This window comes from Anser cygnoides, chromosome 24 (genome assembly GCF_040182565.1).
Source record: "Anser cygnoides isolate HZ-2024a breed goose chromosome 24, Taihu_goose_T2T_genome, whole genome shotgun sequence".
In the NCBI taxonomy this organism is placed as follows: Eukaryota; Metazoa; Chordata; class Aves; order Anseriformes; family Anatidae; genus Anser; species Anser cygnoides.
The window spans coordinates 426,892-709,986 of NC_089896.1; the positions used below are offsets into that span (position 1 = coordinate 426,892).

Below are 283,095 nucleotides of genomic sequence, written 5' to 3' on the forward strand. Positions count from 1 at the left end.
CTGTCTGTTGAAAAATCTGTATCTAATATTGTGCATCCTGTGATTTCCCTGGGCAATTGGAGAAACCAAGGGAAAAAACATACACTTTGTAATGATGGCCAAAGGGGCACCTGGACACCTTGCTTTGTCTGCCAAGTGCAATATAAGGGGAACTGCAGTACCTAAATGTATGAAAAACACCAGGACATTTTCTCTCCATTAGCTATGTCTGACAGTGGAGACACCTAAGGTGGTGTGCTTCCCCCCCAGTTCAAGCCCAAAGGTTTCCATCCTAGGGCACCTTTGTCTGAAGTCACTTCAGAAAGAACCAAATAACTTAAAAATACATTTTGCCATTCTAGCTGTATTCTGTCCTTGGTTTACTTGTCTGTGTAGGTGATGTAAAGCATCTGTGCTTCAACATGTCAAAAATCAATATTTTGATAGGCCTTGAAAGGCACTGTGGTGGCAGAGCTAATGCAACAGCCCTGTCAGTGGGGCTGACACTGCTGAGCACCCCTCCACCCCTCACCAGCATTGCTGGAGGAGTTGTCCCAGGACAATCCACACCAAGGCACAGCTATCTCTGGGGCACGAGGGGTAATACATTTTGTTGCTTATTTGTAGCCAAAGCCAGCTCAAGTTTTCTCAGCAGTACAGACAAAAATCCACTTCTGTGGCTGTTAGAGAGTTAGACGGAATGACAATGGTGAGCAGGGGCCACATCCAGGCTGTTGATTCAAGAGAGACATGGCAGGGGAAGGAGAGTGAGAGAGCAAGGGGATCTCTTTATGTGCTCACAGAGATGCTTCCTCCTCGGTTCAACAAGCAGCACTCCCTGCTGCCCTGTCCAACCTTCTGCTCACCACCTCACACCCACCCTGGTTTCTGGGGACAATGAACTACAGAACGTCAAGGAAGCAGAGCAAAGAGCTTGTCCTACAACCATGATCACAGAATCTCAGTCCCATGGTCCCTATTTCTACTGCTCACTCTTAAATCTCCCTGGGAACAGCCAGCATATGCCCCCTTCAAAGGACTGGACTGTGAGAGAGACAGTCATCTTCCACCAGGGTTTTTCATTTATATATGCACTGTCTTTACTACTCAGACTGTGTTTTTTATTGCCTACAATACAGCTCTCCACAGCACAGCCCCTCCTTCCGCCTAATAAGAAGCAGACGTTTCTGGGCAGGGATTATTCTGGCATATTTGGGATGCAGAATCAGTAGGAGCTAGGCTAAGTCCCGGTTCTTTCTCCCATGGATACACCATGTATATCGCCCCCGGGGATTTTTTCATCCCAGGCTCTCCCAGATACACTCTGGTGTTGTGTGCCCTCAGGATTATTACAGTTGCCTTGATCACAACATTTTTCTGGGGAGAAAAGGGGCACAGCACAATCTTCTCTGCCCTAAGCAACAGGTCTGTGGCCCTCAGTGCTCACCTATCTATCTCCTCAGTAGGACTGGTTCACTACTTGGTGCCTGATCTTCCTCCCACCAGTGTCCCTGGCACAGCCAGTGCCCTCTTACATACACAAACCCTTAGGGCCATGCAACCTCCATGCATCTTCTCTGCTGCTAATCCACAGACTATGGAGTATGTGGGCACAGAACGATCAACTCACACTTTCCCAGGTTAGACTTGGAGCCAGTGTTGTTTGTGAGACAGATCCTGGGGCAATCCCACCAACAGATCTGCAGTCTGTGGGACTCAAAGAGTTTCTAATTCCTCTCCAAGTATAGTCTGAGGAGTGAAGGGGATGAGGATGTAAGAACTGAAACATTGCTGTTTACACTGTTGTTAGATTTTACGTTGGGCAAGCTATGACTGAGCTAACCCTGGTAGGGCTTCATTGAGCTTTCCTTCACCACTTCACCATCACCTCTTCTCCAATAACTTCTCCAAGATAACCATTTTCTATTGCAAATGTTATACTCAGGCCCCAAAGTGGAAGTGTCTGTTCCTATTTCAGAAGTGATCAGACACCAGACAGCACCTAAGGCAACAGAACTCTTTCACAACACAAAATCACTCAAATGGAAAACTAGAGTGACCCTTCTTTATCAGCCAAATTCCTGAACATTTTATTTGTTTCTGAAGCCTGAGATACCCTCTAGGGATGCTAAGCAATGGGAACACCATCGTGTGCAAGCCAACGTCAAGCTTGTCAAGAACGGGCAACCTTCTTATTCCCAGTTATGCTTCAGCACCATCAGTGGCGAGGCTTTCCCCAGTAAATAGATCCAAGGAATTAAAGACAAGATGAAAAAGACAAGGCAAGGAACCTCTTTCCTAGGAACAAATTCTTCCTTAATTAGTCGTATGGGTCCAAAGACCTTACTGCAACAAAACATGCTGCACAGAGCTCCCATCTGCAACTGAAATTCTGTATTTGCCTTCTCTTCACTCAGGCTACTGAAGCCCACCACCTTGTGGTCACTGTTGTAAAGGCTGCTCTCCACCGTCGCACCTCTGAACAGTTCTTCCTTATTTGTGAGTAACAGATCCAGCACTGCATCCCACCTCCTGCATTGACTATTGGCACAAAGTACGTATCTCCAACATGCTCCAGCAGTCCCCTAGATTGCCTGCACCCAGCCCTGTGGCACTTCAGCCCCATCAAGATGACTGAGGCTCCTGAAAAGCCTAGTTCATAGCCAAACTTTTGGCTTGATGAAACATCTTTAGTTACAGTCTTCCCTCTTGTCACAGGATTCTTCACGTCACAGGCCTGAACTCTTCTCAGCAAAGCTGTAATACTAGCAGGTGCCTCCAGGAAGGTCTGTCACTCCCAAGAGAACAGAACAGAAGAGGATGTAGAGGGGGGTTCCTATCCCACATAAGGACAAAATTTCCTTCTGCCACAGTCATTGCTAAAGCATAGCTCAAATCTTTTGCCATATGTACTCCTTAGTAAACATCCTAACTGTATGGCTGCCATTTTCACATCAGTATGATCCATCTGTCTTACCTTCACTTTGAGATTTGCAATGAATTTGTTTTCTGTGGCCAACAGGTCAAGGGAGGTGATTCTCCCTCTCTGCTCTGCTCTTGTGAGACCCCACCTGGAGAACTGCATTCAGCTCTGGGGCTCCCAGCACAAGAAGGACAGGGATCTATTAGAAGGAGAGCAGAGAAGGGCCCCAAGGATGATCAGAGGGCTGGAACACCTCTCGGATGGAGACGGGCTGAGGGAGTTGGGGTTTTTCAGCCTGGAGAAGAGAAGGCTCTGGGGAGACCTCACAACAGCCTTCCAGTGCTTCAAGGGTGCTACGAGAAATACAGGGAAAGACTCTTCATCAGGGGTATAGTGATAGAACAAGGGGTAATAGTTTTAAAATGAGTGAGGGTAGATTTAAATTAGATATTTAGAAGAAATTCTTTATTATGAGGGTGGTGAGGCCTAGAGAAGCTGTGGATGCCCCTTCCCTAGAAGTGTTCAAGGTCAGACTGGATGGGGCTTTGGGCAATGAGGTCTTGTGGGAGGTGTCCCTGCCGTGGCAGGGGGGTTGGAATTAGATGACCTTTAAGGTCCCTTCCAACCCAAAACATTCTGTGATTCTATGATTATTCCAGTGCTAGGAATCTTTCTTTTGTTTTGAGATAGATCTCTAGTTCGATCAGGTAAGCTTGAATGCAAATCTTGCTTTTACAGTTTCTCCTAGTTTAATGTGTTTTTCAAATTTGTCTGCTCCATATTCCATCTTCCCTAATGCCATTGGTTATTAATGGGAGTGGATGAAGGACAAATCTACCCAGGCTCCCCTTTCCATGCACCGTCTGCTTTGAGGGTCACCCTTGGTGTACAGCTTTCCCACCAAGAGCACAGCCAAGTGCTAGAACCAGATGCAGCAACTGACACTGCTGGTGCAGAGACGTGGGATGGAGCTGATCAAAAAACTTGCTGCTAGTTAGTACCCCTTCTGATGGTCCCTTAGACCATCCTCCCTTTCATTCCAGTGCCTCCAGGATGGCTGTCTTCACAAACTTGTATCTTACAAGTCCTATTGTGTGGTTATGCAAACAAACCTGAGACAGCAGACATCACGGGCAGCAGGGCTACTGATTCGCTGAGCTGGCTGGCTCTGTCCCATCTCCTACAAACCCTCCACTGTGTGATGCTCTGCATTGCGTTACCCTGCAAGTGAGAGTTTCTATGCTCTGTGTCAACAGTGAAAACTTCGGGGTACATGCTCAAACTCCTTATGTATCCTAAGCAACAAAGACACATACTGGGGCAATCAGTCTCACTTGCTACCCCTTTTCATAGAATCATGAGGCCTTTTCCTGCTCTCAGCCTTTCCATTCTCTATGTCCTGGGTCATTTATAACACTGTTCCTTTAACTTTTAAACCTGCAGCTTAATTTCAAGAGGGCTCTGCTATTTGTTGAGACACTTATCTAACCAACTTTTCATTACCACTCCTATAGCAACACTGAAAACTGTTGTACACCACGCATCCCGGTATCAGAGTAGGACACCAAATGACTTCCTCGCACCAGCTGTCTGATGTAATGTACTTGTTAATGACCTCATATAAAAATAGGTTTTACCTCTTTCCTTCTGCCACCTGCAAGGAAGAATGAGACTCTTGCAGGGCTACTGGGTATTTAAAAGGAAACGCTGCTGCTCCTGCAACTTGGGATTCTAAGTCTCACCCGACTGCCTGTATCCCACCAGCTATCACAGAAGCACCTGCTTCTAAATCAATTAAGAGTTTAAAAATTCTAGCTTCTGCCTTTGAGCTACAGCCACATAAACTGTTCTCAGCATTCTAACCCCTCACAATTCTCTCTGCCTAAAGCAGATTTGACAGTTTCTGCAGCATAAGCAGCAGGAGACTTCCTCTCTACAACCATCCTTTCATTCCTCCAGTGCAGGAAATGACAGCTAATGCTAATCCATCAGTGCCTTTATCTCCTGGCACCTGCCAGCTTTCCATGCAACAATTAGCAAGAGCCAGCACAGCAACATCAAATACAGCAGAGAGAGATACAAGCACCTGAGATGAGCACAAGCAGTTTAAATGCTTTGGTAATTAAATGCTAAAAGGCCTCCTGATTCCCACAAAGATTGATGTGAAGAAAGGAATAACGAGATGCATGTGCCATTCAGAGTTCATCTCTGTGTTCATGCTAATGGTCCTACTATGGCACACCTGTTGGAAGTGTACCAAAGGGTTGTACTCGTTATTCACCCCAAATCCGTACACACCATTCTGACCATTCCTTTGCATCTTTGTTCTGCTTGTCCTTCAGCCTGTCCCCAAACAGCAGCCTCTTTCTCTAGACACAGCAAAACCATATGCTACAGGGATGCCTGGCTTCAAGGCACCTCCCATGCCAGCCCACAGCAGGGGAAGGTCTCCGCAGCAGGAGAGCAGCAGTCCCCCTGCCAGCACCACCGGAGAAGCCACCTCAGTCGCCCTCCTTCCATCACACCCCTGCGTGCACTAGAGTTGAGTCTGTAAAGAGCTGAGAGTCCCTGTTCCCTATCCTGGAAAAGAGGCTCTTGCTTAAAGCAGCGAGCAGCTCAGGGTTCATTTAAATGCTTGAAAGAAATCTCTCCTCACTTTGTGCTCTTCAGTGACCCTCAGCCCTGCCAGGAGATCACACAGTCATGTCCTGCCAGCAGCCACACACAGAGCAGCTGACCTGTGCACGTACAGGACACAGCATCTTTACTGCACCCGTTATCACGGAGGCAGCCATCTCCTGGCAGGAGCCTGTAGCTCGGCAGGCACCAGCGTTCCCAGAACAATTCTCACGGCCTGGTCGTGCTCCTAAGCCCTCCTGGAGGGAGGGTCCACATTTGTGTAACTGCACATACATCCACAACAGAAAGGGGAAGACAGCACTCTGAAAACCTACCGTTGGAGCCAGCTTGCCCCTGAGGAAGGCTGGTCCCTGGGAAAGAGGCCTGGCAGGGTCTTCACAGGTTGCAGGTGGCCACAGGCAGGCCACCCATCTTAGTCAAACACTGATGGGTCTTGAACTCACCCTGAGGGAACATAGCACGCCCAGTGCTTCTGGGCAGGACATTCAGACCATCCAACTAGCCTGCCAAGTCATGAAAAACCATATCATGGTTCAAAGAAGAGTGTGTTCGGGAAGGGGTGCCTTGCCTGCAGGGCCTGGCCCAGTCAGTACTCCGGGCACAGACATTGGGTTGGGCTTTGCCTAACAGCAGACTTTCTCAATTTAGCATGTGTGTATCATACCTAGGTATGGATATAGTATATATATCCCTATATCAGCACATCACAGGACAGCCATAGTACCTTTGCAATGCTCCACACCGGTTGTGATCAGAGTCCACGCCTCCTGGAAAAACGCCTTTTTTGCTAATATGCAATGAAGGAAAAAGAAAGCCAGAGAGCTGGCCCCCAGAGATGGTCTATTCCTGTGCTGTCCTGGACTTCTCCAGCACTGTGTTCCAGAGGAAGCCCAGCTGCAAGTCATGCACGAGGGGTTGGGGTTCAGCCTCCCTGCAGCATAATCCCTTGCAGCACAGAGACCAGGCCCATAGGAAACATAATAATTTCTAAGTTGCATAAGGAATGAGTGCAATTGCACATTTAAATCATGAACCCTTGAACATTTTAAACACACTCAAGATGCCCCAGAATTTCTGATCTGATCTGGGACACTTTAACTGTGCCCTGCAGGAGATAACTTGTGTTTGCACAGGCCACAGGGTCTAGCCAGGGCACAAGAACTGGAGGTTTTCACAGAACTTCAGTGTGAAGATCTTCTCCCCTGAAGGCACTGCAGGTTTGGGAGTAGGAGGAAGTTGGGAGGAAGAACTGAAGTGTGGGAGGCAATTATGGCAGCTGTGCCAGACAGATAATAAAGCAGATCATCACAGCAGACAGTACTCAGGTAGAGGAGCTGCCAAGATGTGGACGGTTTCACAACAGGAATAAAGGGAATTCAATGAAGTTCAAAACCAGGAAACATGCTTCAAGGTTCTAGCCAGGACTGGAAGACCATGGATGTGCACACACACACACAGAGAGCTAACTCACTACACTCATATGCATTTATTCTGGTGTCAGCATTTGGATACTACCAACAATCAACTTCCAATTAATCATGGAAATTACTCCAACAGTGAACTTTGAACAGTAGGCACAATAAAGAACAACGAACTTGTCTCATCTGTTGCTATTCTGAAGCTATTTAGAAGTTACAGGCAGGCTGATACAGGTCTGGAGCCAAGCAGGTCCATAGAAGGAAAGGTGCTTCAAAGGTGATTAAATTGTGTGCACTGTCCACTACGCTCTGGGCTATTCAATGGCTATTGGTGCAGAGGAGAAAGAAAGGGCTCATACCCCATTTAGCTCCTCACTGATGATTCATAGACTCATAGAATTATTTAGGTTGGAAAAGACCTTTGAGATCATCAAGTTCAACTGTCAGCTTGACCTACCAAGTCCCATCATTAAATCATGTCCCTTAGTGCCATGTCCACATGTCTCTTAAATTCCTCCAAGGATGAGGACTCCGTCATTTCCCTCAGCAACCTGTTCAAATGCTTGACTACCCTCTCTATGAAGAAATTATTCATAATACCCAATTTAAACACCCTCTGGCACAACTTGAGGCCACTTCCTCACATCCTATCAATTGCCAACTGAAAAAAGAGACCAGCACTGACCTCAGTGCAAACTCCTTTCACGCAGTTGTAGAGAGTGATGAGGTCTCCCCTCAGCCTCCTCTTCTCCGCTACAAATCAAATACTAATCTCTCTCCCCACTGTTCCCTTCAAGGGACATTGCATATGACCAGTCACACATGGCTGCAACTTCTTAAAGCACAAAGTTTAAGAAAACCCACAGAAAGGAGGTGGTGATCCTGCCTGTGAACTAAACAGACTGTTAAAGCAGAATCTCTTTTTCTCGCAGAGGCTGCACACAGAGGAGAAAACACTGGTGTCTTTGAGAAATGCTCTGGTGAGCGCTGGCAGTCTCCACGGAGATGTATGAGGGGCTCTGCAAAACAAACTCTGAACCGTTTTACTTCTAGCCTGTCCCTTCACATCAGCTCCAAGGGAGAACTGGAGCCAGCCTGCTTTTCTCATCCACACAGCTCAAGCCCAGCAGCTTGGCAGTGCTCATCTGCCACCCACAAGACAGCCCACAGCCCTCATTAGCTCGCACGCTGGTCAGGTGGTAACCCTTCTAACTGGTTAGAACCCTAATTAACATGACTAACAAGTCTTTTTGAAACTCCTTTCCACACTTTGAAACACCACACCCACCAATTATTCCCTATTTCCACACATCCCAAATTCAGGAATGCCCAAACTTTTCTTACCCACAATTGATTTGCTCCACTAGGAAAAAAGTAGTTTTGGAGAGATAAAAAAAATCACAAAAGTGTAAGTTGCCTTGCTTTGTTTTCCACGTATAAGCCCTGACTGCTAAGCTTGAAAATGAGAAAGGATCACACGCTAAGCGAGGAAATTACGGCAGCATATCCTCCTTGCATGGAAAGAGCAAGAGAGAACTACATTTCTTACAGTCTGAAAATACTAATGAAACCACTGCTTTCTCTTCCTTTGCACTCTGCAGACCTTGCCATCCTCCACCACATACAGATAGCAGTGGAAAGAGGAGAAGAAAGCATTTTGAGTCTCTTCTCAAAAATGCAAACCACCAGAACTAGAAACAAATGATGGACAGAAACGTGAAGAAAGAGCGCAACATTACATAAGCTATTGTTAAGCCACGTAGCTATGGTCTTTACTTGGCCTTTCTATTCTTTTCCAGTGGTGTAATGCCCAACTTGCCGTTCAGCCGTTCCTGAGCAAAGTTGCTGTCTGCACAGGATCCCATCCTAGCTCCAAGCTCTCAGTGCTGATCAATAACAGCCAGCACCAACACCGCTGTCTCATACAGCAATCGGAGCTGTTTTTTTATGCCTGGCACAACTTCATCCCTTGTTGCTCAGACCCTCAAATTCCTGAGCCTTCAGCCCAGTTCTCATCCTCACATCTCAGTATCCTCAGAAAACTTGGTTGCATATCACCTACCCATCTGCCAAGACTGTCTCCATTCCCAATCTTGTCCTTCATAAAGGATACAGAACTACCCTAATGTTTTGAGTTTGTTCTTCAATTTAAAAATCTCACTAAGGACCTCATTAAGCACCAGAAGTCCATCCTTCCTGTACAGACTGCCTTTATTACCAAAGTATCACACCTTCCTGTGGTCCTCCAATGCCGCCTGTCAGGCATTCAAACCTCTCTCCCCTCCTACACATACCAAATGCACTTGAGAAAGCTGCAGGTCGTGTGTTCCACTGCCTGCTACTACAGTGTTCATGTAAGGGTAAAAACAATTATCACTCCACCCGTCCAATTAAAAAACTATTAGCAGCACTCAGTGCAACACCAGGGTATGGCAGAAACTCCATCTCCTTCCCATTTTCTGACATCTGAGGTCAAGGAAACAGTTCAAATTTACACGTAAACTCCAATTCACAAGCTTTGAAACTTCCTGCTAGGGTAATCGGAGGTTATTTCTCCAGTTTCTCCTTTCTCATCCACCTGCAGAGTTCCTGTCCTGGACCAGGACACACTGAAAAGATGGGCCTCTCCGCTGCTGCTGCCACTCCGAGCCCTGCACACCCACGTGCATTCCTGTGCTTAGCGTGGAGGACTGGATGCTGTGAGCCAGCTGCTCATGTTTCAGAACCTCCTCCATCCATCATACATTTATATTAGGCTAATATTCTTCTATTATCTGAAACGTCAATTCTTGGGCAGGACTTAATCAGGTTGTTTTATTGCATTACTTGTTTTTTAAGGAAGAGCTTCAAAATACTTTATCGGTGGTCAGACCCCTCTCGTATATTCCCAGCAGAGACGGAACTAGGCAACAGGAGCTGAACAAAGGAGCACACCAGCCCCACTGACCAGCACCACCGGGGGATGTGGGAGCCAACGGGAAGAGCAGTTTTGCTACTTCTTTCCCCAAGCAGAAGCAATGGCCAATACTGCAGCTGTGGGACACTGCCTGGACAGATTTCTCAATATTTTTCCTTTCATTTGTGAAAAAAACTACTGTGGGCACAAACACTGCAACATCCTTTTACTTATAACCAAAGTGTTGGATTTTAGCATTTGGAGGGATAATGCTATTCCATTGCATCTCCTTCCTGACGGCTACAGGTTTCAGACAGAGAAAGGCTGGCTGAAGAGCGTCACTTATGTAGTTCAAAGTGAAGCTCATTGCCGAAAAAAACAAAAGGGGTTAATAAATAACTTTTCTTCAACTGGCAACAACCAGGATCCTCTGCAGAAACCACAGCAGCTCACAAACCTCTTGTGAAGCCATGGCCAACAGGCTGCAGGAGTTCCTCTCAAATCTCCCCTGCCAGGCCAGCCTAGCCCAGGCATTGTTTTCATCTTCAGGACTTTGCCTTTGCTACCACCAACTTTTCAACGTAAGGGGAAACCTCATGAGAAGCCGTACAGCCATCAGGTGAAAGTGGGTCAGGTAAGAAAGCAGCACGGCTTCCACCCATTGTCAACATGTATGCCCTAGGCTGCTGTTAGCTCATCTTTGCTGTTTTAAGCATTTACTTAGGAAGAGCACAACACGTCTTCAAACTCTGAAAGCCCTCCTGGTCCTGGAGAGGCAGCCCCTGAGCTCCAGCACTGTGTCCACCCTCCCAGCTCTTTGTCACGGGGCCCAGTCTCACACATCTTGGGTCACTCGTGAGGCTCCTCACAGCGGTAATTCATCGCCTCTGGTTGCACTCAGACCTTTCAGAGAGGAGCGGAGGGGACTGCGGCAGCTGCAATCAAAACCTAATTTGTTTTGTGGTTCTAAGGAGGTCATGATCTAAGAGATTTTATTACATACACACACATCCCCACAATATTCTGAAGGAAAACCATGTATCTGGCTCAGGAAGCACCTTGGCAGAAACTTTACCATTTCCACTTTCTGATATCTGCTGCTTTTTCCCGTACTTGTTCCCTATACAACTTTTTTTTTTGTCTTGTGATGACGTCCAAAGCATGAATTTTCAAAGCTCGAGACTGATTATAGGGTACACATTTAAACTAGATCGACAGGTTACAAATAATTCAGTTCACTATCAACAGGAAAACAATCATATCACCTACTTTGCTTTAGCTTAACCTTTTTTCCCCTCAGCTTAAGGCAGTTCAAGGTTCCCAGTCTTGCAGTGCCACTCTGGCCCAGCACCATTCCCTTGTGCAATGACAAGACCACAAAAACCCAGCCACAAACTCCTGTTTGCCATCATGTTAGCTGTCCAAGCCCAGCCTCCACAACCATCCAACAAAATGGCAACACCAACAGATCTCAGCAAGCCCGGACGCTGCTAGCTGAGACTCACACAGGAGTCTGATCAGTAAAAGACAAAAGCAATGCAGGCCAGGAAAAATAAATAAATAAATAAATAGTAACAAATTTAAACTGAGTAATTTTCCAATTCCACTCCAAATCCCCTCCCGGATGAAGAGCAGGGAGAACAATGTCAGAAATCACCATCGAGACTGCCGCTAGTTCGACTGGAAGCGGCTGCTGCCGGCGCTGCCCCACAGAAGGCGGCCGCAGCCCTGCTGCTGTCCCGCTTCGCTCTGCAACCGACCCAGCAGAACAGGCTGTACTCGCCTGGGTGTTACCTTTACGTAGCGAGACTCCCACACTTTCACACTTTAGTGTATTGTCAACTTTTCTCTTCAGAAGGAAAGCTAAAAACTTCGAATACTTGGCCTCCATGCTTCTTCTCAGACTTTAGTTAAAATCTAAAAGGGAACGATTCAACCTTTGCAATTTCTGGGAAGAGGACAGATCAATTAGCCCACGTTTCCTTAAGCATATTTCTAACACATTTACCCTCATCGATAAGCACTGCATTGACAATGATGTAAGCAAGAATATGAAAAACATATTTGTTTGAAATGCAGCAGATGGAAACAAAAGGTCCCATAAAGAGCTGGAAAAACCAGGAGACCTGAATGTTTCATAACTTGTAAAAAGAAGTGAGAGCTACACGCCATTAAGAATTCCTGCGACAACTGATAAAGTTAAATTGCCAGAGGAAAAAAAAATAAACCTGATACCATATACCTTAAAGCCTGTCCAGTCCAGTCAAAGAAAGCAAGCAGTGGGGGCTGTGCACCATGTATGCCTTCCCTATAGGAAGGCTAGCAAATTCTTACTCACATAAAATTGGCCATATCACTTTCAGAGCAATTTGCACACTGGGAACAAGATGTTCCTAAAAAAGATGGATTCATACCTTAAAGCCCATTAAATATACCATGCTCTTAATCCTGATAGAGTACTTGTGGTATTCAGCTTACACCACTTCAGAGACACGAGTGCGTTCGTAAGGACTCCAACCCAGATATGCTTACACAGGCTTGCATATCGAGCTGGGTTGATTTACACAGCTCCAAATGCACTAGGTTGAAGAAAATCAAGGTAAATTTGGCCTGCATATTTAAATACATACCTTCAGCTTTAATGGTGCAGTGTTAATCACCTGGTAAATCCCACACTTAAGAGCATACAAAACAACAGCCCTAAAGATGGTGATGTTCTCTTTACATATCTCATCAATCTTTATTCTTCCCCTGTAACACCTCATTGGATTCTTCACTTTACCATGCCATTCCTCAAAACAGAGCAAGTAACCCCATCAGCCCAAGGCTCACAATGAGAATTATTCCCAGATTAACTGCTGATACAGTGTATGGTTCACAGCATCAGAGCAAGGAAGGATTTGCATACTGAATATATTCTCTCAGCTCTCTCCCCGCCTCAGAATGTAATTTACACAGGAGATTCATTTCCAATTCACAGGTCACTTTAGAATGAGCAGGAATTCACACAAACATACAATGCATTTATTCATGTTCCTGTGGATTCGAAGGACAGTGATGGCTCCTCATCTGCAAGCAGCCAGTGATTCCTCCAGGCCTGTCCCTGTTGAAAAGGAACTCTGTTGCCCCAGGAAAGCCACAAGCTGTTATTCCTAAACTACAAGATTTAACCTAAAAGGTTTTTGTAATAGGAAGCAGTCGACTGAATTTTGGCTGCATACAACTGTTAATCTCACCATCCTCTTCCAAACTTGCCTGCCAGCATGCCACACCAGTTACAGATGCAGCGCTGTGTTCAGAGGACTGCACACAAACATTAATGTCGCAACATGCCAAATCTAGGTAGTCAAGAAGGTTTTGTTTGAAGATGGTTAGAGCTGTATCAAATTTCAGAACTTTTGGATTTTATTTCATTTAATTTGCTTAACATGTTTGTTACGAGATTAACTACAATTCTGCCTTCTCTGTCAAGTCTCCAAAACAGGCTCAGGCCAGCTCCTGAACTTACACATCTGTGGTAGTAGTTGCTGTTAGGAAGCACTCATTCCTGCTGCTCAGCAAGATGAGCACATTGTGTGTAAAAAGGATTAACAATGGGAAAAAGAACATCTGAGTGATTCTGGTAATGCCTCCACAGCTGAAATGAAAAACAAAGCCAGACTAAACCACATGACATGCCAGAATACTTTTATAAAATAAATTGTTTACTAAATACAAACATGCACACACAGATTCTCACCTCTTGAAAACATATCTATACCAGGATACAGGCCAACTTCCCCCTTAATACCTGAAAACAATCAAATGGAGTACTGCAAACACAGTGTTGTGCTGCACATTAAAGATTGCTATAGTGCATTCTGCTCTTCTCATTCCTCATTGCAGGGTGGGGAGGGGCATACAAACTTAGGAAGCCAAGATGAAGCCAAATTCTTGTTATTCGTGTAAGTGCAAGGCAACTCAATCTTGTACTGCTGAAATTTCCCACAGAATTTGGCATTTCACAGGAGAGTAAAATCACAAGATGACAAATTCTAGTTTGTTTCATCATTGCTTTCCAAGCATACCTTCAGAATAAATGTTGCTCCATGAGAAGTTTCTTCAAGTTTGCTTAAAATGTTTTTCCCTCTGCATAAGGGCTCTCCAAGAAAATACTCAAAGAAAAGCTATTAGAAAATGTTTTGCCATGACAGCTTAAAATAAAATTCCCACCCAAGTGAAGTGATTACAAGTTTCTCTGCTTCTCTTCCCCACATAATTCAAAGAGAATACATCAATGAGGACAAGCAACACATGAGAACACTCAGACCCTTGGAAAACAACCACAAAGTAATGACTTCAAAAGATGTTTATTAGAAAAAATGGACATTACAAAAGGACCAGGTAGGAAACAATTATACAATGCATGTGTTGTTTATATAGTACACTGCATAGAACAAGAAAGAAGACTTCATATACATGTACCAAACCCACCTGAAACTGCTATGCATGTCACTTCTCGGATCACTTGCCACAACAGGCAGATGCTGGGGTTCTTCTGGAAGATAGCTAATCCATTGTATGTTTTACATTTACTGAAAAAGTATAGATTGTACACAATTTTATTGACACTTAAAACAAGGCTCATGTTCAAGAACTTCTCCAACATTCTCCCAAGTTATGGCATTAAGATACTGTATCTTCTAATTTTTTTTATTTTTATTTTTTTAATTCAAGGTAATTCAGATTTCAAGTTCTCATGCTACATTTTTCCCCATGAAAAATAAAACCCTGTTGTCTACACATGGTTCTACCTAGCAAAGCATATCTGAGACTATTTGCTTGGTTAACTAAGGAAGAAGTCCTTACTTCACTATCTGTCAGAACAAGGTTCACAAGCAAATCCTTTATCACCCAAATCAGAGAACAAGAGATACATATTAGCTAACACTTTTCAGCAGTCCCGTATCATGAAGCAGAAAAAACTCAGCTGAACTCCTAAGACAGAAAAAAAGGCACTAGCAACTAAATAGTTTCTAGCAACAATCACTGTAGAGACTAATTCTCAATCAGGAACATGAACAGAGAACCTCACTGAACGAACTGGAGACTGTGTCTGTGTCTCAAAGGACAAAAAGTAGTCACCGAATATCCTGAGTTGGAAAGGACCCAACAAGGATCATCGAGTCCAACTCCCAGCTCCATGCAGGACAACCCAAAAATTAAACCATATGTCTGAGAGTATTGTCTAATAGTTAGGGAAAGGCTAAAAATCTCAAATTGTTATCTTTGGTATCTAAAAGAAACCCTGTTTCTCCATTTGTTTTGTCATGGTTTTAGCAGCTGTCCATTAAACTTTAAGGATTGGGTCAGAAAAAAAAACCACAACAGATTAAGGGCTTGGTTGTTTATCCTCCTTCCCACACTTATAAGCTTACCTTCTCTGTTGCAGAGCAGCTCTTAGACATAATATAAAGACAAACATTTCTATCAACATTGAAATACTGAGAACAGCGCAAACCATGGCCAGAAGACACACATCACCTAAGTCTTCCCCATTTACGCCTGACTGCTGGGACTACATACTAATACCTGTCAGAGTTCACACTGCAAGTCCTTGCTTTAGTGCCCATCACAGTGTCTGTCCTTCACCATCTAAAAATAGACGAGAGTTGAAATATAATTACATTTCAAATAGGAGAAAGTTATATAATAACAGAGCACAGGCCCTCTAATCCTACACCAAGAAAAAGAAGCTGGAGGTTAGCAGATATGAATGCACAAACAAGATCTCTTATTGTAAATAATGTGTATAAAATAGACTTCAAAATCCCAGGAAAGACTCTGCTGCCCTCATCATTAATGTGGTAAAGAATTTTTTGGAGGTTGCTAGTAATACTAACATGTAAATAGCTAATCAACTGTCACGTACACAAACTGTATAAATAAACTGCTGTTAGAACATGTTTAAACAAACTGCAATTAGAAGAAAGAGTTACATTTATTCTCCTGCCTCTCCGGGAGCGTCAAGCCAAAGGTAAGTGAAACAATGCTTGACATCTGTTCTACGTGCCATCAAATATCTTGAATTATTGAGGTACACTTGGAAAGATCCTGAGCAGTTCTTCAAAATAAACTGTAACTATTCCATCTGCACAACCACCTATAAACTAAAATTTAGGTATAATCTAGAAACAAGAAGGAAGAAGACAGGCAATTGTTACCCAAGTACTGCTTCAGCTCACTAAAAGAATGTGGCGTTGTTGTTAAAGCTGATTTCGGTTATTTTACGCTTTAGGGTTTGAATACCAACTTGACTAAGGTTTTTATATATTTAAATATATATCCATGTTCCTCTTTTTTAGTGGTAAGGCTTTCTTCTCTTTAAAAAAAAAGAATTCTTTGTATGCTGGAAAATTTTTTTAAGCATACAGAATAAGATATCCAAACTACTCCGGAACAGATTTTTCCCCCCCCCCTCTCTTCAAACTGGCCATTCAGGAGGAGAAATTGTTTATGTCAAAGATGCATCAACCTGAATATCCTGCATATGAAATAAAATGCAACAGTTACTTCACCAGTGTCTAGACAGACATTTCATCAAGTTGTGCATCTGTGACATTAGCTGTCACTTGCATGGTTTTTGGTTTTGTTGCTTTTAAAAAAATCCACTAGGAACAGCAAGGATGTAAAGTCCTAAATGAATCTAACGTATTCACATGAATGACAAAAAACAAGACTGCAAGAAATCTTGTTGCCTACACAAGCTTTATTGATGACACTCGTCAACAAGGTACTACTGCAGGAGGCAACGTAGTTTATCACACTCCACTGAGAGCATCTTCTAAGCCTAATGGCCAAAGCAGTGAAGACAAAACTACTGATTTTGGAGAAATTATCAATTTTGACATTCAGGAGTTACCTGACAGCTATGATCACATTGCTTCCCTAAGAAAAAGGGGGGGGGGGGGGGGGGGATTAAACCAAAGAAATCTTCTTTTATTGAATGCTAAGGAGATCAAGGCTTGCAGAGCCATATACAAAGCCACGGTTCAACAGAGGCCAAAGGACTTCAAAGACAAACTCTCACCTCAGATGGATCTGACCAGCAAATTAACTGTTCCAAAAAGAAGCAATTTTTGATGGATCAGTCTGCAGGTATAAAGCTCCAAAGCTCACTCAAATCAAGCTGAACTCTTGAGACTCAAGGGTTCATTTAGTCTAAGAAACAATTTGCACAAAAAAATGATTACCATACTTGAGAATCAAACAAAGAGCAAAACCCCACAGCCATTAAAGATTTAATACCATTCCTGTATTGTTCTGGAAGATTGGAATTGAGTTGCACTCAGGAACCCTAAAAACAGCACTCCAAAGGTGCAAAGACCTCAGTGGAACAGAAGGCGGGTAGAATCAAAGGTGCTTTCAAACTGTGAAGCACTACCTCAAACATGAGCTAGGGCAGCCATACCTCTGCATTAACCAAGGCTCTGTAAGCAACGTCAGTAGGTTCTGTCAGTATCCATGAACAAAACCACTGCAAGGAATAAGAGAACTGAAAAGCTTTTCTTATCATAAGCATAAGATGGGTAGGAGGCTGGAAGCCAAAGTTCTGAGAAGCCATCGTGAAAATGGGAAAGGGTCACAGTCCGAAGGGAAAAATATATCAAGAGGTAAAAAGCTGCAAACAAAGCTACTTTTTTTTTTTGGTTGGTTGATTTTGTCTTTTTTTTTTTTTTTTGCAGGAGCAGGAGATTCCCTCTCACAAAGATCTTGAGACAAACTGCAAGTTTTATTCAAGCTGGCCTACCTCACCTGGTACAGCATATAGTGGATGTTACCAGGACCCGTTTCAACTCAGAAGAGAGCCACTAAAAAGAGCAGACATACTAGTAGAAGGATGGAAATTGAAAGATGAAAATTTGCATTAGCTAACAGCTACAAAGGAATAAGTAGACATTGGTGGTGTTTAATTTTCTAGAATCCATGTCATTGCTGGCAGAAGCCTCATTATTGTGGAATTTTAGAAAACATCAAAAATGGCAACTGCATATGAGCATTCTTGCACTTAAGTGGAACTAGATCTGCAAGGTATTCATTACATACGCAGTCAGCCCTTTCATCAGGCAAAAAATCAGATATCTTGCAAACGGAGGGACATGCAAACTGCTTCACACTGAGCGACCTCCGGGCCATGCTTCTGCAGTCAAGCACAAGATACATATGACCCACTGCTTTCAACGTTATTTCCACTCTGGAAACGGCTTAGACACTTTTGTGCATGACCTGCCATAACACAGATTTATCAGACCAGAATCGTGATAATCCAGCAGACAGCTCAGTTCAGGAGTACCTCAATGGCTCCACGCAGGCTTCCTCTGGGAGCTGGGTCCCCCTCCCTGTACCACATCCCAGAGCAACAGCAATATCGAAGGGACTCCATCTTCTCATAACCTTCTAGGTATTACAGTTTGATAAATTCATTAACTTCCTTCTCCTGTCTATATTTGTCTTTTTTTTTTTTTTCTTTTTTAAGAGCGTACTAATACCTCTATCTGGAATACTGGCAAAACACCACAACAAAAAACAAGCTAGAAAACCAAAACTTTTAGCTCTGCAAAGGGTGCTGAGGCCAACAGAAAAAGGTTGCACTGTATCTTACCAATCTTCAGCTTCCAAAAGCCTGCCCTTCTCTATCCAAGACATGGTACTATGCAGTTCATGACATGAAGAATGTACAAAACACCACGATTATTCTTTTTGGGTTTCTTCTTCTCTCAACCCAAATCATGCAAAAAGGCACAGGCTGAACTCCATTTTGAAGACTATGACTGATTTTCATTTTGCTCTGCTTTTTTTATCATGTGGTATTACGAAGCCTCAGTTACTCTATGTGAGCCTAGCAAAGCAGCAGGTCTACCAGAAGGCACTGAGGTGACTCAGATGTCACCCAAAAACACGTAAACACGCTTTCTTGCAAATATTATGGACAATTATGTAACAACTTTCCTCTTTCACCTCTATTAAAAGCTAATTAAAGACCCAGCCTCTTAAACACTTAAGTTGAAAAGTATAGAAACTCAGGAAAAAGTGAAATATTCAGTTCCTTTTTTTTTTTTTTAAAAAAAAAATGTTTGCAAGGAGAATTAGTTCTAAGCTATATGAATCAAGCCTTCTGATAGAATGCTGATGCAGTGCATGATGAACCACAAGCGGGCCTGACAGGGACAGAGCTTAAGTCCAGGAAACCTAGAAAACACTTAGAAAAGGAAAAAAAAAAATTTAAAAAATACAATAAATACTGAAAAGAAAATTAGAGAACCCTATAATCTTCTGTCATCATTTCTCCACCTTTCAGTTCCTTTTTTCCTTTTTCCCCCCAATGCCACCTGCAAAAGGGACACTGAAGAGATGTCCTCAGCCACCCCAGAACGCCCAGAAGCTAGCTGCCAGTACACTCAGCTAAACAGCAGAGCCACTGCAATCTGCTACAGCAGTACTGGAATGCCAAAACTTCTAAATCAGGATAAAACTGAAATTTGTGTATGATACCGTAAGAAGAAATTAAAAATATTTCAATGAGAAGTTTCCCTGAGCTATTTCAGTTCAAAAAGCACTAGGACAGAATTAGCCTTGATGTAACTGGTGAAGTATAGTTTGAATATACCGTGTATTATTCTAACAAGAACATGGTACACAGCACAAGAAACCAAGATGCAATTGATATTTGTGCTCTTGTAAACTTCCCCCGCAGTTTTACTGTTCTTCAAAACATCGGTTGACAGATGCACTAGTCAGAAGCTGAAGAGCAGTTCCATGCTTGAGCCCTACCTGAGCTCTTCACTATTACCCATCGCATTTCCACAGGCTGAGATTCACCCACAGGCAAATGTTTATCTTGTGATTTCTTCATAAATTCAAACACATTTCCTGGATACAATTCACCTGATGCTGTCATACAACATTAGCACGCTGCTATACCCACACAGGCTCTAACACCAGACTGGGTGTAAATGAAGTGCTAGGAATTAAATATATCCAAAAAACCTGCAATCAAATTTTTTCAGAAGTATAAAGACAGGTAACTTACCAGCCAGCTCAATTCATATGGCATCATGAACATTCTTCTGGGATTATGTGAGAAAAGATGAGAATGGAAGCTAAAACATTATTAGTAGATAAAAAGGACCAGGCACTTACATAACGAAGATACCAAATTAAAACGTTTTAACTTTTTTTGGAGCTTACTTTTTGATTGTCATTCAGTCAAGTATCATTTATAATATATTTTATTTATATAACTATCAAAAAATGCTTTTACAAAGCTGTGGTGTTTTGCTTCTCCTTTCATTCTACTGTCACTCATCCCCTTCTCTCATCCCCTTCTAGACAGCAGAAGCACACCTGCAGTGGCTGAATCGTCAATGACAGAACTGAACCACGAATACAATAAGCATAGGGTCTGCCTGTTTAATCGTGCATTACATCTCAATTTTCATCAGGTACTCTTCTCTCTGTAAGTAACCACAACCATTCCCAGTCTTTTGGTATTAAAGCCTGATAGTTTTTGTTTGTTTGTTTTTGTTTTGTTTTCCAGACAAAGATTTTATAGTCTTAATTTGGAACAGAAAAGATTTACTGCTAACACAAGCAAAGACTCTGCGTATCAGAAAGTCTGTCTTTGCTTGCGATCAGTGTGGTCTTGTCAGTCCCGTGCTTCCCCCTGGAGGTCCTATCACATAATTATAAACTGCAGTCCCTCAGTACACAAAGGATTCATAAATTCAGTATCATCACCTACCGACAAATCCAATACTTGCCAAAATAGAATTACGTGGCTTCCACATTCCTAATCAAGATCCAGTTCAGTATTTGAATGGCATGCATTTTTATATATAAAAAAAGTTGTTCCAGATATATTTGTGCTCTGTAGTACAGTAATTTACTCATTATTGGAAGCTTCATAAAGAACACAAGATGGTTAAATAGATAAGAAACGTAATGTGTTTGCACTTCACTCTTGTAGGACTTCACACTGAATGAAACAAAGCTACAGAAGATAACATAAGTTATTTACTTGCTACTGTTCTGCTGGTTACCAAGATATGAGCAACCTGTCACATTTGAAAGTTCAGATTTCACACTAAGAAAGATATTTACCATATACTTGTGAAGCAGTTTATCATGTATCTTTACTAAGAAAGCACACTCCTCCTAGTGGGAGTAATGAAACCACAGAAGAAGAGATTAAAATGGAAAGATATGGTCCACAAGCATTCTCTTAAAAAAAAAACACTAGAATTTTTACCTTAAAAACAATGTGCAACTTTATCAGACTTTTTTCTACCTACCCAATGAATACTGCTACTACTCTGTCTTCAAATATCACATTTAGAAAATCTAAGACCTAAGAACACAGGACAGAGAGTACATCATCTAACTATACCAGATTTATTGTAATGCGGTTTTGATGCTGCTGCATGCAATCCTTCGCCCATGCAAAATTCGCCTTGAAAGTTTTGTTCCAGTCCAAGATTTTCAGAGACTTCACATGTGCTTTTGCTTCAAAAATCTGAAATCTTTACCTGCCTAACTTGTACATCTGAGAAATGCAAGGCATTAAGCACTCTAATAAATACTACTTTTTGCAATGAGCACATTGTTAGGGAAGAAAGCTGAATCGTTCTGTGAGCAAACGGTCCAAACACGTTCTTCAGATACATTATAGGGAGACTTAAGTCAAACAGCAAAAACTTCCAGCATGCTGACTACCAGCTGATTTCACAGCACCAAGTTAGAGCACAGTCACAGAGTCATTAAGTTGGAAAAGACCTCCAAGGTCATCTGGCCCCAGTGCAGTGTTCTGAAACAGTGCCAGCAACGGCATGTTCTGGATCTGCACTAAGCAGGGCAAGTATTGAATTTATAGCAGCAAGGCTGCATCAGAGGTCAGCCAGGCTAGGGCAAGCTTCTTGCAAGCTAGCCAGGAAGATGGTGGTGTGCACCAAAGAGGGATCCACACAGTAACAGCAGCTTCACAGGGACTTGAGGTAAAACTTTTACTGTATTTTGGGATTCTAATGATTATGTTTAATATAAGGAATGTTCTTGTTCATTGGTCGATTAAAAATGTTAACGATTTATAAAGGTGGACCTACAAAGGAGCAGTTAAAATTGGCCGTAATCTTTTTCCCATAAATAAGTTGCTGTGTTGTCATTCTGCTTTCTTTTAAAATTATTCTGGCCTGTAGTTGCATCTAGCTCTGGGGATATTGCAGGAGGACACATGGGTGGTTCTCAGAGATATACCTGTGGTCTTTCTCAACACTGGCACAAGTACTCGTGGGTACTGAATTTAAACAGACTGTCTAGTTCCAGATATCTGTTGAGGATTATTGAAGGTTACTGAATTAAACAGCTATTAGTAAAGATCAAGGAAAAATGAAAATCTATAGACATTTCTTTAAATCTGAGTGATCACTTCATAGAATCACGGAATCATTAAGGTCGGAAAAGACCTCCAAGATCATCTGGTCCAACCATCCCCCTATTACCAATGTCACCCACTAAACCACGTCCCTAAGCACCACGTCCAACCTTTCCTTGAACACCCCCAGGGACGGTGACTCCACCGCCTCCCTGGGCAACCCTTTCCAATGCCTGACTGCTCTTTCTGAGAAGAAACTTCTCATTTCCAACCTAAACCTCCCCTGGCGCAACTTGACACTATTCCTTCTTGTCCTACCACTGGTTACCTGCGAGAAGAAGCCAAAACCCATCTCACCACAACCTCCTTTCAGGAGGTTGTAGAGGGCAATAAGGTCTCCCCTGAGCCTCCTCTTCTCCAGACTAAATAACCCCACTTCCCTCTTCCCTCAGCCGCTCCTCACAGGACTTGCGTCCCAGGCCCTTCACCAGCTTCGCAGCCCTTCTCTGGGCACATTTCAGGGCCTCGATGTCCTTCTTGTAGTGAGGGGCCCAAAGCTGGACACAGCACTTGAGGTGCGGCCTCACCAGAGCTGAGTACAGGGGGACGATCACCTCCCTGCTCCTGCTGGCTGCACTATTCCTGACACAAGCCAGGATGCCGTTGGCCTTCTTGGCCACCTGGGCACACTGCTGGCGCATGTTCAGGTGAGCATTGGCCAACACCCCCGAATCCTTTTCCTCTGCACAGCTTTCCAGACACTCTGCCCCAAGCCTGTAGCACTGCACGGGGTCGTTGTGGCCAAAGTGCAGGACCCGGCACTTAGCCATGTTGAACCTCATCCCTTGGCCTCTGCCCATCGACCCAACGTGCCCAGGTCCCTCTGCAGGGCCTTCCTACCTTCCGGCAGATCGAAACTTCCCTCCAACTCGGTGTCATCTGCAAACTTAGTGAGGGTGCACTCAATTCCCTCATCGAAGTTATCAATAAAGATATTAAAGAGGATGGGCCCCAACACTGACCCCTGGGGAGCATAAAGAAGTTGTAGAAGTTGTACTTCTAAAAGATGTTGCAATGAACAAGAGGTGCCATATCTTGCCTTCTATTCTTTGGGTGTGATTTCCTATCTCACCCACAGATCTGTTTCACTTGTTTTACTCCCTGTTTTTAGCTGACAGGAACAGCAGTCACTATCTGCAGCACATATATCCCAGTCCACCACTCATTCTTTCTAGCCTTGTGCCTTCTAGCATTGCCACTTTTTTATTTATTACTGTTATTTAACTCAAAGGAAAACTTACAAAGCAATAACTTGCCAGGTGTTGTCCTCAACTGGGGAAGCTGTCCATCATTACCATCCTGCACTTTAAGCGCATCACCTAAAACCATTTTACCCATTTCCCTGTTGTGGTCCTGCCGCTCAATCCTGGGAACATCTCTGTGATTCCCTTGACTTAAACTACTTTCTGGTACAGAATGTCTGCCTGTTTAACACAGTAACACAGCCACACACACCAAGGACACAAAACCAACATGTTTCCAGTTTGTAAATTCAGACTACTGGAAGGATTTCCCTTTCAGAAAGTCAAATACTAATTGATGGTATCCGCCACACTTAACCCTTTCCAATTAGTGGGATGAACGAGCTTGTACAAGTCTTTGTGCTACAGCATCTACTTGGGACCATAGTTCTGGGGATGTACATCAAAAAGCAGTATTCTGGACCTTCTACAGCCATCATTCTCAACCCTATACGAAACCCGCACTAAAATCAAATCAGAAAATAAATGTGTTATCTTATGTCAGTTCCCCACTGCAGACTAAGCACTAGCAAAAGAAATGCCTACATTAGAAAGAACTGCTCCTTGCATCGACACTGCAATGACAAACTCACAATATTTGTAAAACCACACCATTAGATACTCATCTATCTGAGATGAGAGGAATCGCTGTTTGGGAGAACTTGCTTCTCACTCTTGATTGTTGGTCAAATGAAGAGTTCCGGCAGAGCAAACAGAGGGAAGAGTGAAAACCAAAACCAGTTCCTAAACTTGGTAAAAACTCCAGTATTTGGAGTACTGTTGTACTACGTAGTACAATCCAGAATTGTTAAAAGAATATGACTTCTAGTGTCTTTAGTAAGCCTGTTCTTGTATTTTACACTTTTTAGGCACACTATCTACCGTTTATTTTCCTAATATGCTGGATTCTGAGCTATATCACTTAATATTAATCAACACACATGTATGGTGTTAGGAAGGGTAGAACATGTATCAACTGGCAGAGTATACATCCACAATGCACACCTTCGAAACCAAACTGCAAAGACACAGTAGGCAGAAACAAGTCACTGTAATATAACGGCTGGGTATGTAAGAGTAGTAAACAATGCTGCTCACTGCAATTTCTTTGAAAGCAGGTGGGTAGCTAAAGAGGTGAACGTGGTGTTCCTGCAGAACTGAAGTAAGGTATAGTTTTACTCACTTCTGAAAACTTCTATCGCCTTTCTGTTGTGATGGATTCTACAAGTTGCACTGCTCAACACACCCTGCTTTCACAGTGCTACCTTCCAGTGACAGCATCAAAATGCAACGCAAACAAACTTGCCATATACTCAAATTAGCCATTTTCACATCTTGACTGATTAGGGAAGGGTTTATTCGCAAACTGAAATTTTCTCCTTGAGAATTACACAGAGTCCACTTCACATTGGACAGAACACAGCAGAAGGAAGAAAGTGGTCACGATGAGTGGTAGGATCCCCAAGGCAACTATCATGGTCCTGCTCTGGGAGCTCTCCTGGAGTTCCCCAACTTGTGGCTCTCTGGATCACTCCACAACATGGAATTGGATAATAAGCTAGAAAGGCTGGACACTATTCTCCTATTTTGTATCTTTAAGGATTACTGCCATTCTCTACGTAAAGAAAAAGTTTCTCATTGCTAGTGAGAAATGAGTATACTCAGCCTTTCTGCAGAATAATTTAGTGGAGAAATTTCCTCGCCAATTTACCTCAACTCTTCCCCCTCATACAAACACTGAAAGAAGCCTAAATCAATAGAAAATATTCATGCTCAAAATACTGTAGTTAAAGACACGTGCTTTCAGTTATAGCTGCTGCTTCATACAAGAGAAGCCTACCAAAAAACTGAGCAATTTTTCCTCAATCTGACAAAAAATCTCTACCTTGCAGGGAAAGTAATCACACAAAGCTATATTATCATACCTCAATCCCAAAGCATTCAAATTTCTTGCTTTTATATAGTTAGAGAACAGAACTCTGCGTTTTTATAAAAAGCTTGGGAGAAAATTAGTAAGTTAAAAGTAATAGACACTAAATATTGCCTCTGAGAAGGATGGTGATTCTAGCTGCAGAATTGAATTCTAAGCCCTCAATGCTAGACTCCATAACACAAGAGCAATGTTTATTATATTTCTGAAATTCAGATTTAATTAAAAATCCATTATTACTATTTCCTGGTTAAAGGACTTGGGGGAGAACAGGACAGAACACTAAGCCAAAAGCATTTATTGCTACCTGGGTTCCAGCATCCCTTGCCTGAGTCATCTCATTCTAGAAATGCCTGATGGCCTCAGGAGGTTCTCAGACTGAAATGAGCAACACATTGTAACTGATAGAGCCTATTATATGTTTCAGAACTAACAAATTTTAAAAAGCAAGTAGGAGAAGGCTGGGCCACGCAGGAAAACAGAAGTACCAGACAGCAGCGCTAGGTGGTAAGACAGCTAATCACAGCGACTAGTAGTTGAACAACTACATTATTTTTCTTCTGTGCATATAAAAAATGCTGCTATTCCTGCACTGCCCTAAGATCTTGTCATATACTCTAAAATCACTTTGAGATACTCAAGTACTAGCACGTTTGTATCTCATCTCAGCAAATTCTATTGATACAGCCAGTCACTTCATGTTCTTTAGCTGTTTCTATTTTAAACCTCAGTTCAGTTGCTAAAAGGATTCTTGAAGCTATTTCCAATGAAATTGCGGAAGACAGATCCACATTCTTCAAACTGCCTCTCACATCTGAACAGCCCTGTGAAGTCTGGAAGATGCCGTTTTCACTGCACACACCCTTGCTTGGTCCAGTGAAATAGATTTTATTTATGACCTTTAGATTTTACATGCTACACTGCACACCTTTTGAACACAATCAAAGCACGCAGCTGAAGACATCTGTTTGACCTACGAGTAAAGGCTAAAAACTATACAACTAAGAGTGAAGTGGAAAATAAAGGGAGTGGGGAGCACATGTATTCTCCATAGACCTTAATCAGGTCTTTCTGAAAAGGCCTCAAGTACACTTCAGACGCTTTTCACAAGAGAACCCACACTGCACCACAGTGACTGTGTTTGCACAAATAGGGAAAAAATCATGGCTCTTTTACTCTTCTTGAAGAGGCATAAAGCAAGGTTTGTGTACAAGAGAGACCACAAGATTTATGTCTGAATATAGCCATCCTCACCAATTAACAAATTTTATTGAAAGGGGATCAGCTGTATGTATGCTCTTGAGTTGCTACATTTCTCATTATGGAACGTTCCATAAATCTGACTAGCTAGCACCTACCTGCAGGACCGCTACTGCAAATCACTCTGCCCTTCACAAATACAGAAGGTGGTGATGCCCAGCACGATGTGTGTGTGACAGCCATGGCCATTCTGGCTTTTTTTTTTTGGTCCTCCTTCTTTTAAAGAAGGCCTTTAAGCACTAGATTTAATTAACTTGTAAAATAACTGGAAAATAATCCACTGTCTATATGACATCCATGGCCAAACATCACTTAAGAAATTTGATCCAACTGCACAAGCTGGGTCAAGATAGTTCTAACTTTTTGTGAACTGTCACATTTTGAAACAGGAAAAAAAACACTGAAAAAAGGTTAGATTAGAAGCATTTTGGAGTAATCCAGCACCGGTATGACACAGTCAGGGCTGGATTCTCCCCAGCAGTCTACTCTCCCCTCTGACCAAGTCCTCCAAGACCCCCCCTTTTTTTAAGTTAAAAATTTTGGTTCACCTAGTTCTTTCTGAGGGCACTAAAATTGTCAGTAGCCAGTTTTGATTACTGATGATATACAAACTGTTAACTGGAAAACAGATCTGTGCAAAGAAACTGCACAAATTAACTACAGTATACCCTTTATTTTTTTAACACGAAGTCTTGTTTTTTTTTTTTTTTAATAAAAATCAAAGTTTTTTTTTAAGGCACTGTTGATACAGTGCTGCCAACAAACTTGAAAAATTGGTTACCCATCACTTTAAGGAAATATTTTCTGTAAGTGAGAATGGAAAGCTTTGTAAAAATCTTTCAATAAGAATCACTGTGTAAACAAAAGCCGCACTCAGTCCACCACAGTCACTGACACCCACCTGCTCCCACACACAACCCCACACAGGGCTCTCCAAAGATAACATTTATTGTTGTGTAAAGTTTTGTGCAGTGTGCTTTGGAAAAAAGGCAGAGATCATGCCTGTAATATCTCTGGGAAGCCTTTGAAACAGCACTTCTTAAGCCTTCACTTGTCCAAGGGAATGTAGCCTTTATTTCTGTCTCGGTATACCAAGGTATGGAAAAGTGTCCTCTGCTGACAACATACACGACCCAACTCACATCTCAACTTAATTCTTCATTAAATACAGTATTAGGGTTCATATTCAAAGCTTTAAATGTAGAAAAATGAGGCAAGAATCATTTCTTTTCTTGTATCTTTACGTGGTTCTGAACATAACTTGCCTCTTGCCTATTGGAATTTTTCTAGTTAATTTTTCTAGGTAGCTCCATGGTATTGAAAATGCCTACACAATCCAGCATACCAAGGCACTACTCCCCTTTCTCTCCAACGCATTCAAAAGTATTCAGATGGAAGCTCTGAAGCTTTTCAGAAGTTTATAGACAAGAACTACTCTTATCTATTAGCTCTTCTCTAGCATGAAGGTGAACAGGATTAGCAGCCAGAGAACAGGCTAACTAGTCTGTCTGAAAAACTCCAAGCACACAGCTTTGACTTTCTCAACACAGTGCTCACAGCAGAGTGGAAAGATAAGCTGCAAGCAAGTACAGCAGGGTAAAAGCCTGGTTTCAGGATCTCTTTAGTTCAGTGCGATTCGCCAGAAACACGATAGATGTCAAAAGCACACACACCCCTTTACAGAAATAGGAGTTGAAGTGTCTCAATGTACTAACACGTGCGAGGGTAGCCTGAAGTTGTATCTTGCCAAACACGAGGGACTCCCTATACTTCCAAAGGAAAAAACTATGTTGAGGCATCACATGCAGAAGTTCATCCATAAGTTTATTTATAGATTTGCCTCTTCTGTACAAATGATCCACTAACATGGAACACTTGGATCAGATAATTTTGTTAGGCTTTGGAAGGAAACATATGTGGAATTGCCTAGCAGACTTCATAACTGGCTCACAGACAAAGTTATTCTCATTCTCCTGATGTACAATATGTAGAACCCACAGAAAGACAACCACAGGAACAGTTTATTTTGAATTTAAGAATAATTTATTCCTTTGCACTGAAGAAATCCACTTTCAGGAGTGCATCCCAACCTTCAGAACAGAAGTTTCCAGTACATTTCTTACTCAGAGCAAGATCACAGACAAGCTTTGTAACAAAGACCTGGTGAGATCAGTGCAAGCACTTCTCTAAGGTTTATATGAAAGCAGGCAAGATTTTTTTTTCTTTTAACCTAAAGCAGGACCTCTCACAGCATCTGAAAATGAGCTGCAGGCTTAGACTTCCTCAGCTTTATCACTTCCCTACCTTTCCTAGAGGGCTGGACCTCTTCTCTATTGTTCTGTTGTTGTTATAGGTGCTACCAGGAATAAGTTCCAGTTTTAACCAGTGAGGTTCTCTCTGAATTATCTCTACCTCACTAGTTCAATACATTGAATTTTCAAACTGGTTACTTAAAGTAGGATTCAAGATGGCACCTAACAACATGCTTCAAATAATTCTTTAAAAGGAAATAGACCAGTTCCTAACCAGGAATTGGTTTAAAAAAGCAGACATCAAAATCACTGCCTGTACAACTTTTATTCAGTTCTGCGTGCATACATCACGATACTGTCTTCAGTTATACACTTGAACTATTTTTAATCACAGCACTTTTAGTCTACGTGGTGTTTCACTTCCCCTACTTCTACAGGCATAGAAGCAGCAGAGCAGTGAATTTTAAAAGAGAAAAGACTGTTCATTGTTAAGATAGCTGAGTGTTCTCCCAAGTAAGTTTTGTGATAGGAGAAAATCTAATGTTATTTCTACATCTTCTCTTAAATTCAAGTTAGATATGGATTTTCTGCATGTTCAATTTGTAAAGTCTCAAGGTATGTTTGAATAATGTCATGTAAGCAGGTATAGATGCATTTGATATTCACTCCTTCAAATTAAAATATGCATACAATCACTTCTCTCATAGCTCATAGTCTGCTGTTAAAGTTGAGGGAGGAGGGATAATTGTGTATCCCAGTTACACAAACACTACATAAAGTTAATGAGCAAGACAGTAAGCTCACTTGTACTAAGGAAGAAAAGTGAAGCTGTACTTGAAGTATACGTGTGAGAAGGGCAGAACTAAAGCTAGGTCTGCTCCTCAATCTTTACTTTTTTTCTTCATTTAATACAGTTTGTGATTATAGATCAGACGTACATTTTGATTCTGTATTTTGCAGCCATAAACCTCACCAGAAGCTGATGTTTCTGCTTTCTGATAGGAATACTGCCTATTGTGTACTCCTACAGTTATCCCTAAATCCCACATGTGCAAAAGCTAATTTTTTTCCCCTGTAACAACCTGCCATCTGCTTCAGGCCACCTGTGCATTTTCACGAACTGCCATTACACTTGTTACTATCAGTACTCTATGCGATTATACATCCTGAACAATTCTTAATTAACAGAAGAGATGCTCATTTGTTTAAAATCTTTTGAGTGAAACTACATCAGTGACTTGGTGTGATTAAGACTGTCTTCAAATCAACGTATTCCAAGCAAGGTTCATCTGGGATTAAGTAAATACTTTTTTGTTTCTGAAATCCTCACCGATACCTCTAATTCAACCAGTTAGATTTCTTCAGTATTGGTGTCAGTGCTACAACTGGCATGCTCATCAGTTTCACAGTAAAAAAAAATGATTGAACTAGTAAACCCCTATAGCTTACTAAACTCTTCCAACTTATCTGGTCCTTCCAAACTACTGTATTGTGCACTCAGTAAAACAAAGGTCTTGACGCACCTGGCTGAGCAAATGTGCTATCCTGAAGGACTCAGATATCCAAGAATTTTTAAGTTTGATCTGCAATCCTTCCAAAATCTGATCTTCAGCTTTTGATTTGTCTATAGTTCACATAATACACCTTCCACAAAAAAGTTCATTACTAAACTCCAGTGATTTTAACATGGCCAACTACAACTCCCCCTTGGTTTAGTGGTAATTCTTTTGCAATGAATGCCTTGTAAGGATTGTCGGATTCAAAAGATAAAAGATCCAAACTCATGATATGCCAGTTTTGGGTTTGTTTTTTTTTTTTTTTTCCCTAAGATAAAGCTTTTGGTTTTGTTTTTTTTTTTAAAAAAGACAAATCTACTTAGACACTTTTACAGCATCTAGACTTCAAAGAAGTGTGCTGCAAGTTCTTCACTTTTTCAGCATGGGGAAAAAAATCTGGCTTTGATTACAGAAGAAAAATGTAAGTGTTTAAAACCTTTTATGTTTCCAGCATCTCAAAAACAGCATCCATTTTTCTTCTGAAGCACAAGTCACCTTTATTTTCAAACTGGTTTCAGTTGAAAGAACTTACGCCATGCGCCTCTTGGACATGGATGAATTTAAATTCAATCATTACCTTCAGTGCTTGAAAACTCTCCATGGTAATTGCAGATTTTCAACAAAATTCCAGTGATCAGGTCTGTGGAGGTCATCTCTTCCCTCCCTCCGCCCCCAAACCCTTTAATCTTATTGAAGTAAATTAGAAAGAAAGTTGTCTTACCGATAACTCCAAGGTTAATGTCCCTTGCGAACCCCACCTAGCAAGTCGACATCATGACATGTCAGGTCAGCCTCAATCACGCTTCCCTGATAGTCAGGTAAAAGGAAGGAGTTAAAATACAAAATTGACACTTGCACATTTCTGGACATCAGAAAATGTGATGCAATATAGTCTGAACTGTGTTTCAGAGCTTCTGGTAACCTCCAGGTTGTTCAAACATTTCTTCAGAGGGATTCTCCTATTCTAAATTTTCAGAAATTCCTGATCAAATATTGCAGATACACCTTGACTGCTTTGTTTGAATGAGAACAAAAGTTTAAGATTCCCTTTAAAGCAAATGACTTTTTTTCCAACTTTACAGATTTTATCAGCCAAAGTATGCCAAACTAAGCCACTCAGTTTCAAAACACGTTTTAAGCCAATACACTACATCTACACAGCTTCATTCAAATTTTAAGTTAACAGAAGCTCTAAGTGGTTTTTTTGTTTGTTTGTTTTTTAAAAGATAAACAGGAAACACAAGTTGGTACACTCTTTCTATAAGGCTCTAAGTTATTTAAGTGCTTCACATGAATGACAATCCAATCTGGCAAACTTTCATTATGCAAGTAATCCTTAATCACACAAATACTCACACATGATCAAAGATCACTCAGGAAAGATTTGTAGGACTGGGTTCTTGTTTTTTCACATATGGGCCGATCTCATCATTTCTAGATTACTATTAAGTCTTGCTGAGAATTAATACATATGCATTAGGGTCTACAGGCCTAGGTGCCAAACATGCCTTACTAAGAAGTCGAAGCCTTTTTGCTTAATACCTCAAATTTGTTCTCCTGCTAGCCTTATAATAAGAGTGCCTTCTGTATAGTTCAAATTACAGAAATGGGCTTCATGTCCAAATGCTGAGGGTACAAAAATGATAGTCACCAAAATCATATGGCGATATTCTACTTAGACTTCTAAGTTCATTTTGAAAATGCTTTAAGCAATGCAGATATTCTTTCTAATAAAGAGACTATAAATGCTGGGTCCTGAAAATAAACAATGCTACAAAAATTAAACTTTTTAATGCTTTGAAAAATGCAAATTATGTTTAATGAATTAGTAAAATTAAAAGCTGAGTTTAGTAAATTGATTTTGTTAATTATGTGCAAGTAATCCTATAACATAATAGCTGTAAAAATCTTTTGCTCAGAAGTTTTGGAATTGCTATAAATCTGGCAACCTACTTTTTTTATTTATATATCAAACACCTTATCAATACAGACATTTAAGCAACTGCTATAAATGAGTGATCAAATGATTATTAAAGTCCCATTTCATGGCTCCTCCTCCAATGCAAGCAGGACACTCAAAAGCTTAATATTGGTTTGCAAGTTGAAATCCATTCTCAACATACTTTATAAGAGGATTTTTGTTAAGTTATACTGAAGAAAAGATCAAAACAGATGCATGAGAGTAAATTTAAATTTATTTTTGCTTTGACTATGTATCAAAATTGTGCCGAGAAGATTCTTCCCTTGAATATCTGTCATCAGGCATAGTAGATTTTTCCACTGTGCTACAGTATTTTTGTTCCATGTTTTTGTCAATAATTTTGTTAAGTTCAAGTTCACTGTACACCACTACTAGACTAAGCCGTAGTACGCATTACGGATTCAGTGGAGCACTGTTGCAAATTTAAATGGTTAATTTAAGTATCCATCAATCACATAAATTGCAGAACTTGTTATAGCTTGTAAATATAAACTTCTACTGATTTTCATTTTCAGTTATAAGAAAGTATAGCTCACTTGTCATACTCAATGAAAATATTAGGATAATTAGTGGTTTTTGGCAGACACAAATACAAGATGTAGCTTTACAATTCTTGATGAAGACATTTTTTGTTACTTAGTTGTCTTATAAACATTAGAATTGGAGTTTTTCACTCCCTCCCCCCCCCAGCTCCCCTTCCCCTTAAGCATGCACTGGGACTTAATCTCTCCTGGTCTACCACTCAAAAGCCGCTGTATGTGAGTTACTACCTTTCTTCCAGGACAGACAGTACTTTAGGTTTGATTCCAATTAATCTCCCCTAAACCATATTATCCCCTTTACAATGATTAATGAAATACAAATACTTCTTGGAACTACAGGGTTCTGCTCAACACCACAAAATCTATATAATTACTATAAAGTCATAGTGATAGAACAGCAATCCCTTGTATTAAAACAAAATTACAAGCCAGATCCTTACCACAAGAAAAAGCCTGAAACGCATACCCAGGCAATACCCCTCTGACTTCACTGCTCAAGTAAGGAACAGAGAGGACAGGATTTGGCCCCATTAACTTTATGAAATAAAAAAACAAGAACAAAAAGAAAAAAGCTTTAACATACTAAGATATTAATTTCGGAAAGCACTTTAAATTACTTAATGACCAATATACTAATTTGAAAGGAAGAGCGCCTGACAAAGGGGCAAACCCATTTTTGAGAACCAGATATACATCCTAATTTCAATTCAGCTCAAAAGTCAAACCATGCAATTATATACCAGGCCCACAACAATAAAGCGTGGGAAGGCTTTTTTGTTAACATTCTGACATAATACAATTAAAAGACACCAGACAGGAATAGAAGACAAAGGGAGGAGTACGACCGTTGAAGTTTAATTTCCCCAATAGTCTGTGTTTATAATGCTGTAATCAGGTATGAGCAATGTATTTGATTTGGATATTTAGAGGTCCAACAATAGTTTTCTTTAGAGAAAGTTCTAATCCTTTTTGTTTCTCTTTCTTGAGAAGCAAATGTTCTTCATTGGGGTACAGAATGGCTCAGATGCAACAGAAGAATAATGTCATAACTCGCCAGTTAAGATTGACATCTGGGAATGTCCAATACAAGGGTCCATAAAAGCAACACATAATACCCCAATAATGTAGCTAGTAGTCTCCACAAAAGATAAGATGTTTTTTAAACAGCCTTTGTTACAAGGCACGAGAATTCTACGGCAAATTGTTCATCATGGCAGAACATCAAATTAAAATGTCAAGACAGAATTAGGTAGAATATGGAGAGTATGTTTGTGTTATCTGCAGCGAAGTTAGTTTACTGTGCCACAGCACCTAATTTGTTAGTTCTTATCCCTACTCAAACACTATCTTAAGTTAAACTAACATGCTTGAGATCAAAACCATTTCCCTACACGTTTGTACACTGAGTAATACAATGTGGCTGTATTCTAACAGAATAGCCTCTAGAGGGACTCCACAATACATAGCAAAAAGGAACAGAATTAACACTATTGTAGGCTCTGCTTCCTTCTCCACATTACATTAACAAATTATATTTGAATTGGATCTCCATGAATGTTTGGATACATTTCAACAAATAAAAAGCAAAAAAAGATTCGAAGTTAAATGCTGGTAAGTTACTGAACAGCAATTAAACAGAGTGCCCTTTGGGCCATCTGTAATTTCTCCTAGTTCAGACTGATGTCCACAGTGCTACACGTTGGAAAGGACAAGAAATTTTGCATGAATTTGATCACTCACATAGGCAGTTATACTTTGAAAACAATGTTTTTCGCAAGAATTACCAATGAAATAATGTTTTAGGACACAATTGAATTTGAAATAGGTAATGTTTTGAATAGATTTTTGAGTTTTATTGAAATCTTACATGAACAAGAAATTGGAAATACAATCACATCAAGGAACAAATTGCCACGGCTTTGACGTTTTAAGCCAAACAAATTTTGTAGGGCAGATTTTCAAAAAGGTGTGAAGTTATAACAATTTAAAAACACAGTTAACCTACTTCTAGGAATGCAAAACATACAATCATGTTATTTTCAATACAAGAAAACTTAATTTGTTGTAATTTCTTAAAACTACTAAGACAAAGCACTAGCTTTTACTTTTATGTACAGCATACTCCTATGTAGTCTATCCCAAATCCAAAAAAAAACTGTCCAAAACCAGAGGTTCTGCAAAATCATGATTGAACAGTGTGCCATTCCTGCTTTTAAACTGCTAAAATGAAGCCTAAAATGGTAAAAGCATTGAAACCCCTTATGGAGTTCAGAAATTCTGCAAGCCCAGTAATGTCCAAGTGCATTTATGAAAAAAGAAAACTAAGAGACTCGAGTATATACACAAGAGTGATTCTTCAGCCCAATACAAATGGCAGCCAATCGCTACTGAAGGATGAAACATTAAGCCAATTTTGTTTTGAAGGATGTAGAGCTATAGCCAATTCTATGTTTCCAAAATTCTCAATCCCTCCTCACTTGTCTACTTCCACTGCTGCCCATAAGTATCCTGATAAAATTCCTGGTTGTCATTATTGTAACCATAGTTACCGGCATAGTCACCACCTTGCTGGAGCGGCTGTTGAGCGATGGGTTGGGAGCCCCAGTTCTGCTGGTTGTTGGTCTGACGGCGCTTGGAATCAGGCTGGTTGTACCCATCTGCCTTTCTCTTGCCTCCTACGTTGCCCCCACGGTTGCCCCTGGCTCCACGAGCACCACGTCCTCTCTGCTGCTGTGCAGGACCCCCTCTCCCACCCCTGGCTCCTCTTGGTGGTCCCATGGGTGCCCCCCTCTGTGAATAGCCAGCTCTACCTCTTGGTGGTGGTGCTCCCCGCCCCCTAGGTGGTGGAGGGGCACCTCTCCCACCCCTTCCTCCTCCTCCTCTTCCTCTTATAGCATAGCCATCATCATAGCCGTAATAGGGATCTTCATAGCCACCACGGTAGTCATGATAGTCATAACCATAATAATCATCATAATAATCTTCATAGCCATAGTAATCTGGGGGATAGCCATATCCACCTCTCCCTCCACGGCCTCTGCCTCTAATAGGAGGTGGCATGCGAGGTGGAGGGTAGTAATAATAGTCTTCATACCTATTAAGAAAAAGAAACGTGCATTAATTTATCTTGAAAAATCTCCCAAAATAAAGTACAAGTTTTCCCTTGCTAATTAGCAATACACAACATGGAGAAAAAAGTGATTCAGTTTCTTCTGAACTAACTTGAATTTCACAGCAGAATTTCACTCTGCAGTATTACAGTATTGCAAGAATGAACACTCACGCAGTACTTCTGGAGGCCTGCCTGGCAGCCTGACGTTCTTTCCTTTTCTTATCCGGTGGCTTTGCTAACACTATTTCAATTTCTTCCCCTTCTATTTCTTTTCCATTCATTTCATTCATAGCCTATATGAAAATTAGAAGAAAAATATAAAAGACTCATTTCCATTCCAAAGGAAACTAAAAAAAACTTTCTGAAATAAACCAGTTGGTTGGGCTGTTGCAGACTGAACTATGTTCTGTACTTCATCTCTGTGCTCCTTGAAAGGATAACATGGAAGAATTCCGTTTAAGTCCCTCTTTGCTCACCATATATTCTGAGGCAGCATTTCTTTAAAGAATACTTTCCTTGTACCATAAGGTAAAAGAATCCCAAACCATATGGAGCATCATATTTAAGAAGTGACAGTGTTATGTCTGATTTTTATGTTCCTAGATTCCCTAAAAATAGTTCAGGGAAATGCTGAGAAAAGTTCTCACTACAAACACTGACATGAACATTCAGTGTACTTGCAAGACAGGTAGAACGTGTACACACACAGGAATATATTTTTTATATGTGGTCTTCCTAGCTAGTTGAATGTGCTGCATGAGTGTCTCTGGGGACATCAATTATTTTGACACTCAGCTAGCTGAACAATGAAGAGATTCGAGGACACAAACAGGTTTCAGTGTTGCTTTTTTCCCCCTTATCTCAAGTGAGGCAACAATCCTCAAGAAAAGTAATGGGCAACACGCAATTTGCGATTCTTATTTTTATGTAAAAAAAATAATATACATAAAGTACAATTAGGCCTATGCCTTCCTGTACTTTACCTGGAGTTATCTACCTTGCATTTAATATTTCTGAGTACTAATATATGCATTAACTAAGACTTCAAACATCCTCAAAAACATTAAAGATAGTGGTTTATTTACTTGAAAGGAGATATGATTCCAGTGCCTACTGTACTTTCAATAAGCCAATTCCATGCATTCTATACCTTAATAATTCTTTCATTAAAACACCGATGGCACACCCATACACAAAAAAGACCCACAAAATTCACAAAACAATTTAGTGGCCATAAACTGGAGTCAGACAGGGCAGATGTAACAGTATTCTAGCTTATTTCAGAGATAGACCAAATGAAGTGCAGTTGAGCATCTATCTTCTCATGTGCCACAAGAAGTTTCTAGATGCTCAAATGTAAACAGAACATTCAGAAGTAAGACCTAGTGCGATCAGGCTGGAGGCTGTATAAAGACATACTACATGAAAACATGTCAGTAGGTGTCACCGACTTACCCCTCCTGTCATAGAATCAGGCTTCCTTACCCTTTCTTGGGCATGGTCTAAGACTATCCAAACTGACTTCAACATCATTAAATGAGTGACATTGATTCTAAATCCAAAGTCAGTGTATTCTAAACCTTATTTTGGTAGACAGGAAATTTGTAAGCAATTAAATGGTTACAAAATGCTTAATACGGTTGAGCAAGGAAAGATCCTTAGAACTATGCAACCACAGACACAATATACACCATACCGCTCAAGAGACACCAAGGTGTAAAACACTTCCTCCACTACGCTGTTGCCTCCATGCCCTATCGCTTTCAAAAACTAAAAGGGGAGTAACTTCTATAGAATTCACGCCAATGAAGTGCAATCAGTATAGACGGCCAAAGAAAGACACCTTCAAAACTTACATTAACCACCTCTAAAGTTTAAAAAGTTATTTAAAATAAACCTTCCAGGGAGCATGCAGTTTGTTGGTGGTTTTTTGCTCCCCCCCCCCCCCAAATAGTCTACGTCAGAGTTGCAAGTACCATTCTTCTCCCTTTCACAAGATACTTTTTGAACTACCCTGCAAGTTCTGTGCAGTATTTGTCATCCCCAGAGCTACACACAGCCTTTAAATAGGGGTCTTTGAGAGACAACTGATACCTTCTGTCAGTGTTTCCTCAGAAAAACTGTCTAGGTTGATCTTTTTTTTTTTTCATCTTCTCTAGTCTCTCCTGCATTGGTCTATACCTCTTTTCCAGTCTACTTGTTAACGTGCTACAGTTTTGGCAAGTTTCACATCCTCCTAGCTAGTGAAATCATAGGAACAAAATTATTAGTGTTAAAATTCTCAAAATGGAAGCCCTATTACATGGGCTCTACAAAACATCTTAAGATATTTATTGTTAATTAAATTTCTAAAAGCATCAGTACATAAACTGCTGACATCTAATTTATTTAGGGAAGAATAATCAACCTACCTTCACTGCTGCACCTCTGTCCTCAAAATGAACAAAAGCATAGTCCTTTAATTTCTTTACTCTTTCCAGCTTCCCAAATTCAGAAAACGATTTCTCAAGAATTTCTTCCGTCACAGTAGTGGCCAAGTTTCTTACAAATAAAACTTTCACCTAGTGCATAGTGAAAACAAAAGCTATAATCTTTAAAAGCCAAACATGAAAGTAAACTAACATTAATCAATAAGATGTTATTCCCTTATTCTACGCATTAAGGATTTTTGTCCAACCCAATGGTAAATTCTGTACCCATTTCCAAAAAAAATACGATAGTTTTATGCAGTTACCTGTATAAAATACCTACAACTTCTCTCCTTCCACACTTCCCCTCCATGACCAGAAGAATATCAAGAATATCCAACAATGACTTTCTGCTTCTGGGAAGCTACAAGTCCCAGTAAAAATTTTAGTAACAGACCTCAAGAGTAGCAAAGAATTAGCAAAACTTAGGGAAAAAAGAGCACAATGCTGCACTTCAGCTTCATGTCACTCTGAAAAATATAGTCTTAAAAGATATCCACCTAGTAGACATCAGCATAAGCAGAATGTAGAATAACCGTGTACACTATTAATTTAAACCATGAACAGAACAGCAAGTTCCTAATGTGTTACACAGGCAAGTGATTTACAGAGCTCAGATGATACCAGTTTTGATGGCTTACTATGAAAGTGTCCTCTAACTTCTTTCTGCTCCCCAAAACTAGCACTGCTCAGCTGGACCAAATCTACTGCAGCATAAAAATAATTTCTCCCAAAACAGAAGAGAATCCAAGTCCAGGTTTTACTTACCTTTGCCATGACTTCTGGATCAGGTTCCTCTACTGGATCAGCCCACTCCACTGTCACGACATTTCCCCAGACTTTTACTTTCCCACTCATCAGGCGACGTCGAGCTTGTGCTGCTGACTTGTGATCTTCATATTCCAAGAAGCAGAATCCTCGATTCTTCTTTTTATCATCAGGTTGGTGATACAAGATTACATCCACCAAACCCTCTGAAAAACATGTCTTTAGTATTGAGCTTTAAAAGGCAAGAAGAAAAAAAAAATCTAGAGTCTACTCTCTAATGCATTCACTTTTTTTTTGTAGCACACATCCTCTGAACTTAACACCTGAAAGAGATGGGGCAGGGGCATGAGAAATGGGGAGGAGAAAAACATATCCATCCAATTTACCAAGAAACAGGTTGCCTACTAAGTGAAATTCTCCAGAACAAACTTACCTCAAAACTATGTCCCAAAAAACATCAACATGAACAGTTCAAACATTGTCAATTTTCTATGTTTTGCCATTTTTACATTTGTGAAAAGCAGTCAGCAGTAACACGTGGTATCTCCCCTGTCTCAAGGGGAAGATGGAAAGAATTTCTTCCATCTCTCTCCAAAACAAGAGGAGATAACGAAATGAATATTCACCTTCTGTTTTCACCACTTCCCTGCAGTACTTAAAAATAGTAATCCTAAAAAAGAAGCAGTAGGTTAAAACTCTCCTACAGGACAAGAGCAGAAGATCAAGATTTCAACCTCTCAAACCAGAAGCATCCTTCTTGTGATAAACTACTTTTTCTTCCTACTTGCTGCAGAAGAACTGGGACAGACATTAATCTGTTATTATTTCTACAGTAGCATTCTCTCAAACACTTTTGTATTCCCTCCTCTATCATCCCTTAACATTTGGAGGAACAATGTTTGCTTGAAGCTCTCCAGAAACTTCTCAGCTGTGAAAGCAGAACCTACTGTAGATCCAGTTACAAATGCAGAGTCTTCAACACTAACATACAACTGATGACAGAATTAGGACTTCCACCACCATCTTTCAGAGTTCATTTGTGCTGTTTCCATCCCAAATTGCAGTCTTATAACAATCATTTAAAGAGCAGTAAAACAGACATTAGTCCCTTTACACTCCACCACAAAGTATACATGATATATAAATTTTCTACCAAATATAAAACTTGGAAAGTAATTTGGAAATAGATTAAATGATACCTGAGAGTCAGTCATGTAACTATAAATACATGAGAGGTTCGGTGGTATTTCAGGATCAGTGTGACAAACTTATTATGAAGTCCTTTACCTGTGACTTTACTGAACTCTTCCAATATGTTTTCCTTAGTCTTGTTCTTTGGAATTGACCCAACAAATAATCTGTTGTTTGCCACAGAGATGCATACTCCAAGGTGCTTCCCAGGACGGATTTCATAGTTGTCACACTGAGAAAAGAAGAAGCCATTCACTTGCACTACCTGATACGAAGTGGATGAAAAGATCCCCCAAACCATAAAATCAGTTGTTTTAATATCTACTATCTTTATACATAGCATATGGAATTCACATTGAATCAAGTACTGCAGTCTTAAGAAACTTTTGTTGTTTCAATATTCACTTGAGAAATTGATGTACAAGAACAATGTGCAACATACAAGCTGCATGGGGTAAATTAATTCACCTACTGTTTATTTCAGACTTAAAAGCTATTCCTAGACAATGAGTGGTGACTGTTTCCTGTGCTTGGAGTCAACATCAGTCATTGCTGCTGTTACTAAAAAACAAATGCATAGAGTTATAGGTACCATGAGTTCTTCCACTTCAATTGCTTTCTTAAACATTAAGCACATTTGCTTCAAGACACTAAACCACTGTGCCATCCCAACCCCCTTCCCACTCTTATAAAAGGGACTTTTTGGGCCCCGTAAGTGCTAGGCCTGTATAAATTTAACTTCTGAAGTTTTATTTTAGAAGCTTCCCATAAAAAATAGGTTAGCCCGCTTCTTCACACTTGTACGCACAGTTGTATTACTCTGAACAACTGATATATCTTTAAAGGCAGGAGAGTTCAACACTTAAAAAAAGTTAAGAATTCAAGTCATCTTTGTCTTGGGTAGGATTTTTCAGACAGGACCTAGTGAGACAGAACTCTGATCGCTAGCCAGCTTCTGAAAAATCTCATACTTCTGTAAATTTTTCCAGCCGTTTTTACCCTAAGTGTGACTTCGGCATACAGCTAGCAGTGCAATATCCTCAAAAACCTTCATATTCAAGAACTAGAACAATGCTAAGGTACTACAGGCTATCAAATGATCACTTTAAAGATTTTTTTTTTCAGATTTTTGCTTCAGATATAGTGATTCGTATCACTACAAAACCTTGTGTTCAACTGCCATGAACTTAATCTGAATCTGTTTTTCAATGTATATTTTATAAAGCCATTTTACCTAGAATCAACCCCACTCCCATTGATACCTGCACATCAGAAGCAGCAGAACCCCTGATGCAGAGAAACTAAACTTCAAAATTTCACATTTATTTTCAGTATTAAAAGAATCTTGCTTTTCCTATCAAGGCTTAGTTTTCCTACAAAGTTTAGCACACCCCATTTTCCTTTCTCCCAGTAACCTGGGGAAAATATTTCACCTAAATACAAGTCTGACCCCATTACCAGACAACGTTAAGGTGGAAGATGTACAGGGGAAGGGAATCCAGATACAAGGAATATATTCACAAATTTACTTAATTGGTGTAATGGAGAATGGAGGCCAGTCTTTCATCACTGGTGCATCACTTGATACATCTCCTGTCACTTCAGCATCTTCCCCCTCATCTCCCCCAATCACTAGAAATTTAAAGCAACAACTCTGAGCAGCTTCAACCTAAGAGTTCAGTTTCAGATAACCTTTTTTCTTTCTTCAGTGTCAGTAACTCATATCCACCACATTAACACACAAATTCAGGAGTAATCAATTTCAAAAACAGTAGACTATATACAAATCTAGTTTTAGCTTGATATACTAAATCAAGGCAGGAGACGATTTAGGAAAAAAAATATTATGAGTCCATCGACGAATGCTTTACAAACACCTTACTGTTTAACAGATTCCCAACTTGCTTACAGTTTACATTATCTCATCCAGTCTGAAAAAAAGTTACTCACCAGTTTGACTGCTTCCTGAGCTGCATCTTTGCTACAAAAGGTAATAAAAGCATAACCTCTGTTTTGACCAGACAGAGGATCCATCATGAGGCGCAGATCCCAAATTGGACCAGCTTTCTCAAAGAGTGGTACCAATTCATCTTCATATAAGTCTCGGGGAATCTTACCAACAAAAACCTAAGAAGGAAGAGCACACAAAGCTTTTGCAGAAATCCAAATTTATTTTTAATACTTCAAAGTTCCTGGGAAGGGAAGTAAGTAGGTTGCAGCAGAAACCATCACAGCAGAAATGCTGTAGCCTTCACTAGGGACAACGTTATTGTATCTCCTACTAAAGTCTTCTGAAGTCAGTGTTAGGACTAGATTTTGCACATGGAAATGTGGCTTTGTAATTTGTATATAAAAGGCTGTACATCTCCACCAGTGAAGATGAAAACAGTTCTTACCCTGTCATAATTCTGGCAGTTAAAGACCTTACAGACTATCCAGTCAGGTGTCCTGTAATACTCCAGGCCAAGTATTTCCTTGCTCTTGAAATATTTTCATATCATTCCCCAGTCCAATCTTGATTAAGAAGTTACAGATTGAAAAAAAGATCCTTAATACGTTACCCCAATGCACATTGTCAATTTTAATATACACTGTAGTCTTATTTCTACTTGTTTCAGCTTACAATAGCTGAATGCTATACTTGTCTACGAAAAATTAGGAATTCTTATTTTTCTTCCTTATACAGTTATTAAACATTGCACAAGTTTTTGTTAAATAATTTAGTCTGTTCAGCTGAGATATAACTGAAAAGATTTTTTTCTAGTTCCAATATTTACAGATATTTGCTCATTTGATTGTTTTTAATCACTAGTGTACCAATTATAGTACTTCCCAAGCATGGCACTACAACTGTTACACTAATTTCTATCCAAGCTGACTTAAACATGTAACATTGCTTCTTCTCAAATTTACTTTAGAAAAAGGTTCTAAAAACATTTTAGAACATCGGACATTAAAGTGTGCCTTGCGTTGGTAAACAAAGCTGTCCATTTTTGCACATCTCGGTTTTAACTCTATCACCTAAGCATTGGTTGGGCCTTCAACTTTCATATTAAAAAAAAAGATCTCATAGAAGTTAACCTCATCCATCTAGGTAAAGCCTTGCCACAGTCTCAGTCTCATCTGGTAACATCTGTACTGAAGGCTTAGCAGACAATTTCTAAACTAAAGAAACTACAAATGCCCAGAAAAGCATTGATATGGACAAACCCCACAAGGAGAGGGCACTGACTGGTTCAAGAAATGCAGAACACATGATTTTCTTCCAAAGGAAAGCTAGATCATTCACATGTTTCTTTACATTACACAGCTATTCCTGCAATTCAGTTACCAGAACATTCCTTTAACATAGCTTAGGCTCTCCACTTCAGTATGAATGCCAACTGGCTATGGTCTATTTGCTACTGAGGAAAAGGAACATTTATTATACTGATCATAAGTTTAAATTCAAATCCAATAGGCCTCCTTTTCAGAAAAAAATCAGAAATCCCTGCAATAGATGTTTCCATTGGCATTACCTGGAGCATTCCTCTCCAAAACGCATGCGTGCTTCCACTGTAGTATCACTTTCATGTCTTTAAAAATGGCACAAGACAGGAACTCCAACTTGCTATTAAGACTGCGAAATTGTCAGCTGAACTGTCCAATCTACCACGCTGAAAGCTTCTCCGTCCCCCTTTCCTTCTGGTTTCTTTGACTCAGTCTCTTATTACCTCCAAAAACTTGAAACCAGCGTCAATTCAACAAGATTGCTACAACAGTTCAGGTAATATTCTCCAGTAGCTAAGATGATCAACAGAATTAATGATTTCCTTCTCTTACATTCATACCTGACCTATATTCTGGAATAACTTCACATCTGTATCAGACTAAAATGTCTCTATGGAAATAATAACAGGAATTTAAGTGAATTTGCCTTGAGCCTGTAAACTTTAATGCATTAATGAACTGTAAGATCAGACAAACACCAGGTGAACATCTTCCAAGTGTGAAAAGAAACATTAAAAAAGTTACTTTAAAAAAGTTAAAGATAAGTCAACAAGCTTGGAAAGAGATTCTGAAATACTAAAGAATATAACTATCATGCCTTATTTCATTTTTCAGTTCTACAAGAAGACTGCAACAGAAAAGCTTCAGAAACCAGCATTACTGTTGAAACAAAATAGGAGATCTTGTGTAAGCAGGATGCAACTGCATTGCTTCCATGCTTTTGAGATCACTGACCATTGGGCAACGCCAAGCACAAATACAGGCTGGGTGAAGAATGGGTCGAGAGCAGCCCTGATGAGAAGGACCCATGGATGTTGGTTGATGAGAAGCTCAACGTAAGCTGTTAAATGTGCGTTTCCAGCCCAGAAAGACAACCGTATCCGGGGCTGCATCAAAAGCAGCGTGACCAGCAGGACAAGTGGGGTGACTCCCCTTCACTGCTCTTGTGAGATCCCACCTGGAGCCTGTGTTCAGCTCTGGGGCCCCCAGCACAAAAAGGGCATAGACCTGTTAGGAGCCCAGAGGAGGCCACAAAGATGATCAAGGGGCTGGAGCACCTCTCATGTGAAGACAGGCTGAGGGAGTTGGGGTCGTTCAGCCTGGAGAACAGAAGGCTCCAGGGAGACGTCACAGCAGCCTTCCAGTGCCTAGAAGGGGCTACAGGAAAGCTGGGGAGGGACTCTTTGTTGGGGGTGTGGTGATAGGACATGGGTAATGGCTTTAAACTAAGAGGGCTGGTTTAGATTAGATATCAAGAAGAAACTCTTTACTCTGAGGATAGTGAGGCGCTTGAACAGGCTGCCCAGAGAAGCTGTGGATATCCCACCTCTGGAGGTGTCCAAGGCCAGGCCGGATAGGGCTTTGATCAACCTGGTCTGGTGGGAGGTGTCCCTGCCCATTGGAGGGGGGTTGGAACTTGATGATATTTAAGGGTCCCTTCCAACCCAAAGCATTCTATGATTCTTTAATTAGACTTACTTTTTCAAGTTTTGCTTCCTGAAGGACATATAACAAGTGTTTTAAAAGACCAATTATGAAAACAGTGCTTTAACTAAGAAGTATTTCATTTTCATGAACTAACTTTACAGAGCATTATTCAGGGGTGTAATCCACATCTGCACTCTTGATGATGCATCCTTCAGTTATTTCAACAACTGAGCCTCTTCTGCTGCCACTGCAAACTCACAAAAAAGTGTCAACAGCAGCATCATTAAGAGCTTCTTCAAAACTTCATCTCCCTGTAACAGTGCTCATGTGCTTTGCAGTAAATCATTTCCAAATGGCAGATTTAAGTGCAAATTAACGTAGGCTGCATGACTGTTTCAACTCATCCATATCTACAACCATCATTAAAAATATACTGAAGTAAACAAAAAAATAGGGTAGTGCAAAAGCCTTTGAACCCCAATAGCTTTTCCAGAAGAGCAACATTCCATTTGCATACCACATCCTATAGAAGCTTTGTCTAGTTCAACTCCTGCTGAGTTTATTTTACCATTGGTTCTTACATTAGGAAGTTACTATGTTATCTGATTCCTCCCATTCAATTTAAAACTCCTTTTGTCTATAATAATTGCTCCAACATCCCCACTAAGGTAACATTTTACAGACTACAAGATAGCCTCACAACCCTTTCCTGGCATTATACAAATACTCACCATGCATCCACAGTATAGCAGATAGAATACCAATTTACCCTCAGAAAGCTAGAGGTAATTTTACATTTTTTAAAGACATTTGAAGATTGTGTCCATCGTATTTACCCAATACATTCCAGCTCTGAAAAGGATACGTAGCCACTCCTACGTAAGAATGTGTTTATGGAACAGCTTATATGCAATTGTCTTAGTATGTTATGAAGAAAAAATCTACTTGCAATATTTTTGAATTTTTATTTCATATCACTGCAAAACACTGAAATAGAAGTCTGAATTTAGGAGTAAGACTTACTTTACCTTGATATCTGTCAGTAAAACCAAAATCAGTGCAGCAATCAGTATAGACTCAAGTCAATTACTCACGCTAGAAGTACTGCACTGATTTAAGGGGTGGGAGGGAGGAACAGGGTACTTTCTTCTTATGCCTAGCATAGTGGAGTAGAGAGCTGGTATTTTACAGTTACCAGTGAAGTCTCCTGTTCTTCTAATCATGCCTTGAGATAGTACATTCATTTACACCAATAGCTGAAGGATGGAAATGAAGTACACATCAGTCACTTCCGTATTTCATTTTTTTGGTGTGACATTAGTCTGGACAGGCAGTATGCACACACTTCTATTGTTATGGTTTTGTTGTTTTTTGTTGTTTGTTGGTTTTAAACGCTGTCTTTTTATAAAATATTACAAAGACTTCTGTTTTCCTGAGTTTAACAGCTAAAAGGTCTTCCATCAGCACACTGAAAATCAGGAGAGAAAACGTATTTGCTTAACAGGTTAAAATATGCAACTCAACCTAGTTAGATACCACCCCCACATTAGACACTAGATATATTTGTTTTACCACCACCCAGCATTAAGCAATGAAAACACTGAATGCTTGTCTCATTTGCATGAAATCATCTTGAAGTAATGGACAAATGACTAAAATTCCTTTTGTTCCTCATATCTTAAATAAGCTCCTACTTACAAGCTTTTGCTGTGCTGGAAAATAAATATTTTTAACATTTACTTTTCTTGTCTGCACTTAATTTCAAAAGTTACTGAAATTACTAAATAGAAGTTACTACTATCTAGGCACCCTCCTATTTTGCTGAACATCTGGTTTTTAGCCACATAGAGTTCCCAATAAGACAACTTAAAATTCTGGTTATTTATACAAAACTACTCTAAGAATACTGAAAAATACTTTTTTCAGTATCACTTGTATATACACTTCAGTGCAGTGATAAACTACAATTAGCATGGAGAAAGCAGGCTTAAGACGACCCTGATGTACAGTCAGTTACTATCTTCCCATTTAAGGGTCCATTCTATTTTTTCATCCCTTCAAAGAACTGATTTTTTACTTCTCAGAATATGCAGTATTTCCTTTAGAAATCATCCTTCCTGTGACACTAAAGCATCTTCTTGATGGTAAACACAAGTTTCAACATTTACAAGGATGCAAAAAGAATCTATAAACTGAAAAACAATAAAGAATTTAACCATTTTCTTAAACCTAATCTGATGGCTCCACAACAACTCCTGTATCAATGGTTAGTCAAAAGAGCATGACTGAGATTTTAGAATGAACTACAAAACAACCTGCAAGCGACCAAAGCCTTGTCCTGCAGAGAAGGGCTTGGGGAGTCTGGTAGACATGAGCCAGCAGTGCACGCCTGCATCCCAGAAGGCCAACCGCATCCTGAGCTGCATCAGAAGAGGAGTGGCCAGCAGGGAGGTGATCATACCCCTCTGCTCTGCCCCTGTGAGGCCCCACTTGGGAGTGCTGTGTCCAGGTGTGGGTACCCCAGCACAAGAAGGATGTGGATCTGGTCCAGAGGAGGGCCATGAAGATGGTCAAGGGGCTGGAGCACCTCTCCTACAAAGAAAGGCTGAGAAAACTGGGGCTGTTCAGCCTAAGGAAGAGAAGGCTCCAGGGGGACCTCATTGTGGCTTTTTAGTACTTAAGGGGGGCTTATAAAAAACATGGAGAGTGACTTATTGCTCAGATAGGACAGGGGGAATGGTTTTAAACTAAAAGAGGGGAGATTTAGATTAGAGGTTAGGAGGAAGTTCTTTACTCAGAGGATGGTGAGATACTGGAAAAGATTGCCCAGAGAAGCCGTTGGTACCCCATCCCTGGAGGTGTTCAAGACCAGGCTGGAGTGGCCCCTGGCCAACCTGATCTAATGGGTGGCATCCCCGCCCATGGCAGGGGGTTGGCACTAGGTGATCTCTAAGGTCCCTTCCAACACAAGCCATTCTAGGATTCTATGAAATGCACAGCTCAAGCACTTGTGTAACCAAAGTCTGCCTGTAGCCTGTTAGCAATATGCAGATTCATTCATGACCCTGAATTTCTAGATTTGTGTAGTGACTAGATTGCGTTCTTTATATATTAAAAGAAATCTTTAAAATCCTTCTGAACACCTTGTCTATCAGAAGATAAGAAAAAGAGAAAAAAATATTACAAATTTTAAAGCAGAAACAAAGCAGCACAGTAGATAAGCAATTATCTATATTTTCAGATGTAAATGACAAAGCCAGTGTAAGGAGAGAAAGAAGCATTCACATAACTGCCTGCATTCTCAAATAAATGCCTCCATAAATGTCTGAGTACCAACATTTACTGAGTTCACTTTAAGCAAAATGTTTTTCACTGGAACAGCAAGTCTTTAAATGAATAGGATTTTTTATTAAGTTATATAATTTCTTATCAATTATTTTCTCCTCCAAGCTTCCACACCTTAACTACTTTGTCTCTGTTGCAGAATCTCATCCCCAAAAGATCCAGCTGCTCTTAAAGCCCACCCACTTGAATACATTGATTAGGCTCACCCACATAATCCCTTCAGCAATTCACTGTGACAATCTGTAAGTGTGAACGTTTGACGTGCCCAACATTCATAGTTACTTATCAATACCTTGATTTTACTGCACTATGTTCAAATACACCTTGAAAGAGTTAAAATCAGTTACCACATAAGGAATTCCACTTTAAAAAAACACATTCAATGCATAAATATTTACAGTAAAAAAGACCTGATACATCTGTTGGAAAAAAAAGTTTACCTAGTGTGTATTTTCTTGGTATCAGTAGCAATACTTGGGTATACTTAAAAAGAGGTTTGCCATTGCCAACATCAGTGACAGCTCTTTGGAATTGACATATCTGAGCAGGCAAAAAGCTATGAGAATTTTATTCATTTTGTTTAAAATAAGTTTCCAACACAACAAATTCACTGTCACAGTCCTAAAGGATACATGTGGTGTCTTTGCATATTTTTACCCACAGTATTAGAAGAGAGGCTTTTATACTCCTATATAGGCAAAATTAAGAGTAAAAATACATATATACACACACCCCACCCCTTGTTCTGGAAAAAATGTTATAATAATATACAGTCATGTTTGCTAAAACATGGTCTGTCTACCAAATCAGAAGATCATGTTTAAAATCTTGATTACTGACCCTCATAGCCCAACAGCAAAAGACTAAATTAAACTGCTGGATGCTTTATTAACGCGAAGTGTTTAGCATCTCAACAAGCCAAGCTGAGCAGTAATCAGCCTTCAAACCCTCCAAAATGCCAGCATTAATTTGGTCAAGGTATGATACTTGTAACTGGTTGGCTGGGCTTTGCTACAGACTCATGCTGATTCACTGGAGAAGCATTTACATTACCTTAGAGTTTCCTCAAGTTAACCTTTCCAGCAAGCTTCAAGAAACTTATGAGTATAAACATATATCCTTAATACAACTAAACACAGCCAACTTTTCAGCTTTCCTGTGACTTCCTAAAGAGACTAACCACCGCAAATAGGACAAAATACTCAAGTTTGCAATCAAGTATTTTCAGTCATCAGACAGTGCAATTAAATAACACTAAAAAAAATCATCATATAATCACCCTAAGTTGGTTAAACGGACTTCTAAGCTACCTTTATGAATACAGAAACGCAAAAATTTACAAGAAATAAGCTACATGAACTCTTTTAATGTGGTAGTTTCACTATCACACCATGAAATTATTAAGTATGCTTTTGTATAGATTGAAGTGAAAGCAAATAAATTCATAATTAATACCGAGCTAAGTCGCCCTCTTCAAAATAGGTAGATGTATCGAATAAATAAATAAGTAAAGGTATCGAATAAAGATACTCCAAAGTCCTTTCTGCTTTTAGTACATTGCATGAAAATCTTTGTTACTGACAAATTCTATTTAAGTTGTAAACAGAGTCAAACACTTTTCAGTCATGCTTTTGCCTATACATTCAGCTAATACCTACGTTAGTTACTTTTTAAGCTGTGAACCATCATCTTTAATTTGCATGGTGAAGTCCAACAATTTCATCTATTTTATATTTTAATAAATTGAATGTGGCCTTCCCCTGTATATTCCACCTGCTTCTTCCTCTCAACCTATTACTTTTTTCCTGCAGAATACCAAGGCCTAAGACTGATCAAGACACAAACACAGAAGAAAGCTTTCTTCTACAATGCTTAAAGCTTTCCTTTATGATTTCTTTTATTTTCCAGTATACCTAATATATTAGTTTGCATAAACATACAAAATAATTAGATTGGTCTGTATACACTAACCTCTGTTCCAATACCAGGCTGAACACCAGAATATACAGTATCTGGAGGAGGGCCCCCATATTTCCTCTGTCCTGTAGTTACATCCAAAGTGTAACCAGTCCTCTCTAGCAAAGCCTGAAAAAAAATTGTCATAGTTATATGAAAGAGGGTAGTGGGTTAGAAGTATAAATAATGAGATAAAGTGTCATAAGAAACATTTCCTTATTTGCTTCTTGCCACACTTGATATATACCACAAGGTATATATGGACATACAGAGCCTACCAAAAAGTGTTACGTGGGAAGGGTTAAAAAACAACCACCACAAACAAAATTTATTTCATGCTAAGGTCACCAGGAACAACTTGTTTCCTTTTACCATTTCACTCTACAAGAACATATGTAGTACCCCAAGAACTTCAGAACACCAAGCAATTCTTCTCACCCACTTTGTATTTAGGTTTTGCACAACAGAGAAACAATGAGTCTCGGTGTTAGTGCATAAAGACGCTATCTTGTTGAGATGTCCGACTAGTCTCAGTAGTTTGAGCTTGCAAAAGCTTTAGAGTAAAAAGACAAGTAAGAATTCTCAAACAGATATCAATATTTTGACAATCCTTACATAAGTTCACGCGTTTTGGTAATCGTGTAGTCAGGTAGATCTGCATTTCAGACAAGTACTCTTTTCAATTTTTATCTTTCATACATTCCTTGAAGCTAAGTATGAATATACTTGTCCAAGTAGTATTAATGCTTTTTAAGTACATTAAAATTACTTCAGCCTAGGTACATACAGTACAGAATAAGTCAGTATTTTCTAAATGTTACCTTGATCTTTGCTTCATCTGGTCCCTTTGTTGATTCCTGTACTTTGCTGCCTTGTTTCTCTCTTTGCCTGTAGGTCTTCATAACTCCACATAAAAATGCACTTTTGTTCTGTAGATACAATTTACAAAATCATTAAATCGTGGGTAAGAAAAGCCCTGGAAACGCACCGAATCTTACACTCCATACTGCGAAGTCACTATATCAAGCCAATGCAGTAAACAACGTATCAAAAGAATCCTCTAGAAAAATAAAACAATTAATTGAACAAGCTTGTAAGACTGGAATTTCAGGAAGTATTTTTACCTCATTTTCTCAATAGCACTCATTTTTATTATCTATGAGCTTTTGTTTTGCACTCAAATACCCACACATTTAGGGCAATTTTTACAAAGGCCTGTGATTTGGGTTTGAAACATTAGAATACAGGAACAAAGAATTTCTAAGTTTTAACTGTCCTCCTGCCAGTAGTGCCAGAACACTATTTATACTTATGTGCTCACACTCTTGGAGCTCTCACCTTACCTGTACATGCGACAGGTCACTTTCTTTAAACTGCTGTAATACAGAGAGGGCTCCTTCTTCATTAAATTCCCTAAGAGCATCAATTGCTCTTTCATCAAGATCGACATAAGCTACCAACCCTAAAAGTTAAAGATAAAGAAGTTACAGATTTCTATTAAATTTCATACAAACTAAGAACTATGCAGTCTGCTTTTAAAGTCAAAAAGTTACGTTCCATAACAGAGTTATACATTTAATATAATTACATATACCTACACAAGCATATGAAAGAATATGAGTACAACAATGAAAAAAGTTAAATTAAAATGTATATACCTAAGCATTAATTGAAGTGCAAGATTACATCCCAACAGCTTTCTAACATTTAAAAATCCAACAGTAAACTCTGGCTCACTTTTAATGATTTGGGTTTTGTTTGTTTGGCATTCATTTTAAGTTTCACACTTCATTCTCTTGAATGGAGCTGTTCTACAGTAAGCTGACGTGAACATTACATGTAACCTACTGCACATGAAAAAGGAGCTACCTAACTGAAGGTTAAACACTTACGAAGCACTACAAAATATTAGTAAGTAGAATAATTTGTTCACTCTTTCCTCCCAACGTCAAAAAAACAAAAATCAGTAGACTTCCTGTGTCTAAAAATTTATATTTTTTTAACACTCATTTTGTTGCTCTAAGCAGCTTAAGAGCCAGAATTTTAAAAAGGTATTCTTTTGAGCCCTGCTGTGTACCCGAAAAAGCTAACATTAATTTTACAGGTACAGACTCCCCCAAGAAACATTGGACCAGTTCTGAAGCACTTTTTCTGTTTAAGGATCTTCACAGGTTATTTTTTCCCTTTTACAATGCACTTGCATAAGCTGTGGAGTGTGAGAACTATAGATATTAACATTTGCACTTTTAAAACCACACACAGCAAAAATACCAAGAACTCCACACACTTTGCAACAGCTTGATCTTCAGAATACATAATTATTTAGCTACTGCTTGATTTCAAAAATGCAAAGTAGTGCCAAGCCCAAGGACTACATTTCAGAAGTGATCCTGCATATTGGAAGGCACCTGTATCTTTCAGGTAAGATCTCAGCAGATTAAAAATCCCAAACTTCAACCCCAAATTTAGCTCTAGTGTCAGAAGTAGTTTTGTTCACTGACAAACCCCTGTACAATACAAGTATCTTCAGTGCATTTAAGGAAGTATGAATATGTGTTTTCAGGTCACTCATGCAATGGAATTATACTAGGTAGTCAGGTTCTGGGCTGAAAAGCTTTTAACTCCCTTGAGAACTCCTCACAACACAACCTAACTAATACGCATGTTAGAGCCCCACAAGTTCCTCTGCCCAGGCATTTACACCTTCTCTCAAACCATCAAGTGCTCATCATCATGACCCACAGTTAGAAAGTGCATATCTAAAAGCTGGTAAAGTCTTGATGAAAGCTCACTGTGAATGACTTCCAAAAGACATCATCCACATGATCCAGAATGTCATACTGATGATGGTAAGATATTGGTTTTGAACTGCCTTCATTTAATCAGTGGAATTTTGACTCTTCAACAAAAACTATCATATTGCCACCAAGGCGTTCAAGATAAGCTCATAAAGCAGTTCTATTGCTTCTTGTACATCTGTTCACAGAACACACTCTAAAGAGAAGGAAGCTTCTGTCTAAAGGACAAAATAGTAAGGGTGGACAGGATGTTACAAAAATAAAATAGAAAAAAAACTTTGCATATAAAGAAACCTTCTCTATAGCAGTTGCAGAGACCACTTGCTACCAGCAAAGCATTACTCCATTTGCTAGATAGCTTAGTCCTTGACTTTGTTAAAAAAAGCAGTTAGTATCAAACTGAACTTTTCAGTGTAGTAACCAGCATGGATTAAACTGTCCACTCAGAACTAGAGAGAACACAAAATCCACAGGCAGACTCAATTCAAATGTAGTCCCAGGCAAGACAAGCTAGTTGCTTCCCTCACTATGTCACCTATCCAGCCTTTGAGTATTTAAGAACCACTGTGCGGAGTTGACAGTAGAAAAGTAAAAGCAAAATGATGATTTGGATTGAAGAAAAAAACGTACAGTTTAGTATGCTCAAACATACATCTTTATTAGACAACTAAGAAACTAGTGCTCTGTGCCCTACAGCAACTAAGATAACACATACAACGCTAAGGATGTGTCAAATAATTAGTCAATGTAAAACCCAATTTGCCTTTAGGGAAGTCAAAGTAGCAAAACATTCAGAGCTACACAGATCAAAACCAATGTATTTTTAAACCTTAATCTATAAAAATTTGAAAATGGTATGCCCTCACTTTCATAACCAGTCAGAAACAAGAAATGCATATTATACCTGTCTGAAATATTTCATCAAGTCTCTCTGCCACCTTCTGTGGGAGGCCTGCCTCTATCAGTGTCTTGTAGTGTTCTGTGTGAGTTACACTGGAAGTATCCATTGGTTCTTCCTCTTCTTTTAACTGTACCGCATTACCATTCACCTGATTAGCCATTTTATTATGCTGCTGGAAAAAATTCAGGAGCTATATTACAATAAGCCAGAAAAAAAAAAACTAGTTTGTAGGACAATGCATGATTTATCTAAACTAATTTGTATACATGCTGCAAATGACCTCTATCAGAAGTTTTATTTAATACTTTTTGGATGCAGCTGATCTAAGTTGCAAAATAAAGTACAACCCTTAATACTGCAGAAAATGTACATGGAAGAATTTACTTTTTTTTTTTTAAATGTACTTCATGTACATAACAACGTCTACACTTCAGATTGTCAGCAAGTTAACTGTTTACCATAGCAGCTAGAATGTACTGGGATACGATAACAACATCCTTCAGAGAAGAATCAGAAGAGCTAGTTCTATTTTCATTTCCCATTCCTCTACTTTTAAAACAATCATTTAAAATTCAGTGAACACATAACCCTGCAGGGTAGCTTAACGTATAAAAATGTCAATACTTGTTTGCTAATTTTCACTTTCTTGGCTTGTTGCCATGTCTTCCTTCAAACCCAACATACTGCTTAAGACTAGCCAAACACTTTCTCACAACACTGTCAGAGCTCAGAAAGGGTAGGAAGAGAAAAATTGCACTATCAAGCACATTAAAATTTCAAGCTGCAGAGCTGTTTCCATGCTTTCAGTTTTACTCAAATAAGAGCTCTAAAAATCACCAGTACTTTTTTAGAATATGTAACTTATTGGTTTAAAAGGAAGCCATGACTGCAGCATCTTCATTTAAAGACTTGCTTTCAGAATTAACAAACTGATTGCAAATATGTGCACTGAAAAATGCACAGCTATGTTCAGACAATTCCAGTGGGCTTTGCCCAATTCATTAAAAACAGTTTCCATTTCTCAATTAGCCAGCCAGCTGATATTTAGTACTCTCAAATAAAAAGGCTGACAAAAGACAAGTCAACTACCCAGCAGAGAACATTAGGATGATCAATTTAAGTTCAGAAATGAGATGAGCCTCAGGGTTTGAAAGATAAGGAAGAAGTCGATGATCAGCAGTGAAATGATAACCAGATAGACATAGGCAGCATGGCAAGAGCAATGCAATTAAGTACTGGAATACAGGTAAGAAGATTCAAGAACAGGTTTTTTTTTGCAGGGTGGGGGTGAAAAGGTGTTAGACTCTGAAACCCTAAGCTATTTACTATGCTGAAAAAAACAAGTCTCCAAAGACAACCACACCTACAACAGTCCTTTGTATACCCATCCCTTCTAGATGAGAGCTAGCAAAGTTTTTGGAAGATATCCTATGATGACTTGCAAGCTCGAGCAAGAAAAAAAAGTTTTTCTTCAGGCAGAAAAGTAATGATTTTACTAAAACTGTCTTGCCTTGAAGGGCAATTTTAAAAAGAGATAATACAGCCTCATGTTGTTTCTTTATCATTTGTCACTTCTTTATGTGATTAGCAAAGAACGGATACAAAGCCTTTTATAGCTACATCCTGTTTCTTGACCCAGAGAAATTGCTTTCTAACCAATTCAGTTTGCTTCAAAACAAAGTTAATTACTTAAAAAGCAACCATGACTACAGCCTAACTAGAGAATAAAAAGCTACCTGAAGACTACAGTAATGCTTACCTATCGTTACAAGTATTAACTGAGCATTCCAAGCAATAACTGAAAATCAGGTTTCTATAGGTATGCATACAAAAAGTATGGAAAGAAAAAAATCAACCATGTCTGCTTGATAGACTGCCACTGTAGTAACTCAAATTTGAAACAGTACAGGGCGAAGGGGTTTCGTTAAACTGAAAATGCTTCAGGTCAATCATTCTAAATCCCTCTTCTCAAAAGTGAGGATAATATAAAAAAATATACAAAATATATGCAGATTTTTGTTTTCACCTCTTATTTGCCTTATAAAAATCTGTTACACACCTCAGTACACACACACACAAGAACTGTGAAGCTACGCAAAGACATTAACACAGAAGTATTTAAAACAAGTACCTTCTGAACTTCAGTGATTTATGCTCCCTGACCATGTGCTTTTTTTTGTGAAACCAGATTGTTTACAAGTGTCACATTCCCGTAAGTTTAGCACTGCAGAACGCAGTCTGGGACTTGCCCATAACTGAACAAAAGGCTGACAGCTATACTGGGTCAGGTAGAAACCCCTTATCTGCAGTTCAGTAACTCAAACCCACGATAGACAAGATTTGCAGCCTAATGGCATGAAAAGATTATCTACCTTCATCACAAACCAGTGTGTGGAGCTGTATCTAATGCCTAAGCATCAGATTACTACACGGCACCACAGCTGATCAAATTATTTTCTAATTAGGTTTTTAGACAACGTAAACTAAGTCTCAGCATTTTAATTCACAGCTAGATGGTTTACTTTTTGCTTAAGAACTAGTATCCTCGTGAAGAACCAAATTCAAATGTGTTCTGTGTTCCCCAGCCATTAAAGTTCAGTTTAGCTGTTCAAATTTCAGCTATTTCCTGTCCCAGAAACGTAACTTAAAAAGACTTTCTTAAAGGAATTTTCTCTGGAAAGTTTTTAAAGTGACATAGCTGTCAGAATATTTGGGTCCCACCAGCATCCAGAAGAAATGTGTTTTTCTCAGTTATAGTAAGAAATTCCCTGCTGGCTTCACAAGCTTGGCCAGAAATCTGAGGTTAGGAGGACTTCACATCCTGTATGATCACCAACAAGCAAAATTACATCTCTTACACCACTGAAATCCTGACTCCGAGTTCCTTAGAGATGCATGAGTGAAAGTCATAGCCGTAGTCATCTTTTTCAAGACCGCTTTGCTCTCCCTCCAGAAAGCATCAGCTACATGTAGCCATCAAGTTTTTTTTTTTCTACTGACTTAATTAGTAAGGAAAACACAATGATTTTAACAACACTTTTTATTCTCCTCTAAAAAATTTTAAAAGCATATTAAAGAAAAAGAGGAGCATTATCTATGTTTGTATATGCAGTGTTGTCCACGTGGCTCAGCCCACACAAGCCACACAGAAAAGCACGTGCATGCAGGTAGAAGTGACAAATACTTTACTCTGATACACATTAAATAGCTCAAAGAAAAGAGGGAGGCTGGTTGAATCGCAAAGATTTTAAGTGTTGATTATAAGCAAAGAATTATGTGTATTAGTATGTGTGGGATATGCATTTGTTTTTAAAACATGCAAAAATGGATGAATTTAAAACAGCATACACAAGAACAGGCTTACCGAATAAGCAGCAGTAAATACATATTGTGGGCAACTTTACAAATGCAAGGAGAGTTCCACTGGCACCTGAAACAACGCCTAGCTCCACCATCTCCGAGCTGCAGAACTGTGTGTGCAAGCGGGGGGTGTTGTGAAGGCTGTCTTGTTTTAAAACTTCACATGATTGTTGACACATCATTGTCAACAATGTTTTTCTGAAGTCAATGACCACTCAGCTATATCAGAAGTACTTTTAAGGCATCTACTATCTTTCACTTGGAATTTCTGGATCCTGCATCTCAAGAGACGAATTTGCTAAGTGTCTAGACTCTTTTTCTTTTAAGCATATGACAAGCAGAAGGTTAAAAACTACAGATGTTTCTCGATTAGCCAGAAACAAGCTTATTTTCATGCCTAAAACAAATAAATAAAATGGCTCATTTATTTTTTCCCTTTGGAAAAAAACACTCAACACACACCTGAGCCCAGCAGTGTACAGCGTCTTGAAAACAGAAGCTTAGCCTGAGAACAACAATCACTGGAACAGCCATGAGGTTACTATTTCCTGTATTTCATACCACTCCTCCAGAGGTTGCCACCCACAGACTAAGTATAACTCCAGCCAATTAAGTATAACTGCAGTCTAGTTAACTGCAAAAATGTTTAGTAACTGCCTAAATGAGCAGAAATGGCAACTTCTGGCAGAGGAAAAATACTGTAAACTACCATAACCAACTTCACAGTGATTATCCATCAATACTGTTTTCAGCCTTCTGCTGTGTAACTCCTGACTTCATGAAGTAACTGAACTGTACTTGTTTAGCTCAGGTGCACTGGAAGTATAACTAAGTCGTGCATAAAACTGCACCAAAGTAATTCCAAGTTGCTTATGTTAGTATTCCTGCTATTGAATACATTTGTAAGCCTGTATTATCTGTAGAATCTATAAGAAATTAAAAATAGCATTGGGGTATTACTTTTTTTGAAAGTTGTTTTTTTTTTTTTTTTTAAGTGAACCACAGGAAAATGTAAGTAGCCACTATAAAGTTGTCTTATGCTTCAAGAAGATTCTTGCCAAAACAGGAAGAGAAGAAGCATACAAGCAAGTGGAAGGTAAGAACTCACACTAAAAAGACTAAACTGGGAGCTTATTAAAACCCCACTTGTTCATAAAAATGGGAGCATACAAGTAACTTTTATGTGAAAGCACTATTGCCACTTCTTTTGTACCATAGTTTATTCAACCACAGAAAGTACATTTTTACAGCTTATATGTTTATTAGCATTAATTATGAGAAGATTTGTTTTGAAGTTATCGTCCCCTGAAAAACCTTTACATATTAGCCAGTTTCCAGACCAGTATTTCAGTGGCAGACGACCTTTACAACAATGAGTAGTTAGCACCCTCATCCCTCCAGCACCGAGTTCTCAGCCCTTCCCAATCCATAAACCTACGGAATGAAAAAAAAAAATCTGAGAAACTCCATCATGATGCCGACCAAAAGACTAGCACAGCCCTGACAGAAACTATGCTTCATCTACACAAGTATAAGCAACCTCCCCATCACGAGATAACTTTACCACAGAGGACAACAATGCGCACATCTGTGCCATTAAAATACAGCTGCATGAGTAGCTACAACATGTTGCTAACCCAAAGTATAAAGCCTTGCACATCCTCGTTTTTAACCGGAGTTGGTCATTTATAGCTCATCTGGTCGGTTGGGTTGTACAGAACAACATTCATGGCACTCCAGTTCAAAGCAACATTTCAACAAAAGTGAGCATTGTTCTCGTGAGTTTATCCCCAAGGAATTTTTCAGACCTTTGTCTAAGGAAGGAGGAAACATTGCTTCTCCTGACTAAACTAGTAAATTCAGTGTTAGCAGGAGGCTCAAGTATTATACCAAAGCAATCATGTTCGGACAGAAAACTGAGAATCACTACTGCTGCGATCCTCTAGCACAGTGTAAGAAGCCAAGAGAATCCAAGCAACTTTTTTCAGAGAGTCATCTAGCACAGTTTATGCATATGATGAACCACATTCAAAAATCGATAGGTAAGCAGACTGTTAAGACCCTGTAACTAGAGCCACGTTTACGAAACAAAAACAACAACAACATATTTCAAGATACTTAAGGGGAACTTTTGCAGGTTTGGCAAAGACCTCTCTTAAACCATCGTTATAAGAAAAACAACGTGCTAGCGACACACTTCTGCAGAATTTCTCCTTTCGCAGCATTAGATGAGTAGCACTCTCTGAGAGCATTAAGAGCGCACCCGGGAGCTCCGAGCGCAGCGCGGTTCTCGTGCCCCACGGCCCGCTGCACCGCAACCACCGCTACGCCAGGACCGGAGCGCGCTGCGGCAGCGAGGGCTTTCCTGTCAACGCCGCCTTCGGCCTCCCTCCCGCACCCCGGCCGGCAGCCGCGCGCCCAGCCCATCAGGGCGCCTCGACCCTGACAGCTCCGGCGGCCGGGAGGGGACGGGGAAGGGCCGTGCCCGCGCAGGGGACGCGCCGCGGCCATCCCCGGCAGGGGCGCAGCGGGGGCAGCCTCCGCCCGCCACCGCGCGGCCCCCCCCGTGCAGGGCCCAAGCCTGGCCGCCCCCCCCCCCGCCGGGCCCGCCCCCAGCGCCAGGGCCCGCGCGCGGCCCGCCCGCCTCTACCCCCCCCCCACCCCGGCCCGCCGCGCGGACAGGGCCGCTCCCGGCGCCGCCCCCGCCCCGCTCTCTCCTACGCGGCGCGAGCGCCCCGGGCCCGCCTCCGCCAGCGCCAGGCCTACCCCGAGCCCGCCCGCCCGCCCGCCCCGCCGCCGGGCGCCCCCCCCCGGGAGCCCTCGCCCCCTTTTCGCGGAGCCCCCCCCGCGCGAGGTGGCCCCCCGGGGACTCACCGGAGCGGGGCCTGCGCGGCGCAGCTCGGGCCCAAGCAGCGACGGCAAATGGCGCGCGCTCCTCCTTCTCCTCATGGACGGCGGCGCGACCCCGGCAACACGCGGGGTTTCCCGGAACTGTTTCCAGGGACCGCTGCTTCGCCCACTCAGGACCTCCCGCTCGAGACGGGCGGCCGGGCTCGCCTATAAGAAGCGGGAGGCGGGACCCGCCGTCGCTGCCGGAGGCCAATGAGCGGGAGGCGCTGCGACCAATCGCGCGGCGCCTTCAAGCCGGCGCGCCGGCAGGGCCGGAGCTGGGGGGATTTAAAGGGGCAGCGCCGCTGCCAGCCGCCGAACAAAGGGAGCGCGAGGAAGGCGCGGGGCCGCCCCGCCCCGCCCCTGCCGTGCGGCGCGAGGGCGGGCGGTGGCCGGGCCCCGCCCCTGCAGCCGGAGCCTGGAGCGGGGGGGCCCGGCCCGGGGCCGGCCTGCTGCGGACGGACCCCGCCGAGGCTGCTGGCGGCGGCCGCCAAGGGAGGGAGCGGGGAGGGGAAGGTGGCAGCAGCCGGCGTGCGTGTCCCGGCACGCGTGGTTCTGGTGCCCGGCCCCGCTCATTGACCTGTGATCGAACGGAGCTTGCTGACCGCGCCCGGCTGGCTTGGTCAGGCTTCTGGTGGGCGCAGCCTTACAGGATCGCAGAATCGTCTAGGTTGGAAGAGACCTGCAAGATCACCCAGTCCAACCTCTGACCCAACACTAACAAGTCCTCCACTAAACCATATCACTGAGCTCAACATCTACACGTCTCTTAAAGACCTCCAGGGATGGTGACTCAGCCACTTCCCTGGGCAGCCCATTCCAACGCCTAACAACCCTTTCGGTAAAGAAGTTCTCCCTCATATCCAACCTAAACCTCCCCTGGCTCAACTTTAGCCCATTCCCCCTCGTCCTGTCACCAGGCACGTGGGAGAACAGACCAACCCCCACCTCTTTACAGCCTCCTTTAAGGTACCTATAGAGAGCGATAAGGTCGCCCCGGAGCCTCCTCTTCTCCAGGCTGAACAACCCCAGCTCCCTCAGCCGCTCCTCGTAAGCCTTGTTCTCCAGACCCCTCACCAGCCTCGTTGCCTTTCTCTGGACTCTTGAGACCCTCCCTGTCCTTCTTGTAGTGAGGGGCCCAAAGCTGAACACAGTACTCGAGGTGCGGCCTCACCAGAGCCGAGTACAGGGGACAATCACTTCCCTAGTCCTGCCGGCCACACTGTGATGCGATGAATACACACTTCTGTAGGAAAACCTCTCGTTGGAGTTGATGGTGTTTCCCCTAAGCCACAAAGTGTTGCAGGGTCTTCCATCTTAGCCCGCAGCTGCACAATGCGAAAGTGAATTTGTGCTTGGCTGGGTCAAGCTGAGTCCCGGAGCGTTGTGTGGAGACAGTCCGTCCATCCAGGTGGACAGGCCTTGCGTCTGCTAAAGAAATAGCGGTAGCTCTCATACCCTCAGAGAAGGGCCTTCAAACTCTACAACAACAAAACAACTCTTCTGAAGGCTGCGTGCACCCCTACTGCGTATTAAGTATGCATATTTCCATCGTTATTAACATGGAGCAGGGATAAAATTGTATGTGTTAGCTGATGTAAATAAAAGGAACTTTTTGGTCCAGGAATCAGAGGCAAACTCAGGCATTGGAGGTGTTCGGTCTATCTTGCTGAACCTGTCTGGTGGCAGGCAGATGTGCTGCTTCTCTTGTGAAATCTGCACTACTTGTAGCGCTTCCATCTCCAGGTCTGGCACTATTGACAGTTCCTTGCTGATTGTAGGGTCTGTTGTCATCTGTTCTTTAACAGGATCTGGCACTATTACTTTTTCACTGTAATGTGATGCTTACACTGAAATTATTTCAGTTATAATACTGGTTCCATTAAGCAGTCTAGCTGTTTTTTGTTGTTGTTTTCCCTGACAAGGTCTATGAGCAGTGCTTCACAGGACAATAGTACCAGTGTTACTCTGAAAAAAACGGTGTGAAAATCATCTACTGTGCGCTGCAGACTGCACATACATAGGCTGTAATGGGGCTGACCGAATTCTGATGTGAAGCAAGGTCTGTGTCCTTCTAGTACGTCTGTGGTTATCTGCCTATGCCACCTGGGTATGGGCGACTTGAGTGAATATCTTTGCCCCCAGCTGAAGATCTCCTTCCATTTCTGTGCTTGGATGTTCTTGCCCTCCATGTTTTAGGGTTTTGTAGTCCCTTATTTCTGTAAGAAAGCTCAGCTCCGCTCTTATTATCTTCTTGGTGCTTCACTGTTAAAGGCAGCAGGATATCAGAAGAAGGTATCTTCTGTTGTATTTTATGTAGTATAAAGGTGCCAGAGCTCCATGCTGACAGTGGAACTCAGCCATTTGGCTTACTGACCAAGTTCTGGTAGATCACTCCTGTATATTTGCAGCTACTACCACCCTAGTTTCTGCACCTGCTTTGGCAGAAACTCTTTGTTCGCATGCTCGTACAAAAGCCTCAGCCTAAAATGATCTGAATGTGGAATACCTTTAGCCAGGAACAAATTATGGCCTGAAGGTAGTAGGTTAGTCCAGTGTGAGAAAGGTGAGTATACCCACTAGCAGCCAAAGCAACTTCCCTGCAAAGGAGGTGAAGGAAGCAGGCTTTTCAGCAGCTGTATGTATTTACCCTGCCACCTGTTGACATTTTCCTATTTTCTTGCTGTCTGAGGGTTGAGATTTACAGACTCAGCCTGTTCCCATCAGTCTACTACTTCTCTTCCAAGCTTGCAGTGAAATTCGTTTGTTTCCATATCAGTAGCAAGGTGACAGAGTTGATTCTGCTGTAGCTTGCATGTGAGCTGTTAACACGTACTGGAAAAAGGCATACTTTGTATGCTTTAAACTTTTTATTCTGATCAATTATCAGTGCACCTTTCATTATGTATTCATTCCTGCCTCCAGGAAACATCTCATATGCTGGCACTCTGCAAGTAGCTCTTCTCCTGTGTTTGCCCAAGCCCAGACTTCCAGTGAGAGGAGGTTTGCCAAGAAAAGATCTTTAAAAAAAAAAAAAGAGAGAGAGAGAAATCTACAGGCTTCATCTACCACTAAGGAACTTTCTGAAAGCCCCCAGTGTGTTCCACACCCCATTAAAACAGGGGAATGCTGAGGAAAATTTCTACCTGTGGAGGCTGTGCTATTTATTTTGCCTTGCACAGAGCCAAGAGAGAGAGAAAGAGTGAGAGTGCAAAGGCAGACAACTTCATTTACTCCATTTATTAAATCCTATGAACATAAGTGAAGTGAGGAGGTCCTGCCAATTCAGTCATAGTTTCAGACTTTTGTCTCTTGTCACTTTTGTCCCCACCTTTCAGTCAAAGATTCTTGGCAACTTCCATCACTTTTTGTGCAGGATGCAGCAGGATGCAATTCTTGGGAAGTAGCTTCCATTTGCTGCAGCAATAATCACCAGGTTGGTTTTAGCTGAAAAAATGTTCTTTGCTTGCTTCTGCAGTGGTGTTGGGTGATTGACCTACAGGAGCAAGATTAGGACAGGGGATTTGGGGGCAGGGAAGAATATGCATCTCTAAGAAGTGAAGCTTTTTCTTCATGTATCCATGCTGTAGGTGGCTGTTGGATATTAGGATGTTATGGATGGGATCAGTCCTACCCTGAGGAACAATAGAATAAGGTGGATGCATCAGTACTAGCAGGGAAGAAAGAAGAATCCCTTCCGTTTGTGCCCTCATGCCTGCAGGACAGAAGGGAGAGCTATTCATGCCATCAGCCATTCCAGAGCAATTGAGGAAACCCTTAATAAGCCCTTCCGTGGCCTGTTACACAGCTGCAGTATGAAGGTGATCCGAGTTAAGCATCCATGATACCAGACCCTGTTGGCGAAGCATGCATCAGAACAAACACAATCATCTTAAATCACCTCCGCTTTCCAGTAGCTGAAGTACCTCTGCTGGGAGGTCTGTCTCTAAGTCACAGCCAGACAGATTTTGCATTTACCTCTCTTATGTTTTTAGTAAAGCACCCCAAATACAGTAACCTCCACATATCCAAATACAGAACCTCCACAAAACAAGAAAACAAGATGACTCAAGGCAAGGCGTTGCTAACCAGTCAAGCTCGGGAAGGAGTTTTTTACTATACAGAGATATCTGCAGCACCAGGGAAGCGAAAGTGAGCCTGTGTAACTAGGAATGTCCACAGTGTCATCAGCATTAAACTAAAGCAAACTGACTTCAGGGAGATTTAGGTTATTGGGACTCCCTTAGAAGAGGAGGTCAGTGAGTAGAATAGGGTGGAGAAGCCTCATCAACAGTATAAATCGAACGGACACTACCCAAGGCACTAATGTTCACAGCAAAATGGAATCCCTGGTGGGAGGATGGCTGCGGGATCTGCTGTCATTCCAGATGGATAAAAATAGAGAACTTTCTAATTTAGCAAAAGTAATTTCATGAAATGGGAGAAGATTGCTCTCACCACACACACCTCCCTCCTCAATATACCTTGTTTTTGCTTGGTGGTCATTTTGGCACTTAGGGGCTGCACAAGCCATTCAACCTAGCACAAGAGTAATTGGGTTCAAAATAAAAATACACACTGCTGCCGAGTTACCAGGATGAACAACTCCCATGGGAGTCCAATAGAGTCAAGACAGTGGAAGGGAGATCAGATGCAAACAGGAGAGAGACTGTCTGCCTTACAGACAGCACCGTTAATTGCTTCGGTTTGCCCGGCACCCACAGTCTCTGGGCATGGCCTTATAATCATCTGCCAGTCCAGCTGCTGCTGTTAGGGCCTTCCCTCCCCAGCCTGCCTACTTGCTTGAGATCCGCATCTGTCTGTCCTCATCGTTGTGAGTACTTCCATTGCTGTGACCTGATGCACATTCAGGACGACCGCAAAGCAGTGAATCAACTAGACCTTCTCCAGGAGACAGGAAGGGCTTATGAACACGTTAAGGGACCCAGCACATTCACCACTGTAGCACAGTAGCCCCCTGGAAACTTGTGCAGTTTAAATTTGAGGAAAGAAAGAGAAGCTTTGGTGAGCATCGTCAGTCAGGAAAGCTCTCTGTTGTATAGCAAAATACTGTACTGCACACCTGAGCTCCAGGGCACTTCAGAAAGTCTGTAAACCTCTCCCAGAGACATAGTAGGAGATTATAGCGGTCCACATCAGAACACTCTCACCATCTCCCAGCAAATCCCCTCTACCGCTAAAGGTACCTTGGCAGAGGCTCTGCGGCTGAGCTGTTGGACATATACAAGGCATAGCAGTGTTTCAGTTGTAAAACAATGATGAATTCAGACCATCAGAATGACCCCATGTAGTGATTCCTAACACACCTAAGTCTCTAGGACTTCACACACAGTTTGTGGGTTTCACCTCCTTGGGATGCCAGTGGAACGTGCTCAGAAGACCTTAGAATACAATGTTGTCCTAAAATGTCTTTCAGCTATTCCATAGTCCACTGTAGCCACGATGCAGAGAAATTGTTTTTCAGTGGTGACATCTCACGAGTGACTCCACAGCTTTTTGGGGAAGCCAACCAGCTCACAGCTACAGCAGGAAAAAGAGGATTTTTAAGTGCTTAAGAACTAAGATTGATAGTATACTGTTTGTCATGACACAGTTCTTCCCGCCAGGTTTCGTATTGCCAGGGAGGTGGGGAGGGGGAGACATTAATGCTTCTGGCTCAGGTTAATCAGCCCCAGCTACAAAGATGGAACCCTGCAGGCAGCTGTATGCGCACCCCACGCACTGCTAACACCACATCCCACAGACCGAACAAAGCAAGACAATGGCATACTTCACAGTGCAGCCTCTCTTCCGCAGTTGGTCATCCAGATTACGTTTTCATTAAACAAGAGTTTAAGGTCATGGACTCTTCATTAGCACTACAATCACTTCCTCTGGAAATAAGGAATACCACTTGCTGCAGTGTTTCTCTGGTGAAAGAGTGGCCCAAGGGGTAAACAGCTGATTGAGGATGAGAAACTGTGACCCGGTCAGCCAGCTGGCTCTACCTTTGTCTAAGCACTTTCTATACCAAAGGCCCATTTGCCTTCTGCTGTTCCAGAAAAGATGGAGCTAGCTGCGTAATCCCCTAGTCCAGCTTCATTGCAACACTTGACAGTTTAATTTACTTTAACGTAGGGTGGCTTTTTGGCAGTGATAGAAACTACAAGTCTGTTCGGGCAAATTTAAGAGGAAAGGCAGTAAAGGTGAGGAAGGAAAGCCTATTTTCTTACTTGTCCATTCTTACTACACACAATCCCCTTCTTTTCAGGGCTCAGTGAAATAAGACCACACCGCTTCTGTAGGCATATTGCTGATTTCTTGTCAAGAAATCTTATGTGATTGAACCTGCATAAGATGCATCTTAATCCATCTTTGTTTGAAAGACTTGTTTTAAGAAACACCCAGAACTGCAGAAAGAGAAAACCACCATTTGGAAAAAAAGTCTTTGGAGAAAGTAATATTTATGTAGAAGTCAGGATTTCAGCTGCTTTGCTCAACCCCAAGTGAAATCACCATGATTTAGAAGAGGTTTTTTTTTTCTTTTGTTTATGGCACTAATCGCTAAGTGCAACAAAAGAACCTTTTATTCACACTCTGCTAGCGCAGTAGAGCACCGTCTTCTCCCTGCACGACCACGAATGACAATTTTCTTGAGAAAGTTATTTCTGTGTGAACAGGTCTCTACTCAAGTACCTTTTCACGTTTTTCTACTTTTCTTGCAGCTTTAACTGTAAAGTTAGCACACTAACAACCCGTGGTCATTTCTTTCAAAAAAAAACAAGAAATAAAACTGTAAGGTTATATACAGGACTGCCTACTTAAGAACAGAAGAACGATGATGGTTTTTGTCTACTTTAGGCCAGACATCAGGAAGAGGTTCTTCACCAAGAGGGTGGTCACCCACTGGAACAGGCTACCCAGGGAAGGAGTCACCGCACCAAGCCTGCCAGAGTTTAAGAAGCGTTTGGACTGTGCACGTAGTCACACGGTCTGAATTTTGGGGCAGACCTGTGCAGTGCCAGGAGTTGGACTCGATGATCCTTATGGGTCCCTTCCAACTCAGGTTGTTCTATAACTCTACGATTCTATACTTTTTCAGAAGAACTATGATGTTTAAAATCACACAGATTTTTTTTTAATTAAACAGTTACTGTGCAGAAGAGAGAGACTGAGTAGTTTATTTGACATTGTTGCAGATTGCAGTATAATAGGACAAATTTGGATCACTTTGGCCAAAGCATACAGTCTTCGATGCTGTTTTACACCACAATAAGCAGCGGCCGTACAAGGCAAACAGGACTCAGCAACAGCTTAGTCATCATCTTTAAGCTTCTTGATCTTATACTTATGACGCTCGATTTCTTTCTGCAGTCGCTCGATCTCTTTCTTGTGGTGATCGATCTCTTCCTCATGGTGCTTCCTTAAGGCAGAGAGCTGCTCCCTCTCCTTCTCCCTGCAAGAAGCACGGCACGGGATGCCCGGCAGCTCCCGGGCACGGCAGCGCACACCCGGGGGGCAGCGCGAGGCCCCGGCGCCGTGCCCGGGGGGGGCTGGCGAGGCTTCGGCCTCGCGCGCGGCCGGTGACCGACCGGGCCGGGCCGGGCCGTGCCGTGCGGGGCGAGGCGGGCCCCCGGCAGGCCCGGCCTCACCCGCGCTCACCTGAAGTACCGCTCCTCCTCGGCCGCCTGCTTCTTCCCGAAGGCGCCGCCGGCCTCGCGGATGGCGCCGCCGCCGCCGCCGCCCTTCCCGGCGCCTTTGCCCAGCTCGCCCAGCTGCGGGGAAACGACAGCGGTGAGGCGGACGGCGGCCGCGCGACCCCCCCCGCCCCGGCCCGCCGCCCCCCACCTGGTCGGCTCCCGAGCCCGAGCTCCAGGCGCGCTGCTGCTGCGCCACCAGGGCCCCGCGCAGGCCGCCCCGCAGCGCCGCCACCGCCGCCATGGCCGCCTGCCCTTGGGCCGCCGCGCGGACGAGGCGGCGGCGCGCGGGGGGCGGGGCCAGCGCCGCGCCCGGCCCCGGCACGTCGGCGGGGGGGCGGGGCGGGGGCAGGGGGCGGCGCCCGCGCCCGCCCGAGGGAGCCCCGCGCGGCGGCACCGCCCCCCGCCCCCCCACCCCCCCCGGCGCGGGGCGGGGCCTGTTGCCATGGCTGCGCCGCGGCGGTCACGTGCCGGGGGGCGGTGCCTTCCCCCGCTCGGCCTCGGCCTCGGCGTCGCGCTCGGGCGCGCGCGTGGCGTCACGCGGTGCTGGCCATGGCGGCTCCGGGGGAGCGCGGCGCGGGGGGCGCCGCCGAGGAGGCGTTCCTCACCTTCTACAACGAGGTACCTCGCCCCGCCCGCCCCGCCGCCGCCTCGCGGAGACGCTCCCCTGTCAGCGCCGGGGCCTCGGCGGCGCGGCGGTGCCCGCCCGACGGGGGGGGGGAAGGCCCGGCCCGGCCGGGAAGGGAAGGGAGGGGAGGGGCCGGGGGCGCCGCCGGGGCCGGGCCGGGCCGGGGGGGGACGCGCGGGGCGCGGGGGGTGCGGGGCCCTGCCCCTGCCCCTGCCCCTCAGCCCGCGCTGCTCCCCTGGGCCTGTGCGCGGCTGCCGTGTGTGGAGCTCAGCCTTGCCCACGGAAGGGCGCTGCCGATTTATTGGGGGGGGGGGGTTATTAAAAAAAATAACGGTGGGTTACCGTTAAAAAAAGAAGAAAAAAAAAAGCAAACTGAACGAAATTAGGTAATTGGTGGTTAGCATGAGGCGTCTGTACGCTTGCAGTGGTGTGACTGAACGTTTCATGGGCTCTCCTGCTGATGTTGGGTGAACGCCGTGCAGCAGGTGTCCAGGGGATCCCGATGGCAGTGCTGGTAAAGTGTAGGAGTGAAATGAGGCGACAAAGCCACAGCAGTTGAGCATAAGATATGTAAGAGGCAGGCGGAAGTATTTTTTTATTATTATTTATATTCAAAAGGTAACGTCAAAATCACTGTCATGCTATAGGATATGCTGAAAAAAATGTCCTGCTGATGTAAAGTAAAGTAAAGTAACTACAGGTTTGGGAGGATCAAGAGGTATTATCGGTTGTCACACTGGATGATAATTGGTATAGTGGTCACACAGGAAAGCAGGTGAGCGTGTTGTGATGGCCAGTTAATAAAGGTCTCTTCTGCTCTTCAGGTAAAACAAATTGAAAAACGAGACTCTGTTCTAACATCAAAAAACCAAATCGACAGGCTGACCCGACCCGGATCTTCCTATTTCAACTTGAATCCTTTTGAGGTTAGTCTGAATGTTTTATCCTCCTATCTGACTTAGCGTACCAAATCCTAGATTTAACAGGTATTTGTTTCAATAAAGAGACAAGCATCATAAAGACATATATTTCTAAATGTAGATTACAGTGCTGAAGTTTTGTAGAAGACAGGAGGGTGGTGCGTATGTGCTTGCTCTCTTCACTGTTTTATGACAGGTATAAACTATTCGCATGCTTCTCTCGTTTAATGGCACTGGAAGATTGGGCAGATTAATGCTAAGTACTTTCTGAAGGAGAATATAACACTACGGGTGTTACGCTGCCAGGTTCTTTTCTGACCACTCTTGATTCAGCATTTACAACCGTGTCTTTTATTTTGGGTGTTCATTCCACTGAACTTGTGTAGGGCGTAGAATGATAGCAGGGACTCCTACTTCTCATACTAGCGAGCAATTTTGAAGGAGTCCTTGTAAAACAGGTAACTCCCTTGCACATTGTATTGTTTCATTCCAGCTACAGTCAGTTACAAAGTCTTAATTAGTATGAAAGCTTGAGGAAGACAGTGACTATGGACTACACTTGGACAACATGGACAGTAAATGTGGACTACATTTAAATTTGATTTCCATTTAAATGTTGCTAAGATTTGTGAGAAGTCTTATTCGCCTTTGTCTTGTACTTCAGTGTTCAATTTTTTCTATTTTGGCTGAAGCAACCATTACCAATCAGAATTTTAGTACATTTCACCTCCCTGAGTCATAAGTGTTTTCCTGGCCCACTCTGTAATAGCTGGATAGAAACATTACTGTTACAAAAAACATTTTTTTCTCCACAGTATTCAGAAAAGTTGCATTTCTGTACCTGCAGGAAATCACTCTGCTTTACATTTGCATTGTATGCAGTAACATTTTGCTAGTTTGGAAAAGAGTATTGTGCATACAGTTTTCTAGCATTTTTTTTATACTGCATCACTTTTGCTATAACCTATGCTGATGGCTGCTAAGTTAATTTGTTTGTTTTCCCTATTCGATAATCATGATATTTTTATTTCAGTTGGTTTTGCTCGTGTAACGGTGGTGAAGAATCTGGGAATATGACGATGGTGGAATAAACATTAATTTTGTGCATTCTTGGGTAATTTTTTCTAAGTTGAAAGTTAGGCTAGATGATGATAGAGATCTTTTCCAACCTAAATGGTTCTACGATTCCGTGAAATGCAACGTATTCTGGTGTTCCCCTGGAACAGGATTTTCCTGTGGGTATTCAGAGAATCATGGAATGGTTTGGGTTGGAAGGGACCCTTAAGGATCATCAAGTTCCAACCCCCCTCCCATGGGCAGGGACGCCTCCCACCAGACCAGGTTGATCAAAGCCCTATCCGGCCTGGCCTTAAAGACCTCCAGGGATGGGGCATCCACAGCTTCTCTGGGCAACCTGTTCCAGTGCCTCACCATCCTCGTACTAAAGAATTTCTTCCTTGCATCTAATCTAAATCTACCCTCTTTTAGTTTAAAACCATTCCTCCTTGTCCTATCACTTTACTACTTGCCGAGTCCCTCTCCTGCTTTTCTGTAGGTCCCCTTTAGGCACTCTCAGGCTGCTGTGAGGTCTCCCCGGAGCCTTCTCTTCTCCAGGCTGAACGACCCCAACTCCCTCAGCCTGGCTTCACGTGAGAGGTGCTTCAGTCCTCTGATGATCTTCATCGCCTCCTGCTGACCCACTCCAACAGGGCCCCAAAGCTGAACACAGTACTCTGTGTGGGGTCTCATGAGAGCAGAATAGACTTCCCTCGACCTGCTGGCCATGCTTCTTTTGGCACAACACAGGTTATGTTGCTGGCTCATACTCTCTTTTCCGTTCACTGAATGAGCTCCTTCCTGATATCGTCTTCATCTGCTTCTCAGGTGCTTTTCAAAATCCTAATTTAAGACTGGTCAGCCAGATCAGGATCAGTCAATTTATCGTGTTAGTACTTGACTTGGAGAATAAATCATGAAGGCCATTTAAAAGGAGACCGTGGCTTTTCTGTGACAGTGTTTTTCATTTACAGATTCTTAATGTCAGACCAGTGTGCATCTGCAGTGAGGAGGTTCAGTTGCTACTTAGTGCTTCTGATCACTAAATTGATCGTCACATCCTTAAAGACCAGTAGATCGTGGGCTTGTTCGTGGAGGCAAAACAGTAAAACTCTCCTGTCTTCTTCTTTCAAAATGACAAAATCAGTAAATTCTTACAAAGTAGTGTGTTTCCTGCCTGACGTTCTCAGTTATGTATTGCCTGACAGTGTCCCAAACCACCATGTGCTTCCATTTCTGCTAAGCTAAGCAACAGGTCTGGTTGAAGGTTTTGTCCAAAGGTGGCTGTTCAGGGATGGCAGATGTCTGCACAAGACTTGAGTATGGAAAGTACTGTGGCATAATCAATGGAATGTAGCATTGCCAAAAGCAGAATGTTCCAAACATGGTGTCTCTTAAAATGTTTCTGTTTTACTAGGTGAAAATTCATGTCCTGAAAACGCTCTCTGATGGCAAATGCTTTCTGGCATTGTGTCTGTATGCCAATGTTTAGAGCTTGCTGCCAGGAACCTGAAACGTGGCGTGTACCATTAAACTTCCTGTGCTGTTGTGGTCTCTTTAGGTACTGCAGATGGATCCTGAAGCCACAGATGAAGAAATAAAGAAAAGGTTTCGGCAGGTATTTGGCTTTAGCATTTGAAGCCTCTGGAAGGAGACTAGAAGCTCTGTAGAGATTTTGCAGCTGTGCTTGGGGACGAGGAAGGTGGTAAAGTTTTATCTGACAAGTAGCCGTTTTGTGAAAAAATGCATATAACAATCTTGGTATAAATAAGGGGAGAGCTGCAGAAGGGTGCCTTGTCCATGCATGGTATTCTTCTCTGTAAAATGTGCCACTATGCTAATGTAAACTGAACTGCCCTCATATAATCAGTTTATTGAAGTTTAGTCCAAAGAAAAGGTCAAAATCTGACAAATTAAGATCTGAGAAAATCTATTTTTCTCAAATGTGTTGTCTTTGATCCAGAAGTTATCTGACTGTATATAATTATTATTCTTTTTTTTAAGAATTTCAGTGGTCATTTTTGGTGGTTGGGCTACCTGGGACAGCAGCAGCCCTACTCAGTGACTTTTCTTCATTGCTCCATGCAACACAGGAAACATCCCAGATTTATTCTGCTGCCAAATCTGCAGGAGAAATTTGAGTCAGTACATGCAACAAAAAGATGTGATATTCAGAGGGTTGCATCTTCCTACCTGATAGACATGAAGAACTGACTTTAGACAGGGAGCTGCGCTGGCTGCCTTGTCCGGACAGAGGAACATACGTGCGAAAGTGGTGATAGGATGTAGCCTACTCTTCACGGGGAATGGGAAGATAACCTATTTGTTGCTGAGTTCTCAGTTCTGCATATTAATAAACTGGGGCTGTCAGCTTTAGGCTGATAAAATACCACAAAAAAAGTTTGGAAAAAAGTGCATGGAATTTCTTATTAAAGAAATCAAAGATATAAGTGCAGAACTTGGAATAGCCAACAGAAGGAGAAAGATACTGGCTATTGCAAATCACAGAGTAAATCGGCACTATGCTGCTCTTGGGGGACAGGACCTTTTACCTGTGAACTAGCAAGTGTTGTGGGTAAAGTTCAGGAAGTAAATATTTTATGTTCTTTGTCACCAGTGCAGCACTGTGACTGGTTTTGAATATTATAGTAGGAAAGATGCAGATAAACTAGAGAGTCCGGACATCAGTGGCAAAAATAAAAGGTACAGAAAAAATAATGCCATATGGGGAAATTTTGAAAGAGCTTTTTCATCCTTTGAAAGGGGAAGATGGAGAACGTGTGTTTTCCAGTCCATTTAAGGTTGCACTAAAGATGGTAGCGATCAATGTCCTGTCTCTGAATAGCACAGGAAGAGTACAGGAGGAAGTTTCCTAAACTTTCAGTAAAGGAGCCTAGGGAAAATCTTACCATTCTTTTAAGTAGTTTAATATTTGAATAATGTTAGGGATGCTGGAGAACTTACTGGGAGATACTGAGTGAAAGATAAACTTTGGCTGAGGATGATCTTTGTAGATTTGTTTCTTCTTAAGGCCAAGGGGTCACCCTATCATCCCGATGCTCCTGCAGCTGAAAGGTGTTTGCGTTGTTCTGTATCACACAAGCCACTTTCTCAGATAGCCTGTTTACTACAGGAGTTGTACTTGATTTTCGGTCAGAAATCTTTATAAGCTTTTACTGATGCATACCTCTACATGTTGTCAGCTGACTTGCGTGTATGCAAAGGGGTGTGATCCCCTGTGATTACTTCTGTCTGAGACTATTTCTCTGCTCTCACAGAAATCTCTGAAGTAGTCTTTATCTTTTACAATGATCTTGATAGCAAGATCCTTTCTCTTGCAGTTGTCAATATTGGTACATCCAGACAAAAATCAAGATGATGCAGACAGAGCACAGAAGGCATTTGAAGGTAATGCTCTCGACCTTTTCTGGGCTGGTGTGTGACAGTAGTTGGACTGCTATTTTTCTGTAGCTGGTTTAAATGTGTATAAGGTCTGAAGGCCCCACTGAAGGACAGAATTGCTGTAGAGATACTTTAGATGAGGGAACAGATGTGGGGGTTGGCATTTCAGCAGCAGAATTTCACTAGGTGGCAGTAAAGGCATTATCAGATCACAACGGGGACAAACATCCATGGGTTTCCAGGATTGTTCAAGAAAAAGCTGTTTAGTCTGTGCATTAGATTTTGTTAAAAGACCATACAGCAGAAATTAGGTGTTGATTTTAGGCATATGCTTTGCGTTAACCATGAGGATTTATGAACCTTAAACTTAACCTCATGCCTTGTAACTAAATCACTTGGTAGGACTGATGCCTTAACCTTACTAACTCCAGAGGTGTCTGGCAGTCTCTGCCATTACTTCACGCAAAATCCAGTTTGACAAATCGTATCGCTTACCTAGATGTATTGGAAAAAAACCCCAAACACTCCGAAATCTTTGTAAAGAGCAATCTTGTGATGCCTTTTGAATTTGACTACTGGTGCTATTAATGGTGATGCTTTTTGTTAGCTGTGGATAAAGCATACAAGTTGCTGCTAGATCAGGAGCAAAAGAAGAGAGCCTTGGATGTGATACAGGCAGGAAAAGAATATGTGGAACATACTGTAAGTATTCCATAGCTAGTCCTTTATAATTAAATTGTTTGTATACCTGCTATATGTTTCGGTCATTAAAAGGTGGGCTGAGCAAAATTCATTATGTATCTGTGCAGGTGGACTCTGAGCAAGTCAAGGCACGAACAAATGTGCTTTGTCCAAGCCTGCTGTTAAACTCAGTGCGGGATAATTCGGTGAAATTCAGTACTTGAAATAATTAGGTCAGACCACGTGATCTGACCTAAATATTTCTTTTCGAGTCTGTGAATGAATGATGCAGTTCAGATATGTGTAGGTGGAAGAAAATAGGTGCTGGCAGCTGGAGACTGAGAGGTTTTGGGGAAAATGACCTATAAGATAAAGAAAGTAGCTCCAATTGCATTGGCCAAGAGGTTAGTTGAGTGATATGAGCATACTAAAACACAACAAAGCTGAGAAAGAAGATGATATGGGAGAGCTCAGATACTATAAATCAAGGAACATTTTATATTCTGCTTGTTGTTAGTCTTTCAAATATTACAAAGCAAAATAAACTTCCTTCTGGTTTGAATGGTGCATATTGGGTATAAATATATCTTAAAAACAAACTAACTGGAAACGAAACAAAGGAATTGTGTTGGATGAATAGTATCTAACATAGTATTTTTAATTACTGCAGTTCATATGATAGTGATCACGTGTGTGTTTATCTGGGCATAAGGCTGTGAGGTTTTGATCTGAAATAAATCCAAATCAAGAACTTACTGTCATCTGAAGTTCTTCCTAGAGAATACAGAACTGCTTAGATACAATTATGGAAGTCCTGTAAAATTTTGTAGACTCTTATTTTCATCCTTAATCTTAAGGTGAAAGAAAAAAAGAAGCAGTTGAAGAAAGATGGAAAACCTCCCAACGTAGAAGAGGATGATCCTGAAGTTGTAAGTTACGTTCTGTTCAGAGAGACGGGGGAGTACAGAATGTGTTTTGAGAAATTAAGAATCAAAACCGGTATGCAAGCGTTTATTAGACTTGTTAGGGTGTTGCAAATTCTTTTACTTACAGAAGAATAAATTCTGATAAATCACTGTAGAAGTTCCATGTGTTGAATAATATCCAATGTCTTTCAGAAAATAGGTTGACTGTAATCTAAAAAGGAAATATGTTATGAGACTATGTAGCTCAGAATATCCAGTACTTTCCTATGAGCAAGTCCTTATTGCTTGTCCATCACCCAGTCTTTTTGAATTGAATATCTTGTATTCTGAATGCTGGAACTCTGACATTCTTACTGTTAGCAGAGGAATGTATAAGAACCCATTGCAGCATGTCTAAAATGGGCTTTTAGTGGCAATTTGCGGTAAGAGCTGTTTGGTCTGTTTCTTGCATATAGCGTGTGAGGACAGATTTGCAGTTCTGCAACACGTCATTTATGGCGTGACATAATATAGCTGCTCTTAGCTGGTTTCTAGTTTGAAAAAGTCAAGTAGTATTTGAGGCTTTAATAGTCTCAAACATGATTTAGATGATTCTCAAACACTCAAACATGATTTAGATGTTTCTCAAACAACGAAACACATTAGTCTTACCGTATTCACCCTTTTTTTTTTTTTTTTCCTACAAAGTGTTTTTTTTCCACTTGGTATTGTCACAGTAACCCCATAGCAGTCTTATTTTCTGTTGGTTGTCTGAAGACTCTTGCCGTTCTTTAATAATGAAGGGCTTTTTTGTTTTAAAGTATACTGACATGTCCCACTGGAAAGTCAGTGCTAGACTTTTAGTAAAACACGTTAAGAAGGCCTGCTGGGAAATTACCATCTGTACAGTGACCATTTTTTGTCAAATATCATGACATTGAAGGACTCAACAGAAGATGTAAAAGAGCTTGAAATGAAAAGTTCTGTTCAGGCACAGGTTCGTGAATACAAATGAAAATGTCGTGTTAGTAGTTGTTTCCTAGTGGTGTCCAGGCCAGAATTTAATCAGTAGTGGTTGATACCCTATTCCACACCTCTGCGATTAACTACAGTCAAGGCAGGATATGAGGCTATGTGGGCATACATATTCTTTACATTCTTGTTATGCTTGTTATATTCTTAAGTAAAATAGACTTCTCTAACTGTGTTAATGTGCATTATTTTAAGATAAGATTTGTGTTCCACAGTTCAAACAAGCTGTATACAAACAGACAATGAAGCTCTTTGCTGAACTGGAAATTAAGAGAAAAGAAAGAGAAGCTAAAGAAATGCATGAAAGGTATGAGCAGCACTCTGTTCAGTTCAGGGTCTCCTCTTCCCCTCATGCTTCCTTGGAGAAGATTAGAAATCACAGAATCTGAGAATAGTCTAGGTTGGAGCAGGCCTTTGGAGGTCATGTGGTCCAACCTCCTGCTGAAAGCACAGCCTCGAATTGGGTTAAGAAGGGTCCTCTCAAAGTGGGGCTCGCATACTTCAGTGATGTAGATTCCACCAGTTCACCGAGCATCCTGTTGGTTGTAGAGATCCGTGCATGAGAAATTCAAGTAGAAAACTTGCTCTCCAGTATTTAAGACACTGGTATATTTGGTATGTTTAATATTCTGTGGAAGCCAGCCAAAACAGTCAAATGGTGATACACTTCTGCAAGTTGTTAGCATGCAAATAATTGATTTTTAATTAAGTGCCAGAAATACTCTGTGGCATGTTGATCCTGAACTATTTTGTGTTTTGATCACATGTTGCTTCAGTGCTTACTGTGGATGCACTTCATAGAGCAGGGCTTCATTAGTGGTCAATGAAGGCAGTCTGAGAGATGGTTACAAGGCACTGCTTCTGACTACAAATGAAAATTAGGGAGAAAAATCTGTCTTTCTTAGCTTGCATGCTCAAGTATTTATTAACACTTTATTAATGTGTACGCTCAACCGTTTTAGAGACTTATTGCTAGAGTTTTGAAGGATTCCAACTTCTTTTGCAAGAGAAGATGACTCACTGATTAAATACATGCGTGCTGTCAGTGGTGCCAAACCATCTTCTCTGCTCTCTCCAGATTTGAAACAAAATTTTATTTGTTGTGCAATCTTAGTTGTGCGTATTTATCTCTTCTGATAAGCACTTCAATCTGCTGAGAAGTCAGAAGAGCTTTCTGGGACATTTTGAAAGTGTCACTGTGTTTCTTTAATGTAGATGCTTGTGGTTCAAAACTTCTTTATGGCTTCCCTTCCAGGAAACGACAGAGGGAAGAAGAAATTGAGGCACAGGAGAAAGCTAAACGAGAGCGAGAATGGCAGAAGAACTTTGAGGTAATCAGCAGGTTAACTCAATGTCACTTGCTGAACGGGCCTCGGCAATTCTCAGCCATGCTGCTGGAAATGTCCTAGCGAAAAAGAGAGACTTTTGTCTGCAAGTGCTGCAAGATAACTTACATAGACGCTTAAAATGTTCTGCAGAAGCCTGGGTTTTGTCCTTGTATGGTGAGAAGAGCCCACTGATAGAGCTTTGATACTGCCTTTCCAATAGGTGTATCTTAAATGAAGTTGTATAGTATTTTTCAGCTCTGTCAGCAGCTAAGTCAGAAATCTGAATTGCTTCTTACCCCAGGTCACTGGTGATCAGTAAAACTTAATCCAGTAGCTGTTCAACCATTGGTGTGGACGGTGTTGATACTTTTCAGTCTGGTTGCTAACACTTATGCAATCTATATCTTATGCAGATGTCAAAGACCTGAATGTCACTTCTCTTTGCCACTTCCACTCTGTATTCAAGGTCTAGGCATATCAGAAGTAGCTTTGTGGTTGGTTATCGTGCTGTTATTCTAGGTGTCAAACCTACAGCCTGCCAAAACATTTAATCTAGCCTCTTTCCTCATTACACACCAGGGGTAAAGTTCTGTGACATGGAGGGCTGGGTGGGCAGGAAGGAAGTTAGTAGTCATGTGCAGCACCTGCTGAAAAGATGAGCTAGATAGTTCATTTAAATCAAAACCTGATCCCAGGGTATGTTCAAGAGACCTTTTAAGAACAGGGTGTCTGGGAGAGAAGTGTATGGGCTGGGTTGGCATCCTGTGGAAAGCAGACAGCTGGGATTTTTCTAGAGACTCTCTGGGCAGAGTTTGTCTGTGTCCATATACTATATAATATGGATGGAGGAAGCTGGATATTCTGGAAAACACTGAATTGACTGCACTTGTGTATTGTTGTGTTGAGTGCGCTATGGGGTTTTGTCATGTAATGCCGGACAAAGAAATGCGTATGTCACTGGTATTCTGCTGGCAGAAGCTCTGTACTCTGTGGCTGTTGTGGCTGGAGAAGTTGGGTGTTGATGCTTTACAGATGCAGCTGAGGAGATGTGAGAAAGTATTACAAGCAAAACAAGCAAGTAATGATGGACCTATCGGTACTGCAGATCTTAGTACTAGCCAGTCCTCAACTACTCCTGGACAGCTGAAGCTCTGCAGTTGCAGAAAAGTATCTTCTCCAGCCTTGCTGGTGACCACTTAATCCATGTGAGGGGAAAAAAAAAAGTATCAGAGCGAGGTGCTAACATCCAAAATGGATCATCTGAATCTACAGGCATAAGAATTATTTCTGCTAGTGACCATTGTTGAGGGAAGGTAATTAGAGACAAAATAACGTGATTTCTTAGCTGCTCTTGTATGTGTACTGACTCAGTATTTACCTTTACAGTATACTTGAAAGAAACGTGTATGATACAAATGTTAGTGCTTGGAATGAAGCTTAAACCTTAAGGAAAAAAAAGTCTAAATTGACATTATGCAGTTGTTTTTTTGTTTGTTTGTTTTATTTAAAAAAAAAGGAACCCCAAAGGTGCTTGAGTTGTACCAGTGCACTGCTCTTCTGTGGTTTCTTGCTCCTGGCGATTCCAGTCCTTGTCTGCATATTGCATACTAGTTCTGGTCAGGTGTCCTGTCTCCTTATCCTAAAGACCTGTATGATTTGTGTATGTTCTACAGTGTTGCTGAATCCTCATAGGAATATCTCTGAAGCTATTCATAGTCTGCTTTGAGAGCTGAGTCATATCTTGATGCACCACAGAAAAGGAACAAGTTGGAATGTGTTTTCCCCTCTGTTGCTCCAAATGCAATCCAGGATACCCTTAGCCTTCTCTGCAGCAAGGGCACGTTGCTTGTGGTCAGCTCTGTGTCCACCAGGACCATCAGGGCCTCCTCTGCAGAGCTCCTTTGCAGCTGGGTGGTGTCCAACATATATTGGTGCCTGGAGTTTTTCCTCCCCATGGGTAGGACTTTGTACTTCTTGTTGATCTTCGAAGTTCTTACTGGCCCATTTCTCCAGCCTGTCGAGGTCCCCCTAGATAGCAGCACAACCCCCGATGTATCGGGGGGGATTCCAGTTCTGTGTTGTTTGCAAACTCAGTGAAAGTGTATTCCGTCCGGTCTTTGTAGAATCCTGCACCTGGGAAGGAACAACCGGACGTATCAGGACAGGCTGGGGGTGACCTGCTGGAGAGGAGCTCTGCGGAGAAGGACCTGGGGGTCCTGGTGGACGACAGGTTGGCCATGAGCCAGCAGTGTGCCCTGGTGGCCAAGAGGGCCAATGGCATCCTGGCATGCATTAAAAGTGTGGCCAGCAGGTCAAGGGAGGTGATCCTCCCCCTCTACTCTGCCCTGGTCAGGCCTCACCTGGAGTACTGTGTCCAGTTCTGGGCTCCCCGGTACAAAAAAGACAGAGATCTCCTGGAAAGAGTCCAGCGGAGGGCCACAAAGATGATACGGCGCCTGGAGCAGCTTCCCTATGAGTAAAAGGCTGAGAGACCTGGGCCTGTTCAGCCTGGAGAAAAGACTGAGAGGGGATCTCATCGATGTGTATAAATACCTGAGGTGTGGGAGACGGAGGGATTTGGCCAACCTCTTTTCAGTGCTTTGTGGGGACAGGACAAGGGGCAGTGGGCAAAAAATGGAGCACAGGAAGTTCTGCACCAACATGAGAAAGAACTTCTTCATGGTGAGGGTGACGGAGCACTGGGACAGGCTGCCCAGGGAGGTTGTGGAGTCTCCTTCTCTGGAGATATTCAAGGCCCGTCTGGACGCCTATCTGGGCAGCCTGCTCTAGGGAGCCTGCTTTGGCAGGGGGGTTGGACCCAATGATCTCTTGAGGTCGCTTCCAACCGCTACAATTCTGTGATTCCAGATCGCTCGTAGTGACCGGCCTTCTCCTGTATGGCTGCAGAGGAGGATGGGAGTGAGGAGAACAGCTATCCTAGCCTGAGCCTGTGTGCAGTACCAGTATTCCAGGCACAGATATATTCAGAAGGGCCTTGAACACGTGGATTGTACAGTGAAGTGAATCATCCCTGGACTTGTTCAGTCCTACTGTGTAAAACCTTCAGCCTGTAGGGATCGTAGCCTGGGTTTGTGGGGTGTGAGTTTATTAATTTATTTATTGAGGGGTTTCTGCTGCTCACTGGGTAGGCCGGGAAGAGGAGAAAAGAGAGCACCATTAGAGACCTTTTCTTATTGCATCTTTGTGGTGAAGCCTGTGGCAAAAAGCGTGAGAGAAGACAGCAGTATGTTTCCCGTCTCCCTTACTTCTCTCTGCCTCCAAGCTGCAGCACAAAGAGAGCTGTCACAAGGATGTGAGAGTAAGGAAATGGCGCATTCTGGGCTGACAGATTGGGAACATCCATTGGAGATGATGGTTCTTATTTGCTTTGTATGTCAGAGGAGACTCTAAACCGTAATCAGGACTGCACATTTCAAGCTGGTTGCTTTTGAAACAAGAAACCAGTATACTGCTTACACTGGTGTTCATGAGCTCACTTGTGGTTGCACTGTGCTACGTCTGCTGCTCCGGCTCTTTACAATGTCTGTATGTTCTGGCTGCCAGGGTGCTGGGTAAGAGGCAAATTAATCTCTTGAAACTGGTACGCAAGGTCTGTTCTCTGGCTCTTGAACTCCTTAACCCTCTAGTTCCTCTCTGTTGTTCCCAGGAAAGTCGGGATGGTCGTGTGGACAGCTGGAGAAATTTCCAGGCAAATACCAAGGGGAAGAAAGAAAAGAAAAACAGGACCTTCCTGAGACCTCCCAAAGTAAAAATGGAGCAGCGTGAATGATCCTGGCAGCACTGCCCAAGTGCAGATCCTCAGTCCCCTCCCTGCTTTTAAGGACTCATTGGCACCTAGAGTAAGGATTGCTTTTTAGTAGACTGTTTGTTTCCAGTACAATTAATTATTGGTCAAAGTATTTTTTGTACTCTGTCCATTTGAACTAGGGCCATAGTATGAACCCAGCCAGGAACCCGCTACATGTAGAATACTTGGCTTAGGAGTGTCCCGCCATTATTGCTGTCCCGTCTGTCCGCTGACCTGTAATTCAATGTTTTGTACTTTACAGAGATTGTGCTGTTTCACCATATTCATTTCTAGTTTGAGAGCTGAGCACAGTGTCAGAAATGTACCTGTACCTGTCCAGGCGTCACCTTTCTCAGCAAGTTCAGCTTCGGAAAGGTCCGAACTGACTCTGGGAATCTGCTTCCAGCACTGTGCAGTGCAGCTGACCTGCAGTTAAAGTCCTGCAGCTCCTCACTGAACTGAGTGGTGCTTGGAAGGACCCTTCTCCCCAAGATCTGATTTCCAAACTGAAAAAAATCCCAGCTCTCAGGCTTTGACTCCTGTTAATCTCAGACCAGTTGGTCACTTTCTGTGAAGGAAAAAATAACGTCTCTCAATTAATAGTTAAGTTGCAATGGTCTGTATGTAAAATAAATTTTTACCCAAAGTAACCGTTCTTTTTGCATGGAATTATTCAAAAATACAATTGCAAGGGTGTGAGTTGAGTGATGGCCACTGAGATGTTACGGCTGCTCGGCATGAACACTTTCCCTGGTAAGAGATGGTAGATTTTAGTTTTAAAAGCCTACTTCAGGTGTGCATTTAAGTTTTGGAGAGATTCTGAAGTATTTAAAGGTATTCAAAGTGGAGTATAGTACAGATTCACATGTGCCTGGCAATCTCCTCTGGAGACCTGTGGCTGAGTTTGGAGATTCTTCTCTTCTCTCCTGATGGCAGTCCCCACACCTGGGTCCTGTTGGTAGCTGCCTCCATGAAGATACGGCTTTTCTTTCTCCTCACTGCTCCCTTCACTTGGACTTCATCTTCTATACCCTTATCTTCAGTTGAGTTCAATCCTTTGTGCTGTTCTTTGTGTCTAGGGCGCAGCTGAGGTTTCTCTTGAGGAGGATTGGTTCTGCTGCCCCTGAAGAGATGTGTCCATTTTCCAATGTCTCAACCTATAAGTTTTGATTAATTGCACTCTATTTCTGCATGCTGCCGAGGACTGACATAATCAAGTTGTTGTGTTACCATACAGATTTTCCTGCAGAAAATTGCTTTTCTTACAGAAAGTAGCTTCCAAAGAAATAGTGCTTTCTGACAGGGCCCAGGGCTTAAATGAATTTGCTGAAAAGCGGCTGGTGTGTTCTCCACTTGCCTTTGTTTCTTCTTTTCCTCTAATGAACTGGACTGTGTGACTGAATGTAAAGTGAAACATCTTTTCCTAATAAAACTAAGGTATTTTGGTGTTTTATACATAAACTAGCTCTTAAAACAGTAAAATGTGGTTCCTATTTTCTGTGTAAATAGCGAAATACAGTTCTTTTTACCTCATTTGTCCTGCTAGGTTTAACCTGATAAATAGATAGCTCAAGCTGAGCCTCAAGGGTCAAAACACAGTTTAGATGATATGTTGATGACATCTGGGTGACACACAAGAGCCAAACAATATTTAGCAGTAGACTAAAGTGGGCTGATAGGTATGGGAGACTTTGAACTATGCAGCATGGCTGTGTTCAGGCACTGAAATTGGTTTTTGTTGGCATAGCCCATTCCCTCATTAACTGGGAACACTTTGGTGGGACACAACTTTTTATAAAGGCAACAGTTACACAAGGTTACTCTGGGGAAAATGTTAGTTAACTGTTGTGGTGGTATCTCTGAGACGCTCTTCTGCTCCCTAGATGAAGGGCTGTAAGAAAGGAACGGTGCTGGGCAGTAGCACAGCGGATTAGAGCACTGCTGTGTGAGAGACTCCAGCTGGAGTCTCTCACCCAGAGGACTTGCTGTCCCTCTAATTTGGCTGGCTCTGGTTCCCCTGTGAAACTATTTCTGGCTTAGAGATTCCTCCCAGTGACTTTTTCTCCCAGAGTCGTTACTTTTGATATTGAAATCTCGGTCTTTCTGGTAGCATTTCCTTTCATACAGTTTACCGTCTTTGCTGACCCATGGTTCAGACCTTTCAGATCTCTACATGTTTGTTTTTTTTCCAGGTAGCTTACAATGAGTCCCATGAGAACTTGAAATGCTTTTAAGACCCATGTTAAGCTTCTGGTTCCGCTTCTCAGGGATGTAGATGGTTGAGATTTGACCGGTGGAATGATGCCACTAAAGAGTGTAGCCTGTGGCCCAGGTCACTGAAGTAATCATTTTCTGAGCTTCTTCAGTTTGAGTCATTTTTTCCACTGAGTGTGACTCGTTTGGGGCAGCAAAACATGTGGCTTGTAAACAATGGTGTTCATTCTCAAGTTAGCTGTTCCTGTTTCCTTTCTTCCTGTTCCGCCTATGATACGTTTGTATGTCTGAACATGCAGTGTTTCTCTGTGGTGGTTTTACTCAGCTGGGCAGCTGAGCTCCACCACAACCGCGCTCTCACTCCCCCTCCTCAAAGGGATAGGAGGAGAAAATACAATGAAAAGAGCTCAAAGGACAGGGAGATCACTCAACAATTACCATCATGGGCAAAACAGACTCAGCACAGGGAGATTAATAAAATTTATTACCCATTACTAACAAGCTAGAGCAGTGAGAAACTAAAAGCACCTTCCCCTTGCATTCAGGCTTTGTAAAAGCAAACTGTTTTGAATTTCTTGGGTGGGAAAGAAATGAACGCACGATGTGGATGCCCAACAGATGCAGGCTGGGCTGTTGCCTGGCCTCTGCAACGTATGCCAAGGCAGTGAGATAGGTTGAATTTTAATTCACTGTTTAATTACAAGAGATAGAAATGATGCAGGTCCTAAAAACCCTCATATCTCCATCTTTAGAGCAGTTTTTGGGTCAGTGATCCATGTAGACTAAAGTATTTGTCCTCGCTATGTAGGACAAGAAAATACATTGGTAGGAGTAAGGATTTTTTTTTCCTTTGGAAAGGAGAAAAGGTACCAGATAGGTACACAGACACCTTACAGGAGGGTCTTGGCTTTAGTTTTCTGTGGAAATCATTTGTCTTATGTGTCTGATTTCCAAAGACGGTACACCACGGTCTACCAGAGTCCAGCTCTTTTTAGAAACCCAAAATTGTTCCTGAAGGTTTTGGTTCCATTCTAAAGCAGGGGGGTTGCCTTCCCCTTCATCTGCAGTTTGTGGGGATTTTTCTGCTGGTCAGTGATGGTGCGATGAGAAAGGGCCTTTGCAAGTTTACTTGTACCAGAAAATAACAAAAGGGAAACTGCAACAGGAACCTCCTCCCTTTTGGATTAAAGGGGACAGGGTGCAGGACTTCCATGTTTGGTGCTACTTTATAGTCTAGGGATGAGTGGAGTGTCCCCCTGAACACGTAGACAGGTCTAGGTCTAGATTTCACCAGATGCTTGCCAGGTAAACTAGATTCCTCTGGGTGGAAAAGCTGTTCGGTAAAGCCTAAACCAAGTCCTGATGGCTGCAGAAAGCCTGAGTGGTAAGATAGAGATGAAATCCGTTCTTGCTGAGACATAAAGCATTGTATTACTTAACATTTATCTTAGTTTGGTGCAGGCATTTGGTGCTCTAAATGAGCTGTTGCTGCTCAGGAGCCATCTCCTACTCACTCAGCCACAGGGCTGAATGAATCAGCGAACAGTGGCAAAGACACAGAGTAAAATGGAAAATACTGTCATCTTTGCTATGAAGCCATGTTGTGGACATGCCTTACAGTTTACATAGATGCCTATTTTTATACGTGCTTTAGTGTATTGCCTTTCAAAAAGAGTATGTGAAAACAAACAGTGGTACGGAGGGAAACCAGGACATCAAAAGCTGTTCTTTTCCTGAACCTGAGAACAAGAGGTAATGGGGGGAAAACAGCAAGAAATTGGTTGAAAAGACCCACAAGTACTTTTCCTATGGTGGATTGCAGAACTCAGCATAGACTATCATTGAGGACAGAAGTGTTTGATAATTTTTCATCCATGCATGCGTGCACATAAATGCTTTATAAAGATCCCAGTGTAACTGCTAGCTGAGGAAGTTTCTGCCACATATTGGCAGATGCTGGTGGAGTATGATAAGGGACGCACTATACTGTGTTCACTTTCTTCTCTGATCATCATCTGTTGGCTGCTGTTGGACATGGCACTGAGCCAGACGGCTTGGATCCAACATGACGTTTCTTATACTGTCTGTGTGGCTGTATCTTCTTCTTCCACCCTTCCTCTTTCCTAAAGAGCTGTCCTGTCTTTGTAATGCATGGAAAAACCCTTTCTTCCACCCTTTCTCCTTGGGCTATAGCAACTCTTGCCACGTGCAATTTGTATTTCAGGAGCATAACTAGTTCTGGGGGATTAGCTATAGCCACGGCAACATTGGGTAGAGGGACCCATGTGGAAAAGACCAAGTTCAGGTGCTCTCCTCATCTTCCACAAGAGAATTTATTTTGCTAGTCCTTCTATGCTTTCTTAAAATAACTGAAAATAGAGAAACTGTGAGAGGTTGGGCTTATGTGGTGGTTTTACTCAGCTGGGCAGCTGAGCTCCACCACAACCGCTCTCTCACTCCCCCTCCTAAAAGGGAAAGGAGGAGAAAATACAATGCAAAAGGCTCAAGGGTTGAGATAAGGATGGGGAGATCGCTCAACAGTTATTGTCATGGGCAACACAGACTTGGGAGATTAATAAAATACATTACCTATTACTAACAAGCTAGAGCAGTGCGAAACTAAAAGCAAACTGAAAACACCTTCCCCCATCCACCCCCTTCTACATCTTTCCTCTGAGCAGCGCAGGGGAACAGAGGATGGGGGCTGCGGTCAGTCCCTGACGCTTCGTCTCCACCGCTCCTTCTCGGTCCCTCTCTGCCCCTGCTCCCCGTGGGGTCCCTCCCACGGGATGCCGTCCTTCCCGAACTGAGCCTGCGGGGGCTGCAGCTCTTCAAGAACTGCTCCCACACGGCTCCGCACCACGGGGTCCATCCCCCAGGAGCAAACTGCTCCAGCACGGGTCCCCCACGGGTGGGCGGCAGCTCCCCCCAGGCCCCCTGCTCCTGCGTGGGCTCCTCTCCATGGCTGCAGCTCCGGCCCGGGGCCTGCTCCTGCGGGGGCTCTCCACGGGCCGCAGCCTCCTCCAGGCCACATCCACCTGCTCCACCGGGGGCTCCTCCACGGGCTGCAGCGTGGAGATCTGCTCCGTGTGGGACCCGTGGGCTGCAGGGGGACAGCCTGCTCCACCAGGGGCCTCTCCCCAGGCCGCAGGGGAACTGCTGCTGCGTGCCTGGAGCACCTCCTGCCTCCTGCTGCACTCACCTTGGGGGCTGCAGAGAGGTTTCTCACTCCTCACTCTCCCAGCTGCTGTTGCGCAGCAGGTTTTTTTCCCCTTTCTTAAACACGCTCTCACAGATGCGTAAACAGTGTTGCTTATTGGTTTGGCTCTGGCCGGTGGTGGGTCCCTTTGGCACCGGATGAAACTGGCCCTTAACTGGCCCTTAACTGGCCCCCATCTAACATGGGGCAGCTTCTGAAATCTCACAGAGGCCACCCCTGCAGCCTCCCGTTACCAAAATCTTGCCACATAAGCCCGATACAACTTAACATAGCAAGTTTCCCTAAAAAAGTGATGGGCTATTGCAGTGTTGTTATCTAGAGTAAATGGGCTGTCTTAGCTTCCTTTTCCTCTTACAATTGACAGTGCGAGCGACACCTCTGCTGGTCAGGCAGCTGAGCTGTAAGACCTGCAATTCACAAGCAGAAATGGGGCATCATCCCTTGCCTGGGCACCAGCAAGCTGTCCTCAGGCCTTTCAGCATGCATGGCTACATCAGGAGTGTTTGAAATCTGGTTTTCTAGAACTCCTGCTGTGGCAGCGTACCTCTGGCTGCTGGCAGCTCGTGTGGTTTCGGCTCTCTGGTAACTCCTTTTGCCCTTAAAAGATGAATCTCCACAGTCCTGACTTGTCATTGTCCACAGGATGGGCAGATGTTTGGGTGTGCTGCTCCTATGGGCTGGGCTCATCTTTCCTGCTCTGATCTCAGCACCTCAGCGACTAGCATTTGCACAGAACGTTGCCGAGCTGCCTGACTCGCTATTGAGGATTGGCAGCCTCCCTGCTAGGAGGCCCCCCCATCACACCAGCTGGAGGGCTTCAGACTCCTCGGGCAAGAACGGGTGCATAAGAATTTGGGGGAATTAAGTCTTTCTTTACTAGCAGATCTTTGGCTTGACTTCTTCACTACCATTAAAATGGCCCCTCACGCATTACCAGCCTCTCTGTCAGCCCGCTTCATTCAAATTGCCTTTCTGAGATATTCGGTTGTCCTGCAGCAGCAGAGAAGTCCAGATGTAGTATTAAATATTAACACTAAGGTGCAAAGTCCCTTGCTTCACAGCCAAAGCATTTCTCACCAAAACAGATAAAGCTGTAACCTGAAAATAATTCATGGGATTTATCTGTCACCCATCTTCTCGGGTCCAGTCAAACTGCATCCTTTCCAAATGCAGGCAGGCCCTGCCTGGGCACTTTGGAACAGTGCGTCTGGATGGCACTGAGTTTGCATGAGTGTATTTTGATGATGCGGAGGGCATCTGTAAAGGAAAATTATGCTGGCACATGCCCCAGTGCAACTGTTGCAGGTCAAATCACAGAACTGATGTTCTGGGGAAGGACCTCTGTAGGTCTTTAATTCAACCTCATGTCTGAAGTAGGGCTATCACTAATGCCAGGTGAGGTCAGCTGTGGCTTTATCTAGCTAGGTGATAAGGGTGGAGACCCCTGGCCTCTCCGGGTACCTGGCTCAGGGCTGCACGGCCCTCCTAGAGAAAATCTCATCATGTCCACCTGACTGCCCCGCACCTCAGTTTGTGGCTGTTGCCCCCTGTCACACCATTTGCCACTGAGAAGTGTTTGCTACCACCCTCTTGCAGCTTCCCTTCCAATAGCTGCTGGCAGCCACCAGATCGCCCCTCAGGCTCTGCTCTATCCTAGCCCAGCTCCCACAGCCTCTCCTTGTAGGTTGTGCTCCAGGGCTCGGGCCAAGTGGCAGCTGTCTGTCAGTCCCACTGCAGCTTTCCGTGTCCCTTTATGGTTGCAAAAACTGTTCAAGGTGCAATATCATAAGTACCAAGCAGAGGGGATGTTAACTGCCCTCACTCTGCTGGCCACGCTCCTCCTATCATAGCCTAGTTTTCTTTAATCACAATGAGAGCATGCTGGCAGCCTTCTCTGTGGAGAATGGCTGTAATTAAGCTGGTGCATCTTTGCTGGGAAATCCGGGTATTTACAGTAGCTTTGCATACGCTGCAGTTGGGTGTCTAGCAGGCGTAGATGGGGAGACTACAGGATGTGCAAACACCCGGTTCCTTCTCATAACAGTTCAGGTTGTATTCCTGCTCTGATGTGCTTTCAGCATGCCTTTGTGTACCTACCAGTTGTGACTGGCCCCTCAGGGCTGTCTCAGCCCTCAGAAACCTCATGCCTCTTTCCTTGCAGAAACCAGTGCCAGCTCTTAACAGCAAAGAAAACGTAACAATATTTCCTTGTTAGACAACCCATGGTGAATACAGATAGCAGACAGAAACATGTGATCTCTCATTACAATGTAAGTGACTCAGATGGATATTATGCCCATAGCCGAAGCGATGCCAGTGCACCATACGCATCTGGGGAATTCCCACATGGGACCTGAGCACACTGCCAGAGCTGCATGCCCTGGGGACTACAGCAGCAAGGGCAAGATCGGGTGGGTCCCTCACATGTCCCATCCACCCTTTCTTTCCAGGCTGGTGGAACAGAGGAGAACAAGAACTGAGAGGGGCTTATAATGCTGCAGAGAGGACAAGGAAACTTACTGCCACAGCCTGGAATATTTTTCTGGTTGGTGTTGGCCCATACTGGGACTCCCACGCAAAGCAGTATCATCTTGACGCTGCAAGCAAGTCGCCAGCTACCGTGGAGGCATTCGGAACACAGCAGGGCTTGCAGTATGCTGGTCCCAGCCCCGGTGCCTGGGAGGAAAGGAGAGGCCCAGAAGACAGACCTGCGGGGTCCCTGCTCCCCCTGCGGCCGTGCCGCTGGGCCCAGCTGCCCCGTGCCAGGCCTGCGAGGCGCGGGGTGGCGATGCCGGAGGGAGGCCCTGGCTCGCACAGCCATTTCCCTGTCTGCCTGTCTGCTCGAGCCTGGCTGCTCGAGGAAGGGCCACGAGCGTTGGTGTTGTGCAAAAGGGTGCAGCCGGGGCATGTCTGAGCCATGTCACCAGTGTCAAGAGGGAAGTGAGTCACTCACCTGCGGGCCGGCGCCTTCTTTCCCGTCCCCGTTCTCCTCCCAGACACGGACACGCTGCCGGTGTGGCCCCGCCGGTGGCTCCGCTTGTGGCAGGGACCCGTTGGGCTGGGGGCTGCTGGGCCAGCGGGCCCTGAGGTAAGAGGATCCTCCGCTTTCTGCTTGCCTCCCTCCCCGAGCCCTGCAGGCTCTTTCTGCCTGTCCGTGTCTTGGGACATGGTCTGCCTGCACAGCCCCTGGGGAGGTGTGTGTGTGTTTGGTCCCGGAGCCCAGTGAGCAGGGATGAGACGTGCTGCTGGCCGTGGCATTGCCTTTGGGGCCCTGCCGGGAGGTCACCCCTGCAGTGTGGAGCTGTGGGAGCACAGGGACCCGGCTGTGGGCGGCTCGATCAGTTGCAGTTTTTCTGAGGTCTGTGGTTTAAGATGATCCCCACAACAAGATGAGGACCCAAACGCATTCTGTTTGGTCCTTGGGAAGCGAGTCGAGCGTTGGATCCTGCAGCAGCAGCAGTGTTGGAGAGCCCTGGCCGCTTGGTGCGTGTGGATTTCCTGCTCAAAGGGGCCCAGAGATAAACCCCCGGTTTTGAGCCGCCTTGAGCTGCAGGATACAAATTCTTATGCCATGTCCGCCACAGCTTACATCCCCGACCACTGGGGCAGGGCTGCACCGGGCTCCCTGTGCCAACGCCAGACAGAGTCAGCCCTGCTCCCCCGTCCACTCAGGGCCGATGTGGCAGCCCGGCTCCTAGCAGCAGCGTGTGCTGCCAGCCTGGGTTATCCCAGCAGTGCCGCTGTAGGCAGCTGAAGCCCTGCCCTGCCTTTCTGCAGCTGTCAAATGGCTACTGGGAAGTAGCTGCTCACTGCCCCCTGAGGAGCTCAGCAGCCAGGGGAAAGGTATTCTGCAGCTGAGCAAACCAAGCTCCTGGGCACATTCCAGCACACTTGGTAATAAGGTGGGGATGTGTTGTGCCAGGCTCGAAAGTGCTCACTAAGGAAAGCTACAGAGTTTATTCAATATTTCTTTCCCGTAATGAGCAAAAGGAAATTGTGCTGTTGTTGTGAGATCAGTAGTGGAAACTCACAGAAAATAATGTTTAGCATCAGCTCACCATCCACTTTGGTGAAAAAATGACTTCACATCTTTCCAAAGACCTGTCCTGGCACTAGAGAATTTCTCACAGTGACCAGGACTGGCAGGGATCGCACTCACCTGTGTGCTTATCCAGCATGCTGCCCTGCACAGCTCTCATCCTGCGGGCAGTGGCTAGTGCTTTCAGAGGCTTGCTGCTGGTATTTTGTTGTTCTTGTTCACTGCTCTTGAACAGAGCAGTTCAGAATGCATGCAAAGCCTATCTGCTAAAATGCTACTCCTCTGTACGCCACAGAGAGCTTGTTTCCACTAATAAAATGTGGATTTGCTCTTGGAAAGTGGCCTCCAGATATTTGCTAATAATGCTGTATCTTCTAAACCAAAGAGTTTCTGCTACCTGTATGATAGGTAGCAGAAACTCTTAGGACAAGAGGGAAGGGCCTCAAGTTGCACCAGGGGAGGTTCAGGTTGAAAATTGGGAGAAATTTCTTCTCAGAAAGAGTAGTTAGGCATTGGAATGGGTTGCCCAGGGAGGTGCTGGAGTCACATGCGAATAAGTTATAGTAAAAAATATATATATTTGTTTTTATTAGACTGCGTGTTTGGTTGATAAAAGTAAAGGCATGTTCAAGGTTTGTTTGTTTTTCTTGGGACTTAGTCTTGCATAGCATTCAGTGTTGTCAGAATTTGTGTGCTTCCCTAGGACTGGATGAGAGGTAAATTACACTGAGAACAGGGCAGTCAAAAACTGTCAGTACCACTCAGTAAGCCGGGCCACTGAAACAAAGATGCATTTTAATACTGAATTCAAAATCACATACACAGAAACAGGCAATGCTGCAGCCCCAGAAAAGGGAGAAATTATTTCTGATGAGAACTCCTCCGCAGCCCAAAACCTCTTGGGCTTTCATTTCCTCTAAGAACTTGGCTGCAGCAGGACAGCACACTTTGTTTTGCAGTTGCTATAGCCTTTGCTAATGCTCCCCTTCCTGCAGTGACAAGACAGTCTCAACGCCTGCTCTGTCATGGACTGGCTACCAGCTAACCTCACTGAAGTGTTCTTAGTTGGTTTTTAATTTAAGCTCCCAGAATCAGTTGTATGGGCATAAATGGGGCTCTGCCCCGTCCCTGAAGGATCAGATTCCCTGGTCCATCTTTACAGCAGCTGATGGAGAAGGGGGAGGGAGGGAAGAAGCAGGTGATGGAGGGAAGGAGACTGCTGCAGCCTCCGTTCCAGCACAGATCTGTAGCATTGCTGCAGGAGCCTGATCTCACCCTTCTGGTCACCCAGACAGGGTCTGGCGCAGACAGAACCCAGCTGTCCCTGGCACACCTCCCCCTGCTCCACGCTGGCAGCCCCAGGCAGGGCCCACCCTGCTCAGGCTGGGCAGGGTCTCCCATGCTGGTGCAGTGCTGCCCCTGCAGGGCTCCCTCGTGCCAGCGGAGTTTGGGTCCTGTTCAGCTTGGTTGGCTTCTGCGTTCCTTGGACATCCCGTGCTGTTGTTGTGGGAGGTAAGGGTGATCCTGCAGCAGTTCAGGGCTCATGCAGCTAGTGCCAGCTGCCGGATGCCGCATTGCTGCCTTGTGTTGCAAATGGCACCTCTGGTGCACCCGGTCCTAGGGACAGAAATCACCCATGCAGGGACGGGGAGGGTGGCTCAGGGGTCCACTGGCCTCAGTGCCACCCCTTGAGGCTGTGGGGGTTCAGGTAAGGACCCCGTATGGCAGCTGCTCTCAGGTTCACCTGCAGCTGAGGACGAGAGACTCCAGACAGGGCTCTCGCTCTTCTTTTCGGAGCCTGTGCTGTCCCTGTGCATCTCAGGGTGTTTTGGAGCCTGGGCAGGCAGGGCCCAGGGCAACAGGAAATCCTGGTTTGCTGAGCACAGCAATTGCACAGTGCCCGCCGGGCTGGGAGCTCGACTGGGCTCCCGCTGGTCGCCAGCATTGCCAGCCTCTGCTTGGCCCAGGGCACCACGCCGAGGCGCTCTGCTCTGTAATGGCCCTGGGAGAGGCTGTCTGCACCCCAGGAGCTGGTGCAGGAGAAGATCCAGGGTGGAACTGACCCAGGCAAAGAAGTCCAGATCAGCACTGGGGCTTTGTCTGCCCTTGGCCAGGGGATACCAAGGCACTGGCACTGCTAGGGGGTGGGTGCAGGCGCAGCACCAGCTGCCCCAGTGCTGCACAGCCCACCGCCTCAGCATGCCCATGACCAGGCAGGTCAAAGTCAGCATCTCCACAGAACAGCATTGCTGCTGTGCACCTTGTGCCGTCTGCCAGTGTCCCCTCGCCCCGCTGATGAGGAGGGTGGTATGTCCTGGCATTGATCCAGGGCTGCCCAGCATGGGAGCTGCAGTTTGGAATTTGCTGGCATAGCCAGGACCATGTGTCCAGCTTTGCTTGTCGCTGGTGTCGCCCTGGGCACCGCACTGATTTGCGTCACTGTGATGAGTGGTCTTCAGGCTGCCCCAAATCTTGGTGGTCAGGATGTGAAGGTGGATGGTTCAGGTGAAGATCTGCCATGCTGTGGTTTCTCAGTGGCTGCTTGAAGGTCCCTGAGATAAAAGGAGGTTTGCAATGGCTGGATTCCTGGGTCTGTTATTCCCAACACAAATGTGAAGAAGACTCTGCTAGGGAATGAGTCTGCCCATGAGATATATGAGCTTCCTGACACTTCCTTTCCTCGAAGTTTTTAAGTCAAAACTCTTCTGGCCTCTGCCATACATCTGTTTGGAAAAATGATGTTCAAACGCTAATCCGAGGTCCAAACAAGGACAGACGGTGGATTCCTATTCTGCCTTTAGAGGAAAACCCCAACTTTCACAATTATCAGAAGCAGAGATACTTTGAGGAAACAGCTTTAAGGACTTTCCAGATCTTTGCTGTGGTTAATTGCCTTTCCTCTACAGTTTATTTTATTTCTCATTTCCTTTGGGCTGAGGTCACACATTTCCTCTTCGTTAGTGACTCTGCAGTCATGCTGCAGTTGCTCTCATTGGTGTCCTGTTCTTGAGAGCTGCCTGCGTGGGCACCTTTCAGACCCTTGTCAAAGAATATAACAATTGGAAGAGGACCAAGCACCTTCAATAAGACTTACATCACTTCTCCACTGAAGCTGAAGATGGACATACTGCACTGAATCCCTTTGCCTGTGGTAAGCACAAAACAGACTTTATTGGTACTGCTGAAAAATGCTTTTGCTAATGCCATAGCTTGTGTTAGTGTGGTCTTTGCACCTTGTAGCTGTAAATCCTTATTGGGAGAGCATGGCCCGCTGGAGAGACTGGGACCAGCGAAGTATTTGTCCCAGCCACACTCTGCTGTGCATCTGGTTACTTTCATCTCTAGTTTTGCCTACAGTGGAGCTGACAATATAAACCACTTGGGATTATTGGTTGAGGTACTAGTGTACTAGGCAGTGGCTTGAGCTACAGATGCCAAGGATTTTGGTAATGCAGTGCAGTCTGCTGCTGCAGTGAACGGGACCCACATCTGCCAGCCTACAACCCAACCACCACTCTTTTTTTCTCTTCTGCTGGCATGGAGACCATTTCATAGAATCACAGAGTCACAGAATGGTTTGGCTTGGAAGGGACCTTAAAGATCATCTAGATCCACCCCCACTGCCATGGGCAGGGAACCTCCACTGGAATGGGTTGCCCAAACCCCGTCCGACCTAGCCTTGAACACCTCCAGGGATGGGGCATCCACAAATTCTCTGGGCAACCCGTTCCAGTGCCTCACCATCCTCATTGTGAAGAATTTCATCCTTATATCTAATCTAAATCTGCTCTCTTTCAGTTTAAAGTTTACATGTTTTATGCAAAGGGGAACCACTTCAATGGGAGAGAATGAGTGAGATTCCCTGTATGGTACTCCAGAATTTAGGGCTGAGGACATCTCATGAAAATGTGGACTCAGGTTCCTCAGGCTGCAGAGTAAAGTTGGTATTGAGTAAATTTAGAGGGGAAGGGTGCCATGCTCTCTTCTAGCTGTATGTTGTAGAATACCTGGCTTGACAAGCAAGAAAGGAAAAATAACTCATGATTTTTCTCCTTCCCCTTCCTGAGCTTCTGTTGCTGAGCCTGTTAGCGTATGGTGCAGAATATGCCTTTGATCAGTTCCGGCCAGATGCCCTGGCCATGTCCCCTCCCCACCACTTGCCCACCCTCAGCCTGCTGGCTGTGGGGGCTGGAGGCAGCCCCGATGCTGTGCCTGCAATAGGCAAAACACTGGTGCTGTATCAGCGCTGTCCTGCCTACGTGGGCTGCTGTGGGGACAGGGAACTCTGTCCCAGGCAGACCCAGGACAAGTGGTCAGGCAGCTGGACTCGGTGATCTTTGTAGGTCCCTTCCAACCGAGCTGTTCTCTCTATTCTATTTCCTGAAGGACTGTGGCATTGACACTGCACAATCTACTACTGTCAAGACAGATGAGCTCTACCAAGTCTTGCCAGGGCTGTATAAGCATTATCATCTCCAGTCACCCATCCTGCACCTTTGCCAGAGGTTTCCAGCAGACTTAACAATGTAGAGCACGTTCTTGCTTTCATTTCTACTGGTCAAAGTGCAGCCCCTTAGCTCAAACCTATCCTCAGGTGCACGGCTTTGCAGTGGAGGAGGACACGCAGGTTTGTGTCTGCTAAATCTGGCAGCTGATGGGCAGGCCTGGGAAGACCAGCAGCGAAGTCCACCAGAGCCCCTGTGTGCAGCACCAGAAATGGCAGGGTAGAGGGACTTCCCCGCAGCAGAGTCCGAAGGAACAGTTTCTGAGTGACAGTGATGGCTGGGTATTGGATGTGGGCACTTATCTCCTCGTGATTTCTGTGAGGGGAATACATCACCTTTTCTTTTTTCCCACTTTGGGTACATTCAAGTTTAGTGCTACAGTGATAGAGCATCTTTCATTCCAAAGATTCCAGTCCCAAACACCAGAACTATTTGCTGCAGTTGGCAGCTACTTAGAACTGGGGTTTAGGAGGCAGATTTGAAAGAACCATAAGGTCTCTAATGATCATAGGTAATTAGGACTTGATTTTCTTTCTTATTCTAACATCAGAACAGTGTATAAAACACAGAGGTCCCCACCAGTCTCTCTTCATCCCTTCCCTTAAGCGTCTGTGTCTGCTAGGTGCGCCTCTGAGCTGAGAGATGCAAACCTTTCCGACTGGCTTATGTCTTTACCGGGGTGGTGCCTCAGGGAGTGGAAGAGCTGTGTCTAACAGACGTTTATTTAAGGCCACGTTATGATTATCACCACTCTTCATCCACAAATGAAGGGGTGGAAATGGAGCCATAAGATGACTAGTAGGATTTGCTTTGGGTCCTGCACGAATCAAAGTCAGTGCAGGAAACAGCACAGGCCCCTGCCTGCTCTGGGACCTCTCCACAGGGCAGCAGGGGCTGAGACGTTGTTCTCCTCGGGGAGGGGCCAGACCTCTGCAGTCAGACCCTGAGGGCACCCTCACCGCCTGGCTACCACCTCCTGGATCAGGTACTACCTTTTAGAGACCAGGGGGTTCTCACCAGAGATGAAGGTGAAAGAGGACAGATGCACGTGTCACCTGGCCAGCTACTAGTACTGCCACAGTTACTTGTTAATTCCCAGGCTTTGGAGTCTCTTCATATGGAAGATGGCTGAAGGACCGAGTTTAGGCACTCAAACCCTGGTGCTGTCCATCAGCAAGCAGCACTGGGAAGGTCCAACAACGAGTTGTGGACATCTGTAGTTGCCATGTCCTTAGAGCACCCGTGAGGAGTAAGGAGGGACAGGCGTGGGAAGGTGACTACCACCTTCCTCTCCGAACAGCTGTGAAGAAGTACAAAGGCATTTGCAGAGTTTTCTGAGGAAAGAGAGTGTTCTCGAGGTAGAGATGACTTCCCTATTTGCAGAGGAAAATTGCAAATGTGTAAATGAGGAACCACTGGCACATGGGCACAAAAGTGACTCAACTCAGAGAGGGTGATTTGGGGCTTCATGTCTCTGCTGCTGGGGAAGATGCAGAAAGTTTTGAGGTAGGATGGTGCTTTCTGAGGAGGCAGTGGTCTTTGGGGTAAAAAGCTTGCTGTCCATGGCGCTGGCAGAGCCAAGACAAGCACATTGCACTGTGCAGCACTTGGCATTACCACCGTAACTTGCACAAGAAATTTAGGCATCATGACTAGTGGTAAAGTGTACTCTTTCTCAAGGTAAATCACCATGTTCTACATTTTACAAACCCTTTGCTGACTCAAATTAGTTACAAACCCAGCCAGTGTGATGTGAATGAGCAACCTCGTACCCTTGCTGGTGGTTCTCAAACTGCTTTCCCTGCTCTAGTCGGTTATCTTCCCCTGACTTCCAGAGGGAGCAAGAAACCAGCAGATCTGCAGGGTTGTGTCAAGAAGAGGTGAGTGCTTGTCCAGTGCCACACAGGTCTTTGGTGCTAGAGCCAAGAACAGGAATGTACATCCTCTGGATAGTGAAAGAAGCATATTAAAGTATGTAAGGGATTAGACTGAATCCCACACAAATGTGGGACAAGAACACATACAGTATTGATGATGCAGGAATTTGATGTCAAAACTGTAGGTAAAATCTGAAGAAATACTAACTGAGGTGCGGACTACTAATATTAAAATCCAGAAAGTGTCTCATTAGAGACTGTGTTTGTCAGTAGCTTCAATGACATAAGAAAGTACAGAATTGCTGTTGCTGACAATTGCATTCATTGCAGAAATGGTAGGAAAAAAAAAAAAAAAAAGAAAAAAGAGAGTGGTTTGATGACAACCTGAATTCAAAATGATGGTACAATAGACAACAGCCAGGCTTTTAAGAAAGAGAGCTGTAGCTAAGAATCAAGAATGTACAACAAAACATCACCCTTTAGAGCTAGCGACTCATCTTTCACATCATTCACTCAGTAGAAACACTGAGAGCTCTGGCAGCCTACGAAGTCAATGTTTGACCCTGCAGTGACTGTAACTAAGAAAACAAAATCTTTACAAGCATAAGCAGAAAACATGTAAAAGCCAACTCTGGAAATGCGGCACTAGTGAGATATTTTTACTAGATATTGTTTCAGTTCTAGAATTTCTAGGTTAAAATAAATGTAGGCAAGTTAGGAAGCATTAAGAAAGAACCACAGGAAAAATGAGACAAATGGAAAACCTGTTTGCTTACAGTAAAAGATTTAGAAGCTCAGTCTACTTAGCTGGGAGCAGAGTGATTTTATCTGTTATAAGAACCTTAATACAGAAAACTCTTTTGAAATTAGTGATCTGAGATCTGCAGTGCAGCAAAAAAACACTGGATGAAGTCACAGAGGGTGGAATGGCATGGAAACAGGATAGAAGACAGGAACAATTGGACAGGGCAGGTACCTGCAGGTTGACCCAGGGCATACGGCAAAACTCCTGTGGTCACAGGCAGCTGAAAATGAAAGGTGGGTTTTGGCTTAGCAGTGGCACACTACCAATCAGGTCATTTTATGCTTTATATTTTTAGGTAAGAAGAAAAGGTAGAGCAGGAAATTCTGCATCAGACGTGTCCACTCGGCAGCACAATGTCTGGAGACGATAAAGGTGGTGCTGAAGGTAGTGCATCCCCAATAGACTCTCCGTTTCGCTATGACCTCTTCACTGTTTTCTACAGCATCATTTTCATTCTGGGCTTTGTCGCCAACTGCTACGTGCTCTGGATTTTCAGACGTATTTATCACACCAAGAAACTCAATGAAATCAAGATATTCATGCTGAACCTGACAATAGCTGACCTGCTCTTCCTGATTACAATGCCACTGTGGATTATTTACTATCACCACAATGGAGACTGGTTCATGCACAAGTTCCTCTGTAATGTAGCTGGCTGCTTATTTTTCGTTAACACCTACGCTTCTGTTGCCTTTCTGATGGCCATCACATACAACCGCTACCAAGCCGTGACTAATCCCATTAGAGCTGCTCAGTTTACCACTCGGAGAAGGGGGATCTTTTTATCAGCAGCTATCTGGATCGTAACAGTGGGCATCTCTTTGTATTACGTTTTTGATGATAATACTAACGTGGAGAAAATGGGCTCGAAGAATTACACGCGTTGCTTTGAGCGCTATGACTCTACTAGCAATGTTACACCTGTTCTTGCCATTCATGTCATCATCTGCATCGTCTTCTATATCGTTTTTTTATTTATCCTAGCCTGGAACATCGTCATTATCAGGACCCTCTTCTCCAAATCAGGGCAGCAGTGGAAGAGTGCTCATGTCAAGCAAAGGGCGCTCTGGATGGTTTGCACAGTGCTAGTGGTGTTCATCATAAGCTTTGTACCTCATCACATTGTGGACCTGCCCTGGACACTGACTGTTCTGGAGCAATGGCAGAAGGAGAACCATCCTTTGCGCCAGCAACTCAATGATGCTCACCAAGTGACTTTGTGCCTCTTGAGTACGAACTGTGTGTTGGACCCAGTCATCTACTGCTTCCTCACCAAGAAGTTCCAGAAGCATGTTTCAGAAAACCTGAAAAACATGAAAGGGAGTCGAAAGTGCTCCAGGCAGACCACAGACACAGTGATTGAGGGCACCATTCACCAAGAGGATGCCATTAGGATTTAGGTCAGATGGGTTCTAATTGCTGAGACTGGGAAGTGTGCATCAGTCATTCATCTTTTCTCAAGAGAAGGCACTGAGGGACACAACAGAGGACCAGGCTATTATATTTCCTTTATCCCTTAGATAGAAGAATGAATGCTCATTTGTGAAAGGACAAGAGGCAATGGGCACAAACTGGAACACAGGAGGATCCTCCTGAACACCAGGAAGCACTTCTGCACCGTGTGGGTGACTGAGTGCTAGTAAGAGGCTGCCCAGAGAGGCTGTGGGGTCTCCCTCCTCGGAGATGTTCAGAAGCCGTCTGGACTTGGTCCTGGGCACCCTGCTCTAGGTGTCTCTGCTCGAGCAGGGGGTTGGACCAGATAGACCCAGAGGTCGCTGCCAACCTCAACCATTCTGTGATTCCTTCTATCACACGCATCTAGCAGAATTGGAACCTGTAATAATCTGTGAGAAAAGCACTTTTCTGTCTGGGCTGAGGACACTGACAACAGCTCGGGCAATCTGCCTGAAAGAAACACATCAAGTGTCCGCAGTGAGCAGCTGGAAGTAAAGTACACTGAAATTATCCATTGTGTCAGCCCAGGTAGCACCATCCCTTGTCCTTTGCCCACCCAGCTCCCAAGAAGAGTCCAGTGTCTGAGCTGTAAGAGGCTTCCGAAAAACCTGGAGGAACACACTGAGCTGCTAACATAATCGAGTAACTTTTCTGAGCAGCTTGCATGGTTCTGTTAAGAGTATGAGCCAAAGAAGCTCCTGAGTGGCTAGAAGGGACATAGTCCAAGGAGTTCCTAACAGTGCCACCAAAGAAGAGAGATGCACCTATACTCGCATGGTCTGTCGGGGTCCGTACTTCACAGATGCCTAGGAGCAGCTATTATGAACTTTTGTCTTTGCTCTCAGCTTTTGAATTAGACATGTAACTGGACAAAGACAAGAAAAGGAAGAGAAATTGGCAGCGCCTCAGCCCCCATCCCAAATCATCATTGTGTCCAAGGGGGACTGTTGTCTGCCCTGGCTTCTTGTACGATTGCAGAATGGGCAAATAAGTGGCCTCTTGCACAAAGTTTGGTATTTTTTGGCTGACTGCATGTGTTTGTGGAGACCCACTCTCACTTTGGAGGCTCCAGTTAACAGAAGACGGTTGTCAGCACGGGCATTACTGTGAGAAGAAAAAAAGGTTAAAAATCTTCTGTATTTTTATTCTTATTTATTTAAACTTAGGATTCCAAAAAGGAGCTGTGCATTATTTCCTTCCCCCAGCCTTTTTATTTCTGCAATGAAGAAATGAAGCTGACTGGTTCTTGATATCCTACCATGAATGAAGTATTAGTCCATTGGCCATTGTCCACAGTCCATGGCCATTTTCTGAGTAAACCAGTAAATGCACAGTGATGTGGTGCACTATGTAAGTCATGCACTTGGGAAACACTTGAGACCAGCCAGCCCCATTGAGGGCTTGCTGCAGTCAGTAGGGACCTAAGGCAAAGTGGTTTTCCAGCGTTACTGAGTTCTGTTACGAATCACGAGACAATTGAGGTTCCTGTTTCTGACCTAAATTGCTCAATCCAGCACAGGAAATTGGGCAGGGCAGGGCAGGGAAGGGAAGCTACTTGTTTTTTTACAACCTTTCGGTTCCTCAAACTATATAGGAGACTGGCTGATGACAGGAAAAGCGCATCTGACATTGTGATACTCGTTATTTGTATGCATTCACAGCAGCCTTCCTACACCCATCAGTAACAAGGAGAAGTTGAAGGACAAGCTCAAGTCTTTCCAAAGATAGGACCAACATTAGTATCAGACTTGCCTATATCCAGTTGAGACAGGGGTCCTTCAGATCTATCTCCTGAAGATCCTTAAGCAGCTTTTATGTTTATGCATGTGAATGAGCAAAAGAACAAAGACACTTTTTCTGATGCCATCTCCTGAGGTGAGCTGTGCACTCCAGGCCCCATACAAGGCAAATAACTGAATCTGATCCTAAACTGAATGTATTCGCCTCCTGGTCCTGGACTCTGCTCCAGTAGTAGTAGACCGGACTCTGCTCTTAGCAGAGACTTTTCCCTGACCACGTCCCTCAGAAATGCTCAAAGCTTAGCCCTGTTTTCTGTAGTCACTCATAGTGCACAGCAAGGGTGGCGATCTCTCATCTAAAAGCCTAAATCCTGCTTGCTGGAGGAATCTACTTCTGCATTTTAGCCCTCCTGAGATGCCACAGTCTGCCTGAGAAGCTCTTGCAGCTGACAGACAGGGTGGGACTGTTCCCTTTTCCCCTCACCAGCTGATGTGATAGCAGAGCTCAAATGCCACACAGCCACGTAAGAGCTGAGCTTGGTAACTCTTAGAAGAAACGGGGAGGCATTATTCTATGTGGTGATGTGGTCTTCTGTTGATTCCTAGAAAGCTTACAGCACAGCTTACAGTGTAGGTTACTTACTGTTTTTAAATATGCTTTGCTCCACGGAAGGCAACCGTAAGGCAAGTGTGACCTCAGAGAACAAATGTAAAGTTGCTTCTGAGGAAAGGGGACAATGGAGAAAGAACTCTGAGGACACTTCAGCAGGATATGTTGCAATCATTAAGTCAGTAAAAATGCATTTTAAAAAACAGTCTGAGCTTCTACTTTTGTTCCTGAAATTATTTTGTTTTACAGCAGCGTTGCATTACAGTGCTTTAATTTGCAATAAAATTGATCCTCAAAAATTCTTCTAAATAAAGTACTTCTTCCAAGGGTTTTGGCCTTTAAGATCCCGTCTTCTCATCTTTCTGTATTTACCCTTACGGGAAAAGCCTCAGTATCTGCAGACAAAGCTTGTTTGACAGCCTAGTTGCGTTCCTTTCGATTTTGGAGGTGTTTTTTTTTTCCTTCTAATCACCACGTGAACTCTTGAGAAAGGTGAAAATTAAAACCTCAGCAAGTTTTGACCTGCTAAAAGGGAAGGGAAAAAAATAATTTCACAGGGGAAGCAACTTCTGAAAAAAGGTTTGCGCTCTCAAAAAACTTACCAGACCAAAAAAAAATAATAAAATCAAACAGACGCTCCGACGCTCAGGCTGAAATTATAATTAATAACACCCCCAGCAGGGAAACACCGACCGAGAAGCACGGCACGGCAGCGGCTGGCTCCGGGCTGCCGCCCCCAGCCCACGCGGCCCCGGGGACCCTCCCGGGCCGCGGCACCGAGCGGCAGCGCCCCGGGGCTCCCCTCGGCACGGCGACGGCCGCCCCCGGCGGCCCCTGGCGAGCAGCCCCCGCCCGGCCCCGCCCCGCGCTGAGGCGCCTCGGGGCCGCGGCGCCACTTCCGTGGCCGAGCGCGCTCTGGTTCCGGGTCGGGCCGCCGCTGGCGGGGGCGAGGCGCTGCGGGGCCGCCGCTGCCATGTCGGATGCGGGCCGCGCTCCCGGGCCCGGCCGCGGAGCCGCCTCTCGGTAAGAGCCCGCCGAGCGGGGGCCCGGCCGCGCGCCGCTCTCCCTCTCCGCGGAGCCCCCCGGGCCCAGCGGGCCGCGGCTCGGGGCCGCGTGGGGGCCGCGTGCCGCCCTCCCCCGCCCTCCCCCGCCGGCACGGAGGCCGATGGCGGAGCGCGGCCGGGGCGGAGCCCGGGACTCAGCGCCCGGCCGCCGCTGCCCCCCGCGGCACGGCGGGGCCCGGGAGCAGCCGAGAGCCGCAGGAAGCCGCTCGGGGACTGCCCCAGCTCGGGAGGACGGGAGCGGCTTCCGTGGGGTCCCTGGGGAGGAAGAACGGGCTGCGGGCGGCTCGGGACGCGCCGGGGCCTCGGGGGGTTGTTCGTAGGGCCGCGAGTCGTGGGTAGCTCCGGCTCAGGGCGGCCTTGCTCAGTCTGCGTTGGCTTTGCCAGGAGGCAGTTGATGGAGCGCTGCAGTTGGAAGGGAGCTGCAAAGATCACCTGGTCCAACTGCCTGACCTCTTCAGGGCTAGCCAGAAGTTAAAGCATATTACTGAGGGCACTGTCCAAATGTCTCCTGAACGTTGCCAGGCATGGGGCACCAACCACCTCACTAGGAAGCCCGTTCCAGTGTTTGAGCACTCTCACGGTAAAGAAATTTTTCCTCATGCCCAGTCTGAACATCTCTCGGCACAGCTCGGTGCCATTCCTGTGCATCCTGTGATCAGTTACCAGGGAGAAGAGACCTCCCTCTGTGCTCCCCCTCCTCAGGGAGTTGCAGAGAGCAAGGAGGTCACCTCTTGGCCTCCTTTTCTCTAGACTAGACAACCCGTGTGTCCTCAGCCTCTCCTCATAGGGCATGCCTTCCAGCTCTTGCACCCTCGTCTGGATGCATTTGAATATCTTAACATCCATAAATGTATCTGTACATCTTAGTCTGGATGGATTTAATTGTTGTTTGCGCTGGAGCTTGTGCAGATATGTCCAAGACGATGTGTTTGAGCTTGGTAGTACCATGACCAGTTGGGCTTCATAGCTGCGTTGGACCCAGGTCAGCTCTGCCGGACATTCCTGGGTCTGGGAATCCTCTGCAGAGTTTTTTGTGTGGAGCCAGCTCAGGCACAGCATGCCTTATTGGTTTGGTCTCTGCACTGCATGGTGTGGCTAAATTGTTTGCAGACTAGAGCTAGTCCTTAATGCAGTCCTTAACTGTAGTAAATCAGATGGATTATCAGATTATGTTGCGGTAGACCTCTCTGTATGGAGCTACCTCTACTTCTGCGCCTGTTATGCACTTAATCCATAGTCTGGTAATTTCTGACTAGCAATTAAAAGTCAACTGTATTAGCTGGTAGGAGAAGATTTTTACAACTGTCACCTGCCTCTGTTGTTTGTTTTTCCTCACTTCCGCTTCTTCCTGATTATCTTAAATTCAAGATACCAAATAAGATAAGCTTTTGTTCAGAATCGTGACAATTCACATACCTCAAGTCACTGTTTTTGTAATTAGCTACTTTTAAAAATGCGTAAAGACTGTAGTTTTCTTAATCTGCAAAACTAATGACTTATCCAAATGTAGCTATCAAGTTAGCTTTTTAAAAAAAATCACCCGTGGTACATTACTTCTTAGTTGTGCAGTTCCGCACTCCAGCTTTCACCACGCAACCAGCATTACGCAGCTACGTTCCCGTTTCTAACCATTTACAAGGTGGCTGTGGTTAAGGTCTAGCAGTTCACAAACCACTGGAACTACTGCACAGTGTCCTTCTGCGGCTTCTACCTCTATCTCAGCTCTTCCATGCCGCAGCAGCAGTTATGGCCCGCTGGTCGCTGCGTGTTGTTTGTGTGACAGATGGGATTGCGGAACCGTCACTTCCCCATCACAGATGTGTGCAACTTGCGGTAATGCCCGAGTAATTGCTGACTTTTGAAGGATTTGTAGCTTCTTAAAACTTTGCCCTATAAACATTGAGATGTTGAATGAGTTTTGAATTGAATATGTCAAATAGTTTATTAAAAGGGTTTCCACATTTTGTGTTAACGGGTTGGAGTACCTGTACAGCAAGTTAAGCGTGCTGTGTCCTAGCTTTTGTGTACTGAAGGTTATATATGGTTACACGTAAAACTGGATAAAACATACTGATTTTTTGTAATTGGATGAAAACCCTGACAAGTAGTGCGTTCTCATGCATAAGTCACATAATGCATAAAGCTTCAAGATTTACAGCAGATACTGTCTGAGGGTGGGCATGAGTAACTCAGTGCCTGTATTCTTACTTATCAGAAATAGGAATATTTTTTATTTCTTCTCTGCAAGGGAAAAAGGAGCTGTCAGGATTGAGATGTACAGGAAACTTTTGAGTGCCTAAATGTAATCCCATGAGAATTTAACAACAGGAGGTTTCTGTATGATCTCCTACCCAGCAATGTCTACAAGCACAACCCAACTCCAGGCAATGTTGTCTCTTGCAGCGTCTTGTGAGTGTTTTCTTTGGTCACCCAAACCATGACCAGCGGCACACTCTGGTTAGTTGTAAGTTGAGGGAGGCATTTTTCAGTTTTTCCTTCCTTTGTCTTATCCTTAATTTATTCTCTTTTTTTTTTTAATCCTAATTTGTCTGGAAGTTTTTCCTTTAATTTGTTAAAAGGCAGCAAAACAAGCAGCTCTTCAGCAGTATTCTCTGTGGTGGCCCTTCTCTAGCAGCGATTAAATCGGCTCACGTGGGTGCTGTGACTGAAGGTACTCCGGTACCTGAGGCAGGAACTTCACATCTTTTCTTCCTTCCTGCAGCCGCATCTAGAGCTTCAGTTAAGGTGTTGCTGCAGGGGGTCAGCTTCCCTCCTATTCTAATGCCTTACACAAAGCTGGTGTTTAGAATAGTGTTGAGGTGAGAAAACACAGCATGTCACTGCAGGCTCTTCAGTGTATGGTGTCCTTTTGATCTACACGACACCAGTCACTGCTGTTCTGTCTTTCCCAGGATGTCACCGGACAGTTCTTAACTGGGTTATACAACTAAAAAAAACAGATTTGTATTTAGAAAAACAGCCTACTATTGTGATGAATCTGATTGGGATTTTTCTTCATCTCTTAGATAAACTACTGGAATTAAGAATATGGCTTGTCTAATTTCAGGGGCAATTGAATGGTTCTTCAGTTCAGCAGAAGATGGGTTTCTCCTCTTGAGAGATCTCCATGTCTAGCGATCTATTCTCACATCCCAAGAGCTTCCTTTGAGACTTGAAGTTTGTGTTGCTTCAATTTAAATACCGATAGTCCTGTTTTCTCTGAAAGTCATCAACTGGAACGTAACATAAAGTGTATGGCAGCTTTAAACCTTGGGTGATGGTTTATTTTTCTATAAATATCATACTATCATGTGTAATTCCATTTTGAAAATTTTACAAAATAGTCTCATACTAACGTCTTTTCCATGACGATTGTTTTGCGCTATTATATTTGACAGAGCTTAACAAATTCTTCCTTAGTTACGATTGATTTAAGATGAGCAGGGAAGAGAAGGCATATTCAGTATTTAGCACCTGTATCATTTGCAAAAGCAGATGATTAATCACTCTTCAGCGCAGAGAGATGACAGCTCTGTTCAAAACTCTTCAAAAGAGGGAAGGTTTAGATTATTGAGAAGGTAGAAATTCTTTACTCTGAGAGCGATGAGGCCCTGGCCCAGGCTGCCCCGAGGAGCTGTGGGTGCCCCATCCCTGGCAGTGCCCCAGGCCAGGCTGGATGGGGCTGGGGGCACCTGGGCTGGTGGGAGGGGGCCCTGCCCGTGGCAGGGGGTTGGCATTAGGTGGTCTTCAAGGACCCTTCCAACCCAAAGCATTCTGTGATGATTCTATGAAAACCACGTGGAAGTATTCTGAAGTAGGCTTTATTTTTTCAGTAGTTTGCTGAAAAAAAAAATCTTCACTCTCCTTTCCTGGTAAAGGCATAGCTGTTCTCTTTTACCTATGGGGGAAAAATACCGTCACAGGAAAACAACTCTGTGGATTCCAGGTTTTGAAGTTTGATGTAGAAGTCTGGTCCCATTTGCACTGTGTCTCATGTTTTGTTCAATACCATTGTAAGAGTTCTTGACATTTCAGAAACCATTGCCTTGCTTTTTATTAGTTTTAAACCTCCGTTTCCTGTCAATCCAGAACTTTTGGGGTACAGGGAGGGGAGTTTGCCTTTCTGGAAGATAAAGGGACTCAAAAATAATACAAACTACTACTTTGTTACTTTGTCTGGTATTCTGGAGGACTGTATGGACACACAAGTTTTATTCTTCTTTTTCTACTGTGTCAATTTTTTTTCTATCCAGTAGTTATCTGTCATGCCAGGCCTGCTGCTAGGTTGACATTCTGTATGAGGAAAAAATTAATTCTTCTGGCTTAAAAAAAAAAACATTATAAAACACTCTTACCTGACCTGAAGGAAGCCAAAATGTCACCATAAGTCAATGATACCACTACTCTCAGCATTTTAAAATAAGATGGCAAATGTTGCTTGACAGTTCTTTGAATTATTAAGCTGTATTGTAGCATTCGAGGACCCAAACAATTTACCTTTATGCTGAAGTAAAAAACGGCAACAAGTTGTTGGCTGAGCTTCTCTAGTCTCTGAACGATATGACCTTTTTTTGGATGCTGTTGTAAAGAACATATGGTTGTCTTTACTGAAGACATTAGTTTTTAAAGGCTGATGCTGTCATAATCCAGTGTTTGTCATGCAGCTGCTTCTTGCAATGGTGAGAGTAAAAAGCGGACTATTTCAAGGCAGCTTTTTTGGCAGACTGATGGCTTAGGCTCAACTCAAAGAAGACGGCACTTTGGGAGTGTCTTGATGAGAACAGCTTTTGGAGCTAAAAGGCAGTAGAAAATACTGCGGGCTTTATTTCTCAAAGGTTACCAGTTTCATGTGGTGAGCAAGAAGGTAATTCCTTGTTGAGATGCAGTAAGAAAAGCCCTGAAATAAAATATTCGCTGTTCTCGTTTTCCTTCTAAAGCCTTTTGAATAAATCATCTATGCTTGGTCAAAATTCACTATCCTGTCAGCTGGGCAAGTTCCTGAGATCTCATTGCAGAAGTTTGGACAAGATGTCTCCGAAGAGCTGCGCCTCGTCTGCGCCTTGTGCCAGAAAGAGCACGAGTGTCCTGTTGCTCGGAGGATGGGAAGAGCCGGCAGCGAGCTCTCCTCTGGCCTTGCAGGCGTGAAGGTGTGTGCCGCTGCTGGTTCTGCCGAAACCTGGGGCGTATCAGTCGCTGCTGGGAGTGGGCGCTCAGTCACGAGAGTTACAGCCAACCGGGCGCCCTGAGCAGCAAAAATGGGTTGTGCCTGCATTCATCGCCCAGGCCAATGGCTAAGCAAAACTAATTGCAGCTTAACAGAGCGTAAGGTTAAATGGTTTTTGATTACCTCTGTGGTAGTTTGTATAACATGATTCGCTTTGCAACTGGTGTCAGCTAAAAATAAAATGCATGATATCATTTGCTGCGACTCAACTAATTATAAATATCTTGGTAAAAGAATGATATAGTGCTTAATCCGCCCAAATTCATTTTGCGTTCCAGATGTTAGTCTACAATAATCAGAAATATCAGAACACACAGCACTATTTTTGCTAGGATTTATTTGTTGTCTGGTTAGGGATTAATTCTCAATGATAAGGTCTGAAGGAAAATATATCCATAGCAATGAAGATATCTTCATGATCTTGTTTGTTTCTCCCTGGAATCAAGCAACACTTGTACATACCAAAAGGATAGAGGGCCTGTTTTACGTGATGCCTGAGCAGTGTTCAATAATTCATACTCTCTTTTTCTTACCCTCCTGTTTTGTTTTGTTTTGTTTTTTTAATATTGGCCAGAATGCACTTCTTTGCTACTTTTAGAAGAAGACTTGGAAGAATGCAGGGAGAAAAAGCTGTTTTTCTCAATAGTAAAGGGAAAGCGTGAAGGTAGGACAGATCTAAAGATTGAAAGTTCATGTCACCAGTATTTAGTTGTCTAGAAATATACTTTTTGTTTTCTGGAGAAGAAAGTTGATGGGAACGAGACATCGCTTTTAGAAGTTACTGTATTTGAGTACTCTTGAAGTGATGGCATGAAAGAACAAAATGGAAATGAGAACAGATGGAAAGACAGCAGGGAAGACAAAGGAAATGTGAATGTGTTTTTAACTGAAAATTTTGTTTTCCCGTCTACAAGATCTTTTGAGGCCTGTGTAGAAACTTTGTACTATTTTTGGGGATTTGTGTATAGATTGTTTTTAATTGATTGTTGTAGTCTGGAGAATAGGTGTGTTAGACAATAAAAGTAAACATTACAAAAATAATAACTATAAAAAACATACAATAAATAAATAATAGCCCCTTCTCTCTGTTTTTATAAAAGATAATACATGTCATCCTCAGGATCAGGTCATAGGTTCTTAGGTTGCATTTGATTTGGTCACTGACAGCATTTACTAATTATGATTCATACTGAAGAGCATCCGAACTAACAGGAAAGAAAGAGAGAATGGGGAGAAAGGAGACCTTTAATACAGGATTGGGAAGAAAATCATCATATATCGCTTTGCCCAGATTATACCTAACAGAGGAGATGTTGCTTCCATTTGTGGAGTTCATTCTTCTTTGAAACTTGGCTGACCTACTAAGAGCAGAGAAGGAAAAGGATTTTGCCAGTGAGATGTGGTGAGAAGATAGAAGTTAATCTTTTACCGTCTAAGCCTACGTTTGTTTGATACCTGTTGATGATAATATAAAGCCAGTTATAAGGTTTGAGGTTGTTGAATCGTAAGTGAAATGTGTTCTTTCTTGTGCTAGGTGACTCTTCACACAACAGCGTTAATCAGTTGTAGATCCTGTAATCACGCCAATTATTTTAAGTGTGATTACAGATGTTGTTTTGATACTGAGAACTACCGTGACTGCCATCAAATGCTAACTGTACTGCAACAGCTATCTGTGAGATACAGTGGAAGGAGATCATGTTTGGGATGCGGCAATGTCAGCTTTACAGGAATGGTAGAGTAGGGTAATCTGGTGGGAGAAAAACACTGTACTTGAAGGACTGTGTAAAGGGTAACAGCCTTAAAAATACAGGAAAAGAGAAGTACGTGTCTGTATGGGTGAAGATCCCAGACCTTAAGTATACTACTAGGATTTTTCTGGCAACTGCTGAATCAGGACGGTGATAGTGATGAGGAACTGTTATATGAGATCAAAGAAGTTGCAAATTTAGAAGAGTAGTAGGAGGAGATTTCAGCTACCTAGACAGAGACTAATTCTATAGCACATCAGGAAGAAATGCAGAGCGAACATTTTTCTGACTCTGTGAATGACTGCTTCCTACAGCAACCGACGTTAAACCTACAAGAGAAGCTATCTTTCTGAGTGTGGTGGTGCATAGGATCTACTTTGAGCTATAAGTGGGACAGTTGTAATAGCAACTACAGTACAATTAGATGTAACTGGGTAGAAGGGGACAGCAGACCAAATAAATTCAGCACATGGATGTTCAACTTCAAGAAATTAAAATACATAAAAATGAATTAAGTAGTTTACAGTTTCCCCCCAAGCTTAAAAAGGCCTGCACAAAATGTAGCCTACATGCAGCTTGAAGGCTGTTAAAAAAAAAATTACGGTTTGTACCCCCAGAATCTCTATGTGGCTCAGTGGGAAAGCTACCAAATAAAAATAAATAATAATAATAATAAGCCATCATGTGGAAAAGATGAATGCTTAACAAATGGAAAGAATGCCCAGGTGAGACCAGGAAAATCTGCAACATGGCAGGTGAAATGCAGACAGAATTAAAAGGGGTAAAAAGGAAATTGAAGAGCACCTTGCAAAAGGAAGCTCAAACCAGTGGTAAAACATTCTCTAAATTCATCAAAAGAAGGAAGTCAGGTAGCGATTGTGTGGGACTGCTTGGTGATCAGGGCTCAAGGAGTGGGCACCTGAGGCGTGTGATAAGGCCATCACAGAGAAGGTCAGTGAATTCCTTGTATGTTACTGCTAAAGATGTTTTGCTTTAGATACCCTGGGAACTCCCTACAGATGACTGACTTCCAGCAGCAGTGAGATGATAAAGAGTTATGAAAGACAAAATCCCTGTTTACTGGAAAATGCAGTCTGCTGGAAAAGTGTCAGCATGGATTATGTAGAGGAAAATTCCACCTTCTTAAACCATGGGAGTTGTGCAAGTATGTGGATAGATGAAAGCAATAGGCATAATTGATTTTCAAAAAACCTCTGACAAAGTTCTGTTAAAGAAGCTAAGTTTTCCCAAGTCTAGAGGAGAGGTTCACTACCAATGGAAAGCTGGTGAAAGGACAGAATTACAGAAAGCTTTGGATTACAAGGGATTTCAGGAGGTTGCCTGCTTCAGTCTTCTGCTCACAGGAGGTGGGTTGTTCAGGGTCTTGTCCAGGTTTTCTGAAACCAGGTTTCAGGGTTTTGAAAATGTGCAAGGGTGGATGTCACCATCCTTGTGGGTCACTTCTCCAGTGTGACCCACTCTCACAGTGAAGAATTTTTTCCTTAGGTCCAGCTGGAATTTTCCTTGTTACAATTTGTGACCATTGCCTCTTTCTCAAGGCACTTGAGATGAGTCTGGCTGCGTCTTTTCTATGATGTTCTTTTAGCAGTGGAAGACAGCAATTAGATTCCTGTTACTTCCTTCAGCTTCTGTTCTTCAGGCTAAACAAGACCAGTTTCCTCAGCATCTCCCTGGATTATATTTCATTATATTTCATTAAGTTTCTCCCCGCCCAATTCTCCAACCTGTCAAGGTCCTGCTGGATGGCAGCTCGGCCTTCCGGCGCGTCAGCCACTCCTCACGGTTCAGTGTCATCAGCAGACTTGCTGATGGCGCACTCCATTCCCTCATCTAAGTCATTGATTAATATATTGAACAACTCTGGTCCCAGTACCGACCCTTGAGGAACTCCACTAGATACAGGCCTCCAACTCGACTCTGTCCCGCTGACCACAACTCTCTGGCTTCTTCCCTTCAGCCAGTTCACAATCCACCTCGCTACCCCATCATCTTCAGTTTAGCTGCGAGGATGCTGTGGGAGACGGTGTCAAAGGCTTTATTGAAGTCAAGATAGACCACGTCCACTGCCTTTCCATCATCTATCCACCCGGTTATATCCTCATAAGAGGCTATCATGTTGGTCAAACATGACTTCCCCTTGGTGAAGCCATGTTGACTGCCTCTAATGACCCTCTTATCCTTGATAAGACTAGAGGCAACACTAAGGATAAGTTGCTCCATCACCTTTCCAGGGATGGAGGTGAGGCTGACCAGTCTATAGCTAACTGACTATTTCCAACCTAAGCCTCCCCTGGCACAACTTGAGGCCATTCCCTCTAGGCCTGTTGTTGGTTATCTGTGAGAAGAGGCTGACCCCCAGCTCCCCACACCTTCCTTTCAGGCAGAGAGCAACAAGGTCTCCCCTGAGCTTCCTCTTCTCCAGACCAAACAACCCCAGTTCCCGCAGCTGCTCCTCACAGGAGTTGTGTCCCAGGCCCTTCAGCAGCCTTGTAGCCCTTCTCTGGACACGCTCCTTCTTTCTCCCCCCCAAAATATACGCTATCCCCATGCACAGTAGCACTGAGCAACAGAAGTAAGGATAGATTTTGGGCCCAAGAAGTTGCTTCACGAAACAAAGCACCAAACTTTAAAAATGTTTGAGGTTACTCCAGTGTCACTTTGCCGTACTAAGCAGCTCTAAAAACTTCTTCCTTCCTTCCATGGCTCTACACCTGGCACTTCACCTACATTGAATCTGGCAGTCCAGACGGTTTTTCATCTGCTGTGTCGTCTGTCCGTAGTTTATACCTGCACAGTTTGGCTGCAAGGTTGCTGAGGGACTTTGCATTACTGAAATGAAGTCAGCAGCTCTCTTCTTCCATGGAGCCCACCATTTTATCAGAAAAGGCAGTCTGGTTGGTCAGGAACTGTTGGCCTTGGATGGATCCACAATGGCTCTTCCCAGCTGCTTTCTTGCCATTCACGTGCATGGGAATGGTCTCCATGTAAATTTGCTCTGCAGTCCTCTGGGCCACTAAAGCAATTCCGTCTGGCTTGCATTTCCTTTATTGCCTGTTTTGAACGTGACATTTGCCATTTTTCAGTTATCAGTGACCTCTGAGGATTGATACGACCTTTCAAAAATTGACAGAGAGCGCCTTTATAGTGACACAGTCACCATCCCTGGAGGTCTTTAAGAGACGTTTAGATGTAGAGCCTCGTGATATGGTTTAGTGGAGGGCTTGTTAGTGTTGGGTCGGAGGTTGGACTGGGTGATCTTGCAGGTCTCTTCCAACCTAGACGATTCTGTGTGATTCTGTGTCCCCCGGCAGTCCTACCGCCGGGTCTGCTGGCGGGGGGCGTGAGGGGCCTGCATGGCGGCCAGGCTTGCGCGCGCACTGCCCGCGGGTGGCATCTGCTGTTGGAGACTGCGCTGCTCGGGCGAGGCGGGCCGTTGCTCTGGCCAGGAGGGTGTTTCCGTGCTCCCACCTGCCTCTGCCGGCAGGGCTGGTGCCCTGTGGAGCAGATGGCGTAAGAATTATGCTTAATTAGAAGCCCTGGCTGTTACCGAGCAGCTGAGTATCGAACACAGTCATTTAAACTGTTTTTTTCCTAGTAAAAAATCTCAAATATCCGGTACTTTATTCTTTCTTTAATTTTTTTGAGCAGGTTACTCTAGCAACTGTTGTTGCTAAGACACAAATAGCTACAGATGTCCGCAGAACTGATTGCACAGTGATAAATACCATGGCTGCCTCTAATGCAAAATAACAAGAGAAATAGGTAAATTTACTATAGTTAAAACCTTTTTAACAAAATAATGGTGAAAGTTGAGTGTTGAAACAGTTTCTGTCTAGCGGAACTTTAGCTTAATTTCCTGGTACTGTGTGGTAGTAGCTGTATGAATTTTTGATGTGTATGCACAAAATCTCTTATTGAAAATAAAGTTTAGAGCTGCATAATGTAAATAATGCCTTTTTTGTGGTTAATACAATGCAGGCTTTTTGTCTGACTGATAAAGGATTAAAAAGTTCAGTATTTTTTGGCTTCAGTAACTTTACAAATCTCTTTTAATGTGTTGAAAGTGGCATCTAGAAATGGAAGTTAATATGCTCTATTGTCTGAAAGTTTGTTTTAAAAAGCTCTTAAGACAAGCATCACTTTTCTTTTTTTGCAGAGCTGCACCTCCAGAAATTTGCAACCCAATTGTTGTTTATCTAAAACACAAAAATGTTTTAGATAACCTCATTGTTATCTAAAAAAAAAAGTTTTAGATTTCCTCGTGGAAAGAGGAGCTAATTGACTTTTTTACTTTTCTTATGTGTGTGTAAATTATTGTACTTTGTTTTGTAAGTAAAAGGCTAATGGCACTTCTGTGTTCTTGTTCCGTGTGGGCTCTGCAGATGTCAGATCTAACGAGAAGAAATCATCCACTTGTTTCTGGGCTCAGTGGGAGTTGTTTTTCTCAGAGATGAAGTTGTTATTTCCAAATTTTCCTTTTGTGAAAACAGTTCCCCATTAAAAATTTCCCTGTTACGTTTCAAAATCAAATTTAACAGAATTGTGTAAGAACCGGGCAGCCAAGCTGCCTGTGTGTCATTGTTCAAGCTAACTGAACTGCAGACAGGCTTCGTGTCAATAACACTTCAGGGGCTTAAAAAAATAACATGAAAATTCCTATTAATGAAATCCATTTTTAGCCTAAACAATGCCTGTTTTTGTTGCCACGTTTAAGTTCAGTATTTTTCTCAATTTTTAGATCCTACGCTTTTTCCTTCCCTTTTTAGTTTATGAAATTTTAATCAAACCATGAACCTGATGTCCTACGGAGCTGTGTTTATGTGCTTGTCATGGCCACTCGTACCTTCAGAAATAAGGCGTATAATCTGCCTTCCCTGTAACTCTTACAGGGTTTTATTCCGAGTCTTCCCCGGTTAATAAAGATGTGAAGAGAACATGGATAGAGAGCAGTAAACAATCCAGCAGATCTCACGGTTTATTCTCTGGTATTCTTCACAATATTTTGGAAATATCTGTGTGTGTTGTGTGTGTGTGTATCTCTGTGTGTGGGTGTGTGCATGGAGAATGAGGAATAGCTGAGTATAAATCTTTGCCGTGAGATCCACTGAATTGTTAAAGATAGGAAATCAGCAGGCTGGTGTGTAGCACAGCTTTCATTCATTAAGTTTATTCCTTTTTTTTTCTTTTTTTTTTTTTGATGGCTACTCTCTGCTGTTACAAAAAGGAACACGTCAGAGAACTGTACTTAGGGTGAAGGTGGAATTAACAGACCGAAGCATGAGTTATTGTATGGTGCCCTTAAGATGGATATTAGGGAGAGGTTTTAAGGATTGTGCTGGAGAGCAAGACTGTTCCCTGAGGAGTTGACTGTTGATAATTTTACTAAGCAGGATTTGGGGCTTTCACATTGTGAAGTTAGAAGTTTGAATTCTTTTTCCCTCTTCTTACATTTGTATTTTCAAATGCTGAAATAATGCCCGTATTGTCATCTGCTTGGCAGTTGCAGGAAGACTGTCAGATACTGAATGTGTGGCCTTAATATGATATTTGTGAATTAACAAATGTGAAGATTCACAGCAATTCCTGTAGGTCCGCGTGTGAAATCAAAGGCTTTGGATTTTGGTCCTTAGTGGAGGAGGGCACCTAGATGGGCCTCTCTTTCTTCTCTGTCTTTGCACGCCACTGGAACTGCGTTACTGTAGTGAATGCTGCGACTCGCTTTTCTTCTTACCGTCTTTAAATTTTTTTGAATTTGTATTCCAGCTTACCAGACAGACCATTTGACAGGCCAGGGCATCTGTTTACTCATTCAGTTTGTTTGCATCGTTGTAATGGTACAGCATTGTAAAGCATTACCTTCTTCTTTCTGCCTGAAGGAAGGAAAAATGAAGCGTAGTACTCAGAATTGTTCAATTCCTGACAGTTTCTTAAGGAGCCATTATTTTACAAACCAACCCAGGAACCAGACTGATGCTGTCATTTCCTGTGATCTTTATTCAGGCTGTTTAAAAACAAAATGGGAAATTCTTCGGAACTTGAGGTGAGCGCCTGTTCTTGCCAGCCCTTCCAAAGAGACCCCGTAAAAATGGGAAGAGGGCTGGGTTTGCTTTCTTGGTGCAGGCAGAAAGTTAGTTTGGCTGGTCTGGATTTCAAATTGAAAGTGTTTTGGCAGCTTGGCCGATGAAGTAGTATCACTGTTGGATATGAGGATGCTGGCATGTGGGGGAAGGAGGAGGTTGTCAAGAAGCTTCCTATCGAACAAGAAAGCTCTGCCCAAACGGCAGCTCGTGCCCTGTGTGGGAGCTGGTGGCTAGCCTGTTTTGCCTGAAGATTAAAACTCAGGTGATGAACCTGCAGAATAAAAAGCACTTGGTAGCTGTGCAGTGTATAGTAATGTTAGTATGTCTCTTCTCTCTTTTTCTTCCTTTTGTACTTAAAAAATGAAAATGTCGGGGTGGGAGGTATTCACCACATCCCACTGTGCCAGGTGCTGCGCCTCTGACCAAAGTGGGATGGCACCCAGAGTAGGCAGGGTAAAAGCGTGTAGCCGGGAGAAATCCTGCTCTGGGTGGGTGAGGGTTTAAATCACTTCGGCTGAACTCTGCGACCCTGCGTGTGCGTAGTGTGGCAGAACGGGACAGATTGCCACGAAATGCTCCACTGGAAAACAGAAGAAGCTTAGACTCCTCTTTTGCTTAATTCCTGTATCCGTTGCTCTCCGTGGTAAGCTGCTGGCCCTTGAGTAAATAAGGAGTGGAAGGAGCTGCACAGATCACATTATTATGCATAAACCTACAAAACATTTTATTTCAACTTTCTATTTAATAGCTTTAATTTCATTAGACCAACTAAAGTTTTTTGTTTTTTTCTAAGGGAAATAGTGACTATTTTAAAGTAATATAAAACAATATTCAAGCAGCTTTATTTCTAATCAGTATAATTACAGCTTGTTGGTTTTATCACAGTGTCCTTGACTTTAATTATTTGCAGCTTGAGAGAACTGTTCCTCAGCCGAAATTTTATATTGAAAGCCAAATCAGATGAGCTTGAAAAGAACAGAATGAAAAGAAATAGCAGTCTAGCCTGATGCTAGTAGCAGGTAGCTTTTGCAAATTATATCTATAATATGTAGTTCTAAAAAAAAATTAATCAAGCTAGACTTTGCATTTGGGGATTTTTAAAACCAGGTTTTAGTGCAAGAAACTGTACATAGCTTGCCAGGGCTTTTAATAGGGAATTAGTAGCATAGCAATATTATGCAGAACAGAAGACAGACAACTGGTCTGTGTAATTCTCTTGTCCATACCTATGCTTTAATGCCGTGTTTTGAAATTTTTGTAATATGTTTCAATAAATTGAGCGAGCAAGATAAAATGAGGTGCAAAACCTATCCAGGATATATTACATCGTTGGTGTTCTGGGCAAGTTGGAATTAAACTAGGATCACTATTCAACAAGTCTCGATTAAATTTTAAAATGTTGCTTAAGTCAGATATTACAAAAAAATTTCTTTGGGTAAATAATGAAAACCATACCCTGTAGGGGAAAAAAATATTTTGCCAGTTTTCCAGAGTATAAGTGCTGACTCTTTCATTGTTCTGAATATTGTTCATTTCACTAAGCTATGTGATGCTTCGCGGCACACTCGGTTATCTTTTGTACAGGCTTTTTTCATTCATAAGCCTAGTGGCCCATGGAAGTATTCTGACCATCAGAAGCAACTTCTCGGACCTCCCCTCACAAGCAATAAAATAAGAAAGAAAATAAGGATGTAGACAGAAAAAGTGACCAAACCCAGCTGTTCCCGAAGCTGTTAATCACTGATTTCTTCTTTTTGGAGGTTAGCAAGCAGTAGTTAGCTGTGGGAAGCGGTGGTTTTGCATGGGAAGGGGGAGCAGAACTGGTGGCAGTCCCTGTTCCTCTGCACAGCGATTACATTGTCACCTCTGGTCACGGGTGTCACTGCAACGATTTGGACTTTCTTTGGAACTAACGATACTGAAGATCTGTTTTGGTATCTCTTCCGTTGTAGTTGCTTATGGTTTAAAAGAGTTAGAAACTGTGTGGTAAGCTTATCTAAAGCACAGGTGCCTCGAGTTTTATGTAAGTTAAAAATCTGAGATTTGAGATGCTGGAAAAAAAAATCATTTGTCTGTCTTCAGTTTTTAAAAATCAACTTTGTTCAGGGAGAGCTGTTTGCCGGGTAAGGTAATAGCCCAAGGTAGTTCACGCTGAGCAGGTGCAAGGTGCCGGGTTTGTTTTTGGAAACCCAAGCCCTGCGCCGTGCTGCTGGCGCTGACCCCGGCTCGGAGGCAACTCGGTAGCGCCCGGAGCTGCTTGGGGTGGCCGGAGGGCAGCGTGCCGCCCCGCGCGGGGGGACCAGCCCTGCCCGCGGGTGCTGCCAGCGAAGCCAACGCGGCCAGAACAGCTGCTCCATGAATCCTCTTCCCCGGGGCGTCCGCGCTGAAACTGCTGGCGGCCGCGCTCGGGAGCAGCGAGCGAGGCAGCTCCCTGCCCAGCCCTGCGCCTGCGGGTGCCGGCGGCAGCGGGGCGAGCTCCTGGGCTGCCTCGCGGCCGTGGCCAGCCTGAGAGGTCGTGGAGATGCTCTGCAGAAGCTGGCGGGTGGGCGGACGGTGCAGATGGAAAGGCCGCTGAGCCGTAGGTACATTGCAGTGACTTCGTGTCCCCAGTTTTTCCAAAGTGAAACATAAGTAAAACAGTAAATGAAACCATGGTGTTACAGTGGTTATTAATGAAAAAGGGCATTTACCTCTCCCGCTTGCATGCTCTTGCACCTTTTCCTCCCTTGTGGATCCCCTAAGCATGGGACTGTGTAAGATTGGAGCTGGTCCCACTTGAAGTATCCTAGCAGAAGTGCTGTGTTTGGGTGGCTCTTTTCTGTTTGTTTGTTTTTTCCGTAGAACAAGATCAGATCCAGACTGCTGCTCAGCCACACAAATGCTTTGCCAGACAAAGGAAGGGATGTCAGGCGAGCCAGAGTGGTTTGCTGGAGGTAAGGGAGAAGCAGGAACCCTTCCTTCAGCAGCAGTTCCAGTTTTGTCAGCTTAAATTGTTTGTGGTGTAGGAAGCATTTGCTAGAGAAAGACTCTATCACTCCCAGCTAGGGCAGGTGTAGTGGCTAATCACATCCTTGTCACCCAGGAATGCATGCTGTTTCTCCTAGTTGTTCAGCCTGCTTCTCTGTAAAACAGCTATGAACACTAGACCTTTGCAAGAGGTCTTCTGCCCAACCTGCAATTTCTGAAGGGATGGATTATTCTCTAGAAGGCAACGTGAAGCCAGTAGAGGTCAAGTTTTCACTTCTCATCTAGGCAAGAAGTTACTGCTCATCTACCTTGCTTTGTTCGTTTGCTTCCAGGTGCTACAAGGTGCCCTAGTCTTTTGGAAAGAGTTTTGTTCAATAGTGTATCTAACACGTTCCCTGCCTATGGCAGGGGGTTGGAGTTAGATGATCGTTAAGGTCCCTTCCAACCCAAGCCATTCTGTGATGCAGTTCTATGTTCCGGCGTGAACTCTTTTTGTCTTATTACTTTGTGACCTCTCAAAACCAAAATGAAAGCACTGCTCACAGCTTTAAAACAAAATGCGAAATGGGAGGCTACTGCTGTATGCTTCAAAGCTTGATTTGAAATCTTTTTTCATACTGAAGAGTTTAGTTTGGGAATTTTCTAAGTAATTACACAATGAAACAGTGTCAAATAACAAAACCAAGGGACAAGGGACAGAACCGGGCTTGTTGATATCAAAATCAAACATCATTGCAGTTGGCAATTGTATTCCACTCTGCTATTCCTAATCTTTGAATGCCACTGTTTCTCTTCTGTCTTGATTTTCCTGTATTATTCCTATTATAACACAAAGGAAATAAGATTTTATATTTAAAATAATAACAAAACTGGTAGAGAAAAATTGTAATGGTGACAATGGTACTTTGCACGCTTTCTTGTATGTATGTAGACTCGTTGGAGAAGAAACTGAGCTATTGAAGCGTCTAACTGTAACTTCAGCTGTTTTACAGTTAAGGCAGTAAAGGTAAGAATAAGTAGCCTTTGATTATGGAGGTAACCTTGGAAAATACTCAAATCCTCAATGAAATTCTACGTTGGCATTTAATACCTTTACCTTTCCTCTAATAAGGGAAAATAAATCATATGCGTTTTCATGGATAATATGAAATTACTCCAGCCTCCAAAACCTCCGCGTGGTTGGAGTGGAGTGCTTCGCAGCAGCCGCCCAGGTCTGGGAGCGGACTGGCCGTGTAAGCTAAGAGTTCAGTGGGTCTGGCAGGGGTCAGGAGGGGGAGGTAGCAGTTGTTTTGGGGACCCTGGAAAATTGTTTCTGTTAACTTGTGCAGTCTGTTTTCAAGGGCACAACTTCATACTGTGAAGGTGCTTGAAAGCTCTAGACAGGATGTGAAAACGGAAAGGAATGAGAAAGCAGAGCTGAGTAAATAGCCTTTCGCATTTCCACCGCGATTTAAAGCAAAGTTTCATGGCTGGGGAGGCAGGAGTAGGTTGTTACCTCTGCAGGGTAGGTACATGTAATGTTGCTGTGTTGTGTTTCTTCCAAACCACTAAGCGTATTTCAGTGTTTTCTCTAATTGCCGTAACCCATTTAGGATTTTGCTCTGTGTGCAATAGCAGACGTGTTTCCGTATGTAAGGGACGGCTCTCCCGGGATGGGAGCAGAGACGTCTCCTTGCTTTTGGTACGGCTGAGATGGAGTTTGTCTGAAGAGGTTAGAGTTTGTGTTTAATAAATTCCCTCTGAGAAGAGGGGGGTCAAAGAAGAGCAATGGAATAAATAGGAAAACATCGTTTATGAGCAATAGTCAGGTAGAGGAGAAAGCTGTAGAGGACACGCCTTCATCTTTTGTCCAGCAAGTTGCAAAAATTAATAAGGTTGTGACAATAACCCGCAACAGTTCCTTTTCACAGTTTTAAAACCTGAGGTACAGCAGCTCTTTGGTATGGTATATAAGAACTCTATGCTAAATGCTACTGGGTTACTATCTAAAATAAATGTTATATTCTGGTAGCAAATGTTAATCAAACTCCTCTTTTTGAAGGATGCAACTGAAATAATAAACTTCCATTGTGAATTTGGCAATAGACAGTACTGCATGTAAATACATTTAGGTGTACGGTCTTGTCCTGATTTTTTTTTGTGTGTTTGTTATATAAATGTTCTAAATTAAAACAGGTTAGATTGAATCACTCTGTTTACTGACCTAGTAGACCAGACTTGATCATTTAAAGTGTTTTTAAAATCATGGTGCATGTCTGATTGATACATTAGCTTCTGTAGTCAGTATGGTACAAGTGAATGTTGTAGAAATGTGCCACGTGATTAAAAATGTCTGTTTGTATCTTGAAGCTTAAAGCTAAATCCCTTGTTTATGAAATCTTTCCATATATGAATTTTGTCTCTTACATGGGGGATGGCAACATGAGTTTAGAAAGCTTGTGGGTGGAATATATAACAATTAATGTTCTCTGATAGCCTAAATGATAAGACCCCCAAAAGTACATAAAGCTATGAACACCTTTTTTGACAGGCTTTGAAGACTGCTGAGGAACACACGATTTGAATCATTTAAGCATTAAAATAGTAATACCCATGGAAGAGCCACAAGATTTACCCGAACAACCAGTAAGTACATTTAAAAATACTAAAAATGAACATGTAAAACTAATAAGTGATCTCATAAATTCAATATCGTTATTTCAATTAATAATAGACAATAAGCCTTATACTCACTGTATTTATCTGGAGGTGAAAAATCACTTTACTGTTAATAAAACTTGTTATACATGTAATTTCTTATACAGACAACAGTACTAAAAGGAATAGTTATGTATGCCTGAATTCTGTAATCTTTCTATGTAAAATTATGCCTACAATTCCTTTGCTCAGAAAATCAGACCATTTAAAGTTTTTTCTAGATATATTAAAAATCATTGTTTTAATGACAGAATCAGCATGCTGGTATATAGTCTGTAATTCTTCTTGTGCTTATGATCTTGAAAAAGTTCTATGATCCTAAGCATAGCATCGTCTCCATTGCTGGAAAACATTAATTAAAATTCTTAATTTAACAGGTTATTTGTGTAAGGAGGTAATGTCTTAAGTTAAAAATTTCTGTACAGACATCTTCGATGTTTGAAATATCATGTGCATTGTAAGTTACTGATAATAAAATGTCACATAAGTTTTGGATAGAGTGATTATTAAAACAGTATGATATGAAGTTAAATGTGTATATCTGAGACATAAGTAATATTGTAATAATAAAAAAAAGTTTTTAACATTATATCTCCAGATAAAAGGTGAGGCAAACACAACAATAATTTACCAAGTTACTCTGAGAGTGAAGCTTATTTTAATTTTGGAGATATTTTCAAATGCACACAAAAACAAAGTAACATGCTAAGGGAAATCAGGTAATTTTCCCATTGAAAATATTTTGAGGCTGTTTGAGTGTGACAATACTATCTTTTTCAGTTAACTAGTTTAGAAAATACGCTGTATGGTCATTTATGCAGTTTTGCAGTTTATGACAAATTTATAGTTGTTCAAAATACTGTTTAACACAAGCAAATTATGTACATGAGCCTTTATGCACAGAATGTGAGACTCATCAGCAGGAACGTAATTTGAACTCCAGATATTTGTCGGATTTAAAACTGAATTAAATGTGTATAGAGAAAAAGGAATATCTGTTAATTACATAATCAAAATTGTCTTCATAGAACTTTATTCCTTAGGGCATAAGAGACTGAATACAGCTTGGTTTTGGTACACGAGAGCATTATCTATAAACAGATTCTTATGTAATTGTCTGCTGAAAATTTTCTTAATAATTTCATTTATATACCTTATGCCAGTCAGTCATTCTGAGACAGAATTTGAGACTATATTGATCACAACTGTTGAATGAGATGGTATTTTGAATATAGTGGCATATTCCTACAGGAGGAAGGAAAAGTTTTTTTTTTTTTTTTTTTAGTGAGACCATTCTTTAAACAAGTTAATTTTGCCAATAAAAAAGCCAACTTAAGATCCTTTCTGCCTAGTAGCCCAGAATCTACATTGTACAAACTTGTTTTCTTTCTCCAATGATTTTGCTTTTCTTAATCATGGCAAGAGGATTAGTATGTTTATTCTAAAAATAATGTTTATTGCAAACTGTTGATAACTGAATCCAGAAAGGAGCCTCTATAGAAGTCACCAGACTTTGAGTTTAATGTATTTCACTTCCCCCTTCCCACCCCTCAAAAGAAACAAAAAAAAAAAAAAGAAAAGCCAAAATCAGGTCATTTACTTATGTCGGTATGGACCGGTGGTAAAAAAAAAATCTCACCGAAGTTTCAAGATTTTGTAAATACTATCACTTAGCGATTAGACATTTGGGAGATTTGCTCATAAAAGCCTGCAGATGATGAGGCCGGTCCAAGACTAGCTAGTTAAGGCAGGGATGTGAAAATCAAATTGCTGTTTTGCTGACTTACCCTGCGTGCTGGCACTAGCGATCCCATTCCAGAGGCATTTAAAACGGGAGTGTGAAACTCTCTCCCGATATTTATTGATATTTTAATGAAGTCAGCTATTGACTTAAAGGAAAACTCATTCAAATATTGTTCTGAGTGCAACAGAGAAAGCAGGCTTCTGGCAGAGGGTGGAAGATCTCCCTTCAGAGGAAGGTAAGGCACAGCAAGTAGCCTTGTGGTGCGATGGAGGATGGAAGTTAAGGCCTGGGACAGAAACAGGCAGAGCAGTACTTTGGGCTCGGGTCCTGACTGTGAAGAGGCGTTACAGGAACAGTTGTTCCATTCTGGACTTGATGATAATTTCAGTAAAACTGGCGTGTATTTGCAAAGCCCCGCTTTTGGCCAGCTGATTTCTCTCTCTACCTCCCATTCTAAAAAATGAGGAGATGAAAGCAGACTGAGAGAAGACTCCTGCCAGCTGCACTTCCTTACTCTTTTCTTACTCCTTTCCCCTTGCTGCTGCCGTGAACCCTTTTGTACCTCTGCCTACTGTTTCCCACTTCCCATCAGGAATTCACCAGCATTTTATTAATTCAGTTAAATAAATAAATAAATAACGTCTTGAACACACTTTGGCATCTCATGCTGAAATTGCTTGTTCCTGTTTTTTTTATTTATAATTCCGCAGAGAGAAACACTGGAGTAACATAGGGAGGCCTTTCTGCTAGCAACTTTTGTATGTGGCAGCAGTCTTTCTTTGACCATTGTACTCAAGTTAGTGGTTTGTAATTCTTGTAGCTGTTTTGGTGCATTATTTGGAGCACATGCCTTCCCAGACTCTGTTTGCAGAAGAGAGATGCTGAAAATTGGTGCTTGCTAAGTGCCCTGCAGAAACTGGGATGAACGGAGTGCAGCTGCGGTACAGAAACAGGATAGTTGGCATCTAAAGGTGCTCCAGGAGTTTGGAAGGCTGCAAAACTTTCTGTTAGAGGGGGAAGATAGGGGAAGTAAAGCCAGCATACCACAGGAACACCTTGCTCAAAAAACTACAGGTCAAAGAAACTAACCCTTTCTATAGAAACTAACCCTTTCATCCTGCCCAGAATTTCAAAATAGTATTTGTAGCCTGCATGCAAGAAACCAAATTTGTGCTCAAGGCAGTGCTTTCGGGTGTATAACACACTCTGTGGGAACTGGATTCAACTATATTGGTTTTATTCAGAAATAAAAATCAGAGCTCCTAAGTTATTACTGATATGAACAGGAAAAATATTTAAGTTCCTATCTTTATACATTACTTAAAGGAAGAGCAAGGAACACCAGCCTTTGGCAGCTGTACCAAATTATGCAGAATAAGATTTAAAAAAAAAATAAAAATGTCTCTTTTATCTAATTTCCATAAAATAGTCCTTATCAGACTTACGTAGCTGTATATATCATCTCCTGTTATTTATTTAAGGAACCTGGCAATTTGCTAACACATTCAGCTGTAGAACTTCTTTTCTAATTTAGAAAAAGCTTGTTTTGAGATGAAGAATCCATGGTTACGCTGGTTAGCTCTGGAGTTCAATGCAAGGCTTTCTGTATTTAGCTACTAATGCGAACTCTATAGTAACCAGTTGTGATCTGCTAATGGAGGTCTGTGTACGTGGATTCTGTCAAGGACAGCTCTTTTTAGTTGTGTCTCCAAACATTTCTGTCTTTGCAGGTGAAAAAAGCCAAGATGCAGGAATCCAGAGAACAAAGCTTGAGGTACGCAATTTTGAATTTGATTTTAGCATGAAACAATTACTAGTGCTTTTATATGATTATAAACTTCTATTTTAGAAGCTTGCATATTACTGTATTTGCCACAGAGGGCAAATATAACTCAATTTTGTATTGGCTATAATTTTGAGATTAAGTTCCCAATTAAAAAAAAAAAAGCTGATTGGTATTTATTAAGCTTTTATAAAAGTAACTACAGAGAGTTTTAATTGCATCATCAAGCATCGTGTTGTTCACAGAATCTGCTGAGGCTGTTGTGTACTGCATGTAACATGCATTTCTTCTGATTGACTCGATAATATCTGTGCTACGCTTCTCAGCAAAACTGTGGATGACTGTTTTAAGAAATTAAAAGCTCTTAATCTGATAGCCTCTTTTGTTTAAAGCTGTTGTATTGCACTATTTTTGCATAGTAGAGGCTTTCTCATGTATGTTATGTTCAGGAGTTAATCACTATAATTATACATAGAGAGGATGGCTTACTTGGTTTTATTTGTTCCTGTGAGTGACAACAACTGAAGAAAGATTTCTTTGTGGATCCTTTGACATTCCAATGCGAGCGAGGAGAGCGCGTGCCATGCATGTAGGAGTGGGTGTGGTATATGGAAGCCCGGAATTATATTAGTAGCTATAAAATTATTAAAAAAAGAATATTGAAGGAAAACGTTTGACAGGAAACAGTGAGCAAACAGCGTGTGAAATTCATTGTGTGCCTAGAAGTTGGAAACTTGAGCTAATTGCTGCGAGCTCCATTTCCAGCCAGTGCCAGGTGAGATGCGCCTGGCCTAGCAGTGCCTCTGCTCTCTGTCGATTGCACCCCAGGCAGGTCTGAACGCTGGTGTGAAGGGTGTGGGTTCTCCTTCACCCATCACGCTGCCTTCCTGCGGACACCAGTAGCCTCAGGATTCGGCCCTATTGAGTGTAAACATCCTTGTATAGTATTTAAAAGTAGAAAGGGGGTGGGGGGTATTTGTAACCTAATCGTAGTTCTGCTTAAATATTGTTGTTCTATTTTGATAAATCTATGTTTGATTGTAAGTATAACCTACGAAATACTTTAAAATAATTAGACCTCTTTCTCTACAACAGTGTGATTTTCAGCTGATGCCGGTACTTTCAATTTTTCTGTTTTAACTCAGTTCTGCAAGTGGGGAAGGGAAGGACTGTAACCAGTGGGGATAGTCTGTCCTGGGAGCATTAGGCATCCCGCTGCATAAGAGAGTCTAACCCTTCGAATATACCATGCAAGGCTGGTTTGTGGGAACCTCTCCGTGGTATAAGGCAGTTGCAGTACAAGTGACAATTTCTCTGTGAGCTGGGGAGAACTGAAAAGTTGTTTCTGACGAAAGCACTTGGGATGAATGTGTCCCAAGAGCACAGGTATGTGAGTAGTGGAGTAGCAACGAGAAAGAGAGGAAACATGGGCAAGTATGGTATAACCAGAAATTTTATTTTATCTGCTATTACATTTTCCATAGGAAGTGATCTCAAGAAGTAGCTGTACAGCTCTCAACCTGTTTACAGACTGCATGCAATTTAGCAGCCACCGACTGACTATCTGTGCCACAGAATCACAGGATTGTTTTCCCCAAGAATAATAGTAGACAAGTGCCCCAAGTCTTCACAGAAGTGTTATTTTCTTGCAAAACTCAAAATATGTTATTGAAGTCTGTTCAGCTACTAGTATTAAAAAAATAAAATAAAATAAAAATCAAGGATTCTCGTTTATACGGGTTTTCAGGGGAAAAACCCAGATAATGCATTTTGATCAAGCTTCATTCCTTTTCTCCAGCTGAAGGAAAGAATTCTTACATGTGTGAGAAATCAAACACTCGCTACTCAGCTCTTCCCATACCCTCATGCTGTGCCAGGAGAGCTGTACTCCCTGCCCGGCACTGCCTCCCAGCCTCAAACCCATCGCAGCACCAGGGCAAGAACCAGGGCAGCAAGGGGCTGTCACAGCCAGGAGGAGGCAGTCCTGGGGTGGATGGAGCTCAGTGGGCATTGCTGGTTGATTGCCTTCTCCTCAGCTTCTTCCTCCCCTGTGCCTCCAGGAGCTAAGCTGATGCTGCAGGGAGTGGTGTGTTGTGGCGCTGTTGTCTCAGACTCCCACTTGCAAGGGAGGTTGCCTTGTGGCTGGGTTTGGCCCTGAAGGCCAGTGTTTAAGTATCCTTGAGATGGGTGTCAGTTTTATACTCCAGAAATGTTTGCACAATTACTAGATTATATTGAATTTTTAATGCATTACTTTAGTTACATGTAAGTGTTGGCTTTGTATGTAGAGTATGAAGAACATTTAATTTCTTAATGAAATTGCTTTTTCCTTTTTTTGTTTTATTGTTAATTTTATTATTTTTAGTTCTGCAACACAGCTTTTCACGAAGTTTTCATCAAAGAGTGCAGAGCTAGTTTCTGTTAAGAATCAGTTTCTCTCAGTTTGGAAGGCTGAAACCCGGGGTTAAGATGCCCAAGGATGTTAATGCAAAGGTTCATAATGCTAATGATTAGCTTTTATTTGTCCTGGCAGTCATGTGAGCAACACAGAAGTCAGCGATCAGAAACCTGAATCTTCAAACCTTGGTTCAAACCTTCCCATGTCAAGTGAGAGTAAGTATCTCAGAGTTTTTCTGCTCTTGGCGTCTTTCCTCATTTCTTTCGCTGGTCTTACTATTTTGCTTCATCAAGTACTAGGTTTGTCTCCTCCTTGTAATCTTTAGCCTATCCTCGCTATCAGTTGTAAGGTGAAAGTTTCGCGTGGTGCTAACAAAGCATTGATGCCTCTCTTTGTGTGGCTGGTGGTATGCAGATACCATTTGCTATCTACTTCCGTATTACTGTCCCCAAACTTGCTGCTGGTTACTGCTGTGTCTTACCTGCCGTGTGCATTGTTTTTGTTCAGGGAAGGGTTGTGTTGATCAATAATAATGCCCGTTATAAAAGATTTTAGTTTTATAAGTCATTATCTCTACACAGCTGGTTGGGTCTTTTCTAATAATACACTATACACTTAGTCTTAGACTCAGAACTGTATCTAATGTCTGCAGAAATTCCTTAAAGTAAGTGGAGGGGAAACTGAGGAAGAAAATTAAAAAGATTGCATAGTAAGTGAGAGGTGGAATCTGTCCTCCCGTCTAGAAAAAGAGGGCTGGGGCTATTATGGAATTAAATTTCTGTGCAGAATATTTCTGACTACCTGTAGTTACTTACAAATGTAAATCAGTTCAACTTAGTTGAAAATATGTAACATATAACTTCCCATTGCTAACAGATTGCATGTTTGCTGTTTTAATCAATCTGCTGTTGCTGTTCTGGGAGTTACCAGAAGTGTCAGCCTGCAAAATCTGCTGTCTATCTGGATAAGGCATTTGGAAATTCTAGAAGTTGCATGGATCCATAAGCAGCACAGCTGTGTTTGCTAAGAATTTGGGTTTGGTGCTTATAGAACTGAACTGATGAACCCACGCACTCTACAGACTCACAGCCAAAAATGTTGTTTAGCTTGGAGATCGCTGCACCATGGCTCTCTATGGAGGTGTTGTGCAAGAGGGGCTGTATGGTGCTAGAAACTGTGCAAGGGGTCCTGCACATCCTCACTTCCCTAGTTTGATGGACAACTGAGTATTTTTCAGGTCTGCTCATCTGAATTCAATATTTTTAATGGCACCCTTTTCCACCCCAGTGTTATCATTGAGAACTGTCTCATAAGAGGTATTCTAGAACCATAGACAGTGTTAAAAACCAGAAGCGTTCCGTTATATGCAATTGTCAAATTTCTTTTGAGGTCATCCGTTTTCGGACTCTGAGCTTTGTGCACTGTGCTCAGCCCATGGTCTGTGGGATTGAGTTTGTTAAGCTGGGAGCAGCTCTTCTAAAGAAAGAGAGGTTGTTGGAGCCATGCTATGGGTACAGGCAGTACGCGGAAAAGCATGTTCTCTGCTCTTACTTCTTTGGCAGGAGTCATACCGAGTTCGTGTGAGAAAATGAGCCTGCGAACTCCCGCGTAAGCAGAAAATGAGCTGTACTGTGCCAGGCCTGGGCGCTGCTCAGGTGCCTGCTCCGGGGTGCAGAAATGAAACATAAACTTTGGTGCACATGAAGGCCGTTTGGGATGTGCAAGGCTGTGGGCGGGGGTTGAAGTCGAGGTTTTGTAATGATAATTGCAAAAACTGAGGGCACCAGCTGGTAAAGAGAGAGCACACTTACAAAGGGGGAAGTTGCACTGACTGAAGCATTTACCTGCCGTGGATCAGCAAGAACATTTTTGTTGTTTTAATGCTCCATTTTTTTCAGAATTCACTTTAAAACAGATATCCAAGGAACTAAAAAACTTTTGTTAAATACTGTGTGTTGGTTAAAATGGACTGCATATGGTGATATTTAACTGACATTAATTGTTGGGTTTTGAAATCTCCTGTGTAATTATATAAACTATTTTTTTTCCAGTTATGACATGCACTGATTATATCCCAAGGTCATCAAATGATTATACCTCACAAATGTATTCTACAAAGTAAGTTGAACAATTGTTATAAAATGTTGTAACTCCTTTCTGAAGTAATCTTTTGCATCTTTATGCATTTCTGTTATGCTTTACTTGCACTTTCATATCTGCTAGGCAACAGACACTTACTGCTGTGGACACTGAAGCTAGTAGAAGTCACCCTTTGGCTTCAGTGGCCATTGTCTTACCTTCACAAGGATGAATGAGCATCTTCAAGTAATAACACAATAGTCTTGTTGAATACTGCCTGTAGTATTTGAGGAATAGGCAGACATAAATGAATATAAGGGGAGTATAAGATTTTGCTGGTTGTTTACCACATTTGGGGATGTTAATAGTTTTTCCCCATAGCACAATAGTAGGTCTAAATCCCCCATGCTTACTTTTGTATAGTCTCTTTGTTCCATTAGTTCTGATACATAATGCTATACAAAATTAGCTTTAGAAATTGATGCTGGGAGGCATGATGATTGAAACTAACTGCTCATGCCTATTGGAAAAGGGAGTTCTTTCTTCCCCTCTCCCCTTGCCTTCCCAGTCCTGAAGAAAGAAGTAGTGTTCTGTTGCTGTGAAGGAGAGAGCTTCCTCTGGTTTCTCTGGAAGAAACAAGCAAACCAAGAGCCTGTCAGATTAGGAAACACGAGTGGGTGTTACACTGAGAGCGTGTGTCAGTGTGAATTGTTTCTTCTTTCTAAAGCGATTTAATAAGGTGTCTTCTGCCTTGGAGGTTGAAAGCTGCATAAGGTAAATAGTGGTTGTTTTTTTTTTTTCCTTCTTTTTAATAAGGCCATATGCACATATCCTTTCTGTACCTGTATCGGAAACAATGAGCCCTTACCCTGGTCAGACTCAGTACCAAGCACTACAGCAATCTCAGCCCTACACGATCTACCCCCAGACCACCCAAACCTACGGACTACCTCCTTTCGGTAAGAAGTAAATTTTCAAAGACTTCTCAGTGCCTGTAGTTACTGTTTTGTGTCTCATTAAAAAGCAAATGTTAAGTTTAACCAGATGTATTGGAGAGAAGAGCATGTAGAAGAGCACGTGCGTGGCTTAAACCGTGGATTGAAGTGAAATGTGAGAAAGATGTTTTGTGGCAATAGCTCTGATTTAGTGGGAGCCACTTTTAGATGGGACTTCATATTATAAAATCCTATTTTTCCAAAGTTGTTTTCCTGGCCAGTAATTTGAAAGTCTATCCGTGCAGCTTGCCAGATATTTCATAGTTTGGGGTCATCATTTTCTCCAGTTATGGTATAGCTGCATTTGTGCAGTTTCCTGGTCAGTGAAATCATGCAAAGCCCCATACTGGTTGAAGATATTTTTCCTTTCCTTTTTGCTGGCCAGGAATAAGACTTTTTTGTTATCTCATGTTTCACCAAATGCAGATTTCATGCTAAAATGTCTCTGAGTTTTTCTCAACAAATAAGTTTGCTTATGTTGCTCTGATACTTGAGCCCTCTATCAGCCATTGCCGTTTTTGCAGATGATTGGAGGATAAGTGTCCTGTTGTAACTGAGCATCTAAAGCGGGATGGCAAGGTTTGAGCTATTCACCATATGCTTCCCTTATAGAGCATGGAGAGACACACCTCCTGGGGTCTTGGTCTGTTTTAGAAGATAATTGCTGTTTTTCTCTGTGAAGTGTAAAGGGGGTTGGGGATGAGTAGTGCAGACAGAAACATCTACTTCTGAGAGATGTGAGTTAGTGAAAGGAGCTGTCTGGTCTTTTCTCATGCTCTATATATTGAAGTGACAAATGCTGGAGAAAAAAAATGATTAAGTATCCCCACATTTATGAAATTATGTGACTGATTATTACAAATTAACATTTAAACTTCTCTTTTCATTTTTGATCTCGCTCTGCTTGGTTTCATATATGAAAATGTGTGATGTTGCCAGCTCTCAAAAATGTGTGGTGGCGGAGCTGTTTTGCCCCTCAGTGCCTAGCTCTGCTGAGAGGGGAGAGCGTCACCCTTCCACGCAGGTAACACAGGAGAGAACAACGTGTTGTCAGTGAGCTGTGCAGCTGTGAGATAGCCATGAAACGTTTGTGTTGGGGGGTTGTGGTCGTATTGCATAGCTACATTAACAGAGCCTCTTGCCAATTTATTTTCAGCGCTAAAATCTTAGGAATTCAGGGTGTAAAAGGATAGTCTTTTATAGCTGAAGAACTAATTGTATAAAAGCAAAGCAACATGTATGGCTTGCTAGCCACTGACAGAGCCAGTACTTTTATATATATTACAAAACAACTGATTTGTCATGGTATTTTTGAAAGATGGTGTGGAAAAGCAGATGCAGCTGTGCTCATTCTTATTAGCTATGTTACACTACTATGTGATTTGGCACAAATTGTTACCTTTATGAGAACGGTCAGCATGTAAAACTTATGTATGCACTTCTTCCCCTCCGGCCCCTTTTCTTCTCGCTCTCCCCCCGTATAGCTGGGATTATTGGAAAGAAATTTTCGTTTGTCGTTGAGGGATCCTTAGGAGTAGAATGATAATTTTGTAGTAGCTGGGACATTAGGGTTTAATCAAACAGTGTTTCCCAGATCACATTAGCACTGTATTAATGCTGAGATATGTTGTTCTAACTGCTTGAAAGACATGAAGTAGGAGCTTTGCAGGGTGTGAGAGCTGTTTTAAAGAGAGACTCGAGGCTCTTCAGGAGAAGAGGGGCATTTGGGTGGCTGCTGCTGTTTGCTGCTTCTGCACTTCCAGCGCAGTCCCTTCCAGTAAGGTTCAAATATGTCCATTGTGATTTCTGAACTCTCCAGTCATTCCTTCAGGAAAGCTTGTCCCTGGAAGGATGAATGAGCATGGAGAGGTTTGATGCCGTGTCACAGAATTGTAGAGTGGTTTGGGTTGGGAGGGACCTTTGAAGATCATCCAGTCTAAGTCCTCCATCATGTCCAGACCCAAGCCTTCAGTTGCCACTGTAGTTTGTCTGCTATCTTTCTAAACACTGTACTCCTTGGCTTTTTTTTTTTTTTTTTGTGAATTAATGTTGGGTGTTGTCAAACAGTCGCTTACTGACAGACCGTGCCTGACTCTGTGGTATGGTCACTGGAATGTGCTCTTCTTCCCAGGGTGCCTGCCCTTGGCTTTCGTGGTCTTCTGGTGCATCTAAACAGTGGCTGGTGGTGTCGTTTCCTTCACTTGTTTGGTGTTTATTGACAGTTTGTTGTGGACAGTGCACTGAGGCTGCTTCTCTGTATTTTACTGTGCTGTGTGTACTTTTTTTTTTTGTTTGTTTGGTTTGATTTTGTAGGCCAAGATGTTTTAAAAAGGTATTTCAGACCTGTCTGTGAAATTTTCATAGTGGGGTGGTAGATTTTTTTTTTTTGGTAGAGTTTTGTTTGTCTGTGTGGTGTTTTGTTGGTGGCAGTGGTGTTTTTCTACCTTTTTTTTTTAATTCAAAGTCTGTGGAATCTGTCAGTAATTAGCTAATTAACTGTTAATTTCTGCTGTTTCATTCAAAGTATCTTCTGAAGACCTGGGCAAGAGATCAGCATTTTCTATTGACTTCATAGCAACTTTTGTCCATTAAATATTTTTTGAAATGTGATCAATTACTGAAATGCATTGGTAAAGTTTTCATGGACTACTATTAAATACCCTATTTTTTAGTCCGAATTTAAGTGTTAGGGAAATATTAAAAGTGCCGTTTCCAGTATGATTTCCATTACTGGAGTAGTACCTATGTGATCATACCGAGAAGATGGACAGGTCAGGTGGAGTGTTGAGGACCAAATATGCATGGTGCAGAGGAAAGTCTAGAAATTGTCCGCTCATAGTATCTCCATTGAGCAGGTGAGAACTTGGCCAGCTAGGCCAGGCGTTTTACCAGCACATCAAAGGGCCTTCTCCAAAGGTTTGCATGTCTTATTACTGTGCATTCGCTTCTATGTCAAAAAGAAGGCATCATGGATTTCTTAACTGGAGCTAGGCAGGTGTATTTTATGCGTGAAGTTGAAGCAAGCTGACAAACACAAGCATAGTCTTAAGATCACTCAGTTCAGGGTGCTGCCTTTGGAGAAGAGATGGCCTTCTGTGTGTGTGTATATATATATGTGTATATATATATATATATATGCCTGTTTGTCACTTGTCCTTGTGCTGGAATAATTTTTTTGGTGTTTAGTGCTCTGCTGACTGTTGCACACAAAACGTATTTGTGGTCTGGAGAGATTTATTTAAAAAAAACAACACATTAAAATGAGAGTAATGACAAACAAGCTGTATGTGCGTGGCTTTAAGGTTGTGTTAGAAATATTGTGGATGTGATGGTTTACATTAATTCCAGAAAAACATACTCGTGGTAGACCAGCCTGTGTGGGGCCTTTCTGTGTATGTACACGTGTCCTGTGGCGTTCTTCTGCCTCAGCTGCAGTGCTGCCATCAGATGTGCAGGACTCTTACACCCATCTCGTGCTGCTTTCTTTGTCGTCTGGGAGGCTGCACTAGTTTCTAAATGCAGGACAACAGGGAAGGATGTGCATCGCCAGCGCAAGAGCGTGCCTTTCTGAACCGAATGTAGAGCATCACGTAGAAGGCACGTGGAGTGATGACAAGGAGACGGTCGTGGAAAGCTGGGTCTGAAAGATGTCTTCACACACGCCCTGAGTTAGCTCCTGCACTTGCATCCAACCAACCCTGTGAACACCTCTGACATGTCTGTTTGATCTGGCTTTAAACCCGGTGTATGATGATTATCCTACAGCATCCGGAGGTGGTTTGTGTTTCACCATCACAGCGGTTAGGCACCTTGGTGTGTTCTGTGACTGTCTGATATCAATGCCCTTTGCTACTTGTCCACTGATCTCGCACTGTGAGGAGCTTTGGTTACTGTCCTCTCTAAAAACTACTTAATTGAAGACTGTAGCATTCCCTTTCTAGACTAAACAAAAACAATGCCTTCTACTCTCCTTAAAGGATCTGTTTCCCATACGTTTTGTCCTGGAATTTCTGCAATATATTTGCTATCGTCCTTAAATCTGTTTTTCCCTTTTGTTTGCTTTATCACGGTTCTCAAGGTTTGAAACCATAACAAAAACAAGAACCAAAACCCTGAGTGGCTATACAGATAGCCAGATGGGTGAGTTAATTTGACTCATAGGTGACTGACTGATTTATTTACATACCCAGTCTCAAAGAACCATTGCAGAATTTGATTCTGACAAAGCTGCAGTGAGGAGTGAGCTCTTGGAGATACTCCTCGTGTGGCTCTAGGATCTCCTGTGACCTTCTGCCTAAGACACTCCGAGCTCGTAGCCCATGGCTCGTCCTGCTGGAGCAGCTGAAAGGCTGCAGTTGTTTTTTGTAGCCATGATGCTGGTGCTTTCCTCCCTGAACTGGAAGGGGTTTAAGACAGAGGTTGGTCTTTCTGCTGGCCCTGAGCTTTGTGCCTAGCTCCAGATGTCCTTTGTCCCTCTGCTTTGCACGCTCCTGCTTGTTTTTAAGTAGATCTTCTCAGCTAATTCCTGCTTTTTTACTGCAGGCCAGGGAGAAATGCATTTAACTGGCTGTAGGTTAACCCCAGGCAGGTTAGACTTTTGCCGTGGGGACTGCAGCAGCTTTAACTACTAGATGTATTTCATACTCTGGGTTGATAATTTTGAGTCATTAATCCCATAAAAATGTGACCTCAGCATCCTTTTATCCCGTCAGTCTGGTATTGAAAGAATGAACGCACTTTTGTGCCGACTCTTAAAAATGCAGTATCTTATTCCAAGGGAAAATTTTTCTACTTCCTAGAAACAAATCTTAGTCCAGGAGGGTGGAAAAGTTGGAGCATCTTGAGTATTTGACAGTCATCTTTCAGACCTCAGCTGGATTCCCGGGACTTACAATTGCAAGAAACAGAAATGATGAAATTTGAATTCAGAAACAAACAAACAAACAAAACAACAAGAACAAAAAGCGCCTGAAGAGTCCTGAAGAGCCAGGTCTCAGATGAGTTACTGTAGTCAGATGCTGTTGTCACCGCTGTCAGTGCAGCAGACTAGACCTTAACACAGTGCCTGAGCTGAAACCACACTTCCTGTGTGTGCCTTGTACATACAAATTAAAAATCACATTGCTGTATGTGTGCTTTGGCCATTATTGTTACAAATACTTTCTAGAATGGCAGAAAAGTTAGAGGAAACTTTCAGATTCCCCCCCCTTTTTTTTTTTTGAGCTCCATTTTCTCTTATGTCAGTCTATGAAAATTACTGACTTCTAGCTTGGTTTTAAGTATTTGACCCAAAACCCAGTGAAGCAGTAGAAGCGTTGACTTTGAGATTAACTGATACCAACCCCAGCCTCGCTATGTAACAGCTGAGGTCATTTACAATGCTGTGAAACTCAGCCCAAAACATCAGAGGTATTAGCAGTTCCTTTACACCTACGTGGCAGTGAGTCTTACTGTTACACTAATGGGTTTTTAATTGAAAGCTTTGGAAATTGGTCTTGTTGGTGGGTTTAATTTTCTCTTTCAGCGAGTTTTGTCAGCAGCTCTAACCCGTGTGCTGCCTGACAATCAGGGCTTCCTAATGCAGAAATTAAACATTTTCCATGTGTGATTTGTTCCTTGCTTTTGTAACAAGCAAAAAATCTTAATCTGAGGTAGCAGCATGCTGTTTGGTCCCAGCATATTTGTTTATAACTGGTCCAATTTATCTGATTCAGGTGCACTGTGGCCAGGTATGAAACCTGAAAGTGGTTTAATTCAGACTCCATCTACAAGTCAGCACAGTGTTCTTACCTGCACTACAGGGTTAACCACAAGCCAGCCCAGCCCAGCACATTATTCTTATTCCATTGAAGGTAACTTGGCATGGTTTTTATCTGCATCTCTCTCCACCTAATTGAGTATAGATACCACAAATAGAGAGGCTTGCACGTTTGTTCTTGGTTTGTGCATGCTTCTTTATGCTTTGTCTCTTTTCTATTTGAGCGTGTGTTTGTGTTTGGTTTTGTATTTGCTATGTACCTCTGTATGCACCAGGCTGGCTTGTTGGTGCCATGCTGATGGACTTAACAGGGTGAAGAGAAAATGGGATGGGGAAAGGAGACTAAATGTTGTGTTCTTGCATGCCTTTACTGGGAATGTTCTTGCAGCTTGTTGTTGGTCTTTAGCTTGAAGTCAGTAAATGTACTGACTCAGGCTGGATTCTTTTTATTTCCTTCTGGCAGTAGAAGGCTCATATATTATATGTATATGCACCCCCCCCACACACACACAGACCAGGATATATTGCTTGTCTGGCTGCGTGAGGCCTCCAGCTTGGTAGCTCTACTAGAAAGTGGATTTGTGATTACAGAACTAGTCTACAGATATTCCCACTGCCAAAAGTGTCCGATCTAAGAAGCTGTGTGCTGACTTTCACTGGCTTCCATAGCAATTAGCTTATGGCAAATATGTGCAAATAATTACCCTGTTTTTAGACTGAATTTTTGCCATTTGCATTTGGGTGATGAATTATGAAAATTTGTCTCTATAGCTTGTAGGAAGCATTTCAGGAATACTTAATCTATTACATGTGTGATATTTTCATAGAATAACTCAGGGACTTCAGGAATCTTTAGTCCATCCTCCTGCTCAAAGAATGGTTGGCACTGAATTCAGACCAGGCTGCTCAGGGCTTTATCCATTTGGGTATCACAAACCTCCAAGGATCGGGGTTTCACCACCTCCAGTGACAGACTGTCATCATGATTTATTTTTTTTTGTCGAGTCAGAGCATCCTCTCCTTCATGAGCTGACCCTTTGACCATTTATCTCTTTCTCTGTCTGTGCACCTGCAAAAAGAACCTGGTGCTGTCTTCTTGATTATGTCCTTGTAGATACTGCAGGCTGATGTTAGGTGCCCCAAAGCCATCTCTTCTCCAGCCTGAAGAAGCCCACTGCCCCAGCATCCCTTCGCAGGGCACATGCTCCAGCTTCTGACCGTTTGGGTGGTTCTGTGAGAGACCTGTTCAAGTTTAGCAGCATTTTTCATGTGCTTGAGGACCAAAACTGAATGCCATATCCAGATGTGTTCTAATGAGTGCCAGGTAAAGGAGAATAATTAGGTAATAGATTTTTTTTTTTTAGCATGTCTTTCACTGATAGGAAAGACATTTTATGTCATGGTACGTGCTGAGCTTTATTTCATTGTGACAGTAAATGGCACAATGTAGTCTTTATTCTCAATTTACTTCTCACATTCATAGTTTGTGATTAGAAGTACACCACTGGAAATCTACCATTCTTTAAATATAACTCTTCTCCAGGTACTTCAACTGGCAGAATAAATGGTAATGTTTTACAGCACTAGCCCTGATTGCAAAGGGGAATTTGTCAGAAATAGTTCTGCATAATGTGACCTCAAGGAGTTTTGTCAGCTGATGTGCCACAGCAAGCAGGTAAATCCCTGGGAATAAATGAGGTAAAAGAGATTCCTGGTCAGTCCTCACTTCACAGAAGGATTTTAAAATACTTGACCTGTACATCTGTAAGAATGTGGCCTGGGAGTGTCATGTTGTGAGGAGAGTTTCCCTTTGGACTGCTCTTTGAAAGTGTGAAAAAAATCACCTGAATTGTGTAAGTGCTATTGCTTTTCTGTAAAACATTTTGCAAACTGGCGGGAAGCTCTTCCTTTTTTGGTTTTGCCGTTTCCTTTTCAGCAAGTTAGCAGACTGCCCGCTGAAGGGTCAAGTCTGTACTTGGACTGGTGGTGCAGGGGAGGTGGTGGAGAACAGGAGCTGGAAGGATGGAAAAAGACCACTGATTTCTTGAAGATCTATCTTTTTGTTTTCAAACAAAACAGAGTGCTAAACAGTGCTGCTGGCCCAATGGACATGTTTACAGTGCATGATCAATACAATTTAGTCTGCAGACTAATGCTGGACTGAACTAATATGATATTTAAACCCTGGTAATAGGTCAGGTGCACTTAGGGACTGAGAATTTTGCTTTTTGTCCTCATGCAAGCTGTAGCTGTGGTGGCAAGGAGCAGAGGCTCTGTGAAGCGCTGACAGTGACATGGGAGGGATGGCTGCTTCTTGCCTCACCTCTTCCTTCCATGTGAGCAAAGCAGCCAAGTGAAATGTAAAATGCATTAATTACCATTTCCCTTCCCAGCACACGAAGCAGCTTGAAAGAGGATTTTTGAAATCAACTGAAGCAAAACAGAATGGGATGAACGAGGCAGGGGAGTTAGGGATGAAAGGTCTGAAGATGGGCTCTGGAAGTGGGGGAGAAAAAGAGAAATCAGAAGAGAAAAAGAGACACGGCAGCTTCAAGGCAAAGACTGGTGTTTGCAGGTCCATTAAAACTGAGAGCATGAAATGATCATGAAAAGTCCCTTCTGGCACATCCATGCAAAACATTTTTGTGTGTTTTTGGCCCATTTACAGGCAAAGGTGCTGACCCCCAGTGCAGACAGAATTGCTTGATCTATGTAGTGGAAGCCGTTTGTAAAGATCTGATGTGTTACATTTTATAGATACAGGATAATTAAAAAAGTAATCTTGGAATGAGACTGGAGTTAAGATAAACAATGAAGTTGGGGATTGGGGGGTCTGTATTTTTACCAGAGTCCCAGCTCTTGGAAGTTTTTTGCTGTTTATTTTTTAACTTCTGCGATCCATCTCAGTGGAGAAGCAGCCTCTTCAGTGCACTACAGATGTGAATCTCTTTCTGTTTGCTCTCCATGATAACTTTGAGCGACGTGGTGGAACAACTTTGGTAGTTCATTTCTTCCAGCTTCCCAGCAGCTTCATTCTGTGTTAGCAAGGAGCTTTTCTGGAGATCCGTGCTTCACAGTGCCCTACCAGGTGGCATTTTCTTACTATAAACAGCAGCTTTGATTGTTTCCGTAATATGTATAGTTAAAAGGATTTTTATTTGGAAACTATCCCTTGCTCTTCAGCAATTGCATTTGAGGAGTATCTGTCAAGTCCCTGACTCTCACAGCTCCTGCTTCTAGTCTAGTAGCTGCATAGCTACAACATGCACTTGAATATCTTCATTGCCATTATTACTGTTTAGTGCAGTCTTTTTTTCCTTTTTCTAAATGTTCACCCCCAAAAACTTTCTTCCACCTGTTTTTGAACACTGCTGCTCCTGTCTATGAGGGGATTCCCAGGGGCTAATCACATGCCTTTATTTTTGCTTCTGTAGAGAGGCCACTTCACATTTCCCACCTCTTGTAAATACTGTGTATTTCTGCACTTCTTTTAAGATATATTTCTTTTGTTTTTCATCTTTTTTGAGGCATATTTTGGATCGATTCCTCTTTCCAGGAGCTGTTTACCAGGTAGTACCTGTGCTTGCTGTAACACAACGTATATTGATTAAGAGTTCGTGGTGGTCTGTTCCCCTTTGCAGCTTCCCTGGGGTTAGAAAGACTGAAGTCTTCAGGATGTTGAGTTCTTCAGTCTTGGGGTGAATTCTGCATGGATGTTATTTGCAGAAAGGCTTTTCTCAGGGTGATGGTAAAGTAGGTGATATTGTGGATTTCTGCAAGTCTTTTCATAAGTGTCTAACAATTTTTGGTTTTATTTGTGTGTAAAGAAATTAGGTTTAGCAAAAGAAAATATTTCTTGGTGGCACTTGGTTTAGTACGTGCTGGTTTTGTTCGTGCTTACTCCTGTATTTGTTTTCACTAATCCTTGAGGTTCCTGAAACTCTGTGGAGTAATGTTTAATGTTATGGCCCTGTTGCTGTAAAATCATCAAATCTGCTAAATGACATATAGCAGATGCCATTAGTTGTTCCCAGAAGGTCTAGTTGCCTCTTACGTGCTTTAGAAGAACTGAATGCAGTGATGTGAAGAGTATTAAACATCTTAAAATTCTTACTAACAACTAGAAGTCTCTAACAATTTGTCCTACATGCTGTTGACAAATTATTTCATAAACTCTTATCCAAAAACTAGTAATCTCACAGGGATATGTATGGGGAGATGTATTCACTTCTCCAGTAGGAAGCACCCTTTTTATATTTTTGAAATATTTTTACTCTTTCCTTATTTTTTTGATCTAATTAAACTAAATATACTAATTCCAATGCAAACAGATAAGCATTTGGTTATTGAACTGATTTAAACACACTTCATGTCTGTTGTTTATTCTGATTCATTTTTAATTGCTAATAATTAAACATCAGAATGTGATTTCTGTCTTCTCAAAACTTTTCGTAAAGTCATGTAGCCATTCTGATTAAACTCCAGTTGCTTAGCAGGCACGGAGGAGGAAAAAATCTTTTTAAAAGCTCTAGGTAAAATTTCTGAAACACTTGAAAATGATGTTTTTAAAGATCACTGTGTGTCAGCTCTCCTCCCTGTAAGCCTGGTGGAAATGTAACTGGTTTCAGGATACACCCCAACACTTTTTTGGCCTTTACAAGCAGAGTTCTGCTGGAAGCACAAATGCTTGCACCTAAGCCAGTAAGAACTTAGTAACTTATTTTACATCTTAGGTTGGTCTTGTCTCTCGTATTTCTCTTGAAACATATATATATATGAAGTAATTCTTAATTTTACAGCATCAACTACCAATGCCAATCCAGTCTCTACATCCTCAACTGTTGTCAATATTTCTACATCAGCCGTAGCCAGCATCTCACAGGTAAAATTTCCTTCTTGCTATATTTACGTGCGGCATCTCGTTCACCTTTGTTTAACACATTATTCAAAACTAACAAAAGAAAGCAAAATATTTGCACAACTTTAAGTAGAGCACAATGGTTACGAAAATTACAGGGTTCGATATGTTACTCTAAGTCGGCAAAATTGCTCTTTCGATGTCTTTGACCATGTTGCTCTTCCCTTTGGCCTTCACAGCAAACTTATTTGAGCTGTCCGTAGCTCTGTCCTTATCTGCTGATTGTGCGGTGAATCTTAAACAGAGCACTGAGATCTCTTCACGAGAGACACTGGAGAAGAAACAATAGAACTATTATTAGAACCAAACTACAGGGAGGATTATAGTTGGACATCTTTTGAATACCTTTGATCTCCCTCAGCAAGAAGGGAATGTATGTTGTATGCCATCAAAAAAGTTGAGTGAGATATACGTTCTGATAGTTAGAATAAAACAAAATCAAAAAGCCTTGAGGCTAATACAGAGCCCTTCTCCCTTACACTATGACCTACTGTGGGTAATAGATAGCACTGCTTTCTCCCTGCAGGCAGCAGTTAACTGCCAGTCTGAATATTCAGATATTACAAAGGAACCCTTCAACATCACAGCTTCGCAGAAGGAGAATATAGGAGCTGTGGGAAATCCAAGGGTTAAAGCAGATTCCTTGTATATTACACCGCTGCTTTTTAAGGTTCTTTCGTTAGCATAAACTTGCTTAGAATTTTAAGGAGAAAAGCTTTCCTGGATAGTAGTGCAGACTGAGGTGCCTGATGTATGTTCACAAATCCAAGAAGCTCCCTGAGTGAACTGGGAGCGTGCAGTGTGCCAGAAGAACGTGACATGGCACTTAGAGGGTGGCTATTTTCTTTACTATCAGTAGCAGAAATGAAAATCCTCAAGTATAGCTTGAGTTCAGGAGCCCTCTGATTTCAGTGATCAACTTCAGAATGAGTAAATTGTCTTCAGAAATAGATACCTTTCATCACAGTGTGCAATTTAATAGCTTTCTGAAGGCAGGTCATGAGTAAAGGCACTTTATCCTTTAGCTCTTGTGGCTGGGATTGTATTCTGAGCCAATGCCAGGGCTGTTCTCTATCGCTGTCAGTACATCTGGTGTCAAAGTAAAACGCAAGACAAAGACACAAATTCCAGAAGACAGAGAATGGACTGATGCCTTGGCATCAACTCGATGTTCCCTTGTTACTGTCACATCATTCATATAAATTCATTTTTGAAGAAACTAGAGGCAGAAGAAAGGCCCTGTGGTTTCTGGCCTTCTGTGGGCAGAACTTACCTGCTGTGGAGGCCATTGGGAAGTCATCTCTTTCAATCCTTATTTGGGGATTTCCTACATGTGTGGAAGGAAATAGCATAAAGTCAAAGTCAGACTTGCTCTTGCTGACATTTTTCTTTGACAGGCATATTCTAGTGTAAAAGTCACCATGATATAGAATGTTTTCTGAAAGGAGTGTCCTATCATAACCGATCCTTCCCTCTAATAGGAATATCCTACGTACACAATCCTTGGCCAGAGTCAGTACCAGACGTGTTACCCAAGTTCTGGCTTTGGGGCCATAACACCAGCAGACAGCAGCGCGGAGAGTACTGCGTTAGCAACAACTACGTATCCGACTGAAAAACCAAACGCCATGGTGCCTACACGGACGGTGCAGAGACACTCCTCTGGTAATGGTTGCATCTGTAACAGGGTGGCATCTGTAACAGGGTGGCTAATACCTTTGATAAACAATACAGCGTGCAGACATGGAGAAAACGTTATTTCAAAATGTGTAATTGCAGCACAATTGTGTGCTGCGCAATCCTGGACAGGATGCTTGCTTCCATCATCACACTCTGTCTCACTGATGTGCAGACTATGTGGTGGGCCAGGCAGACTTACGTATTGGAAATCTTATACTGCTGTGGTTCGGGAGACACACACCGTATACTCTAAGTGCTGTAGAGAGAGGGAATTCCAGGGGTGACCGGAAGGGGAGTTGACAGCAGCTCTCTGGGGTATGTTGCCTCTTGTCACGTGTCAGGGCTAGGTGTCCACATGGGCTCCAGGGCATCTATGTGATACCCAGCCTTGATAGCTCCTAGCTCGTTCCTTCCTGCAGCCAGTCATGACACAGCTGCCAATCCCAGGTAAGGAGACCCTTTGGAACTTCTCATGCATTTTCAAGAGCTGTAGTTTGGCCACAACCTCTCAATGAGTTGGTCTCTGATGTGCCCAGGAGTGCATCCTTTACTTTCCTCTCTTCTGTCTGCTTCATCATGTAAACCGTTGAAAGCTGCTGTGCTTTGTACGTGAACAGATCTGCATAGTATTAAGTTACCTGACACTTGTCGGGGCAGATTTTAGCTGTTAATAGAAGAAATGTAGAAGGGCTGACTTTTCTAGAGAACTGACTTTTCTAGAGAAGTCACATCTTTGGCTGACCTTCTCCACTAATGCTATATAAAGTACCAGCTTGTAGAGGCATTGATTGACTAAGATTTTTCTCAACAAAAATACAGTTTTCTAAATTTAACAACGATAAAAGCAAAGACTTAGTGCTTCCTCCAGCATCTTACACAAGGTGTTATGAGATCCTGTTTGTGTTGTAGAGCACTTATCAAGTGAAATCTGATGTCTGTTGTAGATTGATAGGTAAGAAAAATAAAAAAGATTCACTCTATTTTTGTTAGTGTGCTGTGTCTGGCTGGGATGGAGCTAACTGCCAAAGCAGTGTTGATAGCACACTTTTGGCTGGGAGGGGACACAGCAGGTACAACTGATCCAAAGTAGCCAAATACATATACCATATATATATATATATATGGTATATATACCATATAACGACATGCTCTGCAATAAAAACTGACACAGAGGAAGAAGGTGGCAGGGCGTTTTGGCTTCCAAGGCAGCTGTTGCTTGGAGACTGGCTGGGTATCAGCCCGTTGTGGGATGTGGTGGGCCTTTGCAGCACCTGGTTTTGATTTTTTTTTTTTTTTTTCCCTCCTTTCTTGTTACAAGACAAAGACTTGTTTTTGTCTCAACCCACAAGTTTTTTCACTTTTGCTCTACCTGTTTTCTCCCCTGGCCCACTGGAGGGAAGAATGAACAAGCAGCTGGGTGGGTACCTATCTGATAACCAGCATCAGTCCACCACTGCTGTTTAAACCCTCTCCACAGCCTTTGGTGCTTGCTGGAAGTTTTAAGTTCTGCTTTAAGGTGTTTTAAAGAAGAGTGACTACAATTAGGTCTTCATAATAGTCTTTTTTTTTTTCCTTTCTGCTTGTGATTTTCCATAGATCTTTTCGTCCTGTAAATGATTGTGTCACAGGCTCTTAGAAACAGAACTTGCTACGTCTTAGCTCACCTACTCCCCGCATGCCTTGGGCATGAGTACACAGAGTGCACTGTGGGTCCTTGGTTCCTTAGATGCCCAAGGGAATGGAACAGGGATCCAATAGTTGGATTCTTTTGCTTTAAATATTGCCTTTTTCTAAGCTTATCTCAGGACCTTTATTTTCTTAATTCCTTGTAACTTCTACAGTGTTTTCTGGGGTCTCAGTCCATCTAGTGCCTTGCTGAGTGGCTGCCCTGTGAACATGGCCTCTGAGCTATTTTTGAGGCTTGTCTCTGATAGCTGGATTTCACCAGAGCATTTTCTCCTGGAGGCCTATCCCCACTAACTTGACCTGCATTCCAGATATCTACCATTGTTTTGGCAAAACCCATCTACTAGGCAAATGCCAGATTTTGAGTGTATTCAGTCCTCTTCGCACAGAGAAGGAGAACTCTGCATGCAACATTGTGTTTTGGGAAAGCTGCTTCTGAACTGCTGTCCAGTTCCGAACAAGTTGCCTAGTTTAACCTGTAGTAATAATTAACACTTTGACCTCACTACACCTGTATTTCTAGCTCTTACATGTCAAGAATTGGTGTCTTTCTAAATGCTTTTTTTTGTTTGCTTGTTTGTTTTTTCCCCTCAAAGAGAGAATACAGATAGCAGTACTGGATGACTTTGCTGATAATGCTGTGAGCTCTGGCTGGGCAGAATTCCTGGCCAGTCCACTGGGTCCTACTGACTGGGTTTTCCCTTCCTGGGTAGTAGAACTTGGAAACAATTCCTTCTCCGTGGGTTCCAGAAAGAGCGATCATACACTCCTGTAGCTCCAAAAGGGCTTGAGTCCTTTGTTAGGACAGGAGGTGTTGTCCATACCTTTCCTGTCAACCCATCTTCACCTTGTGGGATACCACGGTGAGGTGATGACGAAAAGCACACTGATGTTGTAAATCAAGGAGCATAGTGCTTCGAGTGCTTTGCCTTTTTCAAGAAGCAGTTGTCCTCTAGTTGGAGCAAACAGCAGGAGATCTACACACCTGAATCTGTTTTTACTTGATTCTGAAAGCTCCGTGCAATTGTCCTGTTACTTCAAGCCACCAGTCAGAGAATGGCCCAGTTGTTAACGTTCTCAGTGACGTTTTCGTAGTTCAGGAGTACTCTTGAGTTCACCATTCTATGTGAATTTTCATAGGAATTGGTCGATGTTCATTAATTGCTTCATGCTCAAGACCCAGACTGAATTCAAAAGCTTTCAAGTTGGCTTGGCTCCAGAGTCAAAAACTGGTCCAGGTCATCCATCTGGTAACCCTGAACGAGGACGTGGATGACCCTATGCCTTTCTGCATTCCTGATAGAGTTCTGGTCCTATTTCTGAATAAGTCAGGCAGATACCTGGGATGTTAAATCTTCTGTGTGAAATGTTAATAGAGGTTTCAGAGGGTGTCTCCCATTGTCATAGTACTCTGCAAAGCAAAACATTTATTTACTGGGTGATGGTGCTTTACCCTTTCCCCGTGAAAGGAGCTCTTACCGGTTGGCGAATTGGCTCTTTAATGTATCCCTTTTCAGTCATGGCCATGCTGCTTGGCCAAGCCTTTGTCTTGAGGGCCAACTACATCGCTGTTTTTTTTGTTTGTTTGTTTTCTTGTTTTGTTTTGTTTTTTGGGGGGGAATGGTTGGGCAATGTAGCTGTAGTCTACGTATGTCTCATGTACAGTCAGCATGCTGTGGATTTGTGTACGATGAACATACTCCAGATAACTCCATACACTGGCTATTGCTTAACTGTTACTCTAAAGATATTTTGCAGTGGAACAGGAGGGAGTAGTGTATGCTGAAAACAGCATGTCTCATATAGGATTGCTCAACACAAAAAAATCATTTCACTAGCCCAGGAAATCTAGGATGGACAGGCATTACTCAATACTTTCCTTTGTACTTCCATTCCAGATTAAGAGTTTCTGACAGAAACTCTCAGGAAGCATTAAAAGAAACAATTGAAGAATAAAGCAGTGCTAGGATAGTGAGACTTTTGAGGGATTTACAGGCCTTACGTTGAAGGGTGCTATGTCTTTTACTGCAGCAGAATGCAGTAAGTAGGTCAGTCCTGACGGGTACTGAATTCAGGAGACAAAGCTGTTTTGAAATGATGGGACAAAGAAATCATGCTTTATGTTTTAACAATGGCTCGAGTACTATTGATTCAATAAAGCAAGATAATGTCTTACCTGTTGCAGGGGGAGCTTGTAGTCAAATGCTGTGAGTTTTGTGTTGGTGTTTGTTTTGAGGCATGAGGGGATGAGAGCTCTGTGATTTCATTCTGCAGGAGATGCATCCACAAGTCCATCATTGTCAAGAGCAACAGCAAGTAAAGAGTTAGATGAGCAGGCAAGAAAAAACATCCCTGGGAAGAACAGAGGGAAGAGGAAAGCAGACACCTCCTCCTCACAGGACAGTGAACTGGAGGTAAGTACTAATGTTGTTTTCTACAGGTAGCATTACAGAATGGTGTGGTGGTAAAAGTTCTCTCTTTCCTTCCTCCTGTGTACATGGAAATGAAAGGGGATAATGTAGGAAATTCCTGTGACCCTGCTCAGAGCAGGGCTCTCCCCAGCACTAGAAGAGGATGACCATAACTTTGTTGAGTCTTGAGAACCTCCAAGGTTGGAGGTCCTGCATCTATATATTGATGTCCTGGGACTACCACACCCACCTTGGGAAGCAGGTTTCCTTTCTCTATCCAGAATCTCCCAAGCTGGAATTTGCCTGTTCTTTTTTCCATTGCATTTTTCCATCTGTCACTACTGAGAATTTGTCTCCATTATCTTCACAGTTATTCTTCAAGTAGTTGTGGGCTGCTATTAGATCACTCGTAGTGTCCTCTTTGCCAAGATAAACCATCATAGCTCCCTCAGCCTCAGCAGCCCTTTGCTGACTGCTCTCCAGTTTCCTCACATGCCTCTTGAACAGGGGATACAACACTGGACCCAGTATTCTGGGGTGACCTTCCCAGTGCCAGAGTGGAACACCTTCGCTCCATCAGCTGTTCACCGTATTCTCCAGCATGCAGTTAATCTTATCTACAGGGAGAGTGCACTGCTGGCTCATGTTGCACCTGGTGTCCACTGTACCCTCCAGCTCTTTCCAGCCTGGACCTATTTAAGGGGTTATTCTACCCCCACATGCAGAATCTGCAGTTATTGAACTTCTTGTAGTTCCTGCTGGCCCAGTTCTCCAGTCTGTCAAAGTCCTTCTGTACTAAAACTCTATTAGTCACAACAGCCAATCCCCTTTATTTATCTTAACAAAGGTGTCTCTGATAAACACCAAGGTCATTTACCTGTTGCTATGTACATCATCAGCAGTAAATATCTACCCTATCTGGGCTCTATATTTCATTATCACTCTAGTTTTTTGCTTTTATAACTATAAAAACAAGAGAAGCTTTTGAGAAAAAATTGATCAAACGAGTCTCACCCGGAGCGTATAGTTGCCCTGTTCCAGTATATAAACTCCACCACACTACATTGGAAGAGTCTAATAATGTATTTAGTCTGTGAGATGAATGCTGTTGTTCATATCTGTTAAAAAGCATACTGCAACTAACCACCAAATGAACCCTAGAAGTTGTTCCTTTATTATAGCACCGTACTTGAACTATCTCAACTCTACAACTCTAGCTGGGGGGAATTGTCGTTCTGCTGGAGGGTAGGAAGGCCCCGCAGAGGGACCTGGACAGGTTGGGTCGATGGGCAGAGGCCAAGGGATGAGGTTCAACATGGCTAAGTGCTGGGTCCTGCACTTTGGCCACAACAACCCCCTGCAGTGCTACAGGCTTGGGGCAGAGTGTCTGGAAAGCTGTGCAGAGGAAAAGGATCCGGGGGTGTTGGCCAATGCTCACCTGAACATGAGCCAGCAGTGTGCCCAGGTGGCCAAGAAGGCCAACGGCATCCTGGCTTGTGTCAGGAATAGTGCAGCCAGCAGGAACAGGGAGGTGATCGTCCCCCTGTACTCAGCTCTGGTGAGGCTGCACCTTGAGTGCTGTGTTCAGCTTTGGGCCCCTCACTACAAGAAGGACATTGAGGCCCTGGAGCGTGTCCAGAGAAGGGCTGCGAAGCTGGTGAAGGGCCTGGAACACAAGGGAGTGGCTGAGGGAGCTGGGGTTGTTCAGTCTGGAGAAGAGGAGGCTCAGGGGAGACCTTATTGCTCTCCACAACTACCTGAAAGGAAGGTGTGGGGAGCTGGGGGTCGGCCTCTTCTCACAGGTAACTAGTGATAGGACAAGAGGGAATGGCCTCAAGTTGCACCAGGGGAGGTTCAGGTTGGAAATGAGGAGACATTTCTGCTCAGAAAGAGCGGTCAGGCATTGGAACGGGTTGCCCAGGGAGGTGGTGTTTAAGAAAAGGTTGAATCTGGTGCTTAAGTGGGTGATATTGGTAGCAGGGAGATGGTTGGACCAGATGATCTTGCAGGTCTTTTCCGACCTTAATGATTCCGTGATTCTATGATTCTGACTTGATTTTATTCTCTACCCAGCGAGTGTTTCTCTGGGACCTGGATGAGACCATCATAATCTTCCATTCACTTCTCACAGGGTCTTACGCTCAAAAATATGGCAAGGTAATGATGTCTTTTATGTGAAAAAAAATCATGTGTTATACAGAAGTGAATGTTAATCTCTGGAAAAGGAATAGAATTCTATTTTGTTTTAAATGTGTAGTATGATACTTCTAACTTGTTGCAAATTGGAGGGGAGAAAAGGAACACTAGATTTGGCTTTATACAAAGTTAGATTATTATACAAAGTTAGATTATTAACATCACAAACACTTCCGTTCTAACAATGTCAGACTGCTTTTATCATTATTGGGAATTATTGAGGACATAGTACAAAAGAAGTATTTTTTCTCTTTCAAAATACATTGAAGATTTTAGAATATATGTGTTGCTTCTAAAAGTGCTTCAGTCCCTGCCATGAAGTACTGAAGTGTTTTTTTTAACATTTTGAGTCAATGTATTACCAGATGGAATTACATCATTCTTGATAGGCATTTGAAATTCTGTACAAAGTAACCGATGAAAGATTTGTCATAACTTACTTTTAGCCTGTAACCGTGATGAGTTTACATTTTCTCTTTTTGTTTTGTCAGGATCCAACTCTAGTGATTGGCTCTGGTCTGTCAATGGAGGAGATGATTTTTGAAGTAGCTGATACTCACCTGTTTTTCAATGACTTAGAGGTACATGGCAAATGTTTTTTAAAAAGCAAAACTCCATATTAATTAGAGTTACACTGCAGAGTTTGTGAAGGCAGATGTGCTTCACAGCAAGTCAATAATGAATAATGGTATGCCAAAACTTAAGTGGTTCTAAGCAGAGCCAAATCAAAGGGGTGTTTGTTCTCTTTTATCTGAGACAGGGGCATCCTGGACACTTCCAGTGTCATGAGCTCTCCTAGCTCTCCTATGGGTTTCTACTTGTACCTGAAAACATTAAGAGCGATGCCTACTTTGTATTATAGTTTCATTCTGGACTGGTAAGCATTTTGCTTTCGCTGATGCTATATTTGAAATAGAGACCAGAGATCTGGAGAAAAAGGTGACCTGTAGAATGTTAGTTCTTGGGGCTTTGGCTAAACAAAAAACAGTCTCAGCCAGTGAACCAGTAGGTCACACTGACTGTGTAACAACTATGAAGGATGTGCTTCCACAGACAAGCAGGCTGTACCTACAGAGGTGCTACCCTCCATTCTCACAAGCTATCTTTGCTGCTCTCCCATTCCTTTTCTTCTTGAGGGACTTCTGTTCAGCGTCCATCCTCTTTCATGCACACTATTCTTTGCCAAATTAAATACATCTGTCTGTTCTGCACTTTCCCAGAAGCTGAATATAAATCTTTGCTTGAATCATGGCAATATCCTATGCTATGACATTATCAGATAGCAGTGAAAAGACTAATGCAAGCTATCTGGGGAGGTGTGAAATTTTGGCATAGTCTGGAATTTAGTGGTTAGAAGCAGATTTCCTGACTTATGTCATCTTTGAAATTTGAGCACAAAAATATGGATTCATGAACCTAATTTGCAGAATTTACGGGCCTAGTTTAAATCTGAGTGTGAAGAGTGACCTGTTAAATGTAGATGCATCACTGGCGTACATGGTGGGAAAACACAAGATGTTTTTGTTAATGCAAATGGAAACTTCAATGAAGTTTACATTTATGGCAGCTATGAATTTCACAAAAGTGGTAATGACAGTTACATCTCTGCCCCAGGGAAAAAAAAAAAAGGTCTGTTGTGCTGGAAGGATAGTCACTGACACGTGAACCAAGTAGTCAACATCACTCACTGCTGTTGGTAGTAGTTGCAGTGGGAAATTTTTGAGGTGGGGAAATTTTGCTTGTAGTTCTAAGGTACTTGCAGTTTATCTGTGGGTTAAGTCAGCTGTACTAAGCAGCAATGCCAAAGCAATAAGGTATTGATGTTTCAATCCAAGATTTATGCTGTGGATCTCTAGTAAAAGAAAATTGACCGTTATGTTATTGTTTAAACGGAGTATCATCAGTTGACCAGATAATATGGTTTGGGGGCACTTTTGCTTTTGTTTAGCTTGTTTTTGTGAAATGGCAGAAGTGTTTCAGATGATAAGTGATGATCAGATGATCAGTTCAACTTGTTCAGCAAGTGTTGAGGTTTCTTCTTTGCAGACAAAATGTCATAAAAACATGTTTGTTTTTTTTCTGACCTTTATGGTGCTTCAAATCCCTGTCGTGGCAAGGACTTGTAGGTGGTGCAAAGTAAAACAAAGCTAATGGAAGCACTGGAAAACAAAGCTAATGGAAGCTGTGTATAGGTTTGTGGAGGCAGTATAGCTGTGTTTGGTGGTGTTGGCAAATGTGAAGGGATCGTTCTGTATCGTGCTTCTTTTAATCTGCAAAGTTTGATATGTTTCTGGATTACAACAGTGGCTTCTGCTTTTTTTTTTCCTGTTTTAAACAGGAGTGTGACCAGGTACACATAGAAGATGTGGCATCTGATGATAATGGCCAAGATTTAAGGTGACGTACTGAAGAATGCATGAAACGTACAGCTGATGCAATCTGGTTTATTTTGCAGGGCTTCAGAAAGAAACCAAACTGTAATGGGGTTAAGGAATGGAGGCCAGCATTGTGCACGGTCTGAAACTCAGCCAGTGGTGTTTGTTTGCTGTGGTTTTTTTTTTTTTTTTTAAGACCTACAAAAAACTTTTGGAATTATAATGGGAATTGCATTGTCGAACTGTTTAATATTACCTATATGCTCAGTGATGTGTAATGAGTGGAGAACCCGCACTCCAAACTTGATGATTTTGACTTTTTAAAGTCTCCCTACAGTTTGCACCTCCCTGTGAGCTGATTTTATACATAGTCAGACAGGGAGATAGTTATTCTGCTGCATTAGTGAGTTGAACTGGCTCATGGAAAGGTCTGAGAAGTGCCTGTCTGTCAGGGAGAAAGAAATACGGAGAAAGTGGTGAAGCAGAACCTGCTTCCTGCAGTCATGAGCTGGTAAAGCAGCTCATCTGCTTGTGGAACTGTAGCTGTGATCTAGAGAGGCAGTTGTTATGTTTGGAAAATACTACATGGGGATTTAGCACTGCAGAATGAGAGAGGGTAGTGGGAAGGATGTTCTGTATTGCGGAGGAAGTGAGCGAAGAGCAAAAGTTGGTTTTGTATTGGGGGTATGCAAGAGAAGTTGAATCAACAAATTTCAGTACAGCAGTTGAGAACTGAAAGCAAGTGTAGGTGATATTAGAGCACATTGCCCAGAGTAGCTGGCCTCCACCATCGGGGTGCAGAGGTGGTTGTGCAGAGTTCTTCATGGTGCTTTTCTAGCTGCTGTCAGAGCTGAAATCTGCAACCCAGCCAGAGGGGTCACAGTGGCTCTGCTGCTGTGGCACACGTAATAGATCTGGTTTTTTTTGTTTTTTTTTTTAATAGCAACTACAATTTCTCCACGGATGGCTTCAGTGGCTCAGGAAGTAATGCAAATCACAGTTCATCAGTTGGTGTCCAAGGTGGAGTGGACTGGATGAGAAAACTAGCATTCCGCTACCGCAGGGTACGAGAGATCTACGACAAATACAAAACTAATGTTGGAGGTGAGTGTTCCCATGCACCAGTATCTGGAGCACTAACCAGAGTTTGTAACGCCAGACTTGGTTCTTCTGAGTAGCTGTAGTTTTTGTACAGTAGTTTTTGCTTTCCTAAATGTTTGAACATGAAAATTCACTGTTCTGCTAATGCTAACTAGGATCATCTCTCTCTGTAATCTAAGAGGCTGCATCTTCCAAAACTGAACAGTTTTCCAGTGTGCTCTCTGACTTACGTAGATAGGGTTGGTCAGTCAACCATATATCTCAGAGAAGGGTTTGGTGCAGTGTCCCTTTGCTACTTTTGAATGAAAGGCTGCCTATCACCCTGCGTAGAACAGGCCTAAATGACTTATATAACATTCTGCTTAGGAGACCTTTTCACCTATGTCTTCATAAAATCTTTTATTACGCAATTGTCAAGAAGTAAAGCGTTTGTTCTTTTGGTTGCCGTGCTTAGTCTGACATGACATCTCTAAGTCTGTTCACAAAGTCACTTAAAATCTTCTGATTTTGCTTCTCTTCCAATGCCACAGCAGTAATAAAGATGCATACTGCAACTCTATTCCACAGAAGTCAAATGTTGAGAAAGTTTCTGTTTAGTCTGAATCTTAGCATTGAGATCCCTAGGAACACGGTGCTGCTGGAGCAGCTCATCTGACTGTGTGACAGCCTGGTGGGTTGCAGGTTTGAGTACCCTTAGCCTATGCAAAAGAAGCTTGACACAACATTTTCTTTGACGTACTTTCTGAAAAACAAACAAAAAGGGTGGTCAGAACTATAACCTTCAGCCTTAAAAGTTGTATTAATAAAGTCTGCATTTTACTGTACCACAATTACCTTATTTCTGGTAGGGGTCAGACATTATTTCATATTTTGCATGTGGGAAACCTGGATGTGGAGTTTTTCAGGACCTGTCTAAAGGTAAAGTAGTTGTCAGCGCAGCCCGGAATGAATCCCTCTGTGGCCTCATTGTCAGAGGACTAGAGCATATTGCGTGTAGTGAGGAGTGGTGGGGCAGGAGTGACAAGGCGGAGTCATATTGCATGGCTGGAAATTAGGTGGAAACAGTTTCAGACTCAAGGGGCTCTCTTTTTTTTTTTGTTTTATTTAATAATGGAAGCAGATTTGACTGTATAGGCACCATTTCTGACCGTTTGCAACTGGATGTTTTGAGAAAATGATGTTTAAAAGGCATTAAGTACAGCTCTGCAGAGAAGGACCTGGGAGTCCTGGTGGCCAGCAGGCTGACCATGAGCCAGCAGCGTGCCCTTGTGGCCAAGAAGGCCGAGGGGATGCCGGGCTGCATTCAGCAGTGTTGCCCGCAGGCCAAGGGAGGCGATCCTCCCCTCTGCTCAGCCCTGGGGAGGCCACACGTGGAGCACCGTGCCCAGTTCTGAGCTCCCCAGTACCAGAGGGACACGGAGCTGCTGGAGCGAGTCCAGAGGAGGGCTGTGGAGATGATGAGAGAACCGGAGCACCTGTCGAACGAGGACAGGCTGGGAGAGCTGGGCCTGTTTAGCCTGGAACAGAGGAGACTGAGGGGAGAGCTCATCAGTGTGCATAAGTATCTGAGGGGAGGGTGTCGAGAGCACGGAGCCGGTCTCCTTTCAGTCGTGCCCAGCGACAGGACGAGAGGCACAGACTGAAGCCCAGGAGGTTCCGGCTCAATGTGACGGGACATTTCTTTACCGGGAGGGTGACAGAGCACTGGGACAGGTTGCCCAGAGAGGCTGTGGAGTCTCCTTCTCCGGAGATACTCAAAACCCGCCTGGATGCCATCCTGCGCAAGGTGCTCCAGGTGATCCTGCTCTGCTGGGGGGTTGGACCAGGTGATCTCCAGAGGTCCCTTCCAAGCTCGGCCATTCTGTGATTCTCTGATTCTGTGATTAAGATGGGAAGGGTCCTTGGGCCTGTGTGGAGCAGGAAGTCTGACGGGATGACTGCAGGAGTTCCTTCCCCTGCTGCTGCTTGTGACCTTGCACGACACCTACTCATTTTTTGTATGAGTCGATACATTTTGTTGTATGTATCCTAAGAACTGCACAGGGCTTACCAATGCAGCTGAGAAAATGTGTTGCTTGCTTTCCAGGCCTTCTTAGCCCACAGAAGAGGGAAGCTCTGCAGCGACTAAGAACCGACATAGAAGTGTTAACAGATTCCTGGCTGGAAACTGCATTAAAGTCCCTGCTACTCATACAGTCCAGGTATGGAAACTGGAAACGTGTACGTTGCTTTCTCAGTTATTCTCTCTTAGATTTGCATGCACTTACAGCAATGCTCACAAGTACATTACTGCTGCTTGTCATAGGTTCTAGGAAATGAAGTGAATGTGTGCAGGAACCCCACTCGTGAGCACCCTTTGGGGTCTTTCTATGGCAACATCCTTTGCTAGGAAAGTCCTCTTAATAAGACTGTGCTCAGAAAATTACATTTCTTCGGGAGAATTTTTGTTTAAAACAAATCAAAATCTTGGCCTACAAAGACTCGGAGAAGCAGGGCAGCAAAGTTCATGGCACTTCGGAAAGCTGAGCAAGTTGCCCAGAGTACCCTTCAGCACTACAAGGCGTAGGTGTGCTTTTACAAGTGTGTTTTTTTTTTCTTTTAGAAAAAACTGTGTGAACATCCTGATCACAACCACCCAACTGGTGCCAGCTCTTGCCAAAGTTCTTCTATATGGATTGGGCGAGGTGTTTCCCATTGAAAATATTTATAGTGCTACAAAAATAGGTAAGGGTCTGCGCTGAGACACCTGGCATTGAGGTGTCTTTTGTGGGCTAGCTAGGATTTTTACACAGGAAACACAGTTTCTGCAGCTGAGAAGTGCTTGTGACTGCTGTGATGCAGCTAGTCGTGTTAATTGTGGTGGCTTCTGGTCTTATGAACCAAACTGGGTTCCAGTAAGACAAAAATGTATTTTTGTTCTGGGAAGAAGGGGTTAGTTCAGGCTTCTGTTTCTCTCTGCCTAAGGCTCATTATAGTGGTTTCTCTTCTGGCAGGCAAAGAAAGCTGTTTTGAGAGGATTGTGTCACGATTTGGAAAGAAAGTCACCTATGTGGTAATTGGAGATGGGCGTGATGAAGAGGTTGCAGCTAAGCAGGTGGGTTTCTGCAGAGGTGGGATATGGGTTGATGCACAGGGAGGTTACAGTAACAGTCTTTTATTGCAAGTACTCTTTTTCCAAGGCTGAATTCTTCACGCCAGAGGCAGAGAGGGGAAACTTTGCCTTTGCAAGAAATCTTTTACTACATGAAGAGGGGAAGTTATCTGGCTCTTGAGGGTTTAAAGGTTCTGTTTTACTCTTGTCTAGGTTTGAAGTTCATGTGTACTTGCAGACTGTTAGTGTAGCACTGTCCCTGTTTTTACAGGGACAGTATCTTGATGTGGCAGGCCTTGATCAGAGCATGAGTCTATCAATCAGGGTAATGCAATTTCTCAGAAGCACTGAGGGAGTCAGGACTTGATTGCCAGCAGTCAGATCAATACACAGCATCTACTCTTAGTCTGAATTACAGATAAGGAGCTAAAAGTTTGATTGAACAAGCCTGAGTAGATTGTTCACTCGTGTTAATTAAAGGCAGTTAAGTGCATGGATTACTGTCAGGACAGCATCTCTCGGGCGTCACATTGACTGCCATGTGCCAGAGCTGTCATCCACACAGATTCCCTTGGAGTCTTGGAGGCTTTTCATCTGAGGTTTCCATCATGACTGCCCAAAGTGGCTGATAGTCAGTGCTGGCACCCATCACGAACTATTGTGCAGATAAGATAAGGGTCAGATACCAGTGTGCATACGGCTGAGATCCTTCCTGAGCATGGTATGTGCTGTCACAAATGCTGTATTGCACAACTCTGCAGGTGTACCTTGACTGCTTCCACCTAGCTGCAAAATCACTCCCATAAAATGGACTTTGTTAATCTTCTTGTTACAGCACAACATGCCTTTCTGGAGGATCACAAACCACGCAGACCTTGTGTCCCTTCACCAAGCCCTTGAGTTAGACTTCTTGTAAGACACTGGAGCAAAGGTGTGACTGCAGCTCCTGCAAGCCCTCTCCATTGCTGGGGAGGCAGAAATCTCATACATTTGGGGACTCGATTTTCAGCTTGATGAAGAATACACACCTAATGCAAATTGTGCAGTAGAACGTGACACCAGGTCCTTTCCTCAGGAGCGTAGGCCCTGCCAAGTACAAAAGGTGTCCTATAAAGAAGCACTAGACTCAGCAGAGCTAGAGCTTGTCTGAAGAAGAGACTCACAGAAGCCAGCTGAATTCTTCTAGCAGGTAGTCTCCAGAGTGAAGGGGTAATCCAGTGGAGAAGGCTCTAACAGATACTTCTGCTTTTCTATTCAGCTTAGTTATAGAACCCAAGTAAACATAAAACCTTATTTTTATAGAAAAATACTGACGGCAGAGCTGAATTTCCCTTGTTTTGCAAAGCCGAAAAGAGCTGTTGTTTTTTTCCATGGGAAATACTAATGAAAATGTCAAAATACCTCTACTGATGTGAAAGTGTGTCCTCTCTCCTTTCCTGGGTGTTCAAAGCAGATAATTTATTATGATATCCTTACGTTATTTCTTCAGTGTGGGATTTCTGGAAAATAAAAAGATAAGGGAATGTTTCTGGGGTTCCTCATAAAGGAAAGTGTTGCTGTTGGTTGATCCCATTGGCTTCTAGCCAATGTGTGTACATTGCACATGGCTCCAAACCCTGTTAACAAGTAGTAGGTTGTTGGATTCCAGCAATCCACAACCCAAACTGCAGATCCCACAGATTTTCCTTATATGGGAAAATGAAACTGCCTGTGAACATTGGATACAGCACGACACTATTGCAGATAGTGCTGAGAAGTGAACAGAAACCTCATTTGGACGAGGAATAATTTGAGAGAGAACTAAATCCTCATAAATGTTACAAAGAAGGGTATGGTAACTAATCTTCACCTCTGCTTTTCTGACTCCATTTGTGAGAGTATGTTCCTTTTAGTAGAATCAGATTCAATTTTCTTATATTCTTCTTTGCATTAGCCTAACTCTACATAGTTAGAAACAAAATAAAATCCTTGTTAAGGGGGACTTAATTTTGTAAGACACTGTGACTTGCCAGCCTGGAGCACACTGACCTTGGAAGTGATGATTACACTGATATTTTTGCTACTATCTCAGAAAAAAAGGGGGGAGTCAGTGACCTGCAGTACCACTAGCCAGAAATAACCAGCTGAAGACCGGGTGCTGGCACAGGGGGCTGGTTTTGTGTGAGATCAGGCTGTGTTTGGTGGTGTCTGCCACCTGCCTGTACCCTGATGGCACAAAATCGGCAGGCGCCTGAAGCTTTTGTACAGAGGCCAGATGTCTGGCTCAGCAGGAAAAGCAGAGGTGTGTAGTGGGGCTCAGCAAACACCGCAGCTGCACCCAAACTCTTCCAGATCTCATCTGCAGCCCAGCGTAACCCATCTGGGTCTGGTCTGAAAGACCCAACCTGTCACTTCGGGAGGACGCTGACCCACTCAGGCTGTGCCTACAGAAGCAGGTGATATCTGCTGCATTCCTTTCATGGCATTAATTACTGAGGAATAATTTCCATCGGTGCTGGGGGAGTTGCTGTGTTGGCTCAGCCCATGCACTGTGATGTGGCCTGTGAGTGACGGGTTGGTGTCTGTCCCTGTGCTGGCTCTGGTCACCACTGCTGAAGAGGTGCTAGGGCATTAGATCCCCAGAGCTGAGGGACTGAACATGGAGGTCTCTGTTTCAGATGTTCCTAGCTCCAGTTTTGGTTTTAAAAAATATATAAAAATCAGAGTTTTTCCTCACTCCAAGATGGCCAGGAGTCAGGAGCCATCTGCTTTCCATCCAGCTCCTTGCTAGGTGTTGGCCTAGTGCTTTGCTCTCAGGCGGACGCTCTGGGTCTGCATATTTTCACAGGGAACCGCTGCTTCAGGATTGTGCTGTGTGCGTGTAGCAGCTGCTGCCTGTGAGCAATGTGAGCTCTTGTCCCATCAGAAGACCTGAGGAGCCAATTTCTGCTTTCATGCTGTGGGTGCATGCTGGTGTTTGGCAGCAGCGTGAGCCCTGTGCAGAGTGGGAGGATGGAGATGGCGCAGGGCTGAGAGTTAGGTTCACCTGAGGGCTCTGAAGAAGACTTGTTACTGCATCAGCAAGAGCAGATCTGAGAGGAAGGGAGCCATGTGGAGAAGCAGCTCCATTGTTTCTGAAATGTTCCTAGATCAGGACACCTCTAAGTTACGGAAGAGTCTGTGCTGGTTCCTAAATCTCTCTCTGCAGGTCCCCAGCCCATCCAAAGGTCTTGTAAGCAGGCTTGGAGATGTCCCAGCCTGTGAGCACGTCTTGTACTCCAGCCAGCTGAACTTTGGGATGGAAACCCGTGCCTTAACCTCCCACTGCCTGGCACAGGGAAGTGGCCTCGCTGCTTCACTAACGTCTAAAGTCGCTTGCAGGAGAGCCATGTCGGTCCGTGCTAGGAGGTGGGATGTGTTTTGCCCAGGCACTCACAGCGAATGCTGGAACCAAGGTACCAAGCAGCCCAGAAGCTGGCAGGCTTTGCTTTGTGTTTGTTTACTTTTAAAATGTTTTAAAGAAACTTTAAGATGGCAGCAAAATTTTAGCTGAGTGTGGACCTGTTGCAGCCAGTGACATTTCATACTGCTATTTATACGATGTCTCCTTGAATGTATGTAAAGTACTTTTATAATAGGAGGTTGATGGTACATTTCTGTGTTTGTTTAATAATAAAGGTTGACCTGGCTATTTTATTTTTTTTCCCCCGCTGCTGGCTGATGTTAAGACTTTGCCTGTCTTGTGTGGCAGGTACAGCCTCTTTAACCAAGCATTGATTTGCTTCTGTGTCTCTTTGCTCTCCTGTTATTCCTGACCTGGCTGTAAGCTGAACCGCTGATAAATCCAAATACGTGAACGAACGCCCGCTGGCCTGCTGAGCTGGCCTGGGTGCACACAAGCAGCTGCTGGCCTCCTCCCTGCTTTTAACTGCAGATGCAGAGTCTTAAAAACCAACCATCTGATCACGGTGTGTGTGGTGCCTCCACATGCTCTGGGGGAAATGCCAGTGTTGGCCCTCAGCCTGCGGTGGCGCAGAAAGCAGCAGGAGCCCCCCCGAGCCCGCAGCAGCCTTTTCTGCGCTGACATCCCAGCACGGCGGAAGGAGGGGAGCCCCAGGGGCTGCTGGCTGCGCAGCCGTTGCCTGTTTGTGTTCTGTGTAACGGGAGCTGTCCTATGAACTGGAAAAAAAATAAAGTCTTTATTTTCTATAGTCAGTGCTTCAGTCTGTTCTCTGACAGCCCCTCCCCGCAGCTGGTCCCTGCCCTCGGTGCTGGCCCTGGCTGGGGTCAGTGACAGCGAAGGCGTTTGGGTGGCTGCGCCTCAGGTCCCAGCACAGCCCCTGGAGGGCCCTGCTCTCCTGGGGGTTCCTGCAGGAGACAGCAGTGCAGTTCCACGACCTTTGGCTCTGCTCTGCTGCCCACGTAAGTCACATCATGCTTGGGTAGTGAGGCACAAACCCTGCCTTCCCCCCCCCCCCCCCCTCCCTTTTTGCACAAGTCCAGCAACCAACTTCCTCCAGTGGCACCACAGCACAGCTGCTGCACCAGCCCTTTGCCCTGGGCTTATCTTGTGGCAGGTTCATGGGACAGGAGCAGTTCAGCTGCATCTGGCTGCCTCCCCCTGCACCGCCCTTCCCTCAGCACCTGGTACGGGCCAGTCCCCTCCTGCGACGGGGGGTGGATGGGGAAGGGGCTGTGGTGGGCCACGCAACAGCAGCAGGAGCCAGGAGGTGCCTTGGAGCCTGCTTGGGCAAGCACCATGTGTCCGGGCAACGGGGCCAGGCTCTGCCACAGGTCCCGTGCTGCAGCCCCATGTCTGGCCCTCAGCCCTGCGCCACCGTTACAGCCAAGGAACCGCCCCTGGGTCGTTCCAGCCTGGTCACAGCGGTAGCTGGTGGCGGTAGGAATGGCTACAAAGGGACTGTAAGGGGACAAATAAGCCACAAGTGCTGAGCCAAGCTGCAGCCCCACCAGCCTGGGCCCAGGGTGCGTGTGGGGGTGTGGGGCAGCAGACACGGGGCAGCGGGGCCTGGCCCCAGCTCCCGGCCGTGCTGTGGCTGCCCTGAGCTGCCCCAGGGACAAGAGCATGGGCACAGCGCAGGGCCTGCCGCCCAAGTGCCTCTCACTCTGCTCACGCAAGCTCTTTCTGCAAGTGATGATGGAGGAGGAGCGGCTTGCTGGGGGCTGCAGGAACTCCAGCACAGGCCCCTCCGCAGGCAGGCGCTGCTTTGTCCCGTGCCCTCTCTCTGCACAGGAGCCGAGCTCCTGAAGAGAGCTGAGCTCAGCGCTGCCCATCTCCCCGGACAGCGGGAAAGGCATCAAGGGGCAGCGCGAGCAGGGCCCTGTGTGAAAGTGCTCCCACGTTTTCAAAGTGGTGAAGTGCTGCCAGGAGGTGAGGCCACTACTTACATGAGCCCTGGCCCCGCATCCCACCCCAGGACCCCTCTAACACCCGACAGAGCTGCAGGCACCCTACAACCGCTGCCCTCCCAAGGCAGCCACTCTCCCAGGTGGGTGCCAGGCTGCACAGAGAGCCCTCACCTTCTTCTCTGCCCCTCCCAGCAGGGCTCCGAGTCACACCTCGATACTGGGCAATTTTTCACCTTAACAGCAAAACACCAGAAGTGGGAAAATTCTGCCTGCAAACAGAAACACCCACAGCTGCTGCCAAGGAGGGAATGAGCCCTCTACTACCAGCAGCCACGTCCATGAGGAGCAACCTTGGCAGCAGGCACCAAGAGAGGCACAGACAAAGAGGATGAACAGTTGTTTTGTTTGTTTTTTTGAAAAGCCTAATAATAAATAATGAGAGAGGTTGACACAACAGTGCATTCACAATGTACTGGCCTCTGCCCCGAGCACCGTGGCTCTCCTCCAGTGCAGCAGTGGGAGCCCTGCTTTGTGCCGTGGGACTGGCCAGGCACTCGCAGATCTCCCCAGCTTTCGGCCCAGCCCCTCCAGCATCCCGGACGTAGCACCAAGCTGCCCAAAACAACAGCCTGGGGCACACAGAGGAATAACCGAGAGCACTAGCAAACCTCTCTCCCCAGCAAGTCAGAACACCTTGACGAGGCAGGACTCCTTCCTGAGAAGCTGGAGGACCCGGCCTCAGACAGCAGCGTCGGCAGCAGCAGCCCCGTTCAGCAAGCGCTGCTCTGCCAGGACAGGTACCACGAACTGGCGCTGGGCCAGCCACTGCATCCTCCTGTTCACAAGGTCCGGCTCCAAGACAGTCCGAAACTCCAGCCCATCGGTCCTCCTGTTGGCATCCACCTCATCATAGCTGTCCTGCTGCTGGGCTCGTGCGCTGGGGTGCAGCCACTTGTAGTAGCTGACTCTCAGCAGCAGCCCCAGGAGATAGCAGGGCAGGGCAGCAGAGACCACCGGGATGAGGTACAAGTGCTCGTCCGAAGGGGAGCGGCACAAGAGCCAGGACAGGGCCAGCAGCGTGCTGTCCACCAGGATGAAGCCATGATAGATGATGCTGCGGTACAGCGTCCTCCCCGGAGCCACGCTGAACCAGCTGAAGTACAGGATCACAGCCACAATGGCCCGGTAGAGCTGCTCGGGGCCAGGCGACTCCATGAAGTCCGTGCCCTGCAAGCTGACCCAGAGGAACATCGCCAGCCACACGAGCAGGAAGTGAACAGCGACGCCGTAGGGCCACAGCAGGGCAAAGAGGGCGACCACGAGGATGCGGGGGCAGGTGAGGGAGAGGTTCCACAGGAAGTAGACAGCTGAGGAGCCCAGGCTCAGCTCATACTTGTCCTGCAAGAAGGAGCGCAGGGACTGGTGATAGTCCAGCAGAGACCAGGTCACACACAGGAAGGCAGTGCAGATCCCCAGTCCTGCAAACACAGCAGCAGAGATGCAACGGGCAGACCGAGCTGGGGTTGGCCCTGCTCCAAATATCGCCCTGCCAGACATTGCTAAAACGCGCATCCCACCAGCATGCAAAGCAGCAGCCCTGGGGAGTCAGAGCATCGGCACCTCTGTTTCTTCTCTTGCCTCCCTGGCTTCCCGCCCTCCCCAAGGAGCAGGCTGGTGCCGCTCCTGGAGGACTTCTCCCTTGCCCAAGCCTGGCGGCTGGAGCAGGAGATGGGGAAGAGGCGCCAGGACCAAAGAGCTCTGCAGAGCCCATTTCCCCAGCCAGGGAGACCCCCAGCACACAGTGGCAGGAGATGAGCTCTGGCTCCACAGAGCCAGGACACGGTTCAGCTCCCTGCTTCTTCACAGTGATACTTAGGGGGCTCATCCCCTTTCTGGGATGGGTACCAAAGCACCTCCTCCACGGGCTCTGCTCCACTCTCCACACGTGTCCCCAACAGCACCTCCCTGCTCCCCAGCATGCTCCTGACTGCGCTCCTGACCCTTGGGCCCTGGCCAAGGGCATGCTGTGCTGTACAGGACCACAAGGTGAGGTAGGTGCAGGGGGGCGCACCTCAGGCACAGCCTAGGGGACACTGGGGAATGATCACAGAGGCCCCCCAGCTTCAACCCTCTCCAGGCCCAGCGTAGGCCAGTGGGGCACACAGGACTGGGTCCACCCTCTTGCATCTTCTATCAAGGAGGCGATGGATGTGAGACGTGAATGACTGGAGAACCTCAAGCAAAGGCAGAAGAACAGCATCCTGCTCGGTCCTACAGCCTGCAGACATCCTACCAGGTCCCTCCTGCCCTTCAGGCTCAAGCCTGCAGCCCACAACCCCTCCCCAGTTCCAGCCCCCTCACCCTGGGATGGCTCTGCCTTGTTCGTCCGCAGGATAACGTAGAGGAGCAGGGTGAGCTGCGGGGTGTTCTCCAGGAAGGTCTCGAAGAGGCGCAGCATGCTGATGTCATGGGAGAGAAAGGCCATGCGGTTCTGCTCCTCCTCCGACGCTGCCTTTGCCCAGCACACCTTCCAGCCCACCTTCAGAGCGTGGAGACACCTGCACGGGGCCACGGCTGCGGTGAGGAGCTGCGTGGGGCCAGGGGCGCCTGCAGCAGCGCGCCCATCGACAACCACGCGCTGCCCTGGTGGGACACGTGGCACCAGCAAGTCCGAGCCTGGAGCTGCCGCTCATTTCAGCTCGGTCTTAAGCAATTCCCTTCCCCATGACAGAGGTACACCAGCAAGGTGCCAGCCCCCACCAGAGGGGTCCCGCAGCAACCGCCCCGTGCCCCCTGCACAGCTTCCAGGCCTTTCACGTACAAGAGCTTCTCTGCCCCTGGCATCTGCTTGCTCGTGCACCAGGAAAAAGAAAACCGAGGCACAGAGCGGTGCGCGTCCTGCCCTCTGACCTAACCCCTGATTTCTGCGGGGGATGTTCAGCAACCAGCCAGGCCGTCTCCTTCAGCGGGGAGGCAAGGCACACCGTGGCCGTGCTGCCCCCCGAAAAGAAGGGGGGAGCAGAAGCCAAAACAGGATCCGTGCTCTGCTCCACCGTCCTGGGAGCTGATCTTCGCTCCTGGGAACAGAGACGGACGCAGGCGCTATCTTTGCTGTAAAAAGACGAGGCACCGTCTAGTCTCGACGCTTCCGCTCGCTGTCGCTGGTTGCCACGCCAGAAAGGGCCGGCAGCGAGGGGCAAGGAGAAGCCGGGCGGGCAGGGGGGTGACGACCGGCCCTGACTCGGGGCCGAAAGCGCGGGACCGGGGCCGCGGTCCGGGCCCGTCCCGCAGGGGGCGGCCGCGGCTCTGCCGGGACGGGGCCCGGGCGGGGCCCGCTCCCAGCCCGGGGCCGGGGCCAGGGGCGGCCCGGCGGGGCCGGGGGGGGACACCCGGGGCGGGGGTCGAGGCGCCGGCGGGGCCGGAGCCGCCACGGAGGGAGCGGAGAGCGCGGGGGGTGCGGGCCGGGGCGGGGGGGGTGGGACACGAGAGCGGGGCCCTGCCCCGGGCCGTACCTGTAGAAGAAGCCGAGCTGGAGGAGGTGGAGGGCGGCGAGCAGGCAGCGGGGCAGCTCGGGGCGCAGCGCGGCCGGGTCGGAGCGGAACCAGAGCCAGCTGCAGGCCTGGGCGGCGGCCGAGGCGGCGGCCAGCAGCGCCAGCCCCAGCGCGGCCCAGCCGGGGTGCCCGGCCCGCGCGTACCCCGCCGCCACCCAGGCGTCCGCGCACACGTCCAGCGCCGCCGCCGCCGCCCCCGCCGCCGCCAGCAGCAGCTGCAGCGGCCCGAACCGCGGCGGGCACCGCGCCGCCATGCCCGGGGCCGCCACCGCCCGGCCCGGCCCGGCCCGGCCCGGCCCTCCCGGCAGCGCCGCCCCCCGGCCCCAGGCCCGGCCCCTGGGGCGGCTCCTTGGCCCCGCTTCTCCCCCCGGCGGAAAAGAGGCCCGGCCTCACAGAGCGCTCAGTGCTCGGCGGCGCGGTTTTATTGCCCCGTGAACTTCGTAATCGTCCCCCCCCCACTTAATCCGTGCACAGCAGCCGATTTACAGGGGGCTTGGCACCGCGACCCTTTGACGGGCCGGCAGCGCTCGCCCCGAGCACGCCCCCGGGGAGCCGCTCCCGCCCAGCCCCGCCCCGCGGGCTCCTCTGCCGCCTCCCGGGGCTGCGGCCCCGGCCGCTTCCCCCACCAGCCCTCCCCGCCCACGTCGGGAAGCTGCAAAGCAGATCCCGGGACAGCCAGACATCAGAGCGGTGGGTTCGAAGTACTGCCACGTGGAATGCTGATGCAAACAGCAAGGTGATTTTCAGGACACAGCAAAACCTAGAAATGCTCGCCGTCCACTAGCATTCCCTTTCGGATCCTGCAGGGCCAGGAGCAGGAGGGCAGATGCTCAGAGAGGGGCCCGGGCCATTACAAGGACTCCAGCACCAAACCAGCTGTCCCAGGACCGGCTGGAAGCACCGTGACCGTCCTGATGGTCTGCTAGAGCAGACATCTGCATCCCTCCCTCCCTGGCACCTGTATGTGCTGTGACAGTGGTCCCGTATACACTCCTGAGCTGTACCAGGGGTAAATACCAACTTTGGCCAAGCTGTTCCTCCTGTGTCCTTGTTTCTCTTCCAACACGTCTGTTCCACTGCCACTTCTCTCGTGGGCCTGACACCACACTCACGTGCCTGACCTACACTGCTCAGCTCACAGGTGACTGTTTTCATCCTTCCTTTTGCAGCTCTTTTCGTTCTTCGAACCTTACTTCTCCAGCAAAATGGTTTGCAGGTACCACGCAGACAGCCTGCAAGAGTAGCCTGGGACTGCACTGATACAGCAAGGTGCTCAGGCTGTATGCAGCACCCTACTGCCTTACAAGCTCCTGCTCACTTTAGCCTGCAGTCAGACCCCTGGAATCTGCATTTTACAGACAATGAGAGTATTTCTTCACTGGCTCATCCACCTGTACCTGGAAGGCCCAGAATTACTTTGTATTTGTTCCCTTGTGGTTCTCACAGGAGCTGAGCAAAGCCCAAAGCTGGCAAATTACCAAATCATTAAGTCTTTCTTAACAGTGAAGTAGTCAAGGTCAGTTTGCAATGCCCAGCTGAAGTTAGAAAATAAGTGTATGAGAGTTAACAGAACACAGAAGATGCTTGGAAAAAAGAAAAATAAAATCAAGCTTATACTGGAACCGTATCTTGGACGCTGACACGTGAATGTCATGGCCTAAACTTGTTTGCAATTCATACACTGTAAAAGGAAGCACTAACCCCACCTGGCTTTGCTCACAAACCAGAGGGAAAGCTGCCGCTGTACAAGGCCACCAAAACTTTGCAGGCCACCAGTTCTGCCATCTTTTCAGAAGAGGAGTGTGTGCCAAAATGAAGAATTCAGCTGGCAGCAGGCTCCTCAGGAGCATGTGGCAGCTCACAGTTCTCATACATTCGGAAGGTAAGTTAAACTTTATGGGGAGGCCTGGATTTCATCTGATTTCTGCAACTACCACAGAAGTCGCAGCGGAAGAAAGACAAACCCTCTGATGCAGGTCAGTCTGGCACAAAAAGGCAACATAGCAATCACTGATACATCGAGCCTTTCTAGAAGTGGTCTAGTTGACATCGTAGAACTTTTACTAAAAGACGCTGATTTTGTCTTAGTTTCCAAATAAGTTCTCAATTCCGAAAGCATTCACAATTGCTAATTCACTGTGAAACTGTCCTCTCCTCATTCATTCTTGATCTAACTCATGAGACTGCTTGCTGGGGACTGAAGAGCCCCTAAGAGCAAGCAGAGTAATAAAAGGCAAACACTGGTGATGGCAGTAGTAGAGCTGTTGGCTTTAACGCACTCATCGTATCTTGTAAAATCAATTTCCCTGATGGCACAAATATGGTCAACACGGCAGTCCTCCCCACACAGGTCGAGGTCATATTTGACAGAATTAAACTCGTAATATTGCTGTAGGTACTTTGCATCCTTCGATATCCTCTCCAGCACTGTCTGCATGGAGTGTGCAGAGCCATCTGGGATTTGGAAGGCTTCCGTCAGCCTATACTCTTCCTCCCATACTGGGCCCATCATGTTGGCACGTGTTAAGTTCAAGTAGTAAGTCACCACATCCTGCAGAGTGAGAAAAACAGAACAACGACAAATCAGGAGAAGATCAGCCCTTGAGTGAAACGTTTGCCTAGGATGCTATCAGCCCCTTCTCCCAGATGCCAGTGTGTAACAGAGTGAAGCGTATTCACAGAGTGGCAGCAAGTAACACATCTCCCAGCCCAGTGAGGGGCGAGCCATCTCCCAACAGGGGCTTTCTATCAAGACGTCAACCTGGGGATAGACGATGCAGGTGAGAGCCTCCAGAACACACCACAAAAGAAGCCTTATCCCATCTACTATTTCATAAGGAATGAAGGGATGGCTTTTCTCTGTCTGATTTTTATCTCCAAACATCAGGAATGTTGTGCCTGGCCTACTTTAAAAATCACTCTGATATATATCATCAATACAGTTCACTGGCAGAGCTGAGGCCTGGAGTAGCGTAACTTACTGAATGAAATTATTTTCTCAAACATGAGCAACTTAAAGTTTTTCAAAAGTTCTGTTCTCAGTCTCTTGCCCTTTTTCTCTCAGCTTCACTAGCTCCCTTGTCTTATGCAGTGTATTTTAGGACAGACAAGAATAAATTTCTTATCCTATAAACATGTGCAGAGCTGCTTTAACCCATTGCAAAGAAAGGCACAAAACACCATTCACAAGTAAGAGACAAATCAAACAGAAGCAGACCCTACAATTCACCTAAATTCAGATCCCATTATAAATGAATCAATTCAGCAGTTAGGGGGGACCCAAATAAGCTTCTAAACAGTTCATATTTTTTCGAGGGGGTTCAACAAGTCTGTCAGTTCCCAAAGAGAAGTCCTGTGATCCATATTGCCTGCATGGTAAAGCAAGTATCAAAGGAGACTAACTAAGGACACAAAGAACGTAGCGAAGTCTGTCCTGCGCTGGCCTGGAATGCATCCCAGCAGGAGGCCTGGACCAGCTGAATGTGGTCACCTTGCCTTCACTCACTGACGCTCTTACTAAAACTTTGTGCAAGCTACGAGACTGAAGTATCTGGTTAGAGGTTGTCTCCAGCAAAGCCTCTTCTATTCTGCAGTTCTGCCTGTTTAAACCACAGGAAGGAATTAAAATACCCTTCTAAACTGCAGTGCAAAGTACAAGGGGATCCCCTACCTGCACTTGAAGTGTGTCGGGATCATAGTCAATCACCCGGATCCCAGGGTTGTTGGCTCCATTGTTCACTCCAGGTAATGTTGTTTTCCAGGGAGTCACTCCGGGGGCCAAGAACATGACATTGATTGGAGAACCTTAATGAAAAGGCAAAACAAACCATGAATTCGAAGTCGCTCCAGACTGCAGCGAGCATCTCGGGAACAGATCACCCTGCAAACAGCTTTGTCACCAGCCCTAGTTCCAACAGCGCGTGCCTAAAGACCAGCACGTTGAACAGCATGAGGAATTGAACATGGGACTGCTGCAACTAAGAAGAGGCTTTCCACATCTGTAGAAGACTCTTACGGTGAGGGGTGCACAAGAGAACCACGCTCAAAGGACACCCAGAGCACTACCCACAAACCCAATGCAAAGGTTCGTAATCGCTCCCTTATGTCTCAGCTAACATCCAAAGCCCATCAACATGCAGTAAGATCAGCATCGAGGGCAAACTACAAAATTTGAGGGGAAAGAGGGAGGAGAGCAGGAGCTACAGGTTGTGGGTAGGGATCATGGCCGTTGTCGTGTTTTGTTGACCAAAGCATTTTACTAAATTTTTTAGAAAGTAAGATAAAAACAAGCCTCTTCTGGCTTTCCAGCTGCATTTGGTTGGCAGTCACTGAAAATACCCACGTACAGTGATTTTATTGGGGTTGGCAGAGATACCATGCAAAGATGTGGGTGACCAGAACCAGTACCTGTATCACTGTAAAACATCCGAAAGCTGTCTGTGTGATGGTGTCCAAAAAACTGGGCAGCAATCACTCTGTGGTGCTTCTGCACAATTTTCAAGTATCGTTTATTAAAATCACTCCGGAACCAGGGCTTGCCTCGTTTCTTCTCGAAGAAACCAGGAGGGATGTGCCCCACAATGTAGACCTACAAAAGTGAACAGCCACACTGAACGCAGAGCCCATACTTCCTACAGAGCACTGGCTGGCGGTGACTGCACGGAGGGGAGATCAGGGGCAAGAAGAGCTTCCATGCTGGGAGAAGCCCTCTGCGAAGTTTGTTTGTTTATTTTAATACCATTTCTTCTGCTTTAGAGGCATTGGTCAGCGTTTCTTCCAGCCACTGGAACTGCCCTCCAGGATCTTCCTCGCCAGCTGTCTCACTATTCTGATCATAGTACAGATTGGTATTGAGAACAATCATTCGCCCCCTTGTATTTGGGCTGGGCAGCTTCTCACTGTAGAAGGCTCCTGCAAAATGCAACCATCAGGGAAGGAGCTGGAGGTCTGGTCCAGTTGGCTATCGTGACCCCAGATCCCTGTGTTTCCACCTCTCTCAGCTCTCTTTGTCAATAGCCACAGCAGAGTCACTGGACAACGCGCCAACAGCGCTCTGACCAGTCCAAGTTGGGTACTTGGTGCGACTCTTCCCTATGCATCTCTTGCCCCTCTTAGGCCTCTCACGGTGAAGGTAGATGCTGCACAAGGACAATGTGCAGGAGCAGGAGCTGGGCAGTTGTAGAGAGCCACGGTGCTGGCCTGTACCAACAGCTTGCTTAGAACACATTTCCCCCCCTCTTCCCCTCACCAAAGCTTACCACTGTGCATCCTCTGCAGGGATACTTGCCAGTAACTCGAAGAAAGCAGGAGAGATTAAAGCATAAAGAAATTTCTTTTCTCACATGCAGTAGAACTCAGTGCTAGAAATCAGCATTAAATTGTACCCTTTCCCTGAAAATACTGTTGCTCTGAGCATAAAAGAAGGGAAAATGACTTGTGATGTTCTCCGAATCAGCCCCAGTTCTCCAGAGTGCTGCCAATATGAGCCAGTGGTGCTATACCTGCTCTGAACAGAGGAATAGAAGCTTCATTCAACCAGGGACGCCACATTTCAGCTGTTTGGTTGTAGATCCTATGCCCCTTTCCTGGAAACTGATTCTTGGGGTGGAAGTCGTGATTGCCCATAGCCGCATAGACTTTAGTATCTAGAGACAGAGACAAGGAGGCACAGAGAAGTCCATGCTTGTTTCAGAGTTCATCCTCATCAAAGTTCTTCAATGCACTTGCAGACTCAAAAAGAATAGCATGGCTTGAGAGCTTTATAAGAGCATTATCACCCACACTACACACACACGGTTGCATCGACGGGATGCAATGCTGCAAAGACAATCCCTCCTTGGAGCAAGCCACCCAAAGACATGGCTTTACAGATGAATCAATGAGCTCTCACCATTAGTAACACTCCTTCCCCCACTGTCAAGACAGATAACATAAAAAGAATTTTTGCAAGCTTTTTTGTCTTAATGAGTGATTACAGAAACTTTTTTTTCCTCTCTTCTGCGTTAACCAGAATGCATCAGGTGCCTCAGTTCAGACATGCCTCACTCCATACAGCAACTAACAAGAGGACAAAGGAGTCATATCACCCACAGCCTTTCTGGGCCCTCCCCCTTCCCTGTTATGTCATTGCTCCACACCGGTAAGTCCTTCCCATGAAACTCTGTACTTCTCTCCCCTTTTCTTTCCCTCAAGTCCTACCTGGAAATACCTGTTTTATCAGAGAGGTCAGATTTTCAATTATGTGTAGAACCTTTTCTTCTCCAAGACTCTCGTTGGGGACATGAGGAGTATCATCTCTGGAGAAACAGAAACAGCATGGTCAATGCCTTTGTCTAGCAAGACATATGCTTAAAGTGATAAGCAAGGCAGAGAGCTTGCACTTGTGCCCTCTGTTTTCTTTTTGTCTCTTAGAAGATAAAGTCAGAGGCTTTTGGGGCTAGGAATCGGCACTATGCTGGCTAGCCACAGCATTGAAGGAGTTTCAGGGAATCACTCAAAGTGAAAACTTGCTCCACTTTATTATACCTTGATAAACCTATACACAAGCATAAGAAATGAAGGCTCACCCTACTTCAGGGCATTTAATACAGCTGATCGGAGATCATAAAAGAGAAAGCATTTTGCAATCTCAGGGCAAAATTTGATCAGCAATAGGGGAACAAATCTGTTTGTACTCAAGATACCAACAGGATAACAACTCTTTCAGTGAAAATGAAACAAATAGATGCCTTCATTAAGGCAGCAATCACTGAGATCTGCCTCCAAAAATCTGGCAGGCGCACACTTCAGTGTTTTCACTAATATGCTTATGGCATTTGCAGATGATGCTGGGCTATCAAGGATTACAAGCCCATCAGAGAGGAAGATCAAAACTCAAAACGATGTCAAAGAACTGGGGGAAATTGACTCTTACTTCGATTTTTTCTTTTTAATTATAAAGACCAATGACATAACTATTTCTGAGTAGGAACAATCTTCCGCGCACATACAAAGCAGGAACAATGAATTTAGCAACTGCACTGTGAATCAGGACAGCCTGAAGAAACGCCACAAGCTGTTTTCCAGCCTTCTCCTGATGCCTCTAACAGGCAGGGTTTGGGGCACCAACACAAACAGCACGTCCCACACCTGCCAGTTTTTCAGGTATTCACGCTCTGCGTGAAGTCAGCCAGAGCTGGCAACAATTTAAAGGAAAAGAAAGGGATGGTGAATTGCAACACCTTCCCTTCGTTTATTTAGTTTCTCACGGACGGGCCTGTCGGGAGCACAGCTCCCATCGGGAGGCCTTCTCGCGGCCATGCTCTCGCCAAGCCTCCGGGTTACATTATAAGACAAGCCCAGATCTCACCTCTCCAAAAGGGCTACCACACAGGCAGCCCCACGTCTGCCACAAACCCTTCACGGCCGGGCCCTCCGGCTCCCCGGACTCTCCTCGAGGCTCCCATGCGAGCCCTGGCGACCCCGGGAGCAGGCGGGACCAAGCCACGACCCGAGAGCACGAGCACCCACAGAACCGGCGCCGCCGATTCCTCGAGCACCTGACGGTTTCCCCTCGCGGCCGAAGCTCTCTACAGACGCGGACACGAGCGGCCGGCTCCCACGGCGTCAGAGAGAAAAACAAAAGAGAGACGCAGAACAGGCGAGCCCGAGGAGCCCGGGGCGCGTCGCTCCCGCCCGCACGGCCGCTGCCCCCGGGCAGGGGAGGCGGCCGCGGCGCGCAGCCCTCACCCGCTCCACAGGACGAAGTCCGGCCGCCGCAGGAGGCCGCGCATGGCGAAGACGGAGGAGTTGAGCAGGCGCCAGGGCGCGTCGCACAGGTAGCTGCCCCACGGCCCCGCGCCCGGCCCGGCCTGCGAGCCGCCCGACGGGCAGCCCTGCCCGGCCGCCGCCGCCGCCTCGTACTCGGGGTCCCAGTGCAGGTCCGTGACGTGCCAGAAGCGCCCCGCCGCCGCCGCTCGGGGCCGCCGGCCGGGCAGCGGGGCGCGCTCCCTCCGCTCACCTGCCAGGGCCAGCGGCCACAGCAGGAGAAGCACGGCCGCCTTCATGCCGGCCAGCGGCTGCCGTGCCGAGCCGTGCCCTGCCGAGCCGAGCCGAGCCGAGCCGAGCCGAGCCAAGCACAGCACTGCCGTGCCCCGCCCAGCCGTGCCCTCCCGTGCCGAGCCAAGCAGTGCCCCGCCCCGCCCTGCCCTGCCCTGCCCTGCCCGCCCCGCCCCGCCCCGCCCCGCCCGCCCCGCCCCGCCCGCCCCGCCCCGCCCCGCCCCGCCCCGCCGCCGCCGAGCCGCCCCCTCGCAGCGCCAGCGCTCCCCGCGGCGCCGCCAGCCTCCCTGCGGCCTCCCCCCATTGGCAGGAGCCGGAAGAAGGCCGATTACGATTGGCTGTGGGCCGACGCAGCGGGCCCGCGGATTGGGCGCGAGGAGGGGCGGGGCGCGCGGGCTGGCGGGCACCCGCCATTCGAGCGCCGCCGCAGCTGTCGCCGCCGCCGCCGCCGCCATGTGGAGCGGGCACGGTGCGGGCAGGGCCCGGCGGGCGGGGGCCGGGCTGGGGCTGGGCGGCGGCGGCGGGGGGCGCCCAGGGCCGCCCCGGCCCGCCGAGGCCCCGGCCCCGGCCCCGGCCCCTCGCGGCGCTAGCGGCGGGCGCGTCGCCGCCGCCTGACGGGCTCTCCCCTTCCCTCCCCAGGTAATTTTGACGGCGGCTACGGGCCCGCGGGCAGCTCGGGGCCCGCGGGCGGCTACGCGCAGTCCCCGGGAGGCTTCAGCTCGCCCAGCGGCACCCAGGCGGAGAAGAAGCAGGTAAGCCGGCGGCGGGGCCTCGCCCGGCCCCCGGAGCGCTGGGCCGCGGCGGGCGGCCGGTGCCCGGAGGCGCTGACGGCGCCGCCCTCCCCTTGCAGCGAGCCCGCTCCCAGAACATCGTGCCCTGCACCGTGTCGCAGCTGCTGGCGGCCGAGCAGGTCGACGAGACCTTCAGGATCCGGGACGTGGAGATCTCGCAGGTGGGCGTCGGGGGTGGCCCTCGAGGGGGCCGGCGGGGACCGGCGGGAAGGCCGCGAGTAGGAACGCGCTCGCCTCCGGCCCTTCCCCGGCTAACTCGGCCGTCTTCAAACGCAGGTCACCATTCTGGGGATCATTCGGCACGCTGAGAAAGCGCCAACGAACATTCTCTACAAGGTGGACGACATGACGGCAGCGCCGATGGATGTCAGGCAGTGGGTTGATACTGATGTAAGCGCCAGATTTGCTACCGAGGCTGCTATGTGGAAGGCACTTAGGATCTGTGGAGAGAGTAGTTTTCAAAACAAAAAGAGCTGTTTAGAAAAGTGTTTTGGGAATAACATGCCTCTGAAAGCCAAGGAAGATGTTGCTGTAACAGAGATCACTGGTGTTGTGCATGATTATTCTCCTGTTTTGTAATTCATACGTAGTTCTGCAATGAATCGCTTCAGATAATTTTTTTTAGAGTTTTGCTGCTGAAGGTCAACCATAGCTGTACTGAGAGATGCATGCTCAATACTGCATAAGAAATATAAAACCAGGGAGTGAAAGAGGTTTTGTATGTGACTCTGCGATTAAGATGTACCAGTGCACACTGTCTCGTCTTCCTATGCATGATTCCTGAAGTGCTGCTAGTTCTCACTGGACTCTCATGCAGATATAGCAGGCCTTTAAATCTAAATGCATTTGCAAGTGAACAGCAGAGTTCTGTTGAACAGCTCTGGGAGAGTAATTCAGCAGACATTCTGTTGGCTAACTGCATGTTTATCATAAGTTCAATTTTATGTTTATCGATAAGTTCTATTTTTCACTTACAGTTATATTTACCTAACTGCTCTTAATGGTCATAGGAATGGATACAACTTGTGTTTGCTTGAGGCTTTACACCTCCTTTCTTAAGTTATTGATTGTGATAATTGAGAAATGGAAATGCGAATAGCAACACCTTGCTTTCTCCTTTTCCTCTCTGTAAGGAGGCAGGTGGCGAGAACATCGTGGTACCTCCAGGAACTTATGTAAAAGTAGCTGGTCATCTTCGGTCCTTCCAGGTGAGGTCATATGTGATTCCTCAAGTAATGAGGCAGGAGCAGCGGCTTGAAGGATTAGTGGATCTGGCTAAGTGTTAGTAGGCTCCCTTTAGAATATCCGGTTATTTGTGATCTTTGATTATCCTTTTCTGTGGACAAATCCTTGAATGTGTTTGCCTGTTCTGTATGAATCGCTCATATTGTTACTAAATCAAAAGGATGGAAGATGCATTTAAAATGCCACTGTTTATCAGTGAATTATTTTCAGCGGAAAAGAGTACTGGCCACCAGGTTATTGGATGCTTGTCCTGTAGAGCTTAAACCATGATCTGGGTAATGGGATGCTTCCTGCAGCATATTATGTAGCAGAGTTGCCTCATAACAGTCACCCTTTAAATAATGCTGCAAAGTGCAGTTACTTACTAGCCGTTCAAAAGAGAAGCTGTCCTGTCCTGCGCTACTTTGCATGATCACATATGAAAACTTAAGTCCAAAAACTTTGATGCTTTTTATGTGCAGAAAAACTCCCTACCCACCACTGTCCCTGTTCCTGGCTAGAATGATTAAGCACATTCTGTTGCTGTCATATTAATTGTATATTATTAATTGTACTTGTTTTTTCTTTTTTTGTTTTTTTTTTTTTTTAATCTCTGAAAGAATAAGAAAAGCTTGGTGGCATTTAAGATCATGCCTCTGGAAAACATGAATGAGTTCACCACGCACATACTAGAGATTGTTAATGCGCATATGATCCTCAGAAAAAATCTTATGGTACGTACTTCAAGTTCATGACTCCATGCTAGCCGTTACGGGATTATTGTTTATCTCCCAAGGAGAGTGAACTCTTGGTTCGTTGGGGAAATCGTATACAAGTTGTGGGGATGGAAATTCTGCAACTGTTGAAGAGCTACAGTGAGGGTGTAACAGGAGTGTTGGCTTCCTTGGAGAGACATTGTGTTGCAGTCAATTCCCATTGGTTTCTTCTGGAAATCTATTTTTAATTACTGTGTCTCTGACATATAACACTGAGTCTGTCATGCCCTGGGTTTACAGCAGCCTGTGTAACTACAGTTCTTCTACTCTTGTAATTGCAGGCAGCATCAAGAGCGCCTCAGTCATTTACCTCTGCTGGGATAGGTGACGTGGGGGGCTATGGTGGAGGTGGCAGTCTGCCAGTGAATGGACTCACAGCACATCAGAGTCAGGTGGGTGCAAGCAGCTTCTCCAGAGACAGCTGTTGCAGTGGATGCTGCTGCAGAGCGATGTAGGATAAAGCAGTAATTATTCTTTGAAGACTGGTAATTCTTCCTTGACCTTGCTGTCTAATGTAGATATAGAAGCTTAGCTGTGTGCTAATGGTGTAGTTCTTGTTCTTCCAGGTGCTGAACCTGATTAAAAACTGCCCTGTCCCAGAAGGTATGAGTCTTCAAGAGCTGAAACTTCAGCTCCACAATGTCAGCATGTCAACAATCAAGTAAGTGTGTAGAAACAAAGGATGTGCTTGAAATATGGGTAGTCCTTCACGGAGACTGATAAAAGGAGGCAAAGAAGAAAATAGTGGGCAAGCCTAGATCCCTACTTTTTAAACAGGGCTGGTAATTTCATGTAGTAGTGAGCCTGAACTTTTGAATTCTTCTGTGAAACGGTTTAGAACGAGACATTGTCTGTTGAAGTGATGATAATGTGCATCACTCTGTTTTCAAAACAAGCTGTTCAGTAGCTCAGTAGCAAAGCAATAGGTACCTGGGTGTGCTTCAGCATTATTTTTTCCTGTTCAAGGACAATTTTTCTCTCTCTCTACATCCCAAACAAAATTTTGGAATACAGTGGGGGATGGTGGTGGTTGGTTTTGTTTTTCTTCTTAGCTGTTTCTTATAGCTTCTCCCTGACACTGAGAAGAACAGTGAAATTTAAAGACAGTATTAATGTCTATTATATTCCTGTGTTCTGTCCTGTTTGAACCAGAGCTGTAGGTTCTGCTTTTATCTGGAAAAAAATGCTGAGAGTGGGGGCCTTCTCTGTTCTCAGAGACTGAGCATTGCTGGGGGATGATACTGACATAGCTTTCAAAGTCTTTCTGTACCTACTAATTGGTGGAGCAGCTCTTTAATTGCTAACAAGATACAGTCACTGGGAGCATCCCTTGGAAGATGCTGGAAAGGAACGGTGGGAAGGGGGTGCTGTAGATAGGAAATACCTGAGAGAAAAGTGTTGACGTGGACTACTTAGCAATTGACTTTTTTTCTTCAAAGGCAAGCAGTTGAATTCCTTAGCAGCGAGGGACACATCTACTCCACTGTGGATGATGATCACTATAAGTCTACGGATGCTGAGTGAAATTCTTTCTAGCTGGATTTGTTTTTAAGCAAATGCTTGTCTGTGTTTCAAGTTAACCTGCCGAGCTTTGCAATGTAGAAGGTGATCTTTGCTCTTTCTAGTCTGTAAGAGTCACAGTTATTCTGTGAGTGCCTACACGTTGGAACTCAAGGACAAGCAGAACGTGTAGGAGGATTCTGTTCGTTGGACTTGATTACTGTGCCATGACCATGTGATGGAAGCATAAGCAAATATGGGAAAACTGAACTCAAAGCTTCAGAGCCTTCGGTTTGTTTTTGTCTCTTAGTAGAATGACTGTTAGAAAGAAAAAAAAACCTTTCTAATCTTGTTGTGGGCATACTGACTTTTGTTTCTGGAGCTGTTTCTACTACCACACCTTTCATTCCATTTAATTCACAAAGTGGGTAGCCAAGCGTAATATTCCACTAATGTACAGTAATCATGACTAGATTTGTAATTAGTTTGTGCATTTAAATCTATATTTGTACTATGAGGTAATCTTATTACTGGAGCTTTTGAATTTTATATCCAATAAAAATTTAACTTGGCTAGTCTTGCATGTTTGTGTAGCTCTAGAGGCTTTTGTTCTTCCCTAATGAAAGAAAACGTATGTGCTGATAAAACTTAGATGCGTGGGTAAAAACATAGCTCATGCTTTCCGAGGATTTAGTTAACTATACTTATTTTTTCTTAAACTGGTTTAAATTTTCTTAACTTGGTAAATTGGTTTAAAAAGTCAAACTGATACGAACATCTGGACATGAAAACATTAAATAATTCTACTACTGAAAGAAACTACAAGTTGTACCAGTGTTTTAAGTGGAGCCAGGATCATTTCTGCCACCAAAAGCACTTTAGGTGAAGCTGAAATGAATTACATCATGTAACAAGTTGCGGTGGGATTTGTTTGTTTAAGATATTACAGAGGAAAACACTGAGTTAGGAAGCAGCAGTGTGGATAGTGGTGATGCATCGGTGTGGAGGTAACAAATTTGCATCTCCTTTCTCTGCACAATCCTGTTTTGCTCAGTGAGGCAGCATGCTGTTGACAGCTGCTTCAGGGTATCTGTTCTCATTCATTACGTGCTTCCTGTTGTATAAAATGCAAAGCTGAAAACTACCTCCTGGGAATTATTTTGCAATTGTCAATGGGAACATTTGAGTAGTTAATAAATACTCAGAAGCATTGTTCACAATGAACCTGTAAAGAACATAGCTGGTCTCACAAAGAGGATGCACGGTTTCTGTGGCAAATGTGTTTAGCATTGCTGAAAAGCAGGACCCGGGATCTTTCAAACCAAATGCTGATAAAACTGAAATGTGCTTGCTGTCCACCAGAGAGGAGCCTGGTTTGCTGCGCTGTGTTGACCTGGCGTTTGAGAGCTGATTGCTGCTTTCACCGAGGTATGGGACCTACTGGAGAAAGCACATGCAGTCAATGGCTTGTGCTCCCTGCTTTGCAGCTGGCTTCCACGGGAGTTGCAAACTATGGGTCTCAGTTCAGATTTTTATATGAGAGGGATGAGGTGACCCGGCTTTGGGAAAGCAGTTCTTCCCTGTCTGCCCATTTGCGACACTGGCATCTGCTTACGTTGTTAATGCTGTAGCAAAATCAAGGCATCCTGTGCAGGTTCAGATGGTGGCACAGCTGTAGCCCATGGTGTACTTTTGGGGCTAAATCATACTATGGATGTGTAACAAGTGAGACTGCTATGGAGACTAGCAGACCTAGAAGCCAGAGTACAATAATTTCAATTTTGCAGGTGGCGTGCAGATTAGGAAGAAAATGATTATTTTTGGAAGTGAAGGTGAGTGGAATTGCCTGCAGTAAAGAGAGTAGTTGTAGGACTATATGAAATGCTTGTGAGTGGAGTGTTAAAATGTCTTCAGCTGTAGAGGGAGTTTAATTCTTTACCTAGGCCCCAGTTGGCTTTTTCTTCAAAGCATCAAAGGACATCTGCTTTTGTCTGGCCGTCAGGACAATTTGGTGTAGGGTTTGGATCTGCTGGGGACAGAAGTGTTTGTTGCCTTGAAAAATGCCTATGTTTAAAGCTATGAGTGAGCCAAGGGTGAAGTCCAAGCTCCTGCTCCTCTCTTCATCCTCAGCCATAGTTCAACAATTACTCTTTTCTTCCAGGGCAAGCAAAAATTGTGTTCTGGGGTGACTGCAGTGGGTTGCTTGGTTGAAGCTTTGTACGTAATGTTTAGGTGCTGTAAATGGTGATAGTGCTTGTTCGCAGGAGAGATGAGTTCTTGCTTTGATGAGTATTCAGTGAAATGATCTCAACAGCAAGAGTCAGTGTCTTAGTCACAATGCTGTGATTTGAGGAGAGAACCCTGATACTGACAGTAAATCACAGGGTGAAAACAAAGAGAAGGAAACCAGCCCAAATCCCATGTAGGGTTTTAGCCAAGTTGGAAGGGAGGAGATGCTCTCTGTGACTTTGTAAATCTGCTCTAGACCCTAGGCGAGGAATGACATGAACTGAAAAACAACCCAAAATTACACTTCACAAAAAAAAAAAGTTTACTAGTAAAGGAATTGAAAAACTTATTTTCCAGCTCTGATTTGTACCTGCTTCTAATCTGAAGTAGCGAGGTCTGGAAATTGCCCTGTGTTGGTGCTGCCTGGCGCTGCAGCAGCCAGGCAGGGTGGCAATGCTTCGTCCAGTAGGAGTAGGATATATAGAAAGCTGCTGATGCTGGTTCATGAGCCTTTGGTAGATTCCCGCAAAACAACTGCAACAGAAGAATTAGTTCTAGAACTTTTCAGTTTGAAATGGCTGTGAGCACGGCACATCCTTAGGATCCAGCCAAGCTATTATGCAGAAAGTGTGTGGATGATATTAGTGCATAGGAGCAGAGTGAGATACATGTTCTAGGGCCTTGGCCAGCACCTCAATGACCTCTTGGTGACTGCTCAGTTCCCAGGATGGTTGCCCAACTGTTTGCTGCTCTGGTGCAGTTGGAGAGTCCCACGAGTGACAGCAGAGGACGCAATCCATTGCACAACAGCCAGCTACAGCAGAGCAGGGAGGATTTAGTCTGCGTATGTGGCTGTTCCTCAGGCATATGGGCTGCTTGCATGCATAGAATCATATGGGGCTGAGGTTGGAAGGGACATTAAAGATCATCCAGTTCCAATCCCCCTGCCATCAGCAGGGATGCCACCCACTAGATCAGGTTGCTCAGGGCCTCATCCAACCTGGCCTTGAACACCTCCAGGGATGGGGCATCCACAACTTTTCTGGGCAACCTGTTCCAGTGCCTTACTACCCTTACAGTGAAGAATTTCCTATTAATCTCTGATCTAAATCTCCCCACTTTTAGTTTAAAACCATTCCCCCTTGTCCTGTCATTGCCCAAGCAAAAAGTTGTTCTCCATCCTTTCTGTAAGTCCCCTTTAAGTACTGAAAAGCTGCAGTGAGGTGACCCCAGAGCCTTCTCTTCTGTAGGCTGAACAGCCCCAGCTCTCCCAGCCTTTCTTTGCAGGAGAGGTGCTCCAGCTCCTTGATCATCTTCATGGTCCTCTGGACCCACTCAAACAGCCCCACATCCTTCTTGTGCTGGGGACCCCAGGCCTGGATGCAGGACTGGAGTCTTCACTAGTAGGGCCTCACAGGGGCAGAGCAGAGGGGGGACAAGCCCCTCCCTTGACCTGCTGGCCACTCCTCTGCTAATGCAGACTAGGATGCATTCAAGGAAAGGGGGACGCATTATTTGCATCATCGAGGCAGTTGGAATTTGTGCTGTGGACCCCTAAGGTTGTATTTAGCCTTTATTTAATAGGCTATTTAATAGCCTTAATTTAATACAAGATCTAAGAAAATTCGGAGGCTGGACAGCTTCCAGAAACCAGATGATTAGAAAGGAAAAACAGTCTGCATTTTGTGAATTGTCTTTTGAATGTCTTCTTCAATGACTTCATAGTCATGTTCATCACTGCTTTTCTCCATGTCTGCAAGAGAGAAGCACAGACTATGTACATAAATGGAGCTGGAGCATGGTGGAAACCCTACAGGGAGATGCCTCAGCCTGCCCTCCCCTCCTCCCTGGTGTGGTGGTGCAGGAGGAGTACCTGCACCAGGACTCAGCAGTAGCCCCAGCAAGTATGGGACCAAGCACCTGGAAGGAAAAGGGCTTCTCGCCACTATAGACACTGGCTTCCAGTGCCACGGGTCCCTTGCAATCTGTGGGGCAGGAACATTCTGCATTTGATAGCAGGTCAAGGCCAAGTGCTTGTGTACAGCGTTCGTTTCTCAATAGCCCTGGAGGCTAGACCTTGTTTTCCCTCATGCTACGGCCCATGTGTGGGACAAGGGATGGGGCAGCCACCCACGGAAACCCAGCTGGTCTGGGGTTGGGTAGGTGGGTGCCGGTCTCTCCAGCAGAACGTCCCTGCCTCATGTCCCCATGGGAACAGCCCCAGGTACCTCATGGCCAGCAGTGCCCCACAACAATACAAATAATACACACATAGAACCCGCTATTGCTGCTGGGGGCCCCGTCCCCTCACCTGTGTTACTGGGAGCCTTGCGGGACCGGGGAGATGCCAGCAGACGGGGGCGTGGGCTGTACTCATTGGGGGTGCTCCGATGGGTAGTGAGGCTCTTCACCTTCTGGGGAAGGACCAACGGCGGCGGCAGTGGAGGAGCCAGGCGTGTCTGGGAGCTGGTGGTGGGGCTCGGGGCCAGGGAGCGCTTTCCCCTGGAGCGTGTCCTGTCCTTCTGCTTCGGGGCAGGGCTTGGCTGCACCTGCACAGCCCTACCAGCGGACTTTGGCTTGGGGGGCCGTGGGGGTGGCGGGGCTGAGCCACCTGGCAGCTGCGCCAGCAGCTTGTAGTAGAAGGCCTCGGTCAGCTCCTCCACATGGGAGCAGTGTGTGGAGGGGGCCTGGGAGTGGATGGGCTCCTCAGTGAGGACAAGGGAGAGGTCCAACCACTGGGGTGGGATCTCAAAGCCCTTATCTGGCTCCTCACAGAAGCTGCTGACCAGAAAGGGCTGGGTGATGCGGGCCTCCAGCCGCAGTGCAGGGAAGGAGCCCAGCACATCCCTCTCCAGGGCCGGGTCTGTGGCCACCACCCGGACGTCACATGGCAGTGGCAACAGCTCCACCAGCTCCGTCAGCCTGTACTTCTTGCTGTCACACGCCTCCTCCACAAAGCTGCCCCCCAGATCCAGTGGCAGCAGCAGCTCCTCGCCCTCCTCCTCCTCATCCTCCTCCTCACTATGGCGGAGGCACAGGAGCCGGGTGCTGCCACCAGCCAGCAGTAGCTGCCGGGCCTCCAGCCGGTCACCCACACTGAGTGGGGGCACGTCGTCCTCGCGGCCCTCACAGTCCTGCGTTACCACCACGTGCAGCTGCTGGCCAGGCTGCAGGCTGGCTGCCAGCTCCTGCACCCCTGCAAACTGCCGGGGCCGCCGCCTGAAGCGGCCCTGGTAGGCACTGGAGAGAAGGAAATGGCGGGTGCCGCTGCGGGCAGAGGCCAGGACCCTCCAGGTGTGGGAGCAGCTGTGGATCTGCAGCCGCTGTCCCTTCCGCAGGCGGGGGACCCAGGCGCTCTCAAAGATGGTGGCACTGCGGGGCCCCTCCAGGATCTCGGCCTGTGTCGGCAGCACCTCCTCCATCCCCAGCACCTCGCTCAGCAGCAGTGGCCGGGAGAAGTGAACGTCCTGCGACTCCTCTGTCACATCCTCCACGTCCACCTCCAGCGTGGAGGGGATCTTCACCTCGTCCCTTCGCACTGCAGGGGCAGAGCCACCCTGATCTCGTGCTCGGCCTCTCCCCATGCTGTGGAGAACCTCACCTTGTGCCCACCCTGCCTGTGACCACCCACGCTGCCCGTGTCAGGGCTCTAGCAACAAACCCGTGTAAGGCCCCCCCACCCTCACCCCCAGCACCCCTGCTTGACCCCACAGCAGGACTCACGGTTCATGGTGGCCTGCACCTCGTAGACGGGGCTCAGGAGCAGGGCGTGGGGGCCGATGGTGGGGCACCGCAGGGGCTGTCTCTGCCTGCTCCCCCACTCCAGCGCCTGAGGCAGCGTCAGGCCCTTCTTCATGCTGACCCCCAGGAAAGGTTCCTGTGGCGTGGGGCATGGCCCCAGGTCTGGGGCAGGCTGGAAAAGACCTGTGGGAGGGCAAGGCTGAGACCCTGGCAGGTGCAAAGGGCTCCCAGGGAGGAGGGCCCCGTGGGGTGCCGTGGGCTCGGTTGTGGTGGGCTGGGGAAGGGTGTCCTTGCTCACCCTTAAATGTTGGCAGCAGCTCCGTTGTCTGCCCCGTGCGCACATTCTCACAGACAACCTTCTGCAGCGTGACAGCTGTGATTTTCAGCAGGTCACCAGTTGACAAACAGCACTCATTGCCTGAGATCTCATACACGGACCCTGCAGGGAGAGGAGGGACATGTTGTCATTGACAGCCACTGTGCTGAGGCTGGGCTGTGGGGTGCAGGTGTCCCACATGGCCCCAGGCAGCCCAGCTGGGTCACATCTGGCTGTGGAGTGGCTCCAGCAACTCTGCTAGCCCGTCTCCTCTCAGAGCATGGGGACAGGGAGCCGCCACCCATCAGCATGGGCACTTGTGCTCTGGGAGCCGTGCAGGAAGCAACTGCTGCCAAGCCCATCAGCTGCTGCTTGCAAGCTGTTCACAAATGGGTTTATTTCTTCTCGGCTGATTAATTTTGAGCCCACATGCTTTGATTACCAGTGGGCAGAGATTGCTCTGGATCACACAAGGCCACACTTTCTGCTGCTGCTGCTGCCCTGCACAAGTGGGGCTGCAGCTGGACACCCTGGTGCCAAGTGTAGTGGAGCTCAGCACAACTGGAGAGGGCTGAGCAACCAGCATCCCTCAGGATTTCCTGGAAGAATCTGCCTCTACCAGCATTTTTTAACTGTTGTTAATCTTTGTATGAAAAGCTTTGCTGATTGAGATTAGCATAGATTATCAAAAGGGGATCATATTGTGCTTAACCAACCTGATCACCTTCTACAATGAGGTGTTAGGCTTGGTGGACAAGGGGAGAGCAGTGGGTGGTGTTTTACCTTAACTTCAGTAAGGTTTTTGGCACCAAAAATTTTGGCATGTCTCCCATCACATCCTCACAGAGAAGCAGATGAAGTATGGGTTAGATAAGTGCCTGCTGTGCTGGACTGAAAACTGGGTTATTGGCCCAGAGGGTGGTGATCAGTAGCACAAAGTCTATGAAGGAGTTGCTCCTCAGCTCCATCACAGCATCAAGCCACAGCAGTTGCAACACAAAATATTAGCAAGAATGTGGAGGACATGAAGAGTGTTTGGCTGAGGGAGGAGGCTGAGAAAGGGCTGAGAGTGGCAGGAGTTTTGCTGAAGTTCTTGGAGACACCCTCCCCGCCCACCTGCCGTCCCCAAAACAGAAAGCCAGAAGTAATGGCAGGAAATCCAGAAATATGCAACTCAAAATGTTTAAGAAACATTATCTCTGCAAGATAACACATCTGCAGGGTGCAATGCTGACTAACCCCCGGTGCATAATCATCTGCCTATGAGGGTCTAACACCATCCACCAGCAGCCAAGGGAATATGTAGCTGGGAGCCCCGTAAGAGCTGGCCAAGGGGTCCTTGTTGTGCTGACACTTACTTCTAAGCAGTCAGAAATACCTAGAAGCTTGTACAATCCATGCCCTGGAAAGCTTCCAGTGCTGATAACGGTGCAGATGTCATAACAGAGGAGATAAACGGTGCAGAAGAGTACAACAGGAATGGCTGGAGACTGAACAATGTAATTGGATGCCAAATGCAAACACCATTTCCAAGCTGTGGGAAAGAGTTGGTACTGCGAAGGGACAGAGTAAGTATGTCCTGGGACACACTGCCTTTCATGGAGCAGGAGCTCCTCAGACTACGCTGCCATGCCATGATACCGTCCACCACGAGCAATGAACCCTTCTGACCCTGAATTTCTGCACTCTACGAGCTGCTACCAAACATTTTGCAGCCTAAAACTTCTCCCCCTCTGGGATGGACTCATGACAAACGCCCTGCTCCAGCCTCCTCACCACAACTACCAGCAACTGCTAAACATGTTAACTGCTGTTGTTTCAATGAACGGTGGCAGTTTTACGCATTTAGCAAATTTAAGATGTTATCAAGGGCAAAGGCTCTTTGGGAGAGCTAAGCATCCATCTGTGCTGAGCTACAGGGAAAAAGAATTAGACCACTGCTTCTCCTGCTCTTTAAAAGTCAGTGTGACCTAGTGCTAGAAATCTCACAAGTCCTGATGGTATCTTCCACATCGGTGTTGGCACAGTGGGCAGGATCCCACTGTGCATTCCCATTTTTTTGGGAGACCCAGAAATCCAGCAAAAACATTTGCTAATTTCTGACTCCATCTCACCACCAACACGGCCATCAGCAGAGGAAATTACACCGATCAGGGCTTCATCTCTCAGGGCCATGGGGAGGTGGCACAGCCTTGGGACACTCCTTTGCGTCAGCGGGCACCCAGCTCTCACCTTGGAAGTAGACACCAGAGCATATCCTGAGGATGCGGGGTAGGGTGGTGGGGTCCAGGGAGCAGATGTACTCCTGGAAGGAGAGGGGCTCCATGCCTGTGCTGCTGCGTGCTCCGGGGTCCTCTGCAGGGAGTGACCTAAGACAGCTCTGGGCTCTGCTTTCACTTCTGCATGGTTTTCACTTCTGCTTCTAGCAGCGGTAAGTTCCTGCTCCAGATACTTGCTGCTGGCAGCTTTCCAGTCCGTGTAAACAGACCGATGAGCTGCTGGGACAGCCCAATTCCTGTCGCCCACGGCCTGTCACAGCCTGGTGGCTCCTAGCCCTGCCCTGCCCATGCTGATGGTGCTGAGGGCAGGCAAAGGCACAGACCCTTGGCTCTGCCATGGTGCTGTCCTGGCTGGACCAATGCTCCGGCCCGTCCTGCCCAGGCTGTCCCCATGGCACACCTCCCATGTGCCAGCCTGCCCTACCCCTCTGTGTCTGAGGCCAGACAGAGTGACGGTGCTGTGGGGCGGAGGCCAGGTCTGAACGGACCATGGCTGAGCTACTGAAGGGCTGTGTCCAGGCAGCCCTCACTCCTTGGAAGCACACGGGCACCTCTATCCTGCTCACCTCCAGGCATTCAGATTCCCCTTGCCCCACTCACAAATCCCTCCTGCATCACGCCCTGGCTGTGCTCAGCACGCAGAGGAGCAGAGGGGAAGCAGCAGGTCCAGATGGGATCTCTGTGTGGCTGCCTCAGCCCTGGGCAAGGCAGCAGCCACATTCCTGTGTCCAGCACAGGCAGCAGCACCCAGCTCGGCCTCCCATAGAGGTGAGTCCGTCCCTTGCCGAAGCAGTGGAGCACGGTCCCCATGGCCGCAGGCTCCACGCACCAGTCACACAGGCTGCTGAGATGGAAACGTCATTTCTGAGATCTGCAGCTCCTGGTGAGCCTCATCTTTCTAACAACTTTCCTTCAACTCAGCTGATGAATCAAACTGAAGCGGCAGGCTAGGAACAGCAGGAGGATGGGCCTGCATGTAGGAATAAAACTTGAAGAAAGGTACTTTTAAATAGATGATGCACAAAAAGGTGTCTTGCTCTGCTTTGACTCCATTTGCTGAACAGGAATTTCTTAATTCCTTCATAGAAACGTGTGTGTTTCCTGCTGTTAAGAAGAGCACAAAGCAATCTAAGGGACAGAGAGTGCCGGGGCACTGTGATTCCCCCACAGAAGGCAATTTCAGTATGCCTTCCAGCATGTCACAGCAGCAGAGGTGTCCAAAGGATTTCAGGCCAAGCTGCCACTTGGAGCTGGACTGTCCTCGGCACCAGAGCAGCTCAGCTGTGCCAATGTCTTGACAACCTACAGGGAGGGAGACCCCACACCTCTCTGGTGACCTGTCCCAGGGCTGCACATCCCTCCCAAATGAGATGCTTTCCTGTTGCTGAGCCTTGCATGTCCCAGGCTGCAGGTGTGGCCATTGGCCCTTGCTGTCTTGTCTGCCACGTCTGGGAACAGGTTGGCTCCATTGCCTGTGAAAGTCTCCTTCGAGTAGTTGTGGGCTGCTGTTAGATCACCCTTCTCCTCTTCTTCACCAGACAAAACTAGCCCAGCTCCCAAAACCACCCCCTATAGGTGTCACATAAAAAGGTAGTCAAACGTTTGCCTGTTTCAGAGCCCTGCCAAGGACTTTTGCTGAGACAGGTTTGCAAAATTGAAAGTATTTAATAAGTCGACAAGATATAACAGATTCGCAATTGCTGTTGACAAATATACTTACTGCAATAACGCTAATATATGATAACAGTGCTAGCAAAATGCTGTCTGGGGTATTCCTCACCAAAAAGTGAAGGTGCAGAGCTTACCAAGAAGGCATCGTTGTCTTGGAGGAGCACAGCCCACCAACTGCCTCTTCTAGGTCTCCAATCTCTTCTCTCCCCCCGCCACCCACTTTTCTAACTTTTTTTTCTCACTTTATCTAACTAATGCTAACACTATTGCTGTTTTTTCTAACACTAACAATTGTCCTTTATACTCTAAACTTAAACTTCCCCCCACATGGTGATGTTTAGCATGATTTGGGTGGAGAGTCAAGTTATAGCCATATATGTTTAGCATGTACTCCATTAAGCTCATTATCACATCCAGGGGTGGATAAAAATATGTTTAAAAATAAGAGGACACGGGGAAATTAAATGAAATGGGACAGAAACATACAGTGGCTTAAACAGAACCGTGAGAATTCTAGTAAAGCTAACAAAAGACATACATGTATATATTTTAAATATCAATACCGTACAGCTGCTCCCAGGCTTAGCAGCCTATAGTTTACCAAGCTAACAAGCTGGTTGTAGTTGGAGCAGACACCAAAGACTGTCCTTGGTCTTTGCTGAAGTTTCATCCCACAGACTGAAAAACTAACACCCAAGCAGAAACAGCACACAGGAAACCCAGCACTAGTGCAGCTCTGCTCAGTGATGCATTTTTGCATCTTGACACTGTTGTGAGATGCAGGTCCACCCGCCCCTGATTCCCAGAGCAGGCGAGTGATACAAGGACACATGATCAAGGGGGATGCTAGTTTGCAAAGTGTAGAGTGCAACTGTGACAGGACATTTGAGGACCTGGTGTCCAAATCTCCATGGAAATTTGGAAAAATACAAGGAGTCATGGAGGTATCCAAGCCCTGGATTTGGAGACAGCGAGCATGGAGGTGGTAGGATCATACACTGGATCTTGCTTGAAAGAGGCCTTTATGAGCAAGTCTCAAGGCTGCTGAGTTCCAGCAGCGACAAGCCTGGCCTTGGCCAAAGTGAGTCGGAGCCAAAGAGGAAGGAGATGGGCCAGGAGCATCTCTTTTCTTTAGGGATGTGAAGAACTGCATGAGAAGGGGAGTGAGGATAGGGAGAATCATATAATCACAGAATGGCTTGGGTTGGAAGGGACCTCAAAGATCACCTAGTTCCAACCCCCCTGCCATGGGCAGGGATGCCACCCACCAGATCAGGTTGCTCAGGGCCTCATCCAACCTGGCCTTGAACACCTCCAGGGATGGGGCAGCCACAACCTCTCTGGGCAACCTGTTCCAGTGCCTCACCACCCTCTGAGTGAAGAATTTCCTCCTAACATCTAATCTAAATCTCCCCTCTTTTAGTTTAAAACCATTCCTCCTTGTCCTGTCATTATCTGATTGAGCAAAGTATTGAAAGGTCACAGTGAGGTCATCCCAGAGCCTTTTCTTCTGTAGGCTGAGCGGCCCCAGCTCCGTCAGCCTTTCTTCACAGGAGAGGTGCTCCAGCTCCTTGATCACCTTCGTGGCCCTCCTCTGGACCCGCTCTGACAGATCAACATGCTGGGGGGGGCTCCAGACCTGGACGCAAGACTCCAGGTGGGGCCTCACAGGGGCAGAGCAGAGGGGGACAATCACCTCCCTCCACCTGCTGGCCATGCCTCTCTTGGTTCAGCCCAGGACACAGTTGGCCTTCTGGGCGGCCAGCGTGCACTGCTGGCTCATGCCGAGCTTTTCGTCTACCAGAACCCCCAAGTCCTTCTCTGCAGGGCTGCTGTCAGTAAGTTCTTGTCCCACCCGGTCAGCTGCACCCCATCCAGCATCAGCATGCCCAGTCTCTCAAAAGTTTGTCCAAGGTTGTAGAACCCAAAACCTTGGCACGCCACCAGCATCGCAGCCAATTCACTTGGCCCCTTCGTCTCCTTCTTCCTGGGTCCCAGTCACCAACTGGGAGGACAGAGGAGAACGCTACTTGCGCTCCCAACCCCTTCAACGTATTTCCAAGGGACATGGTTTTTTCCTTTTTGATATTTCAGAGTTTCCTCGGTACAGCTTCGTTTGATCCTACTTGAAAAAGCAGGAAGTGGGAGTCTTTGGAACCCACCAGGCTCGGTAGTCTCTTTGTAATGTCACAAATACAGGCCCCAGGCAGCAAACCTCTCTGGAGAGATTGTCTAGATGGCAAATGGGAGCCTCGGTGCCTCTCAGAGAGGAGTCTCCAATGACTAACACCCTTTGCGCCTTTTTGTGGCACTGGTTTTGAAGCAGTTGGGAGCCAGAGCCAACTTTGCGTGGTCGGCCTTTCTGAGTTCTCTTTGGTCTTTCCGAGGTCTTTACTCGTTCTCCCGGAGTCTCCTCTCTCCTGCCTTAGAACCTCGTATCTATTGTTCAGGGGCACTTCATGGGCAGGGGTGAGACGACTCCTCCATCTCTGTTCTGAGACAAGAGTCTACTCTCCCTCGTCGTACGAGTCTTTCAAATGTGCTTGTTTTGGGCTGCATGCTTGTTTCCCTGCCCCTTGCCTGGACTTCAGGCAGGGAGAGATGTCCAAGTTGGCTGACAACAGCCCAAAGGGCTGACTGGCTCTGATTTGGGGGCAGCAACACCCGCTGTGCTCTCATGGTAGCTTCGCCTTGAGCCTGATTTCATCTACTCAAGGTTCAAGGGAGAGGTGAACAAGGCTAATGCTTTGCAGCTACCTGGAAGCACGTGTAATGGCCCCGTGAGGTTTGGGATGCCTGTAGGAAGCAAAGTAACCGAGCAGTTGGAGGAGGAAGAGGCAGCAAACTTGTCAGGGCTCTGTGATCCCAAACACAGCCAAAACCCTGGGCTGAATAAATGAGTGGAACTAATCGCACATAACGCTTTCGCTTCCTCCTGCTCTCGCCAGGCTGGTGTCTTCCTGCTAGCTCTGCCTGCAAGGGGAGGAACGGGACAGTGGCTGCAGGGCCCTGGGAACTGCTGGTGTCACAAACAAATCCCACCCCTTCCACACACAGCTCTCACTTCCCCACAGGGACCAGGAAAGGAAAGGACAAATCAGGCACCCTGAGCCTGAGGTCAGGGACCTAGGCTCGGGCTAGGCACACGGCCCCTGGGCTGGGGGCCCCTTTGTCACCACTGTCTCCACCTCTCTGAACTGAAATGCAGAGGCCTGGCAGGCGGTCCCTTCACAGGGGTGCCCTGACAGTGGGACAACACGGAGAGGTACTCCAACTCTGCAGGAGGACATCAGAGCTCGGTGACCCACTGCTCCTCCCAGCAAACAGCACCCGGCGCCTCACTAAGGCCAGAGGCCGGCGCAAGGCGTGCAGCCGAAAGGCCGAGGAAGAGGGGTCACCAACAGCACGGGGAACTGAGATGGAAACTCCTCTCGAGGGGATCCTTCCCCCTCCTTAAGCATATAATAAGGGTGAGAATGGTCAGTAGAGGTAACAGGGGAAGAGGAAGTTACTACAATCAGAGGAAGTTGCCACAATCTCCCTCTTGGTTCAGCTCACTGACAGTAAAGTGACTGCAATTGTGTTTTTTTTTTCCCTCCAATTGTGCATTTGTCTGAGATGGAAGAAAATACCTATTTTACCTACATACCTACATCACTGACACACTTAGGTAAAAAAAGTTGCTGAAGATGATTCGCAGAAATTCAAATACTGAACAGGGTGTGGGTCAACACCTACATCTTGACCAGGATTTTGGTCATCAAGAAGCAACTGACACCTACATCCTAGTGCATATTCTCTTCTGCATATGGAGTAACTGAGACAAAATGGTTAAAAGGGAACAGAAAGATGAAACACAACAGAAGGGCCCAGTGATATCAAAATAGGAACAACTGTTGGCTAGCAACTGCCTGCAGCCAGAGGGCTATTATCAGTTTCACACAGTTGATTTCTGCAAAAGACAGGGTGGACAGAAGCAGCCCTTTCAAAAGAAACTTTTTTTCCTGGAACTGGCTTTTTTTCCACCCAAAAACCCACAAGGAAGTGATGAGAACTCAGCAAACAAGTCTCATAAATCACATGAAGTTTCTGTGCTCCTAGGCTGATGACTAAGTGTGACGAGGGAAGAGCAAACATGTATTGGGCTTCTAAGGCAAGGTGTTGGCAGTGAGGGCTGGGGGCTCTGTGAGAAGAGTCCAGAAGCTGCCCTGTGTTAGAAACGAGCCAGTTCTGGAGGGCTCCAAAAGGGACCCAACTGCTGACCAGAGCTGAGCCATGAGCTCTGTGGGAAGAAAGGGGAAAAAATGCTGTGCAACAGCAGCTGGGAGAGAGAGGACTGAGAAACTGAGACAGAAGGAATCCTGCAGACACCAAAGTTGGTGAAGGAGGAGCAGGAGGTGCTCCAGGCACTGGGGCAGAAGTTCCCCTGAGGCCCATGGTGGAGCAGGCTGTCCCCCTGCACCCATGGGGTACCACAGGGGAGCAGATCTCCGTGCTGCAGCAGCTCATGGAGAGGAGCCCCGGCAGGAGCGGGGGGTCTCAGGGGAGCTGCCGCCCGTGGGGGACCCGTGCTGGAGCAGTTTGCTCCTGGGGGATGGACCCCGTGGTACGGAGCCGTGTGGGAGCAGGTCTTGAAGAGCTGCAGCCCCCGCAGGCTCAGCTCGGGAAGGACGGCATCCCGTGGGAGGGACCCCACGGGGAGCAGGGGCAGAGAGGGACCGAGAAGGAGCAGCAGAGATGTGTAATGGACTGACTGCAACCCCCGTTCCCTTCTCCTCTGCACTGCTTCAGGGGAGGAGGTAGAAAAATTGAGATCAAAGTTGTGCCAGGGAAGGGGGATGGGAGGTGCTTTTATTTATTTTTTTCTTACTGCCTTACTGTGTTATCAATTGGTAATAAGTGAACTTAATCTCCCCCAAGCTGTCTGCTTAATACATGACAGTAATCCATAAGTGATCCACGTCCTTATCTGAACCAGTGAGTTTTTTTCATTTTACTTTCTCCTCACCATCCGGCTTAGGAGGGGGAGCAAGGGAGCAGCTGGGTAGGCGCCTGGCCGAGCTCTACCAACCTCAGTGCTGCATGCAAAGGCCAGCTCTTTCTACAGCACGACAGCTTGCCTGAAACACCCCGTAGTGCCATCTCCTGGCAGAGAGGAGGCTGCTGAAGAAACATTCATGTGGTTTATCTCAGCTTTCACTGAGCTCGATGGCAGATCTCGCGTGCAGCATCCCCCAAGAGCGTGCCTAGCCGGTCAGTGCAGTGCAGAGCTTTTTTGGCAGGAGACAGGTGGGCTTGATAAGGGACACCAAACCCATGCTTTCCTTTTCTCTGGTTGGAATAGGCTGATTGTATCCGAAGTCTTATATTTCTGTTGAAAAGATTCAGAGTACCCTATAAGCTACTTGTCTGCTGCTTGCCCTGCGTTGTACTCAGCATCAGATGGAGGTGACAGTTCCGGGTGCTACTGGAAACCTGACTGGGCCCTTGGCAAATCCCTCAGCTGCGCAATGTTCTAAAGGGCGTTTTGGGATCTACACTGAACTGAAAGCCGATAGGCAGGTTCTCGAACCGCACGGGCAGTCCCTGCAGGCACAGGACACACTCCACCCCAGCACGTAGGGCTGCTAGCTGCTCTCCAAGTCCCTGCAGTAGATGCTCAAGGAGATGCAATATCATCCTGTCGTGTCCCTTCGGTGCAGGCGACAGCTGGTGGATAGCTGGGAAAACACTGGTTTCCTATTCTCACGCGCAGGGTACCACATGACATCAGATCATTTACTACTTGTTATTTGTAGTCTTTAAATTTGTAGTCTTTAAAAGCCCACCTGGGCTTGCAGCACACACTTTCTTACTCTGTCCATTTTAGCCGTTAGCTTGGCCTCTGGACAGTATTCGCAGGCCCAGGGAGGATGATTAGCTATCAGCACTTTTCGTTGTACCTGCTGTACTTTTCATGCTCCTGTCCTGAGGGTTCAGTCTCCATTGTCTTTGTGTGGCTTGCCCAGAAGAAAGCAAAATGAAACAGACACAGAAGTAGAGGCACTCAGAGACGAACAGATGATGTCTGTGCTGTATGGCAGAGGAAAGCTCCTGTGGAAAGCCAGGAACAAGGCTTGGCCAGGTCAGCTTCAGGCCATGGGTGGGAAATCACACTGCCATGAGCACCTACGGAGACCAAAGTTGTCCACCTGCTCTTCTGGTGTCCACACTCAACTGGGGAAACCTAAAAATTGCCTAAAGAATTGCCTCGCCTTGCAGGGCAGACAACTGGAGTTTCCACAGATTTTAGGCAGTTTCAAGTCATCCTGCCCTGCTTGTCATTCAAAGTCCCAAGCTTACTGTTGTTTGACTACACCTGAAGTCCTGAAGTTACAACACGCAGGAGGTCAGAGCTCCTCAGACAGAAGCAGGAGTTGAGATCCCACAAGCAGGGCTCAAGGAAGACTAGCACAGGAGAAACGTTAAGTCAGCTGCTACGACCAAAGCAACAGTAGTCTGTCAGCCTGAAGTGTCCTCACCTTGAAGGCTTGTAATGCTTTCCACAGTGGAGCACAAACCACCTCTGACCTGTCAAAAAGCAAGCAGTATCAGAGCTATGAGGTATCTGAGCTTAAGCAGGCAGCGGAACTACTGGTTAAACAGGCCTCTTCCAGGCTTTTCCTCATCTCCACCAAACCCTGACATTGCTATCAAAGTAACTGAGCACACTACTATGCCTATAGAAGAAAGGCTAATGCAGAATGAACTCCTGCAAACTCCTGAAATCATAAAGCCAGTACTTTCACAAAGACACTGGATAAGCAACTTGTTGTGTTGTTGTGCCTCCTTTCATTAAGGACTTGCCCTGACATAATACAGGCATAAACATACCACTGCTCACCCACCAGGAAAAATGCTGCTGGTGCTCCTTGAGCCTCAACTCACTCCCCTTAGACACGTCTAGAAGTAGGTGAGGAGCCTCTGGCAGCAACTGATCCACTGCAGTCCAGAAATGAGTCAAAAAAGCTCCTGTGGCCAGCTACGGCCAGAGTTGATAGGTTAAGCCAGTACTACTGGCCAGGTCCTCACAGCCCTGCGCAGATGCTGGCAGCTTGCCATCTGGGTATCTTTGCAAAGCAGCAGTAAACAACTTCAACCACGGCAGACATATCAGAACAACCAGAGCAGCACTTGGAGCACACCTGTTATTTGAGACCTCCTTCTCCTCCTCTACCGTGTTCTGCAAATGTGCCTGAATTTGTCAGAACATGCCAGGTGATATGACAAGACATACAGCATACACATCATGGAGGACAGCACAGATGTGGGCTCTTTAGCAGCTTCTCCCCTTCTTACAGCTGCTCTGAAGAGGACAGCATTTCTGGGGGATTCATAAGAAGCAAAAGATAACACCAAAGCAACCATCAAAACTGCTGGACAGCTATTGTGGAAGATGCAGGACCTCTTGAAGGAGGTGGGGAAAAGCATCACAGTTACACTAAGCTGTTGCCACTACGCCAGGTACCGCTTACTGGTTATGGGACTTCCAGGGGTAGAAGATGGTGACCCAAACCACAAAGCTGTCTGTCCTAACTGGGCACAATCCTGCTTCACCCTGTCCACCTTGCACTAACATTCCTGTCCACTACACAGCACAAGCAGCGTAGTCTCAGTAGCACCACAGAGCTTGTACGAATGAGAAGCTTTTCCTAGTGTTGAGCAGAGGTTGAAGTGAGGTTTTTTTCCTCTTTACTTGCCACTGCTAGATTAAAACAAACAGTTTTGAGTCCAGAGAATCTACAAATTATCTGACTGTATCGGTCTGCTTTTGAAAAACAAACTCTCAAGCACCACCTGACCTTTGAGACCAGTAACAGCCATTCCACAGCCCCAGTTCTTTGGCTTGTCCTGAGCCACATCTCCCAGCCCATCCCTCTGCTGCAGTCCTTCCCAATTACACCGGCTGTTTCAAAGCACTTGGTGTAGTTGCACGACCACGTACTTCAGCTGGAACACTCACCTGTTCTGCAGCGGAAGCTGTTCCTACTCTCCTAAAACGCCCCAGGGAGCAGTTATCTGCTCTCCAAGAGCAGTCAGTCAGGAACTTCCTCACAGGGTCTAAAACACTGGTATCTTATTGCAAAGCACACTGTGAATAGATAGCTTCTGGAAGCTCATTACTAGCTCTCGGGATGGCTGCTGGGTGCTGCGCTCTTGTCCTACTCTTCTCTCTCCTGGTTTTGAAATACAACCTTGTTACAATCTGACAAATGCTTCAGGGCCAATGTTCCTGGAAAACACTCCCATTATTCTTCAGATCAATCATTTATTTAGCTGCAAACTCTTCTCCACTTCTTTATTTCCATCTCTGCAGACTGCATTACAGAGAGTGCTTTAGATAACCATACAAGTTTCCTCCTTTTTAATACTCTTCTAGGAAATCAACTGCTAGCCACCCTGACACTTAAAAAGTCAGACCACAAAGCTAATTGCTTAACCTACACCAACTATTTCTACCTGTGGTAGATCAGCAGATTTCTTAATTTCTGTGAAGATCCATTCTTCTGCTGTCAGACAAAAATGAAGACACAGCTGCTCCAGATGCTTAAATATTGCTGGATTGAAAAGAAATACCAATCTATAGCCTAAACGTTACTAAATTCATTACAGCTTAGGAACCCCTCTCAATATTACATGGCAGGAACCATGGTCATCTTTAACAGAGTCCCAGTTTGCTGTTAATACAGCTCTCCCCTGAAAGTTTAGGATGAGCTGCAGAGACACAGTGACAAAGGATGGCACACAGGCCAGAGGCAGCAAGCCAGGCTAAGAAGAGCTAAGCTAGACTCTGAAACATAACTTTTGCAGAGAGAGGATTCTGCTAGAACCAGATAAAACTCCACTCAGAAAATGCCAACTGTTGTTTAAAACCCACTGTTAAGTGGCACTGTTGCGTGCAAAGTGCAATGCACTGCAGCACAAGGCAGCAAAGCAGCAGGTCACAAGCAATGAAGCTGCAGCAGTTTTAAGAGCTGCAGCCTGAGCCAGCTACTGAGACCTTCAGTGCCAGTTGCATTTTGCAATGGCAGAAACCCTTTAACAGGCCACAAGACAATGCACAGTGTCTACTGCAGAAGTGTAGATTGGGAACGAACACACTACACTCTCCAAACTGGCAAAATTTGCGTTTAATTTACAACATAGTAAAGGTTACAGGTAAAAAGCTCAACAGAAAGTGTGAAAAGGCCTATTACATATTACACAAGTGTACAAACTTCTGTACAAAGCCCCTGGATGTTATACTGTCCCCTCCTGTACTGGCCAGCTATGGCCTCTAAGCTCTGAAATAATGAGAGCTTGTAAAAACCCAGGGAGGAGAAGAGCTTTAAAAACCAATTTTCAGTAAAGCTTCCCTTTTCAAGAAAGTTCTTGCAAAGAGCCACTTGCAAAACAAACAAAAAACCCTACCAAAACCCAACAAACAAAAACAGAAAAGAAAAAAAGACGACCTGTTCAACTTTTACTTGCTCTAACTAGTCTTACCGTAAAGAGTTGCCTTCATAAAACTGACTGGCTGGAAAAAGAAAACTACATCCTGTAAAGAAGCAAAACTAAAAATTAAAGTGAGAAAGATTTTAAGAGAGTACGGAGTGTTTGAAAGGAGAACGTAATAGGACCGATTCATTTTTAATAGCAACTATGCACAGAGTGGCATAACTATATCATGGAGACGTTACCACATTCATTCATGTAATAGTTTGAGCTAGATATGAAGGCATGGAGAGGAACAAGCCAGTCTCTAAAGGCATCACTCTTGTGAACGGGGTAGCTACTAGCTCTTTTTTACCTCAATACCATGATAGAAGCAATCACTCTGCAGATGCAGAAGTTGCACTGATTTTGCAGCATCTGTTCAAAACAGGTCTAGTGCCTACAGCACAGCAGATGCACTATAAAACAGCACTGTTCCAGCAACCATCATATTTTCACAACTCTACATAGCCAGGTAGCTACAGTACTGTACACATTAATGAACAGCTGGATATACTACTGCCATTTTAGGGCACATTTCCTGGAGGATTCCCCCAAACAAAGGAATGTGACTATGTAGCTGAACTACATTATGCAACGTAAAAAAAATGAAAATAAACCTAAGAAAGAAAGGGCTCTGGCCTTACCTTGTATAAAGTCATAGGGTCTGAATACGTTTGAATCAGATTTTGAAATCTGAAACTGCGGACTTGATGGGGTAAAGCAACAGTCCAAATCACATTTCTCATTTTATTCAATGGGAGAAAATGATTAAATAGTCAAAAAAAAAAAGTAATGCCATGAAACCAACTTGTGTGCTTCTTTTATTCAAGGTGAGGCAGACCCTCTACTAGGAATTCATATTCTAGCTTTAGGTAGCACTTGATTCCTACCCACTGTTACTAGCAGCCAAAAACCAAAATAGTGTGTAGATTGCAGTTTTAGTTGTTACACATACGAATCCTCTGACACTGCCGATGGCTGCTCATTTGCATGTGTGCCTTGTCACATCTCATATACTCTAAGCTCACAAGTTCCGTTTGTAAATAAAAGCAAAATTATTTAAGTTAAAAGGGCCACCAAGTTTAAAAAGGTGTCTTCCTCTGTGTTAACTCCACCGTAAGTTATCACTACTTTGTCAATGATTATTTGTACACTGTAGATAGTGTCTATCCAACAGTCAAATGTACCTAGACTTGCCATGCTTGTATGCTGCCCTTAGTACCAACACAAGCTCGGATCCATCCATGCGTGTACCCCTTTATCCATCTACACGGCACTCCGTTGTGCAATACTGGACCCCACAACTTAGGAAGTCCATCTATTCCTTGTCTATCTCAACTCCAGGTACTCATCAACTCAGGATGATGTAGTGTCTTAGGTGGAAATTAAAACAAGCTGCAGCCAAACTAGGAAAAAAAAAAAGAATGCCCCACGTTGGTAGGGTTTTGAAAAGGTAAAAATAAAAGCTGGCCTGTATTTTGCAAGTTTTAGAACTCAGAGCAGTGGGATTTCTGAAAGGCCTGGCCCCACAAACATTTACTGATACAGCTGACCTGCTATGAGCAAGTCCAGCAGGAACAATATTACTCATAGTAAGCACGACACCTAAGTACACGCATTTGCAGGGTCATGCCATAAATGATAATTAAATTGTGTGATTCTGCCCCTTCAACTTATGGATCAAAATTCAGAGTAAGAGACCTCAGGGGACAGAGGCTAAGAAAAGGCTGCCAGATATTTTGGTTCAAAGGGAGATGGTAGCTATATTGTTTTGTTGTTGTTTTTTTAACAGATATAAAAATGTTTGAAGACAGATCTTTAAAGAATTATTTCACTTCTCCAATCTCCATATTACATCTGGTTAGGACATTAAAATTTCAAAAGGACAATACTACACATAAACAGTTTGTGGAGTTCATAACTCCCACCCTCCCTCAACAAAACCTAACTCAGATCAGTAGGGAAGGGGTTGGCTTCTTGCCCGGCCATGCCTCCTTTGCATATTTCTTCTTCTTGGGTTCATTCACAGCTTCAGGATTAAAGACAGCAGGATTTGGAGCTGGGTTCATGTTAACTGTTGAGGGTACAACAGGAGTCAAGTCCACATCTGGGGCAAGATTGGGGTAGGGCATTGGCAGACCACCAATGAGTGCTGTCCCATGGACGCCATGTGATTGGGAACCCGCCTCATTGTGAGTTGGAGGTAAGCCACCATATAATCCTCCACTGTAGGGAAAGTTTTGCATACGCCGTGATGCAGAATCATCTGTGGTCAGTGAGCCTGGATTGTCCAGTCGCTTTTTCTGTAGAAGAAAGTATTTAAAGAATTACTCAAAATATATGAAACAAGCAAGCAACTTAAACTGGATGCCAATGCCATTTTCCTCCCAAAATACACCTCGACTAGCCACTTATAAAGAAATGAGTGGAAGTTTGCATATCTTCCTAGAGTATTCAAATTAAATATTGTACTGGCAACATACTCATCTTGGGGGAAATCTTAACCCTGCTAGTTCTAGTAAACAACCTTATGAAATCTTTATCATTTACACTGTTCAAACAAATACTCTCTCATTTTTGCTTTTTGTTTTCCGTACTTCCCACAATTTTAACTGATGCCTAGAACTACCATACTGAATTTCTGGAAAGTGGTTCTTTTTGGGAGGAAAAAAAAATGCCATTGATCCCCTGTGTTAAAGAAAGGAGCTAAAGATGGACTTTAAGGAAAGTGGTCAAATTGTTTATATATATATATATATATTTAAATTTGCAATACTTCTAAGGTGTAATCCACATGTTGAGTTCATCAGTGTAATAATGGATCAAATAGAGAGCTGGAAGTTGCTATGTACCTTAACAGGGACTACTGCTGTCTGTACCATGTTCCTGAAACGCCCAACAGAAGGGTCCACATCCTCTGTAAAGGCAAGAACAGTGCAGCTTTCAGTAACAACACAGAAAAAGATAAAACATGTCAAGTAAAGCAGCCTATATGAAGAATTGGTACATGGACCTTCTCTTCTAAAAGCCAGCACTCTAGTAGCCCTCAGTAAACACAAGCATGCTTAAACAAAAAGAGGAGCTAAGTGTATGGGTGGGGACACCTAGTGGCTTTGTCTCAAGGTGGGTTCATCAGTTATTCTATTAAGGAAAAACTTCCACTCGAGGAAAACGTAGAAGTGCTCTGGGGAAAGGGGATGGACAGTCTATTTGTACTGTTCGGACAGAATGGAGTTCTGGGCTAAAAGCCGCTGCTGTACAAGGCACTATGCATGCTCAAAGGCACAAGAGCTAGCCCTGCAAGACCTTGGGAGACCTTGAAGATAGAGTCAGAAGAATTCTGAATCTTTCAACGAACTCTGAAAATCAAACACCAGGATGTTCTGAGACCTGAAGTGCATAATTTGATGAAACAAAATGGTTATTCTGTGTGGTATGCCCTTCCAAATGAAAGTAACTTCAGACTATACGTTAAGACTTATTAAACTGCACTTAATAGGAATACTAGTCATACGAATTATCATTAATAGGAATGGCATTAATATAAAACAGCTAAGGAAGAAAAACAGCTAATGAGGAATTGGATACATCTTCAGAAGCGTTCTTTTGGATTAGATATGCAGACAGGTAGCAAAAAACGCTCAGCATGAGTCAGATACAGAATTCATTAGGCAACATGAAGGGAAAGCATTAAGGGCCATGTTAAAAAACAAACTATAAATTCAGTTCTGATTTAGATTCTAGAGAAGGCAAATAATTTAGAACATCTCATGGGTCAAAAAGGATGAAAGTTTTCCAACATCTGATTAAAAACTGAACAATGAAGCTGAGTGTGGTATCTGTATCCTGCAAAAAATCATGCAGAGATTTTACAGGGAGATGAAAAAGGCAGAAGTCACAGACTTAAGTAGGATGTGACTGCTTCTCTGAAATAGCAGAATATTCTCAAATATTCACTGTCAAATTTTTGTTCTCCTCATCTGTATACAGCCACGAGGAATCTCTATGTGAACACTGGAAAGAGGGCCTTTATAGTCATGAACTAGAGCGTAAAGCCAACTACTTACCTGGATTGATGATTTCATCATCATCACTGAACGTCACTCTGGAATTCTTCCGTTTTCTCTTTGGTCTCTGAATATCCAAGTTTCCTTCCTCTATGGTTAGCGTGGAAATTCTTTTGTTGTGGGCTGTATTAAACTCTGTCAGGTTCTAATAAAAAATTTGAAGAAGAAACTGTTTACTAAGTGCCTAGTGTATGAAGTCTGTGTTAATCACTGGTTGTACCCACTGTAGGTTCAACTTTAGACTGCTAGGAAGAAAAAGTGTTTCAGTGCTGCAACAGATTGCCCAGAGAGGTTGTGGAATTTTGTCTGTTAAGATATTCAAAACCCAACTGAGCATGGTCCTCAGCAACCTGCTCTAGCTGACTCTGCCTGAACAGAGGATTTGGACCAGATCCTCTGAATATCATGCAAACTGCTTTTCCACTCCACTGGCTAACGGTAGGAAACAGGGCTGCATTCACTGTTATTTGGCAACGGAGAACAGTGTGGGAAATCACCCCTGACCTAGGGCAATGCTAACTGGAGAGAGACAAGAAAGCTCTCTGCAACCTTTTGTGAAAAGATAATTGGAATAGTAGGATTAGGGCACTGATTCTGGGAAGCAGCATGAAGACAGGCTTATTGTGGTAGAACGAGATGATTTGTGTATAGTCTGAGGGGTCTTCTGCCAGCAGATATCTTCGAGAACAAGAAATTAAGAACCTGAACCAAGCAAACAAGTAGGGAATGCCATTTGTTTAGATGGATATGCCATCTTGGTACAACGTAACATCATACTCACATCAAGTTCTGTCTCCTCTTCTGGCAGGCCCAGCAAACCCTTGAGCTCTTCATCTTCACCGCCCATTTTCTCATCTCCTTTAACTGCTGATGGCAGTGTCTGAGGCTTCTCTCGCAGAGTATATGCCCGCGTAGAAGCACCAAATGAAACTGTGGAGTCAATGGGTATCTGCTGGGGTTTGTGAGCTTCCAAACGGATATGACCCAAGAATGTGCCATGTGCTGAGAAGAACATCAGAATGGAAAAGTCTGTAAGTCATCTGCTTGAGCTCACAGTATTCAAGTTTATGACTCGAGACGTTCAGAAGCTGTACATGATTGCCATGAAATACAAGTCACTGAAATACTGCTGAAAACATTAGTTATTACATATGTTTTACCTGATGTCTCACAAACTAAGATAACTCACATCAGCCCATAGAAAATCATGAAAATAAACATCATTCAGTTTCTGGATTCTTGCAGGTCTCAATGTACCACGTCTGGAATCATTCTCTCAGTATATCAGGTTTTAGTTCTTGGGAAACTGCCCTCAGAACAGAAAGCTTCATTATAATTGCGAAATGAAGTTCAAGTCACTTTCTTCCTCTCTCTTGAAAGGAAGACTCCTCCTAAGAGTCTAGAAATACTGTTTTCAACACCATGTGAAGCACAGGTAAGTTGACTGGAGCATACATTCTATTGCTCCTAACCATTGCCAATCTTTCACTAGGATGCTAATTTAGATTACCGCCATCTAGCCACACAGTGTAAACAACAATAACAAAGAAAAGGAGCGTCTCGTTCAAAGATGTTTAAGCACTGAAACATAGTACTTCTGTCTGGTTATATGTCATGTTACTTACTGCTGTTTAGATCTATGAGGAAAACCCTCTTGAGATGTTTGTGATAGACCAAGGCAGCATGGACCCGAGAGCAAGACTGGTGGTCAATGGTAAAATCACACAGATCAGGATTTCTCCCAAAGAGATAGTATTTCTTCTCATCAATTATGAGTTTCTGAGGTAGAATATCAAACAGAAGAACATATTAGACTCCTATAATCTTTTGGATCTTCCTGAAAAAGTTCAAGACCGTGAATAAAGAGAGCAAATTCAAAGAAAAGCATCAACACCTGATCAATATTTCAGTTTTGCCTGACACTGTTCAATATAGAAACTCACATCTCTTTTAAAAATTGAAGCAGCTGAATATGGAAGATACCCAGTTATTCCCTTAACAGCTAATGTAAGACAGCCTGGAAGGAAGTATGAGTGTCTCACTACAGAAGGTTCTCTCTCACATCCACTCCCAGTGATTTTTATGTGTCACTTGAGGCAGATGATCTCAGGCCTCGTTGAAGCCAGGAATCTATGTTCTATATTGGACTAGAGATCATTTAACATCAAAATTATAAAATTTCAAAACAGAAATGGGCATATAGATTTCAGACCTTTATTATAAAGATGTAAAACTGAAGATGTTCTGCCATATGAATCCATACTAGCCTATTCAAGCAAACTATTAATTTTAAGCCTTTCTTCTTAAAATTCATCCTAGTTCTAATCTCTTCTTCAAGCAAGATTTTGCATACTGTAATATCAGTTATGTAAAACACTTAAGAAAACCAAAGGAACATGTTGACACTGTCCTATGGTGTGTACAGCGTATTCCTACTAACATTCTTTACTAAAAGGAACTCTTTAAACCTAAATGCTGAAGAACCAAAGCAGTGCAGCCACCTTCCTCACTGCACTGCAAGAGCTTAATTTGACCTGTGATGCTTCCAGCTCCACAAGTCAAAAGCTGGCAATCCGTTAGATATTTGTTAACAGATGGTTTCTCCTGCTTTTCTGAAACATTTACCAAAGCCCACACAATGTTTCAATAGCCTGATCGAGACATTAAACAGTACCAGTCCCAGGAAAGGCTCCTGAGGGACACCGCTTGTCACCAGCCTCCACCTGAGGAGCCACTGACCACCACTCTCTGGGTGCGACCTTCAGGCCAATTCCTTGTCCACTGAATGGTCGACCCATCAAATCCATATCTCTCCAACTTGGGAGATCAGGATGTCATGTGGGACCATGTCAAAGGCCTTACAGAAGTCCAGGTAGATGACATCGGTCAGTCTTCCCTTGTCAACTGATGCAGTCACTCCATCACACAAGGCCGCCAGATTGCTCAGGCGTGATTTATCCTTGGTGAAGCCATGCTGGCTGCCTCGGATCACCTCTTCGTGTTGCATGTGCCTTGACATTGCTTCCAGGAGGATCTTTTCCATGACCTTGCCAGGCACAGAGGTGGTGCTTACTGGTCTGTAATTCCCTAGGTCCTCTTTTATTCCCTTTTTAAAAACGGGAGCAATGTTTCCCTTTTTCCAGTCACCAGGGAGTTCGCCTGACTGCCAGGACTTTTCAAATACGATGGAGAGAGGCTTGGCAACTACATCAGCCAATTCCTTCAGGACCCTGGGATGCGTGGCATCAGGGCCCAGAGACTTGTGCTTGTTCAGTTTCATCAGGTGGTCTTGGACCCGCTCTTCGCTTACGGTGGGTGGGACTTTGCTCCCCCAGCCCCCATCTGTGGGTTCAGGGAAACAAGAGAGGTGGGAAACCTGACTGACAGTGAAGAATGAGGCAAAGAAGTTGTTGAGTACCTCAGCCTTCTCCATGTCTATTCCTACCAGTTCTCCCTTCTCATCCATCAGAAGGGGGACACTCTCCTTGGCCTTTCTTTTCTGAGCAATGTACCTATAGAATCCCTTCCTGTTATTCTTTGCATGCCTTGCCAAGCTCGGTTCCATCTGTGGAACTTACACTCATTAAACAGTGTTTCAAGAGATTTTGCAAAGACTGAAACGAATTCATAAATTTGAAATGTTGCAACAAATCACCAACAGCAAAAATCATTTTATTGCCTTTACTTCAGTATAACGTTTCTAACAATTTTTGTGCCTCTGAGCTATAACCCAGTGTCATCCTTTATACACTGAGCTTAAACACTTCATGGTTTGTTTTAATGTTGCACTTTTCAGACCCAGCAATCACCAAGTATACCTCAGACCTCTATACAAGACCTGGGATACAGATGGCTCGGTTAGTATCAAGTGCACAATAATCCGCAAAGATTTAAGGATGTTCTTAGTTGGTTACTACTGCCTACCCTGAAAGACAAAGAACAGTAAAACTATTTACCACACATCCCAAACCAAAACCAGAAATAGATGTATCAGATCCAAATTACGCTCATCTGTTGAAGAGTTCCCACACATACACACAGTACATTATGTATAGCTGCTGACTTAAGTTCTCAATTATGGTGATTACAAGAGACAATGTACAAGGCCACCACACAACCATAGGAGCAAGCAAGCATGGTACATGAAACAGTCTGCTAGGACTTCCACAACTGAGCCAGCTTTTCTCACCCTCACTTTAGCAGACAGAGCACTAGAGGAAGCCAGATACGCACACAGGTGCCTGTACCCAGTCAGCACTTGCTCTGGCACTCACCACATGGCACACACTGTATGGCAGTCAAACTGTACCGCACTGAGATGCTTTGACACTGATAACCTGCAGCAGATACTCAGGAGACAAAATACAAGCTCTACAGTCATTCCTTATCTCTGTGCTATCGCATTCCCCACTGAACCTCAGAGTACTACTCTGCTATCCAAGCAACAGCTGCTAACACTACGCTTTGGAACGGCAAAAAAACTCCTTTAGGTTATCAAGAGAGTTGATGGCAGGACAAAGGAATTTGGATGTTTGTTGTATCACTTTTTTTTTTTTTTCTCCAATACAGAAGGAGATGCCAGGCTTACGAAGCCAACTTGGGCCTTCTGTAGATCCAAAAGCTTTGGTCAGCACAGCCTAACTACCCATCCTCAGATTCTGAGGACACCAGGACTGCCAGTTTATCAACACTGAATTTGTTTGCCTATTGTCAAAAGCAATGATGCATGCTCAGCATCCATATAGCGTTCTGTTGCCTTTTTTCATTCCCAACCAGGTCTCCTACGGTAGCCTTTATGGATTAATTTAGCAGAGAGCTCCATATAAACTCTTTCATCCTAAAGCTCTCCATTCTCCAAAATCCAAAAGAAACATGATAAGAAAAAGCCGGTCTCATAGAGTAAGTCTCAAAGGTGGGAAGGCTGCATTATGTTTGGCCACCTGACACATGCCAGAAAAAACAAACAAAACAAAAAAACTAGGCTTTGCTCACTGTATCTCATTACATGGCCTGAAAGAAAAAGTGGAAAACCTTATGCCAAATACAACCCTTACCCCAGATGCTACCGGTAGGATGGCAGTGGGAAGGCTGAGCTGAGAAGCAGGCCTAATACAGCTCTCTGACTTCTAAAAATGTTTCTGAACATGTAACAGTACCATAAGAAGCCTAAGACACAGGCCGTGGTTTGAAAACAAAAAATGCAATGGGGTTGAAAGCTATAGTGCCTAGGAAGCGCTGGAGTGGGATAGCTACAATGCAGTCCAAGTGGCTGGTAGGAGCCAACTCATTCATGCCTTGTATGATCTAATGAAATACTGTGAAGATGTGATAAACGTGTTAGTATCTAGCTGGGCAGCCCGCTCTAAGGAACCTGCTTTGGCAGGGGGGTTGGACCTGATGATCTCTCGAGGTCCCTTCCAACCCCTACCATTCTGTGATTCTGCTTTCAAACTAAGGCTGAGCAAAGATCTCTCATAGGTCAAGGCTAGCTTTGCCAATTGTCTGAGTCTTCAAATTTGGGCTAGGAGTACTCTCTCAAAACAATCTGTAAAACCAGCAGTTATGGACTATATCACCACAAATAATCATTTTATTGGTTTCCGGCCTGGGAAAATACAAGGTTATTTGCAAGATCTCCACTTTCTTTCCTTTGCAGAGCACATTATGTTCTCTTAATCAAATTTTAAAGAGGAAATCTCTCTGCTAGACACTAGAAAGAACACTTGTTACTTTCCGATGCTCCTGTGGTAGCATACAGCACAAACCAGGAAAGACAGAAAGTTCACAGAATCATAGCATGGCTTGTGTTGGAAGGGACCTTAAAGATCATCTTAGTTCCAAGCCCCCTGCCATGGGCAGGGATGCCACCCACTAGGTCAGGTTGGCCAAGGCCCCATCCAACCCGGCCTAGAACACCTCCAGGGATGGGGTTGCCGAAGTCCTTCTTCATCTAACATTGAGCTCTTAATTTTCCAAACTTCTGTTCATAAGAGTTGACTCAACTTTGTAAGCTTCTGTAGTCCAGAAACTTTTGTCTTTTTCAGTCAACTGGAGGTTAGAAGTCTCTTGATGACTACAATAGGGTCACTGGCTTACATCCTCTCTGTCACCAAAGGTATAAGCCCTCCCCCCCAGCCTTGTTTTAATTTATTACTTTTGACTGAAAGATCTCCTTTTGAAAAATCTGAACGTCAATCAGTACAACACCAATAATAATGACTCAACAGAGTGAGCTAAGACAACACGAAATAGAGGAGAAAGATTCCTTTGCAGTAATAAAAATGGTTCACATCTGTGTTAATCACAACACCACAGATCTAGAGCATGGGATGAAGATCATGGTCTATTTCATGCTATCGGACAGGGCAACAATCTTGTAAAATATGGGATGTCCAGTTAACCTTACTGTAAAACAACATAAAAACTGAACTGACCAGATGAGTACCTCAAACAAGCAGCATAACACGAATTTTTATTCTTAGTCTTTTCTATTTGAGATCTCTTTCCCCATGTTATTTGAGTTCCTGCTCCTGAAATTCCTAAGACAATGTGCCTTCTGGCTCCAGTCTGACACTACCTATACAAGTATGTTGTCGGAAACAAAATGGCAACTTTAGTCCAAAATTAAGTTTGGAAGCAATAAGGCTCTGCCAACTACTGACTTCCCTCACAAACGTTTTATTTTTTCCTCTCTCACTAGGACAGGGTTAGTATTCCGGGATCAAATTGTCATTGTTTGAAAGCTGAACACCGCAGTTTTGTATCCCTTTAAACACTGCATCTAATAGGAAGATAACTGATAAAAGCACTGCATAGGTAGAGACAGTACAGGCAGAAAACACTTTCACTTCATTCAGAAGTTTCAGAACATAACAGTGATTTGAAAATAATGAACATCAGAGAGAAGGGAAATACTTCTAAGTGTGGAAAACATTGGAAAATTTTCTACTGTTAGTGCCTACGTATATGATACACTGAACTCATACAACATCTACTTTCATACCTCAATGAGTTTGTCTCCTTTGACTACATCCAGATGTAAGCCAGGTGGAGGTTTTCCTGCCCTGGAAAACAAAAAAAAGTTAAATATGGCATCAAAATATTTGGTAAAAGGTTTATCAGTATTAGAGCTAATACTGTATTACATCTACTGACTAAACAAAAGGAAGCAGATTTATTTTGGGAAAAATATAAAACTACCAAAGATTGTCTTTTTCCTCCCTGCAGATTCCTTCTGACTACAAACAAACCATGTATTTTTACAATATGATTTAAACTCACAGAACATGAAGCATTTCAAGCTTTACTTCTCCAGCCAAAAAATAGCTAATTTACAAAATTAACAGAGCACCTCCCAACAGGAAGGCCCCAACAACTAGAGAAGAGGACAGAATGTACCCGTCCACTTAAGGGCCTGCTCAAGGGCTCCATTTTCTCATGTTACCTTCAAAGCAGTAGATCCTTTAGCTGTGGAGAGGAGTAGAAACTTCTACCATGCTCACCTCTAGAAATGGTAATGACCAAAAGCCTAAAGGGGGCTTCATGCATATTAGTAACAATATAGAAAAATGTTGGCCAATGGCTGGTGTTCTTCCACGCTCATCCTATAATCAACCTTTCCTACCAACACAGGTAGCATGGAAGAGACCACAGCATTAGACGGCAAAGGGACGCTTATCCTACAACTGTACAGCCTTTCTCCACCAAATTCTCAACCACAAACAGCTAAGTTCCCCCATCCCTCTTGCTCCATCCCTCCTCACCCTGGGAAGCAGATTCTCCAGTCAGCTTTATTTCCACCTGGGCAAAGGGAGCACAGAGGCACACAGGACTCGGCAATGCACAGCAAAGCAATGCCAACACGTATCTGAACACACAAGGATTAGCAGCATCAGAAACACGCTTGGCGTTCCGTGGTCACAACGTGACATGCCCGTGGTATCGATATGCTGCCCTTCACAACGCAAGATCTTTGGCTGCTCGGAGCAAACGATCTTTTTCTGCTCAAACCTTTAAGAATCTGTATTTGTAGTACTGCTTTACTGGTAATATCACTGCTGCTTGTCTCTGTGGCTGCATTAGGCTTTCTATGAAATAGCGGCGACCCAGTTCTCAACTGCACTGCTGCCCTTCAGAAGAGCCACAGAGATCACATTCCCATTTACTGCTTTTCTGACTGCACACAAGCCAAGAGAATGGTGACAATGGGCAGTGACATTCTCAACATGGTTGCAGAAGAAAGGTCACCTGTAAGTTGTTTGAAGAGGTTAAATATAGATGTTTCTGCTCCTGGGGCGTTTTGAAGGTCTATTCTGCGTCCTCAGGTCAGTTGGTTACTATACACATGCTCTCCTAGATAACTTCATACATGTCCTCTATTATTCCTACTTCATTTCTTTCTCAAGTATTGCACAAGTATTTTTCATTCTTGCTTCAAATCCATTTCACCAGCCTGCTTAGATCTCTCCCTGGCCCTTCCTGAAAACACCAGTTGGACTTCCACAAGTTTTCGTACCAAAATAAGATGTCAAAGATGGACATAGCTGGTACTTTTTTATTCTTTTGGATGAAAAACAAACGTCAGCATGGAAAAGCGTAGAATCGTAGAATATCTGAGTTGGAAGGGACCCACAAGGATCATCGAGACCAACTCTTGAGTCCCCAAAGGACCACCCAAAAAATCAGACCGTGTGTTTGAGTGTTGGCAAAACGCTTCTTGAGCTCTGGCAGGCTCAGTGCCGTGACCACTTCCCTGAGGAGCCTGTTCCAGTGCTTGATCACCCTCCCAGTGAAGAACCTTTACCTGATATCCAGCCTTGAACCACCCCTGTCACAGCTTCAAGCTGTTCCCTGGGTCCTGTCGCTGGTCACCAGAGAGCAGCGCCTGCCCCTCCGCTCCTCTTCGTGAGGAAGCTGCAGACACGGTGAGGTCTCCCCTCAGTCTCCTCTTCACCAGGCTGAACAATCCAAGTGACTTAACTGCTCCTCGTATGTCTTCCCCTCTAGACTCTTCACCATCTTTGTTGCCCTAAGCAGACAAATCAAGGTTCCAAGGGCAGTCTGCTAAAATGGTGACTATCTCCTAGGAATGGGATTCTGGCAGTGTGGGGAAACATCAGCAAGTACAAATGCCCCCAATGAAGCTACACTATGTGGATGATTAGTTTTACAAAAACTGAGTCTGCCAAGCACTCAAATACTGCTAGGGGACCATCTCCTCTTAAATATTCCTCTAGGACCACATAGCCAGGCACCGCGCTCTCTCTCTCTGTGCTGCTCTAAGGTCTCAGCTCTCATTTTTCATTGTAAGACAGGTTTCATTCACAGATTTACTCCTCAGGTCCACTTCTCAGTGTCTCTGCCAGTGCTGGAGGGCAAAAAGAAAACTTGTTTTTCTCCATTCCACTGAAATTGCCAAGTTCTAGTTACTCTGCAACATAACTTCCCTTGATAATTTTTGCAAAGCCTGCCTTACTTGGACGATAGAAAAGCTGCCACACCTCCTCTAAAAATCAGTAAGCCTTCCAGCAAATTACCTCTACAAGCAAGTCCCCTTACTCAGTCTTGCCTCTGCTTCCCCCCTCTTCAGTGAGCTCTTCCTGGTTCCTCAAGAGTCTGCATGTCTTAAAACAAAAGATTTTAGCAACATCCTCAACCTATCTGTAGCATCACAAAAAGTGTTGCTATTTTAAATCTGCTTTTACCTTCACCTTTATTTTTGAACACACAAAAAAAGCCTAGCAGCAGCAGAGGAAGATGTTGCCCTCAGCTGTGAATTAAGACTCTTTAAAAATTTATCCATTCTCTGGTTTCTTACGGACTGAGAATCCTTTGCAGACAGTAAACTCCCCTCTCTACCTATCCCTATAAAAGACTGAACAGAGTAAGGCTGTAAACACCAATTAGCATACTACCAAATCAAACTCACAGAAATCACTTCTGGTAAGAAAAGCCCTTTAGAAAAGACTAAACCAGTGTCACTCTAAGGTTGCTGAAGTTTGATTCCTGTAAAAGCCTGAATGAAAAAAAAAAGTTCTATGTTCTAAACTGTAATTAATCGCAGTCACTGAGTACCAGTATTAACAGCTCTACCTGGAAGTATCAACAACCCTCATACGCTCTGCCCTGTCAGACCCCCGATCTCATGCATCAAGGAGGTAAAACACTGAAAAGAAACCACTTGCAAAAATCTACTGGAAGAAAGTTTATTAGAAAGTTGGTACTGTGCTCATTAGAACAGTTTTCCCTCTCTTATTTTCAATACAAAAACGTTCTCTTTCTCCTACTGACTGATGTGTTAAAATATCCATTAAATTATTCTTCCTACACTGTTATGAAGGACGGAGAAGTTACTTGAGGTCTCCAGAATCTTACCTCCATAGATCAGGTATGGGCAGCCTGGCTTAGCACTGCTGTGAGACAAGTGATCTCACTTGGCTCCACCAGAAGCGCTTGCGTTTGACAGAGAAGAGGTTGTTCTGCACCCTTCAGGTCACGTATCACAACCCCCACTGCCTGAGCACCTTCTGCTCTCTACAGGCCAGCATCCTGCACGTGACCTTAAAATCAGACCTGCAAATGGACTGTTACTGACCATTCATTTAATACATTGAACTGAAACAAAATAGACAGGATCTTCCAAGGCTGACTCGGAAGAAGAGGAGCCTTCCACCGAATTAGCACAGCTGATTGGAAAGGAGAATATGACAGTATCATTAAATTAATTGTCTTGATCAGAGCTAAGAGGACACCCTACACTAGAATTTTTCTTCACTGAAAATGAGTACAAGGAACTCAAGTAAGTGTCAATAAAGGAGAATTTATAGCAATTTGTAAAAAGGAGTAATGAAATGCAAAACCCAGATATTTACCCAAGTATTCTAAGAGCATCAGTCTTCTACACTTAAAGAGTTCAACAATCTATTGCTTAAACTACCCTCAGCTCTCAGATAAATTAAGGCATCAACCAATGATACTAATTTTAAAACATATTTCAGGGGCAATGTGGAAACTACAAACAGTAAATTCAAATTCTGACTGGGAAATAGGTAGAAAACATATTACAAAAAGGATCTGGCAGACACAGGAATTGATTAACAGTCCAACCACAACAGTCATCTAATCTGTACTCCAATATTCAACAGTATTTTCATTTGGAGATAGGTGACCACACATGGGGCATGACAATTCTTCCAATGCCAGGGAAGCATTTTTCTTGTTTTAAAGAAGGGTAGATCTTGTTTTGAATTACACATATTCTGCTCCTTTCAGCATCTGTAATAATGCCAAGACGACAACCGCCGTGCTGAAGGAGCATCTTTGTTTAGGAGAATACAGTCAAGCGCTGAAGTGGTTTCTGTTCTACTTATATGAGCTGAGCATCATGAGAAGGAGTTATGAATGTGGCATGTTGAAAAAACTGATACTTACCAGCCAAATCATTTGACTTCCTGCAAGAGAGAGTGCACGTATTCATGGACTATGATAAACGAGCAGAGACATGAGACTAAAAATGTCACCAACAGACAATGAAACAAAAGTACATGCTATTCACTACCTGTAGAATAGATGGGGAGTTACAAAACGGACTGTCTTCACACTCAAAATATTCCCAAATGGATTAATGGATTTTTTTTTTTTAATATATTTTTTCCAACACTGCAAGGTGAACTTTCCTTAAAACGATTCTCTTCAAAAATACATAAAAGATGTGTACTACTTACACAGTAGTCCAAAAATACTATATTCAAGTGCCTTTAGACCACTTCTCTGTAAAACAAGAGGACTATCAAGAGTGCAGTGCTGTTTCTGTATGATAAACATTAAGAACTCTCTCTCTCGCATTCCTATGGAATTGTATTGGGCAGACCAAAGTGACACAGAGTATAGAACCTTTTGCAAAAGAAAACCACCTCCAGTAACCAATATGGGATGCCTCACACAGCAATACTTTCCTGGTTTCCAACAGTTGCCAGCTCAAGGACTTCCGTGGTTGCTGTCTATACACACAGGTATCCACATAAATTGCTCTGCGAACCCCTGTAAACTTAACGCATTCACAGAATCTTACGCAAATGGTTTCACAGATCACCTACAAAGAGCTAAAGCACCATCTCCACTTCTTGGCCACAAATCTGCTACTAATTTCATCTTACAACCCCTGGTTATTCTGAAAAGGACAGCAAATACTTGTCTTCTACAGATTTTCTGTACGCTATTCAAGACATCCAACGTATCTTTCAGTTGTTCCTTTTCCAGACCACAGAGAAGCCTAGGCTAGCCATCTGTAGTACAGCTTCCTATATCTTTGAGATAATACTTAAAAATAACACTTAAGAGAAAGAATTCACATTCTTGAATTTTGAAGAGGCAAGTAGTATCTCACAGTGTACCAGAATTACTGGAGACAACTAAGATGATGTCAGCAAGGGTATTGGTGTAGTAGACCACCATTTTTAAAAAACTTTTGACAAAATCATCAAATGGTCTTATGAAAATTAAGGTGTGACAGGGAAAAGATACAGTAATCCACAAAGGAATGTAAACAATCAAAAGTCAGGGCTCTGTGATGTTTTTACGCAGTCTGGAAAAAAGGGAGCCAATGAACAAATGAGAAGAATCACTTAAGAAAACCACTATGTAAGAAACTCAAATTGTACCACAATACTGCAAATAAATCCTGTGATACAGAACAACTGCTTCAGAAGACATTCCGGAGGGAAAGAGTGGGAAGAAAGAGTACTCTTGAGTGCTTATATATGCAACAGAGGAAGACCACCTCAACCATGCATATGCAACTATGAGCTCCAAATTCCTTATTGCCACTCAGGAAAGATCTGGAGCCATCATGACTTTGTTCAGAAAGAATCAGAAGAACACTCCTCAACAGCTGACAAAAAACAAAAGACATCACAAGGTATAAGCTACAGAAATAAAACATTTTCCAATCTTGAAAGCTCTTGTTACCCTGTAGAGAAGGGCACAAGAACGATAACCAGGTATTCTTGCACAAAGGGAAAAAATAAATGGGAGTACCTCTCTTAAGGAAAAAAAAAGCAACACACAGGCAAGTATTTATTCCCTTAGTCCTCTTAATGAGTGCTACAAAGCTAGCATATTTATTATTTCTTGAAACACAGGAAACAAGGAGACTTGGATTTGAAAACAAGGAGAGCACCTTTTTTAACATTTGCATGGTTTGTGGAAAGCACTGTCACTTGATGTTGTGGAGTTAAACTGTAAGATAACAAAGGAAAATCAGAACACTTGTGGAGATTAGGTCTGGTGTTAGTTGTTAAACACGACCATCCAGACAGTATTCAGCTCACAAAATCCCTTAACTTCTGATAGCCAAAAGCCAAGAGTGTAGTCAAGAGGTCAGAATACACAGGGCTTGTGCATAAGTTATCGGTCACTATCATAATGGGAAGCCACCTTGGCTGACGCTTTTAATTAGTCCTACCATTCTTAAGCTCTTTCCTACGGAAAGAAATCAGAATAAAGAAAGATCCCCTTCTTATCAAAACACAGGCTGATGTTGGTGATCTTGTGTATCAGCAATGGAAATAAGTCATATGCCTTTCTCAAAGCTCAGCACACACACCACAGATGTCGAGACCAAGCTAGCACTGTAACTTGGTTAGGTGACTTAATACAAAGAGGTATTATAAGAAAGTTAAGGCCAATATATTTGGGGTAATTACTTTAGCTCACACAGAATGGTTTCTCCCAACTTGGATGAAGAGGGTTGCCAAAAGAGCTGACCAGTAATTCTGATCCAACCTCATTCTGTCTGGAAGACATATAACGGTTAGGGCATTTTGACTTTCAATAATACAGGTTGATAAGAAACGTTTACGGTTTCCTCTATTTTTAGAAGCATTAAAATGATTCTTGCCAAACTTCCAGTTGTAAGAAATACAGTTAAAAAAAACCTTACAGTTCAAACTTGATGACCTTTCCTGTGTGTGTAGAATGAAGGGATGTCATCCAAAGGGACCTGGACAAGCTTGAGACGTGGGCCCACATGAACCACATGAGGTCCTGGGCAACCTGATCTGGTGGGTGGCATCCCTGCCCGTGGCAGGGGGGTTGGCACTAGGTGATCTTTAAGGTCCCTTCCAACCCAAGCCATCCTATGATTCAAAGCATTTGCCCAACTTCACCTTGGCACCGTACCTGCTTGTTACAATGCACAATTCCATGCAGTACAAGATTTTACTGGTTCACTCTGGTTCCCTTGGTTACTTACTCAGAAATAAAGTCTCTATGGAACACAGTGAAATTTGGAAATCATACACAGAATTTAATTCCTGAGAGCACAGCCATAAATATTCTGTTAGTGAGAACTAAAGGTCTGATGACAGAAAGCCGGGAGGAGTGGTTGATACCCCCCAAAGGGCTGCGCTGTATTCAGAGGGACCTTGACAGGCTGGAGGGTTGGGCCAAGAGGAACCTCCTGAGGTTCAACGAGGGCAAGTGCAGGGCCCTGCACATAGGGAGGAATAACCCCTAGCACCAGTACAGGCTGGGGGTGACCTGCTGGAGAGCAGCTCTGCAGAGAAGGACCTGGGAGTCCTGGTGGCCAGCAGGCTGACCATGAGCCAGCAGCGTGCCCTTGTGGCCAAGAAGGCCGAGGGGATGCCGGGCTGCATTCAGCAGTGTTGCCCGCAGGCCAAGGGAGGCGATCCTCCCCTCTGCTCAGCCCTGGGGAGGCCACACGTGGGGCACCGTGCCCAGTTCTGAGCTCCCCAGTACCAGAGGGACACGGAGCTGCTGGAGCGAGTCCAGAGGAGGGCTGTGGAGATGATGAGAGAACCGGAGCACCTGTCGAACGACGACAGGCTGGGAGAGCTGGGCCTGTTTAGCCTGGAACAGAGGAGACTGAGGGGAGAGCTCATCAGTGTGCATAAATATCTGAGGGGAGGGTGTCGAGAGCACGGAGCCGGTCTCCTTTCAGTCGTGCCCAGCGACAGGACGAGAGGCACAGACTGAAGCCCAGGAGGTTCCGGCTCAATATGAGGGGGCATTTCTTTACTGGGAGGGTGACAGAGCACTGGGACAGGTTGCCCAGAGAGGCTGTGGAGTCTCCTTCTCCGGAGATACTCAAAACCCGCCTGGATGCCATCCTGCGCAAGGTGCTCCAGGTGATCCTGCTCTGCTGGGGGGTTGGACCAGGTGATCTCCAGAGGACCCTTCCAAGCTCAGCCATTCTGTGATACTGTTTCATGGCATCAAAAATTCAATTTGAACTGCACTGAATTAAACAGAAAAATGAACATTAAGTAGTGAGCAACAATTGAACAATTATTTGATAAAACTATACCTACATTTTTTGAATGAGAACAAGTATGTTGAAGGATAATTTCCCTGTAGCAATGAAGAAAAGAAAGGACCTAAAAAAATCAGCAAGGCCAGCCACTGCTCTGGCAGGCCATCTTGCTGTAACCACTATGCTTACCAGATAGTTGTTCAAAAGCCTTGTTACTTGGATAGTTTCATTTCTATCTTATTTTTTTCATTAATTCCTTTCATTTCCATACCAAATTTGTTTATTGTTCTTGTCCTTCAGTTGTCCTTTTTTTTTAAAAAAAAAAAAAATTGCCTGTACCGTTCCCTCTTGTCCCTCTTTAAAAATATGAAGCCAGTGAAAACCAGCATTATTTCTATTTACTGGGTGACTGGAGCTCTGTTCTGTCTCAGTAAAATCTCCAGTGTTCCATCTATGAATTTGTCCATTGCATCTATTTCAATCCAAACAGAGCTTTCCTAAATGCAGGTAACAGAGAAGACACTTTTTCATAAGTACCTTCTTAAAACAGCGGTGCCACCCCTTTACTTTACAGAGATATTACACATCACATCACACATTACACTATTACACATCAAGTGGAGTATTAGTCTTTTTATTTATCTATTTATGAACAACGATGTTACTAGCGAATGACGGTCATTCCCTGATTAACCCACGTACTTGCGCTTTATCCTTTTATTTCTGAATATTAAGTTTTTGGCTTTTAGAGGTTCCTAACTTAGGCAGTTCGTTAGAGATCTGGGCAAACAGCGGTGTATGAAGTTTAACAAGAGCAAGTGCCGGATTCTGCACCTGGGAAGGGGCAGCCCTGGCTATACGTACAGACTGGGGGATGTGAGGCTGGAGAACATCCCTGCAGAAAGGGGTCTGGGATTCTGTTTGCCAGCAAGTTGAATCTGGGTCATCAGCGTGCCCTGGCAGCCAGGAGGGCCAACCGTACCCTGGGGCGCACCAGGCACAGCACTGCTAGCCGGTCGAGGGGAGGGCTCGTCCTGCTCTGCTCTGCGCTGGTGCGGCCTCACCTCGAGTACTGTGTGCAGCTTTGGGCACCACAATATAAGGACATAAAACCATTAGAGAACATCCAAAGGAGGGCTATGAAGATGGTGAAGGGTCTGGAAGACAAGACGTGAGGAGCGGCTGAGGCCCTTTGGTGTGTTCCGCCCAGAGCAGAGCAGGCCGAGGGGAGGCCTCATGGCGGCCTGCAGCTCCCTCACGAGGGGAGCGGGGGGCAGGCGCTGAGCTCTGCTCTCTGGGGACAGCGACAGGACCCGAGGGGACGGCACGGAGCTGGGACAGGGGAGGGTCAGGCTGGATATCAGGAAAGGGCTCTTCACCGGGAGTGTGACTGAGCAAATGGCGCAGGCTCCCCAGGGACACGGTCATGGCGCTGAGCCTGCCGTGCGTTCAAGGAGCATTTGGACAATGCTCTGAGAGAGGGTTTGATTTTTGGGTGGTCCTGCGTTGGACCAGGAGTGAGACTCAATAATCTTGCTGGGTCCCTTCCACCTCAAGATATTCTGTGATTCTACTGTCCACCCTACACTTCTGTATTTTGTCTTATTTTTATTGTTCTCATGTTCAAATTACACCAAATTACACCAAAGGACTGGATAGGACTCTGACATCTTTATGCTGACTACGCTTGTCACCAATTTTTCTGTATTTGAAACTAAACAATGTTTTTTTTCAGTTTCTTCACCTCACGCTCTAGAGGCGCTGGTCTCTGCGTTATGCCAGGATGAGTCCGTGAGGGATTTGTATAGATGATCTCTGCCCTTGATGGCAAACCATCTATTGCAGAACCATACAGTAATGGAAAAAGTAGGTATGGACAGTCAAGAAGATGAAGACAAGCCTAGCTGAGCTTAACCCTGGAAGGGGCAACAAAAAATGAAACATTTCAGAAAAAGCGGACAAAGCCATTAATGCTTTGGGATGTGACGCTAGCGGAGAAATGCCGAATAATGGAACAGAAGTCAAACAAATGAGCTGACAGTAACTTTTCAACAACGCTAGGGTTCAGCGTTGACATACCAACAGGGTTACAACACCTATATCCAGCTGAAACCGAGCAGCCTCACTGAAGCAAGTCCTATCCAGCCTAAAGAGAAATTTTGAGTTTTAGCTGTTAAGGACATAGACAGGACAACTTTAATCTTATTGTGTTAATTTAAAATCAGGTCAATTATTTAGGTTTCTAAATGTGGACTCGGAAGCCTAATTTAGCCAATTCCTAAAATGTTGGCCTAGGTGACTACCATGCACGCCGTCACGCCCAACTTCAAGGACAAGGTAGAACTTCCAGAACTCTAGAGCATGCCCTCTCCAGAGATCTGTGTAAAATGATTGCCAAGAACACCCTGTTCTTTGCTCAGAGAACTGAAGAGATGCCACTGTGACTTTTAGAACATATTATTTTAAATGTATGCACATTCCAGAACAGGCCTGACACCCCAACTACTGGTTTGTCCAGACAGAGTAAGGAGAGATTCCTGATCCCAAATGCAGGTTAAACCAGGACAAAAGGAGAGATGGACAATAACTATTTAACTCATGACACTCACCTAAAAAGCGGGCCCAGATCATTTATATCTGATATAAACTACTGTTACTCGTTAAAACTACCTCAGAAGGTATGCTAGGGTGTTAATAAAGCTAGGATATGTAACTGTTTTATAAGGACATTTTCTAATCTCATGATATGACTAAATTTAATCCACAAAAAGCGTTATCAACATCTTTACAACAACTTTATTCCAATTTTAAAACCTGTAGTCTATGTCTTTACTAATGCATATGGAAGAATTACAGTACATGCATAAGCAAGCACTTATGTAAGGAAATACTATTAAGACAGCATTCATTATTTTTAATCTGTCTTAAGCTAGTTCTGTTGTTGGAAAAAGACCAACTAGTTGGAAATAATACTTTAAAAAAACATAAGAAAGAATAAGTATGTTATGAACTATGAAGAAGTAACCCATACCAGCATGAGAACTAATTCAAAGTCCAACCTTAAAGCCTACAAAACCTTTCAGTCTTTTCTGGAAACCGGACACTAAAACATTATCCATGTTAGGGGAGAACAGATACAACAGTGGGAGCAGACATCGAAAGCACGGCCAACAACTTAAAGACAAGAAAAAAACTATTTCTAATCATGTTTAAGATATATTTCTCATATGATGGGTGTTCACAGTCCCCATGGCAGCTCCACTTGGAGGCAGAAAAATAAACAGACAGGTAAAGACTATGATTTTGATTTTAATGTAAGTTAATTAGATTGAAAAGAACTCACTGCAGAAGAAGCTGCTCCTCACCACGAAGATCCCCTGTAACTCCATGGTTATATCTCTCTTTGCTAAGATCTGTGCTGCTACCTAGACAAAAGATTTTTCAATGCCCATGCAGCATATGTATACACTGAGATTTTCTGGAAGTCAGAGCTTCAAATAATGATACCACTGCTCCAAGCCTGCTACTGCAAGCTATTTTCACTCTAGAGAATCCTAGCCATGAAAGACCCATCACTTATTCAATGTCATATCTGTGTGCTCTTTGGTTTGCCCTGGAGGAAATAACTACTTTCAAATTGTGAGAATCTGTAATGCAGTAGATGCCAGGGGAAGTCACATAAAGCTTTAACAATAAATATATTCTACTCTTTTTCTAGAAAAGAAAAATAAACCGTAAGTAAATAAACCGAACAAACTAGGAGAGCTCCTCCCTCCTAGTGGATGAGACAGTAGAATACCACTAGCCACGACTGCCTAATATTTTCCATTTTGAGTTGCCTGTACTTTTAGCAGAAAACAAATGCACTCGTAGTGGTAGCTATCTGTATTGCTTTCCTGCTCCAGATTATTATTATTTTTAGGTTTATGAAACAAGTGTTAAGCAAAACTTTAAGTTTTTTTGTCCACAAAAAGGAATCTTTCATTGACGTTAATTATCACACCTTTGCATGACAATTTGAGTAAGATCAAACTGTATCAGGTATGCCTTTTAGCATCCTTGTGTAAACATACAGCTTGTACTGACTCAGTACCTAAAATATTACAATTTGCACATGTACAATAGAGGTGTAAGAAAAATAAAGAGCTCCCTTAGAATGCACAAGGTGAGCGTCCACATAGGAGCTTTGGTTTACCTGCAAAGTACTTTACGAAATTATGGTAAAAGAACATACAGATTGCAAAAAATTTATCACCAAAAAGCTTGGAATTGTCAGAAAGAAACAGGCCCCAGTACCTGAACATGACCTCCTTTCTTCTGGGTGTGAAAACTCCAGCTTGGATCATATTCCTGACTCCCATCTCATTGCTTTAATATTCAGGGCAATAGATTGTGCTTCAAAAACAAGTAAGGTCAGCACCAGCACAACGAAGAAAGCTGTCTGTCTGTAAGACCCTGTCCTGTTTGTAGCGGAAGTCAGAAAGTATGTAGCTGAAGAGGCCCTCACAGTTATAGTCTATACAGTCCTGCCCTCCAGATGGTATTTATTTAGGAATTCTTCTGCAATAGCTTGCAAGTGACTGAAAATAGGCATTTAGCAAGCTATACTGTTCCAGCTGTTCAATCTGTGGCTTTTAGAGGCAGAAATTGTTCAGATTTACCACCAAATATAATCCAAGTTGTGAACGCTATTGTATAAAAATGCTAAGAAAAAAAAAAACAACTATGATGTTTCAAATTTCAAGCTGAACATCCAGAACATACTGAGTATTTTTTTGTTTTTATCTAACTCTATCACATCACTATTTTACAGCCATCTTGCCTCATACAGATACTTGATATTGTACACATTCAGCACGCTTTTTATTTAAGATTTAAATGGTTGTACTAACTGAAGCAGGCACTTATAGAACATGTACAAATATGAAAGCACATTCACTAAGCACTACCATCAAGCACCAAAAAGCAGGAGACCTGCAGTAAAATCCAGATGACTATGCAATTAAAGACTGCAATCAGGAACACGTATATGCGGCTAGCTCATACAAATATGTAAGCCCTTGAGTTTTCAGCTTTAATGTTGTGTCATTTTCTATGTGACTTAAACTAAACCTGCACACATCCCCTGAATAATCAGCGATGTGGCACCCGAAGGAGATGGCACAGCAGAGACCTGTTATTAGCCATCTATCCAGAAGTGCTAAGCAAAACAGGGCCCCAGACAGCCTCACCTAAGGCCCTGTTTTCAACAGAAGGCCGGGCCAGATGATTTCCAGAGGTCCCTTCCAACGGAGCCTCTCCTACGATTCTAAAATCAGCAAAATTCACGCTCCTAAGGCTGCGCCCGCAGCTCACCGCTTTGCCCTGACTTCCTAACCCAACGCAACGCAAAACAAACAAACAAACAAACAAAACCCACACAGGCTTATTTCAAGCTGACAGATTTCTCGTGCGGCGTACATCCCATACGCGGCGAACGCCGCCCGAGCCCCGGGAGGAGGCACAGCACCTCCACCGCGCTCCCCGCGCACCGCCCCAGCGCCAAGCAGGCGAGGGCCGCTGAGGGACGCACCCGCGGAGCTGCCCTGCCGGGACCGCTGACAGGCCCGGCGCGGCCGCCGCTGCTCCGCGACCGCCTCTGCGGAACGAGGGAGCCCGGGCCCGGGCCGGCGGCCCCATCCCCGCGCCCCTCAGCCGCCGCCGCCGGCCCGCGGCCCGGCCCGCCCCTGGCTCCCCACGCACGCCCGCGCCAGCCCCGGCCGCGGTGCCGCTCCCCCGGCCCTGCCCGGCAGCCGCTCTGCGCCTCGGCCCCGCGGCGAGGAGCGGCCCCGGCCCGCTCACCAGCTGGGGCACTCGAAGAGCGAGAGGCCGCCGCCGCCGCCGGCCGAGTTCGCGTTCGCCGCCATTTTGCGTCTGCCCCATTCAGGCGGGCGGAGGCAGGCTGGGAAGCGGCAGGACCGGCGCGGGACGCGGGCCCAGCGTGCCCCGCGCGGCGCCGCCGCAGCCCCCGGGGGCGGGGCCCCGAGCGGAGCCGGGAGCCGGGGCCGGGCCCCGTGTGGGAGCCGGGGGGGCAGGGCTGGGGGCCAGCGGCCGAGGGACAGCCTGGGTTGAACGGCTCCGTAACGGGGCTCCAAAGCGCCGCTTTGAGGCGTGCTGCTCGCCTTTTAGCGCACGGCAGACAGAGCACAGAGCAGGTGGCAGCTCGCAGCCGCCCCGCACCGCGTTACCGTTCCAAATAACGGGACTTGGAGGGAGGAAAAGCAGGCTGCTCTGAAGCAGCAAGGAGCCACAACTCCCACAAGAGCTGCTCCTAAAAGGGGCAAGCACCCAGAGCCCTACAGGAAGAGCAGCTGCTCCCACAAATAAGCTCATCCCTTCCCCGGCTCTCCGCGCAGCGCAAGCCACCCGTGAGCCCGCCACGCGTGGCACCAAGCTGCCCCTGCTGCAGCAGAGATGCGCTTCTCACTGCAACGTCTCACGCTTCTGACCATCGCTCAAGATCGCTGTTCAAAGTAGTTCCTGCAGCAGCTACGCAGCTAAGCTCCACAAAGCGAGGAGGCCAAAGGAGTCAAGCAACTGCAGCAACCCTAAGTCCAGCGAGCTGGACTGGTGTTCTCAGTTCTCACTGTCTGAAATTGGCTGGAAATAAGGCACCCAGGCTCGCTTTAAAGCAGGGGGAGGCGTAAGCTCTTTCATTTTTTACAGAGGTGTAAGATCCAAAGGAATCTCCCCTTGCAGCAGGCAATGCGTGAAGCAGCAGGATCTATTTTAAATAAGGAGCAGAACAACATACAGTCGGTTTCCTTGCTCTCAAGTACGATTTTACAGTACAGCTTCAGCAAGGACTTCAAGTTCTACTGCTCTGCAAGTAGTCAAGGTTTACCTGCATCAGATTCAATTTTATATCAGCTAGTGTGTTTTATGTCCACGTGAAAAAATCAGTGGTTTCAGCTGTTTCATTCTGAAGAATCAGGGACCACACAATTAACGTCAGAAGAAACACTGCTGTTGCTTATATAAAGCAGGGTAGATGTCCAAATCGCAAGAGAAAGAAGCTGTGACAAAGGCTTTTAAAAGTGTTTATTAACGGTTATTAGATGGAATGATGGCGCAATAGTGCAAACCACTGTGCAATTGGGAGAACATCCTCCCTTCCCAGCTTTCACATTTACTTTATTATACAGGAGACATGGAATAAGGATTAAATACAAAATGGGTCAGTATGATGCATTTACCACACTGTGTTGGGCTTTGGACAGATTGCTGTTCCCTCAGTGCATGTCAGTTCAGAGCTACACAGTGAGGAGTGCTTGCTACATTCTGTCCAGCTCTGCTAGCAAGACAGTTGGAACCAGCAATCTTTTTCATTTGCACGCTCATCCACAGTCTCAAAAACCTAGCACTTCACCCAACCAATTTCTGCACTTTATTTCATAAAGAATGGAAAATACCAGATATTCACAAGCCATACAATATTTACTAATACACTACAATAATCTTCCAGATGCAAGATTTCACCTATAACTCATCTATCTTGCTGGCTTGTAAACTTAAGTGCCCACTTCCTTATCTTTGCACAGTTTTCTCCCTGAAAAAAACTATTAGGAGCAAGCAGCTAAACTCTGTATTTTAGTGCTTTGAGTCAGCATTGGAAGAGATTTATTTGTCTAACAACAAGTCAGCTAGTTTCTCTAAGGAAGCTGCATTGACAGACTGTAAGTTAAAGGACACCCTTGTCCTCAAATTGTGTGTTCTGAAAAACAAAACAAAACAAAAAAACATGCACAAAAATTAAAAACAACGAGCCTCAAGGCCAAACTGACCAGTTACTAAGTACACAGTGGTTCCAACTATCATCCATACATACTTCTCCTTGCCTTTCAGATCTGCCATGGCATCTCTCTTCAATTGAATTTAGAACCACGGCCACTTGGAGACTAATAAAAACCATGGGGCAGATGCTGGAGACTTTAGAAACTGCTGAATTAAGGTAGTGCAAATCATTGTTGTGCCCTCTTTGAATGTCATTCTTATTCCAGTCCAACAAGTTACCTATACATATAAAAAGTTAAGATTGTGCCACTTGTCAAAAAACAAGACATCTCCAATTATCGATCACACTTCAGCGTACAGTTGGGACAGGGAATAATACATTACAGAAAGCAAAACCACAAGATGTTAGTTACATAAAACAAGATAATTTGTATATAAACTGATAGATACTGTCTCCATGGTTCACTAATTCCAAATACTAGTTATCTGCACATTAGTTGCTAATATTAGTTGCTATTACTAGAAGTAGTACCAGCTTGTGCTCTCTCTCAGGGTGGTCAATTCATTTCTGAGACTAGTCAGCCTGTTCGTGCTGGGGGGGAAAAAAATTCTCAGCAATGAGAGAAGGTTCCACGTGAAGATTTCACTTTTTTGTCTGCCAGATAATCAAGCCTATGATTATAGAAGCCACAGCAAGACCAACAATCAGGATACAGATCTTCTTACGGGATTTCTTCTAATAAAAGAAGAAAAAAAAAAGCCACTTACACCACTTATACCAAAAACAGATGATGACAAAAAAGCAAGAGTTTTATCAGTTAATGTAACTAGCTTCAGTGAACTAGAGTACTCAATATCCATACTTATTCAGCGGAAGTAACCAGAGCAGTCTGTACACTTGCATGTTCCTTAAACAGCACGATCCTGCAGCTAAACGTAGCTAGCTTAGGAGCACAGTGGTCCAAGACAGGCAATTAAGTCAAAATGCAACAAGACTTGCTGCTTTTATGGAAAACATAAGCTTTACTTCAAGTTAGCTACAGAAAGGAATTTAATGCCTACCATATATTTTTCATCCTAAGGGATGCCCCCACAGCTTCAAAGGAAAGCTAAACATCTCTAGCTATTTGGATTTTCTAGGTAAAACAAATAAAAACGCTAGTCCTCTGATGCAATCTCCACATAGCAACTTGGAGGTGGTGCAGAAGTATCATCGCATTTCTACAGTTTAAATGATTTAATATATAGTTACTGTACCTGGACTTTACAGCTTTGATCATCTTATTCATCATAGGAAGCTACAGTCTGTCTACATACACCAAATATTTATAACTTTAAGGATTTGAGACTAGTTATAATACTTCCTTTTCTGTCCAGAAAAACACATCCAATATATGCCTAATAGCTTCCAGACTTGGATTTAATAAAAGTTTTGAAATATCAATAAGAAAGCCATGGAGACAGGGAATACTACATGTTGCCAGGTGGCAAAAGCTACTTTCCCCTCCTTGCAGCTTAAACAGCACTGGAATTCTATTGCTTTCCAGCATCTCCCCACTCAATAGCTTGAGAGCGTCCAGTTTTCTACCTTGTATGGGAGTCTGAAGTCCCAGCATTGAAGTGTTTATAGGGCTGACTCCAGCAGAACCCTCGCTCCTTCACAGAACCTAAGTCCACACGTAAGGTACAACAATCACAGAATGGTTCAGGTTGGCAGCGACCTCCGGGTCTATCTGGTCCAACCCCCTGCCCGAGCAGAGACACCTAGAGCAGGGTGCCCAGGACCAAGTCCAGACGGCTTCTGAACAACTCCGAGGAGGGAGACCCCACAGCCTCTCTGGGCAGCCTCTTACTAGCACTCAGTCACCCACACGGTGCAGAAGTGCTTCCTGGTGTTCAGGTGGCACCTCTTGTGTTCCGGTTTGTGCCCACTGCCTCTCATCCTGTCACTGGGAAGGCACTTCCATGAACAACAATGAACAGATGCTACAGAAAACTACGAGCATTGTAAAGGAGATTTAAGCAGCAGTGAGAACCACTGCGAAAGAGTGAACGGGACAGGAAGATCAGACTACAGGATAGAAACTGAGCAGTTAGAAAGGTGCTGTAAACCCTGGTCGTCAGAAGTTTCCTTAATCTGGGCAAAGATTTTATTTGTTTTTGCATCTTTACATGTAATTTTGCCTTGGCTGATGTTTACAAGATGGGTACAACATGAGAATTTGTTGTTAGCAGAACTGTTCTGCCTTCTCCTGAGAATGGCAAAGAGCTGAACATTTAACTTGCTAAGCATATATAGAGAATGTATAGTCTGTCTGTTCCTTCATCTGAATTAGAATGCTAAATTCAATACTATTTTCTTGACTTAAGCGCTTTATCTATTCCTTTCAGAACTATTTTGTGGGAGTGCCAGCTTGCACAAGCTGTTTTTAAATAGCTCATTTGGTGTGCTACAATCCTTAACATGTGTCCTGCTATGCCTGTACCATTATTGCTCACCTGTACATTGATAATAATGCAAGCACGCAGAATTTACCTGATAATAGGCAGCTCTCTGTAACTGCTCGCTGGCTCTTTCCACATGAACTTCTGCACTTTCCACATTTGCCTCTATGCTATCTATGGAAAAATAAGAGAACGTGTTGCAAAAGAATTCAAAGCTTCACTGTTTAGAAAAAATATCAGAAATATGATGATACTTTTTATACAAAATATCAGAAAAATTGAACTATGCAGGCAGACTATGCAATTAAACTAAAGAGAAACTTCCTATTATCCAAACACTTACCAATCATATCTCCTTGGTCATGAATCATCATGGCTAAATCCTTAAATATCTGATTGACATCCAAAATGTCTGCCTGAAGACAAATTTGACAAGTTACAACAAACACTGATTACAGCTTTTCTAAGCCTCATTCTTAGTACCTCTTCTGAACATTGCTTGAAATAACAGAATAGATACCATCATTCACTGACAGAAGGGACTTGATGCTACTATTGCTGGAACTCAGGATGAACACTGAAGCCCACAATGTTCCCACTACTCACTATTTGTTTCATGCCACTAGCAATTAGCACAGTAGGGAATTGAGATGGACATTGTGACATGAGTTGCTCCTACCATCTCTGAAGGATCGCCAGGATCTTTCCTTTCACTGAAGGAAAATATACCTAGTCTCCTTCAACAGGAGCAGGGAGATTGATCTTGGCATCAATCCTCCCTACAAGGAACTCTGTTCCTCCACCTTCAGGTCTCTTCAGCCCATCCCATTAGTTAGCACCACACAACTTCTTCGGTTCATCTCCAAGTACTGTTAACCATGCAGAATCTACTGTTCACCTCTAACTGCCTGATTGCTGTTTCTCTTTCTTTAATAAGTTCAAGGTCCTGTTCAGTTATTGCCACATCATCTTCCTGAGATTGCATTTGATTCCAATCTTCACCACTGGGAAGAGATGGAAAGAAAGTAAGATACTGTTTGTTTCAGCATAGGCTTATTTCCATACTACCTTTATACCAAAGTAACAGTGAATTAAAGTTAAAAAGACTCCTACAAAACAATCTCTCATGTTCCTGGTCTTGCAACTGGATACAGAGGCAGATTTAGGACAACTACAAAGAGGAACAATTGCATAGTAGGGACAGGCCAGGAAACGTGAAGAAACTGGAAAGCAGTACATGCATATGATATTCTATGCTAAGATGTGACCATTGCCTATAATGTTATAGAAGAAACTTTTTTTTTTTTTTTAAATATCTGTACCTTCCTTTCCTCTCACCATCCACCCCAAAAAGGGGGGGATCAGTCAGGGTGAAATTCTTGGTGGAAAGTAGACTGCAAGCACAACACTATCAGAACAAAAGAACACCTGAGAAGCATCTCAGTTCAAAGATGCTCACTTGCAATCTGGCATTTGGAGATATGAATAAAGAGTATATTTTAATTAATTAGTTTAATTAAGAACTGCAAGTTAAATCACACACCAAGAGAGATGTTAAGAAAGAAATAACTCTGCACCTCATCTACCCCCATCTTGATTTCAGCACTTTGTAACTGCTGTGTACATTACACAAACAGTTTGCAGTGAAGGCAGTACGCATAATACAAGGTCATCTATGTGTTCTGCATAAGAAGCTCAAGTGTAGCATCTCCCTCTTTGAAGAGGGAAGTGTACCTGAAAACACTAATGTCACAATATGCCTGTTGGGTATACAGCTCTAAATCATAAGATAAAAAAGAAACCAAATTAAGCTACATGACTAGACCAGAAACAGCTGAGACATTGGAATTCAGCTCTGAGATGACTGTAGGGTTTTCAGGTATTTAAGGCAGAAGTTTCTGACATGTAGCACACAAGGACAATTTTAAAAGCGGAGTAGCTGCTACATGCCACTATGGCTCAATGAGCCAAAGGCCTCTGCATGAACAGGTACTTAGGTGGTTCCCCTTCCTTTAGTGAGCAAGGCCTTCAAACTCATCACAGCGTATGTATAACCGAACAATGTGGGGTCTTCAGTTCTGACTCAGTACGTGGAAACACAGGGCTAACAAAGGGGCGCATACCAAACAGCTGATCAGATGCGGCACAGTTTGCAGAGGGAGTGTGGGTAGATGAGACACGTAAGCTAGGTCTCGAGTTAGAACACTAGGAGGTTTACACAGATAGGGCCAACCCCGCATTTCTAAAATACACATAGTGGAAACTGACACAGTAATCACAAACTTTCAGAGCATCTAAAGTTCACTTTACTCACACTATAGAGTTGGTAAAACATGCTGCAAACTTACTTGCTATGCAAGCGCACAGTTACTGCGGAACCTGTATGTTCTGACGCTATCGTAACGTTGAGTTGCGCATCATAACATCAATTTGATATTATGTCCAGGGCTTCTGAATTTAAGGCAGCCTCGTACACTAGTCTGTAATAGCTCTAACTCAGCTGCTAGATAATAGCCAAACCTATAGAGTAAGTATAGAGCTCTTTGTGGAAAGAGTCATGGTGATGGAAAACATGTCTGGTAATCTCGTGCTCACAGTCCAGAAAACCAGAAGCCCCAGCTGCTACATTCTAGGGACTGTACTATTTCCATTTGGGCAGTAATCAATAACCTACATTTAAGGAGGGTAAAATACTGTCATATGCACTTAGTGTTTTTTTTTTTTCTATGCTGTATATTACGAGTACTGTAATACTTGCATTTCACATCTTTTGGCTTTTCATTTAGCTAACAGAGCTTTGCCCAAGTTACAATAATATACCTTACCACAATAATTTTAGTTATAGATAGGTAACAGTACAAACCAAGAATGCAAGAAGTGTTACCTATCAAATGAAACTAGCTGTTCTTCTCTGAACCGCTCATCAGCCTGGAAGAGATAAATAAGTTATTAGACTTGTAGACTACCAGAAGCAGCAGCAAAATCAACTGACGTATCTAAAAGACAAAGGCATGTACTGTCCAGATAGTTCTTTGAGAATGCTACTGCCACTTCAACTTTCAGATTTAACTTAAGGTAATCAAAACTAGACTTAGATTCATCTTCAGATTTAATTTTTGAATTTAGATTGTCTCAGCAAGTATCAGACGCAACTGAGAGATGAAGAGCGAGTCTGTTTACTCAGATCAGGTGTCATTGTCCGTCACTTATTTTTTAAGAGCACAAACCAAGGGATAAATATATTCCCTTGTACAAGTTAAGAATGCATACTTCACACAAAGACTTGGGACAAGGGGAGAAAAACGCTTCCACTGGTCTTTTTATTATGACTTCTTAAGAGCTACAGGAGCTTGTAAAAACAATAGGGAGAATATTTGAATATACATTGGAGATGCTAGCAGGACAGAAGCTACAATAAAATAAAGTGTGAGGTTAAAATGTAATTTAAGTTATGGTAAGCTTCCAATCGACCTCTTAATCTTTATAGCCTAGGGCTGATGTCAAAGACCAGCCTGCAAAACTAAGCTATTAGCTGTACTTTGAGTTCCCATCTCATCCTCCACAACATTTGCAACTACCAGGATTCCTTCCCTCCTCTACTAACATTGAGAAGCAGCACATTAAAATGAGTGCCTAGTATTTACGACATCTGGAATGACAAAATAATGTACTGAGGCCTCATCTGCCCTCAGTTATGTGTCAGTAGGCAGATATGAAGTTGATTGGCAAGTAGAAATCTCTGAAAACACTTGTAATTCACTATTTGTAGGAATTTTTTAGTGATGTACTTACAGAAATACGGGATCCAGCTCTTGCCCTTGCAACAGTCTCTTTTTCCTTCTCTGACACTCGCCTCTGTATTGCCTGGAAGTTATTTAAGGCTGCGGAGAAATCATTCATTAAACGTTCTTTCTGAAGCCTCTGTTGACGCTAAAGAATTGAAACAAAAACAAGTGTTCAGATATTCCCATTCACTTATTGTATCCAGACACTCCAAAACATCATAATAAAAAAATAAATGCTGACATTCAAGTGATCTTTTGATTCCACCATTCTGGGTCTGGAACTGGAGAGAACAAAAAGCCCATCATATTTTCATTTGCTATACCAAATGCTCTATGCCTTGTCTAGTGCAGAAAAGTTTCGTGCAACACAAAACTAGACTGAAATTAGAGAATTAAGACTGAACTAGAGAGGAGTTCTACACCACTAAGTTTATTAAAAACACATTCCAGTAATCTACCTCATTTAACTATATACCTTTTGGATACCTACAAAGCTTTAACCCTCTATTCCTTTACTTAGCCAACTTGTCAGTACTTAATACTCTCTTTTCCTGGTAAGGCTATCCCCTTAACTTTCTCACAATGGAGGCCTGAGCACAGCAGAACAACTCTGGATGTGTGGGGCTGTCTGTTCTCAAGAACACTCCCCACTATCCCAGCTTTGTGAGCTGTCTCTCTCAGCCATGCCACACAAGCCTGCTGTTATTTTAATCAGAATATCCATTCTGATAGAATAGAATAACAATTTCAGTTTATCTTTTCTTTAGTATCAACTTATTTAGCTTCCCTAGAACACCTCCTTTGAGTGTTGTGATATCTCAGTTATGGGAAAAATGAAGTGGAAAAAACTTGTCCCAAGGACAGTTAATACTCAGGCCAATTATGTTTTCCACTACAGAGATTTCCAACAGCTCTCTCAGGGCTCTAGTATTCTAGAACAGCTGTTCTCAGGCTTTCTAGTATTGTGACCCTTCAACAAGCTTGTATCATTTCAACAGCCATTTCAACAAGAAAAGTATTTTCAATTTCTCCCCTGCATAAGCTGCTACAGCAGCCTTGTAATACTCCGCAGTTTTCATCTGAGCTGTCTGGAAGCAACAGCCCCTCCGCCAGGGGAGATCCTCAACATGATACAAGCTCCTACAGATTTTGATTGAATTGCTCCATCAGGCTTCATTTACCTTCAGAAGTTGCTGCCGCATTCAGCAACATGCACACGTCTGGAGTTTGCTCACCAAAAGGAGATTAACTGAAAAATACTTGCTGAACAAACATGCAAAACATGGCTATGCTTACAACTAGCATTTAAACCTTTAAATACAGAATTAAATCTACTGAGAAAGCAGCTGCTGACCACAGATCATCCCACAAGAGTATCACAAAAGCATATAAATCAGTACTGTGGTATTGATTTAAAGTAGAGTCGAGAGAACTCCAACAGCAGAGGACTGTCCTTTCCCTTTCCCACAGGGAGACCATGAAGGACTGTTATACAATGACATAATCATTGCCTCATCGAATTTATTCAAATACGAGCAAAGTGAGAGCTCCTTCCCTCCCCCACCCCCAATACAGCTAATGAATCACATCCAAGGGGAAGCTTTTTTTGGCATGATCATACTTCATATTGACATACAGTTTGCACTAAGCTCTTCTCCTAAAACAGTCTCATGTCACCAAACACTTCCTGATCAAGTGTATTTTTCAGAAATTTACTCAGAAAAAGAACTACATATGCAGGTCTCCGTAAACATTTACGGATATTTGCTGCTGAGAAGTGTCATCCCCCCATGTCATAGAGTCAGGACATAGCTAGCTTCATTTATCTTCCCACTTCAAGAACTGTCTTCATTGCAGACGGCTGCTGTCTTTTCATCTGTGCCAATTCAAGCTCTGTGAACTTGTGTTCTAAGCTAGCTTAATGAAAAAAGTGACCAAAAAAACCCAACCTGCAGGTAAATTCTGTGTGCGTACCTGTTCAGAAGCAGACAGAGGAAGTGGCAGAGACCCCAGCTCCTTTAGATATTCATTGGTCTCTTTGGCAAGGCAGTTTGCAGAATGCTGTAGCTGTTGTCTAAAATATGAGTTCAGAAGCAGTTATACAAGTTTCTTCCAAAAAAGCAGTCTCTGAGCATTTCAGTTTTCACAATATCAACCAAGAAAGCATTCTGGGATCAGATATCTTTAAGGATCTTTTTTCAGTAATGGAACAGAGATGTACTTTTAGCTTTCACCATCAACATGGCTCCAGCCTACATTATAGAGATCCAAAGCAGCCCTGTGATCCCTGCTAGCTAATACAATTGAGTAGTTTTAAAGAGATATTCTCCTCCAATTGCATAAAGAGAGAAATTCAAGGGAGGCAAAAGTTTTACTCAGGGAACATAACCACTTTTAGGGTGAATTGTTGGTGGTACCAAATTGGTAACTAACTCTTCACTTGGCAACCTGATTGACTAAACTGACTCCACTGCTTAAGCATACACTTGACAGAACTACAGAGACCTCAGAGATAGCAAATTCTTACTCTTCTGTAAAAACTAATCATCAGAGAAGAATGATACAGCTTCTACTTTGAGAAATGCAAGGCCTTTCCCAAATAAAGGCCTTAAACCGCCCACTCCAGTCACAACATAAAGATTCAAAGCTATCGGTGCAAAGGATCTGAAGCAGCACCTCCATTAGTACCGCAATTACAGGAATCCACTGGTTACATGAAGTTTAATGTTAAGACATCATCTTCTACATGAAATATGTGGTTTATTAGAAATGTTAGTGCTTCACAGAGAATTGAACTGCAAGTTTCATTTGACAGCCATATGTGTATATGCAACAGCACAGACCAAGAAAATACAATAATAAAGCAAGGATCAAGTTGTACTGGAATTTAATAGGTATAAGATGTGTCAACAGATCTGGGTACTCCATGTGCACAGCAGCACAAGTACAATTTAGGGCTGGTAAGACAGACGCTTTATTAACTATGGCCGTAATGAGAAAACATTCAGACAGCATCTCTCCCTCTGCTCCCTTGTTCCATGCCAAGCAACTGCAGAGACCCAACCTATAGACTGTTTCAGGAGGGAAAAAAAAGGTAAGGAAAAGGAATCACTTCAGTGTTAACAAACATGTCACCTCCCCTTGGAGGGATTGACTCCTTGAGTACCCTGTTAACTGCCACAATTCTATAAAGCAATCAAACAGAAAATAACGTGGCAATATGGAGAGATGTCTCTTGGTGGAGCCTACAGGAATAGCACACCCAGTATTAGGTTAGAAATGGGGAGTTTGAAACAATCAGACTTCACTTTTTTTTGATAGAAATGTTCTTTTAGGATAAACTTTTCACCCAGACCTCTCAAATCTTAACAATTCTATTTTTACACCACATATATTGAAGTGAAAAACAGCTATTCAGCCCAACAGATACATGAATCGGCATGTTCAGGCTGCATTACTACCTAAGTTGTCCAGCAGTAGATGAACTGCATAAGCCACCCAAGCATTTTGTATTAAATTTGTATGGCAGCTGACGATTTGTGGAGTACAACCACTCACATCTTAGTGAATAAGAGTCATTTCCACAACAGAACTAGAGAGGAAATACATTAATTTGGTCACCAGTGATTAGTTCTTTAATCTACTGATTAAGTACAGGTTAAATCACCTGAACAGCTCAGGAAAGCAGATTCCTTTCTCTCTTTGACTCCGATCACATCCTCCAAATGCAATGTATGTTAGTATGAACTATCACCATGAGCCACGCATTTATCCAAAAATCCACTATTAGAAAAAAATTGGGATGTTGGATGTTCAGAGTTTCAAGGTGCAGTCACATGAGAGATAACGGAAGAACTCGCTTTCAAATTTCCTTCCTTACTCCAAAAATTATTCTTCTCATAACTTAATATTTATGCCTTTCAAGTTTGTAAAAGATGCACAGACATACAGATTCCCTGTAAAGTCTCTCTGGAAGGTATTTTAAACTATATCTGTTAATACATTTTCTATATTGTTCCTCACTGGGAAACTCTTCTTGTGAAGTTTTATGTGGCATTTTGGCTGCCGTAGAGGACTGCTAATGTTTCCAGTACCCAGCTCCTCCTGTACTAAAAGATACTTTTTCAGCAAGTGTGGGTCTTCCTTGCTGCTTTTTACTGCTCTTACGTGAGGACTAAGTAACTAATATGGCATTAATTCCTTTTAAACCACAAGTGAAGCAATTAAGACTAGTCCTCAGTATATTAGCCATGCATTAGCTGTACTCTACTACCCTTTTTAGATACTCTATACCATTTTCTAGTCAATCCTATCCAGCATCTTAGAATGGCTTCTCCAGAGTCCTGGAGACACACGCAGTGAATTACTTAACACATCTACTCATTTTGTTTTATAGGACTACACTAAATTGCATCTGCCCAAAGCAAGTTATTCTGTTTCTCTAAGAATACAGAGGCAACTAAAAGAACCTACATAAAAGTTAACTCAGTTAATACTTACAAGTTTTCCTGGAGCTTGCTGGAGTCCTGCTTGGTTCCCAGCTGGCTCATCAAATTCTTTATCTGCACAGCTAAGATAGAGATCACAAGATAAGTTAGTAAGACAAGTTCTAGAGTATTTTATTCCTGTATGAAGTTATTCTTCTAGCTTCTCCTAAAGAAGGATTTCTCGCGACATTTCACTTAACTCAGGCTGGTAAGACAACACTTACGCTTTGCATTTAAAGCAAAGAATGCATTTTAAACATCCCCATTTAGAAACATTCTAGATTACTAGATTAGCTTTCCTCTAAGAACATGATAGGGAGGCCTACATAACCTGAAGGCAAATATCTGTAGCTAAAAGCATGCCATGCTCCTATTTACTCAGTCTTTTTGGAACTAACAAAGGTGTTTGTTTCTAACAACCTTGTAATTTCAGCACTTAGGCCATATCTCTCCTACAAAGAAAGGCTGAGAGAGCTGGGCATGTTTAACCTGGAGAAGAGAAAGCTCCGGGGAGACCTTATTGAGATCTTTCAATACTTTAAGGGGTCTTACAAAAACGATGGACTCTTTGCTTGGGTAGATAATGATAGAACAAGGGGGAATGGTCTTAAACTAAAAGAGGACAGATTTAGATTAGACATTAAGAGGAAATTCTTCACTCAGAGGGTGGTGATGCACTGGAACAGGTTGCCAAGAGAAGTTGTGGGTGCCCCATCCCTGGAGGCGTTCAAGGCCAGGCTGGATGTGGCCTTGGCCAACCTCATCTGGTGGGTGGCATCCCTGCCTAGGGCAGGGGGTTGGAGATAGATGATCTCTAAAGTTCCTTCCAGCCTGAGCCATTCAATGATTCTATGATTGTGTTGCCACTTTCACATATTCTAAAATTGCTTAATATATTTGTGCTCTGTTTTAAAAACGGAGATCTGAACTGATTGCACAGGTTGCTAACAGTTTTTTATATATTTATATATATATATACGTACACATATATATAATATATATATATATATGAATTATGCTACTCACTGTAGCCAAAACTTGCTGCAGCACTGGCACAGTCTTTCAAGTACAGCAGATAACACTGGCGTACGTCAGTTATCTCACATCAATTTGAAATCAGGCTGTAGCCAGAGATGTTCTAGCCCTCTTCTTACCCTATCTACTCTCTTTCTACTGTTTCCCTTGTGCAGGCACTAGGTATTGTGCAACCACAGTATGAATAGCATTAAGCTGTTAACCTTTCTGAAAAGCAACTACCATTTCTTCTCTACCTCAGAAGATTATATTTGAACAGATCAGCAAGCTCATTTGCTGTAGCCACACACTTTTTAGCATTATTAAAATAAAGATGTTAGGAGCACCACTTATGACAGCAGTACAGTGCTTGCTTGGCTCAGGTTGATCCTGGCATCATATCCTATCCCCTCCAGCAGTGAGACAGGCAAGATCAAGAATGATCAACTCAATATAGTTCTACAGGCAGCTTAATGGTGTTGAATTATCCAAGGAGTTTAACAAAATTTACTTCCAATTCAGTGAGATCCTACCATTGCAATTTCTTCTTCTAGCCTGGAGCAAGCCACTGCAGTTAACACAAGGTGTTGCTAAAGAAATATCAGATTCCTACAACAGCCAATTCTTTTAAAGGGATGTCCAGCATCTTATAACAGTTCAGATGGGGCTACAATATGATTTAATCAGTAATTAGGCAAGGATTTTGACTTCTGCATACAGCAAGCATAACAAGTTTCTTGGCTTCTGTTAGCTCATACAGCGGAGAGCTGTTTAACAACGAACACACTGAGATGAACACAGCTTCCAGCAAGACCACAATAATTTCACAGATCTACTGGCCACAGGTGGGTCACAAAAATTGTCAGTCAAGTTAAACTGACAAATAACACACCGTGTTCTGTGTATGGATATCAAGAACCAGGCAGGTGGCATTTGTGCTATAATGTCTCGATACTTTTGCTACTTATTTTTTCCCTCCTTTGGGGGAACATTCCTGTACAAGTCTCATTTCCATGCCAGGCAGTGTGCTTTTTGTTCTCGTCTTTGCCAGGTTGATCAGTCTGCTGTGCTTAGCTTATTTCAGCCAACAGCAATGCGCAGAATCTACATGAAACGACAGCAAAGCTCCTAAGAGGCCAAAGAATGAGGCTGGAGCTCTTCACCTTTATTCTTTAGATGGTGGGTATAAGTATCAATAGAGATAGCCTCCTCAGCCAACAGCTTTCAGTTTAAAAATCCTTTTTCAGGCTGTGAAGTCTTCCACGTACAGACCATTACGCATTTCAGATTATTTACAGCATTTTAATCTCTCCTCTAGATGTTTAGGTAACATGCAGCCTTGCAAGGAATAGTTTTACCAGCTCCCTCCAACAGTTCTCTGTACATTTTGTGGGAGGTGCTAATTCTGCTGAGTTTCCCAAAAGGAGTGAATAAAGTTCAGCTGCGTCCACTGTTTGGTTGCTGTTTTTGCCTACAAGGGATAAAATGAGGAATGAGAGAAAGCGTAAGGCTTCAGTTGCTCTTCTCAGGTTTGAATGGAAGCCCTTTATAAATGCGGAATACAGTTAATTACCATAATAGTAAGTCAGATGTTCTGTGTGCTCCCAACCACCTTGATAAAAACTGTAAGGCTATTTGTTTCATTTGAGATAGGCGGCACACTGAGATAGGCAGGCTGCTGGTCATGAGACAGTGGAATATTGTACAATAAGAAAGAGAAGCTGAACTAACTAGAAGAAGATCATAGAGAAGTCCCATGGAAGGGGAAAAAAAACACACAAACAAAAGCCATGTTATCTGGCAAACTAGGGAGCAATTTCACAGGCAGCCATGGCTATACCAAGAGCAAACAAACATGACCGAGCAGAAGCAAAGCGGTCTCAGCAATATTCATAGCTTTGTATAATCAAACTGGAGAAGTCACCACCTTACAGTAGAAAAAACATTTTGAACTGATCTTGCATACATTGTGTGCATACATTTAGACAGCTAACTCTATTTTTTGAAAAGGCAGCACGTTTAGGAAGGGGGTGTATCACGAACTCTTTTGGAAACGACTCATTTAGCAAGCCGTATTTCAGTGATCAGTAACAGAATTTCAGTGACTACCTTACGACGTCGGTAGCATTCTCTGATGACAAACCTATGCCCAAGAAACTGCAGCGCTGTTTCGCTGACGACATTCTGTCCAGCAGCAGAACGTCTCTTTGCATAGTTCTGCTCAGGAATTTCAGAGGAAGCTGCAAGTAGACACGAGCCTTCGGGAACTCCTGCGGCAGCAGCTTCTCCGGGATGCCCGGAGCGAGGCGGGGTGACGGCCTTTGGCTGCCCGCTTCCACACAGCACTAGCAGCGGCACACACCAAGGCGCCCACGCGCGGATCAGCGGCCAAAGGGCCACAGAGGGCGGGCTCGGCCCCGCGGGGGGCTCACGCGGGTGGGTAAAAGCGCCACGGTCGCGCACGCTGCCCGGGCTGGGGGCAGCTGACAAGCGCAAGCTCTCCCTAGACCCCAGCCAGGCGGGTGCGGAGCTGCCGGACCGACCGACCGGCCGGCTCTCGGCCCCCGGCCCCCGCCCGCCCTGCCGGGACCCTGCCGGGGCTCCCCCTCGCGGGGGGCTCCCGCTGAGGCGCGGCGGCCGCCGGGCTCCGCTGCGCCGCGCTCCCCTCCCGCGGGTCCCGGCCGCACTCACTGTACTGCGCGATGCGCTGCACGTTGGCGCTGCATGTCTGGATGATGCCGCCGAAGTCCCGCGGCGGGGGCGGCGCCCCGGGCCGGTAGGGGTCCAGCGGGCCGTACGACATGGCCGGGCGGAGGCGGCGCGGCTCGGCTCGGCTCGGCTCGGCTCGGCCGGGCCCGGCTGCCAGCGCCCCACCGGCCCCTGCGCACGCGCGGCCGCCGCTGACGGAGCGCCCGCAGCTGCGCGAGGCGCGGCCGCCGCGCGTGCGCGCTCGCGGCTTGGCGGGGCCCCGGGGTGCCGTGGGGAGGGGGCGGCCCCGCGGCCGGGGTGAGGGGAGGGGGCGGCCCCGCGGGGCGCCGGGGTGGAGCCCTGGCTTCGGGCGGCGTCGCCAGAGCGGTGGCTGGCTGTGAGGGGAAGCCGTGCCTTCCCCTTGCCCCTGCCAGGGCTCGTGCTGGTGCTTGGGCTCGGCTGAGGGAAGGAACTCCTCGGTTTGGTCGGGTCGGGCGGTGTCCCGATCGGACTCGTGCTGTGGCCAAGCGCCAAAACCCGCATAGGAGAAGGAGGGGGATGTGTAACTGCAGGGACACGAACAGGGGCAGACAAGCCTCTCCCTTTGGGCATAACCTGTGCTTACACAAAAGCAGTGCAAAACAAGACTCAACGTTTGAGGCCTTGTGAGATGGGAAGAGTTCTGCTGTAGCATCTCTGAAAGGCAACGAATGATGCTGACTTTGTAAAAGGCCTAGAATTTATACAGTTGTGGTTTAAAGCCAGTAGACGGCTCAGCACCACCACACCACTCTTCGCTCCCTCAGAAGGACGGGGAGAAAGTATGGTGAAGAAGCTCATGGTTGAGATAAGGGCAGGGAGATCCCTCACCAATTACTGCCACAGGCAGAACAGACACAGCATGGGGAGCTTAATGCAATTTATTGCCTATTGCTAACAGACTAGAGCAATGAGAACGAAAAGCAAACTATAACCTTCCTCCCATCTACGTCCTTCTATCTTCTCCCCCCGAGCAGTGGAAGAAAATGGGGGTCGCAGTCAGTCCGTTGCACATCATCCGCTGCTTCTTCACGGTCACTCTGCCCCTGCTCCCCGTGGAGTCCCTCCCACGCGATGCCGTCCTTCCTGCATGGGCTTCCCACAGGCAGCAGCTCTTCAAGAACTGCTCCGATGTGGCACCGTACCACAGGGTCTGTCCTTCAGGAGCAAACTGCTTCGGCATGGGTCCCCCACGGGTGGCAGCTCCCCCCAGACCCCCTGCTCCTGGAGAGGCTCCTCCACGGGCTGCAGCACGGAGATCTGCTCCCCTGTGGTACCCCGTGGGTTGCAGGGGGACAGCCTGCTCCACCAGGGGCCTCTCCATGGGCCGCGGGGGAACTGCTGCCCCAGTGCCTGGAGCACCTCCTGCCCTTCCTGTTTCACCAGCCTTGGTGTCTGCAGGATTCCTTCTGTCTCAGTTTCTCAATCCTCTCTCCCAGCTGCTGTTGTGCAGTAGTTTTTTCCTTTCATAAATATTCTCTCATGGAGACACAACCAGCATCGCTCAGCGGCTCAGCTCTGGCCAGCGGTGGGTCCCTTTTGGACCTGGTTGAAACTGGTCCCTATCTAACATGGGGCAGCTTCTGGGCTCTTCTCACATAGCCCTCCCCTGCAGTGCCCTGCTACCAAAATCTTGCCACATAAGACCAGCACCTTAGTCAATAAAACAGGGGGAATAATGAATAACTGTTTAAAAGTAGAGCATACATAACAGTTCAGGATTAAACTTTATCCCTTCTCTTTCCATTATAGTGTTCTCAAAGACAATTATGAGTACCCTCACAGAATCACAGAATGAAGTTAGCCGGGACCTCTGGGTCCATCTGGTCCAACCCCCTGCTCAAGCAGGGACACCTAGAGCAGGGTGCCCAGGACCAAGTCCAGACGGCTTCTGAACATCTCCGAGGAGGGAGACCCCACAGCCTCTCTGGGCAGCCTCTTACTAGCACTCAGTCACCCACACGGTGCAGAAGTGCTTCCTGGTGTTCAGATGGCACCTCTTGTGTTCCAGTCTGTACCTATTGCCTCTTGTCCTGGCACTGGACACCACTGACAAGAGCCTGACTCTGTCCTCTTTGCACCCTCCCTTCAGGTATTGATACACGTTGATACGTTCCCCTGAGCCTCCTCTTCTCCAGGCTGAGCAGTCCCAGCTCTCTCAGCCTTTCCTCGCAGGAGAGGTGCTCCAGTCTCTTGATGATCTCGGTGGCCCTCCACTAGACTCTTTCCAGTATGCCCATGTCTCTCTTGTACTGGGGGTTAGAACTGGATACTCTAGTCAGGGTTTTGGCTCACCACTGCTGAATAGATGGGAAAGATCACCTCTCTTGACCTTCTGATGACGCTTGGTCTAATGCAGCTAAATATCATTAGCTTTAGCAGCAAGGACCGACTGCTGACTCCTGTTTGAATTGGTGTCTACCAGGACCCCCAGGTCATTCTCTGCAGAGCTACTTTCCAGCTGGGTGGTCCCCAGCATGTCCTGGTGCCTGGGGTCGTTCCTTTCCACAAACAACTGCTTAGAATTGCATCTGAAAATGTAACACACACGTACTGGCTCCTAGGGAAAGCCTGTTTTCAAGACAGCAAAGCAATTTAAATTAAATTATCAGTTATATCATTTGTTTGTTTGGACAACTAATTTTATTCAAACCAAGGCTGTAAAATTAGTTTGATTTTTTTTTGTTCTGTTTTAATTTTTGCTTAAAAAACCCAGACCTGTATGTGCAATAGGCACTTATTTAAACTGAAGCATGTGAACAGTTTGTCGAAGTTGATTTGACTGCTCATGTGCTTGACGCAGCACACAGACAAATATGTGCCGATTCTGAGTGGTAGCACACACACTGACATTTGACAAGTCAATGTGTCTTCAGTGAACGCAAGTAGGACTTATGACAAAGAAGGCAAGCGATGGAGAATGCACAGGGTAGCACAGTCATTTCCCAGATTGACCCTGTTCGTAACAGAAATTAACTTGACATAGAATATAGTAAATTCCAAACAAAGTAGAAGATGTAATCCTCCCTCCTGCCCCTGCAAAATTATATTCCTAAGAAAGATTTATTAAAATAAATTGAAGAAAGGCAAACACCTGGAGGTGCTGAATTGTGGTAGGAAGTAACTTGTTCTGAAAGTGTTCTCTTTTAGAGAACTAAATAAGCAAACCATTGTCAGGACATGAAAATAAACACTGAAAAAGAGAAGCAGCACTTTAATATATATATATATATATATTTTTTTCTCACATAAGTTTACAATAAGAATCCGGATCTCTGTCTTCTTGACTGCAACAGATTCATGGCTTCCAAAGATCTGTGATGACACTGGAATTGTTTGGCTGCAGCTGAGATGTACAGTGTACTTTACTGGGTGAGCTGCTCTTCTGAAAGAACTTCCATTTTAGTGTGGTGCATTTGTTGTTTGAAATCCCACACTCCCTCTGTCCTTTGAGGAATAATGACACTCGTATACAAGAAAAAACGATCTTTTTCTTACTCTTTTGTTCTGTTTTGCCAGTGTCAGGTCTGAAGGGGTGACAGACAAAAAGCCAGTCACTTGAAGATGGACATGCTTTGTTGTGTAGATTTCTGAACTGATAATTTACACATCACATTGTCTGTTGAAAGCAACCAGCATCTTTTCTAGTTGCTTTTATGCCCTGTGAGATGTTTTTATTTATTTATTTATTGGGGGGGAGGAGGTGGAGGGAACATGTCACCAATAAAATGTTAATTACAAAAGAAGGGAGTCTCTGGGTCATGAGATTTCACTGCACACATTGACTGATCCATGGGGGTGGGAGGGAGCACAACTTAGGCTTCCTGATGCCAGGTAATTCCTACTCTAAATACAAAGGTCTTTCATCAACAGCAGGCATAACCGTTGACTGTAAAATCAATCCATGTTGTGTACCAAGATCTCCTGCCTCCAATTCTGTCTATCCTTGTGGAAAAAGTAAAGCCCAGTTATAAGAAAAGGTTTACAGCCGTTTTATGTAAGCACAGAGTGGAGAATTCTTCAGTGTTTGAAGAACCAACTCCTCAAGCATGCAGTCATTGCCATTATCTTGTTTTGCACGCTTCTTCAGTGAAGTAGGACCACTATGGAGAAACCAAGACTGCAGACCATATAAGTGGTTAAAAAAAAACCACACAGGCAATCCCTTGGTTCTGAGGGACCTTGTGGCATATGCAGCCCAGGGCAGTGCGCAGGTTCTCCGACAGCGCTTGCTACTGCCCGATAGGGATTTCACCTGCACTGCAGTTTTACCTACAGAGTCATCAGTGTAAATTCGTCCTAGTTTCTAGATGTATCTCAAAAAAAAAAAATATCTCCAGCCCTCCAGGGAAGATTAGTCCCATCTCAGTGGCATGCTTGTCATGGGGCTGAAGGAATACCCCCCCCCCCCAAAAAAAAAAATAAAAAATGCTGTGGGAAGCAATGGAACAGGCAGCAGAGAGAGCATGCATATATAAGGAAGCCTTGACTGGATTCAAGCCCAGCTATCTGTACGCTGTATTGCCCTAACAAAAGTCACTAGCTTACATGTTGCTACCATGAATTTAGGACCTTTCTTCATTGGCTAAATCCAATCATGTACGAAAATAACTACCACATCCAGAGTGCCTGCACTGCCTGTTCATGATGGAGTCTTCAGAGATCTATCAAACATCTTCATAAACAGAAATTTAATCTGGAATTATCTCTTGAGAGGGAAACAGGACGTGGAATATGTCATCTCAATCTGGCTGGATGCATAACAGACCTGTCAACTGAAAAAAAGATTTGTAAGCAGAGAGGATACAGAGAAGGAAAAATACAGAGAGCAGCATCATGGATTGTCACAACTGAAGTGATGCCCGGAAGCCCAGCAAACTGCAATTCTGTCTGCTGTTTTTGTTTCTGAGACTGCAGATGTGCATAGGTGCAAAATGGAATTCCTAGTGAGCACAGCCCTTTTGGCAGGTGAGGAGGTGATCACAGTGTTGCTTCTGAGGACCAGTTCTGCTCTGGAGGTGATTACACATAATTGCTTCTTACTGTTCTTGACCAGCAGTGGGAAGTAGCTCATTGCCTGGTAGAAGTGCTCTCTGGCTGGAAATGAGCAGGTCATGGAGGCTGGCTGGTTGGAGAGACAGCTGTTCCCTAGGCGCATGTAATCTGAGCATTGAGAAGTGGGTCTAGAAAGCCCTGGAAGTCTTTTTAGGCATCGTGCACTCATTCCTGCTTGGGTATGTCACCTAAGCACAACCTGTGTTTCTGCTGTGTCTTCAAATGACATGTCAAATCTGAGCTGCTCTGAGTTGGAGGATCTTCCTGACTGTGCTGGAGGTGGCTGTAGGTGCAGAACAGCTGTATAGTGGAGCTCTACAGGAGGGTCCGTCTCCAGGATCCCAGGCTTCAATGGCTGTCACCAGTGGAAGCAGAGGACAGGGCGCTGGCGACAGCGTGGCTGACCACCTGGTGTGTGCTGGCATAGAGGGCTGTGTATGTCAAGCTGTGGCAGAGACCTCACTGCCTTAATTTTCTGTGGTGCCACAAAATCCTTGGGAAATTTCTAAAACTAGAGACTGTTCTGGAGTCTGTGTGGATGAAATGGAGAGGGGATGGAGTTGTCAGCTGTCTTGGTGCCTTTGTACCAGACAGTGTCCTTGCACCCAGGCAATCTCCACCAAACTCATAGCATGGCTTGGTGAGACCTCTGTGTTCCCACTGTGCTTATAGCAATATCCAGTCCCAACACCAGGCAGAAAAGAAGATTGTTGGCCTGGATTTATTTCAGGAAAGGCTGCAGCAGTGTTGATTGAAGGAAAGATGGGAGCAGAGCCCATGGCAGGGTACCGGGACCGTTTCTGCACCAGTGGTGGGGAGATAGGGCATAGGGAGCTCATGGGGTAGAGGTGTAGTTTTGCAGAAGGTGTTAAAGCTCCCAAAACAGCTTTGAGGGCAATCCCGTTAACAGCAGTATGCTTGCAGTGCGTCCTGCCTTGGTGACAAGGAGGATTACCAGGGCCCTGGCTGCTCGCTCTGGTTTTTGTGGGTGCGAAGTGCAGAGATGTCACTGCCACCACACACAGCCCGAGGCGGCCACGGGAAGGAGGGGGCCGGCACCCACTTCCCAGCGATGACCCAGGGCACCCACCCAGCACCCAGTTCCCCCAGTACCGCACCCGGACTGGGCTGTGATACTCAGCGGGGCCACCGGGCGGCAGCAGCGCCCCGTGGCAGTTCCTGGGTGGCCGCGGGTGCCCGGGCCGGGGCCTGGCCGCCTGCCGGCTGTGCCGGTACCGCGGCTGCTGTGGTGCCAGGGCCCCGCTTTCACCTCTGGTGGCCCCTGAGCCTCCTGTGCACCGGGTGCCACAGCCCTCCTTGCAGCGTGTCCCCGTGTTCCTCAGCTTCACGCTGCCGACTACCGAAAGCCAAGTTTCGGGCCCTGGCCTGGAAGCAGGCCCTGCTGCGCGTGGGGCTTTGCCTGCCCTCGGTGCTGAGGGCGGTGGGAGACACCCCCCCTCCGCCTGGAAAACCCTCCTGTCCGCTTCCAGCCCCTGCCCCTCAGGCATCAAAATAGTCCCTTGCTCTCAGAGAAGAGAAAAGGGAAAGCCAGGATGTGCTTTTCAGAAGGTGCCAGGATTTCAGGAACTGTCTGTTTAATAGAGAGGCCTGTGAGCTACTTTGACTTAAAGCAGGCCCTTAAAGAAGTTCCTGCATGGATCAGGAGCAGCAGGATCCATCCCTTTGCTCCTAGCTTTCTCATTGCCACTCTCACACTACGTTTATTTATTTATTTATTTATTTTCCTGGCATACTACGTATTTTAGCCTATGTTCCAACTCATGTGACCTGTGAAAGTGCTGTAAGGTCTTTTAATGAAAGGTCGTACCCTTACACCATGGATACTCCTCCAACACGCTCGTGCTCTTCAGAGATCTCACGCAACCCTGGTCAGCAGTGCAGAAATGAAGGAACTGATTGAGCATCCTGCTTTAATGAGCCTCCCTTCTGCCCAGTGGCTGTGTAAAAACTGCAGCGAATGCTTTTGTGCACGACGTGAACCAGTGGGCTGGGGGGCTCCTGCTGCCTGCGTGCCCTGAATGCATGCGCCCGCTGAGCACACTGAGGCAGATGCAGGGTTTTGCATACTGAAAATATAAGGAGGGCTTTTTCAGCTCTGAAAGCTGTTTATTCTTTAGAATGTACTGACACCAGAACGGAAAGTGCCTTTTCCTGAAACTGGCTATTTATAAACAGCCTGCTCTGCCGAGCCTTGTCTTGCAGGGGGGCAGGGACTCTTGCAGCTTTACTTTCATTGTCTCGAATTCACGCACAGGTCCTTCAGACAGCAGCAAACAGAGCAGATCGTGCTGACCATCTGCTGGGGACACGATATAGCACTGACAGCTTTTAATAACTCTTTGGAGTTACCAAACTCCAGTGATTATCTATTTCAACCTTAAACATTTTGACTGTGCTGTCAGCTCTGTCTACGGCCCTGGATTTTGGCAAAGGCTTTGCAGGAGAAATTAGTCATTTGTGGCAGTCTTGCTTTTGACACGTGCAACAGTTGTGCTAGTTGGAAGAGCACGATCCTTGGGGTGTACTGGCAGAAATCGGCGGCAGTTTTTAGCAGTCTTTCCAAGTCACTGAGCAGTGTGCAGTGTTCACTCCATGCACACACTTGTGGTAGGATTTGTCTGCTCTGAGATGTCTAAAACATAACAACATAAGCTCCAAGTCTTTGCTTGCTTTTCTTTCTTGTCAAAGGAGGGAAATAGGTACCTTCAAGTCTCATCTCCATGAGATGTCTTTCTCAGGATTTTATATACTTTCATTTTGAAAGGATCCTGGGCAACACTCTTCCTAAATTCCCCTGTTCCGCTCCAGCAGACCAGCAGCTCTGTGGGGCAGTGCTGAGTTCCTCTTCTTCCAGGGACACTTTTGAAACCCGTCAGAAGCTCCAAGGAAGCTAAGAATATGTTTAATTATTAAAAATACTGCTCCTTCCCCATCCTAGCTGTGTCGCCTTTGCAAACACAGTTTGCTCTTGGCACTGCTCACAGTACAGCATCACAGTGTTACTTTGATTTTTCCATCCGTAGTGATGTGCTTCCGGCTTTTGTGATCTGGCTCTCAGGAGCCTCATGCAGATGACCAGTGTGGCTGCCAAAACAATACACAGGTGCTCAGCTGAGAATAAAAGAATGAAATAAAACTCTCTCTCTCCTGATGGTTTGTATTGGATTTATATTGCTTCATATTGGATGTTTATATCAGAAAAAGGAAGAGGTGTCAGTGGGATTGGGAGAGGACTACACAGCCCTCCAGGCACGCAGGAAGAGCAAGATTTCAGTGTGGTTCTGCGCAACAAATGCAGATGGAGGAATGAGGATGAACATGTATGGCTAGGAACCAAAGAAGACCTTGGGAAAAAAAAAAGAGTGGGAGAAGACTAGAAAACTGTTGAACTGAGGAACGGAGGTCTTTTCACCCCCTTGATATTTCACTGGTCATGAGTAAGACATGGACTTATGTAGCTGGCTGAACTTGCAGAATTCCCTGGAAATGTGAACTCAGGGATATTTGTGACAGATCTTGAAAAGAAATAATATTCATTCCTGAGTCTGCAGAATGCACTATGGCTCTCTTCAGACTGAAAATTTTCACTGCATCTGAGCTACACACACACACAACTGACAATAGGACTTGGCCGACTTGTCAAAACTTCTCTCAACTCACTAATGCCCTGCAACCGTCTTTCCTATTTACAGTTGAAACAGGAAGAGCAGGACTTGGTCCATACCTTGGTGTAGCAATTATGAAGCAACCTAACGGCAGACTGTAACCAGCATCTGAAAATCATGTGTTGTAATGTGCCGTGAACGGCTACATGCCCCAGAAGAGACCCTCATCTTACAAATACTGCAGAAAGACGGATCACAGAGTTCCTACTGTGTTTTCTAATCAACATTGTTTTATCAGAAACCTGAGATGCAGATTCCCCCTTCTCTCTTCCTCCTTCAGGGCAAAGGTTGAACTGGGAATCAGGCTGGGATTAGATGCTTGCAAAAGCAGTCACTTGCAAAGCTTTTACTGTGGGCTCAGCCCTTTGGCTCTGGTATATCGCTTGAATTTGGCAAAGAGCTGCTTTTCCTAATCTCCATTCGTGCAGGGACATGTGGAAGCTCCTGGGAATCCCTGCCTCAGTCGGAGAACTGGGGTTCAGCAAAGTGGGGCTACTCTCCATGAATTCTCCACAGTAACATTCTCAAGAGATTGCAACCTGCCTGCCTGGCTCAGCTCAGTGATGCACAGCCCCTCTGTGTTTCTCTTCTTGCCTGTGATGCCCTTCCCCATGATCCAGAGACCAGAGAACACATGAGGCTGCTGACCCAAAAGAGAGATAAAATTTCAAGTCATCAAGCCAACAGCTGGTGCTTTCAGACCCTCTTCCATGTATCTGTGTGCATGACCCTGAGCCCATGGCTGGCTCCTGCGGATCCAGGTGGATATGCAGATGAGCTATGGCAGGCACCCCACTTTTTCCCATGTCCTGGCTCGTATGGGGGTACTTTTGTGTCAGCTCTTCTTTTTCATTCCTACTCAGTGCCGTTAGCAGTACCATGTACACCACACGAGCTAGCAGATGCCTGACTGCCATTTCCTGCAAAGCCCCAAGCCATCCAAAGAGGGCTCTTGTAGAAGAAGCCACAAAAGCCTCTAGCATCCTTTGCTACAGTCACAGATCTCCTATCCCAGTGGTCTGCCTATCCTCAGTGCACGTAGGATAGGGCTCGGAGAGCAGCTCTTCTTCCCACAGCTCTCAACAGAGAATGAAATGAAAGCAATTCTTTGAGAAATCTCCTTCAGATGGAAAAGAAGAGCCATTTCACCAAAGCTGTCGTTCCGGGCCCAGCAGGTGTATAATGTTTTCATGCGCACTTAGTGCTGGTGCCTGTTCGTGAAGCTGAATTTTCTTCCAGATCACAGCGGCCTGTGTCTGGGTGAAGGACTCCCGCTTCTCTACACATCATCTGAAGTTGCCTGCCAGACCTGGGATCAGTCTTTCTCTCAAAGTTGGTTCATTTGTTGTATCATTTTGTTTATGTCCACAGAAGGATTTGGCTTGTCCCCTGATATGCAGAAGAGTCACCTGTATGAAGGTAGGCAGCTTGTTTGTGGAAGCTGTGTGCACTGACTACGGATCCATACTTAATTGAAGTTAATTGCATTATCACTTCCTCCCTCTCACCCAGGATGCTTTATCTCCTGTGCAGGCCAGCAGAGAGCATGATATACAGCAAAAGATTTTTAGGGGATTCCTAGCGCCTTGGCTGTACAGTGCCTACAAAACTTCCTTATTCTGAGCAGTGACTGTCTCATATGCTAGGGGAGGATTTTAGATCATTCTCAAATGCATGTGTGCAAAACCTGTTTCTTTCTCTCCAGAGAAACAAAGTGATATTTCGTAATTTTGGAAATATCTGGAAATATCTTGCCTGGTCCAGTGTGTTCTGAAAAGAGACTGCAAAGTAAGAAGGAAAAGGAGTTACTGGAGCAAATAACTTGTTAGTAGCAATGTCTGTAGCTGGAGATGGGAATGTGCTTCAGGTCATTGCGCTGGGCCAGCTTTAACTCTCTTTGTTTCTCTTTCTGGGGTGCACAGCTCAGTGTGAGCTGGTCTGGAACCTCAGCTTGATACAAAACTGCTGCTTGCAGAGCTTACAGAGCTTAAACATCTTAGGAAGAGTTTGCTTACACCTTCATAACTCCCTCGCAGATTTCATTGGCAAAAGATACTGCTGAAGTAAAACATATCAATGAATTAAAAAGTAAATGTATGCTTAGGGAGGTTAGGTCCACAGCTGTGTATTTAACATGGTAAAGATGTAATGTGTGTCTCAGGAGCTCCTCAGACCACTACTTTCCAAAACCTGTGAGGGAGCATCATAAGGACCATGTACAATCACCCGGTTTTTCAAATTTCCTCTCCAGGGCTAGATGGACTTTTGCCTTGGCCTTCCCCAGCAGTTATCATCTTAATCCAAATTTCTGGTTATGGACAGCGAGGGATGATCCACACACGGATGGGTGACACACTGGGCTTTGTCAGAGCGCAGGTTCCTGGGGTACACAGTGCTGCCTTGAGGTGTGTCTGACAGCAGCGCCTAGGGCAGAGGGAAGCCTGGCAGGCTTGCAGTGCTCCTTCCCAGGTTCACTCTCTGGCATTGAATGATCTGTGGCTCAGAAACATCCTGGATCAAAACCAGGATCTTTATTTAGGTGGATTTTTTCCTCGAGTCTTTTGTCTATCTGCTGTTTGAAGCCACGTGTCTCAGCACCTATCACATCCTGTGGCATAAGGGATGTCCTGGGTCAGGCAAAACACTGTCTAGTTTCATATCCTGCCTCCAAGACTGTCCTCAGTGGATGGCTTTGGAAGAACACAGGTATAAGGCAAGCACACATGTCACTGCCCTGGCCAGTTTTCCAGTTCTTAACCCTCTCTTGTTCTGCAGCCTCCTAAGTGAGACATTTTTAATGTGCTTACAAACCCTCCATGGATTTCTTTTTCAGGAAGCTGTCCAGCTGTGCCTCAAACCCTCAGCAACCTTGCGTATCTACGATGTCCTGTCGAGTGGAGTCCCACAGCCCAACCATCTGCTGTAGAAAAACCCACCTCCTTCAATTTGCTTTGGATCTGTAATTTGCCATTATTATTATTATTATTGCCATTATTATTATTATTATTAGCATTATAATTAATGCTTATTTCTCTCACAGGCAGAAGAGTGAACAACGGCATCACTTCTCAGATCCTTTCTGAACAGAGTTCTGGTTAGCTCTGGTTCTGGTTAGCTCTGGTTCTGAACAGAAGTTCTGGTTAGCTTCTGACACAGAAGCTGCCCCACAACTCTGAACACCCTAGCTGCCCTTCTCTGAACCTTTCCCAGTTCCACCCTCTCCTCTAAGCCAGGGAGGCGGTAGGAAGAGGACAGCACACAATGTCCAAGCTGGAGGTGATCCACGCAGCCATCCAGGGATGGCCTCTGCGGAGCTTCCTACTCTGCTCTTAACAGTTCTTAACCGTCAGCCGGGTTTTTGATCATACAGAAGAATTCATGTAACGTGTGTCGTCCTCCCCCCGTCCCCCCCAAGCAATCACTGTCAGGAAGAGCTTTACTGAGTTTTAAGTTTTGAGCTACATGTTGCATGAAGAGATACCTCTGCTCACTCAGGTGTGAACCTGGCCTCCAGTACCTAAATCTGCAGAGATCAGCAGATACCTTCCATTACACTTGGAGAAAATCATTCCCTACTCACCTTCCCTGTTACTTGTTTTATCAAACTTTGCCACCCAGTCTTCTGCCTCCCAACTGAAGAGTCACAGTGTATTTTTGGGCTTTTTTTTTTTTTTTTTTTGAAACATTTCTCTGCCTCAGGTGTTTTCCCTTTCTCTACAGCTTCTCTAGCTTTGTTATCATTTTTTTTTTGTGATAATAAGGCCAGCATTTGGGACAATTCACTAGTACAGACAGTACACAGGATGCAGCTAAATTGTGTATTTATACTGTAGGACACTCATTGTTTGATTCTTCTTTCTATTTCTCTCCTAATGGAGAGAAATGACTTCCAGCCTTCCCGCTGCTTTTCTGTCTCCTGCTGAACAGCACGCTAAGATTTTTTCATGGGAATATTCATTATAACACTAAGATCTTTCCTGAGGGACTGTAGCTAGTTTAAGAGATCAGCACTGTGCGTGAAGTCAAGAAAGATCAATTCTACACATATCATTTAATATTTACCAGTCATTGCTCACCCTATTGCCCAGTCACTCACTATTAGCTGATCCTTCTCCAGTCCTCTGCTACTCCGCACCACCGAGCATTACCAGCAGACTCCGTCACCTTGAGAACACGTGTGGTCAGACAGGGATGTATATGCCTTTCCGTACTGTCACGCTCACGTACTCTCAGAGGCTGCCTCAAGATCCAGGCTCCATGGGTACAATTACAGAGTCTGTTTGGATTGTAACAGAGGGTCCAGCCAAGATCAGAGGTGCTTCGCACCTGTTTTCTGTGCACACAAACACACGATACAAGGAGTCGTCTTTGGGTTGGAGGAACACATCCTGCATGGAGGCCACTTTTGTCCTCAGCGTCCAGGCTGACTGGTGCTGTCATTCAGCAATGGTTTGCAGCGCTCTGTGGTGCCTGCCAGCCCCCTACAGACATCAGTGCTTTGGAGCATCACCCTGCTGCCGGTCAGTGACAGCTTGTTGAGAAAGGCAGAGTTCAGCACAGACGCATTTTTGATAATCTTGAATGACTTCAAGAAACTAGTCTGCAGACCCAGGTAGCTGGGTCTCCCCATTATGCCACCTGGCACTTCTCACTGCGCCGTGCCAGCCACCCTGCCAGGAAACCTGGATGGCCAGATTTCCCTGTCAGGCAGAAGGGTGAAGGAGAACAGAGCAGCCCAAGCTGCACTTCCTACTGCTGCAGCAGGACATGTGTGACTAACACGAGGCTTACAAAGTAGGCAGCATGAAGAAGTGTAGTTGAAACTGCACCTAAACCAAGAAGGCATTAGGAAGGAGGTGATGACTGGACTCGTCCAGTCTAACCCAGTGAAAACACCTAGCAATAAACCCCTAGCAGAAACCATACATGGTTTTGGCCTGAGATGTCTAGGAAATCACACAGGCTGACCATAGCACTATATTTTGGGGAAAAGCAGAGGTAACACACTTGAGGAATTCAATCCTGCTCTGAAGTCTGTATTTGTAAAAAAAAAACAAAAACAAAAACAAAAAACTTGACACTGAAATAAACTCAACTAAGCCTGCTAGGACAAATTCCCAAGACAATTCTGACTGGGACTCTCCAGTCACTCTGCATCTCTGGTAGTTTCAGCTCCTGTGCTCTGACTTAAACCAACATTGCACTGCACAGCCTTCCAACAGGATGTAGAGACAGAGCCAAGAGGATATGCAGACATGTTCCTCTGTCCAGATTGCATCAAATGCCAAATACTTCTTACAGAGAAATGTGTTCCTGTTCCTGGGAAACCACTTCACAGAATACTGAAGTTGACAGTCCTGCAGCTGTGGGGCGGACACGGTTCCCTGCTTTGTAGCTGTAACAGTACAGGCCACGATAGTGTATCACACAACCTGCTTGCCCCCCATCTACGCCTGACAGCCTAGAACTTGCCTGTTAATTTTAGGGTTCAGCTACTTTTACTCTGAGGAATAAAACCAGTCACCAACTGCTAGCCACTTAACTACAACCTCTGTGCAAACTCTGTGAAGAGAAGCAAAGTTCTTCTTTGTCTTAAACAGCCCAAGCAGTTCCCTCTGCACTTGCAGCACAAGTCCTGCCATTTACTTTTTGATCAGCTCTCCAGCTTGCACAAGCATAATCACCAACAGCTTTCACAAGGAGAGGACAGGACTTTAACACTTGCTATTGAGCTGTGCAAGGAACAGGGCCAGGGGACAGTGACAGGCAATCTGAGAATCTGAAGCGTGGTCGAAGTTATCTAGCCACTTCAATAACAGCACCCACTGCCCCATCTCTACAAGACAGTAGAATATCCCTGGAATATTCCTGAATTGCAAGAAGACTGGTCAGCAGTCCTTTAGAAAGAAAAATCTCAGCTATGGAGGAATAAGAGATCCCAAAGGCTGTCTTGAATTTTAGAGCCTTCGTGGTATAGAAAACAGCAGCAGAGATCTCTTAGCATAGCTGCAACCCAGCTGTTAGAGTTGCACTTGGTCTGAGAGAAGCGTAAGGCGTCACCATCCTCTTTTCTGGGCACCTTGGATCAGCCAGGAGTAGGACTGCACAGCTTGCAAGCAGCAGCCACCGTGACAGGGCAACCACCGTCCGCATTGGGAAACTACCCTCAGTACAGAGGAAGAGCATCCCATCCTCCCAGTCACGCCTGAAGGGCTGACTTAGTTCAAGCATTAAACTACGAACAACCCTTACAGCTTAGGGGTCAGGCTGGGAACACTAGTGACTGGATTCGCAGCCCACTGATGAGAGCAAAAAACAAGAAAACAAACCACTTCTCCCCAGTGCTCAACACTGCACCTGTGCCAGAGACAAGCACTAAACAAATGCACACTGGAGATGTTTCAGCTTTTATTTGCAAATTCATCTGTACATTCTCACTTGGTCGTTGAATGACAGCTGCCAGAAGCTGTCAGCAGCAGGGGGCAGCAGCAACTAGGAGTTAACAGGAGCTTTCCACAGTGCCTGGAAACAAGAGACAGCAGAGGAAACAAAACCCCACTAGCTCTTACATTTAACCTTTTCTGAGTAAGGGAATTAGGAATCAAGTCATCTTTATCACATTCAGAAGGGTGTTGGATTTACACAGCCCAGTGTGTTCAGCATAAAGACCTTGCGTTGAAGCGACTGCCTGAAGAGCAGCTTGAAAACTATCCCAGGCTTTCTTTTTTTGAAGCCAGCATCTTAAAGCTGCAGTACTCTCCATGCATCATTCCCAGCAGTCCCAAAGCCAAATAACAAAAGGAGCCCTTTGCAAATAAATAATCATAGGAAAAATAAATAAGATTAGATCTGGAATATACAGTTGCATGGTCTTTATTTGGTTTCAGAGGTGGAAAAAAAGTGGAGCTAGACTGCAGCTTTAAGCCTTATGCCTAAATCAGCCCAAACGCTCAGTAAATTTTACAGTTGATTAGCTGTATGGGTCAGAGATCTGAAGTTTCACAGAAATGAACATTCAGGCACCTACGCACACCCTTCCCCAAGGCATAGTTTATTTTTCTCAGCCAGTACGGAAAAAAAGCTTGCTGGAAGGGAAGTGCCCCCTTTCTGAGCTGAACAGACAAGACTGAAGACCTTTTTACTGTCACAGTAAGAAGTCCCAAGAAATATCTAGCCCCACCCATGTCTGCAAGGGGAAACTGTTTCAAACCATGCACCAGGCAGGGAGACAATCCTCTCTCAGGGGTCCTTTAACTTTGCTGGCACCAGAGAATCCCCCAGCAAATCCAGGTACCAGCAGGGTTGCCAGCTGCCCATCACTTCCTGTGCTCAAAGCCTAGTTGTGGAAAGTCGTAAGTTCATTATTTCTACTAAGCCAGAAATCCTGTTAATGCCATTTAGAGGCAGCTCTACAGCAAGAGCTCTTGATCTGTTCTGTTCGGGGTACACACCCCCTCCCCAGGAACTCCCAAATGAAAAACCACACAGAAGAGAAAAGCAATCCATTGCAAGCCAGTGTCCGATGATTGTCTCTTTGGGGAGGTCAGGAATCCAGGACAGGGCAAGGCATGGGAAGGGAGGAGGATGGCAGGTGGAGAAGGAAGTTATAAACAAACTCAAAACCACTAAGACACAAGGAGGAGCTCAAAACCCCTCAACAGCTGATGGCACTGGGTTGCTGTTTGCTAACAAAGTCTGAAATGAAGTCGAACTCGTTTTGTCCCAAGAACAGCTCTGGCAGCTCCTGAATCCGGTCCAACCCCAGTTCCAGGACAAGGGATGTCAAAACCTCCTCGTCTATGAGATCAGTGTCCATAACATTCAAGGTCAGCGCCGGTGAGGGCACGTGCTGCATGCCCGGGTGCTGGCTTGGCCCCACTCTGTACTGCTGCGCACCAGCTCCCATGGGCCCGTTGCTCATACCCAGCGGGTGACCCTGGTACTGGGTGTTGAGTTTCTGTAGGTGCATGCTAGCCATGAGCTGCTGGGTGCCCACCGGCCCCATGTACTGCTGCTGCTGGCTCGGGCCACTGAACATCATCGCGTTCTGCATCTGGTGGTGGCTCATCTGTCCGCCGAGGGTGGCTCTCGGCCTCATGGCGCCATCCATCGCGGCCCCTCCGTACGGCACCATCTGGCCGGCGGCGGGCAGCGTCCTCAGCACGTGCTGCCCGTGCTGCGGCGGCCCCTGCAGCCCGCTCACGCCCATCCGGTAGCTCTGCAGCCCGGCGCCGCCGTGGCTCACGGACATCATCGCGTGCTCAGCCATGGCTCCGGGCCCCCGCCAGGCGACGCGCGGCTCCGGGCGAGGCTCCCGCGGGCGGCGCCGCTCCCCGCTCCCGTCCCAGGCGACTTCTTACCGAGGATCCCGGAGCAACCCCCGCCTTCGCCCCGGCCGCCCGGCGGGCACAGCGCCGCCCCGTCCCGGCGAGGCGAGGCGAGCTGCGGCCCCCCCGCCGCCGCCCCGGGGAGCCGGGCTCTGCCCGCGCGGCTCCGCACCGCACCGCACCGCACCGCCCCGGGGCCGCGCGGCCTCGGCGCTCCCCCAGCGCCCGCTCGGCCGCCTCGGCTCGCCGGGCGCGGGGCGCCGCGCTCCGCTCTTATGGAGGCGCGGGCAGGGGCGGGCCGCCGGGCCCGGCCCCCCGCCACCCATTGGAGCGCGGCCCGCGGCCGCCCGGCCCCTGACGGGGCGGGAGGGCAGCGGGCGGCCGCGGTGCGGCTGCCGTGGGGATCCGCGGGCTCCGCGAGCCGCGCTCGGAGCGCCCCGGGATCGCGACGTGGCGCGACTGGAGGGAGGGAGGAGGGGGCCGGGTGCCTCCGGCGTGCAGGGCACCGGAGGTGGCACGTCCCCGCTGCTCGGGTGCCCCCCCTTCGGATCCGAGGCGCTGGCTCCTCGGGCAGGTCGGGGAGGAGAAGGGTGGGTGGGCTCCAGGGCCGGCAGCCCAGCGGCGCCCAGCGTCCTGCAGGTGCTCTGCTGGGCATTCCTAGGCCTTGAGGGGGCCTTAAGGCCGGCTCTGCCCTGAGCAGGATGCCGTGATCCAGCCGCGCTGCCTGGTGTTACAGCCCGCACAGGCGGTGCGTGCGCCATCCTGGTGTCGCGTGTCGATACCAAGGGCAGAGGTTGTGGAGTGGTGGGGTGGGAGCGCGGAACAACGGAGTCCCCGTGGGTGGGACTGGGGAGCCCTCAGCGTCGTACAGGTGCCACAGTTCCTCCAGGCGCCGCAGGCTGCAGAAAACGTGGGTCATCCCCGTTCAGTGCGGGGCTCATGTGCTTTGGGGTAAGGACTGGGCCTGGGGTGGCTGTGGGGCCTCAGGCGGCTCATTTCTGTTCCCAGCCCGTGCGTGCAGGGCATGGTGGTGCACTCACGTGAAGCATTAATTTTGAACTGCATTTGCTTGCATTGCGTTCTCTTGCATTTGACATAGTCCTCACCTGTCTCCTGGGCAGGGACATTGTTTGCCTTTAATATCGCCAGCCGTGTAAGATCAGCTCTCAGGAGGGAGTCACCCCACCAGTGCTTTCCTCTTCCCCAGCGTCCCTCTGACAAAGACTTTCTACCTGATCGCGTGGCTGGCTGGGGGTGCAGGGACCCATTTTGGTGGCCGTGCTGTGTTTCTTGTTCGTGTCGAAGGATGTGCATGCACATGTGGAGGGCTGCAGCACACTGGCCCCTGTGAGTGTGTGCACCCTGGTGCAGGAGGGTGCCGGCTCCTGTGAGAAGGACCCTTGCTTGATGGCAGCTCTGGCTGTGCGGTCAGCAATGGGGTGCTACCACACGGTGCAGCCTTACCAGCCCAGGTGACTGAGGTCAGTTACTTAGCGGCATCGACTAGGTGCGTTGATTACTCTGCCAGCGGTGTCCTCCTGGCAGGGATGCACCAATATTGTCTGAGCAGAGCTACCAGCACACGAATGTTACAGGCAGAGATTTGCTCATATAACTTTCTGCAGTAGTGTCTTTACCTCGTTAGTGCAGCTTTTGATTGCTGTGTCCCAGTGGAACACACATGCTTGTCCACAGACCCATGTTAGACAAATTATTTTACCATGGACCTGCAGTGACACTGGTGCTCTCTACAGGCCATGACACTTTCTAGTAGTGTACAAAAGCACAGTAGTGATTTTTCCCCTTTATTTTTGTGTTCTGAAAGAACCCAGAGAATTCTTTCTTGAAGGTATTAGTGTTGCATGGTTACCCGCTTGGAAGGCAGGTGATGGCAAAGTTAAACTTGCTTCCCAAACTTCATTCCACTTTTGTTTGTGTGCTTTCCTGTGCAGCCTTTAACTTCAGTGTTACAGATCATGGCTCAAATAAGAATACAGAACTTTTCAGGAGACTTGGAGCAGGCTGTTGCATTGAGCTAGGTAGCATTTTTGTGTTCTGCATATTCATTATGCTCACGGACCCCACTGAGCAGAAGAAAGTGCCAACAAAGCTTTTCAAAGGTTGCTGAAGAGGTTTGTTTTTAACTGCATTATTGGAGAAATGAGGTCTAAGTATATACTGTCATGAAGGGACTGAAGTTAGGCAGCACAGGCATTGCGGGTGAGTGCCTAATCACACAGCACTGACCTGAAGGGTTACTTGTATAGAATATCTCTGTATCAGAACGCCTTAAAGCAGCAGCAGCTTAGAGCAGATAATGCCCAGAAGCCATCAGCTTCTAGAGGTAAGCAGCCAGGAACAGAAAGCGTCGTCCCTTACCAGGGCAGAGCACAGGGCCATTAACCTCCAGGACATTCTGGGAGCTGCTTTTGTTTGTCACCTTCTGCCTTCTTAAGTGGCTGGGATGAGTTTCAGGTGTTGTTGGTGAGCCTCTAAGTGATGAATCAGTTGTTTAATTGTTTAATGTAATTATGTAATGATTGTTTTTTAACTCTAGAGATTTTGACAAATGCATTTTTAGTGCTAATAAACACACGCTCACGTACAAATACCTGTCTGACTGAGAGTTCTTATGCAGATGCACACCCAGGTGAGAAGCAAACATGAGGGGAGTGTCTGCCCTCATCTTTGCAATTTTTTCCAGACAAGAAAGCCTCTCTCTCTCGGAGGAGCGGTGCAGTGTGGAGTGCAGGTTCTGGCCAGTGGCAGGGATTCCTGTACAAGTGGAACAGGGAGAAGGGGCTCTTTGCATTTGAATTACAGAAGACCCCAAGGGTGGTAAATAGCTCATTCACTTTGGAAACAGGTCGGCAGATGAAAGAGCATGCTTACTGTACGTGAAGCATGAAAATCTATTCCCTCTTCACACTGGTTCATGTCCCTTCTCCTTCGGGAAAGAGAAGCCAGATCAGCAACTCATCCAGACTGAAAATAATTTGACCAGAAATGGAGCTTCCTCGTCTGAGATCAGCTGTCTGATCCATCTTGTTACGTTGTCCCCTGGATGTTTCACTGGCATAACCTGTGGTGATTTGAGAGGGACTGAGTGCCTGCAAGGGAAGGGTATGGGTGTGGGAGGCACGGCAGTAGAGAGATGTGTGTCTGCCACACTGCCTGCCGTTGTCCTGTGCTCTGTGTCTTGAGGACCTCCCCTTCTCTAACCAGCAATATTTTGTTTCACAAGGGCCAGCACAGACCCGTTTGATGCGCTTCATGCTGCCCAGTAGTCTTCTTGGCGCAGAAGAAGCTGTGTTTCCTTGTCACACTGAGTTCTCAAGTATTAAGGACCCAAACCACTGCAGCTGTATTTATTTACATGGCACTTCATATGACTTGGTCTAGCCCCGGGTTTGCAATCTCTCCTCCATCTCCCCATGCCCTGCCATCTGTAACGAGCCCATGGACTGACTCGCCTTTCCGGGAAAGCAGATAAACTGCCTGCGTATCAGATCCAGCCTGGGGGCTGTCGCTTGGCCGTCTCTGCCTTAAAGTCATCACATAAGCCACCTCCAGGAGTGTGTCATTCACGGCTTCCTGAGATGGGACTTCCCCAGTCTGGCTATGCTGGTGTCATCAGCCCTATGTTATGGAAGGTGGATTACCTGGTAATGAGATTGCTTCTCCAGAGGCACTGGTTTGGCTCTGCATGACTCGGAATCTGGAAGTGCCACCTGTGTGTTTGTGTCCCAGGTCAAGGCACCCATGTGGGTGGGCATCAGTTTAGCAATCTGACCACCAGAACATTGCAAAATTTTCTTTTCACTCTTAGGAGGGTGCTTGCAGCCTGTTTTACAGATAGCCTGTGTTACTTGTGGTTTTGCTTATAGAAGATGTTCCCTCCCCATATTTTATCCTTTGTCATCATGCATTGACTGCACAGCTCCAGTGATATCACTGTGGCAATATCTGCGTGTCCCCAAAACCCTGGGGACAAGAGGTGGCAAGGACAGGAGCTTTTTGTAAGCACAGACATGAACACTTTTATTTTGCAATGTTTTAAATGTTTTGCATATGTGGCAACTGTTTCTTGCTAATTCCAGTCACTGACCTACAGTCCAAGATCTCTCTCTCACTCCCTCTCTCCCTCTCTCCCTCTCTCTCTCTCAAAGTATGGCTGGGGGTAGAGGTGGGGAGTGGTTAGAAGTAGGATGTAGGGGAGGTACTGATGGATGGAGACCAGGTAGAGGTTATTTTGTGGAATTTCCTCTGACCAAGCAATTCCCACTATACATTTCATCTCAGAACCCACCCTCTGCTATAGGGTGTATTTTACCTTTGCATGGAGACTGCAGAACAATTTGAGTAACCATGTGAGCCATATATTTGGGTGTCAACAGAAGGATCTGAGGAACCTCATCATTCAAAAATTCTTGGAGTCTAACTCCATGCTTGGCTCTGCAGAGCTCCTGCAAGTTTCAAAGCAACTGAGGTGTGCAGATAGAAGCTAAAAGCAATTTGAAATAATATCTGTCAAGGGCGAAGCTTGTCTTTGAAGGACAAACATCCAGAAGAAGTCCCTTTGCAGTCCCCCACTCACTGAAGGACAAAGAGCAGAAATGTGGAGCGGAAGACTGGAAATCTGCAGGGGTGTGACCTAAGTTGAGATTCATCAGGTAAAACTGTCTGATGCTGCCGTAACTGGGTCCATGGCTGTGGGCAGATGCAGGGCAGCAGTGTGCATAAATCAGCTCCACAACAACTTAATTCCTCATCTGAATCACAAAGGATTCCTGAAGCATTTTTTTCCCCCCCTAAAGTACAGAGCATGCCAGACATCGGAATAGCTGCTCTTCTTGCATTCTTTTGGCTTGCAGTACCTCCCATGGGCAAAGCAGTGTGAGGCATGGGTGGTTGACTCTGGCATCTGGGAGGACCTTGGGTCAGACAAAGCCAGATCTGAGTCATGAGAACAAGCACTGAGTTCCCTGAGGTGCAGAAAATGGCAAGGGAACATTGTGTGCAAGAGGGACAGCTATTAAACAGCAAGGCAGTCATAGCATCTGCCACACTTCCCTAATGCAGTCGTGGAGGGCCATGCAAACAGTTGTGGTGCGCAGCTGCCCACGTGCCACTGCCCTCCCCTCTGGCCCGTGCACACTGTGGGTTGTCTCTGGGGGGTTACTCCTTCCCCTTCTCCCAGCACCTCTGGATGTTCAGTCACCCAGCATAGCAGCTGATCACCTGTGCAGGATGTCCAATGCCTCTGGGAAGTGTTGGAGCTGCTCCCGGCCGTATGCTGTGTGCCAAGCCCAGCTCCCAGGGCTGGGAGCCCCTCAGGATGCTTCCCACAGCTCGGTCTTCCTGGGTGCTCTCAGGAGCAGGACCGAACATGTGGGTGGCGGCAACCAGCTTCCACCTATCTCTTTCTCCACGAACCTTCTATCCTCACATGACCCCCTGCAATCACGCGAAGATGGCGTCTAAATTTCAGGAATTCGAAAAAGGGAGAGTAGGAAGGGTCCCTGAGGAAGATACCAGTAGGAGTGGGTTGCAGCTGCCAGAACAGCTCACCGAGCCATAGCCAGCTCCTTACCAGTGTGACAGCCTCCTGAAGAGAAACAACAGGCATGAGCCAGGCACAACGTGGCTGAACAGATCTTGCTGGACTTGGGGTGGCCCAGATCCCATGCTGCCCACTCACAGTGCCAGAATTTGCTAGCTGTTTTTCCATTTTTGGTGAAAGGATTCCTCATGGTCCAATTCCTGCATGGTCTCTCTGGGGGAGCACGTGCCCTGCCTCTCCCTGCACTGCCAAGGAGTTAAAAACTTCTCTACTCAACATTTGACTATGTCGTGACATCCAATTTAACGAAACATTCACTCTCAGCTTCTGGAGTTCTCTGTGCCATATCTTGAAAGGATCCTAGTGAATTTCTGCTGCACGTGTAGTGCTTTCCAAGCAGATTCATTTATCGGCAATTGGGAGAGGAGAAAGGAATGCTGTGTGCTGTCATCTTTGTTTGTAAGGATGATCACAGTGGTTTGAAAAACTCTACTTTGAGGCTGAGAAATCCAGCTGAAGCAATGGTGCTATAAACACTGAACCAGGAGCAAATTCCAATGGAGTTTCTCCAATTTGTCTTTAAGTAACTATGTCAACAAGCAAAGATTTAGAAGTTCAATTAAATATTAAGCTTCTTGACACAGACTGTAGCTCTGTCTCACAGGAGTTTCTGACAACGGGGAGTACTGGCCAACAGCAGCTTATTTTAGAGACCTAAAATGAGAGCCTATCTTACCCTAAGAGCTTATTGCTTGTCTCCAGATGGGTCTGATGTTGACAAGCTAAGGGGCAAACACCATTGCCCCAAGCAGGACACGGGGAATCTGACTGCATGAGCTGGGCAAACCCTCCATCCCAAACTGTGGCTGTGTCAACCATGAAAGAACTATAGTCCCTTAAAAGCACTTTAATTTGAATTCAGACAAGTAGAGATCCAAAGAGAGCATGGTGTGGCTTCTCTCCAGGGCATGGACCATGATGGTCTGGTGGCTAGGCAGCCATGCAGCAGCCACCCAAAATTCCCTCTCCCCGCTGTCTATGTGGTAAAAGGTTCTTCCGGGAGGGCTGAATGCAGGTGCTGTGTTGTCCTGTGATTCCTCATCTGCATTTAGATAGAAGCACTTTGTAAAAAGCAGAAGGTGTTAGGCAGAGACTAGCAGTGCAAATGTCCCAAGGAAGGGGGGTGAAGGACTGGCTGCTCCCTGATAGCCCTGCTGGAAGCACGGACTGTGCATGCTGAGAGCAAATGTGTGCAGCTGGTGGCCAGCTCCAGGGAAAGTAGGCTCTCCGTTAACTTGTTGGGGTTTGGCAGCAAAGATGCTGGGGAGGGGAAGGCTGTGCCTCAACATGGCTCTGCTGCAGATGGTTCTGCCTCTCTGTGGCCAGGCGTGCAGGTGGCTCACATGCAAGCTCCCTGCACGTACCCTGGGATGCACGGCTGCCTGCCTGCTCTCGTGGCGACACAGGACTGCGCACCGCCAGCAGCATCGCACCCACCAGGGCCGCTAAGTGGTGCAAAGGTCTGAGGCCAGAGCAAGGCATGGAGGGGTTTTGTGCTTCTTCTGAGGTGGCAGAGGTAGCCAGGCCAGCAGCTGACCTCCGCATTGGCGTGCTCCAGCCACTGAGCTGGCTGGCCCAGCTTGTAAACAGCTTCTCTCTTTTTTTTTTTTTCCTCTGGGCTAATCTTGTTCTGTGGGGGCAGATAACATCGCTGGAATTTTTCTGTTGTTCTTTGTAAGCGCCTCCTGCTTTGGACTTTGGCTGAGACGCACACAACTGAGACATGAGCTTCCTCAATTGCGTTCTCTTGCTTGCTTCCCTCTGGGCCCACAGCACACCCCGTGTGCTGGCTGCTTCCTGCTCCGCTCACTGCTCCATGCTTCCAGCCTAGGGAAGGTGGCAGGGAGGCGAGCCTGGCACAGCAAGGTGCCTCCCTGGGCTCGCTCCTGCTTTGCTCCTGTGTGCTCCTGGGGTCTGCCTGCAGTGGGGACCGCCAGCACTGCACACCCCAGCCTGGAAATACCAGTGGTGGGGCTGGGGCCAGGCTGCTGGGCCAGAGCAGGGGGCAGCAGGTCTGCCCTCTTCTCACTGACGCCTGCAGAGCAAGTGTGGGGCTCAGCAACGTCCTGCTCAGCATCCCAGGCTCTTTGCCCTGCAGCTTTGCCCTGCTCTGCTCTCCACTGCACTTGTGCAGTTGTTTTGGGTTCAGACCTGGACCATGGTGGGTGCTGGCTGCACCAGCAGAGCCAGCCCCAGTACTGCTGGTGCAGTACCCGGCCCCCAGCCATCCAGCTGCCTCTCCCCACCCTGCCAGGATCCCACTTATCCCTCCTAACCCCATGGAGAGCTCCCTTGTGCGGTCTGCTTTGGCAGCCAGAGCAGAACCCAGCCACCCAGGTGCAGCCTGGACCTGGCCCACGGCTGCTGGGAGCTGCTGGGAGCTGCTGGGAGCTGCTGGGAGCTGCTGGGAGCTGCTGGGAGCTGCTGGGAGCTGCTGGGAGCAGGCAGCCTGCCAGACCGGTTTGCTGGCACAGCCTCCGACGTGGTACCGGGATGTGCTGTGCACGTCACCGGCTCCTGCCCCAGCTGCACGTGTCGCCACTCACCTCCTCCCCGTGCTGTCACCCCTCCCAGCTCAGCCCATGGCTTGCTGCAGCCAAAGGAGCTGAGGGCAATGCCGGCTCAGGTCTCTGTGGAACAGAGCCTTGTCCCACCAACCCTGTCCTTCTGCTGGCCACAGGCTGGGCCATCAGCCTTGCAGAGACCTCGCTGGTGCTCTCTTGGTGTTTTCTGTTCCTATCCTTCTTTTCTACCTTGAAGTCTTTCAGGTTTCCTGTCAGCTGGTGTTTGTGGTCCATGGACTGCAAGCTGGTGCACCAAGCCAGCTCTGGTGACAAACGAACGGTCCACGTGTAGTAACATGGAGATCTGTTCTTGCACAGTTCCTTCAGTCCCGTGATGTTCCTGCCCAGGTTCCCCAGTGTGTCCCATTCCCTGTGCAAGGCAAGCAAAAACACTAACGCCCTCTCATGCCAGGAACCCACGGGTCTGCTTCAGGTTAAGAAACTGCCTAGCCCGAGGCCTAGCTCTCCCTTTGTGTTTGTGCTCATGTGGCCTCTCTGGGTGTCTTGGTCTGATTTCCCTCAGGCGGTATCTGTAGCATGGAGCAGCACTTCATTTCTCTGTCAATAAGCCTGTTGAGTTAGGGCTCTCATTTCAAGGCTGTGTCTTCTCTGGACCCCGTCTGAAGCCCTTTCCCTCTGTCAGTTCCTCCCAGGATCATCCTAGCAGGATCTGGTGTGTGGCAGCGGGAGCACTGGAGCTGGGCATCAGTGGGGCCTCCCCAGACGACTCCCTAAATGCCCCTTGCTCCTGCAGGGCACAGCTTGCAGTTGTCCTTTGGGGCATGAAGTCAGAGACATTTAGGTTATTTCTTCTTATCTCTTAGTGCCTGCATTGCTGCTGTCTTCAGGCAGATTAGCTGCTAGTGGTTTCTCTGGCCTGCTGAAGTTGCTTCATGCAACTGTCTTGCATCTGGAGGCGTGGGGCAGTCAGGGCCTCAGTGGTGAGTCTCTGGAGGGGGGCTGTAGCGTGGTGTTTCTTGCATTACCATCACAAGTAGCTGTTGCCATTTATCTGCCCTCTCTTCCCTTCATGTTATGCAAGCTGTTTTTCAAATGGCAGTGGTTGTTTTCCCTGGGTTGATGTAGCAATGGTGCTCTTCCTGGTATTTCCAGACCCTCATGGCTCTGACGGTACTTCCCCTGCCCCACTCCTGCCCCATCTTATGCCCCGGAATGCATTAGGATGCTCAAGCGCTATTTCACCCACTAAGCAGTCTGAGCATAGACTGTAATGAGGGCTGTGGTGAGCCTGGTGAGGAGGCAGAAGCCTTGGTAAGATGTGAGGTTGCCGGTGGGTTGGGTGCCCAGCTGCTCCGGTTTGCAAGGCCAGCAGAGGAACAGGGTGCGTGACTCGGGACAACCGAAAGTTTTGTTCTGGGAGAGCTGCTTGGGATTCAGGTCACCGGGACCTGTTTCTCAGGTTCCTATTTTTGTTATTCATCAGCTCAGTATTCCTGAAAACAAATCGTGTTGTTGTCAGCTAATTGGCAGCACATGGTGACAGAGTGTGGAGGTGTCCTGGGAGAGTGCACCGTGTGTTTATGTATCTGGATTTCGGCTTTGACATGCCCACTAGTACAATCAACTACACCAGCAGGAGCTACTTATCTTAGGCCGTGCCACTGGGGAACAGCCCCTGTACTGTGTGGGGACACGCTTTCGGACCAGCCTCCTCCAAAGGCAGGGCAGAACATCACGGCCATTGCAGTCAGATAAGATGTCAGGCTGTGTAACACGTGGCTTTGTACGTGGAGGATTGTCAGTGATTGGTGCCTGTTGGCTGAGCTCACAGCAGGCAGTGGCTTTTCCAGGCTTTGGAGATAAGCCTCTGGGGTTTGGTCCTAAAGCCAGATCCCCTTCTATGTCAGGGAATGAACCAGCAAGCTCTGCTGAGCCCTGGCTTGGGCTGTGGACTGATGAGAGCCACTGGGTCGGGAAGGACAGGACAGAGCTGTGTGCATGAGTCACTGCTGTGTGAGGGCTGAGAAACTGCTGGTTACATAAAGAAGGGAAAGATCTGACAACAGACTGCTACAGGGGCCCTTGTCACAGCCTGAACCACCTGGGGAGGCTATAGACACCTCTGGGGAGAAGATATCTGCAGTGGCCATTGCTGTTTCCTTAGTCTGCAACATCTTCCTGGATCTGGATGGGACATTTCTACTCAGGCCATGCTTCAGCAGAAAAAACTGCTAGCTAAGCCAGGGATTTTGCTGATATGTATTTTTTTGTTTAATGGAAAAACTTCTGCATGAAAAAGTTTATTTCATTTTGAGCAAATAAACAACAACAAAAAAATTCTCGCATCATCCATTCTCCTTTTTATCATAGTAAAAGCCGACAGGGAGCAGTACCTCTTTCTGATCTCAAAAACAGAGAAAACATCTGTTGGTATTTGTGGTGAAAGAACCATTGCTGTACATATCTCATGGAGCAGCTGTCCTGCTGCTACCTGCTTGGATTTTAGCAATCTTGTTGTGTCACCGGCAGGGCAGTCAGTGGGCTCTAACAGCACTACTGGTCTGGTACAGTGGACGTGTGCCAGGTGCCCGGAGGCTGGCCAAAGCAGTGGGGCTTGTGGCCAGAGGATGCCCAGTTTTCATGTGGATATGTTTTCTTCTTACGTGAAGAAAATGGACTGGATGCATGACTGAGTTTTATCAATTAATTGGGAATAATCTGAGAAGAAGATGTGATAGCCTAAAATGCATATTTTTGGCCAATATCTACTGAAATCCATGGGAGCTGTTGGCACATGTAATGTTAGGAAAACAGTTGCTGCTGCCGTTGTCAGGATTAAAATGCAATTGCCCTTTTTGGGAACACTGATTGCTGAAGGCATCTGTTGTGTAAGGGACAAGCTGGTGAAAGTAGCAGAGTGCCAGGCGGAGGGAGAAACCCTCCCGTATGCCACTGGCCATGCTGTGTGCATTCGAGAGGCATTTTTAGTTCTTTGCTCAGCATTGTGTTCCCTCAGTCTGGGCTCCAGGGAAGGTGGTGTTGAGACAGTCAGTGCTTGTGGGCATGGGGTGGGCTACAGCAGAGGTGGGAACAGCTGGTACAAAGCAGTGCAAGGAGGTCCCTGCCTCGATGCTGGATGCAGAACTTGGAGTCACGGTATGGAGTGAAGGAAAGGAGAATGGAAGCCAGACTCCGTGGCAAACCTCCTGTCTGGGAGACCTATTTGGCTGGCATCCTGTGGGGAAGCTGCAGAGAGTCATGGGTGCCCGGTCCCTTAGAAGCTACAGCAGCACCCAAGGCAGCGCTTGGTGCCCTGGAAGACCTGAAAGCATCCCTCCTTCCTGCCCTGTACCACCTGCCCTGCCTCTCACTGCTGCTGAGTCTTGCACACAGGGGTCATGCACAGCCTGTGTGGGATCGTCTAAAGGGAGGCGCCTGAGTCTCTCTATGGATCTAGTGGCTGTGGAGACATGAGGCAGGGTCACTAGTACTCCGGCACCCTTTAAAGATATAATTTCCTGATACAAGGCAAGGTCTGAGAGGGTAACTGGGCTCTGCAGCCTGAAATGAATTTAGAGAAAAGGTTAGAGTCTGAAATGGGAATCTGTCTTAGAAAACCACAGCCCCTTGTGAGGTGCCAGCGTGAGGCTGGGTGACAGGTCTGCATGGTTACAGATACCTTCACCTGAGACAGCAGTGGAGGCCCTGGGGGATATTTAGGTCACCGCAGCTCCATCTGTGTCCCAGTATGGGTGCCTGTGGCTTGCTCATGCTGTTCGTTACAGCAGCACTGTGAAGGCATTCCCATCTCTTGGGCTGAGCTAGTTGTGTTAGTGTTGTCCTGAGAAAATGAATGCATTTTTGCAGGCAGCTGAATCATTTTTGCTCTGGGGTTATCTGCTGTTTTAGGGAGGGGTCCAGTGAGTGCTGGAGCTGGCACTAGGTAAGCAGGGAGGAAGGGGGTTGGTATGGGAAGGAAGATTTCCTTCTTGCTGTGTGTATGTGCCATTAATTTGGCCCACTGTATCTCATGAAATGCACCCTCAACCTTGAATAGCAATTTGCACCAGCTCTCAACCCCCCAGTCTGATTGCACTGCCGTCAACTGCTAGCTGTCCTTTGGCCACAAGAACCCCAAGGCAAAGGTCCAAAGGGCCCTGTGCTGGGACCCCTGGAGCTGGCTCCCCAAAGGCTAAGCAGAGAGGAGCACCAGGCTGCTGGGACCAGGGTGAGAACAAACAAGCTGGAGCCAAACTGCAGCCAGGGCAGTACAGCCCAGGTGGTCCCCGAGCTCTCTTCTGGGCATTTTCAGCTGGAGATTGTCAACTGAAAGGTGCTGGGTTTGGACTCAGGAGGTCTGGAAAGGTCCAACATGGACATGGGGCCTTCAAGTAGCCCATGAGGGCACAGATATGCTGTTGATCTCGCCACCTGAAGAGCTGATCCATGTTGCACATATTTCCCCAGCATTATCCCCAGTTAAGATTTCCTTTCCCAAAGTTCTATGAGCAGCTGCAGGTTTCCTTTCTGAGGTATAGGGAGTAGGTGACACCCTTAGCACCTAGACTTTGCGGACACTCCTGGAATGATCACTCTTTGCTGTAGATCGCATGTTTCATGATACACGTGTTTCATGGCTTCATCTAGATCTTGGTGTGTTTCATAGTCTCCATTTCTTGGTCACTGGGGAATGCTTTTAAGCCTTTGATGGGGTAACCCAGTGTCACTGCTCAGGAATGCGGCAGGTGTTGCTTGTGTTTTGGACTAGCCTGTACAGTATTTGGGTCCCTGAAATTTGGGTATGTGGGACAGCTGGGCCACATCATGCTGGGGAAAGTGAAGGCAATGCAGTTGAGGGGGATCCTGCACTGGTAGCCCTTATACCTGAACGCCTTTGCTGCTCCTGTGTGGCTGGGCAGGCAACAAGCACCCACTCAGCTGTTCTCCCCAGGACAATTGCTTCAAGATGCTCCACTTGGGGAGCAGTGAAGTCTGGCCGGATCCTGAGCAGGTTGGAGGGCTCTGGCCAAAGCACTGTGTTAGAACAAAGATGGTCCAAATGATTCAGATCAAGGCCTGATCCAATTTCAAAGGTGGAAAAGATGGTGGGGGACAAGTGAATAGCATCTGAAATACACAGGGGTGTCCCTGTGTCAGCATCGTGTTAGGCATGGCTCATGGAAGAGGCCTAGAGGCATTTGTATCCATGCACACTGCCTGAAAGACAAGGGAAGGTGTGGACCATCCATCTGTGATTATGTCTGTGTGTCTATGCTGCTCACAGGGGCTTCCCACACTTGCTATCACAGCAGGACTGGAAGTGTAGGTCTCACAAGTGGCCTCTGCAGTGGCAGCTTCTTACAAGCCTGTAAGTCACTCAGCTCCACAGACTTTGCTGTGGCATCACAGCCTGGTCTGTGGTATCCTCGCCCTGAGCCAGCAGGCTCTGGGCCAGAAGGTCCTCACTGGCTCTGTTCTGAGGGGCACGAAGATTTCTCAGGACCTCTTGTCTGAGAGGCAGCTGTGTGATGCTCAGTCAGGTGGTGGCACGGACAGGGCTGCCCTGCGTGGAGCTGGCTTTGTCCACAGGCTCCAGTGGTGAGGCTTTGGTGACAAGAAAGTGGTGCACTTGCAGATCACCTTCAGAACAACATACGAGTGTCCTGCAAGTCTGGCGTAGGCATACAGGTCAGGTTGTCCCATGCCATATTACCAACGTGGGTGCCAAAAGCCTGGGGAGACTCAGATTCTGTTGTGCAAAATGTCGGCCTTCCTCTTCAGTGCTGAAAGGTCCCAGGTTTCTCAGCCCCTCCTCATATGAAAGATGCTCCAGTCCTTACATCATTTTTGTGGGCTTGCCCCTCGGTGCAGGAGCAGTGCTGGAGCAGTGGCCCTGCCTCAGTAGGTCCATGTCTTCTGTGTATTGCAGTTTGCACAGCGCTTGCTGGGCGCTGCTTCTCTGAGACATCCTTGAGATCTCCTTGAGCTTCCAAGCACTTTGTCTTCTTGTGGGGAACTTCTTGGTGTGTTCTGCTGCTGACAGCTCCCTGTTACATTTTCAACCTGCGTTACATTTTTGGACCCACCGTGGGTGCACCAAACACTGAGAGAGCTCGGGTCTGCCTGCACTGGGGCAGACCTGAACTGCTGCAACTGTCTGTGCAATGGGTGAGCAAAGCATTACACATGGAAATGGGGGAAGGGAAGAAATGTGGCTGTCGCCTGCTGGCTACTGTTGTGGGGTTAAAAGTACAAGCAAGTTTTGAAGTTGGTGACAGGAAGGAGCAGGAAGAGATGTGAGGGGTTATAAATATCCGACTCTCAGGGGGCAAAGTAATGAGATACTAATTTCCATGAACAAGCTCTTGGAGTGTGATACCCTTTTCCCTCTCTTGTGTGGTTGTGCTCCAGATAACAGAAACCACTGCTGATTTCCTGGACTCACTGTCTTTGTCATAAAACTTCCCAACAGCAGCAGTTTATAAATAAAGCTTAGAGAAAAAAAAAAAAAGAGCTGCTATTCTGAGAAGCAATGAAACCAGCAGCTTTCCCAGCTCAGCACTTCAGTTCTAGTTCACAAGGAACTCAAGCCACTCCAGACAGAAAGCTGTGCTTTCATGAATAGGAAAGGAAAGTGGGACTGGGCTGTAAAGGAGGCAGCGGAATTGCGGCCCCAGGACCTGCAGAGAGGCAGGGTCCTGGTGCCAGGGCTGCCTCCCTCCTCTGCTTCTGCTGACTGCATGCTGTGCTTATCTCTTTCTCACAAGCTTCACCAGGGCACTTACCTGCTTCCTGGGAAAAGCCCACAGATCCAGCTACCCGCTAGACCTGCTGCTCCAGAAAACACACTGCTGCTTATTCACTCTGCTTTGTGCAACCTGGGACCTTTCAAGGCCCTAGGCTACGCACTATTATCAACGTGTATTACTCCACCTGGCACCACGTTGTGGCCAGATGTCTTCATGCTTCAAAGGAAAACAAGACAGCAGGAGCTGAACTGAATGCAGGGACATCTGCTACATGTCTTTGTAGAGTTGACCACAGGGTCAAACCTGTACTGGGATTTCTGGATGCTGCTGCACCTTCCCTATGGTGGGGTATGAATCTGTGTCTAATAGGGGTAGCTAAGCTAGAGCTGCAGTGCTGGACACCCACAAATGTGAGTGGTGAAGTTTGGCTAACTGTGGTCCTGGCACACCAGAGCAGATCTAACAGAGTGGCTGTGAACAGTGAAGTCCTAGGGGAGCATCTTCATGGAGCTCCAGCACTTCAGGAAAGAAGTGAAGCAACTAGAGAGCGTTTGAGGTGAGAAAACACCAGCAGAACCCTGGTAACTGGGTGTGCTGGGAGGTTTATCCTGGAGAAGGGACAACTGATGCAGGCAGGAGAACAGTCTTCAAACACAGGGTCTGTTGTGAAGGTGAAGGGCGTATCTCTCTGCCATGTCCGCAGTGCCCAGCAGATGACCAAGAATCTTCAACTGCAGGAAGGAGGATTCACATTAGAGCCAAGAAAGATCTTCCATCTGAAGACAACTCTTCATCTTGTAAGAGTTTTAAAATAGGAGAATGCAAGTGTAGCTGAGCTACCTGGGGTTGGAGACCTGTCTTTGCCCAAGGTCTCTTCTTGTCCCAAGGGGATGCCAAGTCCAGCCTATGAGCTTATGTACTCCAAGAAACTAAGGTCTGTTGGAAAAAGAAGGAAATGAGGCTCACAGGACCATGCTGAGTTTCCAGCGTGGAACATCTGCACTTTTCTACTTAGTCTGGAAGTTTTACAGTTCAGGGCAAAAGAGGACAAAACACCAAGCTGCCTGCTACCATATGGAGCACTAGGCATCCTGTGGGACTTTTCTCCAGGGCAGAGCAAATCACTCTGCACAAATAGCTGTGCAGCCTGCGACTTGTCGGTATTTGCACTCTAACAAAGCCATATATCTTGGTGGTTCCTGCTGTCAGGGCCTCACGCTGCTGCACCTTGGTAGAAGTTGTCTGGCTCACGGACCTTGCCACAGACAGAGGCTTTGGGTTTCCACAGGAGAAGACTTCAGGTGCAGAGGCTTTTGCCGAAAGCGCAGTGAGGCCCAGGCAGTCTGGGACACAGTTTTGTGCGGTAGACTTCCAGGCACAGAGTGTAATAGGGAGCAGAGCCATCTCTCTTGGAAAGCAAATCACCCCCATCCCACCCCCACCCCTGCATATCCAGCGAGGAGCGAAGCCTGGCAGAGTTCCACCTAGCAGCAAAATGGCCTCTTCTCTTGGTGCAAGAACAGATGATTTCCTAAAAGTCGCCAGCTCCGGCTGTGCAATCTTTGGGCTTTTGCAAGCTACAGTATTGGCAGAACAAGCAGTTAAACAAATACTATCTTCTGCTGTAACGTTTGTTATTGTAGGCCACAAACCACAGGCAGCTTGGCCTGACTCCAGGAGAGAGACCTGCATAAATATTCCCATGTTAGCAGTTATCTTCAAGATGCAGCCTGAGCTTGGGTCTTTCCCAGAAAGCATGGAGAGATAATAGTTTACAGGCAAAGGCAGATCATCCCAGCTCACTGCCAGCAGAAGATGGGGCCGTGGAAAGCTGCTCCCTGGGCTCGAGGGTTTTCTCTTCAGCTTCCAAACCCAAGAAAGATTTTTCAGGCAACACATATGCATGGAGAGAGGGGCAACAGGCTAAATGAGGGTGTATGGTGTATTTGCTGGTAGCCCCTGTGGGCTCAGCTTTAAGGAGTGACAGTAGTAAAATGGCAAAATCCATGTGGGTTTTGAATTCTTTCACATCAATAACTTTTCCCACGTTCTCTGCTGGAATATTGGAACTTGGCTCATTACAGCCAAGACACCGTGTTCTGCTAATCTAAAAAAAGGTCCTAAATATGCAGCTTTAGCAAAGATTTCATACATTGTGCCTATAAACTAAAATGCTGTTTGGCGTAAGTCCTTCTGGGTTACCTTGTTTATGCCCCTGACACTGCATAGAAAGGGAGATGGGATGGGATGGGATAAATGGTTAGAGAGCATGTGGACTTAGTCATCTGTTAGCTCCTTTCTCTGCAGCAAAATGAGATGCTGAGACCTCAGGGCTTCCTTTGCTTGTGCTTTCAGAGGCATGCATGCAGCCCTGGATGCTCTCCTTGAGCTAACGGCCACTCTTTGTGAATGACCATTCATAACAGCTGAGGAGGAAGTACTCAGACAGTGCCGATAACCGAGGATGGCTCAGATTCAAGTGCGCTGGGCCCATGCAGAAGGTTGTCCAGCTTTGCCATGTCTCCATGCTGCTGAAGGTATATGATTGAGCATGCAGCTCCTTACCATGCTTTAGTGGCCCTGTGGCAGCGATGTCAGAATTGCACAGCTATGTAGTTTAAGGCTAGATGCCCCAGTGCTCAGCAGTTACCTAGAGCCTCTCACGGACTGAGCATTTTGTAACATGGGAATAGAAACCCTGTCCTGCCTTGAAGAGATACTACAGCAACAGAAGTACTGATGGTTGTGTGAAGATCCAGCTGCTGCTGGCGCAGAGGAGGGTGCAGGTCTCCGAGCACTGTGCTGCCTGCTGTGCCCTTGCAGTGCAGGGCTGAGTGCTGTGATTGTGTCACACTTTCCCGCTGCCCTCCGCAGGAAACATGTTATGAAAGAATCAAGCCGTTATAGTTGTGTTCATTTGGCTGGCACTCAGGTTGCATCATTTTTTTGTTCCTGATTCCTTTCCTGCTTAAAAAAAAACACTTTTTTTTTCTTTTTTTTTTTTTTTCTCTCTCTCTTTCTCTCTCATCTCTGCTGATCCTATGAATGTATTTCCTCCCCAGACACGTGGCCAGTAACCAGTTCTGGGCTCAAACACAACCGAAAGCTGCATGTAAACAAAGTTGAAGACTGCATCCCTCCAGAAATGAAACTGCTTGGACCTGGCCTGGTGAGCTTTTAGTCTGCTCTGGTTTCATGTGAGCATGGGAGGCTGTTGCAGTTGTCCACTGAACCAACAGCACCTCTATAGAACTGGCAGTGCTGTAATTATTTGTGTTAGACACCCAAAATCAGCTCTGTGGCCCCTCCAAAATGCCTGTGGGTGGGTAGCGAGTGCTGCACCAAGTCTTGCTGTGTCCATGCTTCGTGGATGCAGGCCTGTATGCTCTCTGTCTGCCTGCAGCACCAGGAGGCAGCTGCACTGCCCAAGCTCTAGTGGCTGGAAACGCTGAAGAAAAAACGTGGGATGAATGTTGATCCCTCAAAGCAAAGCCTGGCTGGCCTCTGCAGGGCACGGGCATAGCTCTGGAGCAAATCTCTGGCTAAGCCTCTCTCTGCTCTGCTCGCTCTGCTCTGCCCTGGAAGGCAGAGGGCCTGGATCAGGGCACCACCCTGGTATTTGAAAGGGAAGGAGCAGATGGTGTCAATGGATCCATGAGAGTTGGGATAAGTGAGCAAATGGTCTTAAACAACACAGTCATGATAGCTGCATACAGAGACTATTACTAAATGCCAGGTCTCAGTCAATCCTGCTGACTTTTTGGGAGTTATTCCTGCCCTGGGAGAGGAAGATAGAGTTTTCTTCCTTTATCCCATCTGTTCCACAGCAAACGACTTGAAAGCCATGCAGGCCAGATAGTACCCTTAAATTAAATCTCTTCACCTTTATCATTGGCTTTAGATGTCATTTGCAAAGAGTAAATTCAAACCTTGGTCACTGCCTTGGTCACTGCTCTGCTGCACAGGGATTGCTGTTGCTGTCTTTCCTGGGGATGATGTGTGTAGAGCTTCCCCCGACTGCATACTCTCAGAGCTGAACATGGGAGGAATCGACAAAGAGCATTTTTCTGGACAACTGAATTTTCAAACACAGTGTGTTTGCCAAACATGAGAGCCATGTCTTCCAGAAATGGGTCTGATTTAGGTGGAACAGATCCATGAGACATGAAGGCCCATGGCTGTGGTGGATACAGTCCGTGCTGCAGGACTTTGTGTTACCACGTCGGGTAACCCTAGAAGTGAAGTTAGCTTTAACTGGCAGCTGGCAGCCGGGATCAGTGCCATTTCTGGCCAGTAAAAGGTGATCCCAGGCTCTGATCAGGACCTACCACTTGGAGGACGGTTTCCCACTTCCCCAGATCCCGATCGCTAACAGTTGCTCAGGGTAGATGGAGACCTGCTTCTAGACAACGAGTGTGTGCGTTCAGGCCATTTCCAGCCGTGTTGGAAGAGCCACTTCCATGTTTATGGTGGAGGAACAAGAAATAAGTGGTCTGCCTCCTCTGCTGGGGATGTAGCCAATGGCCTATTTTCCTGTGGCTGAGATGACAATTGGTGACATGCTTTTTAGGCATCAGCAGCCCTTCTTGACACAGAAGCAGCACAGCAAGCCACAACTGGGTCACCTCAAGGCTGGTTTGCAGGCCTCTTCTTCATGAGTGTCACCCTTGGGATGGACGCGGCAGTTCCTCCAAGCTGCTCTGAGCACATCCAGGCTGGGCTCCGTGTGGCCCCAACATCTGGCGAAAGGTAGGAAATATTCACTGTATACCTCTCCCATTTGAGGAGAGGTTTGCTAGGCAAGTTTTGCCAGCAGTAGGGATGAGAGGGATGACTTGTGGTGAAGTGCCAAGGAGATCATCACCTTTTGTGTTTTATAGGTTGCTCTGAGGTCTAAGTGCGGCACACAGCTAAGGGTGAGGGTACCTCCAGGCCAGTTGGAATTGAACTGAAACATTTCTGGGCTTGGAAATGGACTTATGTTAGGGCCAGAACTGGGACGTATACAAATCTACCAGGAAATCACAGAATTGAGGCCAAGTGAAGCAGAATTCATTCAGGAGATAGAAGTTCAGAGTTAAATTGGACCTGTTTTAGAGCTGTTTTGGAGTGAAACAATTCTATGTTCCCCTTTAGGTGATGTTTTGAAATCTCAGTATTTTCCTGTTTTATGTGGGAGTAAGAAATCACTTAAAATTCAGAATAGAAGCAAAAACTTGGAAATACTTAAAATAATGAATGCATTTTTTTTTCCATGTCTTTTAGCCTGGTAGAGACCAAAGACAAATACTGACATCCTGAAATTCCTCGTGGAAGGGACTTTGCACCCTTCATGGCTTCCCTACAGCCCAGAATGCATTTGTCCGTGACTTTCTCTGACTGTTCTGCTGGTCTTTACCCTATGCAGAGCAGCAGGTTTTGTCCCTCCCTCCTCTGAAGCACTGCTCTCTGCATCTTCATGTTTGCTTTCCTTCTTCAGTGCATCTGGCTGGATGGGGAGCAGCTGCTTTGATCACAAAGAGCAGAGGAGAAGAGTGGAGAAAGATGGAGGAGGGAGGAAGAGAGACTGGGTGGTGGTAGAGAGATGGAAGGAGACAAGCGAGGGGGCAGCAGCAGAGAAGAGCAGAAATAGTCCTGGGAAAGGCTCCTCATCCGGTCTGTACGGGGGACGTGGTTCTACAGCCTCCTCCCCAGGACATGTGTGTCCAGGAGTGGACTGAGAACATCTCCCACTTCCAGTGCAGCCCTGGGTGCACGGAGGTTGTTTGTGACTGAATGTAGGTTTTTCCCCGAGTTTGTGCAAGATGCTCTCAGAGAGATCTATAAATACCGCAGTGCTTCCTGTGTGGCTCTGCGAGGAGGAAGCTGCTTCCCCAGCAGGGGAAGGAGGCAGCGAGCGTCCCGTGGGTGCAGGCAGCTGTGCGTGTCGGGGAGCAGGGAGGGAGGGCCTTGGGCAAGAGCCTCCCCTTTCCTCAGGGGGGACGGGGTGCTCTCATCCAGCCTGGGTGGCAGAGCCAGCATCAGGCAGGGCCAAGCCCTGTTGCTCTGTATCAGACTGGACAGATCTTTGGTGTCTCTAGAAAGAAGCACATGGGGAAGCCCTGGTGGGATTTCTGGGGCCAAGGCAGGATGAGGAGTGTGCGGTGCGTTCAGAGTCTTGTGCTAGGAACCAGTGGTCCTGGAGCAGACAGACCCTGCCCCTTTGTGAACGAGGTCTGCTTGGTGAGGGAATGCTGCTTTGGCTGATGCAGGAGGTGATGCTCCTGGAGAGGAGTCTTGGAGCGGGTGCAATGGGTTTGCACCCAGTGAGATCTCTAGAAAGGTGAGCAGAAAGGGCCACGTCTCATTGCACCATCACTCCCCTGTCTCTGCTGCCCAGCTCCTGCCCACAGCCCCCAGGACAGCAGAGCTCTCACGGCAGAATGGAAGATATGTCAGGGATGATTGTACAAGTAGGACTGTACAACCCACAAGTAGGTGAAGTACTTGGTGAAGCACCTGCAGGACGTCCAGAGCTCTCCCCAGCAGGCTCCTTGACTGCTGTAAGGTCTCTGGGGTTACCTAGCAGCATGAGGACTCCAACCAATCTCTGGACTCTCTCTGAGTTCTCCTGTGGCTGCTTCCAGTACCTAGCATCCTCTCTTTGGCTTTCCAAATCTATTTCTTTAGCGATTTCTCTGGTGAGGGATGTAGGTACATAAACGTCCACTGGGGAAGTGGGGGGAAATGGACTGTGCCCAGCTGATGAGCCCTACTTCCCCAGCGATCCCAGCTGGAACTGGGGAGGTTTATTCACTTGGAAATGCATTTGGGTCACATCGAATTGATTTGTAACCTTAGGCCACAATTGCCAGGAGTTCCAACTGAACATGAAGCATGGGCAGACTTGGCACTGTTCATAGGAGCAGGTGAGGAGAGACATACTCTGCCCCTGCTTTCTCCGCCAAGGACCTTTTTGGGGACTGAGTCCTCACGTCCATGGTCCGAGCTGCAGAAAGCAGGAGACGGGAGGCTGAGCTCTCTCAAGGCCTGCTGATGATCTTATTTCACTTTGTGCAACATGCGTAATATTCAATGAAGCAAAGAGACAGTGCCTGTTTCTGGGTGACTAGAGGGGTGAGGTGAGTACGCGCCGGTGGGTCCTTAGGAGGACAGCTGTGCACAGAGAGGGAAGGGACTTGCACCTTTGATTCCACCTCTGTTTTGTGTCCGCCTTGCAAAGGGACTTGGCTACCCTTGCCACAGACACAGACCATAATTTTGGGGGGGAATGGAAACCATTCCTCCAGCTTCCTTGCAACTTTGCAAGCAGCCCAGCCACAGAACTGCACCTGCACCTCTGTGGGTTCCCTGTCCTCCTTCCTTCACCTTTCTGTCTGCTTTTCCTTTCAGATTCCTTTCCCTCCCCTCCATCTCCCACAGCCAGTGAAGATCTGCCTGGTTCATTTGAGGCCACCACAAGAAACAATTTTTTTGCACTCTTCTAATACCCCATGCCTTTGCAGTATTTCTCAACAACGTTTTGTTCCAAATGAGCAGTGTTGCAGCTTGGGAAAGTGATAAAATCCCTACACCTGACAGCAGCTGTGAGGAACTTGTCTGTTTGGGTTGCTCTCTCACATTTTTGGCAGATCTGGAAACCTTGGGTGGTATGGAGCAATGGGTGGTTTGTAGAATCACCGAAGTGCTGCTGGAGGGATGTCTGGAGGTCTCCAGGCATGGACTCACCGTCACCAAGTATGGCAGTTAATAACTTTCCTCACCCAGCTCAGCCTTTTTCAGCTACTGCACTCTAGTTTGTGGTTTGCTGTGTGTGTGAGTGCTCACTGCTGGTTTCTGCTGTGTAAGGCAGAGCCTGAATCAGAAGGAAGCAGCAAGCCAATGTTGCATATCATTTTGTGAGGAACTTGCCTGAGGTTTTGCATTTGGGAAGCCCCAGGGCTCATACTGAAAACAAAATTGGTACTCATGCAAGTTCTTGTCCCTGAGGAAGCTCTATCCATGGGGGATGCCAAACAGAATCTCAGCTGCCACTTAGGAAAAAGAGTCTCGTGTAGAGACACTCAGATTTTTCAGACTCAGACATAGAGAAAAAAGCGTACCAACCTAGTTTCCCCCATGATTTTTAACAATTATGCTTTAAAATGATCATTAAAATGTTCTTTAAGCCAATTTGATGTTATGGGAGACTTCAGATTTTTGTTTGGCTGTGAGTGGCAGCACTGTGTTTGCAGTTAAAAACCAAACTGCCTTGGGGCTAAAGATCAGGAGAGGCGGGGGGTGGGGGTGGAGGTGGGAATTGATAGTTTTTTAGTGGAAAATCTGCCAAAATTGATGTGTGTCTGCAGAGTGTTCCTAAATTATAGATACTGCGTTTCCTAAGACAAGTGCACGGGGAGAACTAGCACATACAGAACAAGCTCTTCTGTGTGGTCCTTCTCATGGGAAAAGGGATCCTGTGGGAATTTTCCAGCTCTCTCCAACTCCGAAGTCACGCAGACAATGGAAAGGCAGCCCCCTGGGAGGCCTGTGGGTACTGCCAGAGGTTTACTCGCTCTATCTGCTGCCCTGGTGCAGTCGAGCCCCCTTGGCCCTGCCGTCTCTGGACCATTTGTGTCATGTTTTCCCGAAGTGGGAGAGGCAGCTGGGGGTGGTTCAGCCCTGCGTTGGCCTGCAAGGGGTACGAGGAGGCAGGTGTGTTCTCAGGCAGCAGCCAGAGTCGGGTGCTGTCACAGCTGGCTCAGCAGCGGGATGGCACGGCCCAGAGGGTGCCGGTGCTGGGGCTGCAGGCATGGCCGTACCCCGATCTCACTGTGCTTCCCCATGAACAGTCCACCTGGGACCAATGCGTAGCATGGGGACAGGAACAGAGGAGGTGTAAAAAAACCCTCAGAAATCTTACACTCGAGGTGCGGATGGACCCTTATACTTTTTTTTTTTTTTTTTTTTAAATCAAGAATAGAAGATGGAAGCTTTTCTGAACCCTTCACTGGGGGCCATTGCTTTCTGATGAAGAACTTTCCTGCCAGCTAAACAAGCGTGCTAAGCAAAGCGAATGAAAAGCAAAACAATAAAAAGCAAAGAATGAGAACAACTGCAACTAGATTTCTCTTCTGGGATGTGTAGCAGTGCTTGCTCTCCTCTGCACATCACCATGCAGCTGAATTTCTCTGCCAACCATAGTCTCTTCTTTGCAGATTAACAAATGGAAAAATAGCACATGGGAGATCACTCTTGGATTCCCCATTGCCTTGCAGGAAAAGGGAAGAGCTAGAAATAACCGTTGGTCAGCATAGAATTTTTCTTGGGAGAATATCTCCAGCATTAAGTGGTGCCTCAGTTTTGTAAGAAAATGCAGGACATGGTCCAATGTTTGTCAGCTGAAACCTTCACGTGGGAAAGCAGGCCCTGATTTTAAGCAGTGTGAGTCACCAAACTCTGAGAGGCACTGCTGGAGCCAGCCAAGAGAGGGGTGGCTTTTCCACACCTCTGCTAATTGTCTGATACCTCCAAGGACCAGTGCTTTGTCCAGGCCCATGTCCCTGGGCTGACCATGTCCTACAGGAAGTCAGACCAGCCGAGTTCAGCTCCTTACAGCCTTGTTATCTGTGGATCTCTGAGACACGGCAAGGCTCCCCAGCTCTGTCTCCTGTAGGGCGCTCCGTCTCAGGGGAACGGTTGTGTTCACGAGCTCAGGGAGACCTCAGCAGCGTGGTGCTGAGGGACTGTGTTACGACCTGAGTGCTGACAGGCCAGGTCTGATGAGAGGGGCTTTCCCAGGGCAAGACAAATCCAAAGAGGGAATGCGGATGCATGCTGTGTGGGGAATGCTAAGGTGATGAGGTATTTGCAGAAGCTGCAGTTTCTGGCTCATACTGCTTGGAACAAGGACATGATTCTCCCAGTAGTCAAGAAATAACACGAACCAGTAATCACAGGAGAGCCTTGCTAACGAGCCCAGGAAAATTCAACAGTTGGGGCTGCCTGGGCAAGAGCCAGCGTGAGCATAGCAAAGGGGCTGCACGAACCCTGGGTGTGCAGGTACCTTCCAGGGTGTGGAGGCAAGAGGCAGAGCTGTGGCAGAAGCTCCATCTTCTGTGTGGGTGCTGGTGGGGCCTGCTCTGGCGGAGACCAGGGCATGCTGGAGGGAAAGAAGGGAAGATGGGTTGTGGACAAGGACTGGGAAACAGACTAATTGCTCCTTATTCACTTCCCCCATGTCATTCGTGGTTCCAGCCCTATTACTGTCTCCCTGTATGGTCACTGAGACAAATGTTTTGAACGAGAGATACAGCTTGACCAAAGGGCTGATCTGAGCATATGGGTGCTTAGTTGCTGTTTCCCTGAACTCCCAGTGGTTTAGATCCAGAGAGCCTCCACTGCACTGTTCAAGATGAGTCTTATACCCGGTAAAGGATGTGCTTTGAGAGAGCCAGCCAACTGCAGTGTCTCTTGCAGGAAAGCTCAGTGCCTACTTCTGGTCCATTTTTTACTTTGTTGGAGCTCACTCAGTGAGAATCAGCCTGAGCATATGGTGGCTCATTCATGTGCAGGTGAGCAACCCCCTGGAGATGAACAGTTTGTTCTGCCCCATGGATGAATGCAAATATTTTCACATAATTGGAAAGCAAAATGAAAAATCATCTACTTCCAGAAATAATGGTTCAGATTGGTGCTGAGGTAATAGCAGCCTTTACAAGTTTAGGGCACAGTATAGTCCCAGGGTCCATTTGAAAACAATGACATCACTTGCTCAGTGTAGCAGTCATCCAGTAGTAGCTGCAAGCTCTTGCTCACCTGCTGTTTTATGTCACATTATTGCTCCCCCCAAAATCCTGCTCTGTGTCCATGTCTCCAATTGAACCTAACGTCATCTCAATGTAGCTCACATCTATGTGCAAAATTTTCCACAGCCATTTAGTTGGATTTGTGGTCCCCAGGGACAGGACCTTTTATAAGGTCCCCTCATCTTGGCACCAGTAGTCCAAAGGCTTTTACCCCCGCTTTCACTGGCTGCTCCTCATACTCCTATAAAGCAAGAGGGAAGCAGGGTCTTTATCCCTGCCCCGGAAAGGGGAGCTACTAGAGAGGGGGAAATAGAGATGTGGCAAGAAGACCCAAGAGTAAAATGAGTTTAAGATTTTGGTGGAATTTGTCGTTTGTGCCAAACAGGCCAGGGGAGACCCTAGAAGAAGGGGACCTTGGAGAGTGTCTAGAGCACAAAGATGAAGGTGATGGAGAGCAGAAACACATCTCAGGCTCCTGTTGGACACACAGCCCCTCTTTGTGCGGTGTGGGGAGAAAGAGCAGGCTCAGCACCAGCTCTGCTCACCATTTGAACAACATGCAGAGCTCTCTAGCTTTTGTACCCATGCTTGAAAATTCAGTCTCCCTCCACTGAGTTGTGCACCTGCCCAGGCAGGTTTTTGCTGCATCTCAGTCCTGCCAGCCTTCATTGCTTGCCCCTTGCTCACTGCTTGGCCTCCAATCACCCTGCTCCAGCAGGGATGCTCAAGTTATTCTGCAGGACCACAATATCCAGACTTTGCTATGTCCAGACTCAGCTTCTCATGTCATGGAATTGCTTCAAACTTCAGCACCACACAGCACAAAAACCTCCGTTATTGGGTGCTTGAATTAAGGTGAATGAGAAGGACCTTCTTTGACAACCCAGTACCTGAGCAGAATGGCTGACCTCCAGGTTCCTCCTGCCATGGCCTCTAGCCCAAGTGGTCCAGGATGCTCTCCTCTGGGCAGGTCTATGTTCATCTGCTGGGGCTCTGAGTGGATTCATGCCGCTGCTTCTTGTGAGCTGAAAACGTTTCAAGAAGCTCTGTTCCCTCACCCTCTGT

At 45.4% G+C, this 283,095-nt stretch overlaps 12 protein-coding genes and 1 non-coding gene across 22 annotated transcripts; 4 read left to right on the top strand and 9 right to left on the bottom strand.

Annotated features, from left to right (window-relative positions):
* Positions 1 to 34,913: 34,913 nt before the first annotated feature.
* On the bottom strand, positions 34,914 to 60,932 carry HNRNPR (heterogeneous nuclear ribonucleoprotein R). 4 transcript variants are annotated; one of them, XM_066982584.1, is made up of 11 exons: positions 60,775 to 60,931; positions 54,544 to 54,709; positions 52,185 to 52,303; positions 51,663 to 51,770; positions 50,857 to 50,970; positions 42,574 to 42,750; positions 40,720 to 40,855; positions 39,433 to 39,638; positions 38,608 to 38,757; positions 36,368 to 36,489; positions 34,914 to 36,178 (listed from the first exon to the last, which is right to left on the bottom strand). In XM_066982584.1, the coding sequence occupies exons 1-11, from the start codon at positions 60,847 to 60,849 to the stop codon at positions 35,566 to 35,568; spliced, it is 1,986 nt and encodes a 661-aa protein (XP_066838685.1). In that variant the 5' UTR covers positions 60,850 to 60,931; the 3' UTR covers positions 34,914 to 35,565. The 4 variants fall into 4 exon arrangements, with proteins under 4 accessions (XP_066838685.1, XP_066838684.1, XP_066838687.1 ...); XM_066982583.1 differs by having other exon boundaries at positions 54,544 to 54,712; positions 60,775 to 60,928; XM_066982586.1 differs by lacking the exon at positions 54,544 to 54,709 and having other exon boundaries at positions 60,775 to 60,932.
* Positions 60,933 to 67,945: 7,013 nt separating this feature from the next.
* ATP5IF1 (ATP synthase inhibitory factor subunit 1) lies at positions 67,946 to 68,797 on the bottom strand. Its single transcript, XM_066982593.1, has 3 exons — positions 68,638 to 68,797; positions 68,452 to 68,564; positions 67,946 to 68,245 (listed from the first exon to the last, which is right to left on the bottom strand). Exons 1-3 carry the CDS (start codon positions 68,728 to 68,730, stop codon positions 68,104 to 68,106), a joined length of 348 nt encoding a protein of 115 aa, XP_066838694.1. The 5' UTR covers positions 68,731 to 68,797; the 3' UTR covers positions 67,946 to 68,103.
* A 153-nt stretch (positions 68,798 to 68,950) lies between these two features.
* DNAJC8 (DnaJ heat shock protein family (Hsp40) member C8) lies at positions 68,951 to 82,896 on the top strand. Its single transcript, XM_066982592.1, has 9 exons — positions 68,951 to 69,107; positions 69,939 to 70,040; positions 72,652 to 72,708; positions 74,432 to 74,498; positions 75,100 to 75,194; positions 76,031 to 76,102; positions 77,326 to 77,417; positions 78,366 to 78,441; positions 82,106 to 82,896. The coding sequence occupies exons 1-9, from the start codon at positions 69,039 to 69,041 to the stop codon at positions 82,226 to 82,228; spliced, it is 753 nt and encodes a 250-aa protein (XP_066838693.1). The 5' UTR covers positions 68,951 to 69,038; the 3' UTR covers positions 82,229 to 82,896.
* Positions 82,897 to 89,983: 7,087 nt separating this feature from the next.
* On the top strand, positions 89,984 to 122,444 carry PTAFR (platelet activating factor receptor). Of its 5 annotated transcripts, XR_010826490.1 has the most exons (5): positions 92,041 to 94,870; positions 99,202 to 103,733; positions 119,692 to 119,783; positions 120,749 to 120,823; positions 122,348 to 122,444. XR_010826490.1 is itself a non-coding variant. In XM_066982591.1 (2 exons), the coding sequence occupies exon 2, from the start codon at positions 99,260 to 99,262 to the stop codon at positions 100,304 to 100,306; it is 1,047 nt and encodes a 348-aa protein (XP_066838692.1). In that variant the 5' UTR covers positions 89,984 to 90,768; positions 99,202 to 99,259; the 3' UTR covers positions 100,307 to 103,052. The 5 variants fall into 5 exon arrangements, 1 of the variants encoding a protein (XP_066838692.1); XR_010826492.1 differs by lacking the exons at positions 119,692 to 119,783; positions 120,749 to 120,823 and adding an exon at positions 104,159 to 104,354; XR_010826491.1 differs by lacking the exons at positions 119,692 to 119,783; positions 120,749 to 120,823 and adding an exon at positions 114,419 to 114,532.
* Positions 103,691 to 160,919, top strand: EYA3 (EYA transcriptional coactivator and phosphatase 3). 3 transcript variants are annotated; one of them, XM_066982587.1, is made up of 18 exons: positions 103,691 to 103,733; positions 122,348 to 122,442; positions 125,989 to 126,032; positions 128,575 to 128,654; positions 130,491 to 130,557; positions 131,335 to 131,477; positions 137,228 to 137,365; positions 142,071 to 142,153; positions 143,671 to 143,854; positions 147,830 to 147,969; positions 150,040 to 150,123; positions 150,654 to 150,743; positions 152,501 to 152,559; positions 153,481 to 153,641; positions 155,725 to 155,839; positions 156,241 to 156,362; positions 156,632 to 156,732; positions 157,565 to 160,919. In XM_066982587.1, exons 2-18 carry the CDS (start codon positions 122,410 to 122,412, stop codon positions 157,643 to 157,645), a joined length of 1,725 nt encoding a protein of 574 aa, XP_066838688.1. In that variant the 5' UTR covers positions 103,691 to 103,733; positions 122,348 to 122,409; the 3' UTR covers positions 157,646 to 160,919. The 3 variants fall into 3 exon arrangements, with proteins under 3 accessions (XP_066838688.1, XP_066838689.1, XP_066838690.1); XM_066982588.1 differs by lacking the exon at positions 137,228 to 137,365; XM_066982589.1 differs by lacking the exons at positions 137,228 to 137,365; positions 142,071 to 142,153; positions 143,671 to 143,854.
* Positions 160,920 to 162,469: 1,550 nt separating this feature from the next.
* Positions 162,470 to 165,942, bottom strand: XKR8 (XK related 8). The gene is made up of 3 exons (XM_066982590.1): positions 165,591 to 165,942; positions 164,440 to 164,636; positions 162,470 to 163,556 (listed from the first exon to the last, which is right to left on the bottom strand). The coding sequence occupies exons 1-3, from the start codon at positions 165,881 to 165,883 to the stop codon at positions 162,817 to 162,819; spliced, it is 1,230 nt and encodes a 409-aa protein (XP_066838691.1). The 5' UTR covers positions 165,884 to 165,942; the 3' UTR covers positions 162,470 to 162,816.
* Positions 165,943 to 167,667: 1,725 nt separating this feature from the next.
* On the bottom strand, positions 167,668 to 173,804 carry SMPDL3B (sphingomyelin phosphodiesterase acid like 3B). Its single transcript, XM_013197660.3, has 7 exons — positions 173,358 to 173,804; positions 171,828 to 171,925; positions 171,131 to 171,274; positions 170,368 to 170,540; positions 170,037 to 170,217; positions 169,300 to 169,433; positions 167,668 to 168,180 (listed from the first exon to the last, which is right to left on the bottom strand). Exons 1-7 carry the CDS (start codon positions 173,672 to 173,674, stop codon positions 167,800 to 167,802), a joined length of 1,428 nt encoding a protein of 475 aa, XP_013053114.3. The 5' UTR covers positions 173,675 to 173,804; the 3' UTR covers positions 167,668 to 167,799.
* Positions 173,805 to 173,980: 176 nt separating this feature from the next.
* Positions 173,981 to 178,540, top strand: RPA2 (replication protein A2). The gene is made up of 9 exons (XM_066982516.1): positions 173,981 to 174,135; positions 174,306 to 174,418; positions 174,517 to 174,618; positions 174,734 to 174,847; positions 175,591 to 175,665; positions 176,302 to 176,415; positions 176,739 to 176,849; positions 177,024 to 177,118; positions 177,897 to 178,540. The coding sequence occupies exons 1-9, from the start codon at positions 174,120 to 174,122 to the stop codon at positions 177,979 to 177,981; spliced, it is 825 nt and encodes a 274-aa protein (XP_066838617.1). The 5' UTR covers positions 173,981 to 174,119; the 3' UTR covers positions 177,982 to 178,540.
* Positions 178,541 to 181,724: 3,184 nt separating this feature from the next.
* On the bottom strand, positions 181,725 to 186,720 carry THEMIS2 (thymocyte selection associated family member 2). The gene is made up of 5 exons (XM_013197630.3): positions 186,476 to 186,720; positions 184,226 to 184,366; positions 183,910 to 184,110; positions 182,498 to 183,724; positions 181,725 to 181,939 (listed from the first exon to the last, which is right to left on the bottom strand). The coding sequence occupies exons 1-5, from the start codon at positions 186,567 to 186,569 to the stop codon at positions 181,845 to 181,847; spliced, it is 1,758 nt and encodes a 585-aa protein (XP_013053084.3). The 5' UTR covers positions 186,570 to 186,720; the 3' UTR covers positions 181,725 to 181,844.
* Positions 186,721 to 197,345: 10,625 nt separating this feature from the next.
* PPP1R8 (protein phosphatase 1 regulatory subunit 8) lies at positions 197,346 to 223,045 on the bottom strand. The gene is made up of 7 exons (XM_066982788.1): positions 222,889 to 223,045; positions 208,780 to 208,840; positions 203,402 to 203,555; positions 202,558 to 202,778; positions 201,777 to 201,921; positions 200,562 to 200,626; positions 197,346 to 200,012 (listed from the first exon to the last, which is right to left on the bottom strand). Exons 1-7 carry the CDS (start codon positions 222,951 to 222,953, stop codon positions 199,659 to 199,661), a joined length of 1,065 nt encoding a protein of 354 aa, XP_066838889.1. The 5' UTR covers positions 222,954 to 223,045; the 3' UTR covers positions 197,346 to 199,658.
* Positions 205,485 to 205,650, bottom strand: LOC136786919 (small Cajal body-specific RNA 1). The gene has a single exon (XR_010826535.1). It is a non-coding gene; the product is annotated as a small Cajal body-specific RNA 1 (non-coding RNA).
* A 1,065-nt stretch (positions 223,046 to 224,110) lies between the features above and the next one.
* On the bottom strand, positions 224,111 to 239,450 carry STX12 (syntaxin 12). The gene is made up of 9 exons (XM_066982789.1): positions 239,243 to 239,450; positions 235,551 to 235,620; positions 233,025 to 233,124; positions 231,058 to 231,195; positions 230,150 to 230,193; positions 228,164 to 228,269; positions 227,609 to 227,681; positions 227,357 to 227,439; positions 224,111 to 225,556 (listed from the first exon to the last, which is right to left on the bottom strand). The coding sequence occupies exons 1-9, from the start codon at positions 239,352 to 239,354 to the stop codon at positions 225,464 to 225,466; spliced, it is 819 nt and encodes a 272-aa protein (XP_066838890.1). The 5' UTR covers positions 239,355 to 239,450; the 3' UTR covers positions 224,111 to 225,463.
* A 14,964-nt stretch (positions 239,451 to 254,414) lies between these two features.
* CITED4 (Cbp/p300 interacting transactivator with Glu/Asp rich carboxy-terminal domain 4) lies at positions 254,415 to 256,581 on the bottom strand. Its single transcript, XM_013197656.3, has one exon. The coding sequence runs from the start codon at positions 256,286 to 256,288 to the stop codon at positions 255,674 to 255,676; it is 615 nt and encodes a 204-aa protein (XP_013053110.2). The 5' UTR covers positions 256,289 to 256,581; the 3' UTR covers positions 254,415 to 255,673.
* Positions 256,582 to 283,095: the final 26,514 nt, after the last annotated feature.

What these genes read in the sequence shown, in the direction of transcription:
- HNRNPR (XM_066982583.1), bottom strand. Translation starts at nt 60,849, where the DNA reads ATGAGGAGAAGGAGGAGCGCGCGCCATTTGCCGTCGCTGCTTGGGCCC. An exon ending in GTGACCTGTCGCATGTACAG is followed by an intron (nt 51,771 to 52,184) that starts GTAAGGTGAGAG and finishes TTGTATCTACAG; the next exon opens with AACAAAAGTGCATTTTTATG. An exon ending in CAGATGAAGCAAAGATCAAG is followed by an intron (nt 50,971 to 51,662) that starts GTAACATTTAGA and finishes ATTTTTTTTCAG; the next exon opens with GCTTTGCTAGAGAGGACTGG.
- ATP5IF1 (XM_066982593.1), bottom strand. Translation starts at nt 68,730, where the DNA reads ATGGCGGCGGTGGCGGCGCTGCGGGGCGGCCTGCGCGGGGCCCTGGTG. An exon ending in CGGGCTCGGGAGCCGACCAG is followed by an intron (nt 68,565 to 68,637) that starts GTGGGGGGCGGC and finishes GTTTCCCCGCAG; the next exon opens with CTGGGCGAGCTGGGCAAAGG. An exon ending in GAGGAGGAGCGGTACTTCAG is followed by an intron (nt 68,246 to 68,451) that starts GTGAGCGCGGGT and finishes TGCTTCTTGCAG; the next exon opens with GGAGAAGGAGAGGGAGCAGC.
- DNAJC8 (XM_066982592.1), top strand. Translation starts at nt 69,039, where the DNA reads ATGGCGGCTCCGGGGGAGCGCGGCGCGGGGGGCGCCGCCGAGGAGGCG. An exon ending in TCCTCACCTTCTACAACGAG is followed by an intron (nt 69,108 to 69,938) that starts GTACCTCGCCCC and finishes TCTGCTCTTCAG; the next exon opens with GTAAAACAAATTGAAAAACG. An exon ending in AAGAATATGTGGAACATACT is followed by an intron (nt 75,195 to 76,030) that starts GTAAGTATTCCA and finishes CTTAATCTTAAG; the next exon opens with GTGAAAGAAAAAAAGAAGCA.
- PTAFR (XM_066982591.1), top strand. Translation starts at nt 99,260, where the DNA reads ATGTCTGGAGACGATAAAGGTGGTGCTGAAGGTAGTGCATCCCCAATA.
- EYA3 (XM_066982587.1), top strand. Translation starts at nt 122,410, where the DNA reads ATGGAAGAGCCACAAGATTTACCCGAACAACCA. An exon ending in TGTTTTTCAATGACTTAGAG is followed by an intron (nt 150,744 to 152,500) that starts GTACATGGCAAA and finishes TGTTTTAAACAG; the next exon opens with GAGTGTGACCAGGTACACAT. An exon ending in TTATAGTGCTACAAAAATAG is followed by an intron (nt 156,363 to 156,631) that starts GTAAGGGTCTGC and finishes CTCTTCTGGCAG; the next exon opens with GCAAAGAAAGCTGTTTTGAG.
- XKR8 (XM_066982590.1), bottom strand. Translation starts at nt 165,883, where the DNA reads ATGGCGGCGCGGTGCCCGCCGCGGTTCGGGCCGCTGCAGCTGCTGCTG. An exon ending in CAGCTCGGCTTCTTCTACAG is followed by an intron (nt 164,637 to 165,590) that starts GTACGGCCCGGG and finishes GGCCCCGTGCAG; the next exon opens with GTGTCTCCACGCTCTGAAGG. An exon ending in CAAGGCAGAGCCATCCCAGG is followed by an intron (nt 163,557 to 164,439) that starts GTGAGGGGGCTG and finishes CTGTGTTTGCAG; the next exon opens with GACTGGGGATCTGCACTGCC.
- SMPDL3B (XM_013197660.3), bottom strand. Translation starts at nt 173,674, where the DNA reads ATGAAGGCGGCCGTGCTTCTCCTGCTGTGGCCGCTGGCCCTGGCAGGT. An exon ending in GATAAAACAGGTATTTCCAG is followed by an intron (nt 171,275 to 171,827) that starts GTAGGACTTGAG and finishes CTCTGTCTCTAG; the next exon opens with ATACTAAAGTCTATGCGGCT. An exon ending in CCGACACACTTCAAGTGCAG is followed by an intron (nt 168,181 to 169,299) that starts GTAGGGGATCCC and finishes CTCACTCTGCAG; the next exon opens with GATGTGGTGACTTACTACTT.
- RPA2 (XM_066982516.1), top strand. An exon ending in CCCAGGCGGAGAAGAAGCAG is followed by an intron (nt 174,419 to 174,516) that starts GTAAGCCGGCGG and finishes CTCCCCTTGCAG; the next exon opens with CGAGCCCGCTCCCAGAACAT. An exon ending in TCCTCAGAAAAAATCTTATG is followed by an intron (nt 176,416 to 176,738) that starts GTACGTACTTCA and finishes TTGTAATTGCAG; the next exon opens with GCAGCATCAAGAGCGCCTCA.
- THEMIS2 (XM_013197630.3), bottom strand. Translation starts at nt 186,569, where the DNA reads ATGGAGCCCCTCTCCTTCCAGGAGTACATCTGCTCCCTGGACCCCACC. An exon ending in GGTGCAGGCCACCATGAACC is followed by an intron (nt 183,725 to 183,909) that starts GTGAGTCCTGCT and finishes CTGCCCCTGCAG; the next exon opens with TGCGAAGGGACGAGGTGAAG. An exon ending in CAAGGCTCCCAGTAACACAG is followed by an intron (nt 181,940 to 182,497) that starts GTGAGGGGACGG and finishes TCTCTCTTGCAG; the next exon opens with ACATGGAGAAAAGCAGTGAT.
- PPP1R8 (XM_066982788.1), bottom strand. Translation starts at nt 222,953, where the DNA reads ATGGCGGCGAACGCGAACTCGGCCGGCGGCGGCGGCGGCCTCTCGCTC. An exon ending in CTCTTCGAGTGCCCCAGCTG is followed by an intron (nt 208,841 to 222,888) that starts GTGAGCGGGCCG and finishes TTTGTTTTCCAG; the next exon opens with GGCAGGAAAACCTCCACCTG. An exon ending in AAGAGGAGACAGAACTTGAT is followed by an intron (nt 201,922 to 202,557) that starts GTGAGTATGATG and finishes ATTTTTTATTAG; the next exon opens with AACCTGACAGAGTTTAATAC.
- STX12 (XM_066982789.1), bottom strand. Translation starts at nt 239,354, where the DNA reads ATGTCGTACGGCCCGCTGGACCCCTACCGGCCCGGGGCGCCGCCCCCG. An exon ending in CTCTGTCTGCTTCTGAACAG is followed by an intron (nt 231,196 to 233,024) that starts GTACGCACACAG and finishes TCAATTCTTTAG; the next exon opens with CGTCAACAGAGGCTTCAGAA. An exon ending in AGAGAGCTGCCTATTATCAG is followed by an intron (nt 225,557 to 227,356) that starts GTAAATTCTGCG and finishes TTCTTTTATTAG; the next exon opens with AAGAAATCCCGTAAGAAGAT.
- CITED4 (XM_013197656.3), bottom strand. Translation starts at nt 256,288, where the DNA reads ATGGCTGAGCACGCGATGATGTCCGTGAGCCACGGCGGCGCCGGGCTG.